Source organism: Kogia breviceps, chromosome 19, assembly GCF_026419965.1.
Source record: "Kogia breviceps isolate mKogBre1 chromosome 19, mKogBre1 haplotype 1, whole genome shotgun sequence".
Taxonomy (NCBI): domain Eukaryota; kingdom Metazoa; phylum Chordata; class Mammalia; order Artiodactyla; family Physeteridae; genus Kogia; species Kogia breviceps.
This window is the reverse complement of record NC_081328.1, coordinates 51112036-51355828: the sequence shown is the minus strand read 5'-3', so window position 1 is coordinate 51355828 and position 243793 is coordinate 51112036. Positions and strand designations below refer to the sequence as shown.

Sequence of the window (243793 nt, the reverse complement as noted above, 5' to 3'; positions counted from 1 at the left end):
ACTGTTTTTTTTTTTTTTTTTTTTTTTTTTTTTTTTTTTTTTGCGGTACGCGGGCCTCTCACTGTTGTGGCCTCTCCCGTTGCGGAGCACAGACTCCGGACGCGCAGGCTCAGCGGCCATGGCTCACGGGCCCAGCCGCTCCGCGGCACGTGGGATTCTCCCGGACCGGGGCACGAACCCGCGTCCCCTGCATTGGGAGGCGGACTCTCAACCACTGCGCCACCAGGGAAGCCCTCTTTTTACTGTTGAGTTGTGAGAGTTCTTTATATATTCTCAATACAAGTCCCTTATCAGATATATGATTTGCAAATATGTTCTCCCATTCTGAGGGTTATTTGTTCACTTTCCTGATGGTGTCCTTTAGTGCACAAAAGTTTTTAGGTTTTTTTTTTTTTGGGGGGGGGGCGCCATGCCACGTGGCTTGCAGGATCTTATTTCCCCGACCAGGGATTGACCCCGGGCCCTTGGCAGTGAAAGCTGGAATCCTAATCACTGGACTGCCAGGGAATTCCCCCAGTTTTTAATTTTGATGACATCCAATCTATGTTTTTTCCTTTGTCACTTGTGCTTTTGGTGTAGTGTCTAAGAATCCATTGCCTAATTCCAAGGTCATGAAGAGTTATTCCTGTGCTTTCTTCGACAGAATTCAGTGATTTCCCTGGTGGTCCAGTGGTTAAGACGTTGCCTTCCAATTCAGAGGGTGCAGGTTTGATCCCGGTGGGGGAGCTAAGATCCTACCTGCCTCCCGGCCAAAAAACCGAAACATAAAACTGAAGCAGTATTGTAACAAATTCGATAAGAACTTAAAAAATTGTCCACATCGAAAAACCTTTAAAAACAAGTTCACAGTTTCAGTTTTTACATTTCTATCTGTAATCCTTTTTTTTTTTTTTTTTTTTTTCTTTAAATGGTGTGAGGTGGAAGTCCAACCACAACCACTTTCTTTTACATACAGCTACCCAGCACCGTTCGCTGGAAACACTTCTTCCCACTCCGGATCGTCGCAGCACACTTACGGAAAATCAACTGACTGTAAATGTAAGGGTTTATTCTCAATTCTAGTCCACCGATGTATATGTCTACCCTTATGCCTATCCTGATTACTGTAACTTTGTACTAATTGAATACATTTTAACCATGCATATCAAGGGCTGTCTAGGTTGGGGAGAGGCGCACGCGGAGGTGGTGGGCGCCGTCTGACCTGCCCCCAGGGTTGAAGGGTCCACGCTCTTGTCTGTTCCGCACAGCTGCCTGCCTGGGCTCCCCTGGATGTGGCCCTCAAAGCTCTAGGTTTTCACTGGAAGGACTCCTGGGCAGCCAAAGCCCCCCCCCAAAAAAAGAATCCTGCACCCTGGCCTCCCACCCCGCTGCCGCTGGGAGGTGGAGTCTCATCACACGCTTTCTCCCTTCCACTCCTGGCGCCCCTAGAACCCAGAGCGGGAAAATCGAGAAGCCGCAAAGTGAGAAAGCGGGCTACGCAAATGACATGCTAACGACATGCAAATGAACCCGCCGAGCAGGGGTCGGGGCCACTCAGAGGAGGGGGCGAGGTTGACAGAAGCGGCAGCGGGCCCCGGGCACGCCCCCCCGCCTCGCCTGGAGGCCTCCCGGCCCGGCTCCCTGGAGACGCGGAGGTGGTCCCGCCCACCGGAGCCCTGCGGCCCGCCCCTCCGGTTCCCGCCGCCGCCCGGCGTCCTGCCGCCTCAGCCGCGAGCGGGCCGGGCCGCAGGAAGCCGCGCTCCGCTGGAGTGGAGCCGTTCCTCCGCCGGGCCCGGGCGAGCCGGTGAGCGGGCTCCCCCCACAGTCCCCAGGGTTGTCCTCCCCCGCCGGGGTCCCTGTGGGCGCCGTCGCGGGCCCGCCCCGCCGTGGGCCTCCGGGGCCCCTTCCCGCCTGTGGGTGGTGAGGGTCCGGAAAAGCCTCTTGTCCGGGTCCTGGGCCGCCCCAGCCTGCGATGGCCTGAGGGGTGAGGGGACAGGCACCAGCCAAGGCCCGGGCTGAAATCTCCACGGGGACGCCGCCTGGACGTCCCAGAAGCCGCACCCAGAGGAGATCCATCTCGGGGAGGGTGGGAAGCCGGGTGGAAGGAAACTAGATCCCGACAGCAGGGACTGAGCCAGGGTGACAAGAGGTCAGGAAGTGCCTGCTGCCTATCCCATCCCCCTTCCAGGCTGTGGTCAGCCTGCCCCTGCCCTGACGGCGGGGCACCTTTGGAGGCACAGAAGGGAGGAGGGTGGCTGGCCCCAGCTGGCCCACCTCTGGAACCGCCTCCTTCCTTCCCCCGCCCCTGCCGGGTGCAGGGATGTGCGGGCTTGTCAACCCCAAGCTCAGGCTGGTTCTCGCTGCTCTCCTGTCCAGCAGGAACCCGCACCGCTGCCTGTCCTGTGTCCTGGGCTTCGGACCCGGGATCCTGCCTGATGTGGAGCCTGGGGAGAGAGGGCGTCTGCAGGGTCTGGCCCTCCTTCCGCTGCTGGTGAAGCTGGTGATTCCTTGTTTTCCTCTCACCAGCTCTCCCACCACGGGAAGGGGACAGAGGGAGAGGGGGCGGCCCCCAACCCCAAAGCCCTGTGTGAGAGCATGCGCTCACCCTTTTGCCCGTACCTGCACACTCAGAGGGGCTGGGAATGGGTTCTGAGAGCCTAGCTAGGCCTCTGTCATCAGATGAGGAGCCCTAAAAATCAGCCCAGGGGCTGTGTGTGACGGGAGAAGGACAAGAGGTGTCGTGTGAACTTCTGCCCTGCCCACAAACCCAGCTTCAGGCCACCTGGGCATGAAGATGGTCTCACTCAGGGTGGGGGACGCCTGAGGGCTGAGGTCGGCAGCTCTTGCGGAAAGCTGCTCGCCTCCAGCCCCGGGAAGGGAGAGTGAAGTGTCTCCAGCCACATCTCCCTCCTTTGCCCCAGCCACGCACCAGGCAGTGATTGTGACTCCTGGTCCCCAGTACCAAGGGAAGAGGCCACTTCTCTGCTGGGGCAGAGTTGGAGCCGGAGTCCTCATCTCTGCTCTGCTCCGCTCTGCTCGAGTCTTCTGGAATGGACGAACCTACCGGGAAACCAGGTCACCCTTGTTCCTGGGCTTGCCTGCCCCCCGGGGAACACAGGTGGGTCACATTAATGTTACATTTTGTGCTCAGGTGGAGGCTGGGTGCGGGGCTGTGGAAAGGTCCTGCTCGTGGTATGGAAGGTGGGGAGGAGGAGGGGGGCGACAGTGATAAACAAGGGAAGGACCCACTCCAATGTGGTATGAGAACTGCTATTGCAGAGAGAAATACAGGAAAGGGCCCAGCCTAGCCTGGGGTGGGGGTCAGGGTAGCTTCCTGGAGGTGCTGCTGGAGCTGAATCTTGAAGGACCAACGGGACTTCTCTCTGGCTGAGGATTTTAGAATCTCGGCAGCCGAGTTCCGGAGGGGGAGCCAGCTTGCTGGGGGACAGAAAAGCTATGTGTGTGACCCGGGAATTGGGGGTGTATGGGAGGGGATAGCCTCCTTGTGGAAGGCCAAAGTCTTCAAGACAGCTCCCAGAGGGAGGCCAGGGCAAAGAGAGAACAAAGGTGCTTAGGGTTTCCTGGGCTGATTGTCTGAGGGGCCTGGAGGGAGGAGAAACTAGCTCCATGGAAAGGTTCAGGGGGAAGATAAGTGCAGAGCAAAGGTCAGAGTCCTGGACCAAGGGCACCAAGAGACGTCTCCGTAGAGGGGCCAGACAAGGGTGGAAGGAGAAGGGACCAGAGCCGGTGGGGAGGGGCTGGGGAGTGCCGGGGTGGGGTGCCTTGGGGGAAGCGGGAGGAAGTGAGGGTGGTGGGGGGAAGGCCGTCGGCCCTTCTGGGAGGAGGGGGAAGGTGGCAGGTCAGGGAGGGCCGAGGGGCCGCAGGCGTGGGGAGGGGGGTGAGCAGTAGAGTAGGATGGGGAGACTTGACATTCACAGAGAGGATCAGGTGGCACCAGTGGCCTTTTCATTTGCCAAGGGAACAGAAATCCTGGAAGGGGCGAGAGCCAGTTTGCTGGAGGAGCCTGTGTCTGAGGTTTGCCCGGCGTGGGGCTGAGCCAGGAGAATCGGAGCTGGGGGATCTCTAGGGCTAGTGTCATGTGCAAGAGCTAGGAGGGCAGGAGGTGCTCCCAGCCTGCACACAGGACTCGAGGTCCCCCCCCCACACACACACATGCCCCACACTCTCCGGGGCTAGGGATGAATGGGCTGCTCCCCTTGGCAGCGCCCCTGGGGGTCCTCTGGGGAGGGAAGAGGCCCTGTGGCTGGAGAAGGGATTGGAGCCTGTGAAGGAGGCAGTTAGGGTGGGTCCGGCTTAGGTTCTGTGTTAAAGCTCTTGGGCCTTGGGGTGGGGAGGGAAGGGCGGGGTGCTGGGCTTGGCAGGAAGGGGGTTTCATATTTCTGGTAGTTTCCATGGATCTTCCGGGGCCTGGGGCTAAAAGGAGGGAAGCTGTGGGAACAGGAGCTCCTGGGATCCTTTGGCTCTTTGGAGAGCCAGGATGGAGGGGACTGGAAAAGGGCTGGACATCTGGGGAAGGGGCTGGGGCTTTGCGGCCTGGTTAAGGCAGCTTCTGTGATGGGGGGAGTGGCCTGGGTGGTGGCGAGGAACCAAGGTAGGACTGAGTCAAATATGTGAGGGTGTGCGTATCTGTCTGCAGAGCGTGCGACCCTGTGAGTTTGTGTGTGTCCTGTCTGTGTAGCGTGTGTCTGTCTGTGTGCATTTGATTGTATGTCTCTAGGCTTGTCTGAGTTTGTCTCTTTAAGTGTGTGTCTGCGTAAGTGTATGTCTGTGTGTCTCTGTATATGTCTGTGTGCGTCCGTATGTGTCTGTGTGTCTCTAGACTTTTCTGTATGTGTCTATGTAAGTGTGTATCTGCATATAAATCTGTGTGCCTGGGTGGTTCCATGTGTTTCTCTCTGCCTGTCTGTGTGGTGTGTTTTTTTTTTTTTTTTTTTTTTTTTTTGGCTGCGTTGGGTCTTCGTTACTGCGTGCAGGCTTTCTCTAGTTGCGGCGACGGGGGGGCTACTCTTCATTGCGGCGCGCGGGCTTCTCATCGCGGTGGCTTCTCTTGTTGCGGAGCACGGGCTCTAGGCGCGCGGGCTTCTGTAGTTGTGGTGCACGGGCTTAGTTGCTCCGCGGCATGCGGGATCTTCCCGGACCAGGGCTCGAACCCGTGTCCCCTGCATTGGCAGGTGGATTCTTAACCACTGTGCCACCAGGGAAGCCCTCTGCATGTGTATCTACATAAGTCCTCGTTTAGCTGTTCTGTGTACACTCCTGGGGGGCCCCAGCCCTGTCTTGTTCACCTCAGCCATCACAGCAGCACTGACAGTGAACCTGGCTGTTGATGTGGCATTGCAAAAGCCCACGTTTGTGAGCGGGAAGCCTGGATATGAATGTTTGGAAGGTATCCGTGTGTGCCCGTGTGCCGTCGGGGCTAGGCTGGCCCAGACGCCTGCTCCATTCTGTAAGCGATTGTCGAATGCTTGCCGCATGGTGTTTGCGGGCGGGCCAGGGCTGGCTGGGAAGTCCCACCTGCTGACCACTAAGTGATGTAACAACCAGAAAGAATTCCACCCACCGGCCTTGTCTCACTTACGGCTCACCTGCTTGCCCCTCCTGTCCCGCCCTGCAGGCTTGCTCTGGGAAGTAGGTGAAAGGAGATGCCAGGGCCAGCGCATGGGCCTCTGGCCATCTCCCAGGGGGCGGTGGCCCTCTGTGATACCCGGTGCTGGGGCAAGAGGAAGGGACGGTTTCAAGCACCCAGGGAAGGTGGCAGGTGGGCCAAGGGACGGCTGGCAGCTCCATTCTGTCCCTTCCGCAGGCGGCCCGGGCAGTAGGAGCGGTGGCCCTGAGGCTGTGGCAGCAGCAGTCGTAGCCGAGGATGCCCCAGGCCCTGGAGTGTTCGGAGGGCTGCTGGGCCTGGATGGTGCTTCTGGCCTCCGTGGTGACCCAGGGCCTCACCCTGGGCTTCCCCACATGCATCGGCATCTTCTTCACTGAACTGCAGCGTGAGTTCCAGGCCAGCAACAGCGAGACCTCCTGGTTCCCCTCCATCCTGACAGCCATGCTCCACGCAGGTGGTGAGCAGCCAGGGGAGGGATGGAGGGAGGGATGGAAAAGAGCCTGGGTGGGGGAGGAAGCCACTACCTCCCTGGCCTCCTGGGTCCCTCTCTCCGAGGCCACAGGTTTTGCCTTGTGCTGTGTATCCCTAAGATCACCTCTGATTTCAGCAGGGCCAGTTCCCCTGCCTGGAGTCTGAGGGGGGCTGGGCTGGACTGGGCTGGGGAGGGGCAGAGGGTGGAGAGGCCCCTAAGATGTAAAGCCGGTCCCCTGGATGCCCGTGGGAGGCTGGATCCAGACTGTAGGCGTGCCGGGCACTCAAGCACAGACTGGAGGAGGAGGAGTGGCTTGGGGTCCTGCTGGGTGATCTCTCGGAACCTCAGTTTTTTCCTCTGCAATATGGGAGTAACACCCAGTATCCCATCCTGCCCACCTCCCACACAGGATTGGAGAGAAGATCACGTGAGGTCCCGGCCAGGTCTGAGAGCTAGGGCAATGGAAGCAGCTGTGAATTATTAGTATTTTGGAGACCCTCATCAGGGCTTCAGGGTGGGAAGGGGGGCTCAAGGAAGACACCAGGAGCAGGATGGGGGCAGGGCAAGAGCCCATCTTTCACCAGGAAGCAGAGGGGGTGTTGCAAGGGCTGGGGAGACGGAGGGAGGGCTCCTCCAGGGATGTGAGCACCTCACCCTGACCCCAGGGAAAGGGAAGGGCAGGGACTGTGCAGGGGGGTTCTCCACAATAGTCTTGGGCTCCTGGAAGATCGCCAGGGAGAGCTCCACAGGCAGTTCCCTCAGAGGGGCCTGGTCAGCTAGAGCCAGACCTCACAGCCCGCCGGGCTCTCCCCACAGGTGTGTTTGCCTATCTCAGCTGATCCATCTCCCTGCTTACCTCCTGCCCTGCCCTCCACCTGGCACCAGCAGCCTGCTTGTTATTCCAGGTCCTTCCCCCTAATGGGGAGGGAAGTCAGACTGGGATAGAAGCCACCCTCACTGCAATGACCCCTGAACATGCTTCCTGGCAAGGAGCAAGACCAGGCCTGGCCCAGACCGCATAACCTTTTCGTCAGTAACGTTGGGCAGAAGTGGGAACCTCAGACAGTCCCTTCCCTGCAGCCAGAGAGGGGTCTGGGCCAGGGGCTGGGAGCCAGGCATTCGCTGGGGACCTCACTCCCCCACCAGCTTTAGACTCATGCCTAGCAGGTGTGCCAGCATCTCAGTGGGCCCAGGACTCCTGTCTGTCTGTCTGTCTGTCTGTGTCACACACACACACACCCCTTTAGCCCAGACTCATTCAGAGTATCATGGAAATTTTAAACTTGAAAGTGTCCTTGATCCTAAGTACTTCTCACCCCCACACATTTTAGAGGTGAGGAAAGCAAGCACAAAGTACAAGGCCTTGCCGGTGTTGCAGCGTGAGTTCAGGGTGGAAGCAGAAACACCTTGCTTCCCAGAGCCCCTTCCCGCGCCCTTGGCTGTCTCGGCTGAGCTGGCACACATCCCAGCCCCTCACCCCCAACTCAATGACGCAGGGCTTTCCCCAGTGTCACCTTTCCAAAGTCAGGCCAGAGTATGGAGTGGGAGAGATGTGTGAGTCAGCAGTCATGTCCGCTTCAAAGCCTTGCCTCTCCCTCTATGGCTGCCTCTCCTTGATTACCTCTGAGGACGGGCCGCTCACTTCCCATGTTCGCTCCCATACTCGTACTGTCTCACACCCACACATCCTCTCTCCACGCCAAACACACAGACACACACCGAGTGCACACACACCCTTTCCTTGTCCCTTTGGCTGCTCTCTGGGAGAGCAAATCTGGAGAAACTCTGCTGTGTGTACTCTGGGGCAGGGTACTTGGTGAATGGGGCCCTTTGAGGTGTCAAGAGCGGCCGGCCAGGACTGGCTCAATTCTACTCTGGGTCTGCAGTGGTGAGAAAGCAGCTCAGGTGGCGGTGGGTGAGGGAGAACAGGCCCCTCTCTACCAGGAGCTAAACATTTGGGTGCAAGACCTTGGTGGTGGCTGGAGGGGGTTGGGGGGAGAGGGTACCCCACCTGCTTTTCTCCAGAGTGCCCCAGAGTCCGGAGCCAGTGGGTGAAGGGTGGCCCCAAGCCCCAGGCTGCCCACCCTAGACAGGTTGAAGGATGGTGGGAGGGATGTGGCCAGTCTTCTTGAGGATGGGGGAGGGGGAGCAGGGGCTCGAGGCGCTCACCATGATTTAGCTGCCCTGGAACCCTCGCCCGCCAAGACAGACCCCCATGAGGGGCATCCACCCAGGTCACAAGCCAATCCCATTTCACCTGGACGGAAGCGGCCTCAGGTCAGTGCAGTGAACGGCCCTCAGCCTGTACCCCCCGGGGATCCTTGTCAGGGTCAAACGGAATATTTGCAGCACCTCACCTCACAGCTGGCCAGACATCACCCAGTCTGACCCCTCAGTCTCTGGGGGAGGAAACCGCAGCACAGAGAGGGGTTGGCGTTGCTTGGCCCGTAGCCAGTCTGTGGCAGGGCGGGGCTCGGAACCCAGGTTTGGATGCTCCGGGGCTTGTGCCCGTTGAGCCACCTGCTAGTTCCTGCTAGAACCCCCTCCCAAGCCCACTGTCCCCCTCCCTCTGACCCCTGCCGGCCGCCCCCTCCGCACAGGACCCTTGTGCAGCATCCTGGTGGGGCGCTTCGGCTGCAGAGCGGTGGTGATGCTGGGCGGCGTGCTGGCCAGCCTGGGCATGGTGGCCGGCTCCTTCTGCTGCACCCTCGGCCAGCTCTACCTCACGGCGGGCTTCATCACAGGTGACTCTCATTCCGCGTCGAGGGTTGCTGGGTAGCTACCGGGTGCAAGACTGAAAGGGGCCAGGCGTGGCGGACAGGGCAGGCCAAGCGCCAGATCTTCTGGGGCTGCCTGCGGTCACATGAGGGAGAGGAGCCACGAACAGAGAGGAGCGAGAAGGGTCATGTCTGATCGTGACAAGCGCCTGAGAAGACAGGCCAGCTGATGCGATAGTGTCCTGGCTCGGCTGGGGGTGGGTGGAGATTAAACGAGTAAAGAGATAGAATAACTAAAACAGCCAATGCGGAAGGTAAAGCAGGGTCGGGGGGTGGGGGGGGGAGGTTACTGATTCAGCAGGGAGGTCGGGAAGGGCCTTGCAGCGAAGGTGGCATTTGGGCACGAGGAGGTGAGGGAGTCTGCCAGCAGGCTGTCTGGGGAAGGGCACTTCAGGCAGCAGGTACAGCAAGAGCAAAGGCCCAGAAGTGCTCAAGGAGCAGTGCGGAGGCCGAAGGGGTAGAGGGCCGTGAATGAAGGGTCAAGGGGGTGGCGGGGGGGGGGGCGGAGACCAGATTCAGGTTTAGTTCCTAAAAGGTTGTGTAGTGAGATGGGAAGCCAGGTGAGGGGGTCGGGCCGGGGGACGTCATCCAGCCGCTGTCTGTGAAGCAGTGAGCACTGCTCTGGCCGCGGTGTTGAGAATACACCACAGGGGGCTGGGCTGGGAGCAGAGAACAGGTAGGGGCGTGGTCATCACCCCGCTGCCTGCCGGGAGGTGGTGGTACCTTCAACCAGGGTGGTATGATTGGGGTGATGGGAAGTGGTCGTGTTCAGGACCGCCTGTGAGGCGCAGAGAAGGAGCCAAGGATGACCCAAGAGCCAAGAAGGCTGATACCCAGGGGAGACTGGAAGAATGGAGTAGCCAGTAACTACAGTGGGAAACTAGGGGAGGAGCAGGTTCTCGGGAGGACGGGAAGCTCAGGTGTGCACACATCCAGCCTGGAGTTCAGGGAACAGGCCTGGGCTGGCGTGGGCAGCTGGGGAATCCTGAGATGGCTGGTACTCAGGTCTCGAGGTGCGGTATCGCCCTGCTGTCACTAAGGGAACAAGGGAGGACGGATGTAAAGGACTGAGGCCTGAGGCCCAGGACACAGACACTCCAGTGGTTAGCGGCCTGGGCAGGAAGAAGTGACGGAGAGGTATAGAAGGAGCACCAGGAGAGGGGTTTCTTGAGAAAGGAAGTGAGGAAAGTGCACAAGCAGGAGGGAGTGATCTACTGTCAAGCCACTGATGGGTCAGACCGAGTGGGGATCAGACTCCGTCTTTGGCTTTGCAAAGTGGAGGTTGGCGGCTTTGATAAGAGGGATCCTGGAGCATAGGTAAGGATGAAAGCCTGACTGGAATAGGTTCAAGAGAGAACAGTTGGGGCGTTCCCAGGTGGCCTAGTGGTTAGGATTCTGGGCTTTCACTGCCGTGGCCCAGGTTCGATCCCTGGTCAGGGAATTGGGATCCCACAAGCCATGTGGCGTGGCCAAAAAAAAAAAAAAGAGAGAGAGAGAGAGAAAGAAGAGGAGGAGGGAAACTGGAGACAGTGGAGATGAACAGTATTTCCAAGAAATGTTGATATAAGGGGAGCAGAGAAATGGACCAGTGCCCAGAAGAGACTGATGTCAAGAGTTTTGTTTTAACGGGAGAAATAACAATGAAGGAGAATGAGCTAGTAAAGAGGGGATAAGGGCTGCCACAGGAGAGAGAAATTGCTGGAGGGGATGTGCCTTCAAGCAGACAGGACAGAAGTGGAAGGTTGCCCTTGACTGGGAGCACGGACTGTCCGTTGTGACAGACGGGAAGGTAGGCGGTCAGCCGGCAGTGAGGAGGGAGGTGTTGGGGTGCTCTGAGGAAGAAGGCCTGGTGGCCATCTAAGAGGGGGGAGAGTAAATGGTCGAGGGAACTGCAGTGGCGCCGTGGGTGGCCCGAGGGCCCGCCTGAGGCCCGTGGTCACAGAGTGATTGTGAACTTTCTCTCCAGCATGTTCAGCTGTGCACGGAGTGGGTGGGGAGGTGGCATCCAAGCTGAGTCAGGAGAGGAAAGTCTGAGGGAAGCGTATTCCAGCCAGAGAGAATGGCAACTGCAAGTGTCCGAGTAGGTGGGCAGCTTAATGTCCAGAGGAAGAGGAAGAGACTGATGAGGCTTGATCATGGCGAGTGACAGGGACACTGCCTGAGACACTGCCTGAGATGGCACCCAAGAGGTGGCCAGGGGCCCGACCGTGCAGAGCCTTCCAGGGCACAGTAAATACGTTGGCTTTTTTTTCTAGGTGTGATGGGAAATCTTTGGAAGGTGTTAAGCAGCAGAGAGACTTAACCTGATTTAGGGTTTTGAAAATCCCTCTGGCGCTGTGCCAGCGGGAACGGGTGTGCCCCTGGCAGCCTTGAGAGGGCAGATCTGAGGGGTGGGATGCTTCTAGGGAGGTGGCGAGGTAGGCTGATTCCATCTTAAATTGCCGGGGACCCGGAAGGGGGTCTGCGCTGGAACGGAAGGAGAACAGACATGTTCTCCCAGGGTCCCTGCGCTGGGTGCGCCCTGGAGCTGGTCCCCCCTCTCCTTCCGCAGGCCTGGGCATGTGCTTCAGCTTTCAGTCGAGCATCACAGCGCTGGGATTCTACTTCACCCGCTGGCGGGTGCTGGCCAATGCGCTGGCCTCGGCAGGTGTCTCCCTGGGCATCATGCTCTGGCCACTGCTCTCCCGCTATCTCCTGGAGGACCTGGGCTGGAGAGGCAGCTTCCTCATCTTCGGCGGGGTTCTTCTCCACTGCTGTGTCTGTGGGGCCATCCTGAGGCCCGTGCCTGCCAGTGTGACCCCTGAGACCAGAGAAGGCCTCCCTCCACCTCCCAAGAGACCCGCACGAGGCTGCCCGGCAGCACACGGTCGGGCCATCGAGCGCCACCTGGCCTTGGATGTCCTGCGGCACAACGTGGGCTACCGCGTGTACACGCTGGGAGTCGTCTGGATGGTCGTGGGTTTCCCGCTGCCGCACGTCTTCCTGGTGCCGTATGCCGTGTGGCACGGGGTGGATGAACACAGGGCGGCCCTGCTCATCTCCATCATTGGCTTTAGCAACATCTTCCTGCGGCCCATGGCTGGGCTGGCGGCAGGCCGGTGGGACTTTGCCAGTCACCGCAAGTACCTGTTCAGCCTGGCAGCCCTGCTCAACGGGCTCACCAACCTGGTGTGCGCGGCGTCAGCCGACTTCCGGGTGCTGGTGGGCTACTGCCTGGTGTACAGCGTGTCCATGAGCGGCATCGGCGCCCTCCTTTTCCAGGTCCTCATGGACATTGTCCCCATGGACCGGTTCCCCAGCGCCCTGGGCCTCTTCACCGTCCTGGAGAGCATCTCCATCCTCATCTCCCCGCCACTGGCTGGTGAGACCCTGGGAGGGAGGGCAGCCAGGTGTGACCTGGGCAGGGCATGGGGGGTTGCAAATAGGAACAGTCTGGAGATCTGGGCCGCCTCCAGCATCTCAGGGTTAGAGACTTGGAATCTGTGATCTTCTCAAGCACCTCAGGGGACTGGCTGTAGCCTGTTCCCCAGCTGGCACTCGGGGTATGAACAGTGACAAATAAGGATTTTCATGCCAGACTTATCTCAGTCCTTTGTCTTCCCCTCTGTACCTCTGGTTTCTTATCAGTAAAGTGGGGATGACAGTAGAATCCACCTCATAGGCTTGTTGTGGGGGTCACAGGTGTCATATAACAAAGAGCTGAGTAGAGAGCCTGGCACACGGTAAGTGCTGTGCACATGTCTGCTGTTATTAACATCCTCTGCCTGTGGGGCCCGGGCAAGTCATTTTCCTTTTCTCTGAGCCACAGTATCATCTGCAAAATGCAGACGAGAACGCCTGCCGTACCCATTCCTACCCCTGTGCCAGTTACGGGGTGGGCAGGGCTGAATACAGAGAACTAGCTCCCACCTCTCAGGGCTTACCTTCTGGTGGAGGAGTCGGGGGTTAGAGCAAAGAGGGCCCCTTTGCGATCATAATGGTGATTTGGGCCGGGAGGGAAACAAACAGATATGGAAGCAGAGACCCACGGGAGTGGACTTGCTGGGCAGCTGAGCATGTGACGTTCAGAGTAAAAGGGAAGGTTTGTGAAGCCCGTGGTGCTGGGGGCCAGTCAACAGACGGCACGGTTATTACAATCAGACAGCGGGGACTCCTCCCAAGTGTGGCATTGGAAGTCCCAGTTTCCAAGGGCGTTCTCCAAGCCGACAAGCGGGGAGAGCAATGCAGGAGGAGGTATAGCGGGCCTGGGGTATGGCTGAGCAGATATCCCAGACGCCACTGGCCCTTGAGTCCTTGGCTTCCTGCCACCAAGGGTAAAGGAAACATGCCCTTAAGTGCTCATCTGGCCCGCCCAAGGGCTCTTCCTGCCCGGACTGGGGCTGGTTTAGTGTTTCCTTTCCTTTCATTCAACAAATACCTAATGGGTTCCCACTAAGAGCCAGCCACGGTTCCCGGTGCTGGGGATGCAGCAGAGACAACAATAAAATCCCTGCTCTCAGAGCACACAGTTCAGCAGGGGTGGAGGGCTGGGGGTGGGGTGGGGGGGGCGGGAGGCCTGGTAGCCAAGGGCAGTGGCCTAACTTGCTCTCTGTCCCCTAGGACTCCTCCTAGACACCACCAGCAACTTCAGCTATGTTTTCTACATGTCAAGTTTCTTCCTCATCTCAGCTGCCCTCTTCATGGGTGGCAGTTTCTGGGCCCTGGGGAAGATGGAGAGGCAGGGCCCGCAGGCTGAGGTGCAAGGAGCTGTAACAGAGGCTGCCCCAGAGCAGGGCCTCACTACGGAGGACACAGACGGTCCCAAGAAGCGGCTGCGTGTGGAGATCATGTATGTGACCAGCGTCTGAGCCCCGGGATCACTCACATGTGTGACCAGCATCTGAGCCCTGAAGTCAGTGAGTCCTGCCTCAGCCCAGGAATGTCCAGCTACTTCGCCAGAGGCTGGGGTGAAGGGCTGCCCAGAAAGCCTGAACCAAAGGCCACCTGGGTTCTGCACGTCTGGACTCAGCCAGGAGTTGGGACCTTAGAGGCTGGCCCCCAGAGGCTCGGGGTTCCTTGTAAGCAGCAGAATCCAGGAGCGGATCCCCCTGACTTTCTTTGCTGGGGCACCAGAGTACCTGGGGCCCAGGAAGGTGGGTCTGAGCCCGGCTCAGGTCTGACACGGCTGGCTTGGCTCAGCTGGCTGCCTACGCTGCCGCCACAGCTCAACACACTGGGCCCTCAAGTCCAGCCTGGGTGCCTCCCATGTGATCTCTTTGTCCTTCACCCTCTAGACAGTTCTGAAGAGCTCAACCCTCCTCCAAGTCCCTCCTGCCCCCCTTCTTCTCAGGTGGCCCAGCCCTTGCCCGCAGGGCTGCCCCCAGCACAGGTAGCTGGGCCTCACGCTACCTGGATACCTTGGGAAGAAGGGCTTTGTGAGAGAATGTGTTGCAGTGGTGGAGCGCCAGACCGAGGGTCGGCCTGGATGCGGGATTTGGACACAGATGAAATGTCAGGTGGAGCAGCCGTCCTGGCGCAGGTGCAGAGAACTGGAGGGGAGCCCCTGGCTTGCGTCCTAGAATCAGTAAAGTCTGAGGGCCCCCCTGCATACTCAGCAGGGCCTGCTCTAGGGTCTCCTTCCTCCTCTGCCCCATCCTGTATCTTGGCTGGGAACATCAGAGCTGGTGTGTGTGTGGGGGGGGGGGGGGGCGGGGCCACACATCAGACCAGGGGAGGAAGGATTGCTAGGCAGGGCCCCAGGACCTCTGTGGAAATGGAGCTGCTTTTGCAGCAGAAGCCCTTTCACTCCCCTCTCGTGTCATCCTTTTCTCCCTGCTGTGTCAGGTGTCAACCCTGGGATAAGCGGCTGGCTGGGCCAGCTGCCGGGCCACCCCTGCTGCCCATTGGCCTATGCGTCTGGCCTGGAAGTCAGAGCTTCTCCCCCAGACCGGCCGCCACATACTCTTTTTGCTGGTGCCTTCCCTGAGGTCATCACCTGGGGGCTGGCTGTCATCAGCCCGGGATTGTCCCAACAGTGTACCAGCTGAGTGAAAGGAAAAACAGAGTTTGTTTGAATTACACACAAAAACATTGTCTGCAGTGGGTTATAAACCCTGTGAACTAACGAAGCTAGAAAAGAGGCCTGGAGTAAGTTTTCCCCCATCCCCCCTTCAGGGCTACTGCCACCAAGGGCCTTGTTTGTTGATTCAAACTCAGCCAGGTTTCAACAAGAAACCCTTATCAGGAGAACTGATTTTATGACCCGACTCCAGCCTTCCTCCTGCACAAGTCCAACTGGCGTGAGTCAGCATCCTTGGGGATGTCGTCTTTTCCAGGACTCATGAGTGCCCCCCTCTGGCCAAAAGAGGTAGTACGGAGGTGAAGCAAAGCGCTCTGGGCTGGAATAGAGACCTGAATTCACGTTTGACTGCCATAATTTGCTGTGTGACTCTGGACCAATTGTCCACCATTTCTGGGCCTTGAAAAAGGAGGAGGTTGGCCTAGATAAGTCAAAGTCTCTTCCAGTTTGAAAAGTCTGATCCTGAAGACCCCCCCATTGCCTCCCTGCCCCCCCCCACCATCCTGTCCTGTACTCGGTCACCATCCATAGCTTAGGCACTGAAGGGGCAATCCACAGCTGGACACATTTTACCAGGTCCTGCCACCTTCTCCATCTTAACTGGGCAGAAAAGGAGAGTTGGGGCTGGTGGGTAGATGAATACTTTTTGGTGCTAGTAGCCACAAGCCTTTGAAACGTGTATCCCCTTTTAGGCCCACTTCCTGAAAACTGATTTCTTTCAAGGAAAAAAGATATTAGTAAACATTTAGCATGGGGAACTTTGACCTCCTCTGCACCCCTGGGCAAGAGTGGTGATAATCTCTGGGCAGAATTCCTTCAGCAAATATTATTGAGCATCTACTATGTGTCAGGAACTGGGCAGAGAGGAGTTAAGACCTGGTCGCTGCCCTCAGCACAAAACCAAGGACTAAGAATTCTTCCCAAAGATGAGGGCCTCTGAATCCTTAGGAGGGGACAAATGAGGGAGGCTGGGGTGGCCCATCTGTTCCAGAACCCCCACACTTAGCTGATCCTGGGATTCCTCTAGAGAGGGTCTAGAGCAGTTCCTGACTAGGAGCTCACTTCCATCCTGTCCCCAAGCTCTGAGCTCCTGGTCCCCAGGCCTTTACTGCTCTGTCCAGACAGAAGCAGAGAAGCCCCCAGCCACCTTGTGCTGAGATATACTTCCCCAAGTGGAATCAGCTCCCCTCAGAATGTGAAGGGCCTGGTGAGGGGCCTGGGGCCACTGTCCTGCAAGAAGCAGCCAGGGTACCCAAGCACCCAGACTATGGTTATAACTCCTGCCCCAGGGGCGTGTGCACAGGGCAGGGTCTGGTCACAGGGACCTGAGCCCACCACGGAGGTGGAGGCTGCTCTCAACGGGGCTGTGGTAGGCTGGAGCGTGGCAGCCACTCTGCCCTCATGCCGGGCCCAGGGCAAAAGGAGTATGGCCCTTGCCCTCAAGAAGCTTGCAGCCCAGGCCCCTTTCATCCCCACATTTTCAAGCACGACTGGAGTCTGGGAGGACCATCTTCCTCCCTGGTGCTCTGTCCCCTGTGCCTGTGAGGTCTGGGTCACACGCCCCTTCCTGAGAAGCCCCGAGAAAGAAGTGGGCAGAAGGGCTTCAGCATCAGAAAACTGCCAAAGCGGTACAGCTGGGCTCCTTCTAGGGCCCGATGTGCTGCTCCTGCTGCTCCCTGTTCACCTGGCTGATAAAATGCCTTCCAGCCAGAGATAGCAGGCTCAGCTCGGCATTGGGAAGCAGAGGGTACCAGGCTTGCCTGGCTTTTATTTTCATTTTGGCCGTGCCATGCGGCATGCGGGATCTTAGTTCCCCGACCAGGGATAGAACCCATGCCCCCTCCATTGGGAGCACGGAGTCAACCACTGGACTGCCAGTGAAGTCGTCGCCTGGCTTTTGGGAAAAGCAGACCAGAAGGTAGTGTCAGCGTGTCCGAACCCAGGTCCAGCTGCTCGCCGCTCGAAAGCCGAGTCTTGAGAGGCAAGTGCTGGTAGGAAAGGAAAGGTTGCTTCAGAGGCTGGCAACCGGGGAGAGGGTGGAGTCCTGTCCGAGAACTCCCGATTGCTGTTCAGGGGACAGGGGCTTTTAAAAGGGAGTTTCAGGGGCTTCCCTGGTGGCGCAGTGGTTGAGAGTCCGCCTGCCGATGCAGGGTTCGTGCCCCGGTCCGGGAGGATCCCACATGCCGCGGAGCGGCTGGGGCCCGTGAGCCATGGCCGCTGAGCCTGTGCGTCTGGAGCTTGTGCTCCGCAACGGGAGAGACCACGGCAGTGAGAGGCCCACGTACCACCAAAAAAAGGAGTTTCCGGGTTATACAGGCGGAGGGAGGGAGCAGAACAGCATAGTCAGTTCTGACAGTCGTCTTGAAACCAGTGATGTGGTGGTCTGATCGGCATCATCTTGGTCGTTTTCAGTACGGTTAATCTTTAGTTCCAGGGTTTGTTCCCATTTCTTTGAGGCCAGTTCTCGGAATTGTGTGAAGTGGAGTAGCTTATGTCATGGCTTCAATTTGGTCATCATGTAGTCATCCTCCTCCACCTGGTGGGGGCTTCAGTACCTGCAAAACAGCTCACAGGATACGGCTCAGAATGTTATCTATAGCCCTTAAGGACGAACTAAAGGTCCTTGACTACGCTTAAGGACTAAGCTATTATTATTTGGTCTCCTTTGTTTTCCTCTATTTCTGTATTTTTTCACTTCTCTGATTAAACTTATTCTTTGGCTAAAGTTTTTCCACAGACAAAAGGCAGGCTGAGGACATGGGGGGCAAGGACCATAGGGTCCTGCTCCGTTTCAAAAGGACCCACGTGGGGGACACAGGGAGCCGACTCTTGCGTTCCTGGGGGCCCTTGGTGTGTGTGAGGGGAACTGCACCCCTTCGGCACCCAAGTGCAGGGGCCTCACGATGCGGATCGCCACCTGCCTGAGACAGGAGGCTTGAAGTACCCGGCGTAAGCACCCGAAGCAAGCCCAGGGAGCTCAATGACAGCCCCGCCCCTCACCCTCCTAGGCCCGCCCCTTCCGCCCCTGGGGCGGGGCTAAGCGCGGCTTCCCCCGGAAGTCCGGAACTGAACCGAAAATTAAGCCCAGCTGAGCGTTGCTCCTCCCTCCTACGGCGCGAGACTGCGTCCTGGTCTCCCGCGCCCCAATTTGGATGTTTACTCCCAACTCTTACGAGGTCTTGAGTCCCCACCCCGTTTCCCCAACCCAATTTCAGCTGCAAATTACTGCAGAACCTGAAGCCAGGAAAGGAACCTATTTCCCGCTCCGGTCTGCCCCTCTCCGGACCCGGCGAGGCCCAGGTGAGGTTCTCGCCCGCTTTCCAGCCTCACCTGCCACACTCCCCTGCGCGTCCCCCGGGGTTCCTCCGCCGCCCGACCATGGCCCAGAAGCCGAAGGTAGACCCCCACGTCGGCCGGCTGGGATACCTGCAGGCGCTGGTCACGGAATTCCAGGAGACCGAGAGCCAAGGTGAGAGCGGCAGGGTGGGAAACGGTACCAGGCAGGGGTCTGGCCGCGATCGCCGCCCCGGACCTGGCTCCAGTGCCGCTTTTCCACTGCAGACGCCAAGGAGCAAGTACTGGCCAACCTCGCCAACTTCGCCTATGACCCCAGTAACTACCAATATCTGCGGCAGCTGCAGGTCCTGGATTTATTCCTCGATTCACTGTCGGAGGAGAATGAGACCCTGGTGGAGTTTGCTATTGGTAAGGATGGGGCCGCTCTCCTAGATGCCTGACGGGCTGTAATGAGATAATGAGTTAAAAGTGAGTTGTTGGGAAAGGAATCTCTTAGGCAGTCCCTCAGTTGCGAAGGCAGACTTTCGCGATGTCTGTGCCGCCTCCTTGGTTCACACGTCGTCCAGGTCACGGCTCGCTTAAATCAGGTTTGGAACTCCCAGGACCCCCTCTGCCTGTCTAGATTTTCTCCCTCTTAGAGGTGAGATCAACAATGAGGGGATGGATTGAAGCCCCATTGGAGGGAAAAAAGTTGAGTGCCCTTTTTAAACATCTTTGACTTAATGTTTTACCATCGGGACTTCCCTGGCGGTCCAGTGGTTAAGGCTCCATGCTTCCACTGCCGGGGGCACGGGTTCAATCCCTGGTTGGGGAACTAAGATCCCACATGCCGTAGGGCACAGCCAAAAAAAGTTTTACCATCAAGAGAAGTAGCGGTGACTTGGAATGGCTTGTGACTCCTGTAGTTGTTGGTCTAAGACCTACTGAATTATTCACTGGACAGATATTTATTGGGCGTATATTGTGCGAGTAAGGTATTCTAGATGTTGGAGAGATGGCGAACAAGTTGGGCAAAGGGTCTTTGCTCTCAAGGAATTTACATTCTAGTAGGGGGAGACAGATGGTTGACAAACAAGAAAGCTGAGGCTCTGAAGAAAATAAACAGGGTGATGAGAGAGAACAAGAGGAGGGAGGGGCTACTTCTGGTTTGGCCATCATGGGAAGCCACAGTGTGGGCAAAGACTAGAGCAGGAGGAGCCAGAAGGAACGCTGATGTGGCACCACTGTGGTGAGTGAAGCAGAGAGTGGTACTAAGTGAGGTTATAGAGAGCTCACGGCACCAGAGTTTACAGGGATTCAGGTCTCGGCATTGGGAAAGAGTTTGGAGTTTATTCTGAAGGCAAACCAACATTGTTTTTTCAGCATGCATCTTTAAAAAAGAACATTTCTCTACATACTGAATCTTATCTACATAGAGAATGAACTTAATAATTCCATTGTCACCAAATACCCAGTTAGGCAAACTTCTCCAATAGTTCCCAAAAGGACATTTTGTTGTTGTTGTTTTGTATAAACCAGGATCCAGTCCAGGATTCATGCACTTAATCTGATTCTTATGTTCCTTAGACCTCAATCTCTCTCTTTTTAAATAAACTTTGTATTTTAGAACAGTTTTAGAAAAATTGCAAAGATAATACAGAATTCCCATATATGCCACACCTAGTTTCCTTATTGTTAACATCTTACATTAGTATGGTACATTTGTTACAATTAATAAACCAATACTGATGCATTATTATTAACTCAGGTCCATACTTTAGTCAGATTTGTTTAGTTTTTCCCTAATAATCCTTTTACTGCTCCAGGATTCCATCCAAGATACTATGTTACATTTAGTTGTCATGTCTCCTTAGGCTCCTCTGGGCTGTGCCAGTTTTTTAGACTTTCCCTTTTTTTTGGATGACCTTGGCAGTTTTGAGGAGTACCGGTCAGGTATTTTGTAGGTTTACCCTCAGTTGGGATCTGTCTGATATTTTTCTCGTGATTAGACTGAGATACGGGTTTTGGGGAGGACGACCACACAGGTAAATGGTAAAAGGCCACTTTCATTTACATCATATCAAGGGTATATGCTATCAGCATGACTTATCATTGTTGATTTTAACCTTGCTCACCTGGATGAAGTAGTGTTTGTCAGGTTTCTCCACTATAAAATCAGTCTTGTTATTTATTTATTTATTTATTGGCCATACCTTGTGGCGTGTGGGATCTTAGTTCCCTGACCAGGGATTGAACCCATGTCTCCTGCGTTGGAAGTGTGGAGTCTTAACCACTGGACCGCCAGGGAAGTTACTCTTTATCCTCCCCCTCCCCCCCTTTCCATGTGGTGCTCTTTGGAAGAAAATCACAACATCATTTATCTTATATCTTTTTAAAAAATATATACATTTATTTATTTTTGACTGCTTTTGGGTCTTCGTTGCTGCACGCGGGCTTTCTCTAGTTGCAGTGAGTGGGAGCTACTCTTCGTTGCGGTGCACAGGCTTCTCACTGCAGTGGCTTCTCTTGTTGCAGAGCATGGGCTCTAGGTGCGCGGGCTTCAGTAGTTGTGGCACGTGGGCTTAGTAGTTGTGGCTCGTGGGCTCTAGAGCTCAGGCTCAGTAGCTGTGGCCCACGGGCTTAGTTGCTCCGCAGCATGTGGGATCTTCCTGGACCAGGAAGATCCAGGACACTTCCGTGTCCCCTGCATTGGCAGGCAGATTCTCAACCACTGCGTCACCAGGGAAGCCCATCTTATATCTCTTTTAATCATCAATAGACTCTTTTTTCCTAACAGTAATTGTTGAAGGATCCAGACCAGTTCTGCAGAACGTCTCACCTTCTGAATTGTCTAGTTGCCTCTTGATGGTGTCATTTCGTTTGTTCCTGCAACTGCTTTATTTCCTGTAACTTAGAAATTAGATTGAAAACTTTTCTAGAATCAAGTAACACACTTTTTTTTTTTTTTTTTTCCTGAATACACCCTGGGCAAATGTGATTTAAATTTTTGAAAGGCCATCTAGGTCTGCCTCTAATTTGTGGTATCGGGGACTCCTCTTCCTACGACAGGCCTCACACATGTGTGGACCTCCCAGCTTCATTCACAGCCCCACAGACACTTGCCTGGTGGCCACTCATTGGACTTAGGCGTGTACACACAAACAGTGGGGTTCACCGCTGGGAGTCAGGATGCAGGAAAGAGGCCCATGCCGCTGGGGGAGCAGGTTTAGGAACTGGAGCTCTGGCTGTGGGGGAAGGGGGTGGGCTTTGGGCAGGCTCCCTGGACTCTTCAACCTATGGAGAGGACCAGAGTGAGGCCCTCGAAACCTGGGCTGGGGGCAGGAGCCCCGGTTGCCCAGGTCTGAGGGTGGGAATAGCTCATGTCTCTGCCCCTCTGGAAGATGATTATGGTGAATAAATATCGTGAAAAATCGGTCACTTTGAGATTTCCTCCAGTGTTAGTCCTCCATCTCCTCCCTTTTTGGAACTCTGCTCCACAGCTTCTGCCGCCTGAGTGGTGACAGTGACCCCTGCAGAAGCCCGTGGCTAGACCTCCACCTGACGGTGATACAGCTCCTTCAGCTCAAGCTCTTGACTCTGGAGAATACTTTGCTGGAAAGAGCGGTCCCCCAGGGCAAGTTTCTACGGGACCAGGAAGCAACTTTCCCAAGGCAGGAACACGCGAGTTCCTGGCCCACGGAGCTGGGAGCTTTGCCAGAGATCAGGGCTGGGCCTGGGTTCTTGCCCTCCTGGGCAGCTTCCCAGAGTGGGTGACCAAGCCCTGGACCTGGAGTCCACGGTCCCCGCTTCTCCACTTCGTAGCCAGTCTTTGTGGATGAGTCCTGTCCCTTCTCTGAGCCTCGTTTCCTCGCCTGAGCCTTGTCTGCCTCGCAGGACTGCTGCGGGGAGCGGAGGGTGTGCGCGTGTCTGTGTCTCCGTGAAGGTATCAATACTTTGTCTAGAATTGCTGGTATCGTCACCAGTTTTAACTTTTCGCAGCCACTGGTTCCTTCTCTTTTTCTTCTTCTTCCCAACGTCCCCAATCCCAAGAGCAACAGCTTTCTTAGCATTGAATCCCTCCGTGGGATCCTCTGGAGATTAAAATTCTCTTGTATTTATTGTGCATAACTTAAAAGGAAAGTCCCAGTGGTGCTTAGAAGCCTATTTTGTTACTCTTGCTGTTTCCTTTTCTGTTAATGTCTGTGGTGCTAAATGGGAAACACTGTCAGTGCTTATTCTGTGCTGGGCTTTGTAGCTTTGAATCTTTTGTCTCTGGTGGCAGGTCTGAGATGGTGATCTGCATGAGATCAGAGTGCCTTGCTTATCTTCGTTATGTCTTGAATGCTCAGGCCTTTTGGCCTGGGACGAGGATGGGGCCGGGGAATGTGTGCAGAGTCCTGGCCATGACTTGGTGCTGCAGCCCCGAGTGCTTTTGGTTCTGGAATAACTGCTGGCTTAGATTGCCCATGGCCATGGTTCGGCAGAACCAAAACCAATGTTGGTTTGTTGGCAAGGAGTATAGGGAGGTTGGTAAGAGTGGGGCTTTGGGGTCAGGCAGGCCTGGGTTCAAGTCCTCACTCCCCGACTTAACTCTGGGCATGTGATTTCCCTTGTCCCATCACCGGTCAGGTGGGGGAGGATCACTGCCTGCCTCACAGCGCTGTTGAGAGAATTAAATGAGATAAAGTGGCTGCAGCTGCAAAGGTCCCCTAGGTATCCAGACCCCTTTGAGGATAAACAGTTCCCGAGTCTCCCAGAGAGGTGAGGTAGGATAGGATAGTGTCTTATCACCCATCTGTTCCAGGGATTCAGTCCTTCTGGAAAAACATCATTGAATGATAGGAAAAGGTATGAAAGTTGATCTTTATTCTCGCAGTGGGTGACCGGGCAGTAGGAGGAGGAAGTACCACGGGGAGACAGGCACTGGTCAGCCCAGAGCCACCCTCATATGGGATGGGGGATAGGAAGTGGGCAAATTATCAGGAACCAGATAAAAAGCCAGGATCTCAGTAAATACTTGAATGAGGCAGAGAATTCAGAGCTCATGCCCCAAATAATACTGTGGCAGGCTTTGGCATTAATTTGGGAGTGTTGGACTGAAGCACCATTGGTTGATTCTCTGGTGTCTTATATGCTGTGTGTGCACACCTGCACCGTTCTAGATGGTGTATGGAGATGTAAAGGAACCAGGAGATAATTCTCTGCTTCCATGAAAACTGGCTGAATCCTAGTATATCACGGAATACTCGGCAGTTTTGTTACTACAATGAGAATGCAAGTAGGTGGCCTCCCACGACTGAGGTTAAATCGCTTTCCTGTGTTCTATTTCCTGCAATACCTGTAGCTGCCACCAGATGGTGGTGGTGTACTGAAAAAGGCTGGTAGATGAATCCTGAGCCGCCTCTCTTTGGAAAATAGAATTTAGTAAAATTGAAGATAGGCATGCCGCGTGACCCAGCAGTTACATTCATAGGGTTAGGTACATGCACGTCCAGACACATGCAAAAATGTCACCAGCAGTATTGTCTGTAACAGTCCTAAACTGGAAACAGTCAGCAGTGGAATGAATTATCAATATTGTGGATATTCATACTGCTTAGCAAGGTAAATGAACAATCTACAGCTCCTTGCAATTATCTTAAAAACATAATGTTAAGCAAATGATGCTAGACACATAATAATATGCACAGTGTGATTCCATTTCTATAAAGTCCAAAAAGAGGCAGAACTGAATTATAGTATTTAGGGGTGTGTGTATAGTAAAATTTTCTTTTATTAAAAATGTAGGGGCTTCCCTGGTGGTGCAGTGGTTGAGAGTCCGCCTGCCGATGCAGGGGATACGGGTTCGTGCCCCGGTCCGGGAGGATCCCACATGCCGCGGAGCGGCTGGGCCCGTGAGCCGTGGCCACTGAGCCTGCGCGTCCGGAGCCTGTGCTCCGCAAGGGGAGAGGCCACAGCAGTGAGAGGCCCGCGTACCACAAAAAAAAAAAAAAAAAAAAAAGTAAAAGGTCCTGCTTATTAATTTAAAATGATTTTATTGCATTGTTACAAGTGAGGAAGAGGTTCACGTCTGAGAGGGGGAGAGACCTGAATCAAGAAAGAACGTGCAGAGGCTTCTGGACTGATGACAGTGTTTCAGTCTTTGACCTCAGTGCTGGTTACATGGGCACTTGCTTTCTCATTGTTAAACCCTACCTGTATGTGCCAGCCCTTTCTCTGTGTGTGGGTTGAGGATATGCCCTGTGCCAGCCTCCGAGGCTCTAAACAGGTGCATGCTTGGTCCATATCTGCTGTGTGCCAGGGAGGGGTCTTACATTATTGAATTCTCTCTTCCCGTTTTGCTGATAAAGAAACGTAGGCTTAGAGAGATGGAGTTGCTTGCTCTGCTCACCTGAGTCCCCTGGGGCATTCCTGGGGTTCTAGCTAGATCTGCCCACCACAGGGCCCTCGCTCCGTCCTCCGTCCTCTCAGGTTCCCGTGTACCTCCTCCTCTCACTGATCGTTTAGTGTCCTGGGGTCACACATCTTTCTGCTTAAAAAGAAATTCCTCAGCCCTCCACTTGTTACAGGAAAGAGGTGAATTCAAGCCCCTCTCCCCACTGCCCCCTTCCACACCAGCTGGGAAGGCTGGCTCCAGGCCCTTCCGCCCTCCCTCCCCGACTGGCAGAGACCAGTTCCTCTCAGTTCTAGGCACAAGCAGGGTGTGCGTGTGTGTTTTATTAACTTAGGTGAATACATAATTGACTCACATGGTACCGAATTCAAAAGGGTAGGTAATAAACAGTAACTCGGTCTGCGGCCTTTTCTGGAGGCAACCACTGTTACTAGTTTCTTGTGTATCCTCCCAGAGATATCTTAGGGATTGATAAACAAATATGTATATATTTGTTTGCATACTGTGTATACCTTTTTGCGTATCCTACACACGTTGTAGTATATACTGTATCTATATTCTGCCTTTTTTTTTTTTTAAACTTAGCGCCATGTCTTGGCACACCTGCCGTATCAGCCCATGAAAAGCTGCCTGATTCTTTGTAAATGCTGCTTGATGTCCACTGCATGAAGGGGCTAACACTTAGCCGGCCCCTGAGGATGGTGGCGTAGGTTGTTTCCACTTTGCTCTCATGAGCAGTGTGGCAGTGGGTCGGTCCCCTTATTTGTATGTCATTTCTCACTTGTGGGAGTGGACCTGTAGGATACGATTTTAGAACTGAAATATAGGTCAGAAGTGCGAAAAGCCATGATTTTTTAAAATTTAATTTGTTTTTTTTAACTTATACAAAACCCTGTTCCCCCCCATATGGAACCAGCAAATGTGAGCATATATACATATATGTATGTTTGTCTCCTACCTTCTTCCATATAATAGTAGCTTTCTCTCTATGCTGTTCTGTCCCTTGAATGTCTGTCCTGAAATTTCAGAGAGAACCATTTTCAAGATACTGAAGTAAAACCCAAGAACAAATAGCCCCCAGTGAAGATTTTGACCTGGGATTGACCGAGGCCAGCCCAGTACCCTGGGGCGGGCGGGTCCTCAGATGTAACGGTCTTGAGCCACTGTCTCCAAGGGCTCGCCCAGCCCTCTCAGGCACCAGGTGCTGGCTAAGCAGTTGTCAGCATGACCTCATTTAATCCCCAGGACAATACTTAGACCCTCCTGTCCCTTCCAGCACCAATGCCCTACTTGCTCTGTGACCTGAGGTCCCCTACCTGCCCTCTCTGAGCCGCCAGCTTTCTCATCCCAGACTGCACTGGGTTTTCTCTTTTGTCTCTCCCGGGGGTTTCTGTGGCTCCCCACACCTAGAAGGGCCCTGCCTTTGCCTCTTGTTCTCTTTCTCTCTGTCTTGCCAGGTTTGTCCAAAATACGTTCATCCGCCAGTCAGAACTTGTTCTCCTTTTTGTCTGGTAACCAGTTTTTAAATTGCAGCAGGATCAGCATACAGTGAAATTCACATAGCTTAAGTGTCAGTCTGATGAATTTTTAAATTCATTAAGGTATATGTAAATTCATGTGTATGTAAATGTATATATGTATATGTAATGTATATGTAAATCCATTAAGGTATATGTACGTCAATATAGCCAGCGCTTAAATCAAGATACAGAATGTTTTCATCGTCCCAAAAAGGTCCCTCGTACCCTCTGCCAGTTAGTTTCTTCCACCCTGAGGTAACCATTATTCTAACCTCTATCCCCATGGATCAGTTTTGCCTGTTCTTGACCTTCATGTAAAAGGAATCATACAGGATATAGTACCTGGTTTCTTTCACTCAGCATAATGTTTCTGAGATTCATCCAAATTGTTACAGTATCAGCAGTTCATGTCTTTGTATGAACAGGCCGCGATTTGTTCATCCCTTCACCCGCTGATGGAGATTTGAGCTGTTTCTAGTTTGGAACCTTTATGAGTAAAGCTGTTACGATAATTTCTGTACAACTTTTCTTGTATACATAGGTACTCATTTCTCTCGGGTAGATTCCTCGTATACATATGTGCTCATTTTTCTCAGATAGATTTGGGTAGGAGTGGAATTGCTGAGTCGTATGGTAGATGTATGTTTAACTGTGTTAGAAGCTGCCCAACAGCTTTCCACCGTAATCACGACATGTTACACTCCTCACCACCAGCATTGGAGAGTTCTAGTGGCGCTCCCTCCCCGCCAACACTTAGTATCATCAGTCTTTTTTTGTTTTAGCCATTATGATAGGTGTGTAGTGGCCTCTTATTGTGGTTTTAAGTTTCATTTCTCTGATAAGGAACGTTGAGCACATTTTCATATATTGACCCTTTTGTGCAGTTTATCGAAGTCTTTTGCTCATTTTTTTTATTGTGTTGTTCATCTTTTATTGATATGTAGGAATGCTTTATATATTCTAGAATCTGTGGATATTTTCTTCTTTTGCTTTTTTACTTTTTTTTTTCTTTTTCTTCTTTGGTATGAAGAAAAGAAGTGAAGGCGGTGAGGGGAGGGCCTCTTGGGGAGAGGGACTGATTGGGGTGGTCATGGAAGGCTCTTAGAAGAGGTGACATCTTTTATTTATTTATTTATTTTTGGCTGCATTGGGTCTTCGTTGCTGCGCGTGGGTTTTCTCTAGTTGCGGCGAGCCGGGGCTGCTCTTCGTTGTGGTGCGCGGGCTTCTCATCGCGGTGGCTTCTCTTGTTGCGGAGCACGGGCTCTAGGCGCGCGGGCTCAGTAGTTGTGCCACGGCATTTCTACTTGTCCCTGCTCCTGGCTGAGCGTGGCATCTGCCCATGGTAGGATTAGTTGTCCTTGTGGTTTCTGAAGGGACACCCTTTCCCATGGGAGTAGCAGAGGGCTCCCCATCTTCTGGGACTTTGGTCAAGTTACTCAACAGCCTCAGCTTCTTTCCCTTAAATGGGGGTGGTGGTAACTCTTCGTGGGGTTCAGTCATGTTCCCAGCGTGTGTCCAGCGAGAATCCTCAGTTGCAGGCTCCGGAAATACAGAGGGTAAATCACGACCCTGTGGTGCCCAGTGATGGGGTCAGACAGCAAGTAAAGAAGGTAGTCAGCAGGATGACCCCAGGTTGTGCTAAGGGCTGCACTGGGGTGAATGGGTGCTGAGGTGGACATTGGGAGGGACCCCTCCATCAGTGCCTGGAGTCCGTCTCCTGCCGCCCATCTTCCTCGGTTCAGCAGCACCACTCAGCCTCTTCCGTCCCTCAGAACTGCAGATGTCCAAGGTGCCCAGGGTCCCAGGGAGCCGTCCCACCCAGCCTCCCAACCCTCTGCAGTGCAGCCCTTTTCCCCTGCTCACTGCTTTAAAATCCTTCCAGCAAGTATTTGCGGAGCGCCCCCTGTGCCAGAAACCCAGGAAGTCTTGGGAATAAGACAGCCTAGGTCTTTTTTTTTTTTTTTTTTTAATTAATTAATTAATTAATTAATTAGGCTGCGGAGGGTCTTAGTTGCGGCACGGGGGCTCTTCGTTTTCGCTTGCGGGATCTTAAGTTACGGTGTGCGGGCTCTTAGTTGCAGCATGTGGTATCTTGTTCCCTGACCCGGCATTGAACCCAGGCTCCCTGCATTGGGAACGTGGAGTCTTAACCACTGGACCACCAGGGAAATCCCAAGACAGCCTAGGTCTTGACCTCATGGCACAGTACCTTCTAGTGGGGCTCAGCGGTCAGTGAGCAAGAAAATTCCACGAAGATTTCTCAAAGTTCTAAGCATATGAAGAAAATGAAACAGGGTGATGAGGGAAGAGCCTGGATGTGGCAGGGAGCGGCTAATGGGGTACTCCAGGGAAACCACAGGGAGCAGTGACGTGCTGGTTACTAGCAAGAGGGTGGCACCGTGCAAAGATCCCAGAAGGGAGTTTGGATTTTATTCCAAATGCAGTGGGAAGTCCTTGGAGGCTGAATGGGTAAAATGTTTCCCTACCCAGGTACTGCTAGGGAGGGGGTGGCTGTACCTACCTGGAGTAGGCGGAGATTTTTGCCAGGCCTGCCCCCCTTCCCTGCACCTGTCCCTTCTTGCTGGGAAAGAGGTCCTAGTTGGGTTTTGCCGGGCGGTGGCAGGGAGGTCCCCTCTTTGCTTGTTTCTAGAGATGCCGGGGAAGTGGGTGGGCTGTAACTCACTCCTGATTGGACACTCAGGACTGGTCGGCCATGTTATGCAAATGAGCTAGAAGTTTGTTCTCTACTTGGCGTAGGAACCTCAGGGTGAGGGTGCCCTGATGGCAGGAAGCTCACACAGGACCCACGAAAATCAGCTTCCCACATCGAGTGCTTTAGGCCTGATGGGAGAGAATGAGGGGTCTGGGCATCTTACCTGAGTTCTTAGATCCAGAACCACGGGTCTCTCACTCTGTCCTTTTCTTTTGTCCCCCAGATTCCTACTAATAGTGATGTGGGAATGATGCTGAAATGCTTTAAACTCTCAATTATGCTGTTTCCATAAAATGGTGGACTGCACAGCTATTAAATGATGCCGTGATTGTAGACTTATTGGCATGGAGAGATGGTCGCAGGACATGGTTAAATGAAAACAGTTGGCTTACAAAACAATAAGAGTATCACATTGTTATTAAATATTTATATGTAGTCACATATTTAAAAATTGTGGGATGAAAAACATGTTAAATGGATGGTAGGATTACGATGTTTTATATTTTGACTTCTAATATTTTTGACAGCTTTATTGGGGCATAATTGACACATAATAAACTTTACATACTTAAAGAGTACAACTTGATAAGTTTTGACATATGTACACACCTGTGAAACCATCACCTTGCCTATATTTCTTTTTTTTTTTTTTTTTTTTTTTTTTTTTTTTGCGGTATGCGGGCCTCTCACTGTTGTGGCCTCTCCCGTTGCAGAGCACAGGCTCCGGACGCGCAGGCCTAGCGGCCATGGCTCACGGGCTTAGTTGCTCCGCGGCATGTGGGATCTTCCCGGACCAGGGCACGAACCCGTGTCTCCTGCAATGGCAGGCGGATTCTCAACCACTGCGCCACCAGGGAAGCCCTATATTTCTTAATTATTCTAAAGTGATGATACACTGTGGGTTTTATGTTTTCTACTCAAAAAGAAAAAAAAAAGAAAAAGGAAAGCCTATCAGTCATTGAGCTGGCTGAACCGAGAGGGACAGGGATCAGTGCCCAGTTCCAGAAGGTTGGGCAGTGGAGGGCAGGCGGGCCTTTCTGGAATCTTGAAAGGGAGGGCTGGAGATCAGAATAGACTTCGGATCCCTTGTCCCTGGGCCACCTTCTCAGGCCTGGACCTTCCCTGGGACTCAGTGGGCAGAGGAAAGATGGAAGGAGGCCCAGGGCTTAGGCATCCCGACTCACCTTGCTCTTCCCCAGGAGGCCTCTGCAACCTGTGCTCAGACAGGGCCAACAAGGAGCACATCCTGCAGACTGGGGGTGTCCCGCTCATCATCAACTGCCTGTCCAGTCCCAACGAGGAGACCGTGCTGTCCGCTGTCACCACGATCATGTACCTGAGCTCGCCGGGCTCCAGCTCCCACCCTGAGCTGACGGCCATGCCCGTGGTCCAGTGCATGCTGCGCTTCTCCCTCTCGGCCAACGCGAGGCTCCGGAACCTGGCCCAGATCTTCCTGGAAGACTTCTGTTCGCCCAGCCAGGTGGCCGAAGCCCGTAGCTGGCGGGCTCACTCTGCCCTGGGGATCCCCCTGCCGAGGACGGAGGCCCCGCAGCAGCCCTGATCCAAGGAGGCTTCAGGCCGCGGCACCCGCACCGCCAGAGACCAGACCAGAATGCCGGTGGGGACTCGGGACGTGCGAGCAGCGAAGCTCCCACTGTGCGCGTTCTCCCCAAATGGCGCTTTGTCAGCCACTTCAAAGGCGAGTTTTCTCAGCGCGACAGGTGTTTGCATTGCGATGAAAGGCACCAGGAGATGAGTGAGGAAGCCAGACTTTGAGACACGTGGAGACAGAAATCGAAGGGTGCCGTTTTGACAGGCTGCCGCTCTCAACCAGCTAGAGGCGAAGGTCCTGCCTCTTGGCCCACCCTGCCACCAAGCTGTCCCCCTCGTGTGAGAAGCGACAGGTGCCTAGACCCAGAGGCTCTGCAGACGCTGTTTCTCCTGAGGAACAGCTGGGCCTGGGGCTTAGGAGAATTGCCTGAGCTTGAGGAAATAGGCATCATCCCTTAACAGAAGTGTCGGGAGTAATTCTGAGAAATAGAAATGAGAAGCCTTGTTGTTAAAAGCATTTCGGGGCCCTGGGAAGCTGGGGAAGCGTTGTGTCCGCTGCTGTGGAGGCTGGGTGCCTGTCCTGCAAGCTCTCCAGCCTGGGCGCTGGGCATGGTGGATGCTGGCCTGCAGAACTCCGTGGCCCAGGATTAGCTGTTATCCACACAGGCCTGTCAGCCAGGCACCATGTTAGGGCTTCAAAGACGAAGACGCGGTCCCTGATCTTGAGCGTCGCAGCCCAGTGACCTAGTGAACGTGGCCATCAGGCATTGAGACGGAGGCCATGAGGGGGATGACACGTTAGAACACAGGCACAGACTCTTCGAGCGGTTGTCTTTTCCCTTCACCACCCCATGGTACCTGCCTGGAAGCCCTGCCTGCCTTCTCTGCCATCAGGGTTAGTGGCGGGGGTGGGGGTCCCCTGTCCCTGGAAATCTGTCTCAGGCTGGCTTCAGGGATGCAAGTAAGAGAGGTGCTCAAGGGAGATGGGACCAGATACGGACAGCAAGCGAATGGCTCAGAGTCTAGTGTCAGCTGCTCAGCACGGGGGAAGGGGTGTGGGCCCCCTTGGAAAGGTGGGGTTCAGGAGCAGTGGAAGGTCCTGGCCTCCCTTAAGGATGACCTCTTTCTTTTTTCTTTTTTAAAATTTTATTTATTTTTGGCTGCGTTGGGTCTTCGTTGCTGCGCGCGGGCTTTCTCTGGTTGCGGCGAGCGGGGGCTACTCTTCGTTGGGGTGCGCAGGCTTCTCACTGCAGTGGCTTCTCTTGTTGCAGAGCATGGGCTCTAGGGCGTGCAGGCTTCAGTAGTTGTGGCACGTGGGCTCAGTAGTTGTGGCTCGTGGGCTCTAGAGCGCAGGCTCAGTAGTTGTGGTGCACGGGCTTAGTTGCTCCGCGGCATGTGGGATCTTCCCGGACCGGGGATCGAACCCGTGTCCCCTGCACTGGCAGGCGGATTCTTAACCACTGCGCCACCAGGGGAGCCCAAGGATGACCTCTTACATGGCCAAGGAAAGGCAGATTCGAGAGGAATGGTTTCCAGGTGGACGTGGAGGTGGGAAGACTATGGAACTAATGGACTAAGGAGACGAGAGGGAGGGAGGCAAAGGCCTCCTCATCGGCCTCTGTCCCAGCTGCCCCTGTGGGGCTCCTGTCCCTTCGCTTCCCCCAAATAAAAGGCCTTAAGAGAGCAGTGAGCCAAAGTGTTTTATTAAAAAGGTTCCTGATTTTCCCACCATGTTTTCATGCCAGCTCTGCCAGGAAGGTTCAGTGGCTGGCACAGTGCTGGGGGGCCGTTGCCATGATGCGGCCCTGTCGCTTAGCTCTGCCCGGGTTCCCTGCTGGTCTGCCTTCCCTTCCTTCATCTACTGTACACAGCCATGGCCCCTCACCTTATTCCTGGGGCAGCCCCAGGCCGGTTCGGTCCCGCTGCAGGGCTCCCCGCTTGCTGTCTATAATCTCCTTCCAGTTGTCCCTCCAGGAGAGCAGCCGTCTCCGTGGTGGGGGCAGGGCCAGGTGCTGGTTGTGGCAGCAGGTGAACAAGATGTGCTCCCAGCTTGGGGTCTCCTCTTGGCCTGGGACAGGACAGAGGAGGAAGGCAGGGATACACTCTGTAATCTGGTTATTTTTACTCCCTCTCCCTAATCCCAGCAGGCTAGATGCCTGGAGGTTGCTAGGGAAAAGGGATCCCACCTTGAATGGTGTCCTTGTCATCAATGAGCAGGTCCCCCAAGACCACCGTCTTGTCCCTCGTCAAGATAATGCGCTCCACAAACTGGGGCCCCAGGTGCTTCTCCACCCAGCAGTACTGTGAGGTGGGCATACGTGGGTCAGTAGGGCCTGATGGGCCCCTGAATTCAGGGCCAGTGAGCAAGTCGGTGTGAGGGAGGGTCTACAGCAGCTCATGAGAGATATGGCTCCCCTCTACCCCCCACCCCCGACTTTCTCTGTTTCTGCTCTTTTCTTTAAAAGATCAGGACTTAGGAGCCTAAGTCTGCGTGTGAAGTGCTGGGGCAGCCGCACCTTCTCGTGCACACAGTGGTCATACTTCATCAGAGGGCTGGTGCAGATGAAGACCTCGGTGCTGCGTGGGGGGGGGGGGGTGCGGTTAGACAGGGTGGTGCCAGCCCCTGCTCTCCACCCCACCCCCCCGCTCCGCGCCCTTCCTCACTCCTGCATGTCATTCATCTCCCGCATTGCTTCCAAGGCTCCAGGGATGGGCTCCAAGTCTAGGAAAAAGCCTGGGGCTTCATACACACTGGCCACTTTGTCCTGAAAGATACAGTGTTCCTGTCCTGGCTCTGATCCCAGCAGACCTCTCCAGCCCCAGCGAGGACTCTCAAAGTGAGGTTCTTGGGGGACTTCGGTGCCCAAATCAGAGTCTCAGGTAGAGGACTTTGTTCTGGGGTAAGTACTCCCCCAGACTGTCCAGTCCCGAGGTGAACTGTGGATTCTGAAGTGAGAGCTTTGTTAATTTTAAACAGGAAGGTGTCACTGGACATGGAGCAGAGACAGTCCTGACCCAAGGGGAGGTCTCCCCGCTCCCGGGTGTCCTGTGGGGTCGGGGCTCCCCGCTCCAGGGCGGCCCCGCGCTGCACCGCTCCCGTCCCCCCCGCCGCCCCCACACACACTGCCTACCGCCAGGTCCGGGCGCAGGGCTCGGTACTGCTCGCAGGCGAGGAAGCCGCGACGCTCCTGCAGCGGCACGTGCGGCTCCCCGGGGAAGCTTCGGCGGAAGCCCCGCAGGAGGCCGGCCTCGAAATCCGCCAGAACGCCATCCATGTCCACCAGCACCCGCACCGGCCGCCCGCGCCGCGCAGCCACCCGCATCGCCATAGCTGCGAGGCAGGGGGCCGGCGGAAACGTGGCCCCGGGAGCCACCGCGGCTAATCTGCATGGGCGCCGGGGTGCCCCGCCCCGCGGAAGCGCAAGGCCTTCCCCCGTTTCGGGGGGCGGGGCCGGCGTGGCGATGGCTTGGGCTGCTTTTCTGGTCTGAGGACGCACCTACGTGCACATCAGCCGCCTTCCACGCTGCAGCTGACGTCCTCGCTCACCCCGAACGTTATTCGGGGCAGAACTTCCAGGGGCCCGACAGGAGGGACTATCCTAAATACTGGGAAGCGTCGACCCACAAGGAGTCACGCCTCCTTAAACCTGAGACTCCATACCTGCTCACCCTGCTTGTGGGGCCCCGCAGGCGGCACCAACCCGAGGCCCGAATCACGGGGACTCCCAGTAGCGGTCTGAGGTGAATGAATCTGCTGAAGACAACTGGTTCATGTGAGCGGAGCTCCTCAGAGATGAATTCATAAACCAGAGTTGGCTTGAAACGTGGGAGCGTCTGCTTTAAACATCCAGTTCCACCTGGAAGAGGCGATTTTCCACCAGGCTCAGGTACTCGGGACTATCCTTTTCGTGGAACTGACAAGTCTCTAGAATCGGGGCAGTTTCATCCTCTAGAAAATGCTGAGCATTGCTAAGTTTTGCTGACTCTCCTTTGTGTAGATTTCACGCAATTTCCTGACTACATGTAAATATATTTACCTACAAACTCGATTCAGAGTTGAGTAAGTGACCCATCTTCCTGTAGTTCCCCACCTCTGCACCCCAATACTTCTAAACCCAATGGAAGAGAAGCACGAGGAAGGGGAGAGCCTGGCGATCTAGTTTTAAAATGCTGAAGAGGTAGAATGGACATCAGCAATAAACACCGAGCCACTGAAGACACATAACTGTAAAAAGTCCACACTGTCAACAAAATGCCGATTCTTCTGCCATCGTCATCATTTTAAGGTCATTCAACTTCATCTTCTAAACCCTAAGCTTTCTAAGTGGAAGATTCAACACGCTTAGCAAACATGTTTACATAGAATTTTCTAAAATCTGTAATCGGACCAGAATGACTGGCAGGACACCTTCCGGCTAGGCACGCACCTTCACAGAACAAAAAGCTAAAGCCAAGTTGCAAGTTGTGACACAAGTCAGGGACCTCTCTTGCCCAGGAGCGCCACCATTACTGAGAGAGGAGGGCGCAGGTTCCCTATCTCTGAAGTCATGACCGAAACCGTAACTCGGGTGGTTGGTAGGGCTAAGCTGTGTTCGTGAACCTGGAAAGACTGCGTAGCACGGCTGTTGATTCTCCATTTTGCAAGTACTTTACATAGTAAGGGAGAAACACTTAACACCTCCACAACCTGTTCCCAAAGAGGTGCCCAGTAAGTCAGAACAGCTGGTGGTTACACACTAGGTTTGAGTCATTTCGGTCATGGGAAGGTTTTTAGAGGTGACCTCATTCAAAAGTCTTACTTTTTAAGTTAGGAAACTGAGCTCCCAAATGACAAGCCCAAGGAACCCAGCTGGTCAGTAGCACAGCTAGACCTAAAAAGCCGATTTACAGTGCCCAATTTGGACATTTAATATAGCATGTTGATCTGGAACTTTCTGCCTAGAACCCAATGACCTTTCTCCCATCTTCCGTCTCCTGTATCACTTGAGAGGACTCAGATGACCCCGTCGCCTTCTATCTACATGGACCCTTCCTTTCTTTGGAGCGTTCTTCTCTGACCACCCACCATTGAGAAGCACCCGACAGGCATGAGAGGACTTGAAATTTTGAATGTTATCACCCAGCAGGGGAGGGTAGGTGGTAGATGAGTGTAAAGTGTATTGGCTGATAATTATTTTGGATACCAATTATCCATATTATTCCTGTATTTTATTACCAGATAGCCATTAATTTTCATTTTGGCATTCTGAACTCATGCTGACTTTAAACCTGCTTTCTTTAGAGAGAAGCCCACTTCTCTCTGGGCCTTTGGTAGTGTGTTTTAACTTCAATGGCTCATCAAATCATTGGGCAACAAGGTTGATAGTGACAAAGAAAAAAGCAACTAAGCAGGTAGAACTCCTGAAACAATCTCAAAAAGATGACACAGGACACAGTGTTTCAAAATTTGTACATTGTTTACTTTAAGCAACAGTCCAGGATTGTGAAGTACAACACATGTTTTAAGGATGAGACTTTCTTTCATGGTCAAGCACCAGCATCATGCACACAGCTTCAAGTTATCTAAGAAGAGCACTGCCCCCGGGGGTGGGGGTGGGGGTGGGGGTGGGGTCCCTTCACCAGGAAGTCCCACTTCCATGTGGTCCCCACCCCTGCTTCACCACCTGGAATTCGTCAGTCTGGGTGCACAGCGAAGCCTTCCTCTGCGTGGGAGCAGCAGGCTTTGCTCAGCCAGTCAAGTTAGTATCTGGCTTAAATATTTCTTAAGGTTCAGAAATAAAAGGCAGTTGTTTGTTTTTTTTGCTTTGCAGGCAGCAAGGCATGGGGCGCAGGCCTCTGTCGCTCCATATGGCACAGGAGGATGCTTTTTGCAAAGGGCACTGACAAGTCAGGACAACGCCAGGGAGGTTCAGCATCAAGACAAACTTGTTTGGAGGCCTGAAGGGACAGCGCTGCGGACTGTTGACCGGCCTGTCCGATCCAGGCTTGGCAAACCCCGGTAAAGCTGACCAGAAAAGGGTTTTAAAAACCTCGGTACAAAAGATCCTCTAACACATTTGAAACCAATTTATCTGTTCTTAAAAACACGGTACTAAGTGTCACAAAGCTTTCCCTCCAATCTACTACTAGAAAACACTCATGCCAAGGCCTATAGACCCAGAGGAATCAGGACAGACAGAGAACCTGTTCTTCCAAAAAAAAAAAAAAGACAGCAGTACATAAAGTGCTTCTTTTTTAATGAAACAAATCCAAAACATGTACAGTCAGGCTCAAGTTGTGCAGTTCACAAGCATGGAGAAAACAAAGAAACGACACGACAGAGTTCAGGGCAGGCGGAGCTAACCCAGGACGAGGCTGGACTTGCCACCAGGGGGGTTTCTCCGGGACGGCACGGGCGCCGGTGCCACTGGGCTGGGCACAGGGGCAGCGGGCACAGGCTTCTCCTCGCTCTGCCCCAGGCTGGCCTGCAGGTCTGTGTCTACGTTTTCTAGGAAAATAGAACGAAATTAAGGCTAATAACTATTCCCAGTGAAGATGAAGAGTCTACGTTTTTTGGCTTTGGGGGGTTTTGTTGAGGACGGTTCAAACCATACCTAGAGCTATAAGGAAGAAACCAGCAATTACCGGCCATCTGGCAGCCACTATCCAGAATTAACCACTGTTAGTGTTTTGCCATATTTGTCCCCAGATCTTTTTCTGTGTACGTTCTTTTCTAAATTACAGAAATATATGAAGACGTAAATATTTTAAATGAGAACATTACAGATAAGCTCTAGGTCTGGCTTCCCTGGTGGCCCAGTGGTTAAGGCTCCGCGTCCCCAGTGCAGGGGGACCGCCACAATCTCTGGTCAGGGAGCCAGATCCCACACACACGCCACAACTAAAGGCTCTTGGTCCCTGACCACCACTCCGCCTCCACGTGGGTCTCCTCTCCCTGTACACAGAGGCCCTCCTACTCGTCGTGTGCATTCCTCTAGTCCATTTGTTTTACGTATATTTTGTGTATTTTATTTCCAGCAAATTACATAGGATAGTGTTTTTGTTGTATTTAACGTAAATAATATCCATTTCTTTTTTTTTTTTTTTTAAACTTTTGGACATTTACCCCCACTTACACACATGGTCATGATTCACCTTGCTTAATTAATTGCTTTATATTATGTACAGAGTACATACGATTAAGCCTCTACCGATGATAGCAAAAAACTGAAACCGATCCAACCATTCCGAAACTGTAACGTGCACACTCTGGAATGTGTGCCCACGGGGACACGAGCTGTCATCTTCAATTTGAACGGATTACACACCACCTTCCCCAGTGGCTGTACAAGTTCTACCCCACTGCCCGTGTCAGAGTGTGCTCTCCCGACATCTTTCCATTTCCACCACTTGATAAACGTCTCACCTTAATATGTGCCCAACTGATGGGTGAAAAATATTTTTAAATTCCTGTTATATGTTACATTTTCATGATTAATGTGTGAGGTTGATTTTTTTTTTAACCATACAATATCCAGTTGGACAGACATTTGTTAAAGAATCTACCTCCCCACTAATGATTTGTAATATATTAACCCAGTCGCTCCCATCATGTTAACCCAGCACTTTCCACATTAAAGTCTTAAGAATTAGTATATTATTATCCAATATCCCAGATATTGCTTGATTGATTCCCTGACTGATTTGTGAAATTCCCAACAAGCATATATCCTTAACCAGGTAGTTTCCATTGATTCCGAGTCAAGAGCGACTGCAAAAGAAAAAACGCTAGGGACTTACCTGGTGGCGCAGTGGTTAAGAATCCATCTGCCAATACAGGGGACACAGGTTCGGGCCCTGGTCCGGGAAGATCCCACACGCTATGGAGCAACTGAGCCCACGTGCCACAACTACTGAAGCCCGCGCGCCTAGAGCCCGTGCTCCGCAACAAGAGAAGCCACCGCAATGAGAAACCCGTGCACCGTAACGAAGAGTAGACCCCGCTCGCCGCAACTAGAGAAAATCCGCGCCCAGCAACGAAAACCCAACGCAGCCAAAAATAAATAAATGAATAAACTTAAAAAAACAAACAAACAAAAACTTCCTGGACCTTCTCCCTTTTTCTTCAAGATTCCCAAACTCCTCCCTGTAGCCATTCCTGTGTTTAATTACCCAAAAGATGATGGCAATATATCCAAACAAAACATGTTTTATTTCAACTGAGCGGAACAGCTTGGCTTTGCAGTGAAATTGCCAACAGAACTGGGGTCGACCTTTGCTCACCAGACCTGTCCTGAATGATCACGCCCTTGTCATTTTATGACAAATGAGCTGAAAGTAGAAGCAGTCAGGAACACAGAATAATCAGGCGGCAAAATTGATGATCGTTTGAAAAGAAAAGGGAAGGACTGACTTACACTACACAACTGCATGTGCTATTCACCTCAAGGATCTATAACACTGAGCTGGGGGTGGGGGAGAGAATTAATAATTAGCAAATGACTTATCTTTTCCTAACTTCAGGGCTCTCACTCCTCTGGGCTCCCCAAATTTCTAATTATATCCACTGGCCAAAATTAGTGAAAGATTAGCTGATTCTTGCTAATAAACAAGGTCTGATGTTGGAAGTATTTCAGAATACGAAAAGCGGCAGAATCAAAAGGCCTAGATTTTCTTTACCTCCAGAACAATATTTTTTTAAAATGGTACAAGTTGGACAGAAACAATAACTAATACAACTTCAGTCCAGTGAGAACCTAACCTGTCCGTGGAGGGAAAACCCAGGTAATGCTCACAATGGTTCCGAAGATTCGCCTCCCGTCATCACGCCCAGCAAGACACAATGAGAGGACAGAAGAGGAACGGGATTCTTGTTAAACATTTCTGTTTCCCTGGAAGACTGACTCGCAGAACGCAATGGCAGAAAAAGGCCTCGAGGAAGCGGCTTCACCCTCCTAGATCGGAGCGCCCTGTGACGGCTGCACGTCACTGGGTCAATCTTAACCTGACTGCTACCGGCCGACGCGCGCAAACCTCTCATCACACGCACCGGCAAGCCTCTGGCACTTGTTGAAGAAGTGCCAACGAGGACTTCAGAGGTTTTAAATAATTAAATGCATGGTTGCAGCTCATTTCCACATGTAACTGGTGATATGGGTGCTAAATGAAAACTTCACCGGCCACTAAGGCATCGTGCACGAGATCACAGGGTTACCAGTGTGGCGCTGAGCAAGCACCTCAGTACAAAATCAAACACATTTTCTAAATTAAATGCTGAGGGCCGACTTAAAATGCTAGAGACTTTCACTAAAAAGCGCTCAGCGAGTGTAACAGATACCAGCCTGACTAACGTCCGTCTGTTCTTAAAGGATTCTCCAGTGGTTTTCCCTTCCAGGACGTTGCTAGCATTGCTCTCACTGCTGGCCGATACCAAATGTGGCCATGCTTGCTAGCTTTCCAGTTTCATTTTGCTTTCCTCTCCACCCGGAGGGGGCTGGCAGTTGGGGCAAAGCCAGGTTCACTGCCCAGTCTCCTTCCCCAAGACATGACTTGAATACAAATGCCAGTCTATTCTAACATTCACAGAACCAGAAATTGAGAAGTACTCACCATGAACATCGCCTTCTCCCTGGAAAAGAAAAAAATGAACAGGTTACTTCCGATTTTAATTTTGCCACACACAAAGAAAACGATCAGAGTTCAGAGAAGCTACTGTCTATTTGAAGCCAAATGTGAAGTTTTGTTTCGATGTAGTCAAGTTCAGGGTCACGCTGCCATTACAACAAACCACCTTTATTCAACCTGGGACAACGCTACACAGAAATGCTGCAGGACAAATTGTCCCAGTGCCAGTAACATGCCCAAGACACCAAAAAACCTTAACGTTTACGCTGATGGCCTAATATCAATTAGCATTTCAGAGGATCTTTTAGCAGAACAGGAAATTGGTAAACCCATCCTTCCACTCCCCCCTCCTTTCTCCTCATCTAGCTGTTGAAGGGCCCCCATCAATTCCAAAGCCTTCTACAGGTCTCCCCACACCCACATGGCTGCTGCCTCCATGTGCTCTGAGGTCCCCCTACTCGGGGACATCCTACCAGGCTTTCCAGACACACACCTGGGGCTCACAGGCCGTGATCACCTGCAGACAAAGAACGGTAACACCATGGTACACAGCCTGCTGGAGTTCAGCTCAAAACAACTGGGCAACATCTGCCAACAACTAAAACAGTCCTTGAGCTCAGATATGCTACTATTTGTGAGATACACAGGAAGTACGAGTGATCCAGTTTCAAAAATCAATACTGAAGGACAGAGACCAATCCTAATGGTAGCAGAGACATACGAACAGACCAAGATCCCATTAACTCACCTTTCTGACTGACTGTCAGTCTTCCATCACCAGCATGGTTAGTCCCTTTCCTAACTACCTCTACATAAAACTCCAGTGGCAGGTCTCAGTACAATGGGGGTGGTGCAGGGCAGGTGGAGTTAATTTCTAAACTGTATAAACCTCAAAGCCTGCCTTCCCCCCGATATTGTCACACTGACCTTCAGATCTAAGAAGTCTCCAGGGTTCGCTTCGGAAGAGTTCCTTCTCTGGGGTCCGGATGACTCAGAATCTTCCCGGCCACCACAAGACTTGGCACCTGAATAAAATATACTTTCTTAAGGAATTACAATGGGAAGACCTAAAGCAAAACGCTATTTAATCAGTTAGTCCCACACTACAACATGAGCTAACAGCATTAGGGAGTGATGGCTTAAAAATTCTACAGAGGGCTTCCCTGGTGCCGATGCAGGGGACACGGGTTCGTGCCCCGGTCTGGGAAGATCCCATATGCCGCGGAGCGGCTGGGCCCGTGACCCATGGCCGCTGAGCCTGCGCATCCGGAGCCTGTGCTCCGCAACGGGAGAGGCCACAACAGTGAGAGGCCCGTGTAACGCAAAAAAAAAAAAAAAAAAAATTCTACAGAGGCGGGCTTCCCTGGTGGCGCAGTGGTTGAGAGTCCGCCTGCCGATGCAGGGGACGCGGGTTCGTGCCCCGGTCCGGGAGGATCCCACGTGCCGCGGAGCGGCTGGGCCCGTGAGCCGTGGCCGCTGCGCCTGCGCGTCCGGAGCCTGCGCTCCGCGACGGGAGAGGCCACGACAGTGAGAGGCCCGCGTACCGCAATTCTGCAGAGGGGCTAAATAACCCAGTCTGACAGTTGCCCTTATTCTGATCCGTTACACAGACTGCCAGCATTTCCCATTTCTTAGTCCCCGTCTCTCCTCCCACGACAAGCTTTAATTGTTGTCTCTCATGATCAAGCTAGATTGTACTCATCAGCACAAATCCAGCTGTGGCGGGTCTCTGCTGGGTCCGTCCCTCTGGCCGGGGACCACGGATACTAGCAGTACCTGCCGACTTGGCCCAGGAAGGGGGATTCTCCTCAGGTGTCCCAAAGATGCTAGAGGCCATTTTGTTCCGCCTCACAGGTTGTTCTGCTGGTTCATCAAAACCTAATGAAAAATTGGATCCACCACCCGGAGGCCGCAAAACCCTAGGAATGATGGCAGAACAACGATTTCAGATCAGATCAAAACATTTCTTGGCACACTTGTTTTCAAACACCTTTCATTTCTCTCAACCACTCATTCCACCTACCCGCCCCCCCTACACACACACAAAAGAGAGCTGCTAATGGGAAAATTAGGAATTGATTTCATCGTGGTGTAAATTCAGTGTTGGATGTTAAGGTATGAAATCCCGCTCTGTAGTCTCTGTGGCGAGGCTGTACATCACACAAGGCAGCTGAAACGGCCTGAAAGCACCCATATAGCAGGCTGGTCGGCATCCCATTTTAGGAAAAGGCAGAAACCTAATGGGTGTCGTCTACTAGGCTCAGCTGGGCACATTTGCAAAGAATTTTAGAAGCACATCTTGTTATTTATTTTTTAAAAAACTGTTCGGGGGACTTCCCCGGTGGTCCAGTGGTAAAGAACCCACCTTCCAATGCAGGGGACTCGGGTTCAATCCCTGGTCAGGGAACTAAGATCCCATATGCCCCACAGCGTAGCCAAAAAAAAAGGTTCCATTTTTATTTTCAACGACATTTTTTAAATGGAAGAATATACATATAAAAGTTGACCAATTTAGAAGCCCAAGGAAAGCTGGGCTTCTAATAGTCTCTCCCACCTCAGCAAGACTCACGAGCCCTGTTTATACACTTGTACCTCACTGTTCTCACTGATCATCATGAGTGATCAGCCACAAGGAGAAAGTCAATGAGAAATTAAGTTCAGGACTCCGTGGCATGCTGCATATCCATGCACCTTTAGATACACCTACAGCTTTTTTGTTTGACAGGGAAATACAGCACATTCACATTTCCAAATCTTCTTGACACAGGTTGACCAGTTTGTCCCCTCTGTGGAAAAACTCAGTTGAATTTGTCCTGTCACCACTCAAAACATAGAAAATGGAGATGGTTTCATGGAAAGATTTTCTAACTACAGATTCACTTCCTTTATTGGTGATCAGAGTGGTCTGTTTTTCTATTAAATCATTTTGAGTAAGAAACATTTTTCTAGGAAGGTGTCCATTCCATTCAAATTTCCAAATAAATACGATTGTCATTTGTAAACTCAGCTCTGCAAGTTTTCAAACATAAGGTGTTTCTAGTTCACTGATTTCCAGCTTTTCATTACAACACAGACAACAAAGTCTGTGTGACATGTTCCCCTGAAATTTGATAAGATGTGCTTTATGGCTTGATATGTGGTCAATTTTGTAAATCTTCTATATGTGCTTGAAAAGAATGTGTATCTGCCAATATTCTATGTGTCTACCAGATAAAGCCTGTTAACTGAGTTGTTCAAATCTACTGATTAGGGCTTCCCTGGTGGCGCAGTGGTTGAGAGTCCGCCTGCCGATGCAGGGGACACGGGTTCGTGCCCCGGTCTGGGAGGATCCCACGTGCCGCGGAGTGGCTGGGCCCGTGAGCCACGGCCGCTGAGCTTGCGCGTCCGGAGCCTGTGCTCCTCAACGGGAGAGGCCACGACAGTGAGAGGCGCGCGTATCACAAAAAAAAAAAAAAAAAAAAAAAAAAAAAAAAAAAAAAAAAAAAAAAAAAAAAATCTGATTATTAAATATGGTTTATCGATTACTGAGATTTCTGTTATCACCCTCTACTACAATGGGGGTTTTGTCAGTTTCTCCTCAGGACTCTGTCAAGACAGAGTTCTCTCTCAGAACGACCACCACTGGGGAACCGCACTTCCACTGCAGGGGGCATGGGTTCGATCCCTGATCGGGAAACTAAGATCCTGCAAGCCCCACGGTGCAGGGGGGAAAAAAAAGACCACCACTGCAGTATTTTATTTAGTTCGGTAGGGAGAACTGCGTTGGGTTAACTGGCTAGTCATTCTGATTAAAGAAACAAAATATATATTCTTAACTCACTTCATTTACCAAAATAAATTCCAGCTAGGTCAAATAGTTCAATTTAAAGCCTAAGACAAAAATATTGGAAGAAAACATGTACGAATATGATCCTAGTCTTGAAGAAAAGGGCTGAAAGCCAGAAACCATGAAAAATGGACAGATTAAACTTGGCAAAAATACACATTTGACAAAGGGTAATATAAATGCTTTTAAAAATAATTTTAAAAATCGAGAGAAAAATGGACAAAAGGTAAACAGACAATTAAAAAATATAGATCATGTCTAGACATTGTAAATTCACAAGCAAATAAATGAAATGCAAAACAAAAGGATATATTTTTTGCTTATTAGGCTTGTAAAGATGGAAAAAATGCCAATTTCCAGCATGAATTAAAGTGTGAGAATATAAATTTGCACAAACTTTCTAAAGAACATTCTGATAAAACGTATCAAATGTTTAAGTTTGCATCTCATATGAACCAGTGTTTCTACTTCTAGAAGTTATCCTAAGTAGATAATTAGACATATGTACAAGAATACTTGCAGACATAGGCTTGGTTACACCTAAGCAGAACACAAGGAAATTGGGATAAACTTCGCCTCTCAACCATATCTAGTTCTTACCATCTTCTCCAACCCAGGCAGGCCACTTTCTTCACTGTTCCGTGAACTGTTCTGGCTTATCTCCACCTTGGAGTATTTACTCCCATATTTCCTCCTGGCCAGAGCACTCTCCACCCTTTCCTTGGTGACTATTTCAAAATCCAGCCCATTTCTTAAACCTCCACCTCCTCCATGAAGCCCTCCATGACCTTGAAGAATGACAAGTAGGACACTGAGAGGAAAGCATGTTAGACTCCCTCCTTCTGGTCACCAGCTCTTTCTGTAAAGGGCCAAATAGGAAATATTTTTGGCTTGTGGTTCATTTGGTCTTTTGCAACTATTTAGCTCCATCACGTAGCACAAAGGCAGCCACAGACAACACGAAAACGAATGAGTGCAGCTATGTTCCAATAAAACTTTATTTCTGGACACTGAAATTTGATTTTCATGTCCTTTTCACAAGTCATGAAAGATTCTTCTTCTTGCCTTTTTCAACCATTTATCAATGTAAAAAATCAGGTGCCAGCTGGGCTTGGCTCTCCTCTATCTAGTTCAGCAAATAGCCTCATTTTTTAAGAGAATGAAGTCAGGCCCTGAGAAGTTCTAAATAAATTGCCCAGCATTAGTTAAGTGACAGAGATGGGGCCAAACCCCAAATCCTCTCTCCCTGACAGGCACATAAGACGTGCTCAAAATGCTGAAATAGGGGAACCACTCTAATGCCATTTTTCTCTTTAAACTACATACCCATGTGGTTGGTGCTTTGATTGCTTTTCTTGTTTTCTAGCCTTAGACTGAAGCTATTTCTTATATACGTCCTTCTAGCATCCTCCCCTAAATCTAATATTCGTGTCTGTGTCCATAGTAAAATTCAGTACTCAATTTATACTCAATTAAAATTTCATTATTTTCCCCGTGGGGGCGGGGAAGACCCCTTTTATAACATGTAAAACATTAAAAACCCCACTGTTTCTAAGTCTCAAATATTAAATATCATCCACTTAGATTAAATTCATTATATGAATTAAGATAAATGTGTTCAGGCATACCTCTTATAAAGATAATTTTAGGTTTGCTAATTGTTTAAATCATAATTAAAGGTATGTTATAAATTCTTAAGTCATTCTCTTATATTAAAGTTGGAAGTGACTAGGTTTTTATCATTTGTACCTCAAATCAACAGACACTTGAAATACTATAATCAAAATTAACCTGCTTCAGGGAATAACCTGGTGGTCCAGTGGTTAGGGCTCCACGCTTCCACAGGACGAGGCACAGTTTGGGGAACTAAGATCCCAAAACAAAAAACAAAATTAACTGGGCTTCCCTGGTGGCGCAGTGGTTGAGAGTCCGCCTGCCGATGCAGGGGACGCGGGTTCGTGCCCCGGTCCGGGAGGATCCCACGTGCCGCGGAGCGGCTGGGCCCGTGAGCCGTGGCCGCTGAGCCTGCGCGTCCGGAGCCTGTGCTCCGCAACGGGAGAGGCCACAACAGTGAGAGGCCCGCGTACCACACACACACACACAAAAAAAAAAAACAAAATTAACTTGCTTCACTGTCATCCCCTTCATTCCCTAGAGATTAGAATGATTTTCCTTACTATCATAATTAAATTCTCATGAATTATTTCAGCAAGATGAAAATCTTCAGAAGCCTAACGGGCCAGGAAATTTTTTTTTGGCCTTAAAAAAAAAAAAAGACACTAGAACCCAATCACCAGCTTAAAAAGCAAGTCAAAGCTCTGACCGGACCAACTTTTTAAAGGTCTGTGTTCCTCTTGCAATAGCAGGTACTACCTACTCCGATGACGTCAGTGTTGGAGAGCCCATTTGTAACAGAGAGACATCCCCAAACAAAGGATTTGGATCATAAGACAGAAATTATTTCAATTTTATTTTTTAAGATCTTGCTGTTTTTTCTGAACTATGCATATGACTAGATCAGGATTACACATCCGAGGCTCAACAAAAATGTGCCCACGTACTGCAGATAGGAATTTTCAAAAAATTACTTTTTCTTTCTTCTCTCTTTTAAGTCCCAGAGTTCCTCTATGATCTTTGCAGGTCATTCCCTCCCTATTGAACTAAATTTATAATGTGTTTATGGAGCCAGGAAAATGTTACTGGAGAAAAGAAGTTTAAGAGAATTAGGTGAGATTCTACAAGAAGGAAAGGTAGGAAGTAAATAAAAGGACAATGCTACAGTCTTGAGATTACAATATTGGAGGGAAATTGATGACAACAGGCAAATTAAAACATTTATTTTGCAGACCCAAAAGTCATTTATGTCTCACATTTCAAAGATACAAATCAAAAAGCTAGCGTGAGGATTCCTTTGACCTGGTTACTCAAATTCTTTATGAAGCACTCAACCCCCCAAAGGATAAACCTCAGATTTTTTAATATAATGTGTAAATTTTCACATTCCAATCACTACAGTATGACCAGCATAAAGTTGGCCTCATGGCACAAAATGAAAAACAGAGGTTCAATTTGTTCCAGTGTCCTCTGAAAAAAAATGATCTCACTGGAAGGCTGACAACAGAAGAGGGAGTGACCAGTGCTTTCGCAGGTCTATCCCACTCCAGTTCCCTTTCCTCCCAGTAACACACTAATTTAGTTTTTTAAATCTTTCCCATTCTTTTCTACATTTTGAAAGGGAAAGGAATGAGTTGAAAAGGAATGTCATTTCCAACACCCTCCCAAGACTCACTGCTGAGGCCTGCTTTTTGTCCCCAAGGACTCCAACCCTTGTGAGACACTGCTATTTCACGGCTGTCTTCTTAGCCCCACAAAATGGCTCCCTTTGTGCCACTTGCCCAGGACCCCAAGGCTGGCCACACATGACTTCAGGTCATGATCAATGAAGAAGAGATGCTCAGAAAAAGTGGAATCTAAGCTTCTTCCACGCCTTGAGCAGGATCCCTGAGATGCCTGTATCCCACCTTAAAGAACAGCGTGCATGCACTTAGCCGAGACAATGTAGACATCTACCACCGCATCCAAACCCTTCCACCAAGTTAGGCAAGGGCTTGGAAAAGGGAGCCTCCCAGTCCAAACACCGTGCCCAGGGTCCCCTTCCCCAAATGCAGTGGCATGAGTGGCCAGAAAGGCCCCGGCTACGCAGGTGGCGATAGTACGGAAGAGACAATGGATGTCTCCGGCCCCGCCCAAGAACAAGAAACCTCCTCCGGCTTGGGAATCGCGGCCAGAGGTGAACTCATTTTGCATACGTCAAAGGGAGAAGCGAAAGAGGTGGGTTGCAAACACCGAAGTCCGAAGGTCTGAGCGCAGAAAACCCAGTCGGAACGACTCGCTCCCCCTCCCGTTCGGAGGTGGGCGCGGGAGGGGAAGGAGCAGGGGTCTTTCCTTTGTTAGCAGAGGGGAGGCACTTCGCGTAGGGCTGACGGCTGGGTCCTGAACGGGGGTGAGGGTCGCGACGATCAGCCCCGCCCGAACACAAATGCCACCTGCCGGGCGGACCCGAGTGGGTAGGAGCCCGCCGGACCGATCGCTGCGGCTGCAGGATCTGACCGCCACGCCGGGCGCGGGGCCACCACCTGCCCCGGGCCACAGGCACGAGCGCGTGGGCGTGGGTGGGACAATAGGGCCGGATCAAGGTGCCCCGCGGGCTACCCGGGCACCCGGGGCCCAAGACCACCGCCCTGGGGCCGAGCCGGCCGAGCCAGCCACGCCGCAAAAGGGAGAAAGCGAACCCTCTCGGCACATCCCGACTAACGAAAACCCGCCGCGCCGCGAGCGCGAGCGGCCACAGCCCTCCCCAGCCCCTAGCTCCGGGGAAGGAATGAATGGAAGAGGAGCAGGAATCGGGCGGGGCCGGCGCAGCAGGTTCGCCGGCGGCACAAAGGCGGAGCCGGTGGCCTAGCCCCACCGCCCGGCAGAGCGCAAGAGCAGCGCCCCGGGCACGTTACCGCCAACGACCTGCCAGCAGACCCGCCTGGCCCCCTGGGCAGCGGCCCTCACGCCCCCGAGCCCCCGAGCCCCCGAGCCTCACCGGGAGCTATTCCTGCTGTTGGGGTCGACGCCCTTGAAGGTGGTGGTGGTGGTCATGGCGCCGAGGAGCGAGGTAGGCTGGCGCGGAAGCGGAGCGCTGAAAGGGTCAGGTCTCAGGAGCGTAAGAGTACACCCGCAGACCAGAGCCGACGACCGCTGCAACAACCTCCGCCGCTGTTTGCCAGCCGGACCGCAGCCTTTATAGGGCTCAGAAACCCCGCCCCCGCCCCGGCGGCATTGGCCAATTCAAACGGGCCTCTTCACTCCTATTGGCTTCCTGGAGTGCCAAGCATCCTGCGGCTTCACGACGGGCTGAGGAGGCCCCTGCTCAGCCTAAACCCACCCTCTTCCTGGTCAGGGAAGGTCTAGGGGAGTTTCCCCTCCCCCACCCTCAAATCTCGGAGATGATTGGACAAAGGACAAACCTGCCCCGCGCTCGGTACAAGTTGTGCTCGCTGTCACTTAAAAAAGTTACCTTGATAGAAGGAAAAGCTCGCTCTGGGCGAGTTGGAATCCGCAAGCCGAGGGCACGTTTATCTTTACCATTCATTTATTTGCCTTACTGATGGCGGGTAGCAAGGGCACGCTCCTCAAGGAATGAAAATTACTGCTACAAATTGACGTTTACTGAATACCTACTATGTGTCCTGTTTGGAAACCTGACGGTCCCAAAGCAGTAGCACTATGAATCAGCAACAGAAAGCACACAAAGATGATCCCTTCTAAAAGGACTGGAAATCCTTTACATTTTAATGTTACTATTTAGCTGCAACGTGTGGTGCATGCACTAGACCAAAATTACAGTCGTTCCGATTTGAGGGCCTGTTCTTAAGGCTGGTTAATGCCCGGCCTCGGGGAATGGCCACATCCCTTGCTACTAAGACCATGGGAGTAGCCCAGGCCTCTGCAGCTGTTTATAACCATTAAGTCATGACTCTTCCACCTGTCTGGGTAAATCTATCTCTGCAACAAATGCAGACACACTTGGAGAGCTCAGGAATGACTGTTTAAAAGACCTTAATAGCAAAGTCTTGGGCAAACAAGACGGAAGGCCTTCCCTGTCATGCTGTTTCCTCAAGGCAGATCTCTTTTTCAGTATTTCCATAACAAGTGAACTACACTCCTCTTTGTGTGGCCTCCTCCTTCCAGGAAGTTTGTGTTGGTCAACCACTCTCCTGGGCTTGCAGGAAAAGCCAGAGACAAGCTCTTCTCTTCTAGAAGGCCTGGATGTCTTTATGTGCTTACCACAAAAGCATGAAGCACACTACTTGTGTGGATTAAAATCTTCCCTTTCCTAAAGGCTAATTCCTAAATTTCCAAAACCTTAAAACAAAAACAAAAAACTCTTCAGGCCAACCTAGCTAGTGAGTATGCATCTCCTCCTGAAAAGTCATATAATTAGGAGGTAGTGGAATATAGTGGTTGCTAGCTCAGGGTCTCAAAGGAGAAATCCAGGTTTGAATCTTGACTCCTACCTTTTTCTGAGCACTAGTTTCATTTGTAAAATAAGGATAGACTAGTATCTAGACTCCATAGAGTTGTGAGGACTGGATGAGGTAACGGATATAACGGATGAGGTACCCCACCTGGCTGCACATCAGAATAATCTATGAGCTTTTTTTTTTTTTTTTTTAACCTATGAGCTTTTAAGAAGTACAAATGAATGCAAGGCTCCAGAGATCTACTGAATTGAAATTTCTGCATATAGGGTCCAGTCATGGATGTCTGTCTATAATAAGTTAAACAGCCAATTCTCACATATAGCTTGGGCTGAGAACCTTTGCTTCAAAGGTAAGGAATCAGTTCCAGAACGCTTTTTAATTTAATCTGATTTATGAAGAACAGTAAATTTACATAAAACAGACATCTGATTAAGGCCATCTTACGCAGGCCTGTTTAGAACATTCTTTGTATTTTAAAGTAAATACTGCCAGAAATTTCCAGAATAACTAGCTCTATTTACTTGTTCATGTACTTAATAGTTTTGACCAAATCACTGTACTCCACTTTCTGCTGCAAAATGGAGATTTGGGGTAAAAGATATGATATGTAGCTCTGATATAACCTTTACTCCAGATGACCAACTAAGTTGAAAATGGGATATTAATAAAATTATATTTTTCCCCAAAGATCAACACAGATCAGGATCAAAAGATGCAAAAGGATGGGGCAATGTGAATATCTGCTTATAAAATCATGAAGGCCCATCATTATGATTTTTAAAATACACACTAGGGTCTGTATCAATAAGCAATTTGCTTCAAATACCCAGGTTAACCTAAAAATCTAAAGAAACAGAAGACAGATGAAATCTTATAACAAGGAATGGTCTAACAGCTATTTCATGACCTACAGCAGTGGTTTTATTTTTTATTTATTTTTGCCTGTGTTGGGTCTTCACTGCTGCTCATGGGCTTTGCGGAGAGCGGGGGCTACTCTTCGATGCAGTGCGCGGGCTTCTCATTGCAGTGGCTTCTCTTGTTGTGAAGCACGGGCTCTAGGCATGCAGGCTTCAACAGTTGTGGCATGCAGGCTCAGTAGTTGTGGTGCACAGGCTTAGTTGCTCCACAGCACGTGGGATCTTCCCAGACCAGGGATCGAACCCGTGTCCCCTGCATTGGCAGGCAGATTCTTAACCACTGCACCACCAGGGAAGTCCACAGCAGTGTTTTTTAAACTTTCATAAAGCAGAATCCAAATATATAAAATAGATTAACAGAGCAGCTGTGATTGAATCCTGGCCCTCTCTGCTTCCTCCTGTCCTTTGCCACTCTCCACTCGGTCCTCCTTTTTGCACAACCTCAGGGTTCCATGAAATTTTAAAACCACTGCCCTATATGCATGTCCATTTTCACCTGATTTTTAAGTATAGTAGTTAACAGGAAGAGAATGAGCAGTTGCTTCCACTTCCTTAACTTTGTCTTTAAGCAGTTAAGTGCTCTTTAACTTCCCTTAGTCCCACGCTGCCACCTCCCTACTATATCCAAAGTACTATTCTTCCATTTGTAATTCAATTCAGAAAGCCTAGTAGTAATCGCCTTTCCCAATAGGTTTTTTTTTTTTTTTTTTGGGGGGGTGCCAACTTCCCCAACCAGGGATCGAACCTGTGGACCCTGCCGTGGAAGCACAGAGTCTTAACCACTGGACCACCAGAGAAGTCCAATAGGTTTATTGGGGTTTTTTTGGCTGTGTTGGGTCTTCGTTGCTGCACGCGGGCTTTCTCTAGTTGCAGCCAGTGGGGATTACCCTTCCTAGCAGTGTGTGGACTTCCCATTACAGTGGCTTCTCTTGTTGTGGAGCATGGGCTCTAAGGGCGCGGGCTTCAGTAGTTGCAGCATGAGGGCTCAGTAGCTGCGGCACATGGGCCCTAGAGCATGCGGGCTTCAGCAGTTGTGGTGTGTGGGCTCAGTAGCTCCTCAGCATGTGGGATCTACCCACACCAGGCAGGGATCGAACCCATGTTCCCTGCATTGGCAGGCAGATTCTTAACCACTACGCCACCAGGGAAGTCCCCCAATAGGTTTTTGTAAACCCAATATTCTCAGAATTTCCTTAGAACATAATCTATTGTTCTGAAGCAGGTGGCAAAAAAATCTTTATTTAACAGATGTCAGAGGGCTTCCCTGGTGGCGCAGTGGTTAAGAATCTGCCTGCCATGTGGGAAGATCCCACATGCCATGGAGCAGCTAGGCCCGTGAGCCATGGCCGCTGAGCCTGCACGTCCAGAGCCTGTGCTCTGCAACGGGAGAGGCCACAACAGTGTGAGAGGCCCGCGTACCGCAAAAAAAAAAAAAAAAAAAAAAAAAAAGTCAGAAAATGATGACGGCCCTAATCATTTTTGCTTTAATATAGACAGGAATCCTGTTGGTTTTTACATTTGTTGCTGTGTGGACAGTTTTATTCAAGAATGCAATGTATAACTTAAAATAGAACAATCTGCTAGTTGTTCTTCACTATTTGTGCCTCCTAAGGGTAATAAATGAATTTTAACCAAACACAAAAAAATGCACTAACATATCATCTCTTCATTCTCAAGCATGTGTTTGTCTTGAATGTTACCAGCTTTCCACTGCTAGGCAAAGTGTTCTGAGTTCCCCATAATTTCAACCTGCCCCTATTTATTCCAAAATGCCAGAGGAAATGGGCAATCTACATGGCATTCTTATTGGAATTTACTCTACCTAGAGTCTGCAATCAGGTTTGAACCAACCTCTTAGAACAGTGTCTTTCGCTGTGATCCAATACACGCATATTAGGTTGACCCATAATGACATGGCAGATATTTGACTATTTTTGACCTACATGTATAGCAGTTACTTATGTTCAACCAGATTTAATACAGACTCTTAATGTTTTCTATTCCTTATTATTAAAGGAAAATACTGGTCATGTGCTTCTGAACTTGGGTAAGTGACTTAATTAATGAACAGCCCAACAACAAGTATTTCTAACAAGTTTCACTTCTCAACCCCAGTATTGCAGGGTGCCCCGTAAGTACATCACTCACACATACATTCTGCATCCATCACTCCTAGAGCCAAATTTAGTATGCATCTGTCCATTCTTTTCTTAGCTGCATCCTCACCACAAAAAAAAAAAAAAAAAAAAGGCAGATCAATGCCACCAAGAGAAAAACAACCCAAGGAGTTTATTTTCTCTAAAACTTCATTTGCCATTAAATAAATCAAATGAACCAACCTAGATGTCTCAAATATGGAAAATGGTTTTGTCATACTCTTGCCTTCTCTTTATCCAAAGTTAAGATAAACAAAATAGTACATACACTGTATTAAGGTCTGATATGCCCCTCTAGTCACTCTGAACTGCAGACAGGGAGAGTATGATTTATATTTCCCCATTATTTCCTCCTCCTCTCAGACTAAGAGCTAAATGAGATTATGTGATTTAAATTTGTCTTCTTTCTTCAATTCCAAGCTATTTCTCTAATAAACAAGTTAAAAACACACACACACACACAAAAAAAACCATCTAACAAATCTGTCCTGTTCTCCCAAGATGAATTTAGCCTCTTTTGCAAAAATAGTTACTAAAATTACAAACATCGGGACTTCCCTGGTGGTCCAGTGGGTAACACTCTGTGCTCCCAATGCAGGGGGCCAGAGTTCGATCCCTGGTCAGGGAACTAGATTCCACATGCATGTCGCAACTAAGGAGTCTGCATGCCGCAACTAAAAACAAGAGCCTGCATGCCACAATGAAGATCCTGTGTGCTGCAACTAAGACCTTAAATAAATAATTTTTTTTAAAAAAAGATCTTTAAAATTACAAACATCAAATAACTTAAAAAGGTATGCCCAGAAAAGAATGGGAAAATTCTTAGTATTCCAAATTCTGTAACTTGTTGAAAAATTAGCCATATAATCCATCTTATAGTATCAAGTGCAAAGTAAACAAATATTACGTGAAAATTCTTGGACTTTAAGGTGTTTCACAAAGGCCCTAAGGGTGTAGGAAATCCTAAAATGATCTCATACATAGTCACATGTCACTGCTTACAGGGAAGTAACACTCCACATTCCAAATAATAGATTAAATTCCTAACCTGTTTATATACTCTGTTCTCATTATGTTCCACTTTGAGGCACTCTTTTCATTACTTAACCAATACACACACCAAAGTCTCATTATAAAACACATATATTTCTTACTACATCCAGGACTAACCCTCAAATCATCACCTAGATAATCAAAATGTTGAAGCATCTTGTGGATGGGTCCTCTGCTTCTTAAAGTATTGAAGAATTATTAAAATCCTGAGGATTGTTTTTCCTTAAAAAGGAAAAAAGACCTTTCCTTTTTATTTTTCCTTAAAAAGATTCATTAGAGCACAATTTAGTATTAAGCATTCATTTAAAAACCTAGGGACTTCCCTGGTGGCTCAGTGGTTAAGAATCCACCTGCCAATGCAGGGGACATGGGTTCAAGCCCTGGTCCGGGAAGATCCCACATGCCACAGAGCAACTAAGCCCGTGCGCCACAACTACTGAGCCTGTGCTCTAGAGCCTGCAAGCCACAACTACTGAAGCCCGCGCACTAAAACTACCGAAGCCTGTGTGCCACAACTACCGAAGCCCGTGCGCCTAGAGCTCGTGCTCCGCAACAAGAGAAGCTGCCGCAATAAGCCTGCACACCGCCACGAAGAGTTGCCCTCGCTCGCCACAACTAGAGAAAGCCCACGTGCTGCAACGAAGACCCAACGCAGCCAAAAATAAATTTAATTAATTAATAAAAACCTAATGAGGGACTTCCCTGGTGGTCCAGTGGTTAAGACTCTGCACTTCTAATGCAAGGGGCATGGGTTTCATCCTTGGTCAGGGAACTAAGATCCCACATGCTGTGCAATGTGGCCAAACAATATAAAACAAACCAAAAAGTTAAAAACCTAATGAGACGAAGATTGTATTCAGTTTTTAAAATGAATAGAAAATGCAGGCCAGTTGGTAGGGATTATGGTATACAGTTGAAGCCTCAGCATCCTACGGCACAGCCCTTACTTTACGCTGAAAATAAGTTTTATTTAAAATTAAATAAATTTAAAGAGTTCAGTATGTGGTAGCTAGAACATATATTCTCATTTAATCTTCACCATAACATGCTTAACTCTTAAGAGTTGTGAGAATGCCTCGCAGAGCTGCTTCTCAATTCAATATTGCTCTGAAAATACATTTCTGGGGGTAGGCGCCAGGCACTACTTTTTAAAAGCTCAGCAGAGGGATTCTAATGCAAAACCATGATCCAGAATCACTATTAGTCATATGTAAAAGCAGCAGCACCCTAACTCAAAAATAACCCTCAGTGGCACAGCTGGCCCTCTCCAATACCCTATGGCCCCCACAAAGACCTTGCAAAAACTTTCCAACAGGATGCCCTCAAATCCTGGGATTCCATTATCTTACTGACCTCCTGGTGCCAATTTCCTATATAATCACACACTTTGACTCAAGTCTCCAATTTCTCCTCAAACTATGTTTACTTCTTCCCATGTTCCATTCAACATCATCCCCTTTAGATTAGAATGCAATCTGATCATCCAATTAATTTCTATGAGAACATAAACAAGGAAAACCATGAGCCAAATAACCTGACACTCCTATTTCTGGAAAGCTGCTAAGACCTTCTGTTTTGGCCTCTAGCAGCTTGGATGAATATGAGAGGTGCTTGAGAATAAAATTTATCTCCCTATACAGATTGGGTTCACTTAGGTACTATTTGCTACTTAAGATACAAACGTGGGATATGTAAGCACAAACTTAAAAGAGTTTAGCTAAATTGTCCTCTAACAGTTAACTAAAAGAGCAGTGTTAACTCCCATCATTTGAATCTCCCCTCTCAAGCCAAAAAAATTAAAATGCTACAATTACTTTCAGCATTTTCAACGATCTGCTTATTTTCAAAGGGTTTTTTAAAAAGTTCTCTGTAAGCTTTCCCATAAAATATTTCCCTTTTTGCTGGTAATTTATGTGAAATAGGTAAGGGCAACAATCAAAAGTTCACTTAAGAATAAGGTAAATCTTAATTATACACTGACCCAAATATCAATAAGCTACAACATACTATATTATGAAACACTGCCTTTTCCACACATTTCCCTATGGCTTTTAAAATTCTACTGAAAAGTTTTTCTAGTATGAAAGAATTTAAAAGTTCCTCCAACATGGCGAAAGCTCAGGCATGATACTAGTTCCCTCTGGTTAAACAAGAACCCAGTTCAAGAATCCTTCCTTAATAAAGTTCTCTGGCTTGAATTTCAATCCTAACTTTAATTTTGGGGACAACAAAATTCCACTACTTAATAGTACCTAGAGCAAGAGAAATGTACTTACCCGATCTCTAAGAATTCTTGGGGGCAGGCTTCTCACGCTATTTCACAATATAAACTGTAAAAATAGGTTGGCAGCACTACACATATAGGAAAATAAAACTTCAGTTGATTTAAGATTAACTCACATATACACAGAGCCAAAAACCTACGTAATTCCTGCTGTCTCTAGAGGAGCTTATGCATTATAGAAGTGGGGAATGTAAAAAAGACTATATTGCAACAGAGGTAGAGTGAATTAAGTGAATGACAAGGCATGATAGTTCATGGGGACTTGATCCAAAAAGGCCACATTGTTAGGCAGTAAGGGTGGGAATTCAGTCTCTTGAAAACCATTATTGGAAAATTCAATTAACAGGCATCAGAAAACCTAACCTCTAAGTTCCAGTTTCATAGCCATCTAACTATGTGACAAATAACCCTGTGACAAATAACCCTCTAGACCTCAGCCTTGTCATTTTTAAAACAGGGGTTAGAATTAGATAATCTTTTCATATCTTTCCAGCTCCAATATTCTATTTATTGGTTCTGTAGTTGTTATCTTTCCCCATACATTTGAATTTTAAAACTGTAGTGATCTGCATATTTAAGACTGTAAGAATGGGTATATGTAGGTAAATATTTTCTGTCCCTTAAATAAGGAACAAAAACTCCATTTTAGGTTAGGTAGAGTATTTACCATCAGACAAAATGAGGACTAGAATGGTGAAGTGATTTCTCAGCAGAGTCAGAAAAATTAGAACTTTTTCTTAGCTGCATGTACTAACCCACTCTGCCTCAAGATAGAGGTTACAAAAAAGAATACATGGGAGTAAATCCACAAGATTATGACCCAATTTTTTTGCTAGTAAAGTTGCATATTTGGAACTGCCTAAAATTTTTGAACAAAGAGGAGGCTGAAAAAAAAAAAAAAAAAAAAGAGGAGGCTGAAACATTCCTTGCTAGTCATTTATATAACTTTGTTAGTCCGTTTTGCATTTGTCTGTCAGAAATGCAAAGTAGCTTTATTTCTTCCTTGAAATGTTACTTCTAGTAGGCCTATTCAGGTCATGTTTTTCTCTAAGCTTCAACTTTCTATTTAATATTCCTCAGAATAAAGAAAACAGCTCATTTTAAACAAGAAGTTTATTTAAACAACAAGACGCTTGACTTGAAGGGAAAACTATCTAGGATTCATTTCTTTTAGAGTAATTTATCCCTACTTAAAGACAGATTGCCCTACATGTAACAGCTACGTACAAAAAAGTTATAAAATTGTCCTTGGTTTTACAATGATAAATGAAAAACATTAAAATTGTCCAATCAAACAAGGTATGCAAGAATTTTTATGTTGTTCTTTTTTTGTTAAACAGTGAGAGCAAAATAACTTACTGGAATATAAAGATAAGAGCGGATGAGCATGCCACTAATGGAGAAAAGGGGGTATCTTCACAGAACCAAAATTTTTCCCCATTCCATCTCCATTTGATGTCGATCAAAACATACCGTTGGCCATTTAGTTAAAAAAAAAAAATGCAATATGCTTGTGCACATACACCAGTTACTTTATGTACAATAAAGGAATGGGGAAGGGGAAAATGAAAGAATAGAGAAACTATACTGTAGTAGTCAGGATGTGGTGGAACCAAATTGCGGTTTTCTAATTGAGAATGTCTTCTTGGTCTGGAGGAACAGAATTCTGGAGTAAAGTAGCAGGTTCCCTTTTTAGTAGACACCTCCTGTCTGCTGCTGGAACACATCAATTGTATCTTCATCCTCCATTTCCAACTAGCATAAATGAGAAAAAAAACAATCGGCTATTGGTTATTTAGCTCTTAAAATTTGTAACTATCAGACTTAAATAGCCTGAAAAACTGCACGAGTTCCACCCAGTTCCAGTGTTCATTATTTTAGATGTCCCACAGCTTAAAGTATCATCAGACTTAGGTTTAAATAATTTTTCACTTGGTCTTTTTTATGAAGATTACAGAAAACTGAGTTTTTAAGTTAAAAAGCTGAGTATGTCCATAAGTTAAATCATCTCACCTTTAATTATTGAAAATAAAACTGATGTGTATAAAGGCTTTCACTGCAATGTTGTTTAGATGAGCAAAAAACTGAAAATAACCAAAATATCAAAACCAAAAAAAATATGGTACATGCATACATGAAATACCATGTACCTATTATTAAAGAATAAGTAGATTTACACATGCAGAAATGGAAATATCCCTTAGATACGGTATTAGGCTAAAAGAATTTAAAAACTAGGCAGCAAACAGCTTATACTATTATATTTGTATATATATTTTTACGTTGTGTGTATGTGTATAATATGAATATATCTTTGCCTATGCACAACACAGTGGTTACCACTATGTAGTAAGAAGAGGAGCACAGGGGTGGGATCGGGAGGGAGGGAGACGCAAGAGGGAAGAGATATGGGAACATATGTATATGTATAGCTGATTCATTTTGTTATACAGCAGAAACTAACACACCATTGTAAAGCAAATATACTCCAATAAAGATGTTAAAAAAAAAAAAGAGGGGCATGAGCAAAAACAGACTTGTTAAAAAAAAATCAAAATTCAAAATGCTATTAAGTTTGCAAGGTTTACTACCCACACATTATACATAAAACCATGTTGACAGCAGGAAGGTCTTGGTACATATGGCAACACTGTAAGGCAAACAGGCTTTGGAACAGTTAATAATGCTGATAATTACCAAAGAAAAATTTTCTAAAAACTGGTAATTTTGAAGATAAAACAACAACCTTGGGCATCTAAAGACAAGAAAGGGAACTGTTTCTAATGAAGTTCAAATACAGTAAAAGTAGGACTAAAGCATTAAAATATTAATGACTAAGTCCCAATTCTCTATTTGTGAAATGGAGTATCACTCAGTTATGAGAACTAAATGAGTCAAAGAAAGTGAAGTACTTAAGAGAATGAGTATATAACAATTATACTGCTATTAAAATTGGCTGCTAAGCAGATGTTCTAATTCATACAATTCTGCTATTTAATAAGTACTGGAAGAACAATTCTAAAATGAATCAATTTCACTCTAAAATAAATTCAATTCCAAATACTAAAATGAGGTCAATTCCAAATTCAGTTTGAAGATTTTATAAATGCAGTACTGAACAAATCCTCTTCAGGTTTAATTATTTGCAGCTAGCAAAATAGACAAGTCCCAGAACTTATTTTGGTGGTGGGTGAGGGCTTCAAAAAACAGAAAATATATTACCATCAGAGTTTAGCATAATGGGTTCTTTTTATTCTTTTGAAACCATCAAAACTGGTCTTCAGCCTATCCACTGAAATGAAACTACTGGAATGTTTTTCAATTTTACAGTGAAACTTTAAATGCCTTCAAAGGATACAGGAGAGCTTTTTCTCTCTCTCATTCATCAAGAGAATTCAGCTCCTCCTTGTGGCTACATACTATAATTGCTTCTTAGAGACTCCAACAGAAATTTCTTCAAAATATTCTTCCCTCAAGTACAACTCATAGACATTTCAAATTTTTGAAGATTATCAACAAAACCACAATCTGGATTTTCTGCTTCACTCATACTATATTTATCACTTTCTAGTTTTTACAGGGTGATAAAACAAATTCAAAAGGACAAGGGCTCCAATTTAAAATTTCTGCTATCAAAGTTTTTTCCCCAAAAACTGAATGTCTTAAATGGAATTTCAGAAGGTAAAAAGAAACAAAAAGTTTCTGCTAAAGAAGACAGCCCAGCTGATCCCCTACAAAGTGACAGAATAACTGAAGTAATAAGTAAAGAGATTAAGGGATCAGACAACACCTCTTGTATAAGGGTTTGGAAAGCCACCTATTATCAACAGCCCTGTGAAACATAAGCTATCAAGAGACTTGCAGTTAGAGCCACTAGATTCTCTTCAGTTCAGAAGTATAGGTACAAGAGAATTCATGAGGGGCTAAAATGATTAGGATAAACAGCCAACCAATCGCTTATGGGGAACCCTGGGTATGATTTAGAGCTGCAGCAATGAAAACAAAAGGAAAACAACATTCTGAAGTAACAAACAGGAATTTTATTTATTTTTTTCCAAATAATGCTGGCAAGAAGAAAAATATGGATTAAAGTAAAAGACCTACTAGTTTTACTAAGTGATAACTGAATATTTAAAAACCATTGGCACTTCCTAAATCTATTTTTTCTTTCTGTTCCCTTTTGGCCATATTTTACACAGCTTTGAACTCTGGTAAAGAACTATATTCCAATAACTAGAAGTTCACAAATTAATAAACAAAGCTGTTGAGAAAATTATAAAAAACATTGGTTTTTCTAGTTAGCACAAAGACATTTTTACCTGTGCAGGTGTGTCTGTTTCATTGATTGGCTGCCCGTCAAATCGGAATCTGATCTGCCTCATTGACAAACCCTGGACAAAGAGTTTAAAAGCAATAAGAATGCAAAGAAACAGTAAGAACTAAAACTACATGCATATTTGGCCATGAATATATTTAAAAGAGAGACCTAAATAAATTATCATCAATATGTTAACATTTCTATATTGGTTAAATGATTTGGGGTGATTTTCACTTTCTTTAAACTATACTACGTTTGATTTTCACTGGAAAAACGATTTTTCTTAAAAAGGACTGAAGAAAAAAAAAAGGCTGTTTTTGAGAGCCATAGCTACTTTTGAGACCATAGCTACTTCAAGGTTGAATAGATCATACCTCGAGTCAAACAGTGCATTTAAATGAGTTAGATACTGACAGGAAATTTGAAGCAACAGATGCACGCATCCACATTCCTCAACGCACATTAAAAAGCACTCATAAAAAACAAACACATAAACAAAACCCATTAATATGAAAACTGAAGTCACCTAAAAAAGGTGTAATGATTAAAATAAAACTTTGCCTAAAAGCTACCTTCCCTTCATGTCTATCCAAACAATTCCTACCACTATGCAAGAGTAACCTAAGCCCCAGCCCAGCACAATACTAGGCACACCACAGGCATATTCAAGTTCTTATCCTTGGGCAGTGAGGACATCTCCAACAGAACACAAGGCAATAACTGATCCCTAAAACCATCTATAAGACCACAATCCACATCCAAGAAAATCCTGGAACAGCTCTAAAGAAGCATCTGCTTTTTTCTCCTTAGTACTTACCCAGGCCTGCAATTATTAGTCAACCTTGTACTAGAAAATAAGCTCCAGTAGGGATAGAAATCTAGACTTAGTTACATACTGTATATCTTGCACACGGTAGGTGCTAAATACTGATGGAATAAAATGGATGAAAAGCAGTATCTAAGTATGCTTCATTTTCTGTTTTTATTTGAAAATAAACCTAAAGCTAAGTTGAGAAGAAGCTTTATTACAAAAAGGGAGTGTCAAGAAATTTTTATGTGCATTTAAGGAGATAAATGAGCTTAAATATGCCCCTTTCTGTAAAGGGGACTCCAATATTAAGAATTACCTATGTGACATAGGGGTGGGGAGAAGGGGAAAGGAGCAAAATAGTAAAGTTGCTGGTAACTGCAACCAAATGAGGACAAGATTTCTTTGGAGGTATGCTGTGAATATTTTAACTCAAAACATACCTTTCTTGGAAGCATCTTACACAAAGTCATTCCTGTATCATGCTCAAACTACAAACTATAACTCTCGTTACAAAAACTCCCTGTTTTAATTTATATTTAAGAGAAAATTAAACTGAGTTCCTAGGACTAAAAATATTGAAATAAAATGTTGAATAAACACTTGTTTAACAATTGTATTCCCTTATTTAACAAGGATTCACTGAATCGGTCTTTAAAGCTACCTGTCACGTGAAAATCATACTGCTTTCCTTTAAAACTCTAGTCTTCGGGACTTGCCTGGTGATCCAGCAGTTAAGACTCCATGCTCCCAATGCTGGGGACCCAGGTTCGATCCCTGGTCTGGGAACTAGATCCCGCATGCCGCAACTAAAGATCTCGCATGCCATAACTAAAAAGATCCCACATGCTACAACAAAAATCCCACATGCCGCAACTAAGACCCGGTGCAGACAGATAGATACACAGGTAAATAAATAAATATTAAACAAAACAAAACACAACACTCTGGTCTTTGACACATACCACTTCCAGACTAGCCCTTGTCTTAAGGAATACAAGCAATCCCCCACCAGGTAGGTGACAGCCATAACCTAATTCATTCCTCATGACTTTCAAATTTAGTTTGCAATTACACAAAGTAACCAAGAATTCAATGCTAAGCCATTAATACTAAGTATTATCTATTTACAAACACTCCATTGGAGACTCTGCTTCAACAAAACTCTTAGCATCTTCTATATGCTGGGTTCTTCCTTCACTACATCCAATGGCATGGCCATTCAAAATAAGGGCGAAGGGAAGGCAGGGCCAGTAGAACACAAGCAAATTGTATTCCTTTATTGCCACCTGTTTTTACACTTTTCCTTATCAATAAAAGCTCTTTTATTTTGCTAGAGATCAAAAGTCCAAAATTCAGGAAACTTGCCTTTAAGATTCTATAAATCATGTAAATTCAAACAATGAATTTGCATTAAACCAGTATTTGGTTTCCTCTTCTGTATAAATCTCATCCCTGAGCTTTAGAGCTGTGTGAGGTTCTGTCTTCGGGTCCCCATTTCTTCATTTCACAAAAATGAACTGGACTAAACCAATTATTATTCTGTGCTCTCTGAAACCACTTGACAAAAACGATGTTGGGGTAGATTTACACTGAAATGGAACAGTATGCTCTCAATCAGTTGCCTGAAGGATATGTGGCTGATATAAACTGGGCAAAGTCTAACTCTACATGTGAATGAAAAACTTAGAAACCAACCTACAGAAATACTAGGTTTGAATGTTCTCTATTCTTTTACAAGCATTTGAACACATTCAATATGCTGAGCACTGGTCTAGGCTCTAGAAGAGCAGTCAATAAAACAGCCTTATGCTCATGAAGCTTACATTTTAGTGCAGAGACAGATACAGACAATAATCAATGCAAAACAACAAATCAAAACAAACAAAAGAGTGCGAGGACTCAGTGATGGCAACAGGGGCACTTTGAATTAATCAGAGAAGTCCCTGAGGTAGTAGTTAATCAGGAATAGAATAAAAATCATTGCGGGCTCAGTACTATCCAATGGAAATATAATGTCAGCCACATATGGTATTTTAAGTTTTTTAGTTGCCACGTTAAAAAGTTAAAAATAAGGTAAAAGTTTACTAAAAATGTTTTAATTCAACATTTTTAAAAATACTACCATTTCAACATATAATCAACATTTTAAAAATTGAGATATTTAACTTTTTTCATACCAAGTTTTCAAAATCTGGCATTCATTTTACACTTTACAGCACATCTCAATTTGGACTAGCCACACTTCAAGTGATAAACACTCACACGTGGCTTGTGGCTACTGTGCTGGACCAAGTTTAGATAGAGAACAGAATTCGCTGCTGGATTTTATTTGTTATGATGCATCATCAAGGAGGACCCTAAGGTTCTGACAACTTGATGCAGAATGGTGCTATTTACTGAGTGGGGACAACAGAGAAAGATTTCTAGTAGAATTAAGAGTCCTGCTTTGCATGTTTAGTTCTAGATGACTATTAGGCATTCACTGGAACTCCTCCAGAGATCCAATACCAAATGAGTTCATTAGAAAGTAAATATGAGCATTCAATTAATCTTGATAGGAAATCTTTGGTCAAGAAGTCTCACCTGCCAAAAAAAACTTTAGCTATGCAAATTAGATCGGATAAATATTTTAGTTTTTTTAATAACCTGTAATTACACTTAGAAAGCAGGGAATCAACCCAATTAGATGATACTTCAACTCCCTCTTCCTTAGAACCAGAGAAACCACTTGAAAAGTAAACAGGGATCTTGTTTCACTCAAAACTCTGAGGTTATCCCCAATTTAAGAGGAAAATGGGAATAAACATCTTTCCAAATTCTTCCTGGATAATATTTGCCTTCCAACAGATATGCAGTGGAATTATATTTTTTATGGATTACCACGTCTTTTTCCTCTAGTGCAAGTTAAGATGGCCCCAACAAGTTTAGTCAAATATAATCCCAATCTTATGCCTAATAACTGAAAAAAATCAAGGAAAACTTTATTTACGCTGGGTAATATAGTAGACTTACTTTAACATAAAAAATTATTGATTGACCCACTAACTAGATCTTATAAGACAATTTCCTATAAGGATAATCTAGCATACACAGGATGTGCTTTACTTTTTCTGCACACAGTATAATGCCCCAGCACACAAGCATCTGGTAAAAAAAAAAAAAAGATAAAAAGCTCCTCTGGGGGCCCTACAGGACATATGGGAAGTCTTAAATATGACCATTTTAGGATGGACAGAGAGTATCAATAGATGTATATAGTAAATTGGTAACAGTTAATCTAGGCAGTAGACTCATGGGTATTCAATGTAAACTTCTTTCTCCTAAGTTCGAAAATTTTCATAGTCAGTGTTGAAAAATATGACCATTTAAAAGCTAAAATTTAACAGTAATTAGAGAAAAGTTAGGTAAGATATGCAGAGAATTTTGTTGAAAGTCACCAAGTCTAAGCATGAATTTCTATGTTGTATAAGGTTTTGCTACATAAACATTCTACAAAATGATTACCTTTTAAAATTCCCCTGGAACCTGAAGGAGTACTAGTAATCAAATATGGCAGATACCAGTGCAAAAATTCTTTAGCACAATTAATAAGTACATATTTACTAACTGTTAGGGGATTTCACCAGAATTCTTTAAATGAAAGTACACTGAAGGGCATATCTTTGTAAGGAACTATGAAGAAGTTTATGAAGATAAAAAATTATAACCACAGTACTCTCTTATTATGTTATAAATAAACTAGGCATAAAATAAAGCTTCAAACTCAAAAAGAAGTTTAAATCTTCAGTTTAAGCCCTTCAGTCTCATGGAAAAGGTCCAAGTATCAACTCAAACTCAATTTCCCAACTTGTAGAGGTCTTAACCTTACTCTGTTTTGCACCTATTTTTAGGAGGTGAATTTGCAATGCAGATAAGTTGTTTTGGTCTAATAAAATAATTTTCCAAACTTTTATATATTATACATCCAGGGTTGAACAAGAAAAATACTTCTGCCAGGTTACTGTTGGATTAACTAATCTACCAGAGTTTCTGATATACTTGCAAAAGTCATCTTTAAAATCACCTTTGTATTGTTACAGACTCAACATCTCAAAAGGAAGCTTCTTTGTCTTAAAAGCTTACATTTACCTCCGCATCTGTTCATTTCTACTTCCTCTTCTGATGTAAAAAATTTACTATTTTCTGAGTAAATTTCAAATATCCTTATAATACAGGAGTGTGTATGCTTGGCTCAGGAGGTTAAACCTCTTGATCTCTACTATTAGTGTAAAAAGAAAATATTACAGTTTTACATGCTTCAGGAAAATTGCAATGTCCTTAAACTCACATTTAATTTTATTTCCAAATTGGTTAAAACACCCGAAATAAACTGTTTTGACACAAGACAAATTTTAAATTGTTAAAAAAGAGCCTGACAAGAAATTTTACCAAGTTCGTTCTTATTTTCTTATAAAAGTAAAACTGCATCCCCTTGGGAACAAACCACATGTTGTGAAAATAATTTGATGCATTTCTGGCATAGAACTAGAATCATGTGATATTAACCACCCTAAGAGGTTTTATGAAGAATCAACAAACCAAGTGTATGATAAACTTGTGATTATCAAGTATATAAGTACATATTCATTCTACCAAAGATAATCTATTGTCATATTATGCTGGTTTCTATTCTCAAGAAAATAAGGTTTGTTTTTTTAAAATACGTTTTATTCAGTGGAAGTATACAAGTCAGTTCAGTTCCTCACCTGTCGTTCACAATAGGCTTTCATTAGTTTACTAAGTGGTGTATGCCTCTTAATCTTAAACTGCACCACAGAACCATCCTGCCCCGCCACCTTCAAATTAATATGATCGTTGTTCTCAGTCTTGACTCCTTCCTGTTGAAAGAAAAATAAAAGTAGAATTTGGAAAATGTGAAGAACAAACACCTTTTAAAGCAGCAGCAGCCCAAGTTGCTTCAGAAATCAACAGGTTTCTCATTCTTATAACAGAGCATACAGCTGTTTGCAGCTGCTGAAATCAATCTGAAAGATAAGAAACCCTGAAGCAACAATATTAAATAGCTGTCACAGAAACAGAAAAGCAGCCTACATCCAATACTATCAGTGTCGACAACTGGTTTTTAAAGATGGATCTCCCTCAATTTACTGCAATTCCCTCTTGAATCTGAGTTTTTTTAAATGACATAGATTGTATCACGCTCAAAATATGTCTTTCCTCTAAAAAGATTTAAAAGAAGCATCCTTTCTCTTTCCAAAGTGCTTTGAGTACAGAATGCAAGAAAAAATTCTAGAGCTTGAAATTCAAAACTCATTACAAATCTCTTGTTAAAAAGTTACCAAATTCAACTTAATAACAAATCTCAAGCTATATTAAAAAAAAAAAACCTAATTGAGGAATATCCTTTGATTCTCTCCCCAGCAGCGGTAATAATTCAGAACCACTATTATTGTTCGCCTCTGTGAGCAGCTTCATTTTTGTTTATTTTTAGTTATGAGCTTATTCTCCCCTCCCCTTTGTTGTCATGAGTCAAATGCACAGTTTTATTCCTTGTAGACTTATTCCACAAGTCTTCCTTGTAGATTTTGACCCAATCTGAAGTTCATCAAAATCAAGTGTAGAAGGAATTCTGTAGCCCCTAAATCACTTCAGAATGGCAAGGGGAGGGAGGGTGTCACACAGAACAAACCAAAAGAAAGTCCCGTGTGCCAGGAAGAAGTGTGTGCCCGAATCCTCCAGGGAAAAGCCTCCTGGAGCCTCAAAACCCGCGTTGAAAAGTTAAGCCCTACGAAGTCTCTCTGCTCGTACATCTGCCTCCAACTTCTCGAAACCACATGGTCTCGGCAGGTTAGGGGTTATTTGGCACACAGGGAAAAGCCCCTGCCCATTCCGACAAAAAATGTGGGAAATACTCCCCGGGAATCCCCCAACCCCGGCCCCTCACGACGGCCGACGGGCATCTGGCTTCCAACCCATCAGCAGCCCATTGATTCGCCCCGAGTCCTCAGCCGGCCAGTGCGGCCCGGGACAGGGGTCCCCAGATGCCCGCGGCCCCCACCCCGGAGGGGGGAAGCCCGGGGAGGAGGGAACTCCTCGCCACCGCCAAGGCGGCAACACCCGCCGCGGCCCGGCGCGGGGTCCTCCGAGGGTGGGGACACCGCGCGCCCTAACGCCCCTCGTCACGCGAGCCCGGCCAGCTGGGCCCAAGAAGCCCAGCTCGCGGCCGGTGGGCCCGCGGGTGTCCGCGATTCGCCCGCCCAACTTGCGCTCGGCGCGCACTCCGAGGCTGCCGGGGGCGGGGGAGGGTGGCGGGGCCTCCTCCCGCGCGGGAGGGAGGAAGAGGGGAGGGAGGAAAATGGCGCGGAGCGCCGGGGCCTGAGCCGCGGCCGCCCCGTGGGGGGCCCGGGAAGGCGCGGGGAGCCCGCGGCGGGCTCGGGCCGGACCCCGGCCCGCGCCGTGACCCCGGCCGCGCGGTGAGGCGCGGAGGCCGGCGCCGAGCTCACCTTGGGCTTTTCGTCGGCCATGGCGAGCGCCGGAGTCTCCTCAGCTGCCGCTTCACAAAAGAGGTACCAGGTCCGCACCGAACGAGCACACAAGCAGCACCAGGAGCGGCAGAAGAAGGAGGCGGCAGCGGTGGAGGAGGGAGAGGGCGCGCGCACGTCGTGCGCTCCCTCCCCCCATCCTGCGTGCGCGAGCCCGAGCCGCCGGGGTTCCTCATTGGTTGCCGCCTCGCGGGAGCGCGCAACGCTTACATAACCACCGCCACCCCCAGCCCCGCACCGCCCCAGCGTGGGCCCGGCGCCCGCCAGGCCGGCGGGAAGAGGCGCGGACACGCGCACCCGGGCCGTCGCGGGGGCGCGCCTGGCTCTGGGCGGGGCTGTATTGTCCTCCTTCTGTGGTGGAGCTTAATCAAAATGGCTTCCAGCTGGTCCTCGGTGGGGACGAGGAGGCTTGAGGCCTAGACGTGACACACAAGCCGGGGAAGGCAGACTGACTAGACGAGGAAGGGGGAGCCTAAATCAAAACCCCAGCACGAGGTTCTGGGATAATAACCTCTCATTCGGTGGCCCAAATACAGCTTCCCTCAGGGTCAGAGGAACATCACACTTCCTCTCAGTCAGCCTCTCTTCCCTCGGATTTTAAAGCTTCAGCCTCAACCCGATTCCCACCAGGCTCTTGCCTTAATGCCGTGACTCCTTCCGTCCTGCTGGAAACCCTGTACTTTGACTAGCTGAGGAAAAAGGTTCATCCTACAAACTCCTTACTCATTGCCTGGCTCCCAACCTCCAAGAGGAAGCAGAATCCATCAGAAAGAAGCTTACAAACCAAGCTTACAAACCAATCGATCACTTCCTCCTTACATCCGTTCAGAAATAGAAGTAGGTCCCTCTTGTCTTAAGAACAATCCTGCCATCTGTGCCGTGGATGTCTCCCACTCTTCTCGGTAGGTTTTATTGATTATGTCCTTTGTCCTGTATTTTCTTCCACTCGCGCATTAGCCGTTACCGTAGAAAAAGACTCTCAGTTCTAGTTCCTTCTGAAGTTACCACCGTATCTCTCTCCATTCTTGGCCAAATATCTTGAAAAAAATGTGCACGCCAGCTGTCTCCACTCCCTCACCTCCCACTTACTCCTCAACGCACTGCAATCTGGTGCATGGTTCCACTAAGACTGCTCTCCACAAGGTCACCGCAGACTTCTTTGCTGAGTACAGGATGCTTCCCAGTTTGTCACTCCTCTTGAACTCCCTCCCTGTGACTTTGGGCTATGACTCTGGCCTGTCCTTGATCCCTTTGCAATTTCTTTCTTTCTCAGCCCTTCCCTTAAATGTTCCTTGGGTTTTGTTCTGGACCGGTTTCTCTTCCCATTCTATTCCCTCTCCTGAGATGACTTCACCCCACTTCTACTACCATCTATTTGCTAATGATTCTCAAGTCTAGATTTCTAGTCCAGATCTTCCTCTGAATTTCCAGCCTATAAATCCAACTGACTTCTGAACATCTCCACTTGGATGTCCTAGAGGCACCTCAAACTCAACGAATCTCAACTAAAATTCCTCAATTTACTTCTCAGACCTGACCCTCTCTTTCAAGTTGCCCGGTCACTGTATGACACACCATTATAACATTGCTCCAGGGACTTCCCTGGTGGTCCAGTGGTTAACACTCCACGCTTCCACTGTAGGACTGAGATCATGCTGTGCTGCGCAGCTCAAAAAACAAACAAAACAACAACAAAAAATTGCTCCAAGCCAAAAAGCCAGGGGGCATCCTTGACCCCTTCACACACTCCCCATACGGTCAATCTCCAAGTCTGCTCAATTCCACCTTTTTTTAAATGCCTGTCAAATCTGTCTACTTCTCTGCAGCCACTCTCCAGTCTTTGGGCTTTGCTCCATTTGCTGGGCTTCCAGCTGGTCCGCCATGGAGAAGAGGAGGCTTAAGGCCTAATTGTAGGACAGGCCAAGAAAGGCAGATGGATCAGGAGAGGCAGTGGAAGCCTAAATTCAAGTCAGGTTTCCCCAGAGCTATTGATCTTTTGGTTTTAAGTTATGTCCCAATTGTGTCTGAATATTTAAGTGAATCAGAAGCATCTAAGGTGCTGGGGTTTTTGTTTGTTTTTGGTTTTGGCCACACCACACATGGCATGTGGGATCTTAGTTCCCTGACCAGAGATCGAACCTGTGCCCCCTGCAGTGGAAGCAGGGTGTCTTCACCGCTGGCCCCTGAAAGAAGTCCCTAACGTGCTGGTTTAAATGCATATTCTCGGGCAGTGTGGCTCTGGGATCCCTCTTTTTTAACAAGCTTCCCTGGTGATTCTTAAACACACGAAAACCCAAGAACCACAAACCATTCTAAAATAAAAACAAAATAAAAGAAGTTTCTGGGAATACCCTGGTGGTCCAGTGGTTAGGACTGTGTGCTTCCATTGCAGGGGGCATGGATTCGATCCCTGGTCAGGGAACTAAGATCCCACATGCCGCATGGTGAGGCCAAAAAAAAAAAAAAACAAAAACTTTTTGCCACTCCTTGGTTCAGTGGCAATCGTCTGCCTTACAGGATAAAGTCCAAACTTCATATTAGACCTACACAGCTCTTTGAGAGCTAATCTGGGCTAACCATTCTAGCTCTTTCTCACCATTTTCTCCTCGAAGCCTCTGCTTCAGTCATAATCAATCACTTGGGGTTCCTGAATGTACCTGCTCTCTCTCAACTTTAAGCTTTTGTGCACTTTAGATGTGTAAAGATTCACTGAATGACTGAATAAATTGAGGCTATCACTATGCATGAGATCCTGTGCTAGGACTTCACTGGTGGCACAGTGGTTAAGAATCCATCTGCCAGCCAATGCAGGAGACATGGGTTCAAGCCCTGGTCTGGGAAGATCCCACACGCCGCAGAGCAAGTAAGCCGTGTGCCACAACTACTGAGCCTGTGCTCTAGAGCCTGCAAGCCACAACTACTGAGCTGGCATGCCACGACTACTGAAGCCCGCACAACAAGAGAAGCCACAAAAATGAGAAGCCCACACACCGCAACTAAGAGTAGCCCCACTCGCCACAACTAGAGAAAGTCTCCATGAAGCTATGAAGACCCGACACAGACAAAAAAAAAAAAAAAAAAAAAGATCCCGTGTGCTAGGCATTGGGCATTGGGCATCTCCTGTGTCAAATTTGGGGGGCGGGCAGGAAGGGTAGGAAATATACAAGAAGTGAAAGGGGAAGAGAACCAACTGTCATGTGTCAGGCACTGAGTGGGGCTTTACTAATTAGTTCTTTTTCTCCTTATACAAACCCTTCCAAGTGGATTAGTATTTATTTACTACTGAGGCTCAAAGAGTTAAGTAACTTGCCCATTATCACACATCTGCCAAGTAGTGTTGATTGAGCGTCTATATGCCAGGGAACTAACGTGCTGGGTGCTGTGCCAGGTACTGTAGAGAAAGCTAAAGAGATGCTCTCCGGGCTTCCCTGGTGGCGCAGTGGTTGAGAATCTGCCTGCCAATGCAGGGGACACGGGTTCGAGCCCCGGTCTGGGAAGATCCCACATGCCGCGGAGCAACTAGGCCCATGAGCCACAACTACTGAGCCTGCGCGTCTGGAGCCTGTGCTCTGCAACGAGAGGCCGCTATAGTGACAGGCCCGCGCACCGCGATGAAGAGTGGCCCCCACTTGCCAAAACTAGAGAAAGCCCTCACACAGAAACAAAGACCCAACACAGCCAAAACTAAATAAATTAATTTAAAAAAAAAGAGAGAGATGTTCTCCTTGCTCTCCTGAACCCGGGTCTTATGTTGACATCACACATCTTCCCAGGCTTTTAGGACTACAGAACCATCAAAGAGGAATATGTCATGTTAAATTTACCATCAGTAAAATGTGTGGGCCTCCAATAATGAAATGGTTGTTTAGTTGTTAGCTTCTAGGTGACAGGTGTGTCCTACAGTACCCCTGCCCTAAAGTTATGCTAAACTACAAAACCACCTTTGGGCAAAGGAGGAGTTCTATAAAAAGTAGTTAAGTGGGCTTTCCTGGTGGCGCAGTGGTTGAGGATCCACCTGCCGATGCGGGGGACGCGGGTTCGTGCCCCGGTCCGGGAGGATCCCACGTGCCGTGGAGCGGCTGGGCCCGTGAGCCATGGCCGGCTCAGCCTGTGCGTCTGGAGCCTGTGCTCCGCAACGGGAGAGAAGAACAGTGGCAAACATTAACTGAGTTATTATTATGTGGGGATTCTGTACTAAGCCTTTAATCCTCACAAAATGTCTATTATTATTACCCCCATTTTACAAATGAAGAAATTGAGACATAGAAAGGTCAGGCAACTTGGTCATCCAGCTCGAAGTGGTAGAACCAGTAGACCTGAGACTTTCTGACTCACAGCCTAGACAGAGCTTAATTACTATAGGACTGCATCCAGGCTCCTATGGAAGTCCTCAGAGAGAAAACATGCAAAAAAAAATATCCTAGAATAGTGGTGGGAACACCAGTCAAGTTTCTTTGTTTTTTTGTTTTTTGCGGTAGGCGGGCCTCTCACCGCTGTGGCCTCTCCAGTCGCGGAGCCTGTGCTCCGGACGCGCAGGCGCAACAGCCATGGCCTACGGGCCCAGCCGCTGCGCGGCACGTGGGATCTTCCCGGATTGGGGCACGAACCCGCGTCCCCTGCATCGGGGGGCAGACTCTCAACCACTGCGCCACCAGGGAAGCCCAGTCAAGTTGTTTTGACTTAATTTTTGTTTGGCTGTCTCTCTGAGCAGAATGGCAGTTCAATTAAAGGAGAGACTTATCTTGTTTACAGTTTTGTTCGGAGCACCTAGCTCAGTTCCTGGATCATAATGGGAATGAAAGAAGGAGTTGTGCATTGAGCTGTTTTCGCCATTAGGGGTTAACTAGGACAAGCAAGGCCTACTTCCTCTAGAAACCTAATTAAATATCAGTATTTGAATAATTAAGTATCAATAGAAGTAGAGGGTGAGAATGGGGGAACCAGCAAGAATGCACTCTTCAGGGTCAGGTGCCAAAGAAAAAAACATCATTCCTAAAAAGGGCAGGAAAAAAAGAATCACAGAGAGTCTGTTTAGAGCTTGAAATCCTTGCCAAAAACCCTGAGAAACACATAACTGAATTTATAACACAGACAACTAAACGGTGCATAGTTTATACCACCAAATTGCCTTCAGTTCTAACAGAGGTTAGTTGAGTACTTGAGCTACCTCTGTGAATACTGCAGGAATACTGAATACTCTATTCCTGAATACTGCAGGAAATCTGGAGACAATCACAGAATCTGTGATGTTCTAGAAACCTTCCAGCTTTCTATCCTTGGGTCATGGCAAAGAAAATGGGACCCAAACTTGCACCAGCAGTCAAAGCCAAGAAGCTAGTACATTTTACTTTATTTTATTTTTATTTATTTATTTATTTATTTTTGCGGTACGCGGGCCTCTCACTGTTGTGGCTTCTCCTGTGGCGGAGCACAGGCTCCGGACGCGCAGGCTCAGCGGCCATGGCTCATGGGCCCAGCCGCTCCGCGGCACGTGGGATCTTCCCGGACCGGGACACAAACCCGTGTCCCCTGCATCGGCAGGCGGATTCTCAACCACTGCGCCACCAGGGAAGCCCCTACATTTTACTTTAAATGTATCAGCTGAGGTATTAAATGTAGGGATATATTGTTCCATTTCACAATACATTCACTGAACTTTTTTAAATTGACATAGTTAATTTACAATGTTGTGTTACTTTCAAGTGTACAGCAAAGTGATTCAGTTATACATATATATTCTTTTTTAGATTTCCTATTATAGGTTATTACAAGATATCAAGTATAGTTCCCTGTGCTATACAGTAGGTCCTTGTTGTTTACCTATTTTATATATATATTTTTAGTGTGTGTTAATCCCAGACTCCAATTTATCACCGCCCCCCCCACACCTCACCCCCCGCCATGGCCACTCCTGCTATCCCCTTTGGTAACCATAAGTTTATTTTCTATGTCTGTGAGTCTACTCTGTTTTGTAAATAAATTCATTTGTATCATTTAAACATTTTTTTTAATTACTATTTTTCATTTAAAAAGTTTTTTTGGCTGCACTGCACAGCTTCTGGAATCTTAGTTCTCTGACCAGGGATAGAACATGGACCCCAGCAGTGAAAGTGCCGAGTCCTAACCACTGGACCACCAGGGAGTTCCCTGTATCATTTTTTTTTAGATTCCACATGTAAGTGATATCATATGATATTTGTCTTTCTCTAACTGACAATATGATCATCTCTAGGTCCATCCATGTTGCTGGAAATGGCTTTATTTCACTGCTTTTTATAGCTGAGTAGTATTACATCACTGAACAGGGAAGTACAATTATGGGGACCAAAAGGTGAACACTTTAAAACTTCTTGAAAGACTTTTCCATTTTCTTATCAGTCTTTGTAATTCTTCTAAATAGGTGGATATCTCATTGATAATATATTTACTTGGTTGTTCCTCTCTTCCTCTGTGGTTGAATATCTATGCCAGTAGCTCTTAAAAGAGGTGATTTTGTTCCCTAGGGGACACTGGGAATATCTTGAGATATTTTTTTTCTTCCAGTTTTAGAGATATAATTGACACAACACCACTACATAAATTTAAAGTATATACAGAGTAATGATTTGACTTACATACATCATGAAATAACGGCCACAGTAGGTTTATTGAACATGTCATCTTTTTCTAAAAATTTCTTTACCTAATTAATTTATTATTATTATTATTTTTTCTGTACGCAGGCCTCTCACCGCTGCGGCCTCTCCCGTTTCGGAGCACAGGCTCCGGACGCGCAGGCTCAGTGGCCATGGCTCACGGGCCCAGCCGCTCTGCGGCATGTGGGATCTTCCCGGACCGGGGCACGAACCCGCGTCCCCTGCATCGGCAGGCGGACTCTCAACCACTGCGCCACCAGGGAAGCCCGGGGATCCTTTTTTTTAGTTGCAGCATGCAGAGTCTTTAGTTGTGGCATGTGAACTGTCAGTTGCAGCATGTGGGTTCTAGTTCCCTAACCAGGGATCGAACCCGGGTCTCCTGCATTGGGAGTGCAGAGTCTTAGCCACTGGACTGCCAGGGAAGTCCCCAAACTGGAAATTTGTATCTTTTAACTGCCTTCATCAAATCCTCACACCCCCACCTTCTAGAGACTTTTTTGGCTGTCACAATTGTTGAGGGGTATATTATTGGCAACTACTGGATAGAGGCCAGGGACCATGTTCTGCTCAACACCCTGCAGTGAACAGGAGAGCTCTCTTTTGCAGTTAAATTCATTTTTTTTCTCAGGTCTTCTTTTGAGAAAAATGGTTTTCCTTGCCGGTCTTTCATCCTGTTCCCCAGAATAATTTTTTCTGAAGGAAATTAGGCATGATTTCTATCAATGTCTTACTAAGTTTGGCTTTAACTTCTGCTGCTTGAAGAATTTTTAATAGTCAGAGCAGATATAATAACCAGTTTTTAAAAACTGATTTATCTGCTACTGAATATTTATTTTACATTCTGAAAAATATTAGGACTCTTTTTACCCACTAGAAAATGGACACGAATGCATAATTTCTCGTAGCCACACCACTGGTGTCAGAAACACTCAGATCAGTAAAACTCTGTGAAACATTTGGAAAATGCAGCCAGACACAGATGGTTGAACACTGTGGAATTTTGCGCAAAGCTACATTAAATTTTATCCTATAGATGGCTGTCTTCAGAGATAGGAATTTGGTTGAAATTGTGATAACCACAGGATTTTTGTTCCTTTACTAAACAGTGTGTAACTCAAAAGAACAAACTATTGGGGTGATAGGATTTTCCTAACCACTCCAAGTCATCTTATTTTCACCATTCAAATAGGTCGTTCAGAATCATCTCAGGGAAAGAAGGCTTCCCCAAGAAAATTACTGAAATTTTGTCTTGTTTTCAGATCAAATTTCTTTCCTAAATAATAAAAGGTGCTACATTTTCAGGCACTGTTTCCTAAAGTTTACTTTAAGATTTCGAATTACCTTCCGTTCGTTAAAAAAAAAAAGAAAAAAACTCGCTTATCTGGGAATTTAGAACCAGTACTATTCTATTCCTTGTATGTGCATGTATTTGTAAATATGGCATTTACAAAATAACTCCTTTAGGTTATTGGAGCACTTTTGTTGAGGTTTTCCATAATAAGACCTGGGATTCCCTGATTTGAGTGTCTTTTCCTGCTTTTCTTTTGTGAGATAACAACCGGTATTTGTGTTCAATTGAACCCAGGGGGTCTCAATTTCCCAGCTGTTTCAGTTGCATCAATTTTGTCCCCATGACTTTTGAGCCTTTGGGGGTGGGAGTGGCGGCGAATACCTTCGCACAGAAGCCCGAAGAACCGACCGGGCTCTCTTGCCACGGACACTGCTCAGAGAAGCAGCGGCGACAACGCTAACCTGGAGACCAAGAAGCTGAGTGGAAAACCCGGATCGGAAGAGGTAGGGCGCTCACTCACACCCCGGCCAAGCCCAGCCCCGGCCCGCGCACGCGCAGCCGCATCAACGCCGCTCCCGCCGTGTCTGGGACCTTCTCTCTGCCTGGTCGGGGTTGTCCGTGGCGGCGCCGGATCTGGCGAGAGCGGTGCTGTGTGGATAGGCTGCCGCTGGCGCTGTTTTCCCTGTCGTATTGTCGAGGCCAGGAAGGAGAGACACTTGTGGAGTGCCGCAGAGGGGTGGTCGTGGCCAAGAGGAGAGACCCCTGTGGCGTTGGAGGTTTGGACCTGCAGGCAGTTCAGGAGGTGCTCGGACGGGGTCCTCTCTCGCAGCCGGCTCTGAGCGGGAGGCCCGAGCTGGGATCGTTGGCTTCCTCACGAGTTCCGGGCAGTGAGGTCCTGCGCTATGGAGGAGCTAGATGGCGAGCCGACAGTCACTGTAAGAGTGCCCCGAACAGTATTGTTTGCCTTCTAGGTCCGACAGTTGGGTCCGCTTCTTCTCTGCAGGCTTGTCTGTCTCTCTGCCGCCTGCGAGGTGCTCGTCCCCTTCCCTCAGTACAATTGCCATCGTTCAGAAGTCACATTAACTAGGGTGCCCGTGTTTGGGTCGCAGTGGTCGCTGGGTTTCTGCCCCTTTGTATACTCAGAATATCTGGCCCTGGAGGCCCCACTCCATCCCTTTCCGTCCTGTCCCTTGTCTTCCCGACCTTCCTACTTCTCTGGCTTTTCCTTTTGGGCTAATGCTTTAATGAACGGGCTTGAACCAAGCACAGGAATTGGGGCTTTTTTCTCCCAGCCGAGCTGAGCTTCATATCGCAACGCCGTGAGTTTGGCTTTGCTTGAGCTGGCCCAAGGTTTACTAAATATAATTATTCTTTCGGGCGATTATTCTTGCTTTGATTGCGCTGTTTCCTTTCAGTTGTATTTGAACTCTCAAGAGAGTATGTCAGGTGTGGATGATCTACGATGCTTATAGAGATTCATGGTTCTTAGATAAGAGACACCTGCCGTTCCCCTTGCCTGGGATCTCTTCTCTCTTAGGTTTATATCCTGTTCATTTTTTACATACAAGCTCCAGCAGCCTCTTTGTCAGGAAAGCCTTTCCTGACTAGGTCACATATTTCTGTCCGTTTAGGCTTGTTCTGCATCTCTTAGCTCTTGGTAACTAAGCCCCACTAAACTGCAAGTTGCCTGATCTTGTATTTTTGCTTTTTAGAAGGTTAAGATGCCTTCAGTTTTCAGCTAAAGCCATCAGATTGCAAAGCAGTATCTGACAGCCAAACACTGAAAATAGAAGTCATTTCAAAGCTAACTGGGCAAAAAGAGACATGAGATCTCAAATAGCAGTTAACGTGGGTTGTTACTCTCTATAAAGCTTACTCCTATATGCTATAGATTGTTAACTTTTAATGCATATATAAAGTATCTTAAATATTAAATGTCTATCAAGGACTATGTCAGTGTTTCCGGGGTGAAAAATTAGGCTATCGGAACCACTGGAACTTTTACAGACTACGTGTTATCTTGCTTTTCCCTCCTTCACTTATGTCCGAATCTTTGGATGGGGAAACCTTCCCAGTACCCTCTGCAGCCCAGGAGAGCCACTTTGTTATTGAACCATGACAATGAGTCATGCATTTACAAATGCAATGAAAATGATCTAAGCTTAATTTTGCCCCCAGTAGTGATGGTTGACCTGTGATAACCCAGCTTTACATTGGTGTTGGGGAGACCAGGTAGGAAACTGGTTGGCCTTGTGGACACAGCCTCTGAGGGGGGCATGATCTTGGCAGAACTGCATAGTCTAGAATCTGAACCTCAACTCTGCAAGTTCGAAGTCAGTCATGTGAGTATTGGAGAGTTAGTCCGCTCTTCGGGCTTACGCTGAACACACCCTCAGGAGGCAGATGAATAACCCTGAAAACCATTGTCACCCTGTGTAGCAGTTGTGCCTGCTCTTCATGCAGCTGCTTCCTCTTATCAAGGCACACAAAGGCCGGTTAGTAATTAGCAGATTCACGGATGTTTAAGTGTAGATTCAGAGAGAGAATAATCTTGAGCAGTTTTTCTAGACCAGTGGTCTTATCTTTTTAGGTCAAGGGCTCTTAAGAAATATAAGTTACAGTTCTTGTTGTCTTTCTTTGGTTGTTTCTTTCCAGATAAATACCTAGCAATGGAATTGCTGCGGTATAGGACAGATGCATATTTAGCTAAAACAAACTCTGGGTGATGAGGGAAAGTGGGGTATTACAAGGATTGTTCCTAACAGTTGGGAAAGGCTTGGTCCCACTGGGGGAGGGGAATGAGGAGCATCCGGAGTTCCTTTTTTGGCTCTTGACGTTATGGATATAGCACTAGAGGTCAGATAACTAATAAAGGTGTGGATTAGGCCGTTGGATTTATGAAGCTGAGACTTAGAGGGATTGGTGTGAGTTGGAGTAAAAAAATCAAGCCATAAAAGATGTGACACAGAAGCCATGGGATTGGAGGTCTTTGTCTTTTTAGTGAGTAACAAACAGTTCAATTCCTTTTTAATTTTTTTTACCTTCTCTTTTTCTGAACTACAGATCACTGAATTACCATATAATAATTGATTGGGGTGTAGCTTTCCCTTTTATCAACACTTCAGAAGCGACAGGCTGGGTTGAGGTGCCGAGCAAAACTCACTTGTTCATTTAGGGTCTAACAGACAGGGCTGATCTCAGTCACACACAGCTGTGTTTATAGATTAGCACTTAATAACTTTCACGACCACTGGCTTCTAGGATTATACCTGCAAATCATTTGAAAGCAAAGCTTTTAGGAAGAATAACAATTTCTGTGCCTTATTTTTTTTTACTAGTTGATTCCGGGAGTGAATTCCCAGAAGAAGCAAATGTGTTTTGACTGGGGTCCAGGGGAGATGCTGGTGTGTGAAACCTCTTTCAACAAAAAAGGTAGGTTTTTTTCTTTTAGATTATCTATCTTGACACATTTTTTTTCTTCTCTCAGATTTGACTAGCTGAAATATGAAACAGTTGAACTTATTTTGTGCCATGTTCATTTTTGAAACTATGTAGCTGTTTAAGATTTTTATTGATTTATGAGACCTGGCAGATTTTGAGTCCAGGAAAAAACATTAACAGTTGTCTTCCAGTGTTAAAGAAAGGTTTTCTTTTTCTTTTTTTTTTTTTTTTAGAAAGGTTTTCTTTATATTTAAAAACATGAAGCTTTTTTTCCTTTTTGTCCAGAGTAACTAATTCTCTTTATAGTAGTCCCCTCATTGTGAATTTTTGCAAATGTCATAGCCCTTACCTTTATGTTATCATTGTGAACTTGATTGAATTTCGTAGGCTATTAATACATAGCACAAATGAGCTGGAGAGCAAAATGATTTGTCCTTGGCTTTGTTCTCTAAGCTCCATTAGGTATCAGACATGGGTCTTACCTTTCCAATACAGAGTCCCTCTAGTAGCAAGGTAAAACTGAAATCTTGATATTTGATTTTCCTTTCTCCTTTTCAAGAGAGAAATCTCAGAAAATGCTGAAGAGATTTTCTTGCAGTATTTGTAAGATTCTTTATCCAAATGTGGAGGTTTTCCTCTTACAAGGAGCAGATTGAGCTAATGAAAGTCATATAATTTTGGCAGATTACATGGTATGAAGTTCATGTCATTTTTTTTTTCATGTAATTTTTAAGCAATGTATTTTTTCTTGATCTTATAGTTAAAAATTATCCCTAACGTGGACTTCCCTGGTGGTCCAGTGGTTAAGAATCCGCCTTCCAATGCAGGGGACACGGGTCCAATCTTAGTCAGGGGACAAAGATCCCACATGCTGCGGGACAACTAAGCCTTTGCGCTCTAGAGCCCGCACACTGCAACTACTGAGCCCGCGCTCTAGAGCCCATGGCGCAACTAAGACCCGACACAGCCAAATAAGTAAATAAATAAATAAATAAATAATTATCCCTAATGTCGTTAAATATTTATGGGATATGTTGGTATTGAAGGTCTCGAGTTTGGCAGAGATGTAGAAGTTGCCCAGAAGGGAAACTTCTGTGACTAGGCCTGGATGGCCTCTTTTCCTACTTAATAGGAAAGCTTATCAACATTTCTGGCTTGTCCTGAGTTGTTGGAAACTCAAGGTTTTCTTTCTTTTTTTGTTTATATCTATTGAAATCACTTTCAAGACAAGCCATTGAACATTATCACAACTTATTTGAGAAGCTGTTATATAAGAAATTTCCACAAGTTGGTGGTTAATAATTTATCATTTTAGAGCCTTTTCATCACTGTTGCAAAATAGTTTAGTCAGTTCTTGATTCTTTGTTTTAGGAGTAGTGGCAGTAAAAAAGTAATATAAAAATAATACTTACTTTGATGTTATATAAAACTTTAGCTGTAGGTTTATCTTATTTACTGAATACTACATAGGCTAATATTAAGTGAGTTTACTTTTTTTTTCTAGTATATTTCAGTTGATGGAGGTGAAAGGTCATTACAAAATATGCCAGTGAATTGAGGAGTAAAGTCTGACAGTAAACATTTGTGTTTAAAAAATCATGTGTGGGGAATTCCAGTGGTTAGGATTCGATGCTCCCACTGCAGGGAGTACAGGTTCGAGCCCTGGTCGGGGAACTAAGACCCCATTTGCTGCGTGGCACGACCAAAAAAAAAAAAAGTAAAAATTCACGTGTGGATAAATGATAATTCATATCATTTTTAATAAATGAAATCAGTAGCAAAGAAGCTGAAGCTTTTGTAATTAGATACTCAAAGTTTTTAGAGTGGGTTCTTTTATGAGGATGATGGTGATAGGTGTTAAATTTTTTTTCTGTTTTGTTTCAGAAAAATCAGACATGGTGCCAAGTTGCCCCTTTATCCATATAATCCGAAAGAATGAGGATGTTTACTCTCAAATCCTGAGAAAACTCTTCAATGAATCCCATGGGATCTTTGTGGGCCTCCAGAGAATTGAAGAAGAGTTGACTGGAAAATCCAGAAAAACTCAGTAAGTAGGCTGCTGATAGGTGCTGCAGCCCACAACTGAATTGTGGAAAACCGAATGAAATGCATCCTTATCCTTTTGCATGATGGATGGCTCTCCTGGAGAAATAAGGGACTCCTGGTTCTAGTTTGTGTCCTCTTTAGTGGGCAGTATAAGTGGTCATGGATGGAAATGTCTTACAGGGAATGTGCAAATGGCTGCTGATTGACTTACTGGCTGCTTCTTTGTTTATATTCCTACTTCACTTACCCTCCAAAGAATAAAATTTACGCCAAACAAGCACCTGAGAGTAATTGAATGAGGTTCCACTCTTGGGAGTTTTGTTTTGTTCTTTAAAGAATTATTATTATTATTATTATTATACGCGGTACACGGGCCTCTCACTGTTGTGGCCTCTCCTGTTGAGGAGCACAGGCTCCGGACGCGCAGGCTCAGCGGCCATGGCTCACGGGCCCAGCCGCTCCAAAGCATGTGGGATCTTCCCGGACCAGGGCGCGAACCCGCGTCCCCTGCATCGGCAGGCGGACTCTCAAGCACTGCGCCACCAGGGATGCCCCCTAAAGAATTATTTTTAAAGCATTTTTTTTGTGTGTGAAGAGACCAGAAAACTTGTATTATTTATAGACTAGAATTGTTTGGAGTGTGGTTCATGAGTTAACTGCATCAGTGTCAGGTACTTGTTCAGGCCCCACCTCATATCACCAAAATTTCTAGGGGTGGATCCTAAAATCTCTAGGTGAGTCTTAACCACGGTGGATTTTGAGAACCCCTGTGTTAGGTTTTTCTTAGAGTCCATTCATACGGTTAGGGAATGGACAGTATTGGTATCTGTATTTTAAAACAAACAAACAAAAAAACCCAGTTTTTTCCCTCCTGTGTTTTACTCACAACACTTCTGACACCAGATGTCTGGGAGTTTTGCCCCACCAAGCAATTCTCTGAAACAAGCTGGGTATCCTACAATTCAACTCAATTCTAACACTATCTGCTTGGAGATAACATCAGATCCCATAAATTAAGGGCTCAGTCCCAAAAAACTGTCCCCCATTCAGATGCCAATCACAAATAGTGGGTCCCCAGGTTACCCACAGCTTCTGTCCAACTTGGCTATAAATCATAGGTTCCCATGACCACCTCAGGTTTGATTAATCTGCTAGAGCAGCTCACAGAACTCAAGGAAACACATTTACCAGTTCGTTAAAGGATATGAGAAAGGACACAGAAAAACAGCCAGATGATGTACGTGGGGCATGGTCTGCAAGGGTCCCAAGTGCAGGAACCTCTGTCTCTCTGGAGCTGGGTTGTGTCACCATCCTGGTACATGGATGTGTTAAGCTACCTGGAAGCTCTCCAAACTCCACGCTATTGAGATTTAATGGAATCTTCCTCATGTAGGCATGATCAATTATTATCTCCATTTCCAGCCCTCTCTCCTCTCTAGAGAAGTCGGGGACACGGCTGAAAATTTCAAGTTTCTAATTATGACTTGGTCTTTCTTGTAACCAGCCCTCATCCAGGAGCCACCCAGAGCTGGAACAAAAGATGCTTCTAGCACTCTTATCACTTAGGAATTTTCAAAGATTTTAGGAGCTGTGGGTCAGGGACTGGGGATGAAGACCAGTTTTAATTTTTTTTTTTTTTTTTTTTTTTTTTTTTACTTTTTGGCCGCACTGCACAGCATGGGGAATCTTAGTTCCCCAACCAGGGATCGAACCCTCATGCCCTGCAGGAAGTCCCGAAGACCAGTTTTATATGTCTTATTATTAACCACAGTGTCACAGTATTTTACTTCCTTGATAATCATTTTACAAATAAATCACCCTGGAGGATACCCTGGTCAGTGTGTGTGTGTGTGTGTGTGTGTGTGTGTGTGTGTGTGTGTGTGTGTGTGTGTGTGTGTGTGTGTGTGTGTGTGTCTGTCTATCTGTCTGTCTGTTTGTCTGTCTCTACGTATGTGTCTGTGTATGAGAGATCACTGGTGACAAGAGGCTCTGGTACAGAATATTGATAACTCAGAGAAATCTATTTTGACTCCAAGGAAAAAATATGTCAAAAGTCCTGTAATTCCTGGAAGGCAGAGACCCCATCTTATTTATGTGGGCCCTCTGTTCCCAGATCTCCTCATGCATCTATACAGTAGGTGCTCTAAAATGTTTGCTGAATTAATAAATTAGTAAATATCCTACTAATGGTGGGATGGTAGCTCCTGTTTTGTGCATGAGGGTCAGCATATTACCTTGTTTTTTGGCTGGGTGAGTTATTTATTTGGGCCTGAATCTTGACTGTGAAAAGGGGGTAAGGAGTAGTGAGGGTTAGGTGAGACAGTGTGTGCAAGTTGCTTCACCTCCTGCTGGCCCCATTGTAGCTTCTGTTCATCTTTAAATGGAGCCAGAGGGCTTCCCTGTGGCGCAGTGGTTGGGAGTCCGCCTGCCGATGCAGGGGACACGGGTTCGTGCCCCAGTCCGGGAAGATCCCACATGCCGTAGAGCGGCTGGGCCCATGAGCCATGGCTGCACGTCTGGAGCCTGTGCTCTGCAACGGGAGAGGCCACAACAGTGAGAGGCCCGTGTACCGCAAAAAATAAATAAATAAATAAATAAATAAATGGAGCCAGAAAAAAAGTAAATAAATAAGAATGAAAATAAATGGAGCCAATAGGTGGCCTTTAGGTTTCTTCATTTAGAACTAATGTTTCTTGCTAAGGATGTGCATATTGGTAACTAATAGCCAATTGCTTTCTGTTTGTTTTGTTCTGCTATTTCCTTTGTGTGTGCGTGTGTGTTTAGAGCAAGGTTTAGGCTTCTTTTATTTTATTTATTTATTTATTTATTTTTGGCTGCGTTGGGTCTTTGTTGCTGTGCACGGGCTTTCTCTAGTTGCAGTGAGCGGGGGCTACTCTTCATTGTGGTGTGAGGGCTTCTCACTGCGGTGGCTTCTCTTGTTGCGGAGCATGGGCTCTAGGCCTGTGGGCTTCAGTAGTTGTGGCGTGTGGGCTCAGTAGTTGTAGCTCGCAGGCTCAGTAGTTGTGGCGCACAGGCTTAGTAGCTCCGCGGCATGTGGGATCTTCCCGGACCAGGGCTCAAACCCATGTCCCCTAACCACTCTGCCACCAGGGAAGCCCCATGATTTAGGCTTTTTTTGCATCGTTTCCAAAACAAAGACCCAGACTGATAGATCTGTGATGTCTCTCATCTCACACAGCCTATGGTGATGATGGAGAGATGACCTTGTTGCCGCCTGCTTAGTTGTAGAACCCTTTCTACCTTTTTTTTTTTTTTTTGCTGGTGAACAATGAAAGTGACTTCATTTGGGAAAAAAAAATTTGGGAAGCCCCAAATTTTTTTTAAATTAATTTTTATTGGAGTATAGTTGCTTTACAATCGATTTCCTTTTTGAAGAACTCTATTTTGAACTAATTTTAAACTTATAGAAAAGGTACAAAAATAATAGATTTCTGTGCATCCCTTACCAAGCTTCTCTAATGGTAATATCTTACATAACCACATTACTGGTATTTAAACTAGGAAACTTAAACATTGATGCAGTATGGGGCTTCCCTGGTGGCGCAGTGGTTAAGAATCTGCCTGCCAATGCGAGGGACATGGGTTCAAGCCCTGGTCTGGGAGGATCCCACATGCTGCAGAGCAACTAGGCCCGTGCGCCACAACTACTGACCCCACGTGCCACAACCACTGAAGCCTGCACGCCTAGAGCCCGTGCTCCGCAACAAGAGAAGCCCCGACAATGAGAAGCCCCTGCATTGCAACAAAGAGTAGCCCCCGCTCACCACAATTAGAGAAAACCCATGCACAGCAATGAAGACCCAACACAGTCAAAAATAAAATTAATTAATTAAGAAAAAATTGATGCAGTATGATTAACTGAAGACATTATTTGAATTTCACTAAGTTTTCCACTAATGTCCTTTTTTCTCTTCTGCAGCCAAATGAGATTGCATTTAGTTTTTTTCTCCCTCATCTCCTTCATGACCTTGACACTTTTGAAAAATATTGACCAATTGTCTTGGAGACCGTCCCTCAAAACTGTCCTGGGTTTGTCTGGTGCTTTCTCATTGGACAGAGGTTATGCATTTTTAGCAAGCATACCACAGAAGTGGTGTGATATGTCCTTCTCAGTACATCATATCACAAGGTTCATGATGCTGATGTCTTCTTATGTTATTGTTGACCTTGATTGCTTGGTTAATGTGGTTTCTACTGGGTTTCTGTACTGTAAAGTTACCATCTTTCCCTGTGTAACTAATAAGTATTGGGGGGGGGAACCTTGAGACTATGCAAATCTCATTTCTCCTCAAATTTCAGCCACTAATTTTAGGGTCCATCAGTGGGTCTCATTTGCAACAATTAATATCAGTGTGGACTCAGGATATTTGTTTTAGTCAGTGGGTTATGTGCTGTTTTACTTATTTTGTCGCTCAAGTTGTTTCAGCTTTGGTCATTAAGAGCTCCTTCAAGTTGGCTCCTGTCTTTCAGCAACTTTTTTTTTTTTTATACTTTCTATCTTCACAAGATGTTCCTTACTTTCTATCACCACAAACTGTTCCAGGTTCATCTTGTATGTCATTTAATTGTTTGTAGGTTGGTTCGAGTGAGTAAAAACTACCGATCAGTCATAAGAGCATGCCTGGAGGAAATGCACCATCTTGCAAGTAAGGACTTTGTCTGTTTGCATGTGATAATAGTTGAAGGATTTATCTGGCTATAAATACAACAAGTTAAAATCTGATTGACATTCCAGTTCAAAACTCTTACTTTCCCGTGTTACATAATCCTTAATTTTTTGGCAATTGTCTCGAGTACGTTTTTCAAATTAGAACATATTATGTTGACAGATATGAGGCTGAAGGGCCAAATTAAAGATCTTCGATAATCACATTCCCAGTTCTTTGACCTTGGTGATTTAAAGTCATCATAACCACGAGAGCCATGTGACTCCTAGATGCTGGGTACAGTCTTATATAACATGGTGGTCTCTACATTTGCTGTTTTGTAGTTGAAAGAGCCACTTGTAATTTGAAGGCCATGGTTTGAGATCATTCATCTACAACAGAGCTATGAAGCATTTTTAAAAAAAATCTATAGTGAAAATGGATGGTCTTAGAAGGCACAAGCCACGGTACTTATATGTGAAGCTATAACAGTAAGACTAAAGTTTCATTGCTCACTTAAAATGTCTTGTGTTTTGTTAGTTGCTGGTAAAGATCCAGCCAGTGACCGCCAGTTTAGCATCCAGGTAAGGGGGTTTTGTTGTACTGGTACCTCCTCTATGTCCAGCTACATCCTCAGCACCCATGCAGTGGCATCGCAATCACTGGTTTTGCAGAAGTCTCTCTTTCCAGGTAGATAGGCAACTCCTTGGGGTGAAGAATCATCTTGAACTTCCCGGTGCCCCCTTCAAGGCCTCGCACATTGGAACACAAGGATGTGCTTGATAAATACTTGTATTAGTTTTCAACTCTTATGGGAAATATAAATCCTAACCACATTGTGTCACCTGAGATAGTGAGCTAAGCTTTTGGAATCACTGGTTAGTCTCATAAACTGTACTCAGCTAATGAACCCAGCATTTTAAAGCTGCCGGTTGTTTAACTTTAGTTGGAAGATGACTTAAAGGATTCTCTTTCTTTGGTTAGAATTTTGATATTGTTCAAACTCAGTAGTTAATAGTGACTGGGTACATTATCTCTGTCATAAAAATTTATTTTTCCTTATGATTAAGGTATTTTGTGATTTTGCACAGAAGAATGGTGGGGGAGGGAATACTGCATATTCCTAAGGCAGGGTCCAGGCCCGATTTATTTTGGTGTCTTATATTGGGTTTGTGGTTTTTTTTTTTTTTTTTTTTGGCCACGGCAGGTGGGATCTTGGTTCCCAGACCTGCGCCCCCTGCGTTGGAAGTGCGCAGTCTTAACTACTGGACCTCCAGGGAAGTCCCGGGTTTGCTTTTTAGTAGACTGTTTCCTAAGTGTCAGTCCCATGAATACCAACTTCATAATTTTTGCTGTATCTATATATTGTAATATTATTTAGTGAATATTTTTCTAAAAATCGTCTCTCCCTTTACACTCAAAGCCTCTTCCTTAACCATAATATTCATCAAGCTCATGGGTGTAATGAGTTAGTTATATTTTTCTAATGCACGTTAAACTAAAACCACAACCATTAAAATAGAAAATATTAGGCTGTGTCCCACCCCCTAAAATTCTCTCACTGGCTGCCTTGTGGGAAACCCTGCCATAGGAATAGTCAGTAAATGTTGAGTTAATGAATGACCATGATGTGTTTCAAGCTCTCCTTTGTTTCTTTGCTTTAAAAAAAAACCTCAGGAATGTTTTCAGTCAAAACTTTGTCTCCATTTCTTCCTTAGGTCTCCAGTCTGTCAGCAATGGAGCTCATTTGGAACCTTTGTGAGATTCTTTTTATTGAAGTAGCCCCAGGTGAGCACAGAATCATCTTGTCACAGTGTCAAAGGTGTTCCCCTGCCCTTTTCTATGTTGTGATGAGTGTTTTGTTGCCTAGAATGCTCTTTTCCTGGCTTTACATCAACATAAGCATCAGAAAGTATTACATGATACCCAGAGAAGCCTGCTGTTTTGTCAGATACTGCAAAAAGAATCAGACAATCTTATGAATATCTAAAATCTTAGGCAGGTGACCCCTGAAAAATACCAAGAAAACAGATAGTAAACTAGCGTGCAAACGGGGAGGTCGATATTTATATCATGGACTGGTCAAGCTTAAGAAAGTTTTAGGAGAAGCTAGGGGAGGGGCGTGGCACAGGTTCTTCCTTAGCCTCCGAAGGAACCAACCTTTCCAACACATTAGTCTCAGACTTTTAGCCTCCTGAAATGTGAGATAGTGGTTAAGAATCCACCTGCCAATGCAGGGGACACGGGTTCGAGCCCTGGTCCGGGAAGATCACACATGCCGCGGAGCAACTAAGCCTGCACGCTGCAATGAAGACCCAACGCAGCCAAAAATAAATAGATAAAATGAAATGTGAGACAGTACATTTCTGTTGTTTAAAATTTAAAAATGGAGGGGCTTCCCTGGTAGCGCAGTGGTTGAGAGTCCACCTGCCGATGCAGGGGACGCGGGTTTGTGCCCCGGTCTGGGAAGATCCCACATGCCGTGGAGTGGCTGGGCCCGTGAGCCATGGCTGCTGAGCCTGCGCGTCTGGAGCCTGTGCTCCGCAACAGGAGAGGCCACGACAGAGGTCCGCGTACCGCGAAAAAAAAAAAAATTTAAAAAAGGAAAAAGGTTTTACGGATATGAAGAGGAATTAGGTGGTAGGCGGCAAAGTCACTTTGACAACTCTTTCACTAGTGATTAGGGCAGGGGCAACCCTACAAGTTAATGGTCCACTCCGAATTATTCTGTTGATCTTGAGTTAAATTGTGGTCAGTACAGTATCCTGGCTTGAGTGGGCTCTCTGTGGAGGTGCTACAGGCTTTTTTGCATTCTTTTAATGGTTTATGTTTACTGTTATTCATAAATGTGTATTAATAGTCTCTGTGCAGTCATAGCTTTTTATTCATACTCCTGCTAAAGCACGGAGCAACTTGAAATTAAAATTGTTTATCTGCTCGTCTCCTCCACTAGATTTTGAGGGCTGTCGCTATGTTTTTATCATTATTGCATACCTGGCACCTAGTCAGTATCAGTCCCTATATGGCCATGATTTACATAGCCAGTGAGTATTGCGTAGTTCTGAAGAATCTGGGGGGTGGTGGGGTGGTGAGGTCTGGGTCTCATGTCCAACCCTTCCCAGGATTCAGTGAAAGGTGGAGCTGCCTGGCCAGAGGAAGCATTCCATAAAAGTCCGTTTGCTAGCTCAGCCCTTTATTCAGGACCACATGTGTGCTCACTTAAGAGGGATAAACCACTTCCTACATAGTCAGCTCGTGTGTCCTACATTCTCTGTACTTTGGGAAAGTGGAATTTACTGCTTTTGTGTGTGACGAGAGTTTTTCCTTCCAGCCGGCCCTCTTCTCCTTCACCTCCTTGACTGGGTCCAACTGCACGTGTGTGAGGTGGACAGTTTGTCGGCAGATGTTCTGGGCTGTGAGAATCCAAGCAAACATGAGAGATTCTGGAACTTGGTAAGACCCTCACGCAGGCTGGGCCTCCCTACCTCCATCTTATATTCTCTTTTCCCTGTGCTCCCAGGCAGGCCTGAGGGTTTGCCTGCTCAGCCTGTGTGCGCTTAGTTCTCGGAGTCTGCAATTATGGTGACGTGCTTAGGTCTTTTTTCTTCCCTGCTCCGTGGGAGAGGTTTTGTTTTGTTTTTTTAAAAAATAAATTTATTTATTTTATTTATTTATTTTTGGCTGTGTTGGGTCTTCACTGCTGGGCACGAGCTTTCTCTAGTTGCGGTGAGCGGGGGCTACTCCTCGTTGCGGTGCGCGGGCTTCTCATCGCAGTGGCTTCTCTTGTGGAGCATGGGCTCTAGAAGCATGGGCTTAGTTGCTCCGCGGCATGTGGGATCTTCCTGGACCAGGGCTTGAACCCATGTCCCCTGCATTGGCAGGCAGATTCTTAACCACTGCACCAGCAGGGAAACCCTGTGGGAGAGTTTGTTTGTTTGTTTGTTTTTTGTTTTGTTTTGTTTTGATGTACGTGGGCCTCACACTTCTGTGGCCTCTCCCATTGCGGAGCACAGGCTCCGGACGTGCAGACTCAGCGGCCATGGCTCATGGGCCTAGCTGCTCCGTGGCATGTGGGATCTTCCTGGACCGGGGCACGAACCCATGTCCCCTGCATCGGCAGGCGGACTCTCAACCACTGTGCCACCAGGGAAGCCCTGTGGGATAGTTTTTTTTTTTTTTTTTTTCCCCCCAGTACGCAGGCCTCTCACTGTTGTGGCCTCTCACGTTGCAGAGCACGGGCTCTGGACACGTAGGCTCAGCGGCCATGGCTCACGGACCCAGCCACTCCGCGGCATGTGGGATCCTCCCATACCGGGGCATGAACCCGTGTCCCCTGCAGCGACAGGCGGACTCTCAACCACTGCACCACCAGGGAAGCCCCTGTGGGAGAGTTTTGAACTAAGTTATTATGTAAGAAAAATAATGCTCTGTAGACTTTGCAGTGAGAAGGGATTTTTGATCTCTTTGTGGATCTAAGGATTAGAAGGCATGAAGATAATACAAAACCAATGGATAGCTGCTGGGGTAGGGGTTTGATATAAATGAGCATGAGAGTTGTTTTGAGGTGATAGAAATGTTCTAAAACTGGATTGTGTTGATGGTGCACAACTTTGGGAACTCACTGAAATTCATTGAATTATACACTTGAACAGGGGAATGTTTATAATGTGTAAATTGTAACTCAGTAAAGCTATTAAAAACAAAGACCTTGGGACTTCCCTGGTGGCACAGTGGCTAAGACTCCATGCTGCCAATGCAAGGGGCCTGGGTTTGATCCCTGGTCAGGGAACTGGTTCCACACGCATGCCGCAACTAAAGATTCCAAATGCCACAACTAAAGAGCCTGTATGCCACAACGAAGAACCTGCGTGCTGCAACTCAGACCTGGCACAGCCTAAATAAATAAATAAATATTTGAAAAAACAAAAACAAAACAAAGACATTGATGATCCCAAAGTCACTTTGGATTATCACTTTGAAAGTCAGCCTGTGTGTATGTATTCTGTTTCTGTAAGAGCAGTACTTTCCCAGTCACCTCTACTGATCTGTGACACAGTTGGGAGGGAGCAGGGAGGAGGTTGCTGGTTGACTTGAATAATGGAGACTTATAAAATCTGAAATTCAAGTAAGGAGTTGTCGCCTTCAAGGCTGTTCCTGGGCCTTTTGGTGCCAGGAGATCTATGCAGGTAAGCGAGAGAGACTTAGCTCAGAAATTATTGGGCCTAGATTTTGAGTGTCTGATTCATTCACTGAGTATTTTATTGAGTGCTACTGTTTGCAGGCACTGTGGAAACAAACATGACCAGAGGGCAATGTTTCCTGCCTTTACGGAGCTTACATCCTGGGTGGGGAGACAGGAGATAAATACAGAAACAAGTCGAATATGTAGCATGTGTAAAAGTGAAGTGCTGTGGAGAGAAATAAAGCAAGGGAGGGGAATTGGGTGTGCTAGAGTAGGGGTGTCAAGGAAGGCCTCCCTTGTGGGGTGACATATGAGCAGAGACCTGAAGAAGGTGAGGAGGGATAAGGGCTTTAGCTTTGAGAGAGGCAGTGTAGCTGAGTGGTAAGAACATGGCCTGTGGTGCCAAACTGCCCAGGTTAGCATCCCAGCTCTGCCTCTGACCAGTAGCTCTGAATGAGCTACTTAACAGCCTTTAGTTCCCTCCTCTGCACTATGGAGATAATAACAACACCTACCCCACATGGCTGCTATGATTAAATTCGTTGAAGGGCATAAATGTATGAGCTAGTTGATGGACAAGGTTAGAGCTCCCATTTTACTCCTGAGTCAGATGGGGTGAGGGGGACATTGGAGAGTCAGGCGGAGGAGGACTGTGATCTGAGTTAGGTTGTCGAAGGGCCCTCTGGCTACACTGCTGAGAACAGAGCAAAGGCAGAGCACAGAGACCAGTTTGGAGGCTGAGGTCCTGAACCAGGCAGAGAGAGGTGGTGGCAACTTGGACAAGGGTAAGAGCTGAGCGGAGGAGATGGTGAGAAGTGATTTGATTCTGGATGCAGTTTAAAGATACAGGGATAGGATTTGCTAATGGATTGGATGTGTAAGAAATAGAAGAATGTGGGTTGGTGAGTTGGAGGTGCCGGGTGTTTACTTTTAGGCACGTTGAACAAGATGCCTAGGAGAGCCAAGTGGAGACACTGACTGGTAGCAGGGTGTACACGTCTGAAATTCAGAGAAGGAAGTCCAGGCTAGAGAGAGGAACTGGGGACTTGTCAGCGCATAGATCCTTGGCTTTTGTGAGCGTGGCTTAATGGAAGAACTTTTACTGTGTATGTTTTACATATATACTTGTATGTATATAATGTTGATTCTCATTATTCATGATAGTTATGGTCTATAAAGTTGCCTGGAACCCTGAGCTCTCGATTACTGAACCATCGCTCTTTGTAGGGCAATTACAGGGTCCTTTCGAGCCTCTGGTCACAACATTGTTGTCCGCTGATCAATTTATAATCTTGTTTTGTGTATGTTTGTGTTTCAAGACACCTTATTTAATATGTATTATTGATTCATTAAAATTGAACTCATGGCCAGCAGCACTATAATCCGTGCCTGAACGAACACATATATCCGTATATCTAACACGTATGTTCTCTTACCTTATCTAACACATACATTCTCTGTATGGCCTGTCATAGCCTTCTTTGCAGTTAGGAATCGGGCAGCACTTCAGCACAATGCTTGGGGGCCCAACAGAAAGCACAAAAATGCAAAACATGTGGCACTAAATAGATCGCCAGAAAGACACTAGTTTAGTGAGAGCTGGTGCCAGAGTGTAGACGCCGCCTCGCGCCGCCTCAGCTGGGAATGTGCTCGTCAGGTGACCCACATTTTGTGCCCCTCTGCACATGTCCACACATGATGGTGAAGGCACCTCGGATATTGACTTTGGGGTTACAAATGAGTTTTAGCAGGTAGGCATATTCACAGATATGGAATCTGAATAGAAAGAATCAACTGTATTTATACTGAGCATTTGTATATATACATATATGTATTTGAACTGAAACGTTTATGAGCCAATACTTTATTTGATGCACTCCGGTATTTTTTATTTTCTATTTTATTTATTTTTTAAAAGTTCGTCATAACCTGCAATGGGTTACAACATGCAGTTTGAAAAGCATGGTAGAGGTTAAAACTGGGAGACTGGATGAATTGCATTACCTCTGGAGGGAAGGAACCGTCACGTTTCTCCAAGGCCAGGAAGTGGAGAGGGGAGTGGCTTTCGAGCCTCCGTGAATGCTTGTGTTCTTGGGTGCCCTCCCAGGTGACCATCTTGGTGCTGCAGGGCCGGCTGGATGAGGCCCGACAGATGCTCTCCAAGGAAGCCGACACCAGCCCCACCTCTGCAGGCATGTGCCGAATCCTTGGGGACCTGATGCGGACCATGCCTGTTCTCAGCGTATGTGCGAGCAGCCCTGCTCTTCTGGGTCATGGAGGTGGGTTCATTCAATGAGTGTAAGGGGTTTGTGTGGTGATGGCATCTCTCTGCGTCTCTTCCCGTAGCCCGGTAACACTCAGACACTAACGGAGCTGGAGCTGAAGTGGCAGCATTGGCACGAGGAATGTGAGCGGCCCCTCCAGGACGGCACGTTTGCCTCCAGTCCTCACCTCGAGTCTCTCTGCAAGGTCTGTGGGAAGCAAGTCCAGGCCAGGGTCCAAGTTGGCTTCCCCTGGGTGCTATGGCATCCAGTGCAGCAACAACATGTCCTCCTGAGACAGGGCTGTTTATTGGCTCTGAGGGAAGGAGAGAGCTTTCAAACCAGATGCGCTCCAGTCGAGGTCAGGAGCATTATCGGGAAGTCACCCCCGACCTAAGGGAAAGCATCTCTCTTCTCAGATCATGCTGGGAGATGAAGCTGCCCTGTTGGAGCAGAAGGGGCTTCTGAGTAACTGGTATCATTTCCTAGTGACCCGGCTCCTATACTCTCACCCCACAGTAAAACCCATGGATCTGCACTTCTACGCCCAGGTGAGTCTGAGCTCCTTGGGGTGGGGGTGGGGAGTAGGGATCCTGGGGGCTCTGCTCCCTGCGGGGTCATTTTCACCATGTGGCCTCATTGAGTTGAACCTCCCTGGAGAACAGGCAAGAGCTTTCCTTTGGCCCTTTTTGAAGGACCCCCATCACCCTTCTCCAGTGTTCCCTATACAGCAGCCCTGCCTGCCCCCTTGAGTCTGCGTCCATCTGGGGATTGAATGGGTCACCACCTTTCCACAGTCCAGCCTTGACCTGTTTCTGGGAGGTGAGAGCAGCCCAGAGCCCCTGGACAACATTTTGATGGCAGCCTTCGAGTTTGACATCCACCAGGTGATCAAGGAGTGCAGGTAGGACCTGCGGCACCAGCACCGTTCTCACCGTCTTCGGTGTGCAGTTCAGCTGAGTACATTCACAGTGTGGTACGGCCATCACTGCCATCCTTTTCTAGGATGTCCTCTCCCTTCTTGTTGGTGTCTTAACCTTCTTGCCACAGACCTGCTTCCCCTCCACGGCCACATTGGGTAGACAGTGGGTCCTCTCTGGACAAGCTTGGGGGCCTTCCTGAGGCTGGAGGGCTACTGTGTCTGTAACAGTTTGCATTTCAGGGATGTTTACTTAAAGTAACGTTGCAGGAAATTACTTTGATATCTAAGATCCACAAACAGCCAGCAAACTTATTTCTTGGAACCTGATGGACATGCAGCCACCTTAAGGGACTTCTCAACAGTCTCACTCTGGTGAGCCAAGAGCCACCACACCATTGGGCTCCTGGCTGGGTCTGTTCAGAGCAGGGATTCTATATCAGCCCTCTCCCCAACCCTCTCCCCGAGCCTTCAGCAAGGCAGGAAAGGGAGCGTGAAACTGAATCCAGCGGAAAGCGTTCCAGAAATTCCCATGTGTAGTTAAGTCAGAAAGAATTTACCCTCTCTTTTTGTATAGCCCGGAAAAGTAGGTGTTGCACCAAAGACTTGGAGAAGGGAGAAGGTTGGGAACTGGAGCGGATGGCCTTGCTCGAGTTATCAAATTCACTGACTTGGACTGGATCTTTTTTAGTAGATCTGGGCGGTGGGAAGGTCTTACCCCCTACCTTACTCTTCCTGTTCGGCTGAAAGCAAGCCAGGGCTTCAAGAAAATGGTGTTCGATTTGGAGAAAGGACAGGTTTTGTGTCAGTATTCTTTGTACAAACCTGTAAAATAGGGACTTTAGTGGAGCTGGAAGATGACTTACAGAATTCAGCTGGTGGTGGCTGGTGGCCAGTGCGGCATCTGCATGGAGGGTTAGCGAGAATAACTTCCAGAGGCGCTCGCGCATCGTTGTTTGGCTTTGTCAGGGACTTTGCCAGGGACTTTGCCTATATAATTCGAAGTAGTAGGCATTCCTGAATATGTTGTCTAAACAGCAGTGGGTTATTTCTTCCAGGGTTTCCTTCATAAGCCACATCTAGATTTTTAAGATCAAAACAGATTTGAACAGAGCAAGGAGGAAGGACAATAAAAAGGGAAAGTACTTTGTTCTCTTCAGGGGCAGTAGAAGGAAAAGATAAGGACATGCCGACGAAGAGGAGTGGCTTTTATGAACGCCACAGAAAATGGCATCACTCTCGTGCCAGTTGAGGAGGGGTGAGGCTTGCAGCCCCTCAGTCTGGGTGTCTCTTGCTCCGGCAAGCAGGAAAGGATCTGAGGTATTTCTGTTAGCTGTGAATCGAGGAGTTTGGGTTTTTCTGATCAGGAAGCTCCCTCCGACCCTGTTCTGAAAGAGGCACTGAAGAGCAGGTCCCGGGACCTCATCCACGAATTGAAGAAGGGCTGAAGCACCTTCAGAGAGAGTAGTACAGTTTTAGACATAATGCCCTCCTGGATGGGGAAGGATTGGATCTGGGGTCTCACGTGTTGTACCAGTCAGGCCCAAGCTCGGTTCCCAGGGAAGAGGGGTGTCTGTCCGGGGTTGGGCCAGTGGGCTGGTGGTATAGGAAAGCCTTGCTGCTTTGGGTGTGATGTCAGCTGGGTTCATGACTACCCTGTGAAAGCGGAATGAGGGGAACCCTTTCTCAAGGCGCTAAAAGGGCACCTGATTACCCCCATGTCAACTATGCCAGGCCCTAAGGGGCAGAGAGGGATCCTGAAGCAGAGCATAGAGGCCCTTGGAGGCCACAGTTCATCAGCCCCTGCTGAAGGGCCACGTGTTTGCCTGTTATCGCCACAGCTGAAAGGAGAAGTTGGGGGTCCACCAAGGGTTCGTCTCTTCCCCCCTGGTTTGCGGCCTCTAGTTCTTGCTGCCCAGCAAAAGGGAAACAGGCACTGGCACGCGCTCCACAGGGAGCTAGGCGAGGTGCTTTTAAAGTCCTCCAGAAGCATCGACCTAAAGGGAAATAGGTCTTCCTTCAGAAACGAAGAAGAGGTCCAGTTTAATGTTTGCCTAATCTAGAATCTTCTTGTCAGACCTTTGGCCTAGCCCATTACCTTGGCTTCAGGGTAGAGCCGTGTGTACAGACCCTTACACTCTATTCACGGACGAAGGTCCACAGCCACCAGATCTTGGCTGGTCAGAGGCAGTGGTTGCTGCAGAGCCACCAGAAGAGCAGGACATGGGGTTGGCATAAGGGGGTGACAGCAGCCCCAGTGCAGGGCAGACAGTCCATTGGAGGCTTACAGTTGTTAACCCAGGGCAGGGTCTTCCCCATAGGCCTTCGCGGGTCTTCCCGGCTCCAGAGCTCTCCCTTTTCCAGCAGAGGCCACCCCAGAGCAGCTAATTTAAGTCTTCCCTGAACATCTTTGAGCAGTGAGCTTGTTCACTTGTTTCATTTAGAGCTTGCATTCAGAATTCTCCATTTTATATGTGTGTGAACATCCAAAACTGGTGTTGTTCAGACTTGCACAAGACCCTGGTGTCCGTTTTCATTTAGCACTTCTTCCAGTCTCGGCCAGTCAAGCCTTTTCATTAGTTCTTGGCCTCATTGGTCGCTGCCCTGCAGCCCTGAGGCTGGTGTGCCCTCTGGGAAGACACCCGAGGGCCGCGCAGACTGGGCGTGTGTCGTGGCTGCCTTAGCTCTGGGGTCTTCCACAGCCCCCTTGCTGGCTGTATTGCTGTAACCATCAGCTAGAAGTCTAGGTAACGGCAGCTGCTTGGGGAGGCTGAGGTACTGTTTCCCCCTCACCCAGCCCACTCCCACACCTCTTTCTTTTTAAGTGCAACTCGCTCCGCATTTATCGGACATCTGTTATGTGCCTCACACTGTACCAAGCTTTGAGACTACAGCAGTTTTTCTTGTATGGAGTTTACAGTCTAGACTAGATGTTGTGGGATCCCTTAAAAGAGGACCCTATATCAGATTGGAAGTCAGGAGAAGCTCCTTAAGGAGGCCACACTTAGGTTGATTCCTGAAAAGTTTAGTGAAGAACACTAGAAAAGGTCATTTTAGGCAGAGAGAAAGCATGGGAGAAGGCACAGGCAGGGAAGAAATATGGTCTGTTACCTGCTTAAGGAACTGCAAACATCTCTATAGAACCAGAAGACTAAATGAGAGGTGGCTTGGGCTGGCGACAGAGGTAGGGAAGAAAGCAGGTTATCGAGGACCAAATGCCCTGTTCCGCATAGTTATGACTTTATGAAAATGGGGGGCCACTGAGGGTTTTCAGCAGGACAGCGCCGTGAAGTCTGTATTTGAGAAAGAGCAGTCTGAAGAGTGTGAGGACAGCAAGGCTGGTGGCTGGGAGACCAACCCTAAGGCCAGTACAGTCACCTGCGTACAAAGTGGTAATAATCACAGGGATGGTGATAATAATAGTTCACATTTCTTAGCTTTTATGGAGTATTTCATTTTATCATGCAACAAACCTTAGGTGCTATTATTTCATGCCTGTCTTAACAAACAAGGAATGTGAGGCCCAATAAAGTCACCCTGCCAGCTAACAAGGGGCTCTGTGGGTATTTGGACCCAAAGCCATCCACCAGAGTCCATACTGTTTACTGAGTTCTTAAGCACTAACCAGTCTATTGGGAAGTCCTATTAGCTCAACTTGAAAACATATCTTGGGGCTCCCCTGGTGGCGCAGTGGTTAAGAATCCGCCTGCCAATGCAGGCGACACGGGTTCAAGGCCTGGTCCGGGAAGATCCCACGTGCCGCGGAGCAACTAAGCCCATGTGCCACAACTGCTGGGCCTGCGCTCTAGAGCCCCCAGGCCACAACGACTGAGCCCACGTGCCACAACGACTGAAGCCCGCACATCTAGAGCCCGCGCTCTGCAACAAGAGAAGCCACCACAATGAGAAGCCCGTGCACCGCAACGAAGAGTAGCCCCCGCTCACCACAACTAGAGAAAGCCCACGCGCAGCAACGAACACCCAACGCAGCCAAAAACAAATAAATAAATAAGTAAATTTATTTTAAAAAACAACAACAACATATCTCACAACCAGCTACTTCTCACTCCCTCCCCAGCCACTGCCGTGGCCCAACCCCATCACTGTTACCCTGGTTTTTTTTGTTTGTTTGTTTTAAAGTTAATTAATTAATTTATTTTTGGCCGTGTTGGGTCTTCATTGCTGCGCGCGGGCTTCCTCTAGATGTGGCGAGCAGGGGCTACTCTTGGTTGTAGTGCAGTGGCTTCTCTTGTTGCGGAGCATGGGCTTCAGTAGTTGTGGCACACGGGCTCTAGAGTGCAGGCCCACTTGTTGCGGCGCACGGGCCTAGCTGTTCCGTGGCATGTGGGATCTTCCCGGGCCAGGGATTGAACCCATGTACCCTGCCTTGGCAGGTGGATTCCTAACCACTGCGCCACCGGGGAAGCCCTTCCCTGAACTGTTAACAGGTGGCCCCTTACTGGCTTCCCACTATCACCTGTCTGTATTGTCCATTATCACAGAAGAGCCTAAGTAATCTTTTAAAACTTAAACCATGTCATTCTCCTGTTTACTGTCCCAGTGGTTTCTCATTACAAGGCCCTAAGTGAGCTGGTCTCCACCTGCCTTGAAGTTTGAGTCACACGGGCTTCATTCTGAAGTGGGAACAAGACAAGCTTACTTTCCGTCGCTGAGCCTTCACACTGGCTGTTTCCTCTATTTCAGGAATGCTCCTTTCCCTTCTCTTCCTCTGGCAGGTTCCTTCCCATCCTTCAGCCCTCTGCTCAGACAACCCTCATGACTAATTTTCTAAATAGAATTTATTCTAGGAGGGGTGGGGGATGTGCGTGATTTTATATGCGAGGAGGCAGCTTGTTTTTACATCTTCTCAGTTTACACTTCCTCACCTTATATGATATTTTATTCTTAGGACTGACTGGTCATTTCTGATTTCATCTATTATATTTGAATTTTTCATAACTCTGAAGATAGCTTCAGAATCTCAAAGCACTGTACTGACCCTTATAATTCCTTCACTTTGACAATGAAGCGGAAGTTAAGAGAAATGAAGCGGTCAGTCATTGAGTAGTAGGACTGGATCTGAACCAATCTGCAGTGCTTTCCTATGGACACAACTGTGTAGCTGTCATTAAGCAGTTTAAGTAGAGGACAAGTTATGTGTGAACTTCAAGCTCAGGTTTACTGTTTTTTTATTTATATAGAGTACTGTTCAAAAATAATCTTTTTAAAGCAGTTTATATCTATTTTACCACTTTTTTCTTAAAACAGTCCAGGTAGGCAAGAGGTAAAATTACTTCCATTTTATAGATGAAAGGGATACAGAGAGGTAAGTGACTGACTGAAAGGGCAGCTCTGAGTTCCAGTTGTCACACTTTGTTAAATCGCTCTCTAGTTACTTTGTTAAATCACTCTCTAGTTAACGAAATAACAGTATTTTAGACTTTTAAATTATTCTGACTTCCCTGGTGGTGCAGTGGTTAAGACTCCACGCTGCCAATGCAGGGGGCCCAGGTTCGATTCCTGGTCAGGGAACTAGATCCCACACGCAGGCCGCAACTAAGACCCGGCGCAACCAAGTTAAAAAAACTTGATACGCAAAGGACCTATGATGAAATTAGAACAGTTAAGAGAAAAAACATCCAGTGAGTCAGGGTTTGTTTAGGGGGCTGTCATAAAGAGATATCGTGTTTATTGGGACTCTTGTCTAAAAAGGACAAAATCAAGACGGAACGCAGCAGAATTACAAAATTATGAAAGTCACCGTTAAAGGCAATCCTGGACCAAGGAAGCACCCTATAAGAATTTGAGCAAAGGGGGTTCCCTGTCGGCCTAGTGGTTAGGGTTCTGGGGCTTTTTCTGGGTTCACTCCCTGGTCAGGGAACTGAGATCCCTCGAGTGGAGAGGCACAGCCAGCAGCAACAACAAAAGCGCATTGGAGCGTGATGCTTTGTGTAGCATGTGGTGAACTTCCGGAGCTTAGTGTTCGAAGGTGGTAGTAGAGATACAAGCGTTTTGAAAATTGGCATAGTTTTTTGAATGTCAGATACACATGCATAGCTGTTAGTAAAGTTGGAATATAATATATGAAAGGAATTTAGGGAAGCCAAGTGACATTCCATAATGATGGAATTGTGGAGCAGATGAAGCATCATAGTACCCGTATCCCTAAGATCAAGGCAAAAGTTATAAACGTCCAGGAGTTCAGTGTAAGCCAGTCCCCATTCTTTTTATATCCTGAAAGCAGAATTGTTTACCTTAGGGAATGATTACACCTGGGACAGTGTAGTCGCCTTAGTCTGCTCCCTCCACTTCACTGGAGGTTCATCTTGCCTTACAGGAAGGAAGCATTAACGTTTCTTCCGCCTCTCCCAAGATTTAAAAAATAGTCAAGCATTATATACAGGTACAGGAAGGCCTACACCAAGTAACAAATGAAAAACAGAACTCAAAATGATGTATGCACACTGACAGTAAGTGCGTGGTATACTCTATACAAAATGATGCTAGAGAGTTTACAGAGTTGGTGATGTAAAAAATTTAATCAGACCTTTAGAGGGCCCTAGGAAATGTCGTTTCTAACAAGGGCTACAGATGATTCTAGGTTTCGATTAAAATGTGGTTTAGGGAAGGACTTCCGACTTTCATTATGTGTCAGATTACATACCCAATAAAATCAAATTACAAATCATGTAACCGAACAAAAATAATTTCTTTATACAAAGTAGTAATAGATAACAAAGTATTAATAGATAACACAAGATGGTTTTTAAAGTGACATCCTATATATAGTCGTGTTCATAAGGTATACTAATCAAAACTATGAAACCGTGAGAAAAATTAACAACAAATTCCAATGCAAAGGAAGATGTTCTTTTGAATTCCATGTTTCATTAAGAATCAAAACCCACCAATCTTTCAGTCCTTTTCTATCTTTTTATTCTTTGCCCCACCACCGGCCGCATGGCATGGCATGTGGGATCTTAGTTCCCCGACCAGGGATTGAACCCGTGCCCCCTGCTTTGGAAGTGCGGAGTCTTAACCACTGGACTGCCAGGGAAGTCCCTTTCAGTCCTTATATGTTATTCTGTGCCTGCAATTTCTATATCTAATTGGGTTCCTGGATTTTATTTCATTTTCTGTGTGACATTCTCCATTGAAATGTATCATTGGCTGCTGCTTCGGGGGTTGAATGTCCTTCTCAGTGTCTGTTACTAGTCCCCACCCAGTGGGCAGAAACTTCCCACGCTGTGCTCCCAAACAGATTCCGGCTTGCCTCTGTCCCTGCCATCCTTTTTAAGCAAAAGACATGTGGGGTTCCTGCTTATGCTCCACTCATGTGGGCCATGCCCTCATCCTGACTTAGAGTCTTGCCTTGTGTCTGAACCTATAGCATCGCCCTGAGCAACTGGTGGTTTGTGGCCCATCTGACAGACCTGCTGGATCACTGCAAACTCCTCCAGTCGCACAACCTCTAGTAAGTACGCCACGGCCATGCCAACCCTCTTCTTGCCGCCATCCAGGCTCTTGAGGGTGGGTTGAACCGAGCGCCTAGAAGGGAGGTTGGGCTGCCGAAGGGGGCCCTGAATAGAGCAGGTCCGGAGTCTTGGCCCCGTGTTACGTTTTATTCCAGCTTTGGATCCAACATGAGAGAGTTCCTCTTGCTGGAGTATGCCTCAGGACTCTTTGCTCATCACAGGTAGGACGGCCCCAAGGCTGTGGGGTGGCAGTGGGGTGCTCTTCAGGCAGCTGCTGCCAGTGGGGCTTGGACTGTGTTCTCTCCCGTCTGGTTTCCTGAAGGCTACAAGGTCCGGGGGAGGAGCCGCCTTGGGTGCTAATTCCCAAGCCCCAGGCCCTCACGTCTGTCCTCCTCGGACCTGTGCAGCCTGTGGCAGCTGGGGGTGGATTACTTTGACTACTGCCCTGAGCTGGGCCGAGTTTCCTTGGAGCTGCATATTGAGCGGATCCCTCTGAGCACAGAGCAGAAAGCCCTCAAGGTGCTGCGGGTTTGCGAGCAGCGGCAGATGACTGAGCAAGGTGAGCCGCCTGGCCTCCCCGCACACCCTCCGTGCTCATGCCGCGCGAGCCAGCCTGGAGAGCGGCTGGGCGCTGGGTGCCAGGAGTAAACCAAAGCACGGGGAGATCACTGGGAGGGACAAAGAGCCAGGGAGCCGTTGGCACCTAGAAGCAGTCGAGCCCGTTGCCTGGTTATAAGGGTCCTGACCCACTCTCTCACGCCTTCGCCAGAGGTCAGGCTGGGGCAGGGGCGAGGTGACTCGTCCCAGGTGGGTTGCTGTTGCTCGCTAAGGCTGGCTGGGTGGGGAAGCAGGACCCGAGGTGGCTCGGGGAGAGCGCAGGGAGGGAACGATGCTGATGGTGGCCCCTTCTCCCCTCCCTCGCTGTCAAATGATAAAAACCTAAGTTGTTCTTCCCAGGGGGATTGCATGTTTATGACCGTCTCTGAAAGCATATAGCATTCAAGACCCAAAGGGTGGTAGGATTTTCAGCATGTGGACAGATAATGGAGGCGCTGATCTGTGGGGAGCAAAACAAAGATTTTTACCACCCCTGAAATGAAACCCACTCACAAAGCCAGTCCTGCCAGGAGACAATTTATAAACCTCAAGGTTCCTAGTTCTGCGGGCTAAACTGTATTTGCAGCCCACAGAGAAGCCGTGTAAAGCTCAGAGGAGGTGGGGAGCTGCTCCTATCCCAGTAGCGTTCAGGAATGGAGTGATTTGTAGGGTGAAAGTTTCCTCTTTGCTGTTTTCCCTGCAAAGTTCGCAGCATCTGTAAGATCTTGGCCATGAAAGCTGTCCGCAACAATCGCCTGGGCTCCGCGCTCTCTTGGAGCATTCGAGCCAAAGATGCCGCCTTTGCCACGCTGGTGTCAGACAGGTGGGCTCAATCTGTGTGGGCTTTCTGGGTACTGCCTGGGCAGTTGGGAGGCTGAGGAGGTGGGCCTGGGACTGCCGCTCTGATCTCTGGGCCGGGCCTTGTAGGTTCCTCAGGGATTACTGTGAGCGAGGCTGCTTTTCTGATTTGGATCTCATTGACAACCTGGGGCCAGCCATGATGCTCAGTGATCGACTGACGTTCCTGGGTGAGTCTCTCTGGGCTCTGTCCCCTGGACCTTCAGCACAGGTGGACAGTTATGGAGATTGGAGGGACTGTTCTAGGCTTCTCCAGTCTAAAACACATAGAACCCTGTGTACCAGTCTCTGCAAAGGATATTTTTTGGTAACGTTTTATTTTCTGGTAATTTCAAGCTTAGAAGTTTTGAAAGTAGTGTAAATAAGAAGGAACTCCCATACACACGTTATCCAGATTCACCAGTTATTTATACTTTGCCTCATTTGTTTTATTCTGTCAATCAGGTTTTTGGGGAACAGTCGGAAAATAAGTTGGAGATTTATATGGAGACTTTCTCCATAAATACCTGAGCAAGTATTTGTTAAGAATAGGAACATTCTCTTATATAACCACAGTTATGAAAATCAGGAGGTTCAACATTGATATAATACTCTCATCTAATCCACATTCTGATTCCATCAGGTGTCCCAGTAATGTCCTTTATTTTGTCTAGGTTCATGAATTTAGTTTTCATGTCTCATTAGTGCCTCTGCCTTTCCCGGTGCTTCCTTAATCTTGACATTTTTGAAGAGTCAGCTCAGCTCTCTGTAGGATGTTCTCACTTGGGCTTTATCCGTGAGCCGCCTCAGATGATATATTTGGGCAGGAATTCCCCTGAGGTGATGTGTCCTGCTCAGTCTTGTCCCCTTATTGGTGGTCACCTTGGTCACTTGGTTAAAGATGTTCCCTTTAACAGTTTGTGGAGGGGTACTTTGGGATTACTTAAATGTCTCGTTGCTCATCAGACTTTGACCCACTCGTTTTAGTAACTGCTGGTGATTTTCTGACCGCCAGCCCTTGTGTTTCATCGCTGGCATTCCACTGTATGGCAGGCTTCCTCTTCGTCCCCATTTATTCTTTCATTTACATCAGTAATGACCTTATGGGTTATTTTATTCAATCTGTTATCATTCATGACTCTTGTTTATATTGATGCTTATATTCTCCCAGGTTTGGCTCTCTGGAACCCCTTTTAAGCGTGAATTTTGAATCCTTTTGGTCTTGTTGGCCCATGAGCTTGGAGGCCACGCTGGAAGAATCTCCTTGCTCTGTGGAAAGGCTGGTCTGCGGTCTCCTTTGTTTCGGGTCACAGGTGACTTAGTGTGCTCTGTTCTCAACAGGAAAGTACCGCGAGTTCCACCGGTTATATGGGGAGAAGCGTTTTGTTGATGCTGCTTCTCTTCTCCTGTCATTGATGACGTCCCAGATTGCCCCCCGGTCTTTCTGGATGACACTACTAACAGATGCCTTGCCCCTTTTGGAACAGAAACAGGTACAGGTTGAGTCCACAGTGATTTTCTTCTGTGCGTGTGTGCGTGCGTGCATGTGTATTCCCCTGTAGCGCCCACTCTGGAAACCCATAGCTACACAAGAAAAACTACTTAATTTGAAATGTGGCATCTGTCTGCTGACGGTGCTCAGCCCAGGACCCTGACAAGAGCTGGGAGTGAGAATGGGGGGCTGCTCTACCCTCCCAGGGTTGCATACAGAAAGCACACTTCTCCAAGTGAGATACAAGAAAGGCTGTCTCTGGGCTTCCCAGGGTTGCATACAGAAAGCACACTTCTCCAAGTGAGATACAAGAAAGGCTGTCTCTGGGCTTCCCTGGTATCACCAAAAAAAAAAAAAAAAGGCCCAAACCACTGCAGGCTTTGGCTGGCGAGCAGCTAAGCGAAGGTGCGTCTCTCTCCCAGGTCATTTTTTCAGCAGAGCAAACGTACGAGCTGATGAGATGTCTGGAGGACTTGACCTCAGGAAGACCAGTGTGTGGAGAGCCTGGTGCCCAGCAACTCCAGGTCAGCTGAGCTTTTCCAGTTTGTTGGTACCACAGTGGAGATGAGCAAAGGCTCCTTCTAGCTCAGGTGTACCCCCACCCTGAGATGCTGGCCCCTTACAAACTCACGTGCCTCTTAAGATACCTCTTAACCTGTAACTGACACACCAACTTATTTTAGGAGAAAATGGGGCGATTCTCGTGCTCTCATCTCTGAGTTTGTTCTTTCCAGTCAGTCAGTCAGTCAGTCAGTCACAGTGGTCCTGTGCATGCAGCTCCATCTCTTAATATTAAGAACTTGCTGGAAGACACTACTGAATGCTGTATGCCTTTTATCTACCTTCGGATTAGAGAGTCTTGGGAACTATAAAGAAGGTAAGCTTCCTGCTGTGCATCATGCAGGCTCTTTGCTTTTAGGATGATGACGTAGAGACCACCAAGGTGGAAATGCTGAGACTTGCTCTTGCACGAAATCTTGCTCGGTCAATTATAAAAGAAGGCTCATTGGAAGGTTCCTGAGGCCGGCTCCAGCATGTTATCTTTGTAAGGCAATGTTTATACATTTTTAAAAGAATAAATGTTTTCTTTTGCAAATATAAGGCAAGTTCTTATATCTAGGGAGTTTTCATCTACCACCACTGTAAACCTGACGTAGCTGTCTTCTTAGAGAAAAAGCCACCCCCAGGAGTTAACGGTGAGTGCAGTGCCCTCCTGCTTGTAAGTAGAAATTTGAACAAGAGCATTCAGTGGCTTACTTGTGCTCCTGAAATTTGGCCTCACCTCACAATCATCTGTTAACCTTCCAGTTATCTTCGTTAAAAAAGAAAACGGTCTAGGAACCTTACCTTTCAGCAGCAACCTCAGGTGATGCCAGCATATCCACCTATCTACGCTGACAATTCGTAAGTGGCACCTTCCCTCACATTGGGGTGACTGCTGTCTGTATTGGAAGGATTCCACGTGGGGCGAAAATGGTTTTATTTGACATGCAGCAAAACAAGGGCAGCAGTTGATATATCCAGTACAGTTTTTTGTCACAAAGCAGTGACCTCAATAGTAACGAGTAACACTCATAAATAATTTTAAAGTCTAAAGCTTATCATGAAGGTACATTTCCGTATAGTAGTCCCACAGACCTTCCCAGGGCTGCAGCAGCCCATCTCTGGAAAGCTCTTGGATTTATTCCTTAAGCAGTGAAATTGATTCACTTTGGACTGTCCTAGTGAAGCAGTGAAACCTGCTTGCCAGCAGTGGGAGGGAAGGGGAGATGACCTCTATATTGATAGAGTAAGGAAGCCTGGCAGGGAGCAGGGAAGGGTCAGGGAACATGGTCTGTGCTGCCTTTCCCCAGAGATGGCTGAGCCCGTTACCCAGCTGAGCCCAGGTGAGCCGAATGCTCTTCCCCCGGCTGGTGCTTCTCACGCTCCTGTTGCCCTGTGAGGCCGAGAGTCCCTGGCCCAGTCGCGCCTAGTGGGCGGAGCACTGTTGAAGCAATAGGGTCTGGTGACTCGATTCAAGCAAGGCCCCTAATCTCACCACCTCCAGACCCAACATCTTGCTGACAGTGCCCCTGGGCGGCTGGGGACAGGGTTTCTGGGCAGCAGGTATGGACATAAAACTAGTGCAACGTGCCTGACCCTGAGGCCTCCTGTTCCCAATCATGTGCCACACCACAGGCCATCTGGTGTCTGGTGGGAGGCAGGGGAGGCCAAAGCAGGAGGACACAGGGCGCTGGGAGTCGTCCTCCCCTTCAGAGGCGTGAAGGGCAGGACAGCAGTTTATTTCATGCGGAGCAAGAGGTAGTGAGTGAGTCGGACGGCCTGCTCCCGTGGCAGGAGGCACACTTTTCCCAGAAGGTGCTGAGGACCTACTTCCAGAGGAGACACACTGGTTCTCGTCCCTCTTCTTTCCTTCCTGTCTGCAGTTCAGGCTGCCATGAGGCCAAGTTCTTCTGTCTCGAATAGCTTGAGTTCCTCATCCTACTGCGATGTCCACAGGACACGGCCCGCCGCCGCCACCGACAGGGACAAGCACACAACTCATCACCCAGTGGCCACGCCAGGATGACGCTGCCCGTGGAGGGCAGGGCTGGAGAGCTGGCAGCACACCAACTCCTCGCCCTGAGCCCAGAGCCATTCGGGACCATTGGGCTTTGCCCACCTCCCTGGAGACGGGAGCAGGAGCCTGCCAAGGGGAAGCATGGAGTAGCGGTGGGGAGCTGAGACCTCTGGGGATGTGAGGACGTGGTCCTTGACGGAGGGCCCTGAGTCTGTCTTTGGAGACCTCCCCCTCTGTGGCATCACAGGACGCCAGCACAAGGGGAAAAACCTACTCCAGCCCTAGGTCCATGTTCCCAGGGCAGGGGTGCAGAGTCTGGGGCCACTCCCCACCCCTGATGCACGTGGCCACTTCAAGTCACACAGGTAGATAAAAACAGGTCCTTTTAGGGGGCCAGAGGAGGAGAGATCATCATAGCAGCAGCTCGGCTCCCGGCAGCAATGCCCAGGCCCCCTGTTCCACATCGAAGCTCTTAAGCGCTGCAGTCGGGACGCGAAGGACTGGACCTGGAGAGCCTCCTGTCTCAGGGCAGGCTGCCTGGGCTCCAAAGTGCAGATGACAGTGTCCTCTGGGGTCACAGGCTCCCCCACTGCTCCACAGGGGGGAACTGGTCCACCTCCCCCACCTCCGTGCTCAGCTGCTCCCCCAAGGCGAAGGTCAGCCTGTACCGAAGCCTCGCCTTCTCCTGCGGCAGAGGAGCAGCGTGTGAGACGCTCTCTTCTGTGAAAGCCTTGGGGCCCTTTCTGTGCTGAGGGACAGGCCCTACTCCTACCACCTCGTCCACACTCAGCCACTGAGCCAGGGTAGAGAAGGGACGCGGGTTCATGGCTGTGGTATCACGACACTCCAGATTGGGAGGCGACATTCCCGAGCCCTGACCTGGGGCAGCCAGGGCTTTAGGCTGGGATCCCCAGTTCTAGCTCACCTTCAGTGGATTGGCCAGCAGCATGACCTGGGTGATGGCTGCAGGCGGCTGGGTGGGGCTAAACGGAGAGAGTTCTGTCCCAGAGGGTGGCTGCAACTTCACTTTCATTGACTAAAGAGAAAGAGAGAAGCTCCTTTGAAGAGAGACTGCAGGTGCCCCTGACATGGAACTGGGACTGGACGCAGTGGGTACAAGATACAGGTGAATTCTGCCCCTAGAGGCTCCAGGAAGCCGGGGGTACCTTGGGCACTGCAGCCTGCAGCACGATGCTCTTGACAGGCAAGGGAGCTGTATTCAGCATGGACACCACCACCACCAGCACGTCGGGCCGTCCTGGAGGACACTCCTTGGCAAAATGGAAGAGGATGCGGAAGCCGTTTTTGTCGTAGGCTGTCACAGGAAGGGCGCTGCCTGAGAGAAGGGGGCGTGTGAGTGTGGAAGCAGAGGAAGGCTGAAGACAGCCGGCAGAGCACCGCAGCCAAGCGGGAGGGCGCAGCGACCCTGTGACCGAGGCTCCCGGGAGTCTGGGCAAGAACTTCTGCGGGACCTCCCGAGAGTGCGTGGTGGGAACAAGCACAGGCTGACACAGCGGTTAGGTGGGCCACGTGCGGCTCTAAGGGACCCCGGCCTGGAGAGCCTGTACCCTCCCACCCCTCTCACGTCCCCCACAACGCTGCAAGTTGTGAGCCCCACCTCCCCGCTCACCCCAAGCCTCCAACACCTACTAGGCTTGATAGACTCCAGGGGGACGTGGACACTGCTCAGGGAGAGCTCGGGCCCCTGCACGGGGCCGCCCTGGGACTGGAGGGCAGGTGGCTGGAAGAGAGGGCTGCCGGGCCCCGTGGAGAAGGGGAGGAGAGGTCTAGCTGAGGTGCTGGTGGGGACCAGAGGGGAGGTGGCAGCGCCAGCGAAGAAGCCGGAGGAGGCGGGTTTCAGCAGGCCTGAGGTCCTAGGAGGCAGGAAGGAGGACAGCGCGCGTCAGAGACCAACCAGGCAGAGCTGCTGGGCTGCCCCTCACTACGGCCTCCAGGCTAGAGCCCGTTCTTCCCCTCCCTCGCTTCCAGATTCCAGACTAAGAGGGAGCACTCATGACCCCTCTGGAGCTGCCTCCGGCCTCGCCGCGCCCGGGCCTGCCCTCCCCACCCGCCCCTCTCCCCCACTCATTACGCTTTAGCCTCTTCGAGAAGCTGGTCAAGGGCATCCAGCTGGTGTAGGGTGCTGTCGCCCAAAGCTGAACCATGGTGCCCGGGGGCCGCGGGCTCAGCCTTGGGGGCCGAAGCTGGGGCCGGGCCGGTGGAAAACGAGAAGGAGCCTGCCAAGGGGGCCGGAACGCTGGCTGGGACCACGGGGGCCTGGGAGTTGCCTGCGGGGGCCGCTGAGGGCTGCAGGAGAGGCCCATCTGAGAGGCTACAGGCATCAGTTGCGGGTTTGGGGCTGAAGAAGTCCAGGCTCGACCGTTCGTCCTGTGGGGAATGGAAAGCGTGAGTGAGCGGAGGGTGCAAAGGGCCCTGTGAGCGGCGGGGGATCGGGGCTCTCCAACCCCCACCCCTTTACTGGGGGCCCTACTGCAGCCCTTCTGGACGAGCCACCTGTCCTCCAAGGACAGGGCAGGGGAAAGTGCCATATCCGGCGTGGTGCCCTAAGGGGTCAAGACAGCAGACAGCTGCAGCTGAGGACTAGTCGGGGAGGGGGAGGAGCCCTGCAGTCCTGTCGCCTGTGCCCCTACCTGGAACAGGGGCCACTGGCTGTTTCCGGCTGACTCTCTGGGAGGAGCACAGGGGGCTGGATCGGTGAGACCTGAGAACACGGAAGACGGCTGCGGTGGGAAGAGGCTCTGGGCTTGGGCAGCCCCAGCCCCACCTCGCCCGAGGCAGGGTCACGTGACCAGCGGGACGTCCGTGGGGGACAGGGTGGAGAGGTGTCCCCCAGGGAGCCTCCAGAGGGGAGCGGATCCTCTTCAGTCCTTACGTTGAGGGGGCACCTCCCAGGGAGAGGGGTGCAGAGCAGGACACTGGGTCCACTCTGTTCCCCAAGAGACACTGCACTTGGCTCTCTGCCTACAGCCGAAGCCTCCTTCCCCACCCTCGCTAAGCACATGGGCCCCTCAGACCTCCTCCCGCTCCCGCACGCCTAGCTTCCCTACCGGCCCCACCGGAAGCCCTTTCCAGCCCCCCGACGCACCCAAGCAGAGCAGCTCCTCATCCAGCAGGCTGAGGGTGTGGCTCGTGCTGCTGGGTTCCGGGGAGGCCTCAGCCTGGCTGGACGAGTGGCTGCGCCCGGGTCCCAAGGCCTGGGGGGGCGGAGGGAGGACAGGGATGCCCGAGGGGCGGGGCGCGGGGGCCAGCACTGGGGACAAGCTGCTCGGCGCGTCCAGCTCGGCAAGGTCAATAAGAGTGCCTTGGTTACTGGAGCGGTGGTTTCCTGGATGGACGAATGGAAGGGGACAGGAATAATTAGGGGCCACTCTAGTGGCCGCACAGAGGGAGGGGGAACGCTGACACAGCCTCTGGCCTAACCCCAGAGCACCCGTGCCAGGGGAAGGCTGAAAAGCCAGCGGAGAAGGCGGGCAGGGGAGACCCTGTGCAGACCTCCCAGGGTGACCGCTTAGAGTGGCTCAGAACCCCCTCGGGCCCTGTGGGGTGACACATGGATCAACCTGCACCGCGGCCTGGTGGTGGGGACCGGGGCTGGTCCAGAGGGGCTGGGGGTGGGGAACCAGGACACTTCACCTTCAGAGTCAGGAGTGGCTGAGGTGACCACCTCACCATTGATGACCTGCCCTTCAACGACTGTTTTATAAGAGTTGATGACCCGGGAGAGGTCGTCGCTGGCCTGCAGGATGTCCCCTAGAACGGACAGAGACTCCTCACTCCTGGCACGACGGCACCCCACCACATACACGTGCCAGTTCCCAGCTCATCTCTGTCAACCGCTCTTCACTTACCTAAGCTGCTGTCATTGTCCTCTGTCTCACTGGCTAGTTTGAATAACGTCCGCCTCTTGCTCTCGCACCGATCAAACAGCTCCTAGAAGAGACCCAGGCAGAAAAACTGGATCTGGCAGCGTTCTTGGAGATCATCTAACTCAGCGTTCACGCCCAGTCGCGGGCTGCCCTGGTACCACGGTCAGTTACTGGCAGAGCTGGGCTCGGGGCACACGTCTCGCCACCAGCCTCCACCACTCTGTGTCACCCAAGATGCCTGCTCGGGCGGAGAAGTCACCAGGACAGTATGTCCCTTCCTGACTCCCAGGCTGGCACATACCTCAGAATTCAGAGTATCTATGTGACTGAGGACTGGGGTGAACGCTAGCAGGGGCCCAGGGCCGGCCTCTCTGCCCGGATGTCCCCGAGGCAGAAAGTGAGGCGGGGCAGGGGCGGGCCCCGAAGCGGGTCTGCAGAGCCGCGTAGATGTAGGGGTACGTAGAGCGCGCGCACCCCACGCAAGTCAGCCATGGCTCGCGTGCAAAATGGGGGCGCCACTCCCCCTACCTGGCTGCTGTGCCAGTTAAGAGGTGAGGGAACGCCAGGTGTGTAGCGGCGCCTTAGGGCTGGGACTTGGCCAAGGCTGGCTCCCTTTCCCGGAGCCTGGACCTCCCAGGGCGGGGCCTACCTTCATGAGCTCTTTATCTGCCTCTGAAGAATCCTCTTTGCTGTAATGAAGCAGCATCTCACTGAGCAGCTTTACGTTGTTATTAACCTCCTCTAAAGTGTGCAGACGCTTGGTCACCTTCTGGATCCGCGCCTCATCCTGCATCAAAGAGGGGCGAGGAGAAGGTGCTCAACTGGACCCACCCCCCTGCCCCCAGAATCCCGACAGGCAAGGATCACACCTTCCCAGAGAACACAAGAGCAGAGGCCAGTCCCACGGAAGCTCGTCTTCTCACCCTGTCCTCCCCCAGAAGCTCCTGTGCCCTCCTTCCAGGTGAGGGCTGGGGGCGGGGCAAACAACAGGCGCAGCACCAGGGGAAGGGACCTCTGCTCTGTGGCCATGGGATCCTCCACCCCACGGCTCGGGACCTACTCACTTCCTTCACCATGGACTTGATGAGCTTGTTGGCCTCCTGCAGGTCGTCTGGGTTTTTGCTTTTCAACAACTTGGCTAAAAGCTGGAAGAGGAGGGTATCAGAGGTGAAGGGACAGGCAACTCCCCAGCTGGGGAGAACACAGGACCGGAGCTCTCGCCACAGCACTGAGCAAGCCCGCAGCTCGTGTGAGGACACTGCAGGCTGGAACGCACTTTACCTTAGACTTCTCCTCATCATCAAAAACAGGGTTTTTGGGACGAGGTGGCGGAGAGGGGATCAGTGTCCTGTCCACAGGGATCAGCGGGTCAGACTGCACGATGCCTGAAATGGGACGACGGGGCAGTGTTCGCGCAGGCTGGGCCCCGCTCTCGCCCTTCCTCATGCAGAAAGGGGGCGCCCCCCGGGGCCAGGCCTGCGGGCCGCAGCCCCCTCATTCCCTCACAGCTCAGCCCCTTCCGCTGTCTTAGGCAGACACCCCTCATTCTTCCTGGCCTTGGCCAGCCTTCAGGGCTGCTCGGAGGCTGAGGGAAGGCAGGCGCATACCCTGTCTCTTCAGCATGTGGTAGGCATCCTTGATCTTTGATTCTTCCGGCAGGGCCAACGTCCAGCTATAAAGCAGCTCAATAACCTTGGTCTTCACTTTCTCAGACACCCTGTCCCCCAGGTACTAAGAGGCAAAAGGAAATGGGAAAACTTCGTAAGCGCAGTCTGGAGGCAGAGACGGAGGGAAGGCTCTCTTCACGGCAATGAACTGGTTGCTAGTCGGTTACAGTCCCCAAGCCTCCTCCAAAGCCGCAGCTGTGAGTGAGATGGCACTGGGAGGGGGAGGGCAGGAGAGGCCCGCACACAGCCGTACCCATCCGGCGTACAGACTGTGGTCAGGCCGGGGGCTGGGGGCTCCTCGCTGCGTCTCCACACGCAGTCTGCCAGAAACAGAACTGCACTTTCTCTCAAAGGAGTTAATGAGAACCTCTCTGCTCCGAAGAACTGTTCCCTCGGCCGTAAGTGGGTGCCCAGAGCTTAGGCAACACTAGCGTGCGATGGAAGCCGGGTGATGAGGGAGGCCGGCTACTCGTGCCCACGTGACACAGGTGAGGAAAAGTGACTGCTGTCACTAGAAGCCCAGGGTCCAACGCTACACAGGCCCTCCCCTGACGTGCGCACAGCTGCTGCCATGTCACCTGCCACGTTTAGGCTGGGAGCCCTGTCTGGACATCCTGCTACTGTCAGAGCCTAGCTCTCTGAGGACAGGACCCAGGGAATCTCAGATCCGTGGAGATGCTGGTCTGTGCAGTGAAAGCCAGTAAGATGGGGCGGGGTACAAAAGAAGTTCCTAGAAACGAGGAAACTGCCACTGACTGACCTTTGGAGAGACGACTTTGATCAACTCATTCAAAAACCGGAACTTTCCCACTTCGTTATGAAATCTCCTCCCACAGTTCTTCATGCAGGCCTCCAGCACCTGGACCACACAAAGGGAGGCGCTCAGGCTGGGACCTGGCACTCGGCCAGACCCCACACAGAGGGAGCGCTGAAGAAATACTCACCCAAGGAAGGAACTAACCAGGAAAAGAGGCCTGCACTGCCCCAGGGGCCATCAGGGCAACAGGCTTACTGACGAAAGAGTCCCTCAAATTGTAAACCTCTCCTGGGGAAGCTCAACAGGAACTAAAGTAAAAAACCCTGAGACCCAGATACCAAGACAGATCGAGTGTCAGTCTTGGAAGGTGCCTGCCTACAGATTCTGCCCTTGTGTTTTACAGGTGAGGAGACAGAGACCCAGAGAGCACACGCTTCTCTCAGGGTCCACGGTTCTTTCCATAAGCTGATCAACGTTTGGGGGAGGTGGGAGAGAACTGTTAAATTCTGTTTTCTTCATTTTAGATGGCACACTACTTTCCCTTCCCCGGCCCCCATCTATTTTCCTTCTGGGGCCCATAGGACCTGCCTTAAGTTTTCCTCCAAGGAGCAGGCCACCCCAGTGCTGCCCCCTTCCCTGGCTTCTGTCTCTGTAAAGCGGGGTTTTTCAACTGCACCACTGCCGGCATTTTGGGCCGGTCGCTTGTTGGAGAAGCCCGTCCTGCGCATTAGAGGGTGCTCAGCGGCACCGCCAGCCTCTACCCACTAGATGCCAGTAACGCCTCCTGACCTGTGGCAGCCAAAAGTGTCTCCAGACATTGCCCCATGTACCCTGGGGGACAAAACCGCCCCCGGTCGAGAACCACTGTTCTAAGGCCATTGCTCTCCGGAGGACACAGCAGAGCCATGTGCGTGGGCTAAGTGCCTTTTCCATGACCGTGTTCCCCTCTCCCGGTTTTCCAGGAGCTGAACGAAGTCAGGAGAGAACCTGGGCCCCTGGCTTAGGGGAGAGCCTGGGAGGCGCCCGAGTGCCGCACACGGCTCCGCGTCCTGAACCCCCTCAGTCTGAATAAACGCTAGGATCTGCCTGTCGGTGTGATGCCTGCACTAGGAACCAGCATTATTTTTAGCTACAGGATGAATTACACTTGGCCAACTCTTACCTGGCAAGACAGCCCCGTCAGCCTCTCTTCAAGACGGCTTCTCAGAGCGTCACCCGCCGCCCGGGGCCCCTGCCCCCGGTTCCCTCCCTTGGCCACTCTGCTTCTCCCACTAGACCCTGTGCCCGCGCTTCAGCCATCTGTGAAGCTCAGTGCCTGGCACCGGGGCACGCACACTCGCGGAACAGCTGACTGAGCGCGGCCCAGGTGTGTCTAGTTCGCATCGAGGATGTTCCACCGGCTTAGGGTGTGAGCCCTGACCCCTCGAGATCCCAGCGGGCTCACGGGGAAAGGCCTGGCTCAAGAAGATCCACCGTCAGTACGGAGAACCTACCGTCAGGGCCTGGACTGCCTCCCATTCCTGCGGAGACTGGATCTTATGGGCCAGCAGTCGGACGGCGATCTGTGGCCTGGGAGACAAGCAGACCACACTTTCAGGACACTGAACCGAGGCCATCTGGCTAGCCCTCCTTGGCCACAGTTTTTTACTTTTCCAGTCAACTACCTCTTACCTGCCCCCTAACAGCTTTGAGACTCACCCTTCAAGCTCTTTGTTGATCTGATCACAAAAGCCAATTATGTATTCCCAGTCCTCCTGGCGGTTGGAAGGATTGGTGGCTTTATCTTGGGACAGAACAAAGAAGAGTATGGTTGTTATATAAAGACTAAGGAGAACAGTATGGAAGGTTTTCCTCACACTTTTTAGGCACTAATGTGAAGAAATTTCTTTTCTAGTAGAAGAGGCTCAATAGTTCAGTCAGAAAGCAAGCCAAATGCAAATACCACTTTCTGTCCAATATTTTGAAAGTCACAGATGAAAGAGAAAACAAATCCTAAGCCTCTCATTTTAAGGCAAGCTAACAACATTTACTGAACCCCTCTAAGCACCAATCACTGTGCTGTCTGTCCCTGGGGTTGCAGAAACAGAATCTGAGCTTGAGTCATCAGCACCCTTAGGTTTGGTTTGTTTTGCTTTTGTTTTTTTGGCTGCACCACGCAGCATGTGGGATCCTAATTCCCCCGACCACTGGACCACCACGGAGGGCCCAGCACCCTTAAGTTTATTATTATTTGTTTGTTTGTTTATTTTTGGCTGCGTTGGGTCTTTGTTGGTGTGCGTGGGCTTTCTCTAGTTGCGGCGAGCCGGAGCTACTCTTCGTTGCGGCGCGTGGGCTTCTCGTTGCAGTGGCTTCTCTTGTTGTGATGTGGAGCACAGGCTCTAGGTGTGCGGGCTTCGGTAGTTGTGGCACGCGGGCTCAGTAGTTGTGGCACACAAGCTTTAAAGCGCAGGCTCAGTAGTTGTGGCACACGGGCTTAGCTGCTCGGCGGCATGTGGGATCTTCCCGGACCAGGGCTTGAACCCGTGTCCCCTGCATTGGCAGGCGGATTCTTAACCACTGTGCCACCAGGGAAGTTCCCACCGTTAAGTTTAAATGGTCTTCCATGATCAAGGACAAAGACAAGCGTTGAAGAGTTCTCAGAGTGTCACTGAGGGTTTAAATTCCAGGAGCTAAATGCTAAGTCTCCTAATACCTGGTGTGGGCCCTCTCTTCTCTGTTATCCCCAGAACCTGTGCTTATAGAGGATGGCCCCAGCTGAGGGTGGTTAAATGTGTTACCATCTCTGATTCAGATCTTGGAGTCGGCCTCTTCTAGAAAGCACTCTCAAGCTGTTTGCTAAATTTAGGGCTTCAGGTTCAGAAGACAAAAGGAAGACTGAAGGCGTGTATCCTTTTTTAAGTACCAGGCTCCTCCTGCAGACTTCCACAAGGGCCAAAAGCAGAGTGAGAGCCTGGAAAAAGCCCTTCCCAACAAGGGTGTTGTTAGATGTTCCTAAATTCTGATTTTTCGTGACTGTTTTCTTAACTTCCTTTTCCCCTAACGTTAAAAGTCACTAGCTCCACGACCAAATCCTAACAGGGACTCCTAGCCACCCCCACCCCTCCAACAGGAGTCACAGGAATCAGCAGGCGCCAGCTGGCAGCAGGGGAACTCCGGCAGCGCCCAGCGTTTCTGCTCTGGTTGCAAGAAAATTCTGATGGTTTAGGATCATATTTGGAGAAAAAAGAGCTGTCAGTCCTCAATCTTGAAAAGAGAATTAGCAGGCCCTTCAAAATGTCACGCTTGAAGGGAAGGAAGATTAATTCTATCAAGAGTGGCTATTTATTGCCACAGTGACCTGCTAGCTGTTACCCTCCAGAAAAGCCCTGAGTCTCTCCCACCAGGTGTGTGAAATTTTCTCAGGTATCGGCAGGGCTTTGTTACTAATCCCTATCACTTGAGATGCTTAAAGTGCTCACGACATTCAGAGGCTGTAGGTACACAAAGATGGTCTGAGGAGCCATACCCACGCCTGTCACTGCCATCATTCTGGGCGCAGTCACATGCCTCGCGATATAAGAAAAAGAAGCCCACTCGCTTCCACTGTTTGCGACTAGAAAAGCGTCTTACAGATACAGTGTACGATGTGGACAGCCCCTCTCCCGACACGGGCATTCACCGGACAATGTACTCTGCCCAGGGCTGCCGTAACTCCTGTAGCATTTCTGCTCCCAAGAACGCTCCCACTGACTTTTCACTTACGTTCAACATCTCTAGAATCCCACTCCCTTTCCCCTTGATAGATCTTTTTACTGCAAACCCGCAGGGAGCTCTCTGCCTACACGTGAGCACAAAAAGCCCTGGTTTCAGCCATGGTTGGTCCCACTTCTGAGTACATCCTCCGACTCTCCAGCCAGCTCACAGCTCAGACAGCAGACCTCAGTCACCCACGGGAACTGGAAGAACCTCTGGGGATGATTCTGGGCGACTCAATCGCGCCATCTGCCCACTGCCTCCCAGACAGACTCCCAACTGTCACCCCAACATTCTCCTTCACCTGGCACGGAGATGACACCAGAGCCTCCTCTCAGGTCCTGCCTTCTAGAACTGCCCCCCTGGGCTCTACTCTGATTCAAGGTTTCTAATTTTGAGGCTCCGTTGAAAGCCTTATTCTAGTCTGTGTCTTTGCCTCTATGTTTCCTGCTCTCATTTTCAACTTAGTTCCATCTCTGGCCTTGACTGTCGTGGGACCACTGGTCAAGCAGGGATGGAAACAGCAGCATTGGCCATGCCTTCCCAATACGGCTCAGATAGTCCAGTGATGACAAGTTCTATGGAGCAAATGATGTAGAAATAAGCAGAGGCAAGGACACAGATGGAAAGGGAGTTAAGAGTCAGCCTTCAGTGCTGTGGTCTTGATTCGAGGGAGACTTAGTCAATCACCAAGTCTCTGTTAAGCAGCCATAGAAAACTAAGTACACAGCGTCGTAGGCCCTGGAAGGACTACAGGAAAAGTACACGATTCGGATCCTACGGTTGAGGAGGTCACGCTCTTCTGGTGCAACACATGAGAAATAACCAGAGCAAAAAACAAGACAGAGTGTAATTATAAGTGCTAATTGGGTGCAGAAACGAGTCTAAAAACAAACTCATCACTTCTACTTCCTGACTTCCCTGTTTCTATAAATGGTGCCACCATTCAAAAGCTCCTTTTGCCCCACCCCCAGGCACCCAGGCTTGAACACTTCTTCCCTCTCCTCACCCATTTTCATCAGTCAGTCATAATCCCTTCCTTCTCGATTTTTTTCGGGGTGGGGGGCATGTCGCACAGCTTGTGGGATCTTACAGTAGTTCTCCCACCAGGGATCGAACCCGGGCCCTCAGCAGTGAGAGTACCAAGTCCTAACCACTGGACCGCCAGGGAGGTCCCCTCAATGTCTTTTTAAAACTCTCACTTCTTCTCTTCTTATTCCTTCCCCGACCTCCTTACTTCTCACGTGCTTCCAGTACTTCTGCTCCAACCCATCCTTCGTAAAAACACCAACATGAACCTTCACAAAACACTAATTTTACCAGGTACAGTAGGAATGAGGACATCCTAACTGAGACACGTAAACTTCTTGGGCTGGAATTCAACCTGGTCCGGAATTTGGTTCTAACTTCCCAGCTTTCTCTCCCACCACACTCCCACAGGAGCCCCCTCCTTGAACCAGCCAAACAACTGTTACTGTGTACCCTAGACGTGGTCTGCTCCCTCCACATCACTGTCTGGTGTTTTCTTAGCCAATTTTCCCATTCCTTAGGGCCTAGCTCGAGTGCCATCTCCGCAATGGGAGAACAATCTTCCATTCCACTTACGCCCAATTTCCCAAAGAAACTGTCTGCATTTTAGCATTTATGGCTCTTGCTTTTATCTTTTTATTTAAAAACGCTGTATCCGGGCTTCCCTGATGGCGCAGTGGTTGAGAGTCCGCCTGCCGATGCAGAGGACGTGGGTTCGTGCCCCGGTCCGGGAGGATCCCACGTGCCGCGGAGCGGCTGGGCCCGTGAGCCGTGGCCGCTGTGCCTGCGCGTCCGGAGCCTGTGCTCCGCAACGGGAGAGGCCACAGCAGTGAGAGGCCCGCGTACCGCAAAAAAAAAAAAAAAAAAAAAAAAAAAAAAAAAAAAAAAAAGCTGTATCCACTCCAGCATCACTTTCATCAAACTGAAGGCAAAGATTGTTTGAACTTCTTAATTTTCATCACACCTCACATAGCAGGTAGTCACTAGACGCTGATCAACTGCTGTAACGCAGGACTTTGGAGAAGGCTGAAATCAAGAGGTGGTTTGTGGGGAAGGAGATTCTGGGGTGCATTTTACAGCATGTAGTGGAGCAAAGGGGAATAGGGCTTTCAGATAAGGAGAGGAACGTGTGTTTGTGGGACAAGAACATCCAACTGACCAAAGTAAGGAAGAATATCAGGAAGCCACAAAGAGGCAGCAGCAGAATGACTTAACTAAACAGAAGTGCTCTCTGGGAGCAGAATGGACTGATAGGGGGAGGGGAGAGGCCTGAGACAGTGGGCCCAGCAGAGGCTTCTATAATAATTCCAGCAAACTGGAACTTCCCTGGCGACCCAGTGGCAAAGAATCTGCCTTACAATGCAGGGCACGCAGTTTAGATCGCTGGTCAGGGAACTAAGATCCCACATGCCGTGGAGCAACCAAGCCCACGTGCCACAACTACTGAGCTCACGCTCCTCAACTAGAGCCCGCGTGCCACAACTAAGACTTGACACAGCCAAAAATAAAATAAATAATAAATAAATCTTAAAAAAAAAAATTTCAGCAAACCACGGAGTGACAAGGACATAGACTAAGATGGTGCTGAACTCCAAGCACTGGTTTGTTCAACTGGTACAGTTCACACCATTAAGTTAAAAGAACCAGGAAGGTGGACAGAGGGTAAGAATGGAAGGAATCTTACCACTGTCCCAAGTGTCACTCTAAGTAACAGGAAAGGGTCAAAGGCCAGTCTCAGCTCTAGTCTCTACAGATGCCATTCCTCTCCCCCATCACCATCTTCACTCTCCCTCAGAAACAGTTCTGCTCTTCCAAACTAACGCTAAACCGAGCCTATTAAACGCAGCTTAGGTGATTTAAATTACTCCAATGTCCCCATTAATATCTATGAGTGGAACCAATTCCAGTGTGCTTATATCCAGCTGGGTGGCTCTGGGCAAGTGAATTGATGAGAGGGTGCCCTCTTTTTGTGAAATCGTTGACAGCAGTACCTACTTTGCTGGGATACTTGATAAATGAATGTCTTTGGAGCACGGAGCTCCCTGGAGGACAGTTCCATATATACAGAAGGCTTTGTGACCTGCCTGCAACTGCAGATTTTGCAAATGTAACTTAAGTTCAACCACCTGAACAGGGTTTCTTATTAAGAAAAGTCAGGCAATTGGAGGAAATAGGCATCACCTCCAAGAGCCTACAGGCTCTAGTAAATAACAGATACTGCACAAGGCAGTATCTAGGCATCTTGCCCGTCTTATCACCCTGTCCAATTTGTCTTCACTTTAACAGGCCTCCAGGGGTCTCCTCTACTCCACAGTGAAATCAACGTATTAACTCTTCAGCCAAATACTACCTGTTAAGGTTAACCCGTATTTCATTAACAGCAGTATGAATTACCAGTCATAGCAATAGGCCGCTATAACTACACCATCATGCTGTGCCCCTCAGCTTTGCTCTGAGTACGTTACCAGCGAATGACTCGTGAAGACGTGCGGTGGTGGGGGAGGGGAGCAGCCGCCCCCACCCCCCCAACATAGCTTTCACCACGCTTTGGTCACTGCAGGAAGAAGGTAGAGCTCTGTTCTCTCTGTCTCACTTTGGTTTACTCTCACTTCAAACATTCAGCCTGCACAAAGCGGTCACTTTTCGAATACACGGTCACAATTCTGAAGCTATGTGCGTATGCTCAGCGACACCCACCGCTCCCGGAGTTTCAGCCCAAATCCGGAGCTTTTCCCTTCGTCAGAGCGGCGCAGGGGGCCCGGAGTCAGCCGCGCGCGGCCCCACTAACGTCTCCCCCAAGCGCCGATGCATGCCAGCCCGAAGCACTTGGCTGTCGCTTTCCCGGAGCCCGCGGGGCCGGGACAGGACCCGAGCTCACGCCGCTGCTCGCGGGAGCGGGAGGAGGCACCGTAGCACAGGGAGCAGGGGCCGGGACGTCCTGCTGGGGAAGGGGCGTGATCGCGGGACGCTAGCGGCGCGGGCGAGGCCAGGTGCGGGGTGCCTGGCGGCGCCACCGCGGGACCCGGGGACGAGGCAGAGAGGTGCGGGTGGGGCGGTGCGGCTCCGCGGCTCGAGAGCAAACAGAATCCGCCGCGACTACTCACTCAGCCAGGACTCCAGACTCTCCCCTTCCGCCTCCGCCATATTGCAGCCGCCAGGGCCGGCCCAGCGGCCTCAAACCTCGCGAGAACCTGAAAGAGACAAGCCGGGGCGGGGCCTGCATAGGGGCCTGAGATTACCGAGCGCCGCCACCAAGGGTCGTGCCAGGCTGCGACGGATAATGGGAGAGCGAATGTTTCCTTTTGATTCTTCGCTTTAGACCCCGGAGTGAGAGACTCTTAAGGTTCAGATTAATAGGGTGATGCACAGAGTTAGGACCCTGTAGAGCCTTTTCCCCGTCTTCCGTTACTCGCTCAGGCACGCCGAGGGCAGCCTCTCTAGGGTCCTCGTGGCCAGCCAAGATGGCTGCCTCCGCGGTGACGGTTGTGCGAAGGTGGTCGGGCTTGCTGCTGGGCGTGCGGAGTGTTGTCCTGAGGCTTCCAGGGTGAGAGGGCGGCGGGCAGCTGGGAGGCCGCTTGTGTCTTCACGGAGAGACCTGCTGGGAAGGAAGGGGGAGCCACAGGCAGGCCTCGCGGGTTCCAGGAGAGAGCCTGCGGGCCGGGATATCCGAGTACAAGCCTCTTTAACCGGCCGCGTGACTTTGAGTCAACCTGAAGGCTTAGTGACTGCTCCCAGCCCGAGGGGTTCTCACTTGGAATTGCAAGTGCGATCTTGGTAAAGAACTCAGAGGTGGGATTTTCTTTGCTGGGAGTTGTGGGGAGAGATGTATAGGCGGGTTGCCTATTCTCAGGTTCAGGAGCCTGTCCTTACTGTTGGCACTTGAGGAGCAGACTTTCCTGGCCTGTTTGGGGAAGGTCCTCCTACGTCTTGGGACAAGAGCCAGAAGTTTTGCGGTTCAGCTTTGCCTGGCGGTCTCCACGCTGCTCTCACTTGTCGGCAGATTGGCACACATGCTTATCGTTAAGTCAAGCCTTTTCACTTGTGGAGTCAGCTTTTGCCCTTCTCTTCCTCCCCCCCGCCCCCCAGGCTAACCCAGGTGAGGTGGAGCCGCTATGGTCCTGAATACCAGGATCCCCAGATTGACAAGGAATATTACCGCAAGCCCTTGGCCGAGCTGACTGAGGAGGAAAGGTATGAGCGGGAGCTCAGGAAGACGCAGGTTATCAAAGCTGCCCCTGCGACGAGAACAAGCTCTGTGTTTGAAGACCCAGTGATCAGGTTAGAAGGAAACCAATTTTTGTTCTGCGGAGTGGGACTATACCAGGGAGGGTCTGCAGTAGGGGTTCCCTGATACAGCCCTGGCGAGCTAAACATGCTGCTTTTCTCCTTGAAGTAAGTTCACCAACATGATGATGAAAGGAGGAAACAAAATACTGGCCAGATCCCTCATGACACAGGTAACCAGTACCTCTCTTTCTCATCTTTGTTTTCCCCATAGCTTTGTACTTGGCTCTTTAATTTTAACATAAAAAAGAATTCATTCTCCACTTTCGTTAAAATTAACTTCCATGTACTTATGTATGGAATGGGAGCTTTAAGAAGTCCTGCAGGAGTCAACCACTGCCATTCTCTACCCCCATGTGACAAATCTTAGCCTGTTCTTTGTGTCCTAGTCCACGATATTTGTTTCAGAAGTGCTGAGGGAGTAGCTGCACAGCTGCAGAAGAACAGGATGATGGGAGCACGGGGCAAGGTCCTAGCTCAGCTGGGTTCACCTTTTAGGGAGCCTGGGGCAGCCTCTTCCACTGTATCCCTTTGCAGACTCTGGAAGCTGTGAAAAGGAAACAGTTTGAGAAGTACCACGCTGCTCCTGCAGAGGAACAGGCAACCATTGAACGCAACCCTTACACCATCTTCCACCAAGCACTGAAAAACTGTGAGCCTGTGATTGGGCTGGTATCCATCCTCAAGGGTGCCCATTTCTATCAGGTGAGCGGTCAGGGCAGGAAAGCAGGGCTGCTCATGGGTGAAACAAGATGGTGGGGGTGGGTAGAGTTGGGCCAAGGTTGACAGCTTTCTAAGGACTGGGGAGGGTCAGGATCAGCTCATCTGAGTCCCACAGTGTAAAGATTACAGGCAGAAGATGGAAGAGAGCAAAAAAACAGTATCCACGTGACCGCTTTGGAAGGCCCACCCCACCCCCCGTCCTGTTCAGCATTCTGTGTTCTGAACTATAAGCTTCTCATGGTGAGGGACTATGTTTATACCTCATGTTTATACACCAGTGTCTGGTGTCGTGCTTGAGTGATGCTCCATCACTGTTTGTTGAACTGAACTAGGTGTCTCTATCGTGCCATTTAATATTTCATCGTCATAATTCAGTGTTCTTGTCTTTCCTTTTTCAATGTAAACTTCATAAAGGTAGAGACCTTTTCATTAATGTCTGTGTCCCTCGGGTCGGCATGGTACCTGGCACATAGTGGGGGCCTGGCACATGATTCTTGGACAAGAGGGGCTTCTTTCTAGGCCCACGTGATCTGTGTTGGCTAAGCCGTGCTCAGCTGACAGGGCTTTTCCCAGTGGTGCCTGTATCAACTTGGCTGAGCTCCCTTTAGAGGTGAAAGAGGCCACAGCACTCAAGGAGTATTTGCTCGATGAATGCCTGATGTCTGCCGCACCGAGAGGTCAGCCAGGGGTGCGAGAGGCTCAGAGGGGAAAAGACAGGCCCCCTCCTCAGCAGCCTTGCCAGGGCTGGCCCAGAGCGGACCTGTGGTTGCTTCTTAAGAGCTCTAGGAGGAGGGAGGCTGCAGTCCTGGCAAGTTCTTAGACTAACTTGCCCGTGTCCAATCTTGCCCAGGTCCCTGTCCCACTAGCTGACCAGCGTCGCCGCTTCCTGGCCATGAAGTGGATGATTACTGAGTGTCGGGAGAAGAAGCACCGTCGGATGCTGATGCCGGAGAAGCTGTCCCAGGAGCTGCTGGAGGCTTTTCACAACCGGGGCCCTGTGATCAAGAGAAAGCACGACACGCACAAGATGGCCGAGGCCAACCGCGCGCTGGCCCACTACCGCTGGTGGTAACGGGCGGGCGGAGGAGCTGAGAAATGGCGTGAGCCACCGCCACGCTGCAAAATACCTGTGGGTTAGGAAGCGTATACTTGCCTTTCAGGCGGGTCTCATAAGAAGGATGGAGCAGCATGTTAATTGCTCGTTAGTCCTTTCTCTGGGGGCTAGAACTTGCTCTCCCTGCCCCATCTTCTTGCAAAGAGGGGACATATCTACTTGGATTTGCCCCAAGAAACTTAGGGCTCATCCAGCCCTTCTCTTCCTTCAGCTTGGGGTGGACCTTTGGGTGATAAGAAAGGAAGCAGTTTTAGTATCAGAAAAAGTTTATTAGAAAATTCTCATCCTGAGCTGGTGTAGCTAATGTGGTATTGCCGTTCATTAAAACTAACTGGACGAAACGTGCTCGGTTCCAAAGTGGTCCTTGTACAAAATACACAAAGAGTTTCTGGTGTGACTCTTCTTCTCCCCTTTGATATCCCAAAGCACCCCACCAATGGCTCTGGGTTCTCATTTTACAGATGGGGAAACTGAGGCACCAAGATAGCTATTGTACCAAAGGTTACATAGTGCATTGCTTGTCAGGAGTTGCCCTTCTTTGCCTGGCCCAGGTTGAAGGTGAGGGGAGAGAAACGCTGATGGGGCCGTGGGGCAGGTGTGCTTGGTGTCTCCCCCAATCCTGGGATCAAAGCGAAGGTGCTCAGGGCGGGACCACCGCATAAGTGGGAAACACCTCGGGTGCTTTTGAAGGTCTGGAAGGTAAAACGCCTGGGAGAGGCAAAGGCTCCACTGCCGGGTTAGGAGGCGGGCAGAAGAAAGGCCGGTGCTGCTGGGGAGGAGGCCTAGTCAGAGACCTCGCTGTAGTAATACTTGTGCGCAGCCGGGGTTGTCTTCCAGCCAGCTGCCCGGAACTCGATGATCTCCAGCAGCAGCAGCTGGGCCAGGGAGCTGAGGCCCGTTGGGAGCAGGAAGCCATCCCGGATCAGGACAAAGAGCTCATCCATGCGCTGCCCATTCATCTTCTCCAGCTGCTCCCCGACCCGGTGCAGCTGCAGCACCAGGCAGTCCACCTGCAGGGGGCAGCAGGGGGTGACCCCGGGCAGGGCCGCCCCATCACACAGAGCAGCTATTTACTGAGTGCTCGCTGTGCGCCCGGCACCGGGCTTGGCCCCGAACACGCGTTTCCCCACTTTATCCTCGCCCCACCCAGTGGGCACTGTCCGCATCTTACATGAAAGGAAGCAAGTTCAGAGGCTTGCTTAAGGTCTCTCACCTGGGCCAGGCTGGACTCAGGCCCTGTTTCCAAACTGCTTCTGAACTCCACTTTCCTCCCCCCTCCCCCCAACCCTGGTGTGGTTTTGGGGTCGTCTGTGTCCACAGCTGGCTGACGCTCTCACCAGTCCTATCACAGGTTGGCTTTCCTACTGGGAAGGCAGCCTCTGAGCCCAGGAGGTTTTGGCTGCGCTCTGTTCTGGATAAACTCCAGGCCTAGCAGCTTGCCCTGTAACTGTGACAGGCCTTAAATGCCCCCACCAGGCTCCTGCCCCAGCAAGCGATGCCCTCGAAAGTCTCCACGAACAGTGGGTGGGCATTCTGAGTGAAGCCAGCGACAGCCCACCTCCACAGCCTTCTGTGCTAGGGCCACCCACCTCCTCCTCCTTGCTCAGACTGTCGGGCTGGGCCAGCCGGAAGAGGCAGTCGTAGACGGGGTTCACCAGGGCCATCATGGGCATGTTGTTCACCTACGGGGGGAGAGCGGGGGCCAGAGCACGACTTAGTGGCACAGGAGACAGGCCGTCTGTGCCGCACAGGATGTGGCTGGCAGGGCCTCACCCTCAGGTAGTCAAAGATGTTGCAGATAAAGGTGACGTAGCAGACCCAGCCCTGCAGGGAGCGGGCTCGAAGCTGCTCCCGAGCCTGGTACTCCTGCTGCAGCCGGTTGAGGAGTCCACGGCGGAAGACACTCTGGCCTGCTTGCTTGCTCTCTGCCTGCGAGCCAGGGAAAGAGTGGTGAAGGGCAGTCACAGGGCCCTTGCAACTCCACCCAAGCTTCCAAGGCCGGGGACCCTGCTGTCCTCCTCTCTTGCCTCTGAGGCCAGCCCTTTGCCTCTCTGCCCTGCTGGCCAGGCCTCTGCCCACTCCTGAAGCACCTTCCTCAAAGCGTCCCCTTCTCTACCAGCCCCACCCAACCTGAATGATGGCGTAGCACATGCGTCCTGCTTCCTTGCTGAATACACAGTCCTGCAGAGAATGGTCCACAATCACATTGGCCACTTTCTCCAAGTCCACAGCACCTGGATCTAGGGTAAAGACAGGTGGGGAGTCTAGAGCTGCTTAATTATGACATTTGCCTCCACCTGCTTCTAAAGGATTCAGGTGTTCACAGAAGAGCACTCCCATTATACGCTTCCATTTAAAGAGACCAGGAAACAGGAAACGACACACAGGAGCAGCTGTAGCCGTGAGCCTCCCGATGGCCCAATCAGAAGAAACGGGGAGGGTTATGTGGCTGTTAGAGAATCAAAGAACGCTCGTTTTTTTAGGACACATCTTTTCCTAGCCCTAGGTTGAGGATGGAACACTGAATGACAATGCCTTTGACAGCCATTTCACGGAAGAAAGTGTTCTTATAATACACACACGTGAACCCCTGACAAGAGTGGGCCAGGCAGGGCCTCCCCACAGGCTCAGCTTGGCACGTGACGGGCACTGCTGATCGTTAGCTGAGTCAAACTTCTGTTCTGAAAGTGCCGCAAGCAGGCACTCGTCCAGGACAATTACTGTAGCTCCCCTGCCAAGCAGAACACTCCATCCTCTGTCCCACGTCAGGCAGCTCTGCACGTTCAAGAGAGCTGGCTGCAGCAACACACAAACCAGGTCCGGCGTGAGGACTTAAGGGTTAGGAACTGTGTTCTCTGTGCCTCACTCTCCTCTCATGGGCACCTAAACTTTAAAAAAAGGCTTTACAATCTGAGGGGGTGACCCTGATTCATACCGCCAAACGCTGGCCTGAATGTAGCTTGTCTTCCAGTTCCAGAATTATGTTGCTGACTCCTATTCTCAGAAAGTGAAGGAAGAGGGCTGGGCAAAGCTGGGCGAAGGCTCAGTACTCTGGGCCTGTCCCCCTGGCCCCTTCTCTGTAGCTCTGGGCCAGGCCCAGGGGGCTCTGCATGCTCACCTTTGAGGGCTGTCTTCAGCAGCTGCTGGGTCGCTGCATCAAAAGACTGGATTTTATACTCTTCTCTCCTGGGCTCTCCCATGACCATCCAGCTGCAGCAGCTCTTTCCAAGGTTGGGACTAATGACAGCACCTGGAGAGGAGAGGCCGCAGGAGAGGCCTTAGGTGTGGCGCACGGCGCCAGGGCTCCCAGGTCTCCCGGCCCGCGGCAGGGCTGGCCAGTGCTTGAGACAGGTGCTCCTGGGCACTCCATGGCATTCAGTGGTTGGCTGGGAGCCCGCCAAGCTTGGCTTCTAGTGGAGACTGGGCACCAGCCAGGCACCTGCTGCTCAGTTAAAGAACCCCTGTAGCTTCTGGGATTACACAAGAGTAAAGAGATGAAGGGTGAATGCATCTACCATCCAGCCCCAGCAGCTGGCAGGGTTTTTCTCAACTGATACCAAGGGGTGGGGTGAGGGTGGATATGTGGCTATTAAACACTTCTGCTTACGTATAAGCCGACCTGGAAGCTGCTGGTCCAGCATCGCTCCTGGAGAGCGAGAGGGCTGGGGTCTCCACGCTTCAGACAGCTCTGTCCCAGCAGGAGTCCAAGCCCCTCTCCGCAACACTCTCCCTCCCTTTAGTCAGAGTTCTCGGCCCAGAAAGCCCACTCCTCCTGCCCTCGGGGTGGGGCCGGCCAGAGGGCTGGGTGCAGAAGCGTCTCTGCCGCCCTCACTCCCCTCGTCCTGGCCAGCTTCTCCCCGGGACGGACTAGTTAAACTGGCCTCGAGTGGCAGAAACCCGGCCCTGCCCGCTCAGGACTCCCTGAGAGTCCAGAGCTCCATTCTGGATCCTTCCTTAAGGAGGGGAGCGAGGTGACGTGTCCCCCAGAGGTGGTCCCCTTTGGAGTACCCTCTCCGCACTCGGTGCCTCCCCCATGGCCAAAGGAGAGGCCCTTAGGGGTCTCCAGACCTGGGCAGCTTCCCGAACGCCCTTCCCGCGGGCTGGAGAGGTGGCGGGAGCGCAAGGACCCACCTGCCGCGCCGGCGCCGCGCCCGCGTGCCCGAAGGCCGCTCGGGGAGCATGCCGTGCGCGCCGCGCCTCCGCGGCGCTGCTGGCGCCTCGCCGCCGCTTAGGTCATTTCCTAGCGCGGTGGCGCGGCGGGACCCGGGGCGGCGGGGCGGGGCCTGGGGCCGCCTCGCCAGCACCACCTGCCGGAGCCCCGACGTGGCTGCCCTCGCCGCCCGGCCAGGCCCGCCCGAAGGTTCCTGGCATGGGGCCGCGCAGAAGGCCCGCGACACTGCTCCCACCGCCCCTGTCCTCTCCTCACCCGGTTCTCCCAGGGGATATCCGGGACCACACCGGCTCCTCGGTACTGGGGCGGACCTGCTCCTCAGCCCGCATTAAGCCCTCGGTCTTGAGCGCTAGCGCTCTCCCTCTCCCCGCCCCACGCCAGGGCTCAGGTTAGAACGGGGTCAGGGGACTGGCCCGGCCGCGCGGCGTGGGAGGGGCCTGCGGAGGGCGTGGTCCGCAGCCCGGCGGCGGGAGGGAGAAAGGTGGGAGGGCAGAGAGGAGGGCTGGAGGGGCAGGACTTCACAGGTGGTGGCGGTGTGCTCCCCACTCCCACCCCCAAGCCCCAAAGGGGAGAAGGCAGGGAGGTCGTAAGGGCTGGATCAAGTCCAACTAAGCCGCTCTCCTGCTCCAAGTACAAACGGTATTGGTAAGATAAGTTGAAAATCAATGGGCCAGCCCAAGAGAAAGGATCCCAGTTGACAACTTGCGGCGCCCAAGGTGTTGGGAGTGACCCTGAGGTCGAGCAAGCCCCTGGCTCAGTCCGTCTTGGTCGTGACTGGGGGAGAGGCGCGGGGCCAGCAGCCCAGACAGGGCCACCTCTGAGGTCAGCCCTGGGTTGCAGGAGAGCATACAGAAGAGGCTGGAAAAGAACTGTCTCATCCCATCGCTTAGATGAGAAGAAGTGTTGATGGCGGTTTCCTGTATCCAAAGCTCGCTCCTCCTGTTCAAAGAGCTGCCAAAGTGGTCACCAGAAAATGAACGAGGAAGAGAATCTCAGCTGCAGCAAAAGAAACCAATGAGTGGGAGAGCTGAAGAGAACAAAGTTTACTTCAGTGGAATTTCATAGAAAATACATCCAGGCAGCTGCCTCCCTGCAGCTGCAAGCCTTGCCTGCCAAAAACCCTGTGGGTGTGGGAGCCCTCCAGCCACAGGTGAACCTTCTTAATCAGCCACCAAGAGCAGGGAAGCTTCAGGATTCTGGGGACCAGACACGAAACAGTAATGGTGAGAAAGGGCCCAGGATCCATGGAGACCGAGAGCCACGACACCCACCCAAGACCTGCTCAAAGGCTGGAGCCGGGGCTGAGGCGAGGTCGGGCTCTAAGGCCTGCACGGGGCTCCCCTGCACAGCCAACCTCTCAGGCCAGGCTCCCCTGGGGGTGGCGAGACTTGGGGTGGAAAGTGGTGGGTGTGTTCTGTAGATTTTCCGTCCTCTCATACCCCTAACCGTGCCTCGATGGGTGTCTGTCGTGGGTTCCTGTGCCCTGACAACTCCCGGAGCACCAGCTGTGCGCGCAGCAGGCTGCCTGCTCGAGGCCCTCTTTCTGGGACTACAGAGGATGCACGCAGCACTACGCCGGCCCCAGCAGGGGCACCCCGAGCGGGCAGCAGATGCTCGCAGGCCCGGCTGTAAGCTCCCACCCACCCGGGAGCGCTAACCCAGCCCACAGCGAAAGAGGAGTGATCCCAGTTGAGGGGGGGGAGGGGAGGGCTGCTGCCTTTACCGGCGCCCCCTCCCCGTCAGCACATCCCCCCACTGCCTGTGGGGTTGCTGGGGTCTGCGTTCCCTAGAGGCCCACGGGCTGTGACCAGCCTGTTCAGGGAGAGAACAGCCCGAGTGGTGCCTTTCTAGACACGAAGATCTGAGCAGGGTGGAGTTTATAAAGTGACTGATTCAGCTGGGATTCTTCCCCCAGAGCTAGAAGCCAAGCTGCCTGAGGGATGCAACTGCTGAGAAAAGTAGAGTTTAGGGAAGGCAGGGATCCCTTCCCTCATACTTGGGGAGAAGGGATGTGATTTGGAAGGGAACATGGAGGAGTCAGATAAGGAATGTGCTTTTAGTTTTAATGTCTATTAAATAATTGGCGGGAGTAAGAACCCAGATGTGGGGACCAGACCCCTGTAAAGGCCTGATCGCAGCCTCACTCACGCTCAAGCTGCGGCCCACCCAGACGCAGCAGAGTTCTCTGGGCAGCCGGAGCGAAGGCGTGCAGGAGGGCAGCTGTGGCCCTGAGTGTGCGCCACACGGAGGGGAAACATCCAGCTCCTTCTGACTTGGCGGGGTTGGGTCCCCATAGGCCAAGTCCTGCGTTCACCCCGTGCTCTCCCATGGAGAACCCCCTTTGCCCTTCCGGTGGAATCCAGGCTGCTGCCGACGGCTCTTCGTGCCCAGGACAGCTGGCCTGGAGGGAGGGGCCGGGCAACACCTCTCAGTGCCAGACGGGATGGTAGAGCAAGCGTTCTTCAGGAGGGCCCCTCCAGGGAAAGACCTCAGGCCACCCTTCCTGCCCTCGAGGCTAGCTGTCTGCCTTCTTCATGTGGTGGAAGAGGTTACAGAAGAGCTCGTACCAGAAGAACACAAAGCCGGTGGAGAGAGCAGCCTTCAGCAGGCTGGGAGCCAGGCCTTTGAAGCAGCCCTGTGCACCCTCCTCTCGCAGCACCTGCCTGGCGCAATCCAGGAGGCCCTTGTAGCTTCGCACCTGGGGAGAGGAAGGTTCTCCAGTTGAGGAGAGAGGAGCTGATGGCAGCATGGGTGTGAGCTCTGTTCTCTTGTCAGCACAGAGCCTGGCACATTCAAGCACCCAATAAATACTTGCTGGACAAACGAATGAAGGCAAAAACGACGGAGTAAGTGAACCTCATTCTCTCTTCCAACTGGGCTAATTCAGACTTAACAGATGAAGTGCCTGGAAATCAGCACTGGACGGAGCTCCTTCCTGCCCTGGGGCTCCCACTGACGGTGGCTCTGAAGGACCCAGAGAGAGCCCTGGGCCCTCTTCCCAGGGGTGCCTCTGACTGTGCGCCCATCCCTCCGGGTCCCCCTTGGGCAGATCTGAACCGGCCCCTCGTTAGCTCCGAGCCTGACCAGCGGCGCCAGCCTGGCCACCTCCAGTTGACCACAAACTGCTGCTAGACCCGTGTCCCCAGGGCACAGCTCTACTCAAGCCTCGCTCCCCTCCCAGAGCTCCAGTAACTCCCGATGATAACGATGACATCACAAAGAATCAAGCCCAAGCCCCGCGGCGTGGTGTTCGGGGCGTTTGGCCTCAGCTTCCCTCCCTGATCTGCCTTTCCCCACTGGTCCACCCTCAGTGCCCGAACACCTCCAGCCACACCTGCTCACGCTAAAGCTCTGTGAGGAGCAGGGCCTCCCTTCTCTGTCTTGAGCTCTCACCAACTCTCCCTATCCAAATTCAAACCATCTTTTCAAGACAAGTTGGTAAATGAAAGAAGGAGGTTATAAAACCTGTGTGTAACCCCATTTTTGTTAAACATATGTTTATTTATGCAAAGGAATAAAACTACAACGCGTATGGACCTAGGTGGTGTTAGGCTTAGTGAAATAAGTCAGAGAAAGACAAACAGCGTACGTTATCACTTTTATGTGGAATCTAAAAAATAAAACACCTGGTAGTGCAGTGGTTAAGAATCTGCCTGCCAATACAGGGGACATGGGTTCGAGCCCTGGTCCGGGAAGATCCCACATGCCGCGGAGCAACTAAGCCCGTGCGCCACAACTACTGAGCCCACGTGTCACAACTACTGAAGCCGCACACCTAGAGGCCATGCTCTACAAGAGAGCATGGGCTTCTCATTGCAGTGAGAAGCCCACAGACCACAACGAAGAGTAGCCCCTGCTCACTGCAACTGGAGAAGGCGGGTGTGCAGCAACGAAGACCCAATGCAGCCAAAAACAAATAAATAAATAACAAAACAAAAAAAACAAGTGAATGAATATAACAAAACAGAAACAGACTCACAGACATAGACAACAAACTAATGGTTACCAGTGGGGATAGGGAAGGGGGCAGGGGCAAGATAAGGGTAGGGAATTAAGAGGTACAAACTACTATGCAAAAAATAAATAAGCAACAAGGATATATTGTACAGCACAGGGAAATATAGCCATTATTTTGTAATAACTTTAAATGGAATAAAATCTATAAACATTCAATCACTATGTTGTACACCTGAAACTAACATAATATTATAAATCAAGTATACTTCAATGAAAGAAAGAAAGCCTACAGGGACTTCCCTGGGGGTCCAGCGGTTAAGACTCTGCGCTTCCAGTGCAGGGGGCGCAGGTTAGATCCCTGGTCGGGGAATTAAGATCCCACATGCCGCGTGGCCAAAAATGAATAAAAAATAAAAACGTTTAAAAAAAAGAAAGACTACAGCTAAAGGTTCTGTGTGATTATCTGTGCGTGGGTGGTGATGGATTTATTTATTTACTTACTTTAATAAATTTATTTATTTTTGGTTGCATTGGGTCTTTGTTGCTGTGCTCGGGTTTTCTCTCGTTGCGGCGAGCAGGGGCTGCTCTTTGTTGCGGTACAGATCAAACCTGGGTCACGGCAGTGAAAGCACCGTGCCCTGACCACTGGACCACTAGGGAATTCCTCTGAATGCTTTTGAAGAGCGGGCGCTATGAGTGTGCCTTCTCCTGGGTCTTTAAACAGTGTCCCGTACACACAGGGCTTTGCTTGTGGCTTCCCTTGTGTTCAGGGTCCCCAGTGTGAAATAAAATTCATATTTTATGGCAAGACAAGAAAAATTTAAACATAAAAATTCTTCTCTGCCCTTTGGCCTCCTCTCTCTCCACACTGTGCATTATGCATTGACCAAACCCTCTTCCCGGAATACCTGCTCAACCATAAAGAGCAACATTCTTGGGCTTCCCTGGTGACTCAGTGGTTGAGAGTCCGCCTGCCGATGCAGGGGACGCGGGTTCGTGGCCCGGTCCGGGAAGATCCCACATGCCGCGGAGCGGCTGGGCCCGTGAGCCGTGGCCGCTGAGCCTGAGAGTCTGGAGCCTGTGTCCGCAATGGGAGAGGCCACAGCAGTGAGAGGCCCGCATACAGGGTGGGCGGCCGGGGTGGGGGGTGGGGGGGGCGTGAAGAGCAACATTATCCCAGCATCAACAAGACAACTCCTTAAAAAGATAACATTCCTTCTTGACCTTGTAAGGGGTCACATGACCCACCACCCCACCACGATGGTGCTTAGAACTTGATTCTGTGAACTGTCAATAATACGTCATTTGGGGCTTCCTTGGTGGCAGTGGTTAAGAATCCGCCTGCCAATGCAGGGGACACGGGTTCAAGCCCTGGTCCAGGAAGATCCCACATGCCGCGGAGCAACTAAGCCCGTGCACCACAATTACTGAGCCTGCACTCTAGAGCCCGCAAGCCGCAACTACTGAGCCCACGTGCCACAACTACTGAAGCCTGTGCACCTAAAGCCCGTGCTCCGCAACAAGAGAAGCCACCACAGTGAGAAGCCCGCACACCACAACGAAAAGTAGCCCCTGCTTGCCCCAACTAGAGAAAGCCCGTGTGCAGCAACGAAGACCCAATACAGCCAAAAATAAATAAATAAATAAATTTATTTTTAAAAAAGTAATAATATGTCATTTGGGGCTTCCTTGGTGGCACAGTGGTAAGAATCCGCCTGCCAATGCAGGGGACACGGGTTCAAGCCCTGGTCTAGAAAGATCCCACATGCCGCGGAGCAGCTAAGTCCATGTGCCACAACTACTGAGCCTGAGCTCTAGATCCCACGAACCACAACTAATGATCCCGCCTGCCACAACTACTGAAGCCTACAGCCCGTGCTCCACAACAAGAGAAGCCACCGCAATAAGAAGCCCGTGCACCATGACAAAGGGTAGCCCCCACTCGCTGCAACTAGAGGAAGACCCAACGCAGCCAAAAAACCACCCCCAAAAACGTCATTTGATACACAGCCCTGTGTCTCAAAAAACTTATATAAACTGTGTCTTGACTTCTAGCAGGTGGAATAGTTCTCAGAGCTTTCTGAGATGCTCTTCCTGGGTTAAAATCCTCAAATTTGGCTGGAATAAAATTTTCCGTTTCTTTCTTAGATCAACTAATTAATTTTTCATTGACACCGGGGACATGCAGGGGCTGAGAGGGCTATGGGGGTGAAAGCTGCCCAATGGACAGGAGCTGACCCAGTTCCTTCACGTGCCCAGTGAGGGGCTGGAATCAGAGCTCTCTGCAGGGGGACATCTCACCTGGCCAAAGGAGGCTCGGGCCTGCTCAAACCCTCCAACCTGCAGCCGCTTCTTGAAGAGGTCCAGGGGATACGTGAGGGTCTTGCTGATGACTCCAGCTCCACTGCCACAAAGCAGGTTTTTGAAGTTCCCTGAACCAGAGAAGTGGGATGGAGGGGAAAGATGAGAGAAATGCAATCTAGGGTAAACTTCAAGGTTATACAGTCTAATCCTCGACCAGAAAACCAAAACCTACAAGCATCCTCAATCTCAGAAGAATTTAATCCAGGAGCGAGAGAACCAGGCACAACCACTTTCAGGAAGAATGACAACAGACAGGGCTTCCCTGGTGGCGCAGTGGTTGAGAATCCGCCTGCCAATGCAGGGGACACGGGTTCGGGCCCTGGTCCGGGAGGATCCCACGTGCCGCGGAGCAACTAAGCCCATGAGCCACAACTACTGAGCCTGTGCTCTAGAGCCCGCGAGCTACAACTACTGAGCCCACGTGCCACAACTACTGAAGCCCACAGGCCTAGAGCCCGTGCTCTACAACAAAGAGAAGCCACCGCATTGAGAAGCCCGTGCACCGCAAGGAAGGGTAGCCCCCGCTCGCTGCAACTAAAGAAAGCCCACGCGCAGCAATGAAGACACAACACAGCCATAAATAAATAAACAAACAAATAAATAAATATTTTTAAAAAAGAACCAACGCAGCCAAAAAGTTTAAAAAAAAGAATCTGCCTGCCAATGCAGGGGACACAGTTTCAGCCCACGTCCAGGAAGATCCCACATGCCGCAGAGCACCTAAGCCCGTGCGCCACAACTACTGAGCCTGCGCTCTAGAGCCCGCGAGCCACAACTACTGAAGCCCGCATGCCTAGAGCCCGTGCTCTGCAACAAGAGAAGCCACGGCAATGAGACGCCCGCGCACCACAACGAAGAGTAGCCCCCGTTCTCTGCAACTAGAGAAAGTCCGCGGGCAGCAACGAAGACCCAACGCGGCCACAAATAAATAAATAAAATTTTGTAAAAAAGGAACGACAATGGACTGCTGACTGGACAGGCTGGTGGCAGAAGGGGTGTGTGCCTTTAACAGCAATCACCCCAGCTGGAGGCAATAATGGCCTGCAAGCTCTGCCATGCGACTCAGTTCAAGGCTTGGGAGGGAACAGGACGCCCATCCCCCTCCCCAGAGTCCCCAGACGAAAACCAAACCAAACACATAAGCAAAACCAGGCTGTTTGCGAGTTGGACCTTTGACAAAAATGAAAACGATGACTGGTAGTTGGAAATAACAGTGGCAAGAGCCGAAAGAAATAAAGTCATCTGTGAGTGAATGGCTTTGTTTTGTTGGCTGTATTACAGAGCTGGGGGTTCAGAGATCTGTGGTGTCTTAGCTTCTGCAGGAAAACTTTATTTCCTACCTGATTCAGAAAGAGATGCTATGGCTTGGGAGTGGGGTGGAGTGGGACCCAGATTCCCTTTCCCGTGAGGCCGGTCTCACCGTTTTTCTTTCCTTCAGCTGGCATGGCCCACTCATACGCGTGCTTCAAGGAGCTGTAGAAGGAGAACTGGAACCCGGCGTAGGGGAAGATGGCGATCAAGGTGGGGTTCAAGCCTTTGTAGAAGACCAGGGGGCCTTCGGTCCTGTACATGGTCACCACGGCGTTTCGCAGGGTTTTATAGACCTGGACACCACACATGCAAAATGATAAGTGATGTCGTTTCAGCCTGAGAACCCAGCCCACCAGGTATATTTCCCCTTGTCCAGAAACCAGCTACTAGGAGCATTACTTCTCCTGCCAGGAGGACAAAGAAAATGCTGGACAAAAATTCCAAGGGTGGGACTGTCTGGCAGCTCCCCTTCTAGCTATTTACACGACTGAGATATGCCAAGGAGTGCACCAAAGTATGCGGAACAGCAAAAGGTGTGAAGTCCACCCTCGGGTGATCGGTTATATAAATTATGGCACACCTGTTCAAAAGAACATAGTGTAGCAGTTACAACAGGAAAATGCAATCTAGATGATCGATAGGGAAGACTCCCCCAAATATACAGGTAAGTGAACCCAGCAGGACATGAAGAGCAGGCATAGTGTCTGTGGAGGAAACAAACTGTATGCAGAGGCTATCCCCCACAAGGATACACAAGAAAGGAGGAACAGTAACATTATTACCTCCACGGCGGGAGACAAGGGGACAGGCGAGGGACGGGGGAAGAAGCAGGTTCGCTATTACCATTTTATGCTATTTGGATTTTTCTGCCATATGCACATACTTAACCTTTCTGAAACCATCAACAGGTGATCTTTACGCACAAAGAGCGACTGATTTTTTAGTGCCCTTCTATTTGACATACATTCTTTGCAGTGGACCAGAGGGGCTGACTCTGTCTGGCTGTGGGTGCGGGAAGCACTGTACTGACAAGAGGGTGACCAAGGAGAAGTCTGTACTGAGCAGGGACAGTACACACTTGGCTCCCAGATGCTGGCAGCCACATTGAAGGCTTTTGCCCTGGGGACTTGCATGAAAGGGCCGGGCCTCAGAGGAAGGCCATCGGGCAACAAGCCTGCCCACGTGCCAGAGTCCCACTCTGCTTTCTGTGTCCTCTCTTAACACCAATCTGGCAGCCAAGAGGCACCAGACATTTGAGGAAAGCCTCCTCCAAAACAGAGGCCAAACTGATTGATGAGGGGCAAGAGAAGTCATTTGGAAAGAAGAGACAGTATAGAGAGCAGAAGAAAACTACAGAAAAAAAGCAACCACCCACGGAATTTTAACTAATATCCTGAGACCACAGAGAAGGCATCACCTTCATGATAAAAGCAGAGGGTCAGAGAAAGACAAATATCATATGATATCACTTATATGTGGAATCTAAAAAAAATGGTACAAACGAACTTATTTACAAAACAGAAATAGAGTCACAGATGTAGAAAACATACGGTTACCACGGGGGAAAGGGGGGGGAATAAACTGGGAGACTGGGATTGACATATACACACTACTATATATAAAATAGATAATAAGGACTGACTGAATTGCACAGGGAACTCTACTCAATACTCCGTAATGATCTATATGGGAAAAGAATTTTTAAAAGAGCGGAAATATGTTTATGTATAACTGATTCACTTTGCTGTATAGCAGAAACTAACACAACATTGTAAATCAACTCTACTCCAATAAAAATTAATTAAAAAAATTTAAAAATAAAAAAAATAAAAGCAGAGGATCTATTTTAAAAAGAGGTAAGATACAGACAAGAAAAAGCTCTTGAGAGAAAATCTTGTGACTCTGAGTTGGGCAAAGGTTTCTTAGGTAAAACACCAAAAGCAAAATCCATAAAAGAACAAATTGATAAATGGAACTTCATCAAAATTAAAAACATCTGCTCTTCAAAAGATACTGTAAGGAAAGGAAAAGACAGCCACAGACTCAGAAAATATTTGTAAAATAAAAACAACAAACCACGCAACACAAAAATGGACAATCTGAACAGATACTTCACCAAAGGTATATAGATGGCAAATAAGCACATAAAAGGATGCTCAACATTAAAGAAATTTAAATTAACCACGATGAGACACCACTATGCACACCATCTAGAATGGTTAAAATTTAAAATACAAAGCGGGTAATACTAAGTATTAGTGAGGATAAGGAGCAGTGAGACCTGCTGGTGGGAAGGCAGAACGGCACAGCCGTGCAGGGGACACCTTGCCTTTTCTTATACAATGAAACACTCCTTATACAACCAGCAATCCCAGCCCTAGGAATCTACCCAAGAGAAATGAAATGTTCACACAATAACCTGTATGTGAATGTTTATAGTGGCTTTATTCATAACACCCCAAACTGGAGAACAACCCCAAAGTCTCTGAACTAATAAACCACAATCCTTCCACACAGTGGAATATGACTCAGCAAGAAAAAGGAGCCAACTACTCACAGGCACCCCACGGACACATCTCAAATGCACCCACCAAGTGAAGGGAGCCAACTCAAACGACTACACAGGGCACAATGCCATTTATGTAACATTCTGGAAAATGCAGAACTTCAGACAGAAAACAGACCAGTGGTTACTGAAGGCTGGAGGTGGGGAGGGACAAACTACAAAGGGCAGGAGGAAATCAGAGGGTGATGGAACTTTTGTTTTATATCTTGATTGTGGTAGTGGTTATGTGACTGTACGCATTTGTCAAAAGTCACAGAACTGTACGCTAAAAAGAGTGGATTCTACTGTGCAGGTAAGTCATGCTTTAATAAACCTGACTAAAACAAACAAACCAAAGACAGTTCTTAGGAACCAACATACGCTAGCAGACGTTGTTTAAACTCAATAGAGGGCCCAAATGATAAAAGTAAGGAAACCTCCCAGAATGGTAAATAAAAGATAAGTCAATCAGAGGATCAATCCAGGATGTCTAGTGTCCAACTGACATGAATTCTAGAAAGAAAGAAAAAGAAAAAAACAGAGGGCAGGCAACTGTGAATAAGTAATTCATGACCATTTTCCAGGCATGAAGAACAGGTGTCCAGACTAAAGGGCCGAGGAAGTGCCCATCACAATGAATGAAAGAGACCTGCCCTGGGGCACTCCACTGGTAAACTTCTAGAATGCCAGGGATCGAGAAAAGATCCTGAGGGACTTCCCCGGTGGTCCAGTGGTTAAGACTCCACGCTTCCACTGCAGGGGGCGTGGGTTCGAGCCCTGGTTGGGGAACTAAGATCCCATGTGCCACATGGTGGGGACACAAAGAAGTTAAAAAAAAAAAAAAGATCCTGAAAGTTCCCAAGAGGGCGAAGTGGATGGCTTCATATAAAGGGTTAGTCATCAGGATGGTTCTGGACACCTCTTCAGCAATACTGAGAGCTACCTAGAATTCTACACCCATATCATCAGTTAAGTGTAAGGGGAAAATAAAGGCATTTTCTATCAGGCTGCTGTAAGGAAGCTATACCTCAGGATGTGCTCCACCAAAATGAGGGACTAATCAAGAAAGAGAAGACATGGGCTCCTATGTGAGAATTCCTAAGAGAATAGGTGGCCATAGTCCTGGAGCAAACAGTCGAGATCGAAGCCATTGGGTGAAGGGTTCAAGGGTGGGGGGCTCTAGGAGGGGCTCCATAAAAACATGGGACTGATGACCACAGGCTCACCCTATCGGGAGATTGTCTGAAAGTGAATTTGTGATAAGCATGTAGAAAGTGAAACAAATAAAATACAAAGCAATTGCCAACTTCAGGAAAGACAAAAATACAAAAAAACCCATAATCATAATATATTTTGAGGCTCAACAGTAACATTTACATAATCATAATAGCATAAACACTGAGTACTGATTTAGCCAAAAATCTATTAATCAGCTGTACTGCACTCAGGTGAGGAAGCACAAGCACACCCAAGGGTGATGGTAAAAGAGTTAAATCCTCATCTTCCATAGTAGTAGTCAGTAGTTAATGTCTATAATTTAAAACTGAGAAGGAAAGAAAGAAAGAGAAAGAGCATGTTACTTTGAATTAGGAAGTAAATTACGGAAGAAGCACACAAATATTAAAAGTGGTTGCCACTGGGGAATAGAATCACAGGGGCGGCTGGTGTTTTTTCATTATAATTCATGAAGAACTACCTGTCTTTTTAACCTTTATACACCTTATAGATTAATTAATTTATTTATTTATGGCTGTGTTGGGTCTTCGTTGCTGCGTGCGGGCTTTCTCTAGTTGCGGTGAGCAGGGGCTACTCTTCACTGCGGTGCGCGGGCTTCTCATTGCGGTGGCTTCTCTTGTCGCAGAGCATGGGCTCTAGGCGCGTAGGCTTCAGTAGTTGTGGCGCATGGGCTCTAGAGAGCAGGCTCAGTAGTTGTGGCACACGGGCTTAGTTGCTCCATGGCATGTGGGATCTTCCCGGACTAGGGCTCGAACCCGTGTCCCCTGCACTGGCAGGTGGGTTCTTAACCCCTGCGCCACCAGGGAAGCCCAGATTATTGATTTTTTAAGAAATGTTAGGATTTACACTATGGATGCTACAAGTCTAAAGAAGGTGGAGAGTTTTGCAATTTTTAAATAAATCTTTTCCCCTCCCCTCACTTTCACACATAATGTTCCAGCCATTCCAGAATCTAGAATCCAACATCTCAATTGTCTGAGCCTAAAAAGAAATATGCTATTCTTTTCTTAATGATGTTTTCCCTTTTTTCTTCTCATAGATTTGTATTAAAGGTTGGAAAGTAACAGAAGAGGATTATAGCACACGTGGAACAGGGAACCTGAAGGACTGTCACCAGCCATTCTTCCATCCCAGCAGCCACCATGTTGCTGAGGTCTGTCCCCTCTATAAACGTCCTTCCCCTCCATTTATCTATCCCGTTCCTAGGACCCCTCATCTCATTTCTCCACCAGGGCAGTCACCCCAAACCTCTATTTTCCACTGCAGTGTCACACAGAGTGACCCAGCTCTCATGCCCCATATGTTTTCTTCTAGACTGTTCCTGGGGCACGTTGCATTTCTGAACCAAAAAATTTATCAGAATGCCTCCTAAACAAAAGAGGTCCCCCAACCCAGGATCTCCACCCCAGGCAACACAAAAAACTGTCAGAGCTGAAACCACAGTTATTCTTAGCTGGTCCCAGATCAAATTCTTAAGCAAAACGTCATTCCCCATAAACAGTATCCTACGCTATTCTTATGTATGTCCAGGAAACAGAGATTATGGTGGGCGGAGGGGGGGATGGTGCGTCTATTTGAGGGTTTAATCCCTTGCTTTCACTCAGTCAGTTCTTCCTTGAGTCTGACTCAATGATCCCATTTCCTCCAATCCATTCTTTCTGGAAACCAAAACCTCCCTCCCAATAATACAGCGATAGGATCTCAAGTCTCACTTTCCCGGACGCCTTCCCCATTCCGATTTGGTATTTCCTCTGTTTCCCCTGCAGGTTCTGTGTCCCCCGTGAGGTTGTGAGCACCTTACCTGGTGCCAAGCACCATCACGGGTTTCAGAAACAGGCTGAAGGATGGCCTGAAAACCCCAGCCCCCCCCCCCCGCTTTGTTCCCTCTAAGGAAAACAGCCCCCACCCTGGGACGCCCTTCGTCCCTTGGGCGCCCCTTCTCTGGCCCGGCCACTCACCCTGGGCTCACCCTGAGCTGCAAAGCGGGTGCGTAGCACGTCCACAGGATGCACGGCGAGGGTGGCCACACAGGCAGACAGGCCGCCACACACAAAATGCACGGAGAAGTCTCGGGCATCATGCACGCTGGCCCTGTGCACCAGCTCGGTGAGCACTTCAAACGACAAAAACTGCAAGACTGTGTGACAGTGTCATGGAAAACACCCCCCGAACGCACCCGTGACCCAGGCGGGGCCTTATCCTAGGGACCAGGAGATACTCTCCTTGAGAAGGGACAGAATAAAACAAACATTTAACTGTGCAAAGCTCAGATGCCCTTTCATACTCTGAGCAGAACCAAATACCCAAGGGTTAAGAAAATATATGAGAAAATTTTTATATCAGAAAATTCGACTTGGGGGACCTCTCTGGTGATCCAGTGGCTAAGACTCCGCACTCCCAATGCAGGGAGCCCAGGTTCAATCCCTAGTCAGGGAACTAGATCCCACGTGCTGCAACTGAAAAAAAAAGATCCTGCATGCTGCAACTAAGACCCCGATGCAGCCAAATAAATAAATAAATATTTAAAAAAAAAAAAAAGGAAAGAAAGGCAGGAAAAGAAAATTCTACTCGGGAATTCCCTGGCCGTCCAGTGGTTAGGGCTCGGTGTTCTCACTGCCGTGGCCCCGGTTTCAATCCCTGGTCGGGGAACTACGATCCCACAAGCTGCATGGCGAGGCCAAAAAAAAGAAAGAATAAAAAAGAAAATTCTACTCATCACTCAGTTTTCTGAGAACTGGGAAAAGATGGCCATTATCTGACTGTAGGCTGGGGACCCCTTTAATGCAGCTGGCAGCAGCCCTGTTTGAGAAACATTGTGCCCTGGAGCTGAAATTCCATCGGGAGAAGGCCACATATTCCATATTCTGCGGTGTAAGCCTTCCTTGGGCTCACATCCTTCTCCAGCCAACTCAGGATGGCTTGGGGTCCTGAGAGCACACGTTGCTGCATTTACCCATCAGGATGCAACGTCTGTGTGCTGGGCGCAGAGATGGCACGGCAGGGGCACGTGACCTGAGCAATCACTGTGATGTGATACGAAGAGCAGGCAGGGACTGCTCTGCCACTTTCTAGCTAGTGACATTGGTTGGACTGGTGACTTAAGCTCTCTCTGCCTCAGTCTTCTCATCTGTAAAATAAGGATGACAACAGAACCCGCCAGAGGACTGTTGTAAGGCGGCAGATGTGAAGTACTTCACCCAGGGCCTGGCCCCCTATAAGCACTGCGCGGGGTGGGCTATTTCCATCACCACTGCTGTACGGCTACAGACTAGACGCCATGGGGTAAACTGGCGCTCGGCTGAACAAACTCATGAGCAAGAGTCAAGAAGCCTGGATCCTAATCCTAGCCTCGCCCCCTACAAGCTGTGTGGCCTCAGGCAGCTCACTCAACCTCTCTGCGACCCACACAACACCTGCTCCACCTTCCTCACAGTGCTCTTGGGAAGTTCAAAGGATGAACAGATGTGAATAATGCTATTTTGAAAAATGAAAAGCATTTGTATTGCCATTTGCTAAGCCCCTCTGGGCTGGGTGTCAAGACAGTATCCTAGGTGCAGCACCTCATGTTCAGTGGGTGCTAGGTCTCCAGGTTTGGGAGACGTGGGGAAGGGGATGCCTGTAGTACAGCTCAGTCTGACTATGTCTTCAATTAGTCAGGTAGTTTCCCAGCCAAGACGAGTGAGCAGTGTGTGACCGCCTCCTGCTGCCCTACCCCGGGCAGCCCGGGTACACGCCTCACCACCCTGGACTCCCCCACTGGGCAATGTGACCCCAGGGGCCTGGCCGCTTCCCCTGCCACCTACTTGGACAGCTCCATAGCCTATGGAGAGAAGCTGGGCTGGGATGTGTCCTTTCCAGAATGCTGTTGGGCCCTCCTCTTGCAAAATCTGTCTCCCAGCCTGCAGGATCCCATGGTATTTCGCGTTGGGGTCACTGCGAGAAAGGCGCTCAATCTGAAGCTAGGAATCAAGATGAGAATGGTCATGATGATGGGGGCGGGGCGGGGGAGGAATTTCAGAGAAGGTAACAAAGGCAACAAGGTGCTTCTCCTTGACAAAATTGCAAGCTCTAGGAACTGCTTTGGCAAAAAAGAGTGAACTTGTCCTCTGGCCCGTTACACAGAAAAAGGGGAAAAGGGTACCTGGAAACGGATCTTGATGACATCCAAGGGGCTGATCAGCACCCGAGTGACAAGTCCAGACACAGACCCGGCCACGGCCACCTCGAGATTGGAGACATTCCTGCCGTCTGCTCTGGGGTCATAGCCCACCATCCCTGCCTGCGGCCCATACAATGTCCATCAGCTTCAGGCTAAACGCAAGAGACAGGAGTAAATACCAGAGCAAGGTCTTAGGGCCCCGGCTCTAACATCACTCCTCAGAGCGGTCCTCCCGGACCAGCCCCCCAAAGCAGCGCCCACATCCCCTTTCCCTCCTTATGCTGCTTTAGTCTTCTTTAGAGCAGTTATATACCAGACATTGATTCCATACATTTGTTTCTTGTCTCTCTCCCCCATTAGAATTCGAGCCCGTGACAACACGGCGTTGGCCTCATTCATCCATCCCTGTAACTCCAGTGCCCGGAAGAGAGCCCACCACAGTCAGCGCTCGTAATATTTGCCGATGGAGTGAATGAATGGGCTTGGTAGGAAACAGTTCACTTCCAGAGATGAGCGGCCTTTCCAAGACACCTGGCTTTACGGCCAGCTCCTGCCTGAGGTGAAATCCCAGGCTGCGTTAGCATGAGGGCAGAGCCTCAAGCTGAGCGCAGAGGGGGAACCTCAGACACACGGACTCCAGGAATGGGGCCTGGGATTCTCTAACAAGCCGCCATGATCCAAAGGGCCCTGAGCCCTCCCGCATCTCCCCTCTCCATTCTTTGCACACACCGCAGGCCCGCCAACAGCACTGGAGCTGAGTTACGCCGCGAAATGATACAGGCCCACCTCTGGACCTCACTCTGGACCACGGTTCGGTCTGTTCAGCCAGGGTGGGCTCAGTGCTTCTGAGCAGTTCCTAGAAAACGCTGCTCACGTTCCTATCTACCGGCCCATCCCTGGACCTACTGTTCCCGTGTCTGAAATGCAGCCCCACTCTTCCCTAGACTGGTTCCTCTGACCTTCCAGGGCTCAGCTAGAGAGCATCCCCTCCAGAAGATGTACTCATGTCCTTTCTAGCATTCACAGTACTTGTTAAGGCGCTGTCCTCCCCGCCCACAGGAGGCAGGCTCCATACAGGTAGGGACTCACCCTAGTTACAGTGGTATCTCCAGAGACCAGCACGGTGCCTGGCAAGCCCCAAAGGCTCTAAAAACAATGACTGAATAAATGATTAAAAACCAAGTAACTGGGAGTTCCCTGGTGGTGCAGTGGTTAAGAATCCGCCTGCCAATGCAGGGGACACAGGTTCGAGCCCTGGTCCGGGAAGATCCCACATGCCGCGGAGCAGCTAAGCCCGCGTGCTGCAACTACTGAAGCCCATGAGCCTAGAGCCGGTGCTCTGCAACAAGACAAGCCACCGCAATGAGAAGCCCGCGCACCACAACGAAGAGTAGCCCCCACTCCCCACAACTAGAGAAAGCCCGTGCGCAGCAATGAAGTCCCAATGCAGCCAAAAAAAAAACCCCCTAAAAAACAAGTAACTTAGAGATTATAAAAATAATAATGACTTTGCAGAAAGAGAGAGAAGAGAGACAGAGGGAAAAGAACCCATCATCTTAACACTGTTTACTTCACATATTCCCTTCTGGCTTTTTTCCAGTACATGGCTTTTAAAATGCAAAATGTCATAAGCATGATTCCATGTTTCTACAAGACCTTCATAAATATCACTGTAAACGGCTAGATCATATTACACTGAGTAGCTGTGTCATAATTTTTTGGGCACTGGGGTTTTTTAGAAACTAAATATTTAAAAAATAACTAATTCCAGGGACTTCCCTGGTGGTCCAGTGGTTAAGTCTCCATGCTACCACTGCAGGGGGCACATTCGATCCCTGGTTGGGGAACTAAGATCCCCAACGGCCGTGCCGTGTCATGCAGTATGGCCAAAAAACCCCAAAAATCTAATTCCATTTTTATCTAGAGCCGACCTCAACACTAATGACATTTTAGAATGGAGAATTCTTTGTAGTTGGGGGCTGTCCTGAGCATTGTAGGATGTTTAGCAGCACCCCTGGTCTCTACCCACCAGATGCCAGTATCCCCACGCTCCCCTTGTGACAATCAACAATGTCTCCAGACATCGACAAATGCCTCTTAGGGTGCAAAACTGCCCCTGATTGAGTACCGTTGCTCTAGAGAAATACTAGAATGCGTGTGTAAAATGTCATGCGTTGCATCACTATTTATAAAATTGGATGTAATGCAAGTGTTTATAAATAGAGGGATGGACACTAAGTCCCTCCATGCAGTGGGATGCCATGCAGCCATTAAAAGAATGAGCGGACTTCCCTGGTGGCGCAGTGCTTAAGAATCCACCTGCCAATGAAGGGGACACAGGTTTGACCCCTGGGTGGGGAAGATCTCACATGATGTGGAGCCTGTGCGCCACAACTACTGAGCCTGAGCTCTAGAGCCCTCAAGCCACAACTACTGAAGCCTGTGCGCCCTAGAGCCCGCGTGCCACAATTACTGAGCCCACGTGCTGTGACTACAGAAGCCTGTGCGCCTAGAGCCCATGCTCCACAACAAGAAAAGACACAGCAATGAGAAGCCTGCACACCGTAACGAAGAGTAGCCCCCACCTGCCACAATAGAGAAAGCCTGCGTGCAGCAACGAAGACCCAACACAAAAGTTTAAGTAAAGATTAAAAAAAAAAAAAGAATGAGCCAGAGCTAAACACACACTGGAAAAGACATCCCCAATTAACTAAAACATGAAAAAAGCAGGTTTCAGAAGAGTATGTCTAGTGTAACCCCACTTTTGCAAAAGACAAACAGCAAGACCTACATACACCCTCAACAGTCGTATAAAGCATAGCAGGAAAGTCTATAAGGACACACACCAACAGGTTGGTAAGGTCACCTTTGGGGGTAGGGTTGGCAAGGGAAGAGGGAAGGCAGATCTCCTCCCCTCTACTTTATTTATTTTTTTTCCACGCCTCGTGGCATGTGGGATCTTAGTTCCCCAACCAGGTATCGAACCCGGGCCCCCTGCAGTGGAAGCACTGCGTCCTAACCACCAGACCGCCAGGGTATTCCCTCCCTTTTTCTTTACACAATTCTACGTTGCTTGAATTCATTATGGCCCCCCCAAACCGCAATTAAAAGTAAATATAAAATGATTTTAGAAGAGACCTCAGAATTAACCTAGTTCTTGAATACCTTTAGTAACAGGGAAATCAGGGCCCACACAGTGACACCTTCACCCCATTGTTTCTTTTTCTCCTCTCACCCTCCCTGGAACTCTGTCCGCACCATTCCCTTAGCCCCAAGCCCTCACTTTTCTGAAACTACCAAAATAGCACTCCAATTCATCCTTAAAATTAACAAGACATTTCCATGGGGCTCGATCGGCAAAGTATTGTAAAATAACATTTATTGAAAGTCTAATGAAGGAATTCCCTGGTGGTCCAATGGTTAGACTCGGCACTTTCACTGCTGGGGCCTAGGTTCGATCACTGGTCAGGGAACTAAGATCCCGCAAACCACGCAGCACAGCCATAAAAAAAAAAAAAAAAAGAGAGAGAGAGAAAAAAGTCTAATGGTATGAAATCTCCCGACTCCCGCCAGGAATGTGCCCATTCCTCGGTAACTTCTCCCCAGACCCTCAAAGGAGGAGATCTCGGCTTTCCCATCATCTTCTCTGTGACATTAACTCAAGCTGCTACTCCCCAGGCACCTGTGAGGAGCAGTTTAAACGTGTAGCAGGTGATTGAGAGGCAAAGCCTCTCCGGAGGTTGCCCAGGGACTGCTCAGGTCACACGGAGCAGTGTCACATCCCGACTGGCAGGGAGGGAAGGAGGCATTTCTACGAATAAGCAGCTCTGCATAGCTGGACATAACCTTAAACCTCAGATCAAAAAGCCGGAGTCAAAATTCGGTCTCTCTCATGTACCTTGGGCAGGTTTATTTAACCTAGGCTCAGTTTTTTTCTTCTGGAAAATGTGAATGATGGCGGCCCTGCCTAGCCAGATTCCTGGGAGGATCACACGAGATACTACTATATGTGATAAGCTCTGTCAAAAAGGTAAAAGTCCTTATACACGTGAAAGGTCTTGTTAAATATAATTCAGTAGTGGCCTTACTTTTTCTGCTTGTTCAAAATTTCCTTCTTGTACCAAAAAGCCTTGATATTTATCTAAAGAGACAAAATAAACATGAAATATGATTATATGCATGATATAATAAAGTATCCAGAAAACAGGGGGCCGCTGGTGTGAGTGGCAGGGGGGCTGGGGTGTGTGTGTGTGTGAGTCTGCCGTGCCACCCCTGTTTTTACTGCGGAAGTCCCTGGAGTTCAGGTATGCAGGTACCCCGCGGTGAGCATGTGTGCCCGTGAGCCCACGTGCTCAGCTGAGGGTCTCTGCAGATGTCTCCGCGTGTGGACACAAGTGTCCACGTGTGCTCCAGGGCGTGATTTTTCTCCCCGAGTCCGAGAAAACGCCAAGGTGGGCACCCGCATGAACAGGTGCCCCGGGTGTGTCCAGGGTTTTGCTTCCTGCGTCCCTGAAGATGCTTCTCAGATCAGACGCGACACGTGTGGGTACAGTCCCCGCCCTCGCGTGAGTACCTGCGCGTGTAGGCGCCCCCGGGCAGCGGGGGTGCAGGTCCCCGAGCTGAGTGCCAGGAGGGCGGAGGAAGAGGTCACTCACCCGGCTCCGAAGGCGCGGCCCGGCTTCCCGAACTCTTCTCTCCCTCCCTCCTCACGCAATCTAACGGCAAAACTTAACTGCACTTGGCAGTAACTGACGGGCTTGTGGGCCAATCACCGAGCAGCTTCCGACAGACGCTGGACCAACGGTTGTACAGTAGTCACCCGACCAACGCCTATTGCAAGGCGTCGCTGGGTAGTGTAGTCCTCCGCTACTGAGGCCGTTCCCCCTACGAGGCGCAGAGCTTGCTGGGAGATGTAGTCCCTCGGCGCGCTCATGCGCAAATGTTACCCACGCGTTGAAAGGAGGAGGGTCCCGAAGCCAGGCTGCGTCGTTGGAGGTCGCCGCGCTGAGTGGCGTGTGCCTTGGATCAGATTGCTGGCGGGCGGAAGTTTAGGGCGGGCTGAACGTGACCCTCTTTGCTCAAAACTTTCATAGTTCCAGTATCCGGATCATCTAAACTTGGAAAAGATGGTGGGAAGTTTAGCAAAAGCCTGGAGGGCGTGGGGGAAAGAATAGATGAGTTTTTAAGACCAGAACGAGGACGGCAAAAATACAGAGGTTTTGTTTCCCCCTAGGGTTTATTATGCATAACTCTCATTATAAGAGAATATAAAAATATATAGGGCTTCCCTGGTGGCGCAGTGTTTGGGGGTCCGCCTGCCGATGCAGGGCACACGGGTTCGTGCCCCGTCCGGGAGGATCCCACATGCCGCGGAGCGGCTGGGCCCGTGAGCCATGGCCGCTGAGCCTGCTCCTCCGGAGCCTGTGCTCCGCAACGGGAGGGGCCACAGCAGTGAGAGGCCCGCGTACCGCAAAAAAAAAAATAAATAAAATAAAATAAATATATATATAGATAGATAGATAGAGAGATACATTACAGAAAATGTAGAAATGAAGGGGGAAATGACTCATCCTACCGCTCTCAGGCAAGTAGTATCAGCGTTTTGCAGGACATCTTCCCGATTTTTAAACTGCATTTTTCATATTAGTGCAATCATTTTGATGCACAATTTAAAAACATTTTTATTGAACAATTTAAAAACGTTTCAGGGACTTCCCTGGCAGTCCAGTGGTTAAGACTCCATACGTCTACTTCAAGGGACATGAGTTTGATCCCTGGTCGGGGAACTAAGATCCATGTGTTGCGGCACATAAATAAGTAAAGAAGTAAATAAATAAATAAAACGTTTCATACTATACAAAAGTAGAGAGAACAGCCTGATGAACCACCATATAGTCATTACTCAACTTCAACAATTAACCACCTCCTGGTCAGTCTTGTTTTTCTCCATACCCGCACCTAAGTGGCACTGTTACTGAGTCCAAGCTCATCCTGGTCCTGCTTGCCACAGGACAGGCCAATAAATTGAGAGAAGAGTTGTTGGGGCAAAGAATAGCAACTTTATTAGGAAAGCCAGCAGACTGAGGAGATGGTGGACTCGTGTCCCAAAGAACAATCTTGCCTGAGTTAGAATTCAGGCTTCTTTTATACTAAAAGGGGAGGGAATAAAGTCAGACATTTCCTGGTTCCAGTCAGCCTCCAGAGGGAATGTGTTAATTTCTTCCTTCCTGCAGTCATTCACAGGTGGGCCTGGTCAGGATGTTTCCTGTGAGCTAAACAAAGGTATTTTAGCTTAAAGCTTATTACCTGGGAGGCTGGGTTCCCAGAGATGGGCCATTATGTATAATTTAAGCTTATAGGCAACATCTCTTTAGTGATTAACTTGTAGCAAAAGCAATAGAATACAAAGGTTAAAGTAAAAGAAACAGATCCAATATGTAGTCAGATTTGTTCTTCCCTATTACAGCACCCCCCCACACCATTACTTTGAAGTAAATACCAGACGTGATTCCAGCAGTAAGCATTTCAGTGTTTTTGTTTGTTTGTTTTTGCAGTACGCAGGCCTCTCACTGTCGTGGCCTCTCCCGTTGCGGAGCACAGGCTCTGGATGCACAGGCTCAGCGGCCATGGCTCACGGGCCCAGCCGCTCCGCGGCATGTGGGATCTTCCCGGACCGGGGCACGAACCCGCGTCCCCTGCATCGGCAGGCAGACTCTCAACCACTGTGCCACCAGGGAAGCCCGATTTCGGTGTATTTTTAAAAGACAAGCATTCCCCTTTTAAAACATATCCCCCAAACTATCACCCAACCCCCAAAACAATAATTTCCTAATATTATCAAATATCAAATTAGTGTTTACATTTACCTGATTGACCTATAAATGTCATTTTTCAAATACAGTTTGTCTGAATTGAGATCCAGACCATACATTGCAACTGGTTAATATATCTCTTAAGTCTTAAAAAAAAAAAAAAAAAAAAAGCTATGGTTTCCCTCTTCCTCTCTTTTTTGCTTGCAATTTCTTTCATTTCCTTTTTTAAAAAATTTATTTATTTTATCTTTGGCATTTGGTCTTTTTTGCTGCACGCAGGCTTTCTCTAGTTACAGGAAGTGGGGGCTTCTCTTGTTGTGGACCACGGGCTCTAGGCACTTGGGCTTAAGTAGTTGTGGCGCACAGGCCTTAGTTGTTCCGTGGCATGTGGGAATCTTCTCGGACTAGGGATCGAACCCGTGTCCCCTGCACTGGCAGGCGAATTCTTAACCACTGTGCCACCAAGGAAGTCCCCGGTTTTGTTTCTTTTTCTTTCTTTCTCTCTTTGTTTTTAAGAAACTAGGTGGTTTGTCCTGTAGAGTTTTCTCCAGTCTGGCTGGATCTTGCTGGTGGCTTCCCCGTGGTGTTTCAACATCTTCCTCCGCCTCCTGTGTTCTCTACATATTGGTTAGTTAGATCTAAAAGGTTTGATCAGATCAAGTTTGATTTTTTTTTACAAGACTGCTTGTCTATTATTGTGTATTTCCATGAGGAGAATTATTATTCCTGCTTGTCTCTCATTTTTTGATGTTTGCAGCCATTGATCATTGCATTGCTTAGGGGTTATAGATGGTGATATCATTTCGGCATTTATTAGCTGGAATACAGATGAAGAGGAATATCGCCTCATGGGCTAATTGATTACATGAGGTACACTTAGTACAAAAAAGTCAGGATACATACATGATTCTTTCCCTTTAGCAGTTTTCAAAATAATTAATTGAGTCCCTAGTATCTTCCACAGGATATTGATCAATGAGGTTTTTTATTATTACCATTAGGAACACATATTTTATATCTATCATTATGAACACATGGATTTGTATCTATCATTATGAACATTATATTTATTCTTTTTCAATCCACTGTAATTATTATCCCGATTTGATACTCATATTTTTCCATCATTGGCCAATGGGTTGGCACCCGAATCCTTTAAACAAAATGACTAGTGTCTTTGTTTTCTGGTATGACAAAGTGTTCTAGGCTCATCACAATTTTCCACACAGCTTTATTGAGGTGTAACTGATATACAGTTGACTACATACTTCCAAAGTGAACAATTTTATGTGTGAACAAGATCGTGAACATATATATCCAGGGCCTTAAAGGATTCCTCACGCCCCTTTACTATCCCTCCCTCTTGCCCTCTCTTCTCCTCCGTCTTCCCCAAGCAGTCTCTGATCTGCTTTCTGTCATTATGGGTTAGTTTGCATTTTATAGAATTTTATAGGAATGGAATCAAACATGATATTCTTCTTGTCTGACTTCTTTCCCTCAGCATAATTATCTTGAGATCCGTCTATGTTGTATGTATTATTAATTGATCCCTTTTTATTGCTGAGTAATATTCTATTGTACAGATATACAATATTTTTTTAATCTATTCACCTGTGGATGGACATTTGGGCTGCTTCCAATTTTTGGCTTTTATAAATAAAGTTGCTTTTGATAGGGATAGAGTCGGATAATTAAATACTTATTTTAGAAATCCCACTAGGGGATTAAAGACAGAAAGGGAATTTTAAGGGAGTTTGGGAGACTGTTGTAAGCTAATAACTACTCAAGAAAAGAATCCAGCAACCTAGCAACAATCTACTCTACCTTGAAGGAAGACCAGGCGTATTCAAGCCCCAGGCACACTCAAGCCACAAGTCCTGATAGTTAAAGCACAAGACAATAGATATGGGGTCTACATCTTGTTACATGAAGTCAGGGAATTAACGGTCCTTGAAGAGTAGCATTTCTGCATGTAGTCAAGACAAGAATAGAGGAGAAAGGGGAAAGAAACTAGGTGAAAGAGGACGTGATACCAAAACGTGAGATGAATTACCATATTTTAGTATATGTTACCACCCTTTTGCTAATATACATATGATTTCAATAGAGCCATGACAGTCCTGGTTAGACCATATAGGGTTAAAGGAGGAACTAATAATGTACCCAAAATGAGGAAGAAGTTGGTCTTCTACCCTCCCCACTTTTTCTCTGATTATAAAAATGTAGCCCAGTTTGTTCTGGGGGCTGTGCTCCCTTGTCTTCCTGCTTGTATCTCTCACAAGCATCCTATGCTAATAAACTCACTCTTTGCCTGCCACTTCACCTCTCGCCTCTCGCTGGATTCTTTCTACACTGAGACAAGAGAGCCTGAGCTTCATTAAGTCCTGAGACCAGGTGTGCAGCTTCAATTAAAAGACAGTGGGGAAAAAAAAAAAAAAAAGACAGTGGGTTCGGGACTTCCCTGGTGGTGCAGTGGTTAAGAATCTGCCCGCCAATGCAGGGGACACGGGTTCGAGCCCTGGTCCGGGAAGATCCCACATGCCACAGAGCAACTAAGCCCATACGCCACAACTACTGAAGCCCGCGTGCCTAGAGCCCATGCTCCATAAGAGAAGCCATCAAAATGAGAAGCCCTCACACCGCAACGAAGAGTAGCCCCCGCTCGCCGCAACTAGAGAAAGCCTGCACACAGCAATGAAGACCCAGAGCAGCCGTAAATAAATAAATAAATTCATATTAAAAAAAAGACAGTGGGTTCGAGTGCACTCCTAAGTCAGGGATTGTGGATTGAGGTCCCAATCTGAGGTGTGACGGGGTTTGAGTTGCATCCAAAGGAGTGCAGTTTCACTACAAATATTCATATAGAAGTCTTTGTACAGCCATCTGTGTTAACTTCTCTTGGGTACAGACCTAGGAGTGGGATATCTGGAGCATACAGTCAATGTACATTTAACTTTTTAAGATACTGCCAAACTGTTTTCCAAAGCGGTTGTACTACTTTACTTCCCCACCAGCAGTATGACCGTTCTAGTTCCTCCACATCCTCGGTAAGGTAATTTTTAATAAATTTAGCCATTGTAATAAATACATCGTGGTATCTCATTCTGGTTTTAACTTGCATGTCCTTGATGACTAACGTTGAGAATCTTTTCAAGTGCTTACTTGCTATCCATATATCTTTTCAGTGAAGTATCTGTTCAAATATTTTGCCCATTTTAAATATTGATTTACTTATTTATTTTGGCTGTGCCGGGTCTTAGTGGCGGCATGCGGGATCTATAGTTGCGGCATGTGGACTTTCAGTTGTGACATTGAACTTCTTCTTAGTTGTGGCATGCATGAAGGATTTAGTTCCCCAACCAGGGATCGAACCCAGGCACCCTGCATTGGGAGCATGGAGTCTTACCCACTGGACCACCAGGTAAGTCCCTTGTCCATTTTTAACTGGATTGTTTTGTTTCTTATTGAGTTTTGAGGGTTCTTTATATTTGCTGGATATAAGTACCCTATCATTACATTGGGGGTCTTTCGAAGAGCAGAAGGGTGTTTTTTGGCTGGTGCAGCTTGTGGGATCTTAGTTCCCCGACCAGGGATCAAACCTGGGCCCTGGCAGTGAAAGTGCCAAGTCCTAACCACTGGACCGCCAAGGAATTCCCCAGAAGTTCTTAATTTTAATGGTCCAATTTATTGATTTTTTTTTCCCTTTATGGATCATGTTTTTGGTATCATACCTAAGAATTCCTTGCCTATCCAAAGGATTTGAACTTTTCTTCTATATTTTCCAATAGAAGTTTTTAAAAATAAATCTATGTATTTATGTATTTATTTTTGGCTGTGTTGGGTCTTTGCTGCTGCGTGCGAGCTTTTCTCTAGTTGCGGTGAGCGGGGGCTACTCTTCGTTGCGGTGCACGGGCTTCTCATTGCGGTGGCCTCTCTTTTTGTGGAGCACGGGCTCTAGGTGCATAGGCTTCAGAGTTTGTGGCACGTGGGCTCAGTAGTTCATATTAAAATGGCTCGCTGGCTCCATAGTTGTGGCACACGGGCTTAGTTGCTCTGCAGCATGTGGGATCTTCCTGGACCAGGGCTCGAACCCGTGTCCCCTGCACTGGCAGGCAGATTCTTAACCACTGCGCCACCAGGGAAGCCCTCCAATAGAAACTTTATAGTTTTATGTTTTACATCGAGGTCTCTGATGCATTTGGGGTTCATTTCGGTGTACAGTGTGTGATATGGAATGATGTCCTCCCAACTCCTCTCCCTCCTCCTCCTCCTTCATTTGGATATTTAATTGTTCCAACACCTGCAACCCTGTTTCTGTTGAAAAGCCTATTATTTTTCCCACTGAATTGCCTTTTGCACCTTTGCTGAAAATCAGTTGTTCACAGGTACACAAAATTTTCACTTTTTTTCCCACTCAACATTAGTGCTACAGCACTGTCCACATGGGGATAAAATATTAAGGTGGCCCCCAGTAGGCAGAGCCTGGTACAGAAATCTGACATCCTGTTCTCGAAAATGTCCCGCACTGTGTCCTCAGGGTCATCCTTGTCATTACTCAACTTCCTCTGTCTCCTTGCTTAGAGATTGCTTTGTTTCCCCATGAAACCCCAGCCTCTGTGTTATATCTTCATTTTCCAGCAGTGTTGTGGAGCCATCACTAACTTCTCTCCAGATGAGCTCTTTGGCTGTTGAGATCTTAGGTTCTACTTTGTTCTCCTGGCCTAGAGCAAGCCCACATTTTAGAATAGGCTTCCCAATGCTCATTCGGCGGATAAGCCAGCAGGACTTTTGGTTACAGGCTAATTGTAGAATGAGTTAGACTCAGGGAACCACAGACCATCAGAACTAAAAAGACTCATAGCCAGGGGCCAGGGCCCAAAGGGGCTGGGCGATGCACTGAAGGTCTTTCAAGGTCAGATGGCAAATTGGTGGTCAAGCTGAGGTGAGATTAGTGGCAGGTGCCAGTTTTCTTGGGCTTATAGCAGCCTGGTTCTAGTTTTTGCATATTGGAAATCTGGTCATTTCATTTTAAGTTAAATATACTAAAGAAATCAAATCATGTGAAAAGAGAAACCGGAAAATCATGGTTCCCGTCAGCTTGGGGAAGTGAATCCTTCTGTGATCTCGTTAACGTTTACCCCAAATAGACTATGAAAAGTTCCTTTGGACTTCCCCCACCTCCTTGGAGGAAGTAAACACCTCCTTGGGCTTGACTGAGTTGGTATTTATCAGCTGTCTAAGCAGATGATCCTTCCCATCAGAGGAGAAAGAATTTCTTACTGCCTGAGTGGCTGCCTGGCCGTGCCATCCGAAAGAGGCCTGAGAGCCAGGAGGTGACTTGCCGTGGCTCTTTGGCAAGGCATTCTTTTCTCTGGGCTGCAGTTTCTCCATCTACAAAGATTAAGGGGTTGGACAACAGGGTGTGCGAGCCTTGCTGCCTCTGTACCTCCACAGACCTAAAAAAAAAAAAATCTGCGTTTTTAGTAAGCATCTCAAGAGTTCTTTTTTTTTTTTTTTTTTTTTTTTGCGGTACGCGGGCCTCTCACTGTTGGGGCCTCTCCCGTTGCGGAGCACAGGCTCCGGACGCGCAGGCTCAGCGGCCACGGCTCACGGGCCCAGCTGCTCCGCGGCATGTGGGATCTTCCCGGACCGGGGCACGAACCCGTGTCCCCCGCATCGGCAGGCGGACTCTCAACCACTGCGCCACCAGGGAAGCCCAAGAGTTCTTAACTTCAGCTGATATAAGCATCATCTGGGATGCTTACTAAAAATGCAGATCACCCTCTCCAGATTGCACTTGTCCTGATCAAGCAGATCTGGCACATGGCCTGGGAATAAGCATTCTGATTGGTGACCCACATTTGGGGAGACACTGAATTGGGGATACACATCTTAGCAATCATCCTAAGTGGCCCTTGTTTCTTTCTCCCTTCTGATGACTCCGGATGAGAGGAAGGGATGCTTTCCCATCTTTCCCCCCCACACCATCAAATATTTATTGAGGGTCTGCGTGGCCAGAGCTGAGGATATAGCAGTGAACAAATCAGAATTTCTTCCCTCTTGGAGGTGACTTTCTTTCACTTAGTAATACGTATCCAAGTTTCTTCCACATCTGGATAGCTCTTTTCCTCTTAGCGCTGAATACTAGTCCACTGTCCGGATGTATCACACAGCTTGTTTATCCGTTCACCTATTGAAGGACATCTTGGTTGCTCCCATATTTTAGCAATTATGAATAAAGCTGCTATAAATATGTGTGTGTAGCTTTTTGTGTGGACGTAAGTTTTCATTATCTGTTTACTTATTTATTTATTTATTTATTTATTTATTTTGCGGTATGCGGGCCTCTCACTGTTGTGGCCTCTCCCGTTGCGGGGCACAGGCTCCGGACGCACAGGCCTAGAGGCCATGGCTCACGGGCTTAGTTGCTCCGCGGCATGTGGGATCTTCCCGGACCAGGGCACGAACCCGTGTCTCCTGCATCGGCAGGCGGATTCTCAACCACTGCGCCACCAGGGAAGCCCAACTTATTTATTTTTTAAACTGTAGGATTACAAGTTTGAGAAAATCATGAAAAACCAACAACTGTTGGTGGATTCTGGAAGAAGTTCTGACAGGCTGCAGGGGCCAAAGATAGAGACAATTCTGATCCAGTTCCTTTTTTTTGTCCTTTCAGATTCACTCAGCAAATGACTCAAACACCAGTAAACTAACCAAGAGGAAAAAAAAAAAAAAAAGAAAGAAAGAGGATTCACTGTCCAGTAACTTTCAAGAGCTGATTCCTTATGCATTTCAATTTTCTTCTTTTGCTCTTCTCAGTAGAGCCAAATGTCAAGAAGCTATAGGGAGTGTCAATGTCAGCCCAAAGAGAAAGGTCTCCAAGTTTGCTGGAGGATTCTCCAGGCTCCCGGCTTCCTGGTTTTCAGCATTTGATTCTCTCTGACCAGATCATTCACCTTTGTGGTTCACAATCTCTCACCTATCACGCATTTCTGAGCTTCCTTGAGAAGGTATTTCCTGCTGTGTCTGTACGAAGCTGGTCTTTACTCACCACCAAATGCACATAAGGATGCCGCTCTAACATGAAGGCCCCACGCCAACCACAGATCACGTCTTCTTCCTCCACAACTTCTCACCCCACCAGACTCAGGGGTGACTACTTCTGGGAACCTCAAATCTGAATGTAAAGTTGATAATAAAAAGATGAACAACCCGGGGTTTTCCTGGTGGCGCAGTGGTTAAGAATCCTCCTGCCAATGCAGGGGACATGGGTTCAAGCCCTGGTCAGGGAAGATCCCACATGCCGCCGAGTAACTAAGCCCGTGTGCCGCAACTACTGAGCCTGCGCTCTAGAGCCCATGAGCCACAACTACTGAGCCGGCGTGCCACAGCTACTAAAGTCCGCATGCCTAGAGCCCGTGCTCCGCAACGAGAAGCCACCGCAATGAGAAGCCTGCAAAGTGCAACGAAGAGTAGCGCCCGCTCGCTGTAACTAGAGAAAGCCCGCCTGCAGCAACGAAGACCCAACACAGCCAAAAATTAAAAAAAATAAATAAATTTAAAAATAAAAAAAAGATGAACAACCCAATAAACAAATTAGGTAAGAGATTTGAACAGACATTTCACAAAGAAAGATACAAATGGGCAATAAGCAATTGAAAAAGCATTCAACATCATTAGTCAAAGGAAGTGCAAATTAAAACCACGATGAGATACCACCACCCACCCAACCAAAATGGTTAAAATTAAAAACACTGACAACACCAAATTTTAGCAGAGCTGTGGAGCAACTGGAAATCTCAGACATTGCCAGTAGGAGTGTCAAATGGCACAAACACCTGGGAAAAGGCCAGGCAGTTTCTTATTAACTTAAACACCTATACACCTATGACCCAACAATTTCACTTCTAGGTGTTTATTCAAGAGAAATGAAAACATGTTTACAAACAAATTTGTATAAAAATGTTCATTGTAGCCAAAACTGGAAACATTGATGGTTTAGATGTCCATCAACAGAGCACTATATGATGTAGGATTTCTACACAACGCACTACTATCCAATGACCATAAGGAAAGAACTCCTGAAACACACCACAACATGGATGTCTCAAAAACATCCATGTCTTTTGCTGTGTTACGTCTTGCTCTGTTCATCCAGTCCTCTGAGTGCAGCATCAAGTCACCCAGTGCGTGGAGTGGAAGAGGATAAGGTGGTAGGAGGGGAAGCAGAGCAGCACTGACCTTATGAGAGAAAATCCACGTGCTCCTGCACTCTGCAGCCCAGGCCCCGCGGCCTCAGCAGCAGCCATTCCCCTCAAATGCCTTTGCCCCTTGGTCCCGTGGTCATGTTTGCTCCTTCTAGAATCCAACCTGCAGGAACCCGTGTGCTGTGCTGTGTCTGTGTCTCTGTGTGTATAATATAAAATTTGCCAATTCAACGATTTTTTTTTGGGGGGGGGCATGTTGTGCGACATGCGGGATCTTAGTTCCCCGACCAGGGAACAAACCCGTGCCCCCTGCAGTGGAAGCGCTGAGTCCTAACCACTGGACCGCCAGGGAAGTCCCCAATTCAACCTTTTTTTTTTTTGAATTTTAAAATTTTATTTATTTATTTTTACAGCAGGTTCTTATTAGTCATCAATTTTATTCACATTAGTGTATACATGTCAATCCCAATTCATTTTCAGTGTACAGTTTGGTGGTATCAATTCCATTTACAATGGTGTCCAATCACCACTATCACCACTATCTATTTCTAAAACTTTCCCATCACTCCAGAACAGAAACTCTGTACCCATTAAGGAATAACTCCCCATTCCCTCCTCCTCCTGGCCCCTCTAATCTACCTTCTGTCTCTGTCTCTGGATATACCTATGCTAGATATTTCATATAAGTGGAACCATACCATATTCATCCTTTTGGGTCTAGTTTATTTCACTCAGCATAATGTTTTCAAGGTTCATTCACATCGTAGCATCGATCAGAACGTCCTTCTTTTATATGGCTGACTAATATTCCACTTGTGTGTATAAACCACATTTTGTTTATCCATTCATCTCTTGATGGACACTTGGGTTGTTTCCACCGTTTGGCTACTGTGAATAGTGTTGCATTGAACACTAGTATACAAGTATCAGCTTGAATCTCTATTTTCAGTTCTTTTGGGTACATGACTAGGAGTGGAATTGTTGGGTTATACGGTAATTCTATGTTTAGCTTTTTGACCTAAACAGACTAGTTTCCACAGCAATTTTACATTTGCACCAGCGAGCCATTAGGGTTCCAATGTCTCCACGTCCTCGTCAATACTTGTTATTTTCTACTTTTTTGATGCCATGTGCTTTGGCATACACAATTTTCCCTTCTTTCCCCGGGCGTCTCTCTGAAGCCTTTCCTGACCCGTCCAAGTCTGTGGTCCCTCTTGCCTCACCTTGTCCCCATTCCTATCCTGGGATAGATCATTGCTCAGTATCCTTCGCAGGTCTTGAGCGGAGATTGGTGTTTGATAACTTACTTATTCATCTCTTTGTCTTCAGCACCTGGCACAAGTCCATGTTCAAAATGTTCAGTAGACGATGTGGAGAGCAGGGATGGAAGAAACAGGACCCTACTCTGGCCCAGAGGGCAATGACCTCCCTCTCCCACGTCTGCCTTCACCCCCTGAAGGTATTTATAGACAGGGAAATGTGGAGGAGAATTCTACATGTGGGAGAGTTGAACAGAGAAGACGGTGGGGGCATCTTCTTTGGATGCCTTTCTTTGCTCACCTTTGGGGTGGGATACACCTGCTTCTGAGGTTCCTTGACTTCTGGAGAAAAAGAGATGTCAGGAAATGTGGGGACTGGCCACTTGGTAGACAGACATGAACGATGGGGTATCAGGGTAAGATTTAGCTTCTGGGAAAGCGACCGAGCCCCACAGTAATTGTACCTTAAATTCATCAAAGTCCAGTGGCTTAAATTCATCTAAGTCCTGTCCAGGTCTGGTTTGGCAGCTGTCTCCACAAACCTCCCAGGGGCATGGACTCTTCCCGGTTCACCATGACACCCTCCTAGGGTGTGGTCCTCACTGTTTGACCCAAGTCAGCAGGTGGAATCCAGCCAGAGGATGGAGGATGAATGGAAGGTGAAAGGGGTCCTAGGGAGTTTGCCTGGAACTGCCACCAGAGCCTTTTACTTGGATCCTATTGGTCAGAACTTAGTCACGTGGCCACACCTAAATGCTTGAGTGGCTGAGACAAAAGGTATTTACTCTGCATAGGCAGGTACAGGCTAACCACTGAGCACTCCACTCGTATAGAAGGAAGAGGAAGACGGGAAGATGGCAGACAGCCTCTCTGCCACATATGGACAGATGAAGAGAAACATGTATTGAGCGTGAACCAAACTTCTCGCATTGTGCTTGATATTTTATATATGAGTCACTCCTCCCCAAAACCCTAGGAGACAGACAATGTGTGCCATCATAGGGATAAGGAAACAAGCTCAGAGGCGTTGGGTAATTTGCCCAAAGTTACACAACTAGTAGGGTGTGGAGCTAGGACTACAAACTTTGTCCTGGACTGAATGTTGGTGTTCCCCCAAATTCATATGTTGGCGTCCCCCCAAATTCATATTTTGGAGTCCCCTCAAAGTCATATGTTGAAGTCCTAACCCCCAAGGTGAGAGTCTTAGGAGGTGGGGCCTTTGGGCGGTAAGCAGGTTTAGATGAGGTCATGAGGGTGGGGTCCTCATGGTAGATTAGCACCTCTATTACGAGAGCACTCTCTGTCTCTGTCTCACTTTCTCTCTCCCCTTGTGAGGACACAAGGAGGGGGCAGCCATCTCAAGCCAGGAAGGGAGTCTTCACCAAGAACCAAATCCACTGGCACCGTGAACTTGGACTCCCCAAGGTGTGGTATTTTGTTACAGCAGCCCGAGCTGACTGAGGCAGACTTCAGAGCGTTTCCCACTGCTTCCAGATCCCTTGGGAGTCTAATAGCAGAAGGTGGAAGGTGGGGGGGTGGATGTTCAACCACCTTTTTCTTCTGTTCAGACCAGCTTGTCAGGCCAGGAAAGGCAACAAGGGTTGGGAGGGAAAACAATCAGTAACTTAAAATATGCATTTTCCTCCTTATTTTTAAGTCTTAAGGTGAGGCGTGCAGACGGAGCGCAAGAAGGCGCCCCTCGTCTGGTCCTTGCTGGTCTGGTCCTCACCAGAGCTGAAAACACGGTGACTGTTCACAAGGAGAGGTGAGGCTCTAAGGGCTTGGGCAAGACCCTCATTACTGCTTCTGGGCACCCGTTCTCCCATCCATCCCATAAAAGGACGAGGATGGGCCAGAGCAGGGCTCCTCATACGTTAGAATCCTTGCAGCGCTTTGCAAAGAATATTTTTTTTCCTTCACATGGCTATTTCCCACTGTCTCTCTTCCATGAGGTTCCAGAACCAGCTATTATAGCCAATGAGCTTTCTTTATATCTTTTTAAGTTTTAAAATTTTATTGTGGTAAGAACACAGTGCTAGCTAGGGGGCTTCCCTGGTGACACAGTGGTTGGGAATCCGCCTGCCAATGCAGGGGACACAGGTTCAAGCCCTGGTCTGGGAAGATCCCACATGCCGCGGAGCAACTAAGCCCGTGTGCCACAACTACTGAGCCTGCGAGCCACAACTACTGAGCCTGCGTGCCACAACTACTGAAGCCCGCCAGCCTAGAGCCCGTGCCCGCAACAAGAGAAGCCACCGCAATGAGAAGCCCGCACACCGTAATGAAGAGTAGCCCCCGCTCTCTGCAACTAGAGAAAGCCCGCGTGCAGCAATGAAGACCCAACACAGCCAAAAATTAATTAATTAAAAAATAATAAAATAAATTAAAAAGAAGAACACAGCATGAGAGCTACCCTCTGAAATTTTTATGTATACATTATACACATAAAATGTACTAAGCAGACCTTTAGGACTTATTCATCTTGCTGAACTGAAATCTTCTGCCTGTTGAACAATAACTCATTTCCCCCTCACCCAGCCCCTGGTGACCACCATTCCATTCTTTGATTCTATGCATCTGACTACTTTAGATAACTCATATAAGTGGAATCCTTCCGGAACTGGCTTATTTCACTGAAGCATAATGGCCTCAATGTTAATCCATGTTGTTGCATGTTACAGAATTTCCTTCTTTTTAAGGCTGAACAGTCTTCCTGTGTGTGTTTGTGTATCCTGTCTTCTTTATCTATCCATCTGTGGATGGACGTTTGGGTTGTTTGTACATCTTGGCTATTGTGAATAGTGCTGCACTAAACATAGGAATGTTAATATCTCTTTGAGATCCTGATTTCAGTTATTTTGAATAAATACCCCGAAGTGGGACGGCTGGGTCATAGGGTTGTTCTACTTTTAATGTTTTTTTTTGGACACACTGTCTCATTTTATTTAAATACCAGTCTGCTCACATGTGGTCCAAGAACACCCAAATAATAAAACAGATATAATCACATGTGAAAGATTGGTCTTCAAACATCATAGCCAATGATGCCACGCTTGTCTATGATCTTGCCAACATAAAACCACCACCACACACCTCAGTGGCCACGAAACCATTGAGCAGAGCTTCCTTAACTGTGAGCTGTTGGAAGCTACCAGTTTCAGCACTATTGACAATTTTTTACCAAGCTCTGAATAGCTGTAGGGAACCCAGCAAGGTTGGAGGAAGCGGCTCAACCTTGGCATAGTGCCAAAATGTGGCCAATCAAGGCTTTGAGAAAGTCACAGCAGCGTTGACCAGTGCCGGGACCTTCTCTGCGAGGTTATGGACAAACTGGGCCATGGTTCTAGGACGGAAAGTCCATCGCCCTGACTGGCCAGCTGAATGTCACCGCCAGGACGGCTGCACCAATTTATATTCCCACCAACAGTGCACAAAGTCCACAACTACTGAGCCTGCGCTCTAGAGCCCGTGAGCCACAACTACTGAGCCCACGTGCCACAACTACTGAAGGCCGTGTGCCTAGAGCCCGTGCTCCGTGACAAGAGAAGCCACCGCAATGAGAAGCCCGTGCACCGCAACAAAGAGCAGCCCCCTCTCTCCGCAACTAGAGAAAGCCTGCGTGCAGCAACAAAGACCCAATGCAGCCAAAATTTATAAATACATTAATTTAAAAAAATGCCAATTCTTCCGAAGGTAGCTTATAAATCTAACATGATACAAATAAAAACACCCAGGGGCTTTTTTTTTTTTTTTCTGGAACTAGACAAGCTGATCCTAAAGTTTACATTGAAAACATGAACAAGCAAGAAGAGCCAGGAGGGGTCGAGAAGGGAGAGCGATGGGGGAGGAACAGCCCCATCAGATGTCCTAACCTGCTGTGAAGTCTCAGGAACCACCCCCGCATGCCTAGCACAGGCCCATGGACGTACAGCGGAGAAACAGGACCCCACTATACCGAAACTCGGTGTACAAAATGCATCCTCTCAGATCTAAGAGCTGACAATGGATTTTTTTTGTTTGTCTGGCTGTACCACATGCACGGCATGCGGGATTTCCTGAACAGGGATCGAACCCACGCCCACTGCAGTGAAGGCACTGAATCGTAATCGTTGGACCTCCAGGGAAGTCCCTGACAATGGATCTTTTAATAAATACTATCTGAGCAACTGGACAGCCAACTGGAAACAAGAGAGATGGAACCAAGCTCTCACTGATCACCAGGACAGCCTTCAAACGGATCAAAGATTTAAATTTAAAAGAATGAAAATATTGGATGAATTTCCTTGCGCTCAACAAGAACAAGAGTCGCAGGTGGGCACAGTGCCGACCAGGAGTGGGCTGGACTCCGAATAAACTACCAGGTTTGGGAGCTATAGCACTGACTAACCCACATTATCCTGTGCAGTCCTCAGGTGGTTTATGGACCTCAGTTGCTTGACCGGAGGCTTAGAAAGGTTACTAACTCTCAAAGCGACCCGTCCAAGGCCACCTCAGAGTCTGGAGTCCTCACCGTGGCTCCACTGCTCCCGGCTGCAGATAAGACTGACCACCACCGGCAAGAGGGTCATGGAAGCATGGCACCGGGCTTGATGGAGGCGGGAGGGTGGGCTCACAGGACGGGTCAAGGAGTGGTCCTGTGTTCGGGGTTTGCAGACTGCAGTGGAACCGGCGTTCACGGGGAGCAGGTCAGGAAATTGAGCAGATTGGCCTCAGATCAGAGAGAACGATGGATGCTGGTGAAAGCCAGGGACCCTCAGAAGGGTTGGAGGCCAGAGAGTTGGAGGATTGGACCAGGCTCAGACCGTAAAAGGCCTTGAACGCCAAGATCATAATCAGTACCGGTCCTGGTCACATTGAAGTTTGTAAGACATGTACAGATGCAGTCCCACTGGATCCTCAGGCCAACCTGGTGACATGGGCTTTTTTTTTTTTTTTTTAATTTATTTATTTTTGGCTGCGTTGGGTCTTCATTGCTGCACGCGGGCTTTTCTCTAGTTGCGGCACGCAGGCTTCTCATTGCTTCTCATTGCGGTGGCTTCTCTTGTTGCAGAGCACGGGCTCTAGGCATGCAGGCTTCAGTAGTTGTGGCTCACGGGCTCAGTGGTTGTGGCACACGGGCTTAGTTGCTCCGAGGCACGTGGGCACGTGGGATCTTCCCGGACCAGGGATCGAACCTGCCTCCCCTGCATTGGCAGGCAGATTCTTAACCACTGCGCCACCAGGGAAGTCCCAACATGGACTTGTTTGAAAACAGATGAATGAAGAGATCAGAGGTTAAGGGCCCTGCCCAGGGCCACGCAGCCTGGAATAAAGCCCTGGGTCTCGTGGCTCCAAGCTCACTCTGTCTCTGACCTCACAGCATAACTACGGGCCAGGAGTATGCACTTTGTCCTCTCAACAGCCTGGCAGCGGGGGAAGGTCTCTCAGCAGAAGAGGGAAGACGCGCTGGGCGGTCTGGGGACAATTCGGGACCTGCAGGGAAAGAGACAGGGTGGAGGTCGAAGCACCCGGGGGAGTATGCCCCCGCGCTGTGCAGCCCTGGTTTGCCCCCTGCCTCTCTGGCTTCTTCCTCATCTCCGTCGCTGCTTCCTCGTCCAGTCCCCAGGGCCCGGCCCCCAATTCTGCCCTCTTCCCTCTTCTGCGGAGAGCGGGTGAGGGCTCACCCAGGGCGGGGGCTTCAGGACCACCTCCACACCCACAACCCTGATCCCCTGCTCAGATCTGTCTCCTGAGCTGCAGGTGAACACGTTCGGCTGCTCCAGACATTTGCCAGACACCAAAGGCAACTGGTCCACCCTCCCTCCCCACCGCACGCCAGCTCGCCCCCCTCCAGGGCTCGCTGTCTCAGTCGACAGCAACCTCAGGGCCCCTGCTCCTCAAGGAGGATCCGAGGGTCATCTCTACCCCTCCTTTTCCTTGACCCTCATGTCTTGCCAACCGGTCCTCCTACATGACTCAGATCCACCAGCTTCTCTTCACTCCCCCTGCCACCTCCCTCGCTCGGCAGGACAACTGCTCACCAGGGGGTCTCTCCCCGTGGCCCCCTTTCTCCACTCTTCTAGCCGAACAGGACTGTGTCTGCTCCTCTGCTTCAAACCCTCCAGGGCGTGTCCTCATAAAACCTCGCACGTGAATGTCTGCAGCAGCATCGTTTACGGCAGCCAAAGAGTGGAAACAACCCCAGTGCTCGTCACTGTACGAACGGATAAAAAAGACAGGCTGTCTCCCTACCAGGGAGTGCTGTTCGGCTGTAAGAAGGAATGACGTTCCGGTACACGTCACCCCACGGATAAGCCTTGGAAACATGATGCTGAGTGAAAGCAGCCCGCCACAAAACGCCACGTACTTTATGATCTCGTTTACGCAAACGTCCAGAATAGGCAAATCCATAGAGACAGAAAGTAGACTGGCGGTGGCCAAGCGCTGGCAGGGGCTGGAGGAAGATGGCAAGTAACTGATCATGGATACATGGTTTCTTTTGGGGGTGATGAAAAAGTTCTAAAATTGATCGCATAATCTGTGAATATTAAACACCGCTGAATGGTCTACTTTAAATGGGTGACTTGTGGGACCCCCCTGGTGGTCCTGTGGTTAGGACTCCGGGCTTCCACCTCAGGGGGCACAGGTTCGATTCCTGGTCTGGGAACTAAGATCCCACATGCTGCACGTTGCGGCCAAATAAATACACAAATGGGTGACTTTATGATAGTGAATTGTATCTCAGTAAAGCTATCCTTCAAAAAAAAAAAAAAAATCCCAACCCTCCAGGGCTACCCACTTCCAGCTCCTTCTGCGGTCACATGGCCCTGCTTCATCTGGCCCCTGCCTCGGGGACTTGGTTGGAGAGAGGTGCCTATAACCCCAGTGTAAGAAGTCTCCAAAGGAACACACATTCCGTGAGTACGCAACCTCTCCTTGCTCTTCTGTGAAAAATGGATCAGATTTTTCTATGTCTCTCAGATCCGACCTGGAGAATTTGCATAACATGTAAATCCAGTGTCTCAGGAGTTATTTCCCGCACGCATAAATACAATTCCCCGCTCACCGTTCCTAGTTATCCAGGCACTTTGGAGAAGCCAGGCGTTCTGACTTGAAGGTCACCTACCGTAAGCAGGTCGAGGGGACAAGTGTCGAGGAAAGGCAGACCACTGCCCACCCCCTTCCTCCTTGCACGTGTCACCTCAGCAGCCCCAGCGCGGCAGACTGCCTCAGAGCGCTGGGGAGGAGCTGTCACCGCCGCCCCTCCACAATCATCCTTGAGGACGGGCTTCTGTTGCAATCTCCCAGGTCGCGGAGCACGAAGAACGTCGGAGCGCTGCTCTTAAGAGGACCCACCAGAGGGAGGAGGCCGCGAGGCCACTCACCCACCAGCGCTTTCGGCCGTCAAAGGCAGCTGAGCTGTCCCACTACATCCCACGGCGGGGTCTCCCCAAAGGCGCTCCCACCCAGACGCCCTCCCCCCCCAGAAATGACAGACCCAGGGTTGGAGGGGGACACACACACCAAGAAACTTGTGACCAAACTGGCGGTGCAAAAGCAGCCATTTTCCCATTAATTCTGAGGCTATTCTGAGGCTGTGAGTCAAAACAGGGCAAAAAGCCTCAAGGAGGCTGACAGTCACTGCCTGAAGTTTTCACTTCAATGGCGCCTTCTGGAAACTTCTACGGGCTTCTGCTCGGCCAGCCTGGGTGGACCCTGAGCCCAGTGGCCTCCGGCAGGGCAGCACTGGGTCACGTTCTCTCTCGCGGTCACTGCAGAGAAGGGGAGAAGTGGAGACTCTTTCATCCAAGCAGGGCAGCCACAAGCGAGGAAGCGTGCTGGGGCTCTATGTAAGAACAGGATCAAGAACGTAAGTGGAAATTCCTTGGGTTTGGTTTCTTTTCTGTTCTCTCTCTCAACAAGTCTTATTGGCCTCCTGTAGCCAGCGCTGTGGGTGGTGACAGGCCCAGCGTCACCCCGAAGCAGCCAGTGAGTTTGCTGTAACGAGTCGGGACATTGAGACTCCTTCAACACGGCCTATTCTGTCCTTCTGTCCTTCATTTACTGAGGTGGGAGGAGGGGACGAGAACCAAGCCAGCCGTGCTTGGTCCCCAGGAAGCACTGAGACTACACCAGTTTTCAAACTGCGGCCTGGGGCTTCTGTCAGGAACACCGGGCGCTCCTGCTGGCGCCCTCAACGCAACCTGGGGGTGGGGTCTGGCGTGTGGGACTCTGCACTGGGAACGTGCTCACAGGGATTCAGATCAACAGTGATGTGGGCATCACCCTCCCAGGGGGGCCCAGTGAGACCTACATGGTCCCCAAGGAGTGAGGTGAGCTGGAAATGAGGACACAAGTGTCCTGATTCCCTGACAGAGTCTTTAGGTTTTTACCTTACGGCGAGGGGAAAAAAAAGAAAAGATACAGAGTGAAGAATTCATTGTCTGTTTATTATTCACAGTTAATCACTACCTACCAAATGCTACCCGCAGAGTTAAAGGATTAAGTACACAGGTCTTTTTATTTAAACACTGATTTTCTTTTAAATATATACACACAAAACTTAGTTCTGCAAGGCTTCATGATATACACCAATTCCAAAATAAAACAATCAAATGGTCCAGGCGCGGAATGCCAGAGGTTCCTCGTATCGTCAGCAGGGAGAGGAGGCTAGTGGACAGGGGTGATGAGAGGCGGACGCTCTGTCTGGGAGGGCAGCGCCTCCTGGGCCCCTGGCCGCTCCAGGCCGAGTCCGGCTCCATAACCCGAGTCCAGGGGAGACGCCGACCGACCACTTCAGAAGCCAAAGGCCGCCACCAACTCCCAGGGGTGGGAAGGGTGGGGAGAGGATGATCACAGGCGCATTACCGCAAGGGCCAAGAGGCCAACAGGAGACGGACAGAAAGCGCTTTGCAACGAACTCAGCCTTCCTAGCGTTCCAATCTTCCTTCCAACTGTCACTGCGTCACGGATACACTTCCTTTTCAGGGGGTCGGGTGGAGCAGCTATGAACACAGCCCGCTGTGAATGGAGACATGAAAAACCACCCAGCTGCTTCCTGAATGCGACCTGAAGCTCACCTGGGCAGCTCAGGTGGGGGACACAAAAGGCGAAAGCCCTCAACAGATACCCCTAGCTTTCAGCGCAAGAAAAATGAAGGGAAAACGCTCATCCTGCCCGCACACCCCACCCCAGTGTAGGAACACGGTAGAACCCGATACAGTTTAAACCTTCCTGTATTTGAAACTTGCTGGCTCCAGAGACTGGTGTCTGGGGGTGTCTGGGGCTACGGAGGGGACGGACACCACCTGAGACCGCAAGGTCAAGGACCCTGGCCCCCCTTTCAGCCAGATCCAGTCAGATGCGGGGAGGGCTGTAACCCGGTCCCACTGTGCCCTGGGTCTCCCCGGCTCCCTTAACCTCCAGGGGCTACAAATATTAAAGCTGAACCGTAAAGACTCCGGCTGCGCACAGGCAGGACGCCCACACCCTCACCTCACTTGCCTCCTCTCCCCTACCTTGTCCTCCCCTCCCCCGAGGGAAAAAATATTTACACAGAGTAGGAAACAAACTGGCTGTCTTTAACTTATTTTTAAAACAAAACAAATAAAAACCACCACTCATAAGCAACCCTTGAAATAAGGCAGAAGGCACTAAGAAAAACAACATGCTCAGGAACACCATCTGAAAGGGAAACCAATGTGGAAGAGAGACACGGGTGCGGGGCCTGGCTCGCGGGAAGCCCTGAGGGGCACGCTCACCCCCACTCCCGTCCAACTCTGACATAACATTCCGGTGGGGGCTGGGGGCCGGCAGGCAGCTTCCCACTTGCCCTCCCTCCTCTGGCAGAAGCTAAAGGGCAAGGCCGCCCGCTCCGGGCCCGCTCCTGTGTGTGTGCATGTAACGCAGGACACAGAAGCGGCTGTTCTTCTTTCTGTCGTCCCGACTAAAACAGACATTTTGCATAGAGAAAATACCAGCCCACGTGGTTTCTTTTCTTTTATTATTGGCATCAGCTAGGACTATATGTGGCATTAAATGTCATGCACTGATGGACAGAAGAGGACACAGGATGAAAAAAAGGACAAAGGAGGAGGAATAGGAGCAGTGGTGAAAATTTGTAATAAAAACTCTTTTCTTAATTTATAGGTACGTTTGGCATTGTTATATCCAACTCCCCCTCCCACCCCCCCAGAGTTCCAACCAAAGTGAGAGGGTCACCAGGTGACCCAGCTGGGTGTTCTGAGCTCCCTCCCAGGCTGCTGATAGAGGGAGCTCATGGGTTTAATTCTTTTGTACGTGTTTAAAATTTTTCGCTTTCTTTAAATAATCTCTTGACTCTTAGACGTTCCGGTTCACGGGGGTGACGTAATTGCGTGGAAACATGCCGGTCTGCCCATGGCAAGCCCCTTTCCACCAGTTGGGGTCTGAGTTATCCATGACGTGGATAAAGTCTCCCCGACGGAATCCCAGCTCTCCATCCTCTTGGGGATCAAAGTCAAAAAGAGCTTGGACGTACGTCGGTTGCTGCAGAAGAGGGGCAGGGAGAAAACACACATTGCACCCCTGATCGTGGCCAGCCCCTCGTTAAGTGGACGGGTGGTGGGGAAACTGATGTGTGCCAGCCTTTTCACGTTTCCTGAAATAACCCCTCACTTCCCCTCCCCTCTCCACCAATTCTTACAGTTTACTCGAGGTGGGGGTCGTGCAGTCTTCACCAGTGCTCAAAACCACTAGGGTGTCCACACCGTGGTGGCAGGCTGCACCCCAGCATCAAGCAAAGAGCAGCAGGCACTGCTTGAAGGGGAAAGAACTTCGGAAACAGCCAGTGGGGTTTTGTTTACAACCCCAGATGTGAAAATGGTTTAGTTCCTATCACTTTATCACTTAGAAAATCCTTAAGGTTTTATACAGTCAGAAGGGTAAAAGCTTGAATAAAATAAGGCGGTATTAACCATTACATGTGAGAAGGATTTTAAGAATGAGTGTGGACTTCACTCCCTTACAGTACGATTTTCCTCAAAGTTTACTTCCAGGCAAAGAGTATTTGAGGGTGTGTTAAAGACCTTCTTCCAAGAGACACAAGGTAACTAGCAACACAATGCTTCAGAGAAGCAGCCTCTGGAAAAGGCAAAACTATTTTTTGTTTCAAACTTCAAATCTTTAACATGACTTAATAATGAACATAGAAGTTCCAGAAGTAACCTTTTAAAAAAACCACCTGCTTGCCCAAGGAGCTGTTCTTAATTGCTAAGAATGATCCCAATGTCTCTTATGAGGCTTACCTGTGGCACCTGCTCTATGTCCCGGAGAAATATCTGCTGGTTTCTGGAGACGGATGTAGATCTGTGATAATCTACCAGCTCATTCAAAGAATTGAACTTGACCACCCAGAGGAAATACTTTCCAGCCCCATCTCGGAGCACCTTGAAGTGCTGTACATCATTTCCAAACCTGGGGAGGGGTAGAGGATACACGTGAGAACAGGCCAGAGGGCTCTGTCCCGGCTACCCAGGGGCCACCTGGCCACCAAGGTGGTGTCCTGGAGAACTTGTGTGCTGGCCATGCCCCCACAGGCTGGGTGCCCAGAACTGTAGCCCAACTTGACTCCCTGGCTGGAGAGGGAGACCCTCCATTAGGGTGACAGTTACCAGTGACAACAGGAAGAATCCTCCCCAGACAGGGAAACCCTGCCAGCCTGTCTGATTCTGAAGACATCATCTGTAAATAAAAGGAAATGTCCTAACCTATAGAATGCCTCTATGTGCCCTGCACTGTGCCAAATGAAAAAGAGAAGTGAAATCTTGTGTGACATTTGAAGACTACAAAAGATAAGACAGGAAATAAGGTGAGGAAAGGAGGGACTGGACAACTTCCAACAATTTTCCTGTAACTGGGAAGGGTTTAAAGTCAAGTTTTCTACTCAGGGATTATAGTTCTACTTATGGGGAAAGGATCTCAAAAGCAAAGAACATGCTGGGACAATAAATAAGAGGCCAGCCCCCCAATAAAAGGCTTCTCTACCACCTGGTAAAAAGGCACATGTGCTCTCTTTACAATGGCCCAGAAAAACAGCATGAGCCTGGCTGAGTGGGAATGGCCCACTGCCGTCATGCTGTCTGTCTAGAACATCAGCTCAAACAAGGCCCTGCCTGTCCCACTCTCTGCCGACTCCTCGAGGTCCACACCAGCACCCAGCCCTCAGAAGACGCCCTATGAAGATGTGTTAAATGAACGACTAAGAGTCTCTCTCTCCTCCCGTCGTTGGTATTAAAGCGTAAATACGTCTTAAAACCAACCCAGCAGGTGGCAGCACTGAGCTTTAAGGAAGCCACTGAGCACAAGCGCGAAGTGCTTAGAAACAGCACTATTTCATGGGAAAAACGGTGGAGGAGGAACAAAGCTTTGAGGAAGGAGGACATACTGAAATGGCACTTCTGGGCCCATGGGAGCTCACTCCCACAGTGCAACGCAGGTGGCTTCTGAAAGGGGTACAGGGTCCCTAACGGTGAGCTGTTAACTACCGCAGTTTTTCCATTAGCCTCAACACCTTGAAACTCAAGACTGCACACTTTTGAACCTCCTTGGTGCAGGTGCTTGTGTTGTTAGAGGCGGTTATGACATCTGTTTCAAATTTTATTTCTAAAGCAATAAATACATGAACTCTTTCAAGGTTTTATTTGATAAAACGGAATGGTCTGGGAGGTTCCGGACAGCCAGCACACGACCATCAGACAACCGAACTCGAACTGCCATGGGGTTTTTGGCCATCATTCAAGTATTAACTCCTTGTCCTCCTTGTCCTCCACTGTTTGACTTATACTCAGGTCATTGTAAAACGTTAACAGAACACAGAGGTGGAAACACAAGTTAACGAGAAGCATAAGGACTCTCCACCTCAAGGTGCCCTCAGCCCACCAGGCCCTCATCTGCATGTGTTTAATCAAGCACATCGAAAAGCCACTGTTTCTAAGCATATGTGAGTAAGGGGTGCACGGGAACTCTCTGTACCTTCCACTCAATTTTGCTGTGAACCTAAACCTGCTCTAAAAAAGAAAGTTTAAAAAAAAAAGCCATTGTTAAAAGAGGAACACTATGAGATCCAGTTTGATTTCTTTCATGTTGGGACTAAAACCTAACTACACTGGAAACGTATCTGAAAGATACTGCAAATGTCACCTGAAACCACCTCCCACATCTTCATTGAGAAAAGAAACACAAAAATTTAAAATTTAAATCTACATTAAAGAAACCCACACTTTAACTGCACATTTGGTTCTAAAATGAAACAGGATACTGAGCTGATTTTTGAAACTGAAAAGTCTTTATACCATTTGTAAATGGCAAATAAATTATTTTACAGCATTCATTTTAAATGTATACGAAAGTGATGTGAGTTTTTAATCTAGTCACCTCTTTTTCACATAAACGATGAAGTGATCTGTAAGATTCCTAGGGGAGGATTTCCTGTGATAATATATTAACTAGAAATGGAAAGAGTCAAAACACATATGGAAAAATGACAATTTGATTCAAAATCCTTACGTCACAGATGGGAAGTGATTAGCTTAGGATCCTCAAAGTTCCAATTTATATTCTCCATGATTCCCAAGGTGGTATAACTCCCTGCCTTCCCCATTCCCTGCATATCAGCTCCATTCCACATTTAAATTTACCACTGGGGAAAGCAAAACCCCCCAAACCCCTGTGGTCACCTTTTAAGTCAGTGTGAGGCCTACTATGACACTGGTAGATTTCAGCGAGACACCTAGTCAAGGTGCACAAGGCAGCTGACCTGGTGACCAGTTGCTGTCACAGAGCTGTAGGAACCCCACAGAGGGCAGGGGTGCCCAGACGAGGGAAGAGCCGTGTGTGTGGAGAGCACTACAGAGTGCTGGGGACTGGGGAAAACTGGCAAAAGTATCTGAAGCTGAGCTCAAGCTCAGCTGCTGCTCAGCAACTAAAGACGGTTTTCACACGGGAATCTAAATCCAGTGCTGCTAGAGGTCATTTTTAAGAGGAGCCAGAAATTAGGATGTTAATGTAAATTTTTCTGATTTATAAAATACTGTTTACGCTAAACCTCTCCCAGTTTTCCACCTCTGGTGTGTGTACCCAGACCCCTGGCCTCTGGCTTCACAATTTCCATCAGCCGGAGACAGGACTCCAGGCAAGCAAAGCAGCAAATACTTACTTGACGGAGAGGGAGAAATCCCCCGGAGCGCTCTCGCTCTCTCGGATAAGAAAGGCCCCATCGTGTCGCTGTTTGCTAAGCATTTCTTCTGCCTTGGCTCTGGGGATTTTGCCAAAAAACCACCTAAGGAAGGAAGGCAAGCCAGTCAACATCTGCTTCCCCACAAAGAAACGGGATATCCAGCCTCCGAAACGTGAGTAGCGGAACACTCCTCGCTGGAGGAAGGGCCTCCCTCTCTACCCTCCTGTCTCCACACGCCCCATCACGCCTTGACAGGGGGACCATCTCCCTTCAACCGTCTCCTCCATTCCCCAGTGACTCAAAAGACACAATCGTGGGCCACTTTCTACAGAGGAGGACACTTAAAAATGGGCCTCCTGGGCCAGAGCTCACTGGGCCCCCAACTGACTCAGCAAGGCAGCAGGGAAAGCCCAGGCCTATTGATTTGAGCACATGATGAACCATTTAAGGTGAGACAGGCCCTTCCTGCAGCCACTTGATAAGGCAGCAGCCTTGCTACAGTGGGATGAAAAGAAACGGGGGCAGGAAAGCTAGAAGGCCCAGGAGCTGGAGACAGGGCCACTTCTTGCAACAGCACGAAGGGAAGAGGCTCAGGCTGTGGCGAGCAGCCTCTGCTAGTAGCTGTGGTTGGCACTCCTCTCAAGGCCACTCTCTGCTGTCACTGCTCAGAGTCTGGTTTTCAGGAACCATTGGGAACACCGTGCTTTACTCTGTGCAGAGGCAGCTAGTTGCAAAATTCACTGTTTCATTTGGAGTAACTTACAGATTCCTCTGCTCCCACTGCTAACTGACCCTGGTCACAAGAAAAAGTGGGTGAATTTATGGAAAAGGGTCGGAGCAGCTGGGGCTGGGGCTGACCAGGAGGAAGAGAAGAAATCTCTGAAACAGCTTCAAGTCACAGGCACCTCACTTCTCACAGGAAAGCCACAACTGATTAGGACAGATGACTGTGAAAACAAGGTTCTCTCTGCAAACTTGTCTTTACTGTGTTATTATTTTAAAAAAGCAAGGATGCCACTTGTAACTAATGAAGACCTACCTGCTTCCTCAGACTCCATACATGGTAACTAACATCATTAAATATGCAAACTAGAATAACAAAGATACGAAGAGTCCGTTAAAGTTATAAATCTAACATATATCTATCTTATTTATAAGCAACTGCAAGATGTCTCTGAAATAATACACTATATACTAAAATTCAAACAGAAGGATGGGAGCTGCTAGGAAGGATACATTCAGAAGTTGCCATTAGTAACCTTTAAACATTCCTAAAATCTGCAGCCTTGTATCTTTGTCACTTGAACTCACGTACTGCCAAGCCACTGAAGAGCTGGTACAACCTATCTTCCTGCATCTACAAAGAACTTGAGGGTAAGTCTTCCAGGGCCTGGAAGTAAGGCCACACAGGAGAAATCATGTAGTAACACAACAGAACTAGCTCCCACTAGGAAAGGACAGCTCATAGTGTTGAGATCACATAAGTACTTTCTGTTTTCATCTGTGCTCTCTGGTTTACATTACAGTACCCGTGCACTCAGTAGCCATTTGGCCGAGAGGGGGCAAGAAGTTCCTCAACAGTCACATTCTTTCCTCCTAGACACCCCAAATCTTCCTACCAGGCAGGCATTCTCCTTTCTGTTTTCCTTTTTTGTTGTTGTTGTTGTTGTTTTTGCGGTACGCGGGCCTCTCACTGCCGTGGCCTCTCCCGTCGCGGAGCACAGGCTCCGGACGTGCAGGCCCAGCGGCCACGGCTCACGGGCCCAGCCACTCCGCGGCATGTGGGATCTTCCCGGACCAGGGCACGAACCCGTGTCCCCTGCATCGGCAGGCGGACTCCCAAGCACTGCGCCACCAGGGAAGCCCCTGTTTTCCTTTTTTAAGGTATAAGTAATGAACATAAATTAAAATAGCTTAGATGTACGTGAAGTAAAAATAAAAAGCAAGACTCTTCCCTCAAACTCCCCAGAGGCAGCAACTGTTGGCAGTTAGATGTGTATGTTTGTGGACCTTCCCTTATGGTGCACAAATATATAGATATGGTGGCAGTATTTTCTTCCTCTCAGCTTAAAATTAACTCATTTTTATTTTCAACTAGAAAAAAAAAAAAAAACCTGTGGTGAAGCAAAGTACTCTAACTGGAATTTTTACAAAGATTTACCTCGTAAAAAACACCCCTGTTATAATATAAGCACCCAGATTGAAAAATGGAAAATTAGTTGGAGACCATTTTATTAAATAAAGACTTCTTTTGTACCTGCTCCCCTTTTCACTAAACACACACACACTCCCTTCCCCCATTCCTCCCGCCCCCCCTCGAGAGAGAGGATGTCCCGCAACATAAGGGATATGACACTATGAGAAACAGCTATCACTCTCAGTTAAAACATTTAATACCACCATCTTACACTTCCTTAGCATTTTATACTGTTTATAACCTTGATTAACTTCTTTTAATGGTGATATTTACGTGTAACTACATGGCTATGGTCAAACTGCTTAAAATTGTTAAAAAGATGGGTTTATACTACGATACAAATAGCAAGAGAGAAAGCTAATGGGAGGAGGCAGCTTATTTCCAATTCAAGTCTTTATTACATCCCATAGGCACCCATCCATATGCATTTAATGTGAAAAGCACATATTTGGATTCACCCCCAGTATATACAACTCATGTTGCAACACTAATGCCAACAATCATTTCGTAGTCTGTGTTTAATTTGTTAGCTCAAATGCTATATTAGGTCATACTCCATTTTAAACTTCCCTCTTGCTCCCTAACAAAAACTAAAAAAGGGAAGTAAGGGAGGCTGGGGAGATGGAAGGAGAGGCCTGGTACTCTGTACCCTCCCATAGCTATGAAACCAACACTGACCCTGTACTTATGGACATCCAGTCACACAGCAGCCCTGTTAATGTGAAACAGGCCTGTGAGGCCCACCACTGCACAGGTACATGGTGATGGTCTTTTTTTCCTTTCTCAGAGCTTGGATGAACACTGCCTGCCTTCCAGCTAGAGTCTGTGAAGAACACCGCCACGGGGCCTGGACGCTTCCTGATCAATTATTATTCCAAAGTTCTTTACAGTGGGGAGAGAGGAGCGGGCATGAGAGTGACTCTTCCTAAAAAGCTAATCCATCAATCAGGTCAGTAACTACAACTACCCAAGGAAGGTGGCCTTTCCTGTGTTCCCAACAGTCAGATATGAAATGCTGATGTCACCTGAAACAATCTGAAGAAAAACAAGGATTTAGAGCCACAGGCATTTTATTTAATATAAAAATTACAGTCTGATGTCCTGCTGAATTCCCCTTCAGCCTGGAAATATGAAAACGAAAAGGGAAGACTTCCCTGGTGGCGGAGAGGTTAAGAATCCGCCCGCCAATGCAAGGGACTCAGGTTCGATCCCTTGTCTGGGAAGATCCCACATGCTGTGGAGCAACTAAGCCCGTGCGCCACAACTACTGAGCCCGAGCGCCCAACTACTGAGCCCATGCACCGCAACTACCGAGCCCATGCACTGCATCTAGTGAGCCCACATGCTACTGAAGCCCACTTGCCTAGAGCCCATGCTCTGAAATAAGAGAAGCCACCGCAATGAGAAGCCCGCGCGCAGCAACGAAGACCCAACGCAGCGCCCCCACCAAAAAAAAAAAGGAAAAATGAAAAGGAACTTAAGTTGATTTTGTTATCACTAGATCTAATGCTGAAGTCAGCGAACTATGGCCCTCAGCTTAAATCTTTCCAGTTTTGCTGTGACTCACAATCTAAGACTATTTAAAAAAATTTTGAAGGATTGTTTTAAAAAATTCAACAGAAGAAGTATATGTGACATGACAGAGACTGCACATAGCCCACAAGGCTTAAAATATTTATTATCTGGCCATTTACAGAAAGGGTTTAGCCAATCCTTGATCTATTTTGAGGACGGATTGTAGGAATAGATGTGCACAAATTTTGGGCTTCTGCGGACCGAGGTAGGACGCACTATGTGACTCCCAGTAACCACTATCCAACTGCTTCTCCCCACGGGGTGTATTCTGTGATGCTGTCCATGAAAAGCCCACACAGCCCCCAAAGCAAATATGGACACTAAGTGGCCACAAGAATGCAAAACTGTGCTTAGTACACTTCCCGGGAATCTGTTAATAATCTCATGCTCATCTTTTGTAGTTTCTTGGATATCACTGCTTGTGCCTACATTTTAGTAACCTGGGCATGGCTGTGTGTTATTAACAGCCAATCGAACATCACAGGGACCTCAAATGAGGGACGTTATCAATCCACTGACCAGGGGCCACGAATCTTTTCCACGTATGCCTCTGAAGATTTAATACTTCTGGCTTTTATTATCATGAACAAATTGGTCCCAGCCTTTGCACAAGAATTTGCGTCTGAGCATCAATTCAAAACGACTTCCTGAGCTACTCTATGTGCAGAGGCAAGGCACAAATCACACGGCGGCATGAGAGCAGAGGAGACACCAATTCTTCAAGGGATCTAGTGTCTTTTTTAGGGGAGGGGCGAAGAGATCAAACTCACATAGTTACAAAGATACACGATAGGACAAGTTCCAAACAAAAACTAGAAAAATATACTTTACAGTCAGACTGGTTTTCTCCTTTTAAATCATTCAATGAAACATTTAGTGAGCCATTATAAGGTGCCTGGTTCTTCTTGAGGTATAAGAAGTTTCCCTGAGGACCTCACAGATTCTTCATTATAGAAACTTCTGCCTAGGTATCTTCCTATTACCAAACTGCAGGGTAACCCAATCTCTCTCCAGGCTTCCTGGATGTGCTCTCTCAAAGAGCTTCCCATTAACTACACGGACATTTTATTATACCATAATTTAACTACAGAACCTAACTTCCCAGCACCTAGCACCATCTCTGCACATAGTGAGAACTGTGCAAGAGTTTAGCGACCAAAACATGAACCCAACAGACAGTTTTAGGGTGAAGATCCTGAATCATGTTTTGTTTTACAGAGGAGAATCATTTTAGAACAGATTCAGTTCATAAGGTAGCATTTGGCTCATGTTTAGTTGCTAGTGGTGGTTACCTGTAAAAGGGGTACATGTATGGGGAGAAACTCACATTGCTCAAGAGTTTTCTACACTGTGAGTCTTTTATAATAAGAACTCTATTCATAAATCAGGAGCTTGGGATAAACACACACACACTGCCATATATAAGATAACCAACAAGGGAACTCAACTCAAGATTCTGTGATAACCTATATGAGATAAGAATCTAACACAATATTGTAAATCAACTATACGCCAATAAAATTAAAATATTTTTTAAAATGAGAACTGTATTAGTTTAATTTATTAATTCATAAATTAGTGGTTTTGAAATAAAACTACTGGAAGCTTTCCTAATTTGCAGCATAAAGAGGAATGAACTAGACCGTTGTCAAGGCCCTTTTGAGCTCTACGGCATTCAGTTCTATGTAAGATGACGTAAAAGCTGTGTAAGATAAGATGTGGTTAAGATCTCTGCTCCAGTACTTGCGGGAAGAGAAATGACAGGGACACATCAGAACAGTGACAATGGGGGAGAGGGACAAATGGGCTGCTACTCGAGGTGGGGCAGTCATCTAAAAGTCTTAGTTACCGTTTTGTGTTAAAATAAGTAGATACAGAGGTTCTACCATTTCTTCGTGTTTCAGTGGCATTCTAGTCTGAGCATTAAATGCTTCAGTTCTCCCTGACATACTCACAAGAAAATGACTGCTTCTGAGGGAGGAGCAGAGACAATAAAAGAGGTGGTGGGTAAGGGTGTGAGGAAAGTGGTCTGTAAGGGCTCCCAGGATCCCACCATGTCATATATCAACAATAAACGGTTCTGGAATTTAAAAAAAAATTTTTGTTTCTCACCGCTCTCAGCAGGCTGGAATAGGAGAGCACTTTGCTTTCTCTGAAGTGGGAACACTAAAATGGAGGGGTAGGGCAGTGATTATAGTGTACATTTACCGAGAACCAATTATATGCCAAGTATCGTGCTCTGGTGATACCAAGATTATTAAGATATGGTCCCATAGGAATATCAAACATGTCAACACAAAACCACATGATAAATACCCTTTCTAAAACTCAAAAAATGCAGAATTATGAAACACATCTGTCACAAAGGGTTTCACAGAAAAAGAATTATGGACCTGCGGTAACTGTTGTTTTATCATTTGAGGATCACTGACAGTTATCTAAAACATACACTATTATTGACTGTTATGCTCTCATTATATTACTCTTCCTAACATGAAAAAATCAACATGCTTTGTTAATTCTCTGAGAAGACAGAATAAAAAGTATGACATCCATCCCAATGATCTCAATTTTAAAAACATCGTTTGAACAAGCAGACGGGTCTGACCCTGGAGGGTCAGCAGAGCCCAACTTACGGATGTGGTTTCATTTCTATGTAATTCTTGGGGATGAAGCCGTCTTTCCCATTGAGCTCTGCCTTGTACCAGTTCTGATCACATTCTTCATTCAAAACCTGAAAAGAATTAAGACAAGGAAAAAAAAGCAATCATTTCCTTTTCACTCTTAAGTGGGTAGCCATGAAAATGATTATGCTGCCTTTTAGGTCTGTTTGTAAAAGATGTTATTTGGAGTATTATCAGTTACATGGATGCAAAACTTCTTGTAATTTTTAAAACAACCAGCATTATGTCAACTCTGATACTTAAAAAAGAAAAAGGAATTGTGTCTGGAAATGAGAATTCAGGTTCCCAAACATCCAGCATTAAAACCTCAGTAGAAAAGCAGAGGGAGGGAAAAATAAAAGATGAGTTTCTGTGAGGAGATTTCTGGAAAACAGCGAACACTGACACTGGAGAATAAAGGGAGAGAGTAGGTATAACCCCACAACAACTAGGTAGCAACAGAGAGAGCCTGAAGACCTTTCCAGGGATCGTCAAGCCAATATCCAGAATCACAGAGATCCAATCTTGGCATTTCCTCATACTGTCTCTAGGTTACCCCAAGTGTGGGTCAGCCACCGTCCCGCTGCTACCCGCATGCACAGCCATGTGCCCTTGTGTGGGAAAACCGTATTTTAATGAAAAAGAACGGTAAGTCCTACTTACTTCTCTTACCCTCAAGGGCCACGATGTGTCCGAGTTAGAGAATGCTGGAAGCACACCAACGGGCCCCATTCAGGGGGAGGCCCAGAGACCACACAACTGAGCCACTGCATTCTGCAAAGTGAAAACAGCCTACCCAAGGTTACGGGCTAATGAATCCCATGCAGATTTTCAGAACTCAAACGAGTGTGCTCTCCAATACTAACTTATATGGATAGGCTAGGCCAAGATACTATCATCTTCAGAGTATTAAAGGGAGCAAAATACGGACTTCCCTGGCAATTCAGTGGCTAGGACTCCACGCTTCCACTGCAGGGGGCATGGGTTCGAGCCCTGGTCAGGGAGCTAAGATCCCGCATGCCACATGGTGTGGCCAAAAAAGGGGGGGGGGGGCAGAATAGATCTAGGCATAGTATAAAAGCCACCCTTTGAATTCCAGATTTCTAACAAAAGGCAAAGGGTATAGGACATTTTAAAAAGTAACTTAAAAGAGAAAATAGAAATGTGAGCCCAACTCCAAAATGGCGAACACAGGAAAATGCTGATGGACCAGTACAGTGGTAGTATATCTACACTACAGAGCAAAATTCTAAAAGGAAGTTGGTAAAATTCTTTACCAAATTATTTACTCATGATGCTGAACAATGCTGTACTCACTGCCAAATCAGAACCTGGACTGCTTGATGTATATGCATTGACATTTCAAAGTGAGGTGCAACTTTGGAAAGGGTAGATAAGACTGATAGACATCACCAAATAGCTAAGCTGCACTAATGTTGCCTCCCAGTGAATTCACTTCTGAAAAAAGGCTGTGCCCTGAAGAGTTTTACAAAGCTGGTGCCTATTTGAGATGCTGGCTAACCTCAGTGTCAGTCACTGAGTTTACATGTGCACAAGACAAGGTAACAAGCTACTGCTAAATCCCATCAGCCTCAGTGATGAAAACTTTTTTCTTTTCATCAATTTTCCCTTAAAAATTTTTATTTATTAAATACTATGATATAAACTAATATATGTAAAATACACTTATGATTTTAAAATCTGCATTTCAAAAACTGTACTGTGGCCAGAAAAGTTATTCTGTTGCTAGACAATTATAAAGCACACCCTCACACCAAGGACGAAGGTCTGAGAGGGACCGGGCTCTTAAGGCACTCCCTGCCACAATGACATCAACGTCCATCCCCTAAGCACCAAGGTTAACCCACCAGCATCACAGAAAATTCAACAGCACAAGAGCAAAGGAGCTTTAGACCAGGATTTTGTTGTCTACCAAAAAGAAGGGCTGGAAGAAAAATGTGGTCTAGTAATTATCTTACAAATCACTATGGCCCATTTGGACAGGAAAACAGAATAAGGTAATCACTTGGAAAAGGCCAGTTTTAATTTGTGACCAATAACCTTGCAGAAAAGGTTCCACACGCCAGAAGTTCTTAGAACCAACCGCATGTTCTTCTTTTTTAAAAAATTTATCTTATTTATTTATTTTTGGCTGCACTGGGTCTTCACTGCTGTGAGCAGGCTTTCTCTAGTTTTGGTAAGCGGTGGCTAACTCTTTGTTGCTGTACGCAGGCTTCTCATTGCGGTGGCTTCTCATTGTGGAGCATGGGCTCTAGGAGCGCAGGCTTCAGTAGTTGTGGCTCGCAGGCTCTAGAGAGCAGGTTCAGTAGTTGTGGCGCACAGGCTTAGTTGCTCCATGGCATGTGGGATCTTACCGGACCAGGGGCTCAAACTCGTGTCCCCAGCATTGGCAGGCAGGTTCTTAACCACTGCACCACCAGGGAAGCCCTGTACGTTCTTCTGGTCACCTTGGTTAGGACAGAGGCAAACCTCCCCCTAAAAAAATGCCCTCCAACAATAAAAGAAACTCCAGGGCAACTCCCAGATTTGGCACCATTTTAGAACTATGGTTTTCTGCAGAACAAAATTAACACTTGGTGTTTGTATGCTTTTCTCCCCAAGAAGGTAGGGAAATATGGAACTAATACGTTTAGACGACGATGATGATGATGATGGATACTGGCCAGGTGGCTTGTGGGATCTCAGCTCCCCAACCAGGGATTGAAATCTAGCCCCGGCAGTGAAAGCCCAGAATCCTAACCACTAGGCCACCAGGGAACTCCCTCCCCAATGCTTAGATTATTTTTAATGTAATGTCAGAATACATGGGAGGCTAAAATTTTCATTCTCTGGAATATTCTAGTATCTAGAATATCACTTTGCCAGAAAGCCAAGGTGTGGCTGTGCATGCCTCTAAATCTCTTTACTCGATAATTTAAGAAAAGATTGGTTCTGTGGGAGACAAAGCACAGGAGAAAGAGTGCTTGCTAAGCCTGGGCCACCTGGGATCAGGTTTTTCTACCCAGCTGGTACATCAGCTTTCACACGCAAGCCCTGAAAGCCCAGGATGGCATAATTTAAGAGTTAAAAATTAAGTTTTATTCAAATGCTTAAAACATCAAAGGGCACAAACTGACATCAGTGAATCTCAAGCAGAGCAGGGAAGGGCACCAGAACCAGATGAGGATGAGTTTGCACCTACAGAGACTGTACTGAATTTGCTATATGGCTTTAGATGAAAGTTCACATCCTTCACAAGTAAGCTGTTAAAGCCCCATCAGAGTTCTGAGAGGGAGGAAACTGCTCCTATCACCACTTCCCCGAAACACAGGCAACTTACCATTCGCTCATTCATTACCTCTTAACAAATAGATGGTTGAGTTCAACCACCAAATTTTCATTCAGTATTGAAAATTCCAAGGAATGTTTTTAGCTGTTACCCCACAGCTGCATGTTCTATGCCAACCCCCATATTCCCTCGAGTTATGACTCTGTAGCCATCAAAACACTTTGGTTTAACGGAAGCAGACTGATCAAGAGATGAGATTATGAAAGGAGGAAGAGACAAGTTTCAGTGAAGTTTTTATTTGTTCTTTTTCTGGTTGCAGAAAGACCGAAAGTAATGTTAGAGGCACAATCAGGAAGAAACTTAAAAGATAAGGAATGATGTGAGGTTTACATGGGAGAATTAAAACTATTCCAGTCGATGGAAGGGACACAATGGGTGCTTTTGAGCTGTTGCTAATGTTAAACTCCTTGACGTGCAAGCTGGGTGTATTCAGTCTGTGAAAATTCACTGAACTGTGCACTTAAGATATGTAACTTTTCTACATGTATATCATACTTCAACTGAAAGAAGTATTTCAGTCAAGAGAACACAGTAATATTATGGTCCAATTTACATGTAAGAAACACACACCAGGGCCTCATACGTCTCCGGTACAAACTTTTCACACCGAAAATACATGGTGGAGCAGAAAATAACACAACGAGGCTTCAGAAACTCGCACCATGATAGTTTGCCATCACTAATCTATGAAAAAAATTCCCAGAAATAAAACTTTCTTCACTACGGACAACTCAGAGCATTTCCACATGTTCTACTTTTCTACATTATATAATTGGGTAACTTTATTCACTGCTGTCACCACCGCACCCCCAATCTGAGACCATTCTAAAGGCAATGCAAATTTCCATTTTTACTAATACCAATTTAAAGGTTTCCAAATAGTTTAAAAGAGAAGAAAGAAAAAAAAGCCAGAGCTCAAAGATTTAGGGCTCAGACCCCTTCGGATGCACCCGATCTGGTAGGATTCAAGAGGCGAATAAACACATGGGTCCAAATTCCAATTTCACCAACAATGAACTATGTGACCTTGGGCAAACCGCCATTTTCTAAGTTCTGATTTCCCATCTATAAAGTGGTGATAATACCTACCTCTCAGGGTTACTGAGGGGGTTCAATGAGAAAATGAGCTGCATAGCTCAGCACAGAGCTACCGTCCAGCTGTTGTACTGGACACATTTACTTCACAATAGTTACTTTGCCCTACACATTTAGCAGTATTAGATTTAACAAAACATGGCAATCCTGGGGGCTGAGTTTCACCAAATTAGGTATCTTTGATGTAATGCTGCTCATGGGTACCAAGAGCACACATATTAACAGAAAATGGGATTCTTGTTATACTGTGGAAACACAGAGTACAAAACTTCTGTGTTTATTTACTTCAAAAAAAATTTTAAATGCCGAGTTCGAGGATTACAGTAGGTAATGCCCTTCCCTGTCCCTTCCATACACATCTTGGGAGACAAGAACTGCACTTAATTGTCTATACAAATTACAGAAAAAAAAAATGTGTCTTTTAAGAAAATGGTAGATAAGAATTTTGTTTATAGACTGCTGTATTTTGAAATATGGTGGTATTTTCTTGCCTGAACATATGCAGTCATCTGTAAATAAACAAAACAAAAAGAAGAAGGAATCATGATTTAAAAAAAAAAAAAAAAAAAAAAGCTGTGCAGTTCCCGAACTGTAGTCCCATCAAAGCTTTCAACATACATTCTAATTCTAACAGCTTGCACAGGGTTCAACATTTCTTCAGGGAAAAATTATTCAAAGTTTTATAGCATTTGTGAAGCAATTTATAAGAGCATTTGTGCATAAAAGATAGGGACAATTACATATTTAAGCTCTTCCACCACATAAAAAACAAAAATACCACTTACAGCTGGTCCCTGCTTTACAGAAATTCTACATAAGCCAGTGAGTTTCCCCAGCTCTTTAAAGATCAATCAATCCCACACAAGCAACACTGAAACACTGCCAGGACTTGAAGACAAATTTAAAGAATTATGGTGACCCTACCACATAATTTCAAGTTCTTAGAATAGGGAAGGAGAAAACACACACACACACACGCACGCACATGTGCACATGCACACAGAGTGGCTTTTTAAAGACTTTAACCCCTAAGAAAAATTCTATAGGGCCTTGGCTAGGGTAACAGTACTGGGAGAGCCATTTAAAATCAGTTCTCTTCAGTTGCCTGTTACACATTTTATTAGAATGCTCTTCAACTTCTCAGGCTCCCTTCGTATGGATTACTGCCTCGGCCTCAAACTACACTGATTCATTCCTAACACTTTAAATAAGTGCTCTACAACCACCACCTCCATCTGTTAAAGTTTTTGCTCAACATGAAAAACATCTTGGCTACGCTGCTTGCTCTACTGTGTGCCAAAGCATGAAAAACACCCACACCGTAAATGAGTTACTCCAAATTTATGTAATGATATCAAATCAAGGGGGTATTTTTACCTTATGGTGATGAACTCTTTCAATAAAAGTATAATATCTGTGCCATGAAATGTGTTTTTAGTTCCCTTTGAAATGGGTGTTTCCAGAAGATTCATTTCTTTGGGGATCAAGGAGCCCTAAATCAATTTTTTATATCATTTTCCTTTTAAGAAAGGATTCTATATTCCAAACTAAAGAAATCCAAAGGGCATTTGTTGGTCAAGTTTACCTTCTGACCACTAGTGACACATGCTAGATTTTGCCCTCTAAAGAATTTTAAAAGGAAAAGAAAGAAAAAGAGGGAGGAAGGGAGAGGAAAGAAAACCTCCCAACTCCCAAATTTTCTATTGGTAAAAATCATTCGTCACTTATATACTGCCATTTGAATACAAACCAGTTACACCCCAGGAACAGTGCCTTTTCCCCGTTGCCCGAGAGGCGCTCTCTACCCTCTCTAAACAGCTGCTATCAATGGGGATCAGTTTGAACGGGAAACACTCCTGGACCAAGAGGCCAAGCCTGCCCCCCATCCTGCTCCACCGCCTCCCCAAAAGGTTCAGGTTTCATAGTTTAAGGTTGTCCTGGTTTGACCTCAATCTATTTAGTGCTCTGAATCAGTTCAAACACCACTGTTTTTCTGTTAAAAAGCCTTAAGTAGCCTTCTATGGATCCAAATTATTCCTAGCTTGGCACTCCACTTTTCATCACTTGGCTATCACCTACTTTCAGCTCTTCCCACCCACTACTTGTCTAAACGAACCCTTCAGTTCAGTCAGGCTAGTCAACTCAGCAACCTCTAAACACATTGTACTGCGTCTCTCATGCTTCCTCTCTTCCTCATCTGTTCACATCTCGTCTACCACTGCTTTGTACTGTGTACTGGAATGCTTTGGTCCTCTCCTAAACTTGACTGCAAGCACCCTAAAGCTGGCTCCATGACACTTCTCATTGGTATTCTCCATGGTTCTCAGAATAGAATCTAGCATATTTTGAGGAACTGACTAGTATATGGGGGCTTTGTTCTAAGTAATGCATACAGGATCACAGAGCTAGCTGGGTCTAGGGACAATAGAAAGAGCACCACACGTTATACATTACCATCAAATTCCTTGGTGAAAATAATAACATCTTAAATAGACCCTGGAAAGAAGATTGACTGTCATGAATTTGTTCCCCCCAAGGAGAGGCAAAATAAAGGAAGTAATAGAATGAGGCAATCAGTCTTCCTGTACCTTAAACATCACTGCCAAAAAACTTCTATGGCGAACACCTCAAAACAGGGTACCCCAAATCTTTTCCACAACACTTCCTGCTTCTACTTTCTCCAAGATAAAAAAGTGTAAGGGTGAGGTGGGTAGGCAGGGAAAGGAAATTTCAGTATGAAATTGAGAAAATATGCCTTGGGTGGATTAGGGTGGATTAGAGCTGTAGCTCTGTGTCTATGCACGTGTCCCGACTCACAGCTCTCAGCATAGGGGCACTTCCTGGAATATTAAGATTCCTGGTTCAGCCTGCATGTCTGACTAGTGACTTACTTTTGCAGAGTGTTAATTTTATAGTTACAACTCCTCCACCAAAAGCTTTACAATGGACACCATGAAGACCTTCACCTTTTTTATTCTTTTGAATGGCAGCCAAGTTGATGTAGAAAGAAAAATGATCGATCTCTCTCTCTCTCTCTCTCTCTCACACACACACAACTGATTATATTAAGAGTTCAGGACCACTCACGCATTTTTTTAAATGGAAGACTTCCTTTATAATGTTCATATATGTAGCAAAAAGAACAATTAAGACGACTAACCAAATTATTATTATAAGAATAATTGTAAGAAGAATAACCACAACAGGATATTCTTCTTTCTCTGAGAAATATTTTAGCGTTCAAAAAACGAATTAGAGGGACTTCCCTGGCAGTCCAGTGGTTAAGACTTCGCCTTCTGATGCAGGGGGTACGGGCTCGATCCCTGGTCAGGGAGCAAAGATCCCACATGCCTCGCAGCCAAAAAAAATCAAAACAAAACAGAAGCAACAGCCAAAAAAAATCAAAACAAAACAGAAGCAACATTGTAACAAATTCAACAGACTTTAAAAATGGCCCACGTCAAAAAATCTTAAAAACAACAACAACAAAACAAGGAATCAGACACTTAATCAACCTTTCCAGGTTCAGCTGTCATTAAGAAAAGCTGCTCATGACATTTTAACAAAACAGGAAGGTTGTTCACACTTATGTAGCTATTACTCCCCCAGATGAATCTGGAGGCAGTGAAACCTAAATGCACAAGCAGTACCCCAAAATAAACTCTTTATACCATAGGGGCACCAAGAGTTTCCATTCAAAATAACTGTCTTCTGTGTTTTGTGTCTTGTGGAAGACATACTACTTTAGTGTAGTTGACTGCTCAACAGAAGAGTGAAATGCTCTCAAGAGTGTCAGAATTTCAACTGCAGGGATTTGGGGCAGTTGGGCGCAGGGGATGGGTAGAGACAAAGATAAATATGAGGGAGTCTCAAGAGAGAAAATTCTGTACATTTGAAAAACTCAGCAATCATGTGACAGCCTGTACCAGGTAAGCACTCTGCAACAAGAGTGCAAAGCCCTGAGCTAGGTGAGCTTAGGATACAATGGCCACCCTTCCCTCCCCAGGGAGCTTAGAGTCTATCTAGTAAACTGCTAGTTGCAACACAGTGTGATGGATGCCAGGAGTGGGGGAATTACAGGTACTGTGGCAAATGTCCATTCAACAGAAAATATCTGCGTTCCCGACACCGAAGGGAAAGACCTAAGTCCAGCTTAGGGGATACAGGAAAACTTCCTGGGGGAAGTGTGAGCTAGGTTATATTCTTCCTATCCCCCCCTGTCCCCTGGTTATATTCTTTGTTTGCATATTTAGTTCTGCTCAGCTTGTATAGAACTCTGAGTAGAAGGAACATGGCCGACTTTCCAACTTGCTATCAAGCAAATGGAGGGACGGATGGTTTCCTTGGCCACACTTGGCAGCCATTAACTAAAAGACTGGTTAAGTTTCCTTAAGTTGAAAAGTAAAACCTTTACTAATGGTATCAGAACTCCTAACTGGAAATAACCAAAATAATCAGAAACTATGGCTAATCCTTTACTTTAATAATACATATTTAGCTACTCTCCTTGTTCATTAACAGAAGGCTTTCAATTTTAGGTTAAATTCTACAACCCTCTCCTCAAAAAAACCAAACTAAATAAAAAACAAAGAAAGCCTCCTAAGCCAGGGGAGCAGCAGTTACCTGTTTTCTGATGACAGGCACACCTGCTCACATTCATCAGCTCCACCCTCTAAGATCTAACTCACCTCCTGTTGCTTCAGCAAATAAAAGAGAACAGGAGCTCCCAAAAAAGCCCTCCTCCACCCCAAAATTAATGACGACAGAGGTTATTAAGTTTAACTTAGGCCTTATTGATTCAAGATGTGAACTAAATAGGGTCTACTGATTTAGTCATTCTGTGACCCAAAGTCACCTCACAGAATGTAACAGAAAAAAAGGCATCAGTCACTCAGCTAATCACTGGCAACTGCATAAAGATCTATGGCTCTTAAAAAGGAACGAAACTGGGTCATCTGTAGAGACGTGGATGGATCTAGAGACTGTCATACAGAGTGAAGTAAGTCAGAAAGACAAAAACAAATATCATATATTAACGCATATATGTGGAATCTAGAAAAATGGTACAGATGAACTGGTTTGCAGGGCAGAAATAGAGACACAGACATAGAGAACAAACGTATGGACACCAAGGGGGGAAAGTGTGGGGGGTGGGTGAGGGGGAGGTGGGGTGACTTGGGAAACTGGGATTGACATGCAGACACTAATATGTATAAAATAGATGACTGATAAGAACGTGCTGTATTAAAAAAAAAAATCTATGGCTCTGAAACACTCGAGGCTAGGGGGTCTTTACACTTAGAATGCTACCATTCTGAACTAAAAAAAAAAAAACCTAGTTCTGGGGCTTCCCTGCTGGCGCACTGGTTGAGAATCTGCCTGCCGATGCAGGGGACACGGGTTCGAGCCCTGGTCTGGGAGGACCCCACATGCCGCGCACCAACTGGGCCCGTGAGCCACAACTACTGAGCCTGCGCGTCTGGAGCCTGTGCTCCGCAACGGGAGAGGCCGCGACAGTGAGAGGCCCGCGCACCGCGATTTAGAGTGGCCCCCGCTCGCCGCAACTAGAGAAAGCCCTCGCACAGAAATGAAGACCCAACACAGCCAAAAATAAATAATTTTTTTTTTTTTTCCGGTATGCGGGCCTCTCACTGTTGTGGCCTCTCCCGTTGCGGAGCACAGGCTCCGGACGCGCAGGCCTAGCGGCCATGGCTCACGGGCTTAGTTGCTCCGCGGCATGTGGGATCTTCCCGGACCAGGGCACGAACCCGTGTCTCCTGCATCGGCAGGCGGATTCTCAACCACTGCGCCACCAGGGAAGCCAATAAATTTATTTTTAAAAAACAAAAAAACAAACCTAGTTCCAAAATTTTCTGAAGCAGCTAATCCAGCTCCATGGCAGGAGAGTCTATAACCACATGACAGACAGAGGGACTTGGGTGCAACGGTAATTCCCCCACTCCCAGGGCAGAGGTGAATGCAGGCAATTAAACAGGTTAAGTACAATACTGAACTGAAAATGTGGATTCGTGTTAGGTTAAGCACAGGGTTAGGGAGCGGAAAAGAGAGGGACCTACCCTAGTCTGGGAGGGAGGGGGAAGGTGGTCAGAGAGTAGCATCTGAGGGGACACCCAGAGGGTCTCCTATAAGCGGTCCAGGCAGAGGCTCTAGTGTGCAAATTAGGAAGCTCAAACAGGTATGCTAAGGATGATAATTAGAAGTCACTGAAGAGTGACCTTCAGGTTTACATTTTTCAAACATTCCAATGTTTGCACTGTGCGAATGAAGTGCAGGGAAGATCGGGGGAACAACTACAGCCGCCAGCACTTGGACTGCAGCGGGAAAGTGTGGTGGAGGGAAGGAGACAGATTCAAGATACTTTTCTGAGGTGGAATCAAGAGCTTGGTGGGCATATGTGACTCAGTGGCCTCCCTCTTGGCACCAGTTTTTTTTTTTGAAAAGCACTTTAGAAAAACAGCTATATAGAGCTGCTGGCAAATTTCCCTCTTTTAAAGCCACCGTGAGTAAAAAGCATAATTGTAAAAGGTAGATGGTACCCCCGTGCCTCTCCAGATCCAGTTGACATTCTCCTCTGCCCTTCTGTGCCCTCCACCTGTATGGACCACAAAAGCAGGCTCTTCTACAGGCTTCCCAGCTCCCCAGTGGAGAGGCCGCAGAAGGCAGCTTCCTGTCTGGGGCTTCTGTGGACAGTCTTAGACCCGCAACTGAAAGTCTCAGCCTTCTTGACTCAGTCCTTTCCTCCTCCAGGTTCTGGTAACACCTCCCCCTTCCTTTGCCCCACTGTCTTCTGCAGGCCTCAAGATGGGAACCCGGTTACGAGCTCTGGGCACTGTACCATCCCCTGTGGTTTCTAGAGAAACCCTGCCCACACCTTGTAACTAGTCTCATTAATAAAATCTCCTCAAATTAGCCAGTTTAAATGTGTCATGTGTTTCCTACCAGGACCCTGACTGAAATTCCCCTCAAATCAGTTCTATCCATCCTTTGGAACTCACCGGGGAGATATTTCATTATACAAAGTGACATTTGTTATGAGGCCAACAGATCACAGGAAGTATCCAAATTCTACCAACAACTTGGGAGAAGAAAACTGTAAAACAGCCTTGAGGTCCACCATCTTAAGCAGCCAAATAATTCTGTTCACTATTAGAACAGTTACAGGGAATTGAGAAAGGTGGTGGAAGTATGAAAATCTAGGATCTGTAATCTGGTCATTACTAGGCTGTCCTGTCCTCTTCGAACTGCACTTCAGTTAATGTTCGAGTGTCTACTACACTGAAAGCTTTGTGCTAGGAAGCTGCAACGGGATTTAAAGGGGGGGCGGGGGCAGAAAGACACAGTCCCTACCCTCAGAAGTGTTTACAGCTAAGGGAGTTATGTATGTAAATAATGAGGGAACAAGTAAGAAGTGGGATAAGGGAAACAGCTGATTTTGAGTTGAATATGGAATTCACAGCTACATGTTTCCAAGTGAGCTGCTTAGTTGATACAGAAAACTCAATTCATGTCTGGAGAAAGAGAAAAGGGGTAACTTCCAAGAGTCCAGGAATAGAGCAAGAACCTAAAGGCAGAGCAACTCAGAGTGTGTAACAGGGTGTGGTAAACAAGGCCATCTTCCCTTTTATATTTTAAAATGGGGTTCAAAACAAGAGAGTTGCTGTTAAGCCACACTGTACTTGCTGTCCTCCTCCAGGCTGCACACTGCCCTTCTGCAATATGGAGCTGTCACATGTTTAAGTGACAAACAGTAATTACAGACACTGTGGATGGCTGGATGTGGCTCAGTCAAGCGGAGTCACTTCCTGCAGGTAATCACCATGGCGATGCTACTCCACTACAGGAAAACTACTGCCTAACACGTGGATGAGTCCCCCTCCTCGCTGTCTCCTCCACTGTGCTCAAGTGCCACCAGGAAGGCTGAAGTCTTACAGCCCAGAAATCTTCAAGGACGGGATATCATGTGGTCATGACTGGAAGAACTAGATCAAGTGGCCTATTCCAGTCTTCTGTTTTTATCACTCAGAGATCTCACAAACCTCCCGCTTCCTCTTCTTTTTGGATGATCACAGTGGCAAAGATAAAAACAAGTTAATATTCAGTGATGGTGGCTGGATGGTACTGGTGGGAGTATAAAAAGGTGTATGGTTTCACTGAAAGCAATTTGGCCATACATATACCAAAGATCTGAATTTTCATACCTATTAACCCAGTAAAACCCAGCCATTCTTAGGCCTCTATCCTAATAAAATAATCAAAGATGTACTATATTAAGACTCAGGGAGTAGACAAGTATGAGTGCCCATTTTGAGTCAACGTCTGTGCTAGGTCCTGGGGATACCACAATAAGGAAATGATCCTTACTTACAAGGAGCTGATGGTAGGGAAGAGAATGTAATTATAACTTCAGGTATAATAAGTTACGATGCAAAGTTCAGAGTGCTCTGTGTGAGAGCACACCTTGGCGAGACCTAATCGAACTATGCAGAGGTGTGTCAAGGAAAGCTCACCTGGACAGTAACATTTCAACCAGAAACCCTGCGTATGAGCAGGTCTTAGCCAGGTTTGGGGGTGGGAATGGGGGACACAAATGAGAGCAAGGAGAAATATTCCAAGCAGAGAGAAGAGCATACGTAGAGGCTCCTGGGTGAGAAGGGGTTTAGCACAGTGTACAACTGAAAAGACAAATCGAAGCGAGTTTTGTGAAAAGCAGAGCCTTGGAGGCTAGAAAGGGAACTGGGCCAGACTGTGCAGGGCTCTGGCCCTGAAGGGTAGAATAAGGATTCTGGGAAACCATGGACTGAATTTGCTCTTTAATATGACGATTCTGGTTTCTGTGTGATACAAAGATCTGAGAGGGATGAGAGTGGCAGCAGGAAGACCACTTAATTAAGGGGCTACTGCAGTAAGCCAGGCCAGAGGAGACAGACATTTGGACTAGGGTGGGGGGATTCTGACTGTCTTGAAAAGACCCTAAAATGAACATTAAAAAACCCATACACATTAAAGACTCTAAATTTACCCCTCCACCCTCTGTTTGCAGGAACAGGGAACAGATATCAAATTTCAAGCCATATTACTGGCTTCTCAAGGTCACATAATTTAAAACTTAAAGTTTACTCTCCACCATAAATAAAAAGAACATGTATAAAAGAGATAATCCCGAGGCTTCCCTGGTGGCACAGGGGTTAAGAATCCTCCTGCCAATGCAGGGGACACGGGTTCGAGCCCTGAAGGGAAGATCCCACATACCGCAGAGCAACTAAGCCCGTGCGCCACAACTACTGAAGCCCATGTGCCTAGAGCCCGTGCTCCGCAACAAGAGAAGCCACTGCAATGAGAAGCCTGCGCACCGCAACGAAGAGCAGCCCCCGCTTGCTACAGCTAGAGAAAGCTGGCGCACAGCAACGAAGGCCCAACGCAGCCAAAAACAAAATTAAAAAATAAATTTATAAAAGAGATAATCCCTCAGTTGCGCTGAGGTGATGCTTTAATTGCTATATAATTAAAAATCTACACAAAACTGACATTACTTTTTCAAACAACCAATTCCAATAACTATAATTTGCAATGTTTAGAATCTATGAAAATACTCAATTTGAACTAGTATACCCTGACATATGCTTACTCACATATTAAACTTTCTCTACTTCCAAACATGACCCCAAATATGGACATTTTCATCAGGAAAACACATCAGAATTCAGGATGTGACAACTTTTTCTAGGCACCTCTCTAACGGAACTGGAGACAAACATAGCTGTTGTTAACAGACAGGCTAAACTACCTCCCTCTCCTTTTACTGCTGGAAGGGAGGCCTGTCTCGTAATTAATCAGCTTTCATGGCCTCCTTCAGGCAGCTACACGGCTCAGAGGGCAGGTGTGCCGGGAGGCCTGGGGGGAGGGCGGGGGTTGGGGGTTGGGGGCAGCGGAGAACAACCAGGCCGCTCTGGTCTCAGCCAGTACCATCAAAAGCAGACAAGCCCAGTCTTGCTCCGCCTCTTAGTTTTATCTGAGCACCTACACACTGTTCCATGCACAAAATCAGCACTTTCGTCCCACAAAATGTCACAACCTGCAGAGAACAGACGGACTAAGAGGACTAAATAATAGGATGTATTAATGCAAACAATGGGCTTGTCAGACCCTCAATTCCAGACTACAAGAACAACTTCCTGATTTCAGATAGTATTTAAACTGGGAGACTTGTGTGCCATTCCACAATTCTGGGTCAGCCAACAGAACAACATCCATGCTGCCTGGAAACGCAAGGGGAAACCAGGCATATATGAGGTTCCCTCTCTTGCCCACAACAACAACTAGCTTCCCCAAATTACAAAAATCATCAGCCATATTATGATCAATTTAGGTGTGACTACTGTTTGCCACTACCAAATAGTATTATTAGGCCTTTATAACCCCCCACCCCGCGAAGTCAAAGGCTATGAAGGGCTATGCATAATAGATCTATAATGACTAAGCCATCAAATCTGAACTGACCAGAACCAAAATGCCCTGCTTTTCTTTTTTTTTGGTGGGGTTGGTGGTGCTGTGCTGGGTCTTCGTTGCAGCATGTGGGATCTTTAGTTGCGGCATGTGGGATCTAGTTCTCTGAACAGGGATCGAACCTGGGCACCCTGCACTGGGAGCGCAGAGTCTTACCCAATGGACCACCAGGGAAGTCCCCAAAATGCCCTGCTTTCTACAGGTGAATTCTCATTGTTGAAGTTACAGTTTGCAGCTCTGGGAGATACAATTAAGCTGGTTTTTAAAACTACTCCCTTTATTGGATGGCCTTCTGCTTTCCCTAGAGCTCTAATGGCCTTAAAACAATTTTTCTGGCTTTATTATATTTTTTAATTATTACAACTTTTCAAGGATGGTATGTGTAAAAAAACGCCTGGAATACCCATTTCACTCTTCAATCGATCTACCATTCTGGGATTTTCCTCCAATACTTTCCTTGGTTGGATGTGTTGATTCCTAGATTTCATGTCTTCCTCATTCTTGGTTTTTACGGTAGTGCACCATTAATATCAATACTTTCCCAAGAAAGGGTGCTTAGGAAGCAAATGTTTTCAGTCCTGGCATGTCTGAAATTGCCTTGATTCTTTGCTTATACTTGAACGCCAGTTCAATGAGGTGTAGAATTCAACAGAATTCTAGGCCGAACAGCATTTTCCCTCAGAATCTGGAAGACACTGCTTTCTGGTATTTGAAGTTGTCTGTACAAAGTTCAATGGCAATCTGATTATCATTTCTTTATAGAGACTTGTTTCTTTTTTCTAGATGCTCTTAGGACTTTTTCTTTCTTCTTGTCATTTTGAAACTTAACCATAACCTATCTGAGCATGGATCTATTTTTGTACATACTGCTGGGTAGACTTGGTGGTCCCTTCCCATCCCAAAATCCACATCCATCAGCTATGAGAAGTTATCTTCTTTCTTTTTAAAAAATCTGATAGTATCTTTCATTTGCACTGTTCTCCTTCTGAAACTTTAAATATTAATTATTAGACCTCATGAAAGACCTCAAGTGGGCTCACACTGTATTTCCTGAGTCCATTCACTCACTCCTAGATGACTATCTCATTTTCCTATCTCCTTGAGCTTCAACAGCTCCTCCACCATCCTTCCCAGCAGATGATCTTACTTTCTACTTCACGGGAAAAAACAGAATCAAACAGAAGAGATCTTTAAAAGCTCCCACCACGTGTATACAACTGCTTGTACCTATATCCTTACCCTCTGCCTTCTATTACTTTTGCCCATGCTCCTAACAAAAGAAAATTCTACTTCTGTGCTAGATCCCACCTTTTTGCCTGCTCAAGGACATTTCACTGAAGTACTTTTCCTTTCTTTTTTTTGCATCATCAATTTTTTGTCTCTACTGGATCTTTCCTATCAGTAAATAAAAATGCTGTTATTTCTCCCAACTCTGAGATCGGGACGAAAGCAGATTTCTTTTGATTCTACTGCCTTTACATAAAAACTCCTCGGAATAGCTGTTCACATTCTGTCTCCAACTTCTTTCCTCCTGTTCTCTCCCCCATCCCCAACATTATGAAAGCTTTCCAACGTAGAGCAAAGTTAAAAGAATTTTCCAACGAACACATATTTACCCATACAACCTTCCATTAATCCATTTTATTTTATTTGGGGGGGGAGTGGGAGTTTTTTAAAATTAATTCATTAATTAATTTTTGCTGTGTTGGGTCTTCGTTTCTGTGTGAGGGCTTTCTCTAGTTGTGACAAGCGGGGGCCACTCTTCACTGCGGTGCGCGGGCCTCTCACTATCACAGCCTCTCTTGTTGCAGAGCACAGGCTCCAGACGCGCAGGCTCAGTAGTTGTGGCTCACGGGCCTAGTTGCTCCCCGGCATATGGGACCTCCCAGACCAGGGCTCGAACCCGTGTCCCCTGCATCAGCAGGCAGATTCTCAACCACTGCGCCACCAGGGAAGCCCCATTTTATTTTTTAATGTATCTCAAAGTTGCAGACACCAATGCTCTTTCTCCTAAATACTTCTGCATACATATTATTAACAATAGTTAAATATTACTTTGCAGTGTTTTCTTTTGCTGTAAAATTTACATAAGCACCGCCACCCCCTGGCAAGTTTCCCCACATCCCCTTCCCTGTCCCAACCCATTCTCCCTGAACCCACTCCAAGCTTGCTTCTGCTCTCACCACCCCACAGAAACTACTCACAGAGGTCACTAGTGATGGCCTGTTGCTGAATCCAAAGGTCAATTAATTCCCTACCCTTATCTGACGTGGCCTATCAGAAGCACATAATACAGTGATCATTTACTCTGCCTTGAAACACTTTCTTGGCTTCTAGGACACAACACATCCTAGGTGTTCTTCCTATCTAATTGGCCACTCTTGTTTGGTCCTCTTTGCTAGTGTTTTTGTTTGTTTTTTTAAAATTTATTTTTGCTGCATTGGGTCTTCGTTGCGTGTGGGCTTTCTTTCTCTGGTTGTGCTGAGCGGGGCCTACTCTTCGTTGACGTGCGCGTGCTTCTCATTGCAGTGGCTTCTCTTGTTGAGGAGCACAGGCTGTACGCGCACAGGCTTTAGTAGCTGTGGCATGAGGGTTTCACTAGTTGTGGTGCACGGGCTTAGTTGCTCCGCGACAAGTGGGATCTTCCCAGACTAGGGATCAAACCCGTGTCCCTTGCATTGGCAGGTGGATTCTTAACCACTGTGCCACCAGGGAAATGCCTCTAGTGTCTCTTTTATCTCATTAACTTTTAAAGGGTCCCAAGGGCTCCAACCCAGAACCTATTTTCTTCTCTATCTACTCTCATTCCCCTTAATTTTCTCATATAGTCTGATGGCTTTTACATACCCTAAATCAAAACCCTTCTTCCAGGGACTTCCCTGGTGGTCCAGTGGGTAAGACTCTGCGCTCTCGATGCAGGGGGCCTGGGTTTGAACCCCAGTGGGGGAACTAGATCCCACATGCATGCTCAACTAAGAAGCCACATGCTGCAACGAAGATCCCAAGTGTGGCAACTAAGACTTGGCACAGCCTAAATAAATAATGAATGAATGAAATTAAAAAATTTTAAAACAGCAAAAAAAACCCTTCTCTCCACTTCTACTGCTACAACTCTAGTCCAAGCTGCCATTACCTCTTGCTTGAATTATTACATAGTGGCTTCCTAACTGGTCTCACTGCTTTCACTTTGTCCCCTACAGAATGTACTCAATTCTGCAAACCAGAATAACATCATTAAAATGTAAACCAGGACTTCTGTGGTGGCACAGTGGTTAAGAATCTGCCTGCCAATGCAGGGGATGTGGGTTTGAGCCCTGGTCTGGAAAGATCCCCCATGCCACGGAGCAACTAAGCCCGTGTGCCACAACTACTGAGCCTGCACTCTAGAGTCTGTGTGCCACAACTGAGCCCACATGCCGTAACTACTGAAGCCTGTGCCTAGAGCCCGTGCTCTGCAACAGGAGAAGCCACTGCAATGAGAAGCCCACGCACTGCATCAAAGAGTAGCCCCCGCTCTCCGCAAACTAGAAGAAGCCCATGAGTAGCAACGAAGACCCAACACAGCCAAAAATAATAAATAAAAATTAATTTAAAAAATAATAAACAAACACATAAAACGTAAACCAGGGGCTTCCCTGGTGGTGGCAGTGGTTGAGAATCTGTCTGCCAATGCAGGGAACATGGGTTCAATCCCTGGTCCGGGAAGATCCCATATGCCACAGAGAAACTAAGCCTGTGCGCCACAACTACTGAGCCTGTGTTCTAGAGCCCGAGGGCCACAACTACTGAGCCCGCGTGCCACACTACTGAACCTGCGTGCTGCAACTACTGAAGCCCACGCACCTAGAGCCTGTGCTCCGCCAACAAGAGAAGCCACTGCAATGAGAAGCCCGCGCACTGCAACCAAGAGTAGCCCCCACTCGCCACAACTAGAGAAAGTCCATGCGCAGCAATGAAGACCCAACGTAGCCAAAAATATATGAAGTAAATAAATTTATATATATATATAAAAAAAAAGAGGGCTTCCCTGGTGGCGCAGTGGTTGAGAGTCCGCCTGCCGATGCAAGGGACACCGGTTCGTGCCCCGGTCCGGGAAGATCCCACATACCGCGGAGCGGCTGGGCCCGTGAGCCATGGCTGCTGAGCCTGCGCGTGCAGGCTCTGCAACGGGAGAGGCCACGACAGTGAGAGGCCCGCGTACCACACACACAAAAAAAGGGGGGGGCAATTTTGTGTGGGTATACTTGAACACTTTGTACAACTTTTTTATAAATCTAAAACTGTTCTGAAAAGTAAAGCTTATGTTAAAAAAAAAAAAAGCTGGACTGTCGATCTGCTTAAAATGCTTCAATGGTTTCCCATTCCTCTAACATCTGGTGCTCCATGGTGTGTATTCATATTTAAAATTGAGGCAACAAGAAAGAAGCCTAGGAACTCTACTGGAAGTGGGTGAGGCTTGACAACAGAGACTGCTTTAGAGTGAGTGAACAGAGCTCTAGATGCAGGTATCTTTAGGCAGAGTAGCTGAATACCATTTCCAATGCCACAAGCTTTTTTGAGACAATGCGGAAGTGTTCATTGTCTATTAATCTCAATGACAGTTCTAACTTTGTTGACAACCAATTCTCCGATCATACTGTGACCTTTGTTTACTGTTCTTTGTATTGTGTAACATACTGAACACTCACCAAACACTGGAAGGGAGTGGGGAATGAGTATGTCTGTAGAGAGAGGCTATAATGCAACTTGAATTGGGACTAAAACAACCATCACCACCACCAACAGCAGCAAACCACCCACAATGTAGAAGATACTTAGTAAGATGAATCAGGTCTTTAAAACTCTAACCAAATGTTAAATATAAGCATTTTTAAAAAACAATTTAGGTAAAATGCAATTTGGAATCAATTCATCTTAACAGGCCTAATGGCTACATTTTTAGTTTAAATATTTACTTACCAACAAGAGCTATTTTTCTTACTCTATACTTATCTGTGTGGACAGTGATACTAATAACTAACTTAAGTGAAAGGACAGAGATGATCAATTCCAGAGAGCTCACCTTTGACTAATATGGCAAAACTCATCAATCGTTTGCTCCAAGTCCACAGCATTTCCTGACTGGTGTGAGGTAGCACAGCACCGAACATGAAGCTTTCAATTACCTGGCCCTCACCTAACTCTCCAGTCTTCCTGCTATTTCCTTCCTTGAACTCCAAATTCCAACAATACTAAAGCTACTACAAGCTACTTCCCAACTGCCAAGATGTTTTATGATTTTCAGACTTCGTATATGTGTTTACTCTGGCTAAGATGGCAAGCTCAAGATTTAAGGATCACTTCCTCTCTGCAATCACGGATCTTTGTATTATTATCACAGTTCTATCATCATACTAGTCTCAATACACTGTAATTACTTGTCTTTTCTACTAGATTGAGCTGAGGGCAGGTGCATCAATCTATTAACCTTGGTATCCTCAAGGGCATGTCTTGCAAGAAAAACCTTTGTTGGCGAAATAGTATGTCACAAAAATATTCTAGATCTTTCTTCTTTTAAAGTGTTCGTTTTTTTTTAAATCAGTTTTTTATCTATTTTTGGCTGCGTTGGGTCTTCATTGCTGCGTCCAGGCTTTCTCTAGTTGTGCTGAGCGGGGGCTACTCTTCATTGCGGTGCGCAGGCTTCTCACTGCGGTGGCTTCTCTTGTTGTGGAGCACGGGCTCTAGGCATGCAGGCTTCAGTAGCTGTGGTGCACGGGCTTAGTTACTCCTCGGCATGTGGGATCTTCCTGGACCAGGGATCGAACCTGTGTCCCCTGCACTGGCAGGCAGATTCTTAACCACTGCGCCACCAGGGAAGAAATTATACACTATCTCCCAAATGTAAATCAGGAAATGTGATTATTACATAATGAATTTTTATGCCTGGTTTTCTTTTTATTCATAATAAGCAAATGTTTCAGTAGCTTAAATCTTAAAAGTATGGTTTCAACAGATTTCAAGCACTTGTGTGTGTGTGTGTGTGTGTGTGTGTGTGTGTGTGTCTCGTTTTCTCTCTCACCCACCCACACACATATACACACACATCTTAGAAAGACTATTCTGGACAACAGGGACCAGTTTTATGTGTTTGGAACAATTCCTGGTAATTGTCAGTCCTTCACACATAAAAATCAAAGGACCAGATGGGATTTTAGGAGATTTTCCAATTCTTTTTCCTATTATAAAACCTAGTAAATGAAGTCACAAATACAGGCAAGATAACTATCTTATTTTAGAAGGCTTCCACAGAACTATCCTTAAGAATTTACACAAATGTAATCTCTACCCATCAAACTCAGCATTAGTTCACACAGGAAAGCAAAATACCACCATTAGCACATGTGTCTGCACAATAAGGAATGATGTGACACAAAAGGAAAGTGTAGTGGAGTGAAAAGAACAGAGATCTAGTAGCATCAGTGCTGCCCCTCCCTTTAACCTTGCTCTGGTCCCTTGGCTTGTCTGGGCCTCGTATAAACCCCCTGTGAAATAAGAGTGCTGGGCTGGAATGCGAGGTTCTTTTTTAAACTTAGAACTTAAAAAGGTACAATGCATTGTGCACCTGTTACGTGACCTTTATATGTATATTAAGGACAACCCTTCACAGAGAGAGTATTTTTACTTCATAGATGATTGCACAGTTAATAAAAACTGAAACTGTAATTCAATTCAAATTCAGGTCTGCTTGTTCTTAAAAACGTTGTGCAAAACTGCCTCCTGGAAAAGGAAAGGGAAAAAGGAAAAAAGGAAGGGAGGGAGGGAGGGAGGAAACTACAGACTGGCAAAGATAAGTATTTTTCCTGCAGGCAGCATAAGAACAGAAAAATAGGTCAAGACAATCCACTATGCCATGAGTAGGGATACAGAAATCCTAAGAAAAATGGGCCCAAACACTTGGCTCTTTAATACTGTCATCATAAATGTTATCATTTCTTTACCAACTGCTTAATCTACCAGGACATACTGTCATACTACTTCTCATATATCTACTTGCAAAATACCAAACATCTTGGATGAAGGTATGAGGGAAATACTCTAGGCAGTTTGAGGAACCATCCTAAAAACCACGGTTTGGGGGGGGGAGCAGGCGCGTGGGGCAATAAACTCTTCACCAAATTCGGGGAAAAAAACCTTCCCAATTTAGGTTTTTTTTTTTTTCCCCAATTTAGGTTTTAACATCTCTGAAAACAACATGATTCCATGAGCAAAATATATTACACTCATTACATGCCTGTTACTAACTGAGCAACTCCACTCATACAGACTATTAAATTAATATTGTAAATTATAATGTTGCAAATATCCTAGGATTCATGTCTTCCCACTCCTAGTATTTTTCTCAGCTTATTTTCAGATGTTTAAACCATCTCAAAGTTCCCCAATGAACTGTAAATATATTTTTGGAAGCATTATATACATATTCTTGTTAAGTGTTAGAATCACGTTTTGCCATAATCCTAAAAATACCCATAAGCATTCCTGAAGCGCTTCATATTAGTGACAGAGCTAGTCACCCTCAGGCCAGTTTAGAGATGAGAACAATAAAGAAGGTGCACTAACATCCTGAGACACAGGGGCTCAAGGCACTGCAGGTACCGGAATGAAAGGCCCAACATTTCTCAGCCTTTAAAAAAAAAAAACAAAACCAAAAAACCAACATCACCGCCCCCCCATCATGAAATTTTGATTCACAGATACATGAGTATCTATTTATGTACTGTATGCATAAAAAGAGTAAGTTTTTTTTCACCCTCCAACCACCAAATTTCTCCCCCTTGGGGGAGAGAAATCACCCCCGCTGAGAAGGCAAGATCCAGCTCATCTCTACCAAACTACTCAGAACACACAAAAGTCAGGAAGTATTAACAATCTGGGAGCCAGCGGATATTTTTTTAATGTGTTGATCTTTATCAATAAGAGATAGAGGGCTTCCCTGGTGGCACAGTTGTTGGGAGTCTGCCTGCCAATGCAGGGGACACGGGTTCGAGCCCTGGTCCAGGAAGATCCCACATGCCGCGGACCAACTAAGCCCATGCACCACTACTACCGAGCCCACATGCCACAACTACTGAAGCCCGCATGCCTAGAACCCATGCTCCGCAACAAGAGAAACCACCGCCATGAGAAGCCCGCACACCGCAACGAAGAGTAGCCCCCGCTTGCCCAACTAGAGAAAGCCCATGTGCAGCAACGAAGACCCAGCGCAACCTAAAATAAATAAATACATTTATTTAAAAAAATATTATATTAAAAAAATGAGAGAGATGCAGGTGTTGAATAATTATCACTTTATTCCTGTTTTCAGTATTTTACATTGCCAGATGCAGGACAAGAAAAACAGAAACAAAAATTCTCTTTTGTAAAGGTTATTCCACCGGCCCCATTAGGTGCATGGGCTTTGTCTTGCCTTTAAAAATTCTAAAACTATACATGCTCCCACCCACAGTATCTTGCTTTTGCATTCAAAATCCAGCCAGTTTGCCTCTGCTTCTGTGTGGGCACCTAAGTACAATGGTGTGTGGGCCAACCTTCAAAAGGGCATTACAGCCCCCCACCTCCAGCCAAGATCACCCAATTACTATGTGATAAACACTGACAACCAAATGAAGTACTACAGTTAAAAGCTAAATGCTTTCTCATTTGGGGAGTAGAGGAAGGAAGAAAAGTAAGTCTAGAGGATAAAGAAAAAAATTTAGAACTGTTTGTTTGAGTTGGGTATTTGAAAGAAACAGAAGCGAAAATAAAGGTGCGGAGTGGAGAGTTTGTTCTGCATACCATACTTCATAATCCATTCCTGGCAAAAAGGGTATGTGTCTGTTTTGGGGGGAAAGGGAGATTATTTTCCATCACACAGATCCCCTGGATTCTAAAATTAACAATCAAGAGACCCTTCTTCAAAGGTTTTGAACACCTAACTTATCTTCTTTATGCGCCAATCCCCACCCACTAAGAAGTGACTGTCAGGTCTTCCACTCCTGACCTCTAAAATCAGCTACAGGGGATCCTATCATTTCCACTCACAAAAGCACTTTCTGCTTTTAAGCTTTCTCTCTGGAAAACCTTTTCCACCTTGGAAAACTATGTGGATTATCTAGAGGGCAGTGACAGATATACTGTTTGATCATTATTTCAGGAACCCAAAAGTACAAATGCAAAGAACGTTATACCTGCAAAATGTTTTACTAAGTCTCGTTCTTATGAAATCACAACTCTGAATTTTTGTCCTAAGAGCAAATCAGACAAAGAACACAAAGACACAGCTGACCTGTGTACCAGAAACTCAATATAATGACTGCATTCCAAAAAGTCAACCTAAGATATTCCTAGTAAAGTTTTACAATGGCCTCTTTCCGTTTCAGGGACAGCAGGAATGCCTCCATGGATGGCACTGATCACTGCTAGTTCCTCTTCAAATGTCTGACATTTCTCAAGGTTCTCTCTTTGGTATTGTTCTAACCCTACATTTTCACTTTAGAAAAAACTCACCTCTACACAAACTTCCATTACTGCCTATATTCTACTTGGATATACGCAGATTTCTCTAGCCCCAATCAACCTCTTCTACAACCTAATCTCTTTCCTTGGATGTCTCACAAGCACCTCAAACTTAACCACAACCAGATGGAACTCAGGATGTTCCAAAAAGTATTCCATCTCCCATATTACCTTTCCCAGTTAATAGTACCCAGAGCCACCAAGTTGCTTTAATCAGACTTCTTCCTTATCCATCCCCAAGTCTGGTTCCTTCTATCATGTAAATAGATGTCATCTTCAATTAAAATGTCTATCGTTTCTACACAGTGCAATATCCTGACTTCCCTTTCTTTAGCATTCTGGTATAACAATTTCTCTCTTAAAATGCAACTGATGGGGCTTCCCTGGTGGCGCAGTGGTTGAGAGTCCGCCTGCCAATGCAGGGGACGCGGGTTCGTGCCCCGGTCCGGGAAGATCCCACGTTCCACGGAGCGGCTGGGCCCGTGAGCCATGGCTGCTGAGCCTGTGCGTCCGGACCCTGTGCTCCGCAACGGGAGAGGCCCCAACAGTGAGAGGCCTGCGTACCGCAAAAAAAAAAAAAAAAAAAAAAAAGCAACTGATGTTATTTCCACGCATAACATCCTTCAATTACTTCCTACCCTTAAAGAATTAAGTCCAGTACTTAGTTCAGCATACTAACTCCCTATGATACAGTTTCTGCCCAACTCTCCAACGACCTCTGCCGTTTCTCCCAAGAAGACCCCACATCCTGTCTATAGCCAACTCTCTGCTGTTCCCCCTCACCTTCTGTGTTTTCATGCCTCTGCCCCCTTTGCCTGGAATGCCCTTCCCTCCATATTTGCTCACCTAGTCTTATCTTACTCTTCAAAACTTTGCTGCAATGTCCATCCTTTGTGACATCTATCACCACCATTCTCCTTGTACACACCTCCACTAGTGAACTGAAACTAACTGTACAACCACAGAGTAGTGTCTAGTTTTATCACATGCCTATATAAAGTAAACACTTGATGCCTGTTTGGTGAATGAGTTCATATCTCCTTTAATAAATTAGTAAAATAACACAGCTTACATCTATTAAGCATTTATCATGTGCCACAATTCATGACATATTAGGCCATTTCATCCTCACAACAACTCCATAAGGTCGGTAGGTATTATTCTACTTTACAGATGAGGAATCTAAGGCCCATTCAAAGAGGCCAGAGAACTTGCCCAAGGAGTGATAGCTTGTTAATGGAAGAGGTAGGACTGGAACTGAGGTCTGACCAATTCCAGAGTCCATGCTTGTAACCTCCGTGCATACTTCTCGCTACGTGTTGTTTTACACTGTCCTTAACAGGCCTCCCGAAGAGTGCTGTCTGCACTATTTCTGTCTAAAACATCCCAGAATCAATTATCTAGCTAGGTTTCTATTAGGGTTTTATACTTTCTGCAGCTGAGGGAACAGAGTTATTTCGGATTAAGAATGCTATGGACAATGAGCTCAGAATAGTACAATGACTCTAAACTGTCTCACATACAAGCATCTGGTACCCAACCTAATCTTCCCATAATATCCAGACAGAGAAATTCAGCCAACCCGAAAAGTTTTTTGAGGTCCACATAGGAAAAAGGTATCTACCAACTACTTATTTACTCAGGTCAATCTTCAAACGGAGTAACTCCTCGCATTTTTTTGGAAGGCAGTGCAGTCTGCAAATATGAAAATTCTTTTTATTTGGTAGTTTTGAGCCATATACCCAAACTTCTAATGGCAGACCATGAAGAAAAAGTAAGATCAAACTAATCTTGTTAAGCCTCTCCTCTGCTCTTGGCCATCTTTATTTTTAGGACATTCTCTAGCAGTTCTAGTATCAAATGATTGTGATACTGAGAATATGTGAGCTTCACAAGCTGGCAGGGGTCGGATACCAGTCCTACAGTAGCTCCGTCTGCTGCCCACCCAGATGCTTACATTTAAACTGGGAAAAAGTCCAGGAAGGGGGCAGAAGCTAATGGCTCATCTTACACCAGATCTCCTACTTTCAGCTGTCTCAAAAGAACAAAACCGAAAACCCTCTAAATTAGAAACATTTAAATCTTCCTGGACAGAATCTTATATCAAAGAAATTCTAACTCCTACTTTAATGAATTAAATTAAGCTGTCCTTTTACTCAGAGTAAATCACTTATGCGGGTTTTTTTGTTTTTGTTTTTGCGGGCCTCTCACTGTCGTGGCCTCTCCCGTTGCGGAGCACAGGCTCCGCACGCGCAGGCTCAGCGGCCATGGCTCACGGGCCTAGCTGCTCCACGGCATGTGGGATCTTCCCGGACCGGGGCACGAACCTGTGTGCCCCGCATCGGCAGGCGGACTCTCAACCACTGCGCCACCAGGGAAGCCCAGTTATGCGTTTTTAATAGAAGCTAAACACAGTAAAACTGGAAGAGAGTAGCAGGGACAGTCTATTCTGGCAAGATGTTGCCTTTGCAGCTGTGCTAGGAGTGACTGGCTTCACGTGAAAGGAACACCTGGTACCATCTATACCAAGATGAAAAGTTGAAATCAAAGTGCAACAGGACAGTGGGGGACAGAAAATGATGAGCAAAAGAAAAAAAAAAAGCACCATCAGTAAGTACATTTAGAGTTTTTAAAAAGGTAAAACAGAAGAACGTAAGAGGGAATAATTAATAACCAGTGGGTACCCACAGGTTGCTCAAGAGCATGAACAGAAGCACCCAAGGAATGGATCTCACTCAACACGCCAAAACCAAAACCAATCGTCCTCCCAAGTCTCCCTACTATCCAACTCATCGGGTCTGTCTATGGAACTACCATTTTCACAATTATTTCTCCTTTACTTTCATATTCAAATCTAATCAAATATTAAATTTTATTCTTCTTTAAAATACCTCTAAATATAATAAGGATGTTCACATAAGTATTTTTTTAAATAGTGGGGGGGACTTCCCTGGTGGCCCAGTGGTTGACAATCCGCCTGCCAATGCAGGGGACATGGGTTCAAGCTCTGGTCCAGCAAGATCCCACATGCTGTGGAGCAACTAAGCCCGTGCGCCACAACTACTGAGCCCACTGGCCACAACTACTGAAGCCCGCACGCCTAGAGCATGTGCTCCATAAGAGAAGCCACTGCAATGAGAAGCCAGCATACTGCAACGAAGAGTAGCCCCTGCTTGTTGCAACTAGAGAAAGCCCGCGTGCGGCAACAAATACCCAATGTGGCCTAAATAAATAAATAAATAAATAACTTTTTTAGAATAAGAAAATAAAAGTGGGGGGATGGGGGAAGAAACACTCTAAAATGTCCAACAGCAGTAGTGAAATGGTTAAATTATGGTACATACGATGAGATACTCTGCAGCTGTTATTTTTTTTTTTAACAAATTTATTTATTTATTTTTGGCTGCTTTGGGTCTTTTGTTGCTGCGCCCAGGCTTTCTCTAGTCACAGTGAGCGGGGGCTACTCTTCAGTGTGATGCACAGGCTTCTCACTGCACTGACGTCTATTGTTGCAGAGCAAGAGAACAGGCTCTAGGCACACGGGCTCAGTAGTTGTGGCACACGGGCTTAGCTGCTCCTCGGCATGTGGGATCTTCCCAGACCAGGGCTCAAACCCGTGTCCCCTGCATTGGCAGGTGGATTCTTAACCACTGCACCACGAGGGAAGTCCCACAAATGTTATTTACTAAGAGTTTAAAATAGGACGGGTAGGGTAGACAATGGGTAGTCTCCTCAACCTCTATTCCGCCTCTATGAAGCAGCCATGAAGCTTGGGTGGGATTGACCCCCCCAACCAAATCTCCCAGGGCAAGTCTATCTCCCCTAACCCACACTGACCAGCTCAGTCCTTGGTTACCTATACCAATCAACCCAAATCTCAAAACACCTGCTGGAGGTGGGAATGGCAAACTTCTCTCTCCCTCTGATGTTAACGACATGTCTTCTAATCAAGGTCCCTGGCGATAGACATACTGGTCACAAGGGAAACCAGCCTCAGGACAAAGCTTACATGTCGAACAGGGTACAGCTACAAAAACTCATGAAAACACAGAGCTGAACCCTGATCAAACTATATCTGATCTCTATCCTACTTTTGAACTTTTTGATTATATAAACCAATATATACTTTTTATTGTTTAGTATGAGTAATGTATCCTGTTATTTACAAACAAGAGTGGCTTAACACAATGGGAAAATATTTATCTTTTAAAAAGGCAACTTCATATACAGTATGATCTTTAATTTTAAAATGTCCAGAAAAAATGATTATTAGGAAAGAATAAAATAAGCTGATTATTTCTGGGCAATGGCCTGGGCTAGATTTGGGTACTGACCACTAACTATCATATATATATTTAATTATTAAAAAAGAGACTGTCAGATCGATCACTGTCTTTGAAACTCATTCCATTGACACGCCAGCCCTCTGTGAATCCTGACACCTAAAATGCCACTCTCCTTTTTCCAAATCTCCTACCCAAATCTTAGCCATTTAGGACCAGAGCTTCTCTTCTTTCCTACCTATAACCCCCAACAACTTCTTTCTCTGAATGCTTGATGCCTTCAACAGTTAGCAACCACTACAATAACCACCTCATTTACTGAAAACCTACTATAATGCTACAATCCTAGGCACTTTATGTTATTACATTTAAACATAACTGTTTCTGTATTAGTCATTTCTACTCAACCAAATACGAAATTCTTGGAGGGCAGGAACTATTTTACATTTATGTTGAATTGTCTCAACGCCTAGCATATTCTATTATGAACTAAAGCAGAGGTTCTAAATACAGATTCTTTATATACATTTGGAAGAGGGGAAATAGCTTTCAATAGAGTCCCAAGGGGTATGGCCCCCAAACAGGTTAAGAACTATTGCACTAGCGATTCAACCAACAGTTCTTAAAAATCATAACTAAACAGACCACCGATAAGCCAAAGATTCCCAGGTAAAACAGCTCGTGATACATGTCAGTCAGCACAAGTGGAGAAACTTATTTCTAGTCACATTTTGAGTGTATAACAAGATTATGAGAATCGCACATGGATAGTACTCTGATGAAATGGAGGCAAACTCAGAACTTCTTGACAACGGACAGCACTGTTAACGGTCCCTCTCTGCTGGACCTGGGGAGGAGTGCCTGTGTTTATATGAATGAGCTGTTGAACCTGTGATCCTTTTACCCTGGCAGGGTGCTTTTCCTAAGCCTGCCATAATAAGCACAGCAGCATAATGGGGCTAACAATGAGCATAAAATTAACCAAGGTTTCAGTACTTCAGGGTCTTATAACAGAATTCTCACTTGAAATTTTCTAAATGAACAGGGCCACACTGTTCTTACTATTAGCCACAGATAAAATTAAAAGTTGTACTGTAACCAATTTAGAAAATCTACAGCAATGGAACGCAGCATTTGCCACAAAGGGTCATACTCCCACCTATTACTCTGTTTTAAGACAGCTCGTGAAATAGGAATTGCCCAGAGCAGCCGGTCTCAGGGGTGACTCCCACTCCTCAACATTAAAGCTGCTTCTTGCTTGCTCACTTTATTCTGCAGTGGGGAGGGGCTATACTGTCCACAAGATTTTTAGTCGAACCTCTTCCTATGGTTTAGCATTCAATGCTTTATCTTCCCCAATTAGGTAATTCTTAAAGTTCCCATCCTGTAACATGATGATACCAATACTCTCCCCATTCTCAAAGCCGCAGAATCCTCTGGCTTGACTGCATCTCCTGCCCAGTCCTGTGATTTCTTCCCTTATAACACCCTCTAGATTTGGACTTCCCACTAACTTATTTCAGCAGCTTGCCCGCAACAAAACTGCTTCCTGAGAATTCTCTGGCAGTACAGTGGTTAGGACTCTGTGCTCTCACTGCCTAGGGCCGGGTTTGATCCCTAGTCGGGGAACTAAGATCCCACGAGCCTCGAGGTGCGGCCCCCAAAAAAACAAAAAAAACCCACTGCTTCCTACTTGATAATAACTAACTGTATATATGCCATTTTAACTGCTTACATGTTTCAATTAATTTAATCCTCACAACAATCTGATGAGGTAAGTACTATTATTATCCCCATTTTCCCAATGAGGAAATTTTGGCACAAAGAAGTTTAAAAACTTGCACAATATGACAACCAGGGCAAACAGCAAAGCTGAAGTCTGAATCCAAATGGTCTGGCTCCCGCCTGGGCTCTTCATCCCTACTCTCCATCTTGCTTCTAATCTTTCTCCTCTTTAATCCTGGACTACTCAAAACAGTCTTTCTAAAACACTATTTGGGTAAACTCACTGTTCCAGGACCTGTTAGAAAACGCTGCTGTTTCATCAACATAAATGCCTGCCTTCTGATCAGTCCACAGTTCAAAATGTGAACGAGATCAGATTTTGCTCAAAAGTCTACTCTCCCACCGATTAGCTGTGCAATTTTACACAAGTTACTCAACCTGTCTGTTAACACACTGGAAAAAGTTCTTTCACTGAGCTGTTGAGAGGATTAAAGAGCAAAGTACCTGGTACAGAGTCTGCCTGGCTCCCAAGTCTGTCTGAGCTCAACAGGAGCTAATTTTCTGGGCCCATATGAAAACTTTACCTTCAGTAAGGTATCTCTATGTTCAATCTCATGTTCCTCCCACCTAGAAGGCTCTGATTACTCAGATGGTAGCTACCATTTTCTAGTACCTTGAGTCCAAAATTATTTACAGTATACAATCACTACATCTGATTCTATCTTGCTATAAACCCTCTAAATCATTGTTTAATCAGAAGACATACTTCCTATAACTGTCTTCTTTAGAAATTGTTTCACAAATATGTATACAGAGCCTCACCAGCTCAACTCTAAGTCCCCGCTAGACTCAAACTGTCTCCTTGGCACACAATCAAAAGCTTCCAGACCAACCTAAATGTAGTATATAAAAAGAGAGAAATGTAATATGCCAGGGAGGAAATGTGTCATAGTTTAAATCAGTCAGACATTGAATTAAAAGCCTTCTCTGCCTAAAGAGCAAAGCAGAAGAAGCCATATTGCTGTAAAGGAATGTCTTTCTTAAAATAAACCATATCTGGATAACACTGGTTCTCTGCTCTGCTTTTTCAGGAACTCCATTTTGTCAGTTTCCCCAGAGGTGTAGCAGGAACTCACAAGAGACTTGCCCATTAGCCACAACACCTATATATTACCTTATAATGAAATATAGAACTACCACATGAATCCAGATATTCAGCTCACCCAGTCAGAGCACCATCTCCCTGAACTGTGTTAGAGAATTTTTTTTTTATGTACCTTGGGCATGGTCACAGATTACCTTACTTTAAAGAACTGATGAAATTTAGGAGACAGTCTAATCAACAGTGGAAAGCATGCTAGAATTTAAGTCAGGCTACCTGTACTTCATTTCTGGGTCTCTAGTTACTGGCTGTGTGACCTTGCACAGATTACTTAACTTTTTTTAGTCTTAGTTTTCTCAGCTGTAGAAACGGAGGATACTAATATATTCTTTGTAGGGTTATTTAGAGGACTGGATGAGATATTATAAAGGGAGTGTTGGCACAGTTCTTGGTGTGGATTAAGTATGCAATAAATATTAGTTGAACCGGAAAAAAAAAGCAATATAATATGTTATGATTTTCTACATTTTATGTCAATGTGCCACCAGATATTCCTCAGAGTTCAAAATGGGATATATCAAACTATGTTATTTAAATGATTTTAAGCTGGAACAAGGAGTAGCAGCTTAAAGTTCTAGCAAAACTGAAGGTTTCTTTACACTATAAGGCCACAACCAAGAGAAATAAAAATTTAAGAAGGCATAAACAACCATATATTGCTTTACTCAGTTGAAAGATGCTGATCTACCCTGGTATTGAGAAGAATGCCGGTTTATTCCTTTGCTTCTTCTGCGCTCAGCCAGAGAGTCACAATATAAGACTCTTGAGACAAGGACTGTGGGGTGGTACGGGCCGGGCTGGTCAAAGGCTCACTTTCTGACGCTAGCCAACCAGCCTATTTAAGATGGCACCGCTCAAGACAGCAATGGTGTTTAGGAACTTACCGATCCTGGGACTTCTGTGGTAGCACAGTGGTTAAGAATCTGCCTGCCAATGCAGGGGATGCAGGTTCGATCCCTGGTCCGGGAAGATCCCACATGCCACGGAGCAACTAAGCCCATGAGCCACAACTACTGAGCCTGCGAGCCACATTACTGAAGCCTGCGTGCCTAGAGCCTGTGCTCCGCAACAAGAGAAGCCACCTCAACGAGAAGCCCGCACACCACAACAAAGAGTAGCCCCTGCTCGCCACAACTAGAGAAAGCCTGTGTGCAGCAATGAAGACCCAAAGCAGCACCCGCCCCCCAAAAAAGAACTTACTGACCCTCTAGTATACCTACCACTATTAGAAAAACAACTCAAAACATATGTACTCCTTTGCTTTAAGGATAGCATTATTTACTCAAAACATGAACCATCATATTACCAATGAAGAGGCAAAACACTTAAAATTAATGAATGCTTAAAGCTGAGGCTTAGATTGATTTACAGAGTCAAAGTTAAAGCCAGGTCCTTAAAGCCAGACCTACAAATTCATTATTTTCTGAGTATCTTAACAACATTCAAGTTCCAGGTTTATCACCAGGATGCATACATTCCAAGAGCTGGCTTCTATGAGCAAATTTAAAAGGAGATACTGGTTCCTTGTTGACTGAAACCAACTACTCAGGGCCTAGAAGAACTGAAATGTCAGTCTATGAACAAATTTTCATCAGCCTGTCAGATCCGCCTGCATTAATTTCTTCTGAAGACTTTCCAGACTCTGACTAAGAGCATTTGCACCACTTGCTCGTTCTGACTTCAGGATCTCATTCAAGTTGGACGCCTTCCAGGTCTGCTTCAGCTATGTTTGGCACCACAAAGCACACGGCCAGTCCGAGCTGTGTTGCTAACAGGTCAGAAAGCGTCCCTGGAAATATAGGGACACCGGTAAGAGTTCGCAGTTGCTTGTAAGCAAAGTGTTCTGGCAAACCTTGAAAAACAAGAAGAAATTCTTCCCCCAACCCACCTCGTTGGCAGTGAAGTAAACACAAGAGAACATCTGATAAGACAAGATTCTTCGTCCCAGGAGCCCCTGTGAGCTGTTCTTTCTCTCTAAGGCTGGGGGTTGTGTAAACTATGTAAATTAGAACAAACCATCAGGCTTACTTCAAACTATTCCTGTAAATTTTTTTCTCGTTTTTCTTACACACTTAAAGAATAAAGAACAAATTCAGGAGAGAAAGTCAAAATGTTTAGAATCTCCTTCTATAGCAGTATTTCTTACATGTGTATGAACCATCTGCTGAAATAAAATGCCACGATTATAGATGAAATAAGTGTCCAAAAACAAAAATTGGTGGAAACCAGGAATGTTTTTTGGACAGTAACAAAAATAAAGCTGATTGAGTATTCTTTAGATCACATGCACAGTAAAGTGTAATTATACCTTACAGAGACTCAAAAGGAAAATTAGCTAAGAAGCCTAAGGTGGTGAAAAAATAAGAGAATAAAAAATTACAGCAGAAATTCCAGAGTTCCTATTTCTGGTTTACATCACCTAAATAAATGCAGAAACAGCTGAGGCAACATAAGAACCACGTCTGACCTCTGACAGGGCAACACCGGGTGACAAAGACAAGACCAACTTGGACTCAGTTTATACTGAGTGGAACGAACCTGGTGTGGGTTTCAACGCTTCTTCTGTTCCAACAAACTAAATGACCGCGTTGCTGGACACTGTGTGCAAAACGCTGACATACAGGGATCTGAGGCCTGGGAAACAGAAACATGCCAACGGCCAGAGGTACACAACTAAGGGGCAGTGTTGGGGTACCGGGGGGAGAAAGAGCCTTGAGAAAGGCTTCTGGAGCTCAGGTGGGCTTGCTCTAAGTCACAAAGGAAGAATGGGAGGTGGCCAAGGTTACACTAGACAAAAGGAAGCCAAGTCTGAAGACCACAAGGTGCGAAATAGCTCAGTGTTCAGAGAAATGATGCAACTAATTGAAAATTGACCAAGTATTGTTTAAATATAGTCAAAGATTAATCAACCCATTATTTGACATTACTGGCAAATATGTTCGTTCACTAATGAAACACTGTAGAGCTTCTGGGGTGAGGATATTTAATTGTGCAAAATTTTGGTGCAGTTTAAACCAAAAGAAACAGTTTAAACCAAAGAAAATGACTCTACAACAAGAGTAAGACTTTGCCTAAGATATTTATGTAAAACACAGTTCTGAAAACACAATAATTATGGTTTTGCTGAATTCAAAGAAATGCTGCCTCTGCTCTCTCAATGTGCCTCAGATGCTGCTGTCTGCACATTCAGCTCAAGACCACATTACACATCCAATGACACAAGGAACCCAAATTAGAAGAGCCAGCACTGGACTCAACAACACGTTACATTTCGCCCCAGTGGAGCCATTCTATGAGCACTCTTCTGGTTTCACTAGATGACTACAGGTTCCCAGTATCTGCCTCTGTCTGCAGGGGCTGGGGGAGAAAAGGTGCAGGGCTGTGGAGAGAAGGGTTTGGGAGGTCAAAGGTTCCCACGGGAGGGAGGAGTGCAGAAGAACTCACGAGAAAGAGGAAATCTCACCCCGGTTCTGCTGCTAGTCCACAGCAGCATCCTACTTTCCCACCCCCGTCCCAGCTCTACCCAAGGGCCTCACCTCCCAAGACCAGAGTAACCACTAATGGTTTGCAACAAGAGAGAAGATGTGATTCCCAGCATTTCCAAGTGAAACCCAAAATACTCTGACACAAAAACACTGTTATTTGGGTGGTGACATTCTACAGCAGCCCTGTCCAAGAAAACTTTCTACAATGACGTAAATATCCTGTATCTGCCCTGTCCAATACAGCAGCCACTAGCCAAGGGTAGCTATTAAGATCTTGAAACATGGCCAACACAAGTGAAGAACTGAATGTTTTAGCTAATTTAAAGTTAAATAAGTCATATAAGGCCAGTGGCTATAGTACAGAAGAGTGTGGTAAATATTCGGCATATGGAAGCCAAATACTTATGTGGCCCAACCTTAAAAAATGACATCTTCCACAGAAACACCAATTTATAAGCTTTTAGAAAATAATTCTTCATTAAGTAGGGACTCTCAAAGAATCAAAAGAATATTAAACTTTAAGCGTGTGTGTATATTATACACACACACACACACACACACACACACATATATATTTTTAAAATCTATGTTCAGCCAACACAGCCAAGATGAGCTTAAGAAGACACAATTAAACAATGTGGCATCCTGGATGGGATCTTGGAACAGAAAAAAGGACATTAGGAAAAATGAACGAAATTTGAATAATGTATGGACCTTAGTTAATAATAATGTAACAATAATGGTTCATTAATTGTAACAAATGTACTACACTAATATAAAATGTTAATAATGAGAAATTGGGTGTGAGATATATGGGATTTTTTTGTGCTACCTTTACAATTTTTTTTGGTAAATCTAAAAATGTTCTAAAATAAAAAAATCTATGGGGCTTCCCTGGTGGCGCAGTGGTTGAGAATCCGCCTGCCGATGCAGGAGACACGGGTTCGTGCCCTGGTCCGGGAAGATCCCACATGCCGCGGAGCAACTAAGCCTGTGAGCCATGGCCGCTAGGCCTGCGCGTCCGGAGCCTGTGCTCCGCAACGGGAGAGGCCACAACAGTGAGAGGCCCGCATACCGGAAAAAAAAAAAAAAAAAAATCTATGTTAAGAAAAACTATGTTCACAAAGGGAACTCTGCTCAATATTATGTAACAACCTAAATGGGAAAAGAATTTGAAAAATAATAGATACAGGTATATGTATAACTGGATCACTTTGCTGTGCACCTGAAACTAACACAACATTGTTAGTCAACTCTATTCCAATATAAAAAGTTTAAAATATATATATGTTCAATAAAGATGCTATAGCAGTTTTACTTTTATCTTAATGAGAGGGTCATGTTGAGGGACGCTGGCTGAGAGCACAAGTAGCACTGACATCTTATCCCACCCTCCCTGTAAACAGAACGCTGAATTTAGGGGCTTCCATGCTTACATTTGATAGACAACTGAGTAAATGTTTTCAGGTCTATGAGGAGGTATCTTGAACTTCTTTATTTACTTGAGCAATTTTCTTTCAAAAGCTTCATGAAAATGTATTCCATTTTCCACTTCTTTGACCACAGACTTTTTAAACTTTAGAAACTAACATCTGGATAGCAGATTTCAGGTGTATATTACTCTGGACTATACACAAACTTGTTAAATATAATTCATATTCATATGGTGTTGGAGAAAATAAAATGTTTAATCCTTTCCATTTATGAAGTTACCATAATACTAGTGTAAAGTTCATGCTACTTTCAATACCTGGAAAGTTCTAGTTTAAAGTAACCCCACTTAAAAACACTATTCATTATGTTCTACATGAAAATGTGTAATAGAAACCTATTTCCATAAAAATATTTCCTTAAAAAATGGGGTGGTAGCGTCATGGGCATAAAACCTGAGACTGATGGCACTTAATCTAAAGTTTTTCACAGAATGTGGAAGAAGTGTCACAATTACTCTGATGCCCTCTGCATGTGCCACGTTGTTACCAAAATGGCTCACATCTACTTTTATAACTGCCAAATACACTGAAAGGCAATTCACCTTCCACGTTTAAGTGTTCTAGGACAACTCCAGCAACTCTTCAGAGTCTGATAGTAAGCTTCGCTAATGTTAGAAACAGAAGGCCTCAGTAAGTCAGGCATATCAGGATGGACAAAGCAGTCATGAGTGTTTCTAAGTTAGCTCAGAAAACTTTTCAATACTCCTATCTTACCAAGTCTGTTTTCATTCAGAACACCCAGTGCATACCTCTAGCATAGCTCTTAAAACAGTGTATTACTAAATATTATCTATATCTCCAACCCTTTGCACTAAGCATAATACCCTTAACCTAGGAGATACTCAATTTGTTGTTATGATTCACCAAGACACTAGGTAAGTATTCTTAAGAATTCATCAAAATTCTACAACTATCATAACATACTGTAGGAAAAAATAATTGACTAGACCTAACAGATACCTAGAGAACACTCCAACCAACAAAAGCAGAATACACATTCATCTCAAGCACACAGAACATTCTCCAGGACAGACCAAATGCCAGGCCATAAAACAAGCCTCAATAAATTTAAAAGGACTGAAATCAGAGTATGTTCTATAAGCACAATGGAATTAAAATAGAAATCAACAACAGAAGGAATTCTGGGAAATTCACAAATATGTGGAAATTAAACAACACACTCCTAAATAACCAATGGGTCAAAGAAAAAAACAACAAATTAGAAAATATTTTGAAATTAATGAAAACAGAAACAACTGCATATCCAGATTTACGGGAAGAAACTACAGCAGCATTTAGAGGGAAATTTAAGGCTAGAGCCTAGGTGTTTATAAACATTTATATATTTTTTCAGTTCCTATCACTTTATTTATCTTTAACATCTTTATTGGACTATAACTGCTTTACAATGCTGTGTTAGTTTCTGCTTTATAACAAAGTGAATCAGCAATACATATACATATATCCCCATATCTCCTCCCTCTTGCGGCTCCCTACCACCCTTCCTATCCCACCCCTCTAGGTGGCCACAAAGCACCGAGCTGATCTCCCTGTGCTATGCGGCTGCTTCCCACTAGCTATCTATTTTACATTTGGTAGCATATATAAGTCCATGCCACTCTCTCACTTTGTCCCAGCTTACCCTCCCCCTCTCCATGTCCTCAAGTCCATTCTCTACATCTGTGTCTTTATTCCTGTCCTGCCCCTAGGTTCTTCAGAAACAATTTTTTTTAAGATTCCATATTTATATGGAGATATGTGTTAGCATATAGTATTTATTTTTCTCTTTCTGACTTAACTCTATATGACAGTATCTAGGTCCATCCACCTCACTACTAATAACTCAATTTTGTTTCTTTTCATGGCTGAGTAATATTCCATTGTATATATGTGCCACATCTTCTTTATCCATTCATCTGTTGATGGACACTTAGGTTGCTTCCATGTCCTGGCTATTGTAAACAGAGCTGCAGTGAACACTGTGGTACATGTCTCTTTTTGAATTATGGTTTTCTCAGGGTATATGCCCAGTAGTGGGATTGCTGGGTCGTATGGTAGTTCTATTTTTAGTTTTTCAAGGAACCTCCATACTCTTCTCCATAGTGGCTCTATCAATTTACATTCCCACCAACAGTGCAAGATAAACATTTATATTAAAAGGAAAAACATGCCATAGTTCACTTCAAACTGAGGTTGCTATTCTTTTATTTATAAAACCCAACACCCCCAAAAACAGATAATCAATAATTTTTCATCAGGTTATCTGAGAATATGCAAATGAGAAGCATGCCCCTTTTGCGAGGTCCTTAATATCTAATAAGAAAGGAGTGAGGGAAAGAACATGTAGAAAGCTTACATTCTGATATACAATACCAACAAACTAATAACTAAATTTTAATATTACTTCTACAGTCTTTAAGGACAACAGCTGTTCAGGTGTATGCAGTTATATTAGGTGCTCCAAGAAGGTAGATAAAGGGCATCTGAACACAAAGAGAATGACTTTCCAAGTAAAGTACTGGTTCTTTCTCAACCAGTAACCTAAATTTAGGAGACCAATAAAGTAATTAATCTCAAAGAAAGACCTGCAGGGCTACAAGTTTCCACTTCTAGCATTAAGTGAGGCCATTAGTCACAAATTCTTCTGAATATCTGATGTAGACAATATTAGCACAACTTTTGGGAAAATTCACACCAATTTCAGGTTCGAAATCTACTCTGACTCAGCTTTAACATGTGACTTTGAAAGTCTTAATCATTATGATCTTCTCTAATAGCCTGGCAAAGCAATCTTTCTAGCTACTGCTTTTTTATAAAGAGGTACGGTACATTTTAACAGAAACCCCATCCTTCCTTCCAAAGATGAAGTACCTGCTTATTTTCATTATTACAATTCTGAATATGGTTTCAGCGTGCTTCTCATTGTATCCAGAAAGTACAGTAAACATAACTATGGCTATACTCATTAAATGTCTTTCTTCCTGAAAGGTTACAGAAAAACAGAACAGTTATTTTCTCTGGGAAGAGTATTCGCTTTCTACATTTTCTAACGAGTTCAACATTTGTTTTATTTTATTTCAAAAAGTTATCTGGGTGACAGGAGAAATTATGGCCTTTCTTTTACACTTTTCAATAACTCTAATAAACATTTTAAAAGAATGAAATGAAGACACCTGATTTTTTTCAATGCACAACAGATAACTAAAACCCACGAATAACTGCAAATCTTTATCTTGTCTCTTAATTTTACCTTTCAGAGCCAAACATTTTTAGAGAAGTTGATAAATAAAATGTAAACTTGACTAAATTTGGACAGGAGACAAGGAAGGCAACATGGATAATTAAACCTCTGAAAAACTCCAATTTGGTTGCATTACTAACCATAATCCAGTTTGGAGACTGACCTAAGTCAAAATTACGTAAGTAAGAAAGCGTGTAACGTTAGTTTCATATAAGGTGCAGGGGAAAGATAAGCGAGATATAACTAGAAATCTGGGCAGCAAGACCAGTTTTAGGGCCAATCTTACCTGTTCATAAGCAAAAGGGCCGAGCCCGCTTCTAGTTTATTGTTGTGTATTCTCTATTTTACATAAGTCTATGTAATAGTCCTAGATAACTTGGGAGATGCTTATGCTGTCTTCACCAAGAAGAAATGAACAAACTTACTCCATGAAGCTGTACACTGATTTTTTTCTTCCTTTTAAGAAAGCAAAATAGACCCTAAAATGTTTGTTGACTTGTAAATTTACATCTAGAAAACTACTGTAGTGTTTTTGGTTTTCACTGCTTTTCTGATTATGAAACTAATATATGCCTGTAAAAATATCCATTATAGAAATGCATGCTGTAGAAAGTGACAGTTCTCCATAATCCCAACATCCAGAGAGAACCAACATGATAGTTTTCTTTATATCTCAGTACATGTAAGAGCATGAGGATGTTTCAATAAATCACTCCACTTTTTTCTCAATTTACAAAAGCTCTCAGCGGAGCCTTCTGGCTCTAAAGCTAAACATTTGCAGCATCAACTAAACAAAGCTGGTTTGTCTGTCTTTCCATGTTTTTCCAAACATGAATGAGGATGGATTATCTCCCTCTAGAAGGGATTAATTCAGCCAGAGAAGTAAAACTGAATTAAAACTACATCTATGAATACACATCAAATTTCTCAGCTATCAAAATTACTTATTAACTTAACTTGACACAGCTATAAAAAAGCAAATTAATCACCTGAAGGAAGAGCACAAAATAAAACGTGCTTCAGAAAAACTAGATGCTGTTGTCAAGTATCTTAGATGCTGAGTGAAGAGGTTTAGTCATTTCACAAATCTGGTTCCACAGTCCTATAAAACACTGTCAAACTGTGAAATAATATTCAATTATTAAAGGAGGTCAGAAAATGAAGACAACATTAGCCGCACTACTATTATGTATTCTGACTAAGATTATGGGCCATTCTCATTCAACTTGACCTCAGGTAGGTTATCTGGTTCAATCCTTTTGAACAATAGAGCATCATACATAATCAAAAGCCTCCTTTGAGATGATAAACTAAAATTTTAATAGAAACAAGCTAAGTATCCAGCAACGGGGAAATAGCTAAGTCAATTATAGAACATTAACTTTAAAACTATTTTAAAATATTAAACCATTAAAAATAATTAGTGGGCTTCCCTGGTGGCGCAGTGGTTGAGAGTCCGCCTGCCAATGCAGGGGACACGGGTTCATGCCCTGGTCTGGGAAGATCCCACATGCCGCGGACCAACTAAGCCTGTGTGCCACAGCTACTGAGCCTGCACTCTAGAACCTGCGAGCCACAACTACTGAAGCCCGTGCGCCTAGAGACCGTGCTCCACAACAGAGAAGCCACCGCAATGAGAAGCCCGCGCACCACAAAGAAGAGTAGCCCCTACTTGCCACAACTAGAGAAAGCCCGCACACAGCAATAAAGACCCAATGAAACCAAAAAAATAAAATGTAAATATATTCTTTTTCCTCTAGCAATCCATTTCAAACCATACATATTTATCTAGGAAAATAAAAGATCTATGAAATAATGACACAAAGACATGCAATGATCAATATTCTGACTGAAAACACATACTGCTTTCTGGTTCTCTGTGAAGTCTACAGTTTTAGGGTCCAAAATGCATCTCCTCTCACTTTAAAACTAAACTGATGCTTTTTGTATTTTTTCAAAAGCAAAGTACTACAAAAGGCTTTGCCATTTTGCTAAACTTAAATTTTAAAAGTCTGCTGTTAAACTAAAGAATAAATTAGTTAAAAATCAAAGCCACTGTTAGGGTGAGAAAAACTAAATATTTACCACTAATAATTACTACCTGTTTCAACAAAAATATTAGAACAGAAAGTATAAGAGTGACTGCTAGAAATGGGACCATAGTAGGCTCTAAGCTTTCCTACAAGATAAAGAAGGAAACATATCAAAGCATTATTTATAGCATCCTTAAGATTTTAAAAAGTTGTTTGAGGGGGAAATACGCCTATTCTAGGTATGGAGACCAGAGAGAATGTTCTCCCACAGGTCCTCCCTGAAGAAGCATAATAATGAAAGACTCCTCAATATCCTTAGAGTAAATACAGCAACAAATTTTTCCCAAGGCTGTTTCTTCTATCACTTCTTAATATTTGCCAACAGCATAATCCCAAAGCTCTATTCAGCCCAAGAAATATACAAAAGTGAGGTCCCAAATAGGACAATGTGCAGTTACCCACCTCTGTGCATTCAGGTTTAACCCTGAGAGAGGGCCAAAGACTTTTAAGAATGGAGAAACTACTTGTCTTTCACAAAATCCTCCATCAATACCATGCTTTCTGCTAAGCTCTGGGACAAAGTTTGCAGTTCTGAGTTTGAGGTAGTATCAGGACAAGCACCCAGCCAGTTTTATGTGTCGAGTCATGTGACTTAACAGTTACCTAAGCCAACAGTAGGACTGACATCCTCTTATCAAAGTTGTGCGTCTGAATAACATTAATGAAACTAATGGCAGGTAGCATTACTATCTACTTTATGTGTCACGGATTTAAGCACACTAACATATTAGTTCTTTTAATCCTCACTGTGACTCTAGGAAGGTAGACGCTATTGTTCCCATTTTGAGGATGAGAGAACCAAAGGAGAGTCAGCTTCCCAAGACCAAAAGGCGAGGATCTGCCAGAAGAAGGTGGGTCTAGCCCTGGAGCACGTTCTTAACCACAATACCACAGGTGTCTCTCATTCCACATCCACTAGGAGGTAAAACAGGAAGTATCCGCCAAAAAGACCAAGACTTTCCTCCAAAAGGTGTTGTGAGTCACTTTTTAAAAGGTCTCTAAGTTTTACGACTCTTGAACATAGGCACAGTGAACTTTAGCCTAACAGCAGGTTAAACCTCAGTCATTAAAAATACACAACCAACCAACCCCTGACCAGAGCACTTTAACTTCCTAGAATATGCATCAAGGTAAAACATGCAAAATGTTAACTACTTACCATTTGAATAAAACTGTACTGACTTAATAAAACCGATAAATTAATTAAAATAATGTAAAAAAGAAAAAGCACAAAGAAGAAGTAAGAATCACCTGAAATCCAGCTCCTTGGAGATAACTGTTACCTTTTAGGAGATCATTCAGAAAGAAGTCTACGTATGTAATAAGCAAATAGAAACAGACAGCAATTTTTCCTAAATGGGCTCGCGCCCCCTCCCTCCCTCGCTCCCTCCCTCGTCTGACCTCATTTGGGTACAAAAAAGCCCCACGGGGTAGTGGTTAAGAACATGGAATCTGGACTTAAGCGGCCTGGATTTGAATGTGAACTTGGGCAAGTTACTTAACATAAGCCCCAGGTTCCCGATCAGTAAATTGGGGATAATAGGATCTGTCTTAATAGGATTATTGTGAGGATTAAAAGAAAATACAAGTAAAATACTTCGCTTAGTGCACAGACATACTAAGAACTCAATAAATTAGATACATTTTCACTTTTCAGAAGAGGATCCATAAACACGTGTCTGAGCAACACACAGACTGTACTGATATAGTTTCACATCAACATTAACATCTTCACAGCACCCCACTTCACAGGCACCATAATCTGTTTATGTAGCCTCCCACTGATGGGTACTTAAGGGTTTTTTTTCTAATATGATAATTCCATGGATTCAAAGATGCTTATTTTTACACCTTTTAATATCTTGGAAATGATATTTCATAATTTAATTGCAGAAATTTCTAGGTGGCACACAGATTCACTGAAATAAACATCCCTATGTCTACATTTTTAAAAACTTGTTTGTGAATTTTCTTAGATTGAATTCTTGAAAGTGGAACCGCTGGGTCATTTTATGGTCTAATACGTATCACCAAGCCATGTTCAAAAAGACCAACTGTATTCGTACACATCTCCACTGGCAGGAGGTGACAGTACCCATTTCCCCACACCCTGGCCAAGAGAGGGTGGGGTCAGTCTTTATCATCTTTGCTAATCCAAAAGGCAAAATGACCTTTTTTTCCCCCTTCATTTCTGTTATTATTAACCTCAGCTTACTTAGGATATCCAATACGTCACTATGTAGAAGCAGTGCCATAAGACAGCTGTCATGCCTGGCAGGTGAGTAACTCAGGACTGCAGATAAACTGATATTTCTCATTTACTCATACCTGACAGTTAACAGGGGCATTAATGTACTGTAGGGGGAGCACTGCAGCCAGGCCTAAGATCAAATCCCAGCTTTGCCTCTTACTAGATGTGTGAATCTGAGCCTGTTACTTAACTTCTGCACCCGTAAGATGGGGCTAATAATGCCAACCTTCTGATGTCCAAAATTAGAAATCATGTATAACTTTGTGGCATATATTAAATGCTTCATAAATAGTAGCTATTCAATGATGACTTAACTATAATGGCTCACAGAGGTGAAAACTGAAGACCCCAAAGGAACTGTGCATTTCCTTAGACATTTCTTTCTCCAAACAGGGATGACTGGTGCTAGCAACCCCCTCCACCCCCAAAGGAGTCTTGTACAGGAACTGAAAGTTCATTCTTAGCACCTATTTGGAAACAGTCCTTTCAGATGACAGGGGGGAAATGAATATGATGAAAGGCAAATAAATTATGTTGTAAGAGAACTCAAACTGTCCTAATTCTTTTTTTTTTTCTGGTCTTTTTTCTTTTTTTCTTTTTCTTTCTTTTTTTTTTTTTTTGTGGTACGCGGGCCTCTCTCCGCTGTGGCCTCACCGGCCGCGGAGCACAGGCTCTGGACACACAGGCTCCACAGCCATGGCTCTGCGGCATGTGGGATCTTCCCGGACCGGGGCACGAACCCACGTCCCCTGCATCGGCAGGCGGACCCTCAACCACTGCGCCACCAGGGAAGCCCTGTCCTAATTCTTAAAGATTAAATGCAATATTCTGAGTTTAGTTAACAAGATTGATAACAATTCTTATCAATAGGCAAAGAAATACTTCAAAAAGTATACTGATACCAGTACTCTGAAATAGTGAAGAAAAAACCCCACCCCAACCTCTTATTTTTTAGGTTTGATAGTTCAAACACCTGAAATGAGACTCATGTACTGAAATTCAGGACTTAGAGCTGTTGTGAAAACTGTAACCAATCACACTCTAGTTCACATTCCTGGCTCTCAGGAGCACACTCAATGGACGCTCTTTTCTCAGTCACACAGGAGACTTACTCAAATACCCTCAGCCGACAGGCAGAAATCCCGTTGTTCTTTTCCTCAAGGCACCCCCTGTCCTTCATTCCTAGTCTCCTACACGGGTACAGGCACTTATCTCACAACCTGATTACTGGAACCTGCCAGGCTGGGACTCCAGGCTTCCCTCCTTGCAATCCACTATACACACAGGACACTTCCACTATACACACAGGACACTTTCGTCATCAGCTAATAATAACCTTCAGAGGCTTAAGGACAAGATCAAACTCTTATTGGGTTCTTCTTATCTGGCTCCAGTTCTACCTTATTTCCCACTCCGTCACAGCCTATAACCTTATTCTAGCATTCCTGTCTCAAACACAACAAGCACAGCCCCCGCCCCTCCCATCTCCTCACCTAGCCCCGTCCTGGTCTTCAAAAGGTCCGGTCCAAGTCACGCTTCTTCCACACAGCTTTCTCAGACTTAGGCTCTCACCAATCTCTTCCCTTCAAAATTACACTGGCAGTTACAGTGTGTAACACAACTTCAGCATTCTGTTAAATACCAGTTCAGCACTAAGTACTAATAGCTGTGATCTTGGATAGATCATTAACCTCCATGGGTCACCATTTCCTCACCTGTAAAATTAGGAAGTCTCTTCCTATTCTAAAGATTGTCTAGGGCTTCCCTGGTGGTGCAGTGGTTAAGAATCTGCCTGCCACTGCAGGGGACATGGGTTCAAGTCCTGGTCCAGGAAGATCCCAAACGCTGCAGAGCAACTAAGCCCATGTGGCACAACTACTGAGCCTGTGCTCTAGAGACTGCAAGCCACAACTACTGAGCCCATGTGCCACAACTACTAAAGCCCGCACTCTGCAACAAGAGAAGCCACCGCAATGAGAAGCTTGCAAAGTGCAACGAAAGGTAGCCCCTGCTCGCCGCAACTAGAGAAAGCCCGTGTGCAGCAACGAAGACACAATGCAAAAATAAATAAATAAAATACATTTATTAAAAAAAATAAAGATCCTCTAATTTTACACACTGTCACATACTAACCTCACTTCTCTTATTTGATTTTAGAGTTCCTGAAGGGAGAAAGTACATCTTCTATTTCTCCCCCAACTCTCAAGGCAACGTACCCCACGGTGTGGCTCAAGGAGACGCTCTGTAAATGTAACAGTAAAATAGTGTCATCAGCACTGAACCCAAGACCTAGTTCTAAAGAGGTTTAAGAAACTGGTAAAGGAAGTTCGTGCCAGACAGAGAAGAAGACATTGAGATGATCTACTGTTGGTTCTCTTCTAGAGTCTAAGGTCTGTCTTGACAGAAAATAACAACCCAGCTACAGAATGCAATGAGCACAGGTTTGAGAGCTCAAAACAGCCTCTGCATTCCTATGCAGCACTGTCTAAAGTAGCAATACATGTACAGAAGCCCCTAGATGGCAGACCTAACTTTTAGGTAAGCTCAGGCGTTTTGTGTGCCTAGGGCAGAGTATTCAAGGAGTCTCATTTTCAGTGGAGAACCCCTGGGGCTATCTCAAGGCTGCCCTACAATGGTGGGGAAATTTAGGTTCATTTCACCCACATAAGGCCTGAAACTGCAAAAGAAGAGCAATTTCTTCCATACCTAGCCCCAGTGCCCTCCCCGCCCCTCCCCAAGAAAAACACAAGCTTTTATAAGAGGGAAATTAACAAAGGCAGATATATCCAAGCATTAAGTTCTATTTATGGCTTCCAGTAAGATGTTTTTAATTTGCTCTCTCTTCTCAGGGCAGCACAAGTCAACATGTGGACAGAGAGTAAGGAAGTGGTCTGCTGGGGGACGCGAGTCAACGTTCAGCAAAAGTTAACCAGGAACTCCAAGACAGTGAGAGGGTGTAATCCTTCCGAACCTGGCCATAGGCAGAGGGCTGAGCCCCTATTTCATTATCTTCAAATAAAATGTACTCAGTACCCACGTGCACATGTCCATTTTATCAACAGAGGGTAAATATATCCATATTTCAATCGAGGGAAACTGGTCAATGCTTTCCAGACACTTCAAAACATGATTTGGCTCACAACTAACATCCTAAAGAGCGAGCAAATCAAATCAGAGCCGCTCAAATGAAGCCAGTTACTCCCTGAAGAATCAAAGAAGAAAACGCTGCCTTAAAAAAAAAAAAAAAAAAAAAAACTAATAGCGCTTAAGACAAATCAATGTCCCTACTCTTCACTCAGCTGTTACACAGAATTATGAGACAAAGGGCAACTACTGTATCGTCACTCTTTTTTTGGGGGGTAAAGCCACAAGATTACTAACAAACAGCTAACGGCCACCATTCAAAAGCAATAATGGCATTATGACTTCATATGCCAGTTATCTGCCAAACTGGAAAGAACCAAATATATATATGTATGTTTCTCTCTCCCCAAAGAAAATCTGGAAGTAAATGTGAGCACTCTGATTCACTTTCTCTCCCATCATAAAAATTTCTGGGAGAATATTAAACAGTATCATCCTAATTGTAGGATAGGAAAGAAGAATATTACACTTGTTCAAGAAGTTTACCAATTTAAGGTGGAGAACTTATAAAATGTGCATGGTCCAAGACTAACTTTAGTGGTAGTAAACACGGAAAGTTCTTGTCTAAAAATTCTTTAAAACAGACCTCAAAGTTCACAGTTTTGTTTTGATTTGTTGCTTTAGTGCTAAATGTGCAACTGGATAGACTTAGAGAAAAAATGTGAACTTCCAGGCTCAAGTTTCAAGTTTCTAGGGTAAGCTTAATGAAGAAATCTAATTTGTATTTCAGTAAACAAACCAAAAAAACCCCCAAGCTTGGCCCCAAAGCATTTTTGTCCAAGTGATAAATGTGGCTACTTGAGTAGCCAATCTATTTTTTTCCCCTTTATCTGAGTAGCCAATCTTATTATGATATCAGGAGCAGGCTATCTGCTGAAAATAGTAATCACCTAAGAAAACATCAAATTATCTCCTCAGTACATCAATGATACAGAGTAATTTAGTAGTCTAAGTTATGATTGCTGATCTCTAGCTAAAGAAATAGAAACATCATGTATTTCTCTCTAAAACCTATATAGCTGGTTCTGTCTGCTTTGATAATTTAGTGCTGACTTTGAGAATACCGTCAAAAAGCTCACACACCTCAGAATGGGAGAAAATATTTGCAAATGACAAAGGATTAATCTCCAAAATTTACAAGCAGCTCATGCAGCTCAATATCAAAAAAACAAACAACCCAATCCAAAAATGGGCAGAATGGGACTTCCCTGGTGGCGCAGTGGTTAGGAATCCGCCTGCCAATGCAGGAGACACAGGTTCGAGCCCTGGTCTGGGAAGATCCCACATGCTGCAGAGCAACTAAGCCCGTGCACCACAACTACTGAGCCTGAGCTCTAGAGCCCGTGAGTCACAACTACTGAAGCCTGTGTGCCTAGAGCCCGTGCCCCGCAACAAGAGAAGCCACTGCAATGAGAAGGCCATGCACTGCAATGAAGTGTAGCCCCCAACTAGAAAACTAGTTTTCTCTAGTTCTTGCTGAAACTAGAGAAAGCCCATGTGCAGCAATGAAGACCCAACACAGCCAAAAATAAATGTAAATAAATTTATTTTTTAAAAAAAAGAGTAGCCTCCGCTCGCCCCAATTAGAGAAAGCCTGCGCGCAGCAATGAAGACCCAACGCATCCAATAAATAAATAAATGAATAAAATTTAATAAAAAATCAATTTAAAAAAAAATGGGCAGAAGACCTAAATAGACATTTCTCCAAAGAAGATATACAGATTGCCAATAAACACATGAAAGAATGCTCAACATCATTAATCGTTAGAGAAATGCAAATCAAAACTACAATGAGATATCATCTTACACCGGTCAGAATGGCCATCATAAAAAAATCTATAAACAATAAATGCTGGAGAGGGTGTGGGGATAAGGAAACACTCTTGCACTGTTTGTAGGAATGTAAATTGATACAGCCACTATGGAGAACGGTATGGAAAAACCAGAACTACCATACGACCCAGCAATCCCACTACTGGGCAAATACCCCGAGAAAACCATAATTCAAAAAGAGTCATGTACCAAAATGTTCATTGCAGTTCTATTTACAATAGCCAGGACATGGAAGCAACCTAAGTGTCCATCAACAGATGAATGGATAAAGAAGATGTGGTACATATATACAATGGAACATTACTCAGCCATAAAAAGAAATGAAATTGAGTTATTTGTAGTGAGGTAGATGGACCTAGATACTGTCATACAGAGTGAAGTAAGTCAGAGAAGAACAAATACCGTATGCTAACACATATATATGGAATCTAAGGAAAAAAAAAGGTCATGGAGAACCTAGGGACAAGACAGGAATAAAGACACAGACCTACTAGAGAATGGACTTGAGGATATGGGGAGGGGGAAGGGTAAGCTGTGACAAAGTGAGAGAGTGGCATGGACATATATACACTACCAAACGTAAAATAGATAGCTAGTGGGAAGCAGCCGCATAGCACAGGGAGATCAGCTTGGTGCTCTGTGACCACCTAGAGGGGTGGGATAGGGAGGGTGGGAGGGAGGGAGACACAAGAGGGAAGAGATATGGGGATATATGTATATGTATAGCTGATTCACTTTACTATACAGCAGAAACTAACACACCACTGTAAAGCAATTATACTCCAATAAAGATGTAAAAAAAAAAAAAAAAAAAAAGCTCACACAGTTTCCTTCTCCTTAAAGAGCTCTTTATCACCTTCTATGAAGTACAACCTACATTTCTAACATTACAAAAACTACTGTGCAGGTAACTTCAAAGCAGAACTCTACACCTTGGGCAGTGAACAAAATAATAACTCTCCATAGGTCTGCAAAACTTAAAAACAAAAGTCACTAGTCCTTTTATAAAGAATCATGTTTCTGTATTTCCACTTTCTTCTTCTTTATAAAATCCTAATAATTTCATTCAAGAGTAGTAAACAAATGGATGGCAAATTCCAACAATCAGGTTTAGAGGAAAAAGGTCAAAACCTGAGACACAGTGAAGACTCAAACATTAAATTTCAGGTTTTTCTCAGAGTCGATATACTATTTGATAACACCCACCCATGTAAAAATAAATTACATATCCAAAAGAGCAAGCTGCTCCAGTCAATTGGGTAAACAACGTAATTAACATGTGACAGGTGGAAGGCGAACCTCATGTAAATAGTGGGGCTCAAACTGAGCTGCAAACTGTAAGGAAGCTTATTTTTAAACTGTCAGCAGGTTTCTTTGGTACAATCAGAGTTTAATACGGGGTAACTGCGCCTCAAGTTTAAGAAAATCAAAAACTGGTACAACAGCAAGTTGAAACCTTGTTACTTAGAACTCCATTAGTTGTTTCACAAAGAAAAAGAAAACACTGAAGTTCTTTAATGAGTTTTGGCATGTGCTTCTAACCACCTCTCTAAAGTAGGGGAAATTAATTTCTAACCTACTAGGATCACATTCCAGAATGCAAAAATCTTTTGACTATGTGAGATAAGACTAATTGAGTGCTTTTACAAAAATACTTCAAGTTTGGGTCTTTTAAAAAAATCCTCTTTTTTTTTTTTTTTTTTTAATAAAACTCTAGTAGATTAAGTAACCCAACCTACTCATACGCTTCTTTACTATAATCATATTGCTCTGACTTTACCTGAATTACCAATATCAACAAGCACTGAAATGCTCAAGGCATTCACACAAAGGCAGTTAAAGACCACACATCACACCAACCCTCTGAAGTCATGTTTGATATTCTACTCAGCATCTAGCTCTCCAAATCACACAGGATGGTAAATGTTAAAAGTGGGCAATGAAAAAAGAACAAGCACAGCTTCTTTGTGTGTGATCAGGGCACAAGAAGGCAGGTGAGTACAAGGAGAAGCCATCTGAGCGTTTGCTGGGCATCAACACTTACCTTGAGGATGTCCCCCCTTTTGAAGCTCAGCTCGTCGTCTGCGGTGGCTTTGAAGTCATACTTGGCGATGGCTTCCATTCTGAGCGGGGCTCAGGGCTCAGCAGCCTGAAGCAGGGGGGAAGGGAGTCTTCCCTGCTGAAGCAACCCAGTGCTCTGGGCTCAGCCTCGCCTCTCAGCTGGGACTCGCTCCTGCACAGCGGGACACACAATGCCACCCTGAATCAGAAGAGCAATGATTGAGAGAAGTGGCCGGATCGAAGGCAGCCCCGCCCTGCCAGTCGGCCTGCCGTCCCAGCCCCCACGCCCCCTGGCTCGGCCCGGCTCAGCCCTCCTCCCTCCCTTCCAGGCAGGAGCCCTGAGCTCCTCCTTCCTCTTTCCAGCCTCAGCCCCCAGGCAACTGACAGGCCTGCCGGCCAATGGCGGCAGCTGCTCGAGCTGTTCCAGAACACACTTCCTCTTCCCTCCCGCTGGGTGTGCTCGGTGTGCAGGAACCGGCTGGAGTCCGAACTGTCTCCGCCTTTCCTCCCTCGCCCCTCACGCTCTTCTCCAGGCACGAAATGCAATCCACGTAAAGAAAGGCCTCGCCCTCAGGATGGCACCCTACTTTTCTCAGTTATATAGGCCTCTCTCCCTCCTTTCTCCCTGCCAACCTTTCTGGTATTTTGAAACTGTTGGGTCCCCTATCCACAGTCAAAAGCCAGCAAGGTGGGCTTTGGTCCTGAGCTGCTTTAACTGTTCTCAGAAACTAAATCTTGGTCTGCCCCTAGGAAAGTGGAAGAAACTGCCCCTAGGAACGTGGAAGAAACTGCCCCTAGGAACTACTTTCTTATTCAGTTTGCTACTCTCAGCATAGGCAACTCTCCCTCTCCACTTGCCAACTGTGATGGGCAAGCTCAGGGGACCTGAGAAAGGAAATCCAGCTCAGAGCCTTTGGTGGGTGGAGACCTGCTCGTGCAGAAGGCTCCCTATCCCTCGAAGACCCCCAAGACTTACGGGGCCCCAAAAGCCCTTGAAAATAGACGTCCAAGGTTCAGCATTCCAAAAGCAGCCTCTGCATTATTCCTAACTAGCCTACGGAGCAAGGCTGAAGTCCTAATCTACACTTGAAAGCAATCCCTTTTTCAGAATCCTAGCTACTGCCCAAGAGCCAAACAGAAGCCTCTCACAGTTACCCCTGAGAACAGGTGCTTTTCTCGTTGTCAGGGGAGTACTAGACTGATCCAAACTGCATTTTGCAGGCAAAGATTCTGTAATAACCTTTAGGTAGTATACCAGGTGATGGTGAACCTGGGCAGTACAATCACTGCGGAAGTGAAGAGTCTCGAGCCCTGAATATGGGACACAACCTAGACCTTCGCGTAACTAAAGGAAAAGGAAGCCCCATTCTTCTTTTGTCAGTCACTGTTTTCATACAGGCTAAATAAAAGCAGAAAACAACACTGACACGGGCAGAACGGGGACGGATTATTTATAGTGACACCCTTTGGTGGATAATTACCACCTAGCAGAGAACTCATTTGAGGGGCACGAGTGATTATTATTATTCTAAAGTTAACAACTGGGGCATTAATCAAGCATAGCTACAAAAGGACTAAGGAGTAAACCAGCTGGGAATACTAAGGTTAGAGGGAAATGAGTATTACCAAGGAGAAAGAATCACCCAGTAATAAAAAGTCCTTCAGCCGAATTGTGAAGGCCAAACATTCCACTGCAGGTAAACTAATAAACTAAAGCAACATTTATTCATTCTATCAGGCCATACCTAGGATATCCTGTGTTGTGCTGGCTCTAAAACAGGAAAGCAAAAAGAGTCCCAGCAAATTAAAAAAAGAAAAAAATTAGTCTCAGTATTTTCGTGTGTCCTTAAACACCCTTTACTTATACTCACCATAGTTACTTATTTATCAAATGAGTCCATATACATAATTTTAAAAGTCAGAGCATTAAAAGGCTTATGAAAAAGAGCATTCCCTACCCCAACTCACAAGCAATCACCCTCAATTTTGTTTTTAGCGTTCCCCTATGTTTACTCACAGTATTTCTAAATAACACCCTTCTACTGCTGTTCCTTAATTTATTCCAGCCGTCACCTATCACCTGAAAGATGAGGCCTTAGCTGTTCCGCCCCTGCCAATTCTGCCTTGCCCCATCCCAGTAATGCCACATATTCCGGTTTAAGCAGTAGGTATTACATTACGAAACACTGTTCACTGGTGATTTAAATAGTGTATGATAACCAACCTTCCTTTCTAGTACAATCCTTCAATTTTTCCTGGAATTAATAACTGTTTCTCCTTTTTTGCCTACTTTCCAGTGTGTACCTACTTAAAACTTTTTACAGCTGCTCCAAAATCTCTGCTACATGCCTATCAATATTTTCCATACCCTGACCTGACCATTTATTTTCACTGGTCTTCAGGTCTGCTTGTTGGGACTATGTATCAACGATGGGAAGTTGAAGAATAATTGCCCAGATCCAAACAACTTTAGAAGTTTCATTTTTGAAAAACAGAAATCAGACAGAAAGCTAAAGCACTGTCACTGTCAAGGTACTACTAAGGGCTTCCCTGGTGGCGCAGTGGTTAAGAATCCGCCTGCCGATGCAGGGGACACGGGTTCGTGCCCCGTTCCGGGAAGATCCCACATGCCGCCTGTGCTCAGTGAGAGGCCCGCATACCGCAAAAAAAAAAAAAAAAAAAGGTACTACGCAGTAGGCAGGGCATAAACCTCCATGTCATTCATGACTCCAGACAGCTGCAGTGTGACTGAACTGCCAGATCATAAAAACCAGGAGTTTTCAACATTTGCTCTCCTGCTTGTTACTCAACTTATCTACCACACATTTCCTAGAGAAAACTTAAACAGACAACACTCTTGAAAATTGTGTTTCAAGTAACAACTGCTTTGTAAGATACAGTTTAATAGGAATGAAAACCAACCAATCAATACTTTTGCGGTGGTGTCAAGTAAAAATAAGCGTTTCACAGAGAAAACTAGAGGAGGCCAGGTTATTAGGCTATCCACTGAAAAACATGCAGGCTAAAGAAATTCAAAAGGGTGTGTTTCATTAAAGACAAAAAAATTCTATCACATACACCGCATTAATTACTTAAAAAGGAAGAAAGAGGGCTTCCCTGGTGGTGCAGTGGTTGAAAGTCCGCCTCCGGGAGGATCCCACATGCCACGGAGCGGCTGGGCCCATGAGCCATGGACGCTGAGCCTGCACGTCCGGAGAGACCACAACAGTGAGAGGCCCGCGTACTGGGGGGGAGGGGGGGGGAGGAAGAATGTAAAATGTTTTTAACAGAGTAGATGTTGCTGTAAATTTCTCAAGAAAATGGGCTGGGAGTACATTTAACCCTGAAGCCTGATGACAGAGTATGTCTGAACTGTTACCAGCACACACCCTGCAGCCCATCACAAGCAGAGAGTTTTAACAAGGCAAGTGCAGCTTACTGTTCATTTAAAGCAATACGCACTGTATCGTAAACTGCAGTCTCCTAAAGGTATTTGCAGGATTTTATTTTCTGTCTTCCATTCAACTCTCTTCTTCCCAAAATTCACAGAAAATAAAATACGCGACACTTTACTGGGCCAGTATAGCTTAGTGTTAAGCCTGCACAGTTGGTAAAGGCAGGCTGACCCCAAGTTCAAGTAATGACCTTGATGCTTACCAGCTGTAATTTTGGGCAAGGCTTTTTAACAAGCCTCAGTTTTCTCATCTGTAAAATGGGTATAATATCACCAACTTTATAAGATTCACTGAGCATTGAATTAGGTAATACAGATAATAAACATTTATGAAGCACTTTAGACAGAGCCTGACATTAAGTCACTCAAATTAAGTTAAAACGTGACTCTACTTAAAACATATTAGATATGTGTCTTCATTATTAAAAATGGCAAATTAAGGCTTACACTGCCATGGCCCGGGTTCAATCCCTGGTTGGGGAACTGAAATCCCCCAAGCTGCATGGCACAGCCAAAAAAACCAGAACAAACAAAAAAACAGCGAATTAAAACAGTGAGATTTCTTTCACCTACTAATTATCAAATTTTTTAAAGATTTATAACATCCAGTCTCTGCGATACTATGGATAAAGAGATTCTCAGACTCTTTATCCAATGTTGATTAAATTAATGTTTTGAGCAGCTACTATATGCCTAACAATATGCTTAGTACTGGATTATAAAAATAAAATCACCACAGAGCTCACACTCTATCAGGGAATTAATTAGTTCAATCTTTTTGGAGAGTAATTTTACAGCATCTATTGACAAATTTTAAATACATACCCTTGGGGCTTCCCTGGTGGTGCAGTGGTTGAGAATCTGCCTGCTGATGCAGGGGACACGGGTTCAAGCCCTGGTCTGGGAGGATCCCACATGCCACAGAGCAACTAGGCCCGTAAGCCACAACTACTGAGCCTGCGCGTCTGGAGCCTGTGCTCCGCAACAAGAGAGGCCGCAATAGTGAGTGGCCCCCGCTTGCCACAACTAGAGAAAGCCCTCGCACAGAAACGAAGACCCAACACAGCAAAAATAAATAAATAAAATTAATAAACTCCTATCCCCAACATCTTCTTAAAATAAAACAACAAAACACCCTTGGACAAGCAATGCCACGTCCCAGATTTATCTCACTAAAATAGTGACACAAATACCATGTGCAAAATACATGTATCCCTGATCAATATCCATGAGCATAACAAGAAATATCTTTCTATATAAGTACCAAGATTCATTATTATCAAGTTTTTTTAAAAACTGCAGAAAATTAGTTTATCATACTTATATAAAATAATATATCAGTGTGTGCTAAAAAACTTCAAAAGGTTAACAATGATTACCTCTGGAAGCGAGTTCACAGAATATTTTTACTTTCTGTACCATACACCTCAATTGTATTTTCATTGTCTTTACTATAAGCGTGTATTGCTTTTGTAGTCAGAAAAAAACAAAAACTAAAATCTTACTGATGCTCTGGAGTTAGACCTGGATTCAACTGTCACTGTACCACTTACTAACTAGGTGGGCAACACTGGAGAAATAATTTACATTCTCTAATCTCTAGTGTCCCTCAGCATTAAAATGGGGAAAATAATAGCATCTACAGCTTATAAGGTCATTTTGCTAATTAAAAGAGACAGCACCTGTAAATGCTGAGTCCCTGGCATAAAGTGCTAAGAGGTATTAAACCAGCATCACCAGTACCTCTTCAAATATCGGTCCACGTGTTCTCAGTAAATCTAGAACTTCCATTTACATACGGACTCAGAAGAATGCTCTGGTAGGCAAATTAACGGTCGTATTAAGTATAAACTAAAATTAAATACCTCCAAATCAAGCCCTAACAATGCTCAAATATTCACACATATAAAACTAATCACATCTATAGTCACTTATTCTACTGGGCTTTTAAACATTTACTGTATATATACAGAAAGTGTACCTTTGAGTAATTTAAAGCCACATTTCAGTTTCATTAGTTTACGGGTGCATCCTGTAACAACAGTTTTGGTTCTTGAATCAGCTACATCAAACTCACCCCATTCAGGGACTGATTCACTGTGAGCTACCTTCTGGAGTTCGGCAACGTAGTGGCCTTAGCCCGGAACCTAATTTTAAGTAAGATTCACAGGTAATTTTTATGCATTCTAAATTTTAAAAATCACTGCTGTGCTGTAAGAGTGCCTTGACTAGATTTTAAACTTTGCATCTCAGACAATGCACTACAATGTCTTTGCATAAAATGACAATAATACATATTCACTTGGCATAACTGGGAAAAACCCAACTTTGACAAATAAAATGAAAGGCTCTCAATGGCCGTTCAGGAGTGCTGGAAAGTTCTTCTGAATTAAGCAAGTAACTATCAATTAGTTTCTCTCAGGAGACCATGGTGGGTCTCTACTCTGTATTACTTCATTTCTCCAAAATCTATTACTCTTCTGTTCTAAGTAACAATTAGAATTGCTGCAGCATAACGTGCAACATAACAGGAATTATTGAGAAAAACCTTTAAGTACCACCAACTTAGTATTTAAAACCTAAGAGTAGTCCCTCAAATCTGAATACACTGGTTGAGGAAGGAAACTGCCTCAAACATTTAAATGCTTTCTTTTAGTATCAAAGAAAGCTGATTACAAGAATTAACTTTAAATTTTAGGATTCAGAAAATTTTGAACAAAGGAAGGAGCAACAGAACAAATTTCTTTCTTTCTGTCAAAAAAAAAACAAAAACAAAAACCAAACCCAACAACAATAACAAAGAAAGCTTATTATAACAGATGCAGGAAAAGACACCTTATCTTAGAAGGCTGGTAAAGAATAAATTAATACTATTACAACGGGCAAGCTTTAATTCATTCATCAATGGTCTAAATAAATTCTATTCCCTTAAATGTTTCAAGCTATCTTAATTCTATTGTAATACAGGACTATGGTTGGTTTTCGTTTTTAACATTCACCACCCCCACTAAAAGCCAAAAAAAAAGTCACACAAGCCCCAAAATGACCCAATCTCCCTTACTCACTCACATAAAAGAGACATAAGAAGAAAAGCATGAGCAGGCACAAAAACATGATCTAAAAGTGAAGAAAACAATTAAAATGCAAAAACACAAGCTACACCTGTGACCGAGTGGCAGTATTGATTACTTAAGCTGAATTCAATCCTTTGAGCCTCCCAGTTCCCAGGGGGGAGAACGTTAAGTCTCGCATGGCTCTCTAGCAACCCTTCTGGCAGACTGAAGGAACACAGTGGACGCTCAAAAGTAAAGAATAAAGCAGGAAAGAGGGCATCTTCCCGGGAGAGAAACGGGATCTTTATATGAGGGAGAAAACGAATTGTGCCAAAGAGCCGAAACCTCGAAAAATTATGGCAGAGAGGGGACAAAAAGGAGGAAGGGGAAGTAGATTAGACAAAAAGGGGGGGGAGGGGACAAGTGACTTGCATTATACGAGTAAACATTTAGTGTCCGCAGTGGAATGGACAGAAATAGAAAGGGAAGGCAACAACTGGGGGGCACAAAGTGAAAGAGGCACTAGAAAGCCAAAGAAACTAACGCTAATTTCTCTCGTGTCTTTCCCACTTTTTTCTGATAATCCACAGAACCAAAAGTCAGACCGCGAGGCACTTGGCTCCTCTGCAAATTATATTCTTACTGCATCTGAAGCCAGCCTAGTTCAACTCCCCAAATAAGCTGTAACTCATATGTAAATCATAGACACGGAGAGCGCTGCAAATGAAAACTACCAGTGATTCCCTTCCCTCTCTTACTGAAATCTCTTCTCGCAGCATTCCAATCAACTGCTGCTTATTTTTCTTGACAAACGTTTTTCAGAGAGTAGTCAAAAAAAAGCACTACAGAAGCAAAGGCATCTTGACTGGCTCCAGTAACAAACGTCCTCTCTCACAGTATTAATAAGGTTGGTGGGTTTCCTCCCAAAATTCGACCCCGAAACACCAGGAGACGGTGACGTGGTGACCGTGCAGGTCGAAGGAGCATCAATCACATTTGCAGCCCTCTGCGAATCCCCCGCCTCCTGGACCAAGTCAGATTGACTCACAGAATGAGTACCCGTGTTCTCGGGCTTCTCCTGGGCCCCTTCTGGGCAAACCCCCACGAAAAAGGCACGAAATTTAATTAGGAGCCCCCCCAGCCTCTTGCCCCGGGGTCTGGAGCTCTGTCCCGAGCCAAGGGTCAGGGGAGGAAAGGTCCCCAGGAAGGAAGCGCCCCAGAAGGGGAAACATGGAGCCCAGAGCCCGGGGATTCCGCTCCCCGCCCCGTTCCTCACTGTCCCGACCTCCAGGCCCGGCAGCCCTCAGTACGCAGGCCCGAGCCCCCCGGGCCGACTCCCGCTGCGGAGAGGGGAGGAAGGGGCAAGGGAGCGGCGCCGCCGCCGCCGGCCGTACTCACCGTGGCGCAGCTGCTCCGCTCCGCGCCCGGCCGGCCCCTCCGCAACGGTGCGAGCGGCCGCCGACCCTGCTGCTGCTCCCCGAGGGCAGCGACCGTTCCCGCCGCCGTCACCGCCACAGCCTCCGTCGCCGCCGTCGTCCGGTCGCTGAAGCTGTACTGCCGCCTCGCTTCCGCTCCTCGTCGGGGTCCCGCGAGAACTTCCCCGCGCGGCCCCGCCCCGCCCCGCCCCCGCGAGACTTCCCCCAGCGGAAAAGGCCCAGAGCGCAAGCGCTCCTCCTCGACCAGGCCCCCGCAGGTAGACCAGCTACAAGCCAGGGCGCAGGCGCCGTGCCGCCCCGCAGCAGGTGGCACCGGCAGGGCTCCAGCCTTGGGGTTGCTGTAACCCTCTCGGTGCCAGAGCGGGTAAATAGAGCTCACCCCTGAAGGGAAAACTCTTATCCACGTCCTTTCCCCTTCCACCAAACCAAGGCAATTTGGCTGGGGGGTTGGAAGGAGAATCTCCCTCCAGCGTGAAGCACTCCAAATAGAGGACCAGGTCTTGAAATATTTGAGAATCCGGTCCAAACAAACTCTGCAGTATTAGATGAATTAACGTAGTCGCTCATAGATTGAATCAAGCGTCTACTACATGCTAAGCGTAGAAGGTACAACGACGAACAGAAATCCTGGCCCGCAAGGAATTCAGGGTCTAGATTCTACATTCTAGAAGAGTGGAAGAAAAGTAAACAAATTATATCCTAAGTCCTGTTAGAATTATTTGGAGAGTGCTGAGGAAGCTAAAAAGTGTGGGGGGGGCGCTACTCTGCCCATCTCAGAAAAGCCTACCCAGAGAAGGTGATTGTGGTGACGTCTGAGCCGAGTCTTGGAGGATGTGTAGGAGTTCGCCAGAGAAACAGGGGTAAGAGCATTACAGGTGAACGGAACGTCACGCACGTACAGAGGAACGGAGGTGTGAGAGTCGTGTTCTGTGAAATGCTAAGTAGTTCGATTCGTAACCGGGGAGTGGCAGGAGATGAGGCTTGTAGGAGTAACTCTTTCTTTTTCAGTTCCAAAACCTCTTTCCAGTTAAAGGAGAGAACAGAGCATCTAATGGTAAGGTGCTTCCTGGAAGCCAACAAAATAGCTAGAGATGAGAATAACCAAACATCTGATTCGATAGAGAAAACAAGCCCATTGAAATAAGGAGAATGAATTGTTCTTTCACATCAGCTGCATGTAAGGCACTATGCAGGGTGATAGATGAACCCAACAAAGCCTCTGCTTTCAGCAATTTGTCATCTAGAGGGGAGTTGCCTAGTCTGCAAGGCAAAACAGTTGGCCCTAAGTGTCACTGAACTACATACAGGACTGCAGAGGAGGGAGCCAGTTACTCGGTGCTCAGGTAATCAGGGCAGACTTGGTGTTTGAACTGCAACATGAAAGCAGAGAGGAAAGAGGGATGGAGTCAGCCAATATTTCAGATTGGCCAGAGTTTAGGATTTAGTGGGAGGAATAATGAGAGGCACGGCCAAGATGTACAGTTTAGGCTTCATTGACAAGTAACAACCTCGGAAGGGTTTTGAGCAAGAGATGCCTGACATGAGGTGAAAATAACAAGAGGACCATCTATTCACCACCCGATGTATACTAAAGTCATAGTGTTTCTACAGTGGATAATATCCCCATTTTACAGACTGGGAAACAGGCTTAAAGAGGTTAGAAACTTACCCAAGGAAACCTAAATATAGTAGTACTGAGATTTGAGCCTAGGCCTGTCTTATTCTAAAACCCGTATTTTTCCCCCACTTTGATATTTTGTTCTAGAATGGTGGCCAGAAAAAAAAAAAAAAGAAATTAAAGGGAAGGACTTAGCTGCTGAGCACAGAGGAGAAGGAAGTGAGGGGAAAGTTGCAGTTCTTTGTTTTGAGTGGGGAGAACGGAAGACAAATTTGCCAGTCAAGAGGAGGAGCTGGGACTTCCCTGGTGGTCCAGTGGCTAAGACTCGGTGCTCCCAGTGCAGGGGGCCCAGTACAATCCCTCAACAGGGAATTAGATCCCACATGCTGCAACTAAGAGTTCGCATGCCGGACTTAAAGATCCTGCATGTCGCAACTAAGACCCAGCACAGCCAAATAAATTAATAAATATTTTTTTAAAGGTGGGGAGGTGCTGACTGGGCAAGAAGTGGTGGGGCAGGGCATGTACAGGGAAGGGACAGGTAAGAAGATAGTGATGCCGCAGTCTGGGAAATGTAGGGTTCATCATTCTGGGAGACATGCCGGTAGAAATATCCAGTACACTGTCCAAAAAGCTCAATGCATTCATTCTTCCTCTCCACAATATTAGCTGAGCATCTACTCTGGAAACAGCAGGATAAGCTGTCACAGAGCTCGCAGTCTGAAGGGGAAGACATACCGCTGAGAATATAACACTCTCAGGACTGGCAGCTTTTTTTTTTTTTTTTGCGGTACGCAGGCCTCTCACTGTTGCGGCCTCTCCCATTGCAGAGCACAGGCTCCAGACGCGCAGGCTCAGCAGCCATGGCTCACGGGCCCAGCCGCTCCGCGGAACGTGGGATCTTCCCGGACCGGGGCACGAACCCGCGTCCCCTGCATCGGCAGGCGGACTCTCAACCACTGCGCCACCAGGGAAGCCCAAGGACTGGCAGCTTTGGGAGCACACAGCAGGCGACCTGACCTAGTCCAGGATCAGGGAAGACTGAGGAGAGAGGTTTCAACTGAGACTCTGTTAGCCTGAGAGGAAAAGAGTATTCCAGGAGAGGGTACAGCATGTGCAAAGGCCAGACAGTAAGAGAGAATTCCAGGAAGCCATTTACAGCTGGGATGAAGAATGTGGCACACAGGTGAGGCATTTGGAGAGGGGCATGCTGGGCCTTTCCAGGGCTGCTAAAAACTAGGGATGTGAGGTTCTTCCCTGGCATCCAGTGGTTAGGACTCCGCGCTTCCTGGACGGGGAACTAAGATCCCGCTTGCCACTTGATTCTATGAGATACTGAAGCAGGGGTGGGCTGTGGTCAGCTTTTCATCTACAGAATACGTTCACACTCTAGCTGCAGAGTGAAAAATCAATTGGAACTAATCTATTTATCATCTACAAGATAATGTCCTAAGATCTGTGCAAGACCCTCATGGATCTGGCCGCTGCCTGCCAGCCCCACTCTCTTGGTCTCTGGCCAACACACACTCCACTAATACGAAACCACTGTGGTTTCCGGAAGGTGTCATGATCTTTTGAGTTTCTGTATCTTTGCACATTCAGTTTCCTCTGCACAGTTGGTCTTCTCCCCCTTCTTTAGGCCCCCAAGTCAGTTTTAAGGTTTCTTCCTCAAACTTCCCACTGGACCTCCAATCTCACTGCTGCATAATGGTTTGTTCACTCTCCCCCCTCCCCCATCCAGCACGAAATGCTCTACAAGCTCCCAAACAGGACCACACCTTCTCACATTTGTATTCCCAGCCCCC

At 47.1% G+C, this 243793-nt stretch overlaps 11 protein-coding genes, 1 long non-coding RNA gene and 1 pseudogene across 31 annotated transcripts; 5 read left to right on the top strand and 8 right to left on the bottom strand.

The window, feature by feature from the left end:
* The first annotated feature begins 1626 nt into the window (after positions 1-1626).
* Positions 1627-17637, top strand: SLC16A5 (solute carrier family 16 member 5). Of its 6 annotated transcripts, none has more exons than XM_067020888.1 (7): positions 1661-1783; positions 2359-2479; positions 2901-3097; positions 5804-6062; positions 8678-8821; positions 11406-12215; positions 13454-17637. In XM_067020888.1, exons 4-7 carry the CDS (start codon positions 5864-5866, stop codon positions 13699-13701), a joined length of 1401 nt encoding a protein of 466 aa, XP_066876989.1. In that variant the 5' UTR covers positions 1661-1783; positions 2359-2479; positions 2901-3097; positions 5804-5863; the 3' UTR covers positions 13702-17637. The 6 variants fall into 6 exon arrangements, with proteins under 6 accessions (XP_066876990.1, XP_066876989.1, XP_058904078.1 ...); XM_067020887.1 differs by having other exon boundaries at positions 1683-1783; positions 2356-2479; XM_067020889.1 differs by lacking the exon at positions 2359-2479 and having other exon boundaries at positions 1627-1783; positions 2939-3097.
* Positions 17638-17851: 214 nt separating this feature from the next.
* Positions 17852-38445, top strand: ARMC7 (armadillo repeat containing 7). 7 transcript variants are annotated; one of them, XR_010838018.1, is made up of 4 exons: positions 17864-18381; positions 18474-18617; positions 32832-34253; positions 35309-35579. XR_010838018.1 is itself a non-coding variant. In XM_059048143.2 (3 exons), exons 1-3 carry the CDS (start codon positions 18291-18293, stop codon positions 30153-30155), a joined length of 312 nt encoding a protein of 103 aa, XP_058904126.1. In that variant the 5' UTR covers positions 17852-18290; the 3' UTR covers positions 30156-30254. The 7 variants fall into 7 exon arrangements, 6 of the variants coding, with proteins under 6 accessions (XP_058904126.1, XP_058904127.1, XP_066876561.1 ...); XM_059048143.2 differs by lacking the exons at positions 32832-34253; positions 35309-35579 and adding an exon at positions 30015-30254 and having other exon boundaries at positions 17852-18381; positions 18474-18553; XM_059048144.2 differs by lacking the exons at positions 32832-34253; positions 35309-35579 and adding an exon at positions 22219-22493 and having other exon boundaries at positions 17858-18381.
* Positions 32060-33776, bottom strand: NT5C (5', 3'-nucleotidase, cytosolic). Its single transcript, XM_059048131.2, has 5 exons — positions 33498-33776; positions 33031-33131; positions 32883-32943; positions 32553-32667; positions 32060-32434 (listed from the first exon to the last, which is right to left on the bottom strand). Exons 1-5 carry the CDS (start codon positions 33693-33695, stop codon positions 32253-32255), a joined length of 657 nt encoding a protein of 218 aa, XP_058904114.1. The 5' UTR covers positions 33696-33776; the 3' UTR covers positions 32060-32252.
* Positions 35804-48576, bottom strand: JPT1 (Jupiter microtubule associated homolog 1). The gene is made up of 5 exons (XM_059048160.2): positions 48387-48576; positions 41746-41888; positions 40897-40994; positions 39955-39973; positions 35804-36853 (listed from the first exon to the last, which is right to left on the bottom strand). The coding sequence occupies exons 1-5, from the start codon at positions 48440-48442 to the stop codon at positions 36705-36707; spliced, it is 465 nt and encodes a 154-aa protein (XP_058904143.1). The 5' UTR covers positions 48443-48576; the 3' UTR covers positions 35804-36704.
* A 9172-nt stretch (positions 48577-57748) lies between these two features.
* SUMO2 (small ubiquitin like modifier 2) lies at positions 57749-68211 on the bottom strand. The gene is made up of 4 exons (XM_059048152.2): positions 67870-68211; positions 66112-66243; positions 60557-60628; positions 57749-57992 (listed from the first exon to the last, which is right to left on the bottom strand). Exons 1-4 carry the CDS (start codon positions 67888-67890, stop codon positions 57930-57932), a joined length of 288 nt encoding a protein of 95 aa, XP_058904135.1. The 5' UTR covers positions 67891-68211; the 3' UTR covers positions 57749-57929.
* Positions 68212-76406: 8195 nt separating this feature from the next.
* Positions 76407-105852, top strand: NUP85 (nucleoporin 85). The gene is made up of 19 exons (XM_059048081.2): positions 76407-76769; positions 79173-79266; positions 81160-81322; positions 85918-85988; positions 86529-86572; positions 87707-87776; positions 89320-89441; positions 93278-93412; positions 93517-93639; positions 93851-93982; positions 94229-94335; positions 101741-101824; positions 101981-102046; positions 102233-102384; positions 103128-103245; positions 103350-103450; positions 104601-104752; positions 105174-105275; positions 105671-105852. The coding sequence occupies exons 1-19, from the start codon at positions 76737-76739 to the stop codon at positions 105770-105772; spliced, it is 1971 nt and encodes a 656-aa protein (XP_058904064.1). The 5' UTR covers positions 76407-76736; the 3' UTR covers positions 105773-105852.
* Positions 105853-106214: 362 nt separating this feature from the next.
* GGA3 (golgi associated, gamma adaptin ear containing, ARF binding protein 3) lies at positions 106215-122078 on the bottom strand. 4 transcript variants are annotated; one of them, XM_067021065.1, is made up of 18 exons: positions 121488-121692; positions 120849-120937; positions 115321-115405; positions 115116-115191; positions 113626-113724; positions 112806-112929; positions 112480-112583; positions 112263-112343; positions 111848-111985; positions 111181-111262; positions 110966-111082; positions 110418-110657; positions 109963-110033; positions 109404-109699; positions 108962-109185; positions 108478-108647; positions 108237-108347; positions 106215-107996 (listed from the first exon to the last, which is right to left on the bottom strand). In XM_067021065.1, the coding sequence occupies exons 1-18, from the start codon at positions 121604-121606 to the stop codon at positions 107886-107888; spliced, it is 2337 nt and encodes a 778-aa protein (XP_066877166.1). In that variant the 5' UTR covers positions 121607-121692; the 3' UTR covers positions 106215-107885. The 4 variants fall into 4 exon arrangements, with proteins under 4 accessions (XP_066877166.1, XP_066877168.1, XP_066877167.1 ...); XM_067021067.1 differs by lacking the exon at positions 120849-120937 and adding an exon at positions 121081-121321 and having other exon boundaries at positions 121488-121540; XM_067021066.1 differs by lacking the exon at positions 120849-120937 and having other exon boundaries at positions 112122-112343; positions 121488-122078.
* On the top strand, positions 113952-114708 carry LOC136793191 (uncharacterized). Its single transcript, XR_010838153.1, has 2 exons — positions 113952-114025; positions 114585-114708. It is a non-coding gene; the product is annotated as an uncharacterized lncRNA (long non-coding RNA).
* On the top strand, positions 121586-124845 carry MRPS7 (mitochondrial ribosomal protein S7). Its single transcript, XM_059048125.2, has 5 exons — positions 121586-121927; positions 122470-122661; positions 122777-122840; positions 123205-123372; positions 124241-124845. The coding sequence occupies exons 1-5, from the start codon at positions 121845-121847 to the stop codon at positions 124460-124462; spliced, it is 729 nt and encodes a 242-aa protein (XP_058904108.1). The 5' UTR covers positions 121586-121844; the 3' UTR covers positions 124463-124845.
* MIF4GD (MIF4G domain containing) lies at positions 124753-135016 on the bottom strand. Of its 3 annotated transcripts, none has more exons than XM_067021070.1 (6): positions 134934-135016; positions 127623-127754; positions 126635-126744; positions 126278-126433; positions 126094-126186; positions 124753-125514 (listed from the first exon to the last, which is right to left on the bottom strand). In XM_067021070.1, the coding sequence occupies exons 2-6, from the start codon at positions 127708-127710 to the stop codon at positions 125287-125289; spliced, it is 675 nt and encodes a 224-aa protein (XP_066877171.1). In that variant the 5' UTR covers positions 127711-127754; positions 134934-135016; the 3' UTR covers positions 124753-125286. The 3 variants fall into 3 exon arrangements, with proteins under 3 accessions (XP_066877171.1, XP_058904109.1, XP_058904110.1); XM_059048126.2 differs by lacking the exon at positions 134934-135016 and adding an exon at positions 128931-129101; XM_059048127.2 differs by lacking the exon at positions 134934-135016 and adding an exon at positions 128636-128782.
* Positions 130722-148983, bottom strand: SLC25A19 (solute carrier family 25 member 19). Of its 3 annotated transcripts, none has more exons than XM_059048115.2 (8): positions 148903-148983; positions 148336-148388; positions 144230-144399; positions 143892-144047; positions 142047-142217; positions 136417-136600; positions 134934-135064; positions 130722-131373 (listed from the first exon to the last, which is right to left on the bottom strand). In XM_059048115.2, exons 3-8 carry the CDS (start codon positions 144359-144361, stop codon positions 131191-131193), a joined length of 957 nt encoding a protein of 318 aa, XP_058904098.1. In that variant the 5' UTR covers positions 144362-144399; positions 148336-148388; positions 148903-148983; the 3' UTR covers positions 130722-131190. The 3 variants fall into 3 exon arrangements, with proteins under 3 accessions (XP_058904098.1, XP_066877169.1, XP_066877170.1); XM_067021068.1 differs by having other exon boundaries at positions 148821-148977; XM_067021069.1 differs by lacking the exon at positions 148336-148388 and having other exon boundaries at positions 148903-148975.
* Positions 148984-163550: 14567 nt separating this feature from the next.
* Positions 163551-163864, bottom strand: LOC136793197 (ATP synthase subunit g, mitochondrial pseudogene; annotated as a pseudogene).
* A 5069-nt stretch (positions 163865-168933) lies between these two features.
* On the bottom strand, positions 168934-241205 carry GRB2 (growth factor receptor bound protein 2). 2 transcript variants are annotated; one of them, XM_059048132.2, is made up of 6 exons: positions 240333-241205; positions 232411-232626; positions 181128-181225; positions 174699-174821; positions 171790-171958; positions 168934-171031 (listed from the first exon to the last, which is right to left on the bottom strand). In XM_059048132.2, exons 2-6 carry the CDS (start codon positions 232486-232488, stop codon positions 170846-170848), a joined length of 654 nt encoding a protein of 217 aa, XP_058904115.1. In that variant the 5' UTR covers positions 232489-232626; positions 240333-241205; the 3' UTR covers positions 168934-170845. The 2 variants fall into 2 exon arrangements, with proteins under 2 accessions (XP_058904115.1, XP_058904116.1); XM_059048133.2 differs by having other exon boundaries at positions 232411-232599; positions 240333-240640.
* Positions 241206-243793: the final 2588 nt, after the last annotated feature.

Bases quoted from the DNA above. Each gene is read 5' to 3' on its own strand.
- ARMC7 (XM_059048140.2), top strand. From the start codon at position 18,291: ATGGCCCAGAAGCCGAAGGTAGACCCCCACGTCGGCCGGCTGGGATAC. The intron at 18,382-18,473 runs GTGAGAGCGGCA...TTTCCACTGCAG, and splicing joins CCAGGAGACCGAGAGCCAAG to ACGCCAAGGAGCAAGTACTG. The intron at 18,618-30,014 runs GTAAGGATGGGG...GCTCTTCCCCAG, and splicing joins CCTGGTGGAGTTTGCTATTG to GAGGCCTCTGCAACCTGTGC.
- SLC16A5 (XM_067020889.1), top strand. From the start codon at position 5,864: ATGCCCCAGGCCCTGGAGTGTTCGGAGGGCTGCTGGGCCTGGATGGTG. The intron at 6,063-8,677 runs GTGAGCAGCCAG...CCCTCCGCACAG, and splicing joins AGCCATGCTCCACGCAGGTG to GACCCTTGTGCAGCATCCTG. The intron at 8,822-11,405 runs GTGACTCTCATT...CTCCTTCCGCAG, and splicing joins CACGGCGGGCTTCATCACAG to GCCTGGGCATGTGCTTCAGC.
- GGA3 (XM_067021065.1), bottom strand. From the start codon at position 121,606: ATGCAGGCCCCGCCCCGGCTTGTCTCTTTCAGGTTCTCGCGAGGTTTG. The intron at 120,938-121,487 runs GTGAGTAGTCGC...TTCTTCCTGCAG, and splicing joins GAGTCTGGAGTCCTGGCTGA to TGACCAAAGCGTGGTGAAAG. The intron at 108,648-108,961 runs GTAGGTGTTGGA...CCCTTCTCTCAG, and splicing joins CCTGGAGTCTATCAAGCCTA to GCAGCGCCCTTCCTGTGACA.
- NUP85 (XM_059048081.2), top strand. From the start codon at position 76,737: ATGGAGGAGCTAGATGGCGAGCCGACAGTCACT. The intron at 85,989-86,528 runs GTAAGGACTTTG...GTGTTTTGTTAG, and splicing joins GGAAATGCACCATCTTGCAA to TTGCTGGTAAAGATCCAGCC. The intron at 86,573-87,706 runs GTAAGGGGGTTT...TTTCTTCCTTAG, and splicing joins ACCGCCAGTTTAGCATCCAG to GTCTCCAGTCTGTCAGCAAT.
- SLC25A19 (XM_059048115.2), bottom strand. From the start codon at position 144,361: ATGGTGGGCTATGACCCCAGAGCAGACGGCAGGAATGTCTCCAATCTC. The intron at 144,048-144,229 runs GTACCCTTTTCC...CTTGATTCCTAG, and splicing joins TCATCAAGATCCGTTTCCAG to CTTCAGATTGAGCGCCTTTC. The intron at 131,374-134,933 runs GTGAGATGTCCC...TCCTCTCCCCAG, and splicing joins CCCGAGCCTCCTTTGGCCAG to GTGCGAAGCTACAAGGGCCT.
- JPT1 (XM_059048160.2), bottom strand. From the start codon at position 48,442: ATGACCACCACCACCACCTTCAAGGGCGTCGACCCCAACAGCAGGAAT. The intron at 41,889-48,386 runs GTGAGGCTCGGG...CATCATTCCTAG, and splicing joins AACAGCAGGAATAGCTCCCG to GGTTTTGCGGCCTCCGGGTG. The intron at 40,995-41,745 runs GTACTGCTAGTA...TATTTTATTCAG, and splicing joins TTCCTGGGCCAAGTCGGCAG to GTGCCAAGTCTTGTGGTGGC.
- NT5C (XM_059048131.2), bottom strand. From the start codon at position 33,695: ATGGCGATGCGGGTGGCTGCGCGGCGCGGGCGGCCGGTGCGGGTGCTG. The intron at 32,944-33,030 runs GTGAGGAAGGGC...CCCCCCACGCAG, and splicing joins GAGATGAATGACATGCAGGA to CACCGAGGTCTTCATCTGCA. The intron at 32,668-32,882 runs GTGCGGCTGCCC...CCCACCTCACAG, and splicing joins ACCACTGTGTGCACGAGAAG to TACTGCTGGGTGGAGAAGCA.
- MIF4GD (XM_067021070.1), bottom strand. From the start codon at position 127,710: ATGGTCATGGGAGAGCCCAGGAGAGAAGAGTATAAAATCCAGTCTTTT. The intron at 126,745-127,622 runs GTGAGCATGCAG...TCTTTACCCTAG, and splicing joins GCTGAAGACAGCCCTCAAAG to ATCCAGGTGCTGTGGACTTG. The intron at 125,515-126,093 runs GTGGGTGGCCCT...TGCCCCCTGCAG, and splicing joins GTCTGAGCAAGGAGGAGGAG to GTGGACTGCCTGGTGCTGCA.
- SUMO2 (XM_059048152.2), bottom strand. From the start codon at position 67,890: ATGGCCGACGAAAAGCCCAAG. The intron at 66,244-67,869 runs GTGAGCTCGGCG...TTCTTTCAACAG, and splicing joins TGGCCGACGAAAAGCCCAAG to GAAGGAGTCAAGACTGAGAA. The intron at 57,993-60,556 runs GTAAAAATGTCT...CATTTATGCTAG, and splicing joins AAACAGACACACCTGCACAG to TTGGAAATGGAGGATGAAGA.
- MRPS7 (XM_059048125.2), top strand. From the start codon at position 121,845: ATGGCTGCCTCCGCGGTGACGGTTGTGCGAAGGTGGTCGGGCTTGCTG. The intron at 122,662-122,776 runs GTTAGAAGGAAA...TTCTCCTTGAAG, and splicing joins TTTGAAGACCCAGTGATCAG to TAAGTTCACCAACATGATGA. The intron at 123,373-124,240 runs GTGAGCGGTCAG...AATCTTGCCCAG, and splicing joins AGGGTGCCCATTTCTATCAG to GTCCCTGTCCCACTAGCTGA.
- GRB2 (XM_059048132.2), bottom strand. From the start codon at position 232,488: ATGGAAGCCATCGCCAAGTATGACTTCAAAGCCACCGCAGACGACGAG. The intron at 181,226-232,410 runs GTAAGTGTTGAT...AATTCTTTTCAG, and splicing joins AAAGGGGGGACATCCTCAAG to GTTTTGAATGAAGAATGTGA. The intron at 171,032-171,789 runs GTAAGCCTCATA...CCTCTTCTGCAG, and splicing joins ACATAGAGCAGGTGCCACAG to CAACCGACGTACGTCCAAGC.